Below are 288,358 nucleotides of genomic sequence, written 5' to 3' on the forward strand. Positions count from 1 at the left end.
TGGCAAGCACAGCATGTTGGAGGCGAGGTGTCAGAAATATAACGTGATGACCACCACCGATAGCAGTAGGTATGAAGCAGAGCTCGCCTGAGTCTTGAAACCCCTATGAAATCTGGGTGGTAGAGCCTGAGTTCTTTGGAGCCCAGAAGATCCTGAGTTAGTTCAAAAAGTCGGATGCTGAATTATTTACACTGTTAGAATTTGGATTTCATTTGATTTCTCACTGTGCCCTGGTTCTTCCTTGTTTTTTTTTTTTTTTATGTTTTAGGAACCCACAGTTTATTGGGATTTTTATAGAGACATTGTGTTATTATTATTATGGAAGCTATACTCATGGGAACTGATGTTAGTGAACAGCCTTGCAATATATCTCTCAAAACTGTTTATCTTTAATGTACGTAATACCAACTCATTATTTACTTGGACATCCTTGATGTAAATTATGGCATGGTCTTTAAAAATGATCCTGGAACTGTGGCTATAACTGAGTTGGTACAGTGATAGCCTGGCACGCAAAGGGCCTGATATCAACTGCCAGTGCCACATAAACCAGGCATGATGGCACACATATGTACTCCAGCACCAGGAAGTAGGGAAAAACCACAAGGTCAAGGTCATCTTGGACTACAAAGAATTCTAGGCAGGTCAGGGCTATACAAAACCGTTGAACAAAATTTCTTGGTTGTTAAATGTACAAGTCAACAGACATAACTAAAATGTAATATGCCCAGTAATACTCCAATTATTCCATTTATTTTCTCTGTGATTTAAATGAATTGGGTGTTTAACAAATATAAAATCTCATTTAGAAGATGAAAAACAGAGAATTAGACTTTTAAAAAGTTTTAAAGGCTGTGGGGCTTCTAAAAACTAGAATGTGTTCTTTATTAATATTAATGTAAAATCTTAGGAACAAACAGAAAGGAAAGTCTATGACCGAAGAGAGATGAGTTTGGGTGTCGGGTTGACAAGGGGTCAACTGTACTGTTTTCTGTATTGTCAGTTTGACACAATAGAAGAGGGAACCTCAGCTGAGAAAATGCCTCTGCCAGATTGCCCTGGAGGCAAGTCTATGTGGCATTTTCTTGATTGATGATTGGTGGGGAGAACCCAGCACTCTGTTGGTGGTCACGCATCTGGGTAGGTGAGTCATGGGAAGCATAAGAAGACAGCTAGCTGAACATGAGCCTGAAGGTAGGTCAGAAAGCATCGTTCCTCCCTGGCTGCTGATGTATCTCCTGCCTCCAGGTTCCTGCCCTAACTTTTCTTCCTGACGGACAGACTGCAAACTGTAAGATGAAATAAACCCTGTTCTCCCCAAGTTGCTTTTGATCATGTTTGTCAAAGCAACAGAAAGCAAGCCAGGACACCTGCTTAATCTATATGAAAATATATATTAAAACATCTTCAGCAAAATCTCCAACTCTTGCTCTGTAGGCCAGCTAGTCCTAAAAGTCCTTCCAGTATTGAAACCAGGAGTCCTCTTTAGGCTTGGCCTGGGGTCCTTAAAAGTCTGGGAGAACTCCTCACAGTGCTGAGGGTGGCAGTGTGGAGCTGTGTCTCTGTCTCTCACCAGCGACATGCTACTGTCCTGTGAGTGTCATTTTACATTTTTTTTTATCATTCTAGCCAAGACTAGAAATAAAATGCCTTTTTTTTCTGACACTAACTTAGCAGCCCATTTTCAGAGAAACTCTTGGTTGCGTCTTTGACGGTTTTAGCAAACATCGTGGCTTTGCATTTTAACTCACTCAAAGAATACCAACTGATTAAGATAAATGAGATTATTATTTCTGCAGGCCCCAATTCTTTTGTGGATAAGAGAGTTGTTTACATAAATAAAATTTCAGATTTTGGGGTGTTTGGACCACTGTCCCTTCTGGACAATGTTCAGCCCGTTACGGCAAACCTGGTGTGTGTCACTAGCTTTTGAAGGATTGCCTTTCCGTCAGGCACCTGATGCATGTTGCAGTCTGTGTCTGCTTTTATATTAGGATACTGTAGGACTTTTTCCCATGGAGGTTTTCTGAAGCATTTACTTGCGTTTTCAGGCTAATCCACAAGCCCTGTTCAGCCCTGATGTTAGCAGAAGCACACACAAACACACACAGGCTAGCATTTGCTAAGTGGATTCTGCATTTCAACTAACTACACCTAAAACTGTCTTCATTTCTTTGGTGGTGAGATATTCACAACCTGGAGAATCTTCAAGTCCGTTTGAAAGTAAAATTACCTTGCTCTGTTTCTTCTCCATCATCACAGTGGCTTGCTTTCCTCCCTCTCAGACAGCACAGGCATGCTGCACTGAGGCTATCTTTGTTTACAATGTTTATTTCCCTTACTTGCTTGTTCAGGTTTACCCGCTTACTTTCACAGTCCTGCAAGAAAGCAGAGGCTTCTTGAAGATTCTAAATCTCCCAGGACTCTGAGTATGTTATGCACCTTTATTAAGAAAGTTTCCACAAACCATGATTTAAAAATCAAAATTGTTCCCTCTCTTCTTTTGTATCATTTTTCATTTTTGCATTATTGACCTCCCTAAGCTCCTTTCGCTCCTCTGCTCATGTACCCCACCCCCGTTCTTTTCTTCCACCCCTGATTTCCTAACTAGGAAGGGGCAAGGCATGGCAGCAGCGTATCAGCACATCCATGTGGAACTGGATTTATCTATTTTTAAATCTGCACATTTTATCCTAATAAACAATGGGGCTCTTGATCGCATTGTGGTACGTGTATACTTATGTCCTGTTCACTCCTTCCCAGACCCTCTCTTGTCTCCCCAACCCCCACCTCCCAACCTCAAACCACCCCTGTGTTTTTGGGATTTGCGATGCCTTTTGCCTTGGGCTAAGGTTTCCGCAAGTCTCCACACGCTGTTTCCCAAAGTGAGGTCCAGCCCCAACTTCTCAATTATGACTCCTTGAGAAGTTCAGCCAGAAAGTGGGCTGCTTTTACTTCCGGTGGGAACAAACACAGGGAGGCAGTTTCTTATATAGTCGTTAGCCCTTTACCCACTGGATCCCGAGATTAGACGAAAGATCTGCTTTTAAGAGAGGAGCACCTCTCCACGGGTCATGTACCTGAACTGGCAGCCGCACCAAGTATTTCATAAATAAAGAACTAAGTGTTTTTTAAAGTTAGAATCCAGGATCTAAGATCCATTCTTGCATCTTTTCCTTTAAATACCATGACAGAAGTTCAAAAGGGCCAGTCCCCTCCCCCATCCCTTCCCAAAGCTGAGCATGGCCTCTGAATTTAAATATCGACCTTTCGGAGCTGGAACTGCGCTCTGGAAAGGGGGTGCAGGGAAAAGTGTGTTTGAAGAGTCTGTGATAATGTGTATGTGAGTGTAGGATGAGCCTGCCTGCACGTGTATCAGAGTGAATTCCTGCTTCTGTGTGTGTGTGTGTGTGTGTGTGTGTGTGTGTCCTGACAGAGGAGACTGTTTCAGCTCAGCCAGCGGTGATAGTGAGAAAGGAAGCTGGGAAGAGAAACGACCGACCTATTAACAAAAGCTCAGTTTTGTCCCTGCTGACCAGCTAGCAGGCAGAAGGGACGGGAGCCCAGGCTCCCCGCCAGGGGGGTCGGGCTCCCTGCGAACCGTCGCAGGCATCCTTGCCACGCCTTCCTTAACCCGCCCTTCTCTGGGGAGTGCAGAAACTTGGCGCTGGGGAAGTAAGTTCCCTGAGCCACGGCAGCGGCTTTGGAGGAGACCAGCAAACTGTGTGTCTGGGAATCTCCAAGTCTCTACATTTGTGTTGTGTGGCTTAATGGATTTTCAGTTCCAAGAAAACCTCTTCAGCTTACTTGAAAGACTGGAATTTCAGCTCTCTTCCTTGACTGGGAAGTTTTCTCTCCCTCTTCCTCTGAAAACTCTTTAAACTCGATTACCAGGTCAGGACCACCAGCCCTTCACTTCCCAGGGTGTCTAACTCTTGGCTTGGAAAGAAAACCACCACCTGTAAGTACCCGCTTCCGGTGCTTGTCTGCTCTTGACGGAAGGTTCTGTTAGCAGAGAGCCCCAGCGGTGGGCAACTGGGAGCAGCAGTGAGCAAAGGTTGAGGGGCAGCTTGCTAAACTTTAATTCTGCTAACTTAGAAGGCGGGCACTTGCGTGTTACCAAACCAAACGCCTCCGCATGCCTTACTCTTCTGATTCCACCCTCAGGGCACTCGTAAGGAAATAACCGTTTTACATTTTTGTGAGGTTTTCCCTGAAGTTAAGAGGTTTTTTTTTTTCTCAGATAAAGGAAATAACTAAAAGAAAAGATGCAAAATTAACAGGATAGGTAATATCCTCAGGGTCCAAGACTCTAGAGCATGGGTGGTCTCTGGAACTTTTGAATAGTTTAGTTACATTTGGATATGCTGTTTCAAAGTGTGAGTCTTGTTTTGTAGTGTTGAAAGGCAGTTCCAGGAGGCAAAAAAATCATTGTTCTAAAGTGTGACCGGGGTTTAGGCTTCCAGCAGCTCAAGAATAAGATCTGGTCCAGAGACTTCAGTGCTGGAGTAAGTAACTAATTTCTGGGAGTTTGCGTCCCCGTCACAGATATCACCTTTAAGGCATTTAACTTTAGTTTCAGGGTTTTGCTTTGTTCTGTTTACTGTGGCATTCAGTCTTGACTAGTGACGTGGCTTTGAAAGGACATTTCAAGGGCTAATTAGTGTTTATAGGTGGGATTGTTGCTGGGGAGATTAACCCCTTCCCGGCTGCTTTGCAGACCCAAGGAAGGACTCGGTGCTCCTCAGGTATCTGCTCTGCAAAATCATGGCCCTCCCTTGCTCTTCCGAAGCTGGAGAAGTTTCATGCTGGCATCCTGTTCCTGTCACCTTGGCAAAATGTCTTAGGTGTAACTTCTAGCTGAATCTGCTCTTTCCATTCTGAATTCTCAAAACTCAATATAGATAAGAATCTAAGCTGGTGGGTCATACATCTCTAATCCTTGCACGTAGGAGGCTACAGCAGGAGGATCACAAGTACAAGGCCAACTTGGGCAGCATAACAAGACTGGGGAGAGAGGAGAGAGAGAGAGAGAGAGAGAGAGAGAGAGAGAGAGAGAGAGAGAGAGAGAGAGAGAGAGAGAGAGAGAGAGAGAGAGAGCCCTTTGAGACTTGGTGAAAAATAGTTTATTTACCCAGTGTTGGGACAGGAATCTTCCCAGGTCGATCTGACGCAGGTGATACTGCTTTTGAGTAAACATTGCCGTACACTGTTCTTGGCAATTAAATTCTTTAAAGTCATGTATTTAGTTAATATCAAACTCCGTGTCTGAGTGATAAGCCTGAGCTTCAGTTGATGCTGACCAGGACTCATGTGCAACATAAATTTGCCTTCTTGACTGCCAAACCAGGGCTTTCTAGCCCTTGTCTTCCCCTGCTGTCCCTGCGATCTGCTTTTCTGTGGTCACAAGTGACAGTGATTTGTGTGCAGGTACATGGGATGGCATGTTGCCAGATGCCGGTCTGTACAGCCAGCTTGGCCCTCAGGGCTTAGCAAGGCTGGTCTTGGAAACTTGGTCTCTGGGGGTGTTATTCGCTGTCTGGGGACACTGCAACGCTGGGGCTGGGCTGGAGTGAGTTGGGCCGAATGAAGCTGGATTTCTTGGAAGAGCACAGGATCCTATTCCTAGAAACTAAGTATGTCTCAGGCCAACCCTTGGTGACTGAACAGGAAGTGGCTCTTCATGCTGCAGTCCTCATGTGACAACAGACGAGAGCTAGAAGATCCTGTAACCCAGCCTCGAGTTTTATGGCATTCAGTAGACAGCAACCAGGGTGTGCTTTTCAAGGCCCCTTTCCCGCTCTGTCCTCCTTCAGGCTCAGTGCTAGTCTCTAAGGATTCCAAAATGACCAATAGAGACGGCATGGGCAGGATCCTGGTCCCCACTGTGTTTCCAGTCTCAGCTGTTGGCAGCCAGTCTTGGGCTAGCACCTCCATGTTCTAACCGCCCCTTCCTCTGATAGTAAAGGAGGTAGATCCACTGAGTTTCCCCTTTTCTCTTCCACGCTAGGGTCAAAGGCCAACCTTGCTAACAAGCTGCACACCAGCCCCAAGTTTGGATATGATTCTAACATTGACTGGCTCTGTCTTCTAAATGCAGACATAAAGTGTGAAATCTCTTAAGCATTTCTTTGTGGGGTAGGCCCAAGGGTTTATTTTACCACTTTTCTTTTTAAAAAAAATCTTAATTGCATCTTCCAGATTTTATTCTCACAAGGACCCGGATCACTAGTGTCTTATCAGAGCGAACACCCACCCCTTACAAGGGGATCAAGTAGCTCCCTAGGAAGGCTGTCTCTCTGGGCCAGGTCACACAGGAAGTCTCACCCTCTTATCTTGTCTGAATCTGATGTAGCTCACTCTTTGGAGAGCTGGGTGGTCTAAACAGGCCTTGTGGCTTCCATGGCGCACAGCTTGCAACCTGACCTCTCCACTCAGGAGGCTCCACAGCTTTTGTGCAACTTGGTGAGAGTCTCCAACAGAAGGTGCTGGGAAAAACAAAAGGCAAACAAAGTCCCCTGCTCCCAGATGGAATCTTGGTTGTCTGTCTGCCATGTAGCTCCTTTTACCTCCGTGACAACAGCACTATTTCAAAGGACTAGAGAACTTGGCCATGAGATAGGAGGGTGCCGTGTGATTTCCACGTAGCCTCCAGCAGCCTGAGACACTCTGTGTATAGTAGGTTGACTGCAGGCTGCGGACTGGGATCTGGCAAAGTAAGCACACACTTAACAGTGTTCCTGCCCCTCAATGAAAAGTTTTCGCAGAAGGCAAACACAGTTAGCTGTTTTGTTTGGTTGGTTTTTTTTTTTCCTTTAGGTTTGTCTGTTTTCATAGGGTTGGTGATATTTGGGAATGTGTATTGAAAGATCCTCAGAAATGCTCCCTTCGGGCATCATTCGAAGGCTGCTCAGGTTGCAAGTCGCAAGTCACTTTGCACTCCCAACTTCATTTTCCTGTCTGGCCCCTAGAGACAGGGAGTAGATAAACATTCCAGGACTGACACCAGGCTTGCACCCTGGGACTCAGCTCTGCTTTCTATCAAACGCTATCAGCTGCCCAGTCATTACAGATGCTCTGCCATCTTTGCTTAAGGAAACACACACACACACACACACACACACATACACACACACACACACCCCTACCTTTGTGTCCTGAGGCCCCTACCCTGACATCTCATCCCAGGGTCTGCCTTCCTCCTTAGCACAATTCTTCCTTTGTTAACAAGAGATGGGTGACGCCTGCAAAGTGAAAAGGACTTCAGAAGGTATAGAAATCCCCAGGGGAAGTTTTCCCCAAATGTTTAAACGCTGTTGAACATTCCCTATCAGACCCTAGAAGCCTAGCTCGTCCTTCCTGTGAGTGCCCTGTGAGGACCCTCTTCCTGGACAATGTCACGCTTTAATTCTGTCTTATGTGGGTATCCTGCTCTATGATAACATGGTTGATGTTTCTGTTTCATTCTATAAACCAAGAGATAACACTGATGGCATAGCCATAGGACATGTTACAAATAAGTCCCAAGCCAGGCTGCAGTGTCCCTGGACCTGAAACTTCAATCAGGCCAGCCAGCGAGCTATCCGGAGAGTGAAACAGAGAGCATTGATACTTACCTTGCTGGACGTTTGCACATGGTCTTTGCAGTGATGAATCTTATTTGAGAGAGGGCTCATATAGGTGCGAAGACTGGAAAGGAGCAAAAATGTGGCGAATTGCATTACATACTAGAAATGAGAAGAGAAATAGGTGCAGCAGTTTTCTTCCAGAGCCCTCTGACTGGGTGGAGCAGTTGCTAGTCCGCCACTGCCCTCTGATTGGGTGGAGCAGACGCTAGCCCACCACTGCCCTCTGACTGGGTGGAGCAGTCGCTAGCCCACCACTGCCCTGGATTCTATCTCATAAGTTACTGGTATCAAAGACGAAAGGCATTGGGGCAGTCATTTCATCTTTCTGACTCTTCTGACTCCTGCGCTGGAGAAGTCGTTTCAGATAAGTGTGAAAGGAGATGGAGCATCTCCTTACTTTGCATTTGGCTTTATTGTAACAGCTGCTTCAGTTTCAGGGAGAAACGTTTGAGAATCTGAAACTCTTGGGTTGTGGCATCGTAAGTCTGAATTATCTGCAAATGGAAAGACAGAGCCATTGATGCACACAGAGCATGGCCCTCTCCTCCCCCACTGACACTTTTTTCTCCAGCCCTGATATTCCCCTGGGGTCAGTTAATCAACTGATATACATTGTAGAGTTTCTCTATACAGCACCCAGCCCAACCCTGGAGAAATCTGAGTGAGCAGAAGATCCTGACCTTTATCTTGAAGCTGCTTCCAGGCCAGGAGATAAGACAGAAACTTTTGTTTTAAAAACCTTCAACTAGTGATGAAATGCCTGCAGTGGCCCAGCACTGCTGGATTCCATGGGAGCAGAGAGTGAGATCGGGAAGGAATCAATAGGATTTGGCCAGGTGAGCCCGGCAATGGGAAGAGTGCTGCCCGGAGCAGGCAGGCTCTGAGCTGAGATGGTAATGTTTAAGGAAGGACAGAAGTCACACTTGACCAGCAGGCCAGTGGCCAGGAGACAGTGGTAATGGAAGAGCCCGGAGAGGAGGGCAGGGGGAGTCAATCTCACACCCAGAAGGGAATCCAGAAAGCACACAATCCCCACTCCTTCCCTCTGACAGGGGGCTGAGCCCTTCTCATCACTGGATGGAAATAAGTGGAACCATTCCCTGATTCTCTCTGGTTCTCTGTCCTACAGCCGTGGTAAGGTTGCCTTCCTCAAATAATTACTTCCAAAACAGGTCTGCTTTTTCTCATACATATGCAGTTAATTTTGAAGATATATAGAGTTACATATTTTTGCTTATTGAGTGCCCTGGCTTGGGTCCACCATTCCAACCTCAGTTATCAAGGCTGTGGATCTCAATTATGTCCTCAGAGACAGCAGTCAGCCTGCTAGGATTTGTGCTGTCTGTGATTCAGATAGGTTTGTCTTCTACAGCTTTGTTTGGGGACTTAAAACAGCACTGAGACAAGTCCCAGATGTATCTCAAAAGAAACAATCTCTCTCTCTCTCTCCTTCCCTCCCTCTCCTCTCTTCTCTGTCTTTAAGAAAGAAACTAGTCAGTGTCTTTGTAACCTGTAATCATGGCAGGATCTAAGTTGTATCATGTGTTTTCTTTTCTCCTTACTCCTCCTCCTTTTCTTCTTTTTCTTTTTGAGACAGGGTTTCTCTGTGTATCCCTGACTCCTGGAACTCCCTCTGTAGGCAATGCTGGCCTCAAACTCACAAAGATCTGCCTGCCTCTGCCTTCTGAGTTCTGTGATTAAGGGTGAGCACTACCACCACCCAGCAGGTTTTCTTGTTTTGAAAAAAAAAAAAAAAGACACAATAACTATTGAACTATTGACTTCATTTTTTAAAAAGATTTTTATTTATTATGTATACAGTGTTCTATCTGCTTGTATGCCTACTCGCCAGAAGAGGGCACCAGATCTCATTACAGATGGCTGTGGGCCACCATGTGGTTGCTGGGAATTGAATTCAGGACCTCAGGAAGAGCAATCAGTGCCCTTAACCTCTGAGCCATCTCTCCAGCCCCTTGACTTCATTTTTAAGTCCATTCATTGAAAGCCTACTGTAGTGAGGAGCAGCGGGCCACATTTCCGCGGCCCCACTCCCGGCCTCCTGGCTAGCTTATGCCCCGAAATAACAACACACAAACTATATTCATTTAAACACTGCCTGGCCCATTAGTTCCAGCCTCTTGCTCACATCTTGATTAACCCATATCTAATTATCTGAGTAGCACCACGAAGTGGTGCCTTACCTGGAAGATTCTAGCGTACGTCCATCTTGGGCCAGAGCTTCATTGTGTCTGTCTCCCTGAGGAGAGGCACGGCCTTCTGCCCCAGAGAGGGGAGGCATGGCAATTTATTAACTTTCCTTCCCAGCATTCTGTTCTGTCTACTCCGCCCACCTAAGGGCTGGCCAATCAAATGGGCCAAGGCAGTTTATTAACCAATGAAATCAACAGATAGATAGAAGACACACCTACATCAGCCTGCTATTTGCCACAGACAGCTTAGTCACTCTGCCTTCAAAACTCGTAGACAAATAGAAGCACAGAACAAACATCTTGGGATGGATTTAAATAAAAATATGGTTTACAGTGGCAGAGAGAAAAAATCTCTCTGAGGGGTACAGTTGGGATTTAGAGCATCTAGGCGGGGGAGGGGGGGCATTTCAATGGTGTTAACAAGTGTGAAGGGATGGCAGTGAGAGCAGAAGCAGTAATCAATTGCACAGGCTGTGTGAATCTGGCCCCTAACAGGAACTCAGCATCATTTAAGGCTATGTGTCTCGATGACCAGTCCCCCAGCAGTTAAAGCCTTAACAACCCGTTTCAAATTGCAGACCCAGTGATAGCTTTTCCCCTCGCTCTCTTTGCCTTTGTTCATGTGGCTTTCTCGTCTTTGAAAGTTTTCTTCGTCCCGTGGAACTGGACAACTGCTCACCACATGCCACAGAGCGTGCCTCGGATCTGCTGGCTGCCGCTTCTGCTGACTTATTGTCTGCTTTTAGACAATAGATCTGCATGAATCCACACAGTGTTTATTGGAATGGTTTTACTTAAATATGGAAGTAGCTAGTGCCCTAAGCCTTTCGTCTTCGTGGGATGAGGAAAATAGCTGCAGCTGGAGGTGCCGTTTGGCAATTAAAAATTGACTTGGGGGGGAGGGCACATCGGTAGAGAGGTAGGAGTTGCGTGGCCATTTGACTATTTTAAATAGCAAGCGAAGAGCCATGTAGCCACCACCTTTTGGTGTTAGCTGGTCCTTCAGATTGTTAAGACACTGGGGAGAAATAAACTAGACTGAAACCTGTAGCCACACACAAAGCTTCACTTACAAGATCAGCCCGTGGTGTGTGTTCTGCAGGCTAGGGCCGGAGGGAAGTTTCCTGAAGGAGGACTTCCGGCTAGCTTTTTACTTTTGTCTTATCTTTCAAAAGCCCCAGATGGAACACATTTTGTCTTTCTCACTTGGCCATAAAACCCACGTGGTGCTGATTTGATGGCCCCAAGTAGGAGGGAGCAGCGCGTGCTGCCGCAGTGTGTGGTGCCCTGTGCCCCATTTTGTGTTACAGCTGGTCTCTGGCCTCGCTCATTGATGGCTGATGGATTGCTTGACTAGGAACAGTGCTCTTCATTTACTCCCAGCGAAGAGACATTTCCTGGTCTGCGGCTGTGTACGTTCCTTTGGTGTTAGGTCCCATATGTGTGGAAATCAGGGCCCGTGGGAAGCATGGCTAGGAGAATTCTGGGCCCTAACTCTTGTTGACTTTAGTATTTGCCTTCAGTGAGCATAGCCAACGAAAACTACGTGAGCCCATGACATAGAGACACGGTTACGCTGAGTTTTACAGCAGATTGTCACTCACAGGCTGTGTACAGACATCATACATGGCTGAACTGAGAGAGCGCTGTGACCGAAAGGCTTTAGGACAATGTCATAGTGAGGTGTGCAGGTGCTGGAAGTGTGAACAGTTGAGAATTCTGTTAATTAAAACAACAATAACTTCTACAAAAGCTATTCATTGAGGCTGAGAAAGCTCAGCTAACACATTATTTTATATTGAAATTCTTTTTCCAGTCAAAAAGTTAGGGGCATGGCTAATGCCTAGTACTTAGTAATATGCTAGTATACAAGATCTATCTACAGAGAGAGACGAGCTAAAGAGTGTTTATCTTAATATAAGAAATCCACTTTATTAAAAATAGGAATTAACTTCTGTTTTCCCTTCGAAAGATTTGTTGTTGTTGTTGAATGAAACAGACCAGGTTACTTTCCCTAAGCAGAAGGCTGGGAATAACAAGGTGAGCAAGACTGAGACCTGGGAGCAAGCTAAAGCATGTTGTAAGGGAGTGTAGGAAAATTCCATTATTTCATTGGAGAATCAACAAGAGATAGTTAGTACCTAAGAATCACAGAGAACAATTATACTTTGTGTGGGTTTTTTAATGTATAGATTTAAAGGTGTTCAGTTCATCATGTGTAGCTGGTAACAAAGCAAACAACCTTTAATTTCCTAAACATTTCAGTAATTATTTTGTAAGAAATGATTATGAGAACTGTGCCAAACCCAATTATACCCATTACTATTTTGCCTTGAAATTACAGGTTGAGATTGTTTCCACAGACAAAAAGTAAGGGGCATGACTAATGCTCTACACTTAGTACATATTGGTACATGAAATCTGTCTGCAGAGAGAGACGAGCTAAAGAGTGTGGTATGCTATATATTATCATCATGGTTTATCATCTCATATTCATCCTTCTATATACTAGGGGGAGAATAAAACAAGGAAAAACATTAGCCTTGTGAGTAATTGAGCTTATTGTTTGTTCATATATGTGTGCCTGTGAACATGTGTGTCTGTGTACATATATGTCTGTATGCACATATAAGTTGCTGTGTGCTTGTGTGTGACTGTGTACATATGTGTGTATGTCTGTGTGCATATGTATCTGTGTGCATGTGTGTCTGTGGATGTGTGTCTCTCTGTGTGTGTACATATAGCTTTTGTCTTTCAAGATTTGCAGTGAATGACTAAGCCAAATAAATTGTGGTAACATAAAATTCTAGTTAAACTTTAGACTGATTTTTCATTTAGATTTCTTTCTGTCAATTTGATAATTCCAGAAGCTACCAACTTTGTACAAACTTTGCTTGTATGACTAGCTGTTATACTCAGTGAAAGGTAACGCTGATGTTGGCAGATTTGGGGCTTCTTGCCTTCTTTACCCTCTCGGTCTAAGCTCTTTTGTCCCTGTCTCCTTTGCAGCAGCCCTGCCCAGCCACCACACACTGGGTCTGTTGCTGGCACTGGTCCTCGAGGTAGCACCCTCAGCTCCAGTCCCATCCGCTTGCTTTACTCTGGCCCAGAGACTCCCTAATTCTGAGAATGTTCTCAGCCCCAAGAGTCCAACTTTGGATGCTACAGTTTCTTTGACCTCTTCCTAGACATACAGGAGAGGAAGATGCTGTTTTCAGTTATTTGTGGCCTTCCAGTCTCATTTCTTCGTTAGAGTCACCAACAGGTCTTTTGAGTTAAGATGACTGAGCTCCACCCAGAGAAATTAAATCAGAAACACCGACAAACGATGCTTGGGTCATTCGTAACATGAAGCTAGAGCTGGACCCACTAATAGGGGTAGGCATTTGAAGTGCTTTCTTATCTTGGTGTGCCCTGCTGTCGTTAATAATGCAGGCTCACATGGCTGTCCCAGAGCCGTCCACTTCCTTCAGGGCAGAGGAGTGGGGCTGAGGCTAGGGTAGTGGTGCTTATCCAAGGTTGAGGGTCTGCTTACCTGGAACCTCTGGCTCATGGCAACACAAATGGTGTCCTGGCATTGGCTGAGCTGCAAAGCAAACCCAGCAGAGGAACTTCAGCATCATCGGCCAACTCTTGCCAAGCCAGGCATGTCAGGGTGCTTTCCAGGGAAGAGCCTTTCAGCAAGGGCTCAGCGATGCCACAGTGGGAAGTGCGTTTGTGTACATTGTGCCTCTAGTGAATCTGCTCCACTTGCTAGACACACTGCGAGCCAGCATTCAGTTTATTTAATGATTTATTTTATTTTAACTTATGTGTATGGATGTGCATCTGTGTGGCAGAATGTGCATATGAATGCAGTTGTCTGTGGAGGCCAAAAGAAACCATCGGAGCCTCTGGAACTGGGGTTAGAGGTGATTGCAAGCAGCCCAGTGTCGGCTCTGGGAACTCAGCTTGGGTCATCTCCTCTGAAAGAGAAGCCCGTGCTCATAACCAGTGAGCCAGCTCTCCAGCTCCTGTTTTATTTTGTTCGTGTGTGTGTGTGTGTGTGTGTGTGTATGCGCGCACGCGAGTGTGTGCGCCAACTCGTGTACACCCGTAGGCACATATGTGCCGGTCAGAGAACACTGTTATGTGTTTGTTTTGATCTTTTACTGCATTGAAGACAGTGTCTTCTGACTCAGCCCAGATTTGCTGGTCCACATGATTCTGGGCATTCTTCTGTCTCTGCCTAATGTCTCATAAGAGTTGGGACTACAAGCATTACCATGTGGAGCTTTACATGGTGCTTGGGGATCAGAATTTGGATCCTCATGCTTGTGTAGCAGGTACCTTACTCACTGAGCCATCTTTTCAGTTCCAAACCAGCATTTTGAATATAGTCTGTTTGAAGATGCCCAAAATACGTTGAACCAAAGTTGCTCCATATTTACTCTTAAAATAATTCTGTCTGATTCGCAGTTATCCTACATCCCTCTTCTATGTGACTCCTTTCTCCTGCATATCTTTATTCAATCAGACATCAAATCAGACATTTGGATTATTTTAGGCTTGTGACATTTGGGAGATTGGCATTGGAGATTTTGTTTTTGAGCAAGAAATCGAACCGTTTTTAACTATGCTGCCCCACACACCACACCCTGTGCTCTCTACAGCTGAGCTCTGTGCAGGGAGGCGGATTAAGTTTCCCATTTCCTAATGCCATTGGACTCTGTGAGCCGCACTGCACACTGCAGCGGGGCCTGCTTTAATCGATACTGGCACAGCTGTGCATTCCAGTGGGGTCAACATGCTAGCACAAACTCAGGGCCAGTGAGACCTGGTGGTATTCATCAGGCATTTTGGTTTAGATCTCTGGGATGGACGGAGCTAGAAAACCTGCTAAAAGGCAAATGGCTAGAACGAGAAAAAAAAACATCCTGAGTGAGGTAACCCAGAACCAGAAAGACAAACATGGTATGCACTCATAAGTGGATATTAGACATAAAGCAAAGGATAACCAAGCTATAGTCCGCAACCCCAGAGAGACTAGGAAACAAGGACCCTAAGAGAGACATACATGGATCCCCCTGGGAAGGGGAAATAGATAAGATCTCCTGTGTAATTTGGGTGTATGGGGGTGTGGAAGAGGATGGGGTGAAGAGGGAAGGAGAACCTGAGGGATCAGGAGGGTTGAGTTGGGGAAGGACAGAGAGGGAGAGCAAGGAAAGAGATACCTTGATAGAGGGAGCCATTATGGGGTTAGCAAGAAACCTGGCACTAGAGAAATTCCCAGGGTACCACAAGGATGACCCCAGATAAGAATTTAAGCAATAGTAGAGAGGGTACCTGAACTGGCCTTGCCTGTAATCAGATTGATGACTACCTTAATTGTCATCATAGAACCTTTATCCAGCAACTGATGTAAGCAGATGCAGAGATTCACAACTAGTACCGGGCTGAGTTCCCAGAATTTAGTTGAAGAGAGGGAGGAGCAATAATAATATGAGCAAAGAGGTCAACACTATGATGGGGATACTCACAGAAACAGCTTACCTGAGCGTAGAAGCTCACTAACTCCAGACTGACAGCAGGGGAACCTGCATAGGATCAAACTAGGCCCTCTGAATGTGAGTGACAGTTGTGTGGCTTGGACAGTCTGTGGGGCCACTGGCAGTGGGACCAGGATTTATCCCTTGTGCTTGAACTGGCTTTTTGTAACCCATTCTGGGGAGGGATACCTTGCTCGGCCTAGATTGGAGAGTGGGGGTGGGGGAAAGGATCTTGGTCCTGCCTTAGTGTGATGTGACAGATTTTGTTGATTCCCTATGAGAGGCCTCACCCTTTCTGAGGAGTAGATGGGGATGGAGTGGGGGGAAGTTGGGGAAGCAGGAAGAGAAGAAGGAGAGGGAATTGGGATTCTTATGTAAAATAAAAAAGATAGTTTAAAAAAATGAATGTTGGAATAAAAACCTTAGTGGTGCTGAAAAAAAGAATAAAAGAAAAAGAAAACCTGCTAAAGTCAGAGCTGTCCCCCACACCCTTGGAGTGAGATGGGCCAACCTGTTGCATTTTTTTTTTTTTTTTGCTTTGTCTTTTGCTGTTGCTGAGGGTCCAAGATCATATCATGGACAGGGTTCTGGCCCCACTCGGTCTAACTTATGAGGCGTGTTAAAGGGCTCAGCAGATAAGTGTTAAAGCTAATGAACTCCAAAGGACTAGAATGTTTGCTGCTTTTGCAGAGGACCAAAGTTCGGTTCCCAGCACCCACACAGTAGCTCCCAACCATCCCTAACTGCATTTCCAGGGGACCTGCTCTCAATGTCAGCAGGCCATACCAGGGCTACATCCATACAAGCAGGGAAATCACTCATACACATAAAGAAAAATCCATTAAATTAATAAACTTTAGGTTTTGAAAAATGTAAGGTTAAAGAAAAGTGAATAGAAGATGGAAGATACGAAGTTCGCTTATATTGTCTTCTCCCACCTAGGTTTCCATATTTCTCACACCGTAGGTTAGTGTGAGCAGATGTTTGTCACAATGGACAAACCATTAGGACGAGCCCAGGCCCATGTTTATGTTTGGATTCATTCTTAACATACATTCCACGAATGTTGACAACATTCAGTGACATGTATCTATCACAACATGGTGCTGAAAAAGCTCTTTCTTGAGGCAGGGTTTTATGTATCTAGGCTGGCTGGCTGTTGATGACGACCTTGAACTTCTGATCCTCTTCTGTCAACCTCCCCAGTGTTGGAATTATAGGTGTATCATCACACCCAATTTATGGATTTCTAGAAATGGAACCCAAGACTTCCTTCATGTTAAGCAAGCACTCTGGCTAGCTGAGACACCTTTCGCCCTACAGTGCTAATTTTAAAACTAACTTTTAGAAAGATTTTCTTTAGGGGTTTTGGATAGAAAGAACAAGAAAGGGATTTCTTAATTGAGCTTTGACATATTTGTGAGTCTGTGTGTACGTGTGTTGTGCACGTGTGCGTACGTGTGTTGTGCACGTGTGCGTGCGTGCGTGTGGATGTTATAGGCTTTGACTGACATGTTTAGATAATTTCCCACTGAACTGTTTTATACCCATGAAAGGTATTGACTGTGTCTAATTTTATAATGTAGAACAAACTCCAAAGAAGAATAGGCTTTGATTAAAGGAACGATGGCCGTATCAAAGGCTCACGCGTCTTTGACTGGCGACTGTGTTCTCTTTCTCTTCAACTTGTTGCATCAAGGGGAAAATCCTCTCACTTCCAGATTTTGGTAATGTCAAATCAGAAATTTCTTTACAGTTTTCTTAATTATTAAAAAGAGCTAGTGGAGCGTGGAAGCCTACAAGTAGTCTCAGCTCTCAGGAGCCCATGGCATGGAGTCTGAGGCCAGTTTGGGCTACAAACTGACTGGGGAGGGTGGAGAAAGAAATAAAGAAAGTTATAGCTTAAGGTGTCTTCAAAACTTTGTTCAGAACTTCAACAGGGAAAACAACCCGTTAGAGCCCTGTTGCCTTTATCAGTTTAAGAACTGTGGTTCCTTTGCTCTCCCCCATCCCCTTGAGGGGGCGCTGGCTTCATTTCCACACCCCAGTGAGGGAGACAGCAGAATTGGTTCCTTCGCCCTGGCAGATGCCCGAGCCTCCTTCGGCCCCACTTCCTTGTGCAGACCTCTGTGTGCTAGAGCAACGCCCCTAGGTTTCAGGCTTCCAGGCTGTTGGCCTTTCTGCTGGGACTGGAATCCCAGCTACACTATAAGCATTTAGCTCAACAAATTGCTTCTCTGTTCCCTTAACTGCAAAATGGGAATAATCATAGCCTCCATCCATATGTTGTTATGAAGATAAAATGTGTTTAAACAGAGCCAGGTACAAGTGAATAGTACAAGCTTATTTAGCATGGTGATGATTATGTGTAAAATTTAAAGATGTTTCTTCTAGTTCTAGAATTGCATTATTTTAAATTCTTTGTTAGCATATGTTAATTACCCACCACAATAGACTTCCTTTTACATTTATATATGTATACATACACACATAATTATTTCAATCATGTTTATACCCCCTTTACCCTATCTTGTCTTCCTCCATGCCTGCTGACACCACCATCTATCCTGAACTCTCTAGCCCAGGGGCTGGGCTGCCCCTCCCCAGAGGGTCTTCCCTATATAATCCAGATATTTTGGTTACCCACTCCTTTTTTGGCTCTTTGGCCTCCAGGCTACTGCACCTGATTCCTCTCTCTCTCTCTCTCTCTCTCTCTCTCTCTCCCTTCTCCTTTCCCCTGCCCCCTCCCCACATGGCCTCACTCAGTCTGGTCCTGTCCACTCTGGACTCCCCCAGCCTCTACCTAAGTTCTCCCTCTATCTACAATAAACATTCTCCTCCACCAAACCCAGGAGTGCTTGCGTCCTTTCCTTTTTCATTCAGATTTTTGTTGCTCCAATGAGCTTCATGAGAATTGCTTCTAGGAATCTGGGAGAGCATGGGCACCTTGCCAGTGCTTATACTACTGAAGACAATGTCTCTCCTTACACCATCAATCATTGATACCCATAAATCCTCAAGGAAGAATGGACCCTGGAATTCCTCCCACTTCCATGTTGGGCCAGTAATCACAGCTGTCATGAGCTTGAGCCTGGAAGTCGATGTCTGAGGCCACGCCATCCTTCCTCAGCCTCTTCCACTCTTTCCACCCTGTTCCATTCTGTGAGGTTTGAGAGAAGTGATAGGAATGTCCCACTTATGTCTGAGCATTGAGCGGTTACTTATTCCACGTATGTGATCAGTTGCATTTCTACAGTTACCACTGACCGGCAAAAAGGAGCTGAGCAAAGCCCACAGCAGTGCTAGTCCATGGCCATACACAGTGCTTAGAAGGCAACTTGACAGGCATATCATATCCATTAGCAAAACTGCAGGGATTTTTCCTGTAGGGCCGATGACCAGCCTAGCCATAGGCTGTTGATTGCACTTACAGAAAGCTGTGAGTTCCTTGCTGTGACATACATCCCAGATCCAACCATTTTCATGTCGTGTTTATCATACTGTAACTAGGGACCAAACCACATCACAGTTTCTGCCATTCATGAACAAGTTTCCTCAATTACCAGAAGCCCACCTTTATACCAGGTCTCTTTGGAAGGTGTCTGTGGTGACATCTGTGGGTCTGAGTGTTATCACTGATGGCATGCAAGTAGGATGCTGCAGGTTGCACAGTGCAGCTGAAGAAGTGCTGGACAGTTGCCTGCATAGGTGAGCAATCTCCTTCCAGTGAAGTAGAAACTGCTTTAAATGTATTCTGGTGGGTTTGGGGGAATTGTTGGAGCAATTCGCTCTTACACCAGTATAGTATAACAGATTCCATTTTATAGTATCAAGGACCTGATAGTACATCTTCTCTCATGAAGCCTCCATCCCTCAGGAAGCCGGGTTAACTCTTGTTTCTTATTTGCCTCTCATCTACACTGTTTGTTTTGACATAGCATCTACTCATAGATTCTTATATTTATCTTCAAGCATAGCCTCCTGGCAGCGGGGTGGGGGGGAGGTTGAGGGGAGGAAGGCTCCATTGTCACCATTCAGAGTTGAGTGCTTCCCCGTTTCCCTGGGTTGAGCAGAGGGTGGGATTGGGCTATGAAGAAAGGAACATTTCTGGACTGGCACTTGTTATGTGGAAACTGCAGAGGGTGATGGGGAGAGCACTGGCTGGGAGTGTCAGAGTTCTCAGCCTGAGATTGGTAGCCGTGTGCTGGGGGAGCCTCCTAAGTGCCACTGCTGTTCTTCTGTAGGGTGAGGGGACCACCAGGAGAGAAAACACTGGTGACAGAGCACGAGAAAGGCAGATGGTACCTGCTACTCTGAGAAGGGCTGGGGAGGGTATCTGCTGGAGTAGACAGTGGCAGAAAAGGCATGGCATTGCCACCATGAAAAGGGCTGGGGACGCTGTCTGCTAGTTGTCTTTGCAGAAAGCATGGGCATAATTGTCTCAATAAGTTCACAGCTGTTGTCCATACAATTACACCCTTAGAATCCATTAAGAGGAAAAACCTTAGAGAAAGGGACTAATTTATAATTAAGGGATTTTCATTGTCTTTTTGTTAGAGTAACTAGCAATGTAGACAGAGTTTTAGGCTGAAGCCTGGCTCGGGTGGCCCCAATGAACCAGGCATAGCCACCCCTCCTATTACACCTATTACCTACCTATTACTGTCATATTACCATCCTATTACTGAAGGAATGATTATCAGTGGAAAGCAGGGAAGGGAGATTTAATCAATACCTTGGAAATTGGAACAAATAAAGGAGTTCTATGACCCTGAGTTTGTCTATGAGGTGCTAACATGAACTTAGGTTTAAACAGAAGAACAGCTGGGGCAAGGTCAAGAGGTATGAATAATCAGGCAGTCCTGGTCAAGATGAGGTCATCTTGACTATTGTCTCACATCTGGTTATGCAATATGGTGTGATACAGTCACTCCTACAAATGACTACTTCTACTCAGGGCACAGCCCGGCTATCATGGATGGGGGTGGTTAGCCTGACCTTCCAGGTTTTATTCTGACTGCAGTGTTAAGAGACTGACAGCTCTGTGTCTTCAGCCTTGAAGGCAGAAGAGACGGTTAGGTCCCACCAGCTTCTAGGCAGACACTCTTAGAGTGAGTACACACCCGAAGACTGATGTTTCTGTCCTGCCCAGTCCCACAGCCATTCAATCCCAAATAAACACACGGAAGCTTATAGTAACTATAAACTGTTTGACCTATTGCTCAGGCTTATTACTAACTAGCTCTTACAGCTTAAATTTACCCATAATTCTTGTCTATGTTTAGCCACATAGCTTGGTACCTTTTCTCAGTAAGGCATTCTCATCTTGCTTCCTCTGCAGTTGGCTGGTGACTGTCTCTCCACCTTTCCTTTTCCCAGAATTCTCCTAGTCTGGTCACCCTACCTATACTTCCTGCCTGGCTATTGGCAATCAGTGTTTTATTCAACCAATATGAGTGACAAACTTTTACAGAGTATAAGAGCATTATCCCACAGCACACAACAATGCAGATGGGGTTGTTTAGGTCCTACCAGGCAGACACTCCTAGAATCAGTACATACTTAATGTCAAGTCAAACAGGGTCTGACCAAAGTAAAAGAGAAATACAAAGGGAAGGCAGAAATGACTTGTTTTGTATCCTAGTTAGAGTTACCCTGTGGAGGCAAGCCAGGAGCCAGTGCTTTTTATCAGACTGAGTTTCTAGGTGTCTGTCCCAGGAACTGTGAATGGAGCCGTAGAGTGAACACAGGAGCGACATGGCCACCCAGGGCACAGGTGAAAAGTAAGACAGCAAGACATGCTCAACACTAAGGAAAATGCTTGTGATAGAACGCCATGCTGATGGAAAAGAATGATAGCATCTCTATAGAGCATGGCTCCAGTTAAGGATAAAACTGTATGCATACACACACACGCCTCTCCCCCACATGCACACGTGCGCACACGCATACACACACACACACACACACAAGTCACCAAAGAAACCTGAGTATTTTCTGTGGATGTTAAGGAGTGTATTTTTATCTTTTCCGCACGTCTCTTTACATCGCTAATGAATGAGCATATGTTTTATATTTAAAACAGAAACCTGTTTTCAGAGGAGGCAAATAAATTGATACATAAAATGAAATATATGGGCAAGCTGATTTCTAAGATCCTCAAATTATATATTCGGTGTTCTTAATTAATTTACTTAAACATTTTATAGAGGGAACAGTGCTATTGAATGAACCAACCTGTATTTTATTCATTTAAGCATCTGCAATTACAAAATGACTCTTTGGTTTCGAGGCCTTTAAAGTGGCTCAGCTATATTGCTTATATGTATCTTTTCATTTATTTTCCCTAACATGCCTATAAAATAGTCTCTATTATTATTCTGATTTTTATAAACTATGACTTTAAAAAGTGACCTTATAATCACAATAAGCCTAGCACGTACTAAGCAGTTAAACACACACACACACACACACACACACACACACACACACACACACACACACACACTTTAAAACTGGAGTTGAGCCGGGCGGTGGTGGCGCACGCCTTTAATCCCAGCACTCGGGAGGCAGAGGCAGGCGGATCTCTGTGAGTTCGAGGCCAGCCTGGTCTACAAGAGCTAGTTCCAGGACAGGCTCTAAAAAAGCTGCAGAGAAACCCTGTCTCAAAAAAAAAAAAAAAAAAAAAAAAAAAAACTGGAGTTGTGCAGAATGCTCTCCATGCATTGTTTTAGGAAGTAGGTAGTGAATTTTATGTATTTGAGAAACAGAGTAGGTAACTTATCCAATGCCATCATCATTCTGATCTTGTACTTGCTAGTAGAGCCCGGTTTTGCCCAATAAGGACTCTGGCACTTGGTTTCTTTGTTACACTGATTCACATTGTGCTAAACCTTTTTACTCCTCCGGGTTTGCTTCATAAGACCCAGGGTCTTTTATCTACAGCATTAAAACCTTTAATGATCTCTGCTAAGGTTCCAAACTGCAATGGGTGACTGTGCTCAGCCAGTTTCACTGGAGGCAGTGATGCCGAAGAACTGGCTGTCACTTTAAGAGCGCTAATTAACAAAGGGGCTTGCCTACCCCCATCCTAGTATACAATCTGACCCCTTACACTGTAAGCAAGGTTTAAAGGCCTTGAAGCCAACAAACCCTTTCATAATTGCAGACTCTTACATGAATAAAATACAGGCTGGTACATTCCTTAACATTGCTTTCTCCATAAAAAATTTTTAAAGTAAAAACATATCATTTAAGGATCTTAGAAATCAACATAAGAATATACTGTTAGCGAAAGCACACACATATGTACATTGGCATACAAAAACAATCTTTAAAGGGAAAAAAATCCCTTAGAATATTCAGGCTCTTTCTTTCCTCATTATTCTTGTCTCTCTGAGAAAATCACTTAGCAAATCCCTTGTTTGGTGAGACTGTAGGGCTTTTCTACCCCTGGGGCTTCTGCAGCAGATGAGGCTCCATAGGAGCTTTAGAGCCAACTTCCTGTTGTCTTTTTAGAATGCGGCTCAAGGCTGGGTGGGAAGGAGGGCAATGAGGTCCCCAGGATGAAGGAAGAAACATCCCTCAGTTGAACACTTCTTCCACAGAGCAGCTGCTACTCCCGCCGCTGCTGCTGCTGCTGCTGCTGCAGCTGCAGCTATGACCTTTAGACTTTCAGAGATTTTGGATGCTAGCTCCTGATGGCTTGTAACAAGGGGCAATTACACTTTCCTACCTCAGGGGAAAGGGGACAGAGGATCCAAAGTCCCTGGCAAAGGCCTGCTAAACCTTTATTTCCTCAGCTACACACAGAAAAGGACTTTGTCTACTGACCAGATGGCCTGTTCGTCCTCAGGACTCTTCCTAATTTACGTTTCAATGCCCTTGGTGGCCAATTCATGCCACATGTGATTTGAATTCAATTCATTTGTGACATGGACAATTATATTCAGCTGTAGGTTTATACAACTTTAAAATTTGATTTATATAGATTACTTTGAGAAATATATGGTCATTTAAAAAACACATCATAAAAACCCCAAGGCAGCTTTGAAGTTTACTCTAATTGGAACTTGAAAGGTTTTAATGTGGAAAAGAGTAAAAAAGTTGTGTTGACTTCCTTCCCGTTCTCGCCAAGGCTCTAACGGCCTCTGTATGTTTGGGTGGGTGGGATGAGTTGATCGTGAGCTGCCTATTTTTTACACAAAATTCTATTATTGGTTTATTTTCTTTCTTAGGGGTTCTTAGGGAGCTTGTAATAACTTAACTGTGAGTCAGAGACAGGCATGGTGGCAAATGGTGGCACATGGTCCTAATCGCAGTAATTGGGAAGGTGAGGCAGTGTTTGCTGTGTGTTTGAGGACAGGCTCTGCAGCGTCATGAGACTCTACACCAAACTAAGCAAATAGATAGAAAGATAACAGACAGATGTAGCTGATAGGGGTAGAGAGATGATAGGTAAGTTCCCCATAGACAGATAGAGCTGTAAGCCATGTGGCCTCATCCACACGGAGGATAAAAAGAACTAGCAGTCTTCTTCAGTCAAGGGGTAATAACTATTTGGCATGCTGCTGAGAATAGTGAACTAAAGACAAATTATGCAAAGCACAAGCCAAATTAACGAGGCCATGGGACAGGTGATTGGTGACTGTGCTGGCCCAGGCAGGGAAGGGCAATTGACTGCCATGTTTTATGTAGCTACCACTATAAAACCAGAGATGAGGGGCAGTGAGTGAGGTTCTCATACAGGAACATCACTGCTATCATCCCAGCATCACTGGGAATTTCCATTTCTATGAGGGGGACTTGGGAATCCACTGATCTCACTGTACCTAGAAAAGCTTACATCAATGCAGATATCACCTGCTCTCAGGGCTCAGCCCACAACCAGGGAAGAAATACAAGCATCCAGGTCTCTTTTATCAGTGAAATGATATTAAATTGCTTGCTTCTGTTCAGGACAGTTCAGGAGAAAGTTTCTATATGGAAACCTTTGTGGATTTTTGTAAGAGTCCAACACAGGGTGATTTTATGCTTTCAGAACATTTTCACACATTTGGATCAGCTTGTAAAGGAATATTTAGAATACATGATTTTCACACGAAGGACAAGCGATGGTGGGAAATGGTCAGGAAAAGCAGAACTGATTTGCAGGCGAGCCATGAGAGGTTTGAAATACTGCAGAACAGCTGACCGTTGAAAGCAAGCTGGTGGGTGTGAAAAATAGTTACTAACCATTCAGGCTGTACAAAAACACAAAACAACTAGCAAGTTTTCAGAGGTACCAACAGCCCTAACTTTAAAATGGTTAAGTAAGAAACCTATATGGGTTAAACAATGGCCTTTAAAAAGAGAGAAACTGCAGGCTTTAGAACAGCTGGTACAGGAGCAACTAGATGCTCAGCATATTGAAGAATCAATCAGCCTTTGGAATTCTCCTGTATTTGTTGTTAAAAGAAATCTGGAAAATGGAGAATGGTGACAGCTCTAAGAGCTGTTAATAAGGTGATTCATACAATGGGCCCTCTATAGTCTGGAATTCCTTTGACTTCCCTATTGCCTAAAGGATGGCTCTTATAGTTACTGATTTACAGAGAAAAACTTGCCTTCACAGTGCTACTTATAATAACAATTCTCAGCCTACTAAAAGAGATCAATGAAGGGTCCTCCCACAGGAAATGCTAAATAGTCCCACCCTGTGCCAATATTTTGTAAATCAGCCATTGGAAATAATATGTAAGCAATTTTGTGAATCTGTAGTTTACCATTATACTCCATTCTGAGCTATTGTGGAACTCTTTTGTATGCCAACAGTCAGGATTTGCTTTTTTTTTTTTTTTTTTTTTTTGCAAAAGCAAAGTTAAATCTGATGGGGCTCAGAGCCATGCTCTAAGCTCCCCCGAGTGGTTTAACCCACTAACCGTAGTAATTCTTGACCCATGGGAACCCATAACAGTGACCTAAAAAGGTGCTGACAGGTGGATTCTGAGGAGCTGACTTGGTCCTATGTTGAGACCAAGAAAATGAAATTCTCAAGATGTGTTAGGTTTCTAGTCCAGTGTTTGTCAGCAATATTGACTGCATTCAGACCCAGAGACAATCAGAGACAAGACAATCAACACCATCTTGTCTGATGAGATAATAGACCTTCATCATCCATGATATCTTACTGCTTGAGAGTCTTTGTTATTTTTCTGTTTTTCTTCTTGTCCTGTTTCTGTCTTTTTCCTTCTCCACTTTGCCATGTCTTGAAGTAGAAGAAAAACTAAAAACAGCAGAGTGTTTCCCTACAGAAGTTAATTAAAACAAATAAAACACAAAAGCATCTGTGCATATCTATGGTTCCTGATTCTGCAACCACTTCACAGATCCTGTTGATTGAAGGATACATTTTATTTGTTGTTGAATCTGTAAATTGTTACTCTTATACCCCTTTCAATTGTTTAGCCTCTGCTTGATTTTGAAATTTGTTATTCAGTTTCTTATTATGCATTCTGCTTTAAGATTGTAAGGGAAAAATGGAAATGTACTCTGGCTTTTATGGATAGTAAGTTATAAGAGAAATGAAAGCAGTATTTGCTATAATATCTTAAGCTATATCAAAGATGAGTTTATTTGGTTTTCTAAAGTTGTGGACATAAAATAAAACTTTGATTTATGTTGCCTGTCTTCTTAAGACATTGCTAACCAAAATATAAAGCTATCAAGTGTGAATCGATGAGCTGTGGCAACACCCCAGTGCTGAGGGAACTTCAAATGAGAAATTGCCTCCATAACATTGGCTTATATGCAAGTCTGTGGGTTCATTTTCTAGATTTCCAATTGATGTGGGAGGCTGAGCCCTGTGAAGTCAGTAACACCCTTCGACAAGTGGTCCTGAGTGGTATATGAAAGCAAACTGGGCAAGCCAGGGAGAGCAAGCCAGTGAGCAGCATTCCTCTGTGTCAGTTCCTGCCTTGGCTTCCTCTGATGATAGACTGATTGAGACATATAAGTCAAATACTCCCTGTCCCCCGATCACCAAGCTGATTTTGGTCGTGGTGTTTATTGCCACAATAGACAGCAAACTAATGCAGCTCCTTAGAAAGTTTTCTTTCTTATATACATATATGAACACACAGAGGTGCAGCTTTTATTGTTTCACCAAATGGAAACAAAACATTCTCCTCTGCTTTTGATCTAATTTACAGCGTTTTGTGGAAATGATTCCGAGCCAAGAAGTGCACCCCCAATTGCAGTTGCAGTATATGGCCACATCGCAGCCCCTGGTCTGAGCAGGTTGACTCTGTCCAGTCATTCCCTTGGCGATGAGCATTTGCTTTGTCTGGGGTCTTGCCACTCTATTGAAGGCTGCTTTGATCTCTGTGGGAGAGAGTCCCAATTTGTTTAGGGATCACAGGATGGAGAGATTTACAGTTCCTCGTGTTTACATAAGGTGATGACTGGGAAAGGCTGGTTGGCTGCTGAAGCTACTTCCCCAAAGGCCTCAGAAAATGGCCTTTTCCTGAGCTAGAAATCCCAGTGTCAAAGGTAAGTTGTTGACTCCCAAGTTTATCTGCCCTTTTCTGATAACTTTTAGCAGTTGGGCTGACTTGGTGTCTTAGTTAGTTAGGGTTTCTATCACAGATACAACATCCTAATCAGAAGCAACTTGGGGAGGAGAGGGTTTCTTTCATTTTACAGTCTGCAGTCTACCATCCAGGGTAGTCAGAGCAGGAAGTCAAGGCAGGATCCTGGAGGCAGGAACTAATGCGCAGGCCATAGAGGAGTGCGGCATACTGTCTTATTCCCTCTGCCGTGCTCAGTCTGCTTTCTTATACAACTCAGGACCACCTGCCCAGGGATTGCAGTGAGGAGGATCCCCCGTGAGGAGCTGGGCCCTCCCACATCCATCATTAATCCTGAAAATGCCAGAGAGACTTGCTTCAGAGGTCAATCTGATGGAGGCCTTTTCTCAATTGAGAATCCCCTTTCCCATATGACTCCAGCCTGGCAGGCTGGCATCTGGATTGATTGATTGACAGTGTTTTTCATGATGGTAGTTCTTTCCCTTTTATTTGAAACGATGTCTCACTTTGTAGACCAGGCTATCTTTGAAATCACAGAGCTCTACCTTTTCTGATGCCTGACTTGGTCCACTACAGTCAGCAAAAGTCTACAGCAACTTTACAAGTTAAGTTTCACAGTTTCTGGTAGCTGCTATGGTTTCAGCTCACTGGGCTCCAATAGAATGGAGAGAATGACTTAGGACGAATCCACTTTGACACTGATTCTGGTCGCCGGCAGAATTTACTTCCCTGTATCAAGAGAGCTCACACAGGCTTGCTGCTCCCAGGTCAGCATGGAGTCTGATGCTGCAGCTAAGACCTGTGTCCTAAAATGCAGTACCAGGTCATGTGATCAGTCACGGATCACTTTCACCTAATCCTGTCAGCTGAGAATGTCGCAGGTTCTTCTGTCCCTGGGGGGAAAGGTCTTTCAGATTTAAGAAAGCTAGAATTATCACACATGCCTCGGGACCTGCCTAGCATGAACAGCAAACAGGAACCAATAGGGTTTTGCAGGGATATTAAGAGACAAAAAAGGAAGCAGCCAAAAAGTTGGAGTTGCTGCTAACTTAGCCAGAAAGGAGGCAACCAGGAATTTCATCCGACACTTAGGGAAGGAAACACTTGATACACCTAAGGGGGGGCTGATGGCAAGTAGAAAAACATAAGACTCTGAAGGTAAGGGCTTGGGGGGGGGGGTCACTACATGCAAATGGTATCTAGTTCCAAGAAATAGCCCTGGGGATTGAGGAATGACACAAACCGGTCCAAGGAATGGACCCTAGTGCCCAAAGGCAAGCCTGAGAATTGAGTTTGACCCAGGGAAGTACATGGTGGAAGGGCAGAACCAAGTCCCATAGGGCGTCCTCTGACTACACACCTGTACACGTACCCACATATATACAAGTAAGTAAGTGTGGTTTAAAAAAAAAAGCGGAGTTGTGGAGCCAGGCAATGGAGGGGGCTGGGCAGGAGTGCGGGGAGAGGGAGCCCTTGCAGCCCTGGCGTGTTGATTCCGCTAGCCCAAATCTCAGAAAGCACTTTTCTCCTTTATCCCTCGCTCCTCTCCCCGAATGGCTTGCTTCTCTGTGTGGTCTTAGGTGACAAGTAGAAAGGGTAAAATGATTTGACTTTGTTGTGAAAAATTCCACAACCAAATTTGCATTTTTACACAAATAAGCCGATATAGCTTGAGTGTGGACAGCCTGGTCAGTGGGAGTCTGCGAACAGCTTTATTTTCGGGCTGACATCATTCAAAACAGGCCGATCTGTAAAGATTTATACGCCCTCAGGTGACACAGGACAGATGCCATCTATGAAAGGTTTCAGATAAAGACACGGGACAAATTTCCCTCTAATATATTAAAGGTGGACCCTACAAGGCATTTGTAAAATCAGGACAGACACATTTCTTTATCAATCAAAGACTTGATCTAATGAAACCAATGCCTTGAAACCATCTCATTTAAAATGTTTGTGGTAAGGTAATGAGAAACACCGTGCTTTAAAAAAGGAAAGAGGCCGGGCGGTGGTGGCGCACGCCTTTAATCCCAGCACTCGGGAGGCAGAGGCAGGCGGATCTCTGAGTTCGAGGCCAGCCTGGTCTACAAGAGCTAGTTCCAGGACAGGCTCTAGAAACTACAGGGAAACCCTGTCTCGAAAAACCAAAATAAATAAATAAATAAATAAATAAATAAATAAAAATAAAAAAGGAAAGAAAAAAGCTGCTGTTTGGAGAAACGTTCGTGCTCAGCGGGCGCTCACTGTCTCAGTGAGTCCTGTCCCACGATGATGGTGGGACTTGCATTCTGATTTTCCATAACCCCGGACACAGGAGGCATTATTGCCCATGCTTCCCCTCAGCCCCTGTGAATCTCCTACCCTTCTTTGCTGAGCACAAACATCCCCCTCCACTCCTCATGCGCAACTAGGCACCGTCTGCAAAGTTGTCGTCAGGCTGAGTTTCCTACCCTTGGCTGTGCTTTCTTCAGACTTCTCTCACAGAGTAGAGGAAAACGACTTTTCAGTGTTCTCAGTTTTTATGGTGAGGTTTTTGCTGTCAAGACCTAAACGTCTTGGCCATCCTTAGTTTTGCTTCCTTGAGGTGCTCATCATGGCCTTCTTGCTGCTAGCTGTGTGCTTCTTGAGCTACTGGGTAGGAGCCTTGCAGGGCGTGAGGGGGTGCGCAGAGTAGGTGGGGCAGGGAGCGATGTGCCTAAAAGGAGCGCCACCGGATTTTGGGGTACAATCCGCTGATACGCATTTCCCTTTTCACTTATTTATTCTACAGTTCCTCTGCAGGAAAAGATTGCAGTTATGAAGATGTGGGTTTCTAAGGCAAGCTCTCTACCACATGCTATATACCTGCTTGGTGTGAGACTTCTCCGTAGGACAGTCAACTAGCACTAGTCATCTGAATGTGTTCTGGAATTCAGGATATGTGGAAGTACATTTATTTTCAAGTCTTTTCAGTTCTTAAAGAACGGAAAAAAATAATCACGAGGTTGTGGAATGAAAAAACAACTCCATCTGAGCAGATCGAGTTTGTGGTGACAGAATTAGCCTTAGAGATGATGACGTAAATGCATGTCCATACAGTGCCATTAGCTGTGTACTCTGAGCTACGCCGCTGTTTCTCCAAGGTCCCATTAGTGTATAAGCAATAGCTTGAATGCTTGCTTAGAAAATAATCATTTTCACCGGTTTCCCCTGAAGAGTCTCTTAGGTGGCCTCACTGCCCACCTAAGTTCATTGGACCAATTGTTAGTCATGCTTCTTAGCTGGGTTCTATTGATTTTGAATTACCCATGTTCTCAAAGAATGTACAAAGAGTACTCTCGGATTTCCGGCACAAAGTCGAGTGGTCCTCGTCTAACAAATAGGGAACTGAAAGCCAAGAACGCACCGCATGTGCTGCTGTGCTCTAGCAATGAGGCAGAGGAATCCTGTTAGACCACACAATTGACATCCCACGAGGTCCACTGCATCCGGAAGCAGCAGCTACGAGCAGAGTAAATGAAATGGCTGCCTTGTCTTTCGGGTGGGCCTGAAGGTCAAGTTAGTTTATTTGCTTTTAATTTAGCTGAAATTATAGGCCTGCTGAAAGATCCCTTTGTTGGGAACAGCTCTTTAACTAGCTGCATGAACCTGCGGTCTCTCTCCTTTTCCTCCAACCTCTTCTCCTGTTTGCAGGATTAGAAAAGCACTTGGGAGGCACATTAATCTTGCCCGCGTTGTCAGGAGTGATCAGCGAGTTTTATTAAAAAGCCCAGATTGCCTGAAAGGCCTCCTTGTCTGAGTCTGAATGGAAGGGGCATGGTAAGATCTTGGGGCATGCTATCGGGAACCCTGGTCTCGCCCCCTGGACTGCTAGCTGACACTCTGGAAGGAAGTACAGGAGTCCTGCTTTGTTGAGCAGATTGCACCTGCAGACAGAACTGGCCCCAGCATCATGAACTCTTCAGGTTGTACTGGGCCCAAAGTCCTGCTGTTCTTACTGCTCTCGCTGCTTCTGCTGCACCTGGACCTGGCCAACTCCACCTTCGTCAGCATCAACCGGGGCCTGCGGGTGATGAAGGGCGGCTCTGCCTTCCTGTCTGGAGATCATCTGAAGTTTGCCATCCCCAAAGAGAAGGATGCCTGTAGAGTGGAGGTAGTGATGAATGAACCGATAACCCAGAGGGTTGGGAAACTCACGCCACAGGTAGGTCACATTCCACTTCTGTTCAGAATGTGTGTGTGTGTGTGTGTGTGTGAGAGAGAGAGAGAGAGAGAGAGAGAGAGAGAGAGAGAAAGAGAGAACAAAGTGTGGGAAGTCGGAGGCATAGTTAAAGGGTCTCTTAAGCCATCATTATGAGTATTGTATCATCTTTGAAACCAAGGAATTAAAAGGCATAGGCATGGGATCCTTTCTTTTTTCTCAAAGAGGTGGAACGTATTTTTGACTGCTTTGAAGGTTATATTTATTTGTGTGTGTAGACATGGGCATGCCACAACACACTTGTGGGGGGAGAAGAACAACTTTCAGGCGTCGGTTCTCTCCTTGAAATGGAGAATGAGCAGGCCATCGGGTTCAGTGGATATGCCTTTACCCTCTGAGTTATCACGCCTGCCCTGGTTTTGAATATTCTCGACTGGATTCATATAATGAGCCTGCCACTGATGTGTTCTAACCTGAATTATACTAGCATATTGCAGGAAACAAGGGTTTAACTCATGCAGATGTGTGCACACCTTTTCTTAACAATGCACAGTTACCAGTAAACCTTCCTAGTGTCCCCTCTCATCGCAGAGAATTTCCAGGTCTTACCAGGTGCTTGGCCCTAGAAAGTAGCTAGTAAACCTGCAGGGGAAAAAGAGAGCATAAGGAAATTATAGGTTTCTGGTCTCTTATTTTAGGGGAGAGGGGAGAAAGAGGGGGGAAAGAGGAAGATTGAGCTAGAGAGATTGAAAACAGAGAGATTAAAAGAGAAAGAGAGATATTGAGAGTCAGACAGTAGTGAGCAGTCACTTGGAGGGTGTGCTGTGACCACCCTTCCAGGGTTATTCTGGGCCCCCAATTCTGTCACTCATTGCAAGTGAAGCGTCTTTAGAGAAGATAGCGAGATTTCTAGACTGATTTCTTAGTTGGATCCTGTTAATTTTGAGACATTTTTAAGGTCATACTCAGACCCCATAATGACAAGGGAAATCGTGATGACCTTTTTATCATGTGACTCTGAGTTTCACAGAGTAAGACCTTCAGGTCATCTGTGTGTCAAACTGTCTCTGATTTTAAGACAAAAATCTAGTTATCAGGAGGATATGTACATCAGAGACAACAAAATATTCAACTAGATTAGGAGATTCTTGACTGTTCAAGAATACCTTCAAGTGCCCTTGTCATCCAGTGTCTGCTGATTATTTGAAAAAGGCCCCATCTGGTACTGGATGTGCATGCGTGTTTTTCTAGGAGTAAATACGACACAGCAAATGAATTTGCAGCATCTCAAGTGGACATGTGATGTGATCTCTACATTCTAAACTTTATTTCACGGTAGCCCATTAGAACGCCAAGCTTCGTTGCTTGGCATATCATATGTGTCATAGATATGTTTATAGAAACATTGTTTCTCTCCATTTTTTTAAAATCTAATTTTAAATTCTGATAATTTCAGGAAAGATAAGATTCCCAGGTAAAGTCTCGTTTGAGGAAAATTTATGCTTCTTTTAAATCCAGAGTGGTTCAACCCTGCCCCGGGGATTTACTTAGTATGAATTTTTGAATTAAGCGTGGCCTGAGTGCATAAGTGCATATGTACACACATGCGCTCGTATGCATGTGCGCACGCGCGCGCACACACACACACACACAGACACACACACTCACACACACACACAGAGCTAAACAAACATTACTTCTTAATAGAACTTACGAGGAAGCTGCGAGCTAGGCTTATGTGAATGCATCCCTAGCAAGACCGTTGTATTAACAACACCCTGCTGCGTAATGAAGAGTTTTGTGGGATTTGCACAGAAATGTTTTGTTCAACATCTGTTCAATTAATGTTTCATTTCATTACTGAAGTTTGTCTTAGAACCAACAGGTTCATTCCCCTTGCACGTTTGGAAAGCCACTTGCGTGGGTTCATGCTAGTGCCTTCTGTCTCCATTACCTCCTGGATAGCCAGTTAGACAGATCAATGGCTCTCAGATTCCAGGGCAAGGCTTCTCCACCCCCAGCTCTCCACACCTAGACCAGAGGAAAACGTTTTCTGGGTGGAAAATCATCACCTTGGTTTAGTGCTGAGCTTGCTGGATTTGAATCTGAAATACAGCATTAAGAAAACATCTCTAGTTTGAAGCACTTCACTGTCATTAAAGTGAGTAATGAGTCAGGAATGTGTGACAATTTAATTATAAATTGTAATTGAAAAGCAGTTGAAGTGGAAAAAACAAAGCTAGACAGTAATTAGAAAAGGATTTAGCTCTCCTTTGTTTTAGTTAGTAAATTTATGGTCAATCATGGTTGTCGCCTTTTATAAAAGGAAAACATATTAGGAAACACGGAACAGATGTTTCTTTTAACAAAGCAGATTGTCTCTTTATTACCATGGCTATTTGTCAATGATATGGGAAGGGCTTCTCTTTATCTTCTTCCTGGTTGTCAATTCAAAAGAGGACTAGGAACTCATTCCGACTAGTGAGAATGTCTTCCCAGGGTGGGTTATGTTGTCTGGAAATGTTTGAGGCTGTAAAAGGTGCCACGAATGTCGCACAGTGATGTGTGGATGCGCACAGGATGTTTCTCAGGACTTTGCCACCTTCGTCAGGGCAGGGCAAGACTGTGACTTGGGCAGAAGTCTTAAAATAAAACAAAAAAGCCAGGTCCTAATATAAAATAGTCATTTCTTAATGATCATGAATGAGGTGATGTGGTTTAATTACAACTTTCTTGAAGAAGAGTAAATTATTTTTGTTTCTCATCAGCCATTTGTTTTTTTCGGCCATTACTATCAAAGCTGTCATTTGCAGGAGTGTGAGAAGCAACTGTAGGTCCTGTTTGGCTCTCATCAACACAGCGGTGAACACAGCCAGTGTCTCCACCTTTGAACATAAAGACTTTAGCTGTAAAAGAAAGAACAAAAGCCACACAGAGCAGCGTGTCTGTGGGTGGGCAAATGTGTTGTCTAGACACACAGAAAGACCTCTTGAATTCAATTGCCCTAAGTTCCTGAAGGGGATAAATATTCTTTTTGATGAATAGCAGACATTTACAAAGCATTATAGTTCATAGACACAGAGTGGTTTAGAGAAGTGACTTCCACTAGTTTGTTTGTTTCACCTGTTTGCATTATCATAATTTAGACATCAACGAAACAAGACACAATTAGAAATACAACGGTGCATGGCTATAGGGGTAGGGAAGAAGGGGTTGCTGGTAAAAAGATGCCTGCACCCACACCACCAAAAGAACATAGGCACTCTCTCTCACCCTCTCCCTTTCCCTTCCCCCAACCCCTTCCCTTATATCTTTTTTTTTTTTTTTTTTTTTTTTTTTTTACTAGCCTTGTGTCCCAGGCTGGTGTGAACAGGACTTTTGGAAAGAAGTCGCGTCTGCAAAGACTGGTTGATAAGATTGATTGACTGATTAAAACTTCAGCGATGTTGAGAGGTTGGGATATTGCTGGTCCAGAGACTAAATAGCGATTCCTTGCCCAGCCTCATGTGAGAACTAATGTCCTGAGACTAACAGATAACAACCTTTCAAAATCTATTAACTGAGCAGACCACTGGCTTCTTCCGACCCCAAAGCTAAACTGTCATCAGATAAGATCAAATAACATCTGAGGCAAACAAAGCAAAACAAAATCCTTCTCGTCCTCCTATAACCACCTCTTTGTTATGTTATCTTTTTGTTCTGTAAAACTAGGAAAATGCTTCTCCATTAGAACACGGGATTTAAGATAACCCAAATCTGCATTCTCAGGCCATGGCTACTCAGAATGGCTCCAGAATAAGTTACCTCCTATTCTCTTCAAGGAGCTCTGTTTCCTTTGTTGGTTGGTTTCTCACTGACACTGGTCTTGGATTCACTGTGGAGCCCAAGCTGAGTTTGAGCTCATGATGCCCCTTCCCTTGTCAGCTTCCCAAGCTGGTTGCTAGTGTGTGTCCAAACAACGAGCCAGAACACAGCTCTTCAGGCCGTACTACAGGGCTGGAGAAATAAAGCTTCTCGTTGGTTTCCTCAGACGTTTTCTTCTTCATGTGGACTAGGTCTTTGATTGCCATTTCCTTCCCAACGAAGTGCAGTATGCTCACAATGGATGCCCAATTCTTGATGAAGATACTGTGAAGCTTAGACTGTATAGGTAAGTGGCACAGAAAGCCATCTTATTATTTATCTTATTTTATTTTTGCCTGTAAGTCATATCCTGTACTTCCTGGGCATTTTCTACAACTATATTTATCACAACGGAATTGTTAGAATCCAGTAAGAAAGCAATCAACAGAAACTGGAAAGCTGAGTGAGTGGGGAACAATTGCAGCCAATCTTCAATGCATTTGTCTCTTCTTCCTTGTGGCTTTCTACAGACTGCTTGTTTCCTTCCAGTCTTAAGCAGAAATTCCTATTTCTCCAGCCCATTACTTAACTTTGGTAGTTTAATCTATTGTTGTGGTGAAAACTACAAATACAAGTTCCTTATGAGAATCGGATAGACATTTATTATAAAATTGAATGAAGCCCTTCTGTTTGATTGCCAGTTGCTTAGTTATACAAAGTGCAGTATCTTCCATTTCTAAACATTAACTAATAACTGTTTAAAATCAATGATGAAATTAAATGTTCCTTAAAGGGAGTAAGAGGTAGTTTATTTTGGACCCATTTGACTGACCATGGCATGACCATATAATCCTGTAAAACACCTCCAACCTATGTACACAAGAGAAAACCCATGATTACAAAAGCTTATATGAAATGTTAATAGTAAAGCCTTATTCATAATAGCTAAAAGGTTGAAGGAATTGAACTGATAAATGGTATAACCTCACAATAGAATATTAGCCACAAAACTAGTTAAGTCCTGATTTGTACAACATGAATCAACCCTAAGAACATTATCCAGGTGAAAGCAGCCAGCCACAAATGAACAAGTATTATATGGTTCCATTTATATGAAATATTTTAATAGGTGGTCTATAGAGCCAGAAAGTAGATTAGTGGCTGCCGAAAGCTGGGGGAGGCGCAATCAGGGAGCCACTATAGAGTTGCAACCACCAAAAGAAAGTCACAAACAAAATGCTGTGCTCAAGACAGGAAATGACACCAAGGCTTCCCTAGGAAGCCACGACAGCAATACAAAGGGGTGTTCGGTCTTTCCGAACTTCAGAGTCAGACCAAACCAACTTCAAACAGCTTGCCAGGGAAGGTTTGGAAAGGGCTCGTGCCAGGAGGGTTGGAGGAGCTGCCATGCCTTGGTCTTGAGGATCTTTGAAGTAGAGCTCTCTCAGAAGGGCTGGAGGCAAGGGACCAGGGAGCAGCAGTTGATTCTGCTGGAGTCTCCTCTTCAGCCTCTTTGTCAAGCTTTTTGCCTTCTCTCTGCCTTTGTTTCCTCATTGGTGAAAGGGGATGGACAATGTGTACTGCAGGTACCTATCCAGTTGAGATGAAGGCCTTATTAAAACACTTGGGCCAAATTACAGACACGTTAGTTCAGAGCTGCACTGTCAGGGCGCATATCATTCCTGACCTTTCTCTCTTCTGCAGCGTGACAGTCCATCTCCAGTTGCCTCTGCAAATGTCCCAGAACAGAATCGCTGAGACCGAAACAATTACTCATTTAGTTTACACGGCAAGTGCTGAGCTGAACACCCAAATTGGACTTAAAGACCCATCCGTTCAGTGGCATTTCCAAAGAACAAAAGTTCTTGACATGCAACACTTCTTGACTCCTAAACTGAAGCTCCATCCATAAACTATATAGCCCTTAATCTCTTCTATTACGCACGTGCTAGGAGAGGGACCCTGAGGTCTCAGCGGCCATAGATACTAGGATGTTTGGTGAGTCTGAGAGCAGGGTGGAAACCAGTTAAGGAGGAAAGCGGCAAGAAAAAGCGTGGGCGCAAAGGTAGAGATGGAGCCTTGGAAACCGAGGCCCAAAGTCGGGGAAAACATGGAACCAAACTCCGCCTGTTTTGTGACGGACAATTTTTGTTCTTAATTTGGTTTCGCCTTGATTGTCTTTGAAATAGGTTCTCACTAAATTGTGTGGGCTAGCCTCAAATGCAGTCTTCATCCCAGGCTGTCCTCAAACTGCTAGTAAAACTGACCAGTGAGTTTTATTTAAAAAAAAGTCCAGATTTCCTGAAAGGCCTCATTGTCTGAGTCTGAATGGAAGGGGCACGGTGAGATACGATACGTGTACTGTCAGGACCCCTAGTGTTACCTTTTAGACTGTGGGTAGACACTCTGGGCGGAAGTACCTCATCTGGGATTGGTGGCGTACATCACCAGACCCTGCTCGTGGAGAGCCATCTTTAAGATGAGTGTGTAAGTCTCAGAAGAATCTAAGCACCGACGAATAAGCCCTTTACCCTGTTCTCTCTCCAGATTTACTGAAACAGACACCTTCATGGAAACCTTCCTCTTGCGAGTCCATCTTGTGGAACCAGACTGTAACATCATCCGCCTGAGCAGCAGTATGCTGGAGGTGACTGAATTCTACGGATTGTCCCAAGCCATTGATAAGAACCTGCTCCAGTTTGACTATGATAGGAAAGCCAACTTGGACTGCACCATCAGACTGGACCCAGTGGGGACTCATCTGCCAGCCCATGGCAAGCTGGTTACGCTGAATCATAAGCCGGAGGGACCTCGTGGAGATCAGCCGCACAGCTTTTTTTCGGAGACCCGTATGTACCTCTTCATAGTTAAGGTTACTAAAACTGACCAAAATGGCTGTAAATGCTCATCCTGTGCTATGATGAAGAGGTGTGCTTAACAAATATAGGTTTTTAACTTGTTGAAAATGTAAGTTAGGGCTAGTGAGACGGCTCAGTAGGTAAAGGTCCTTGTCACCACCTTGATCTGAGTTCAATGCCTGTAACCCACGTAGTGTTAGGAGAGAGTCTACACCTCCAAATCATCCTCTGATCTCCAAACACAAACTATGGCACCAATTCTTTTGGGAACACAGGCACACACACACACACACACACACACACACACACACCAGTGGGATGGTTTTGTAGAAGGGAGCCCTGGCCTCCAAGCCTGCTGCCCTGAATTTAATCATCAGGACTGTGTGGTGGAGGGAGAAAACTGATTTCTCCCAAATAAATAAAATTAAAATATAACTTAAAACACATTCAAACAACAAAAGAAAAATGTAGGTTAGTTAAGGCTGTGAATTTGGAGACAGAATCAGAAATACCTGGGCTTGCTGTCTGTATTTTCCTTTATTGATTTAGTTATCAATGGGTTTTAGCCTCCGTTAGATGGGAAAAGAGAACAGCTCTCTGTAGAGCTGTGTAAAGATGGAGTAAGGACATAGTTTGCTTAGCACGGGTCTGGTACCTTATAGTGCCCATGACTTTCCAGCTACGATTATAGCAACGGCAGCAGTGGCGAGAGTGGCTTGTTCTTTGCTCAGTGTTGCTGGGCTATGTTCTAGTGGAGACTGTAGGCAGCAGCCAGGATTGAAATCCAGGATGATGATTGAACTGAATTCCCTTGTGGAATTCATTTAGTTACTGTGTTTTTTCAGTGTTCCTTGTGTTAGTCATACAGTGAGAACACTTTCTATCTGCATAGAGTTTTCTAGAAACTGTGGGAAGACCCAGAGGCAGGCATAGTATTACCTGGGATTTTGGACAGAAGCTCACAGCTAAAGTTGAGCGTCAGTCATGTCATTGTGTTCCACAAGCACTGGGTAAGAAGTAGAGTATCTGTTTCCTATATTATGGAAAGAAGAGTCCCTGAGTACCATTCCCCAAGCAAGAGTGAAAATACAACGGGGAGAGACAGACTCTTAAAGACAGTTATGGGTTCAAAAACGGGATGGTTCAAGGAGCCAGAGAAGGGTTAAGGGGAGTTTGCTAAGACCAACCAGGGCCGGGGAGGAGGGATTTCTGTGGGCAGACAGACAGTCCACATGAGGTTGTATAATGTAGAAGGAAATACTGGCTGGGCTGTGAAATTCACAGTGAGCCATGGGCATATTTGTCAGAGATATTCAAATACCACAAAACCACTCTTTAATTTTTTTTTCCCTCAGCCTATTTCTTGGTGGGCAAAGTCAGATGAGACAACTGGTCAACATCCTTTTTCTCTTGTAAAAGAATTTATGACCTCTCAGAACAACGACAGTCTAGTCATGAAGAAACATGTGTGTTTAGTAGTCCTGGGGCAGTGAGTGAAGCTACATCTAAGGCAGGAGGATGGCTTTGGGGTTGGTATAGTCACTGTGTTCAGGTGATTGTCTCAATGCGGTGCTGTGCATTCCAGAGCTGAAGTGTCCAGGTGGAAGCTGTGCCCTGGGACTGCAGGAAGTGGGGAGTCTGAGAGCGAGTTGTGAGGAGTTCCTGATGATGGGGCTTCGCTACCAACACACACGCCCCCCTTCTCCCAACGTCGATTATATTGCCATCCAGCTGGATCTCACGGACAGGAGGAGTAAAACCACGTACAAGGTAGAGTTTGGAGTTACGCATTGGCGTCCTTAGCTGGCTCATGGGAAAGCAGTTCCAGGAGGTACTCATGCTAATGTCTATTCAGAGGAGTTACTGCACTATTGAGGCTTCAACCTCAGGCTTGTGGGGTATGCCTGGAAGTGCTTCAACCAGCAGCTTAGGCATGTAAAATTAGCATGTAGTTTCCATCTTTGTTTCTTCTGTAGCTCTACACCATGAGGAAGGGATTGGGGCTGTTTACATGCTGTCTTCCACTTACAGTCAATGTGTATATATGTATATATAGGGAATGTGTATGCGTGAGTGTAAGCATGCATATGCACTGAGTATTGAACCTGAAGCCTTGTGTATGGTAAGAGTGGACTCGGCCACATCCCTACACCTTAGCCCCTCCCTCTTCAGCATTGTTTATGGGTTGACCCTTTGTAAATTGCCTTTCTCCAATGTTCCTTTATTCCTCCTTGACATCAAGGCATCAGCTCTGTAAGCCCCCACGGCACTGAGAGGCAAGACAGCCTAGTCCCATTTCATATCTGCAGTAGGGTGTATCACCTGTGCTTTTGAGACCTTGGGACAGAGGTCTGGGTCCCCGAGGGGAGGGGTTCCCAAAGGCTCCTCCAGCTCTCTGTCTTCATTTTCCTTGCCCTCCTCCTTCTAACTTCTTCACGCTGAAATGAAGACCCAAAGTGGATGCCTTCTTATGAAATATTTAGTACACTACTCTAATGTTCCGTAGTCTACAGTTTGGGAAACTGGGGAAATAGTGTCCTGCGTGTGCAGCCCAGGTTTATGCCAATATGCGGCGATCCAGGGCGACTCTGGGTAAGACCTCCAGCATTACTGTACACTTTCCCACTAGCATTTCTCTGAATAAACCCAGTCTAGTGGAGCATCTTTACCCAAGAAATTGGTGATTCCATAAATGATCAGAAAATGATGAAACAGACTACAGAATCTTATGGTTGAGATACGGAAATAAAACTTAGATGGAGTGTTGCCTAATTGATCAGTCAAATCAGCCAGGGAACTTTGCAAAGGTCAGGTTTCCCTGTCTGTTGCTAGTAGTTATGAATGCTGGTGCCCAGATTGCCTGGGTTCAGATATATAGTTATTAGCCACCTGACTCTGGACTGTAGGTCTCATTTTCTTTAAGTTAAATGAGGGTGTTGGAACCTAACTCTTAGTAACTGAGGGGGTTAAATGAGACAACCCTTATAAAGTGTTTGCTACAAAGCTTGGCATGTGGTAACCATATGCATATCATTGCTAAACAGCCACCAACAGAAAGAACTTGTGGTCAGCCAGGTTGGGAATAATAGTGGAGCTCAGCCTCCTGTTCATAGTGGTGGCCTTGCTATTTCTGTATGGCTGTCTTATGGCTGACAGAGCAAAACTGGATTCCACTGTGCTAACACATATTTTCTTGTTTGCTTTGTTAAAAGACTCTTTCATTACCAGTGACTTTTTACCTTTATTAAAAATATTAGCTATTTTTTCTTTCTGATTGATTTTTTATAATTATTCCCTCAACCGTGTCAAAGGCTTTATTTGTGTTTTTAGGTCAGTTCCATCTTTAGAAGGTCATGTCCTTCTAAACGAACTTCTCAGGATTTTTTTTTTTATTTTGACAAATCACAAAACATGTTCATTTATAAATAAATGTGAGGGCAGTGTGCACACTGGGAAAAAAGCATTAAAAACATGGGAAATAAGAAGAAAATCAACCTGATTTTATTGATAGCCATTCTCTTACACACAGACACACATGAGAACCACAGGCCCCAGAGCTTGTTTGGTGGCGTCACCTTATCTGCGAAGCTGTGAAGCTTGCCCTCTGGCTGCTTTTGTGGCTGTGCGGATCATTCTTGCTGATGGACTAAATGCCCACTCGCTCATAATTTTCTCCTCTACCTTAATGAATCACTTATTATCAGTACTGGGGATTGCACGGAGGCGCTCACAAGTGCTAGGCAAGTGCTCTACCCCTGAGAGACGCCCACAGCCCAGTTTCTGCTACGCTTTTAAAGGTCGTTCTCCCTACATTTCTCTTTAACACCTAAGGTAAGTTTATCATCGCACATTTTTTTCTGCAGCCAAATCTGCAGAGCTATTTGCTAGAAGTGTGCACTAGCTCCCATGGATTGTAGAAAATCCTTCTGTGGTGTCAATGACCCACAGGCTAACTTTTTGTCCGTTTCGCGCTTCTTCGATGGTACCATGGCGCTCTAATTGAAAGCCTTGGTGCTGCTCGCCTTTAGACTTCCCTTGGTCATTCTTGCCTCGTTTTTCATTTCAGATCAATAATTAAGTAGGTTACATTTAAAGCCTTTAAGTTGTTTGTTTTAAACCAACATTAGATTAAAACTGAAAATTCTGTGAGGAGGAGTTGGCATGTGAGAACCTTGCCATGCCTCGTCTTCTCATACAGAGCATGTCTCTTCCTGCTGGACAAACGTCATTCTACGTGCCGATGGAAAGAGACTTCCCTCTGTGTGAGTCAAGAACACTTATTAAATCCAGTCCGAGGAGTTCTTGTGAAACTACCAGGAACAGAATCTTTTCCTCTCATGGTGTCTTTTCATTGGCGATTGGTGGTAAACAGGAACGCAACTTTTTGGTATAATTTTCTTTTATCTGGCTTCTTTCCTAAATTCAATTATTTTAAGAAATTTTCGATTCTCTGGGCTTCAAAAGACCATAATTATATCTTTACTAATGATGATAATTTGGGCCTTTCTTTTCCTGTAATTATTCCTTTTACTTCTGCTCTCTTCCCCACGAGTTTGACCAGAACAATACTAAATACAATGCTGCTTATAGGCATTTTTTTTTTGTCTCGGTAGTCTGTCTATTTCAGCTGTATACATTATCCTTTTTAATGCTTCTTGCCTTGATTCCATCTATTTGAAATGAATGTGGCCACCCTGGTCCCTTTGCACATCATAAATTTGGGTTACATTTTTACTTCCAATCTTTCTATGAACACTAAGTGTCTTTTATATGAGGTCTACATGGCTGGGCATTTTATTGTCATTTTAGATTTTTCTTTGATTATGGAAATATAAAATACATTACAGTAATAATGTATATATGTGGATTTTTTGTATCATCTTTTTAATATATTCTTGCCAGTAAAAAGGAAATGTCTCCTAGCATGTGCAAAGTCTTGGATTTGATTCTCAGTATAACACACACACACACACACACACACACACACACATCTTACAGAATATAGTATATTTCATTTGACCTAAATTTGCATATTTGAAAGTCCTTTCACTCCTTTTACTTCACATTTTGTTTAAATTTAAAAGTATTCTAAAGGCTGGAACTATTCACTTAGTGTTAGGGTGCTATTCTAGCATGCACAGGTGTGGGTTTGAACCCCAGCACAACACAAAAGCAAACAAATATTCTTTAACTTATATTGATCTTATTTTAAATCCATACTTGCAGAGGGCCCTTTTGACTGCTTCCTATGTGTGGTGGAAATTGTTCTTTTCTTCTGGTAGTTCCCGGGCTCTATTAGTGCCGTTGGCAATTTCATTTCTAATGTGAGGCTGTCAGGTTTTCTTATTTCTTACACAATCTGCCTTTTAAGTAAGTAAGTACTATGGAAATTCGTATCCTTTTTGTCTTTTTTGACATTTTAAAGAATGCATTTATTGCCGGACGGTGGTGGTACATGCCTTTAATCCCAGTACTAGTGAGGCAGAGACAGGCAGATCTCTGTGAATTTGAGGCCAGTCTTGTCTACAAAGTGAGTTGAAGGAAGAAAAACCCTGTCTCAAGGTTGTGAGGGGTGGGGGAGAGAAAAAAGGAAGAAGAATGCATTTATTTAGATTTTAGCTCTAAACTTAATTGGTCTCAATGTTGAGTCCTAGTCCTTTAAAACCAAGATTTATCTTTCCTGTTATTCTCCAGCGCCAGGCCATGGGCAGCTGAAGTCCCTGTGGTGTCCCTTCTCATCACTCTGCCATGGGAAAAGGAAGCCGACTCCTCTGCTTCTCGTTTGAGAGCCTCCTCTTCCCGATGTTGTTGGCAGTTTCTGAACCTTTGGCTGTTGCCTGGACTGGGGGATTGAGAGAGGGTACTGTGGAGGCAGATCTTACCTGCTCAGGAACTAATAGAAAATGATTTCATGCTCTTTGAGCTTGCCAGATGTTTCAAGTTGCTTTCTTGTCTTGGGGAAATTTCCCAATTTCTCTGGAAAACTCCATCACAGAACCTCTCCCTCTATCCCAGAAGGGAGGGTTCATTCCTCCCTAGCCTGAGCTATCCCCGGCAATGCTTTCTGCAGTCAGTAGAATATGATCTATTTCTCTAGGTTAATGGCACTTGATTTCTGACTTCTGAAGGACGGTCCCCATAGGTCAGGATCCAGGATAACCCCAGAGCCAGGCCTCTGCCCCATGTGGCATGGGCACACTCACATGTCACTTGTTGATAGACACAAGGACAGGTAGAATCTAAACAAGATCTCTAACTCTTAAGTCTCTCTATCTTCCCACTTATAGATGGAAATTCTGGACTCCCAAGTATTAAATGAGACTTAGCCACCATTATTCTGCTTCTGGCAATCTAACTTCCTAAGGGGTAGACCTTACACACCTGTACAGTGTAAGGCTCTACGAGGAACATTCTCTCCCGATGCCTGCGGCAAGGGGCATGGTTTTATCCCTTCCTCAACCTTCATGGGTTTGGGGGACTTGTCTGGGGAGTCAGCTCAGCATCCTTTTTCCCAGATAAGTCTTCTCTATCTTTCTTGATACTTTTGTTTTCCTATAGTGAATGGGAGTGTTCCAGAGTCTGGAGAAAACAGACTCACATACATTTTGAATATAGCATCTTTCTTACTTTTGAAATCTGATGTCTCTTATTTATTTGTTTGTTTGTTTGTTTATTATGAGCTCCAGTTGAGACTGATGCAGGATGCCATCTGTCAGTCTTTCTGCTAAGAGCAACTGAAGAAAAACTTGTCTGAACATTCTCTCCTTACTCCAGGACCGGTTTCTGGAGTTCTGGTGTGTGGGACACTTTGATGTCGATCACCGAGCCTGCTTCTCTCAACAGTGGGTCACATCAGTCCCATGATAGCAAAGCTCAGGCTCGTCCTTCCCATACCCCACATTGAGACCTCAATGTCATGGTGCCCTTTTCTGAGGGTAGAAGATCTCTCACGTGTGGCTCTCTCATCTGGGGAGGACACCTTTCTGGTTTCGGTGGTCACTCGCAGTTCCCTTGTCCTGTTAGGCAACTGGACAATCCCCTACGGCCACACAAGTACCCAGGGATCAAGACAGAGACCTTTCTTCTCCCCGTCTCCCTGCCGTCGTTGAAACCACATGACCTGAGGAGGTTACTGGTGTCTGTGCCAGACACTGCCTGCTGCTTTACTTTCATGGTTTCATCTCATATGTAGGAGTCTTGAGTTTCCATTTATAGGGGAGAGGAACATGGGATGTAGGAATTGTGGAACTGCTCTAACATACAAATAACAAGTACTGAAGGTTCAAGCCAGGGCTAGGCAGAGAGCTCGGCAGTGAAGAACACTTTCTGTCTTTGCGCCCTCATTGTGGCTCACAACTTGTGTCTCCAGTGCCAGGTGCCCTCTTCTGTCCTCTGTGGGCTCCTGAATGAACGTGATGCATGTGCGCATGCACACGCACACACGCATACACATGCGCGCGCCCACACACACACACACATAAACACACTCACTCAATCAATCACACACAGAGATTTTCCTGATACTAAAACAGGTGCTCGTTCCAAATCTTTTGCGCACACTAGAGTCACCAGGAAGCTCTCGTTGCTAGTTTTCTAGTTTCTTCCTTGGAAGAATTAAGTGAACATCCGGAGGTAGTCACTGGTGGGCATCAGGTGATTCTACATGTAGCTGGGGGTCACAGCTGGGCCGTCCTCTGGGCTGCAGCTTCACTGTGTCCCGTGACCTTAACCGTGCACTTTACAACTTCACTCATGCCATTCTCTCCTTTTTGTTTTTCTCTCCTTCAAAAGTCAGAGAGTGCGTGGTTGCCTGTCAACATTAGGGTGGGCATTCCTAACCAGGCCCCCAGGGCTGCTTTCATGGCCATGTTTGTTCTGGAGGTGGACCAATTCATTCTCACCCCCCTGACGACCTCCGTTCTGGACTGTGAGGAAGATGAGACCCCCAAACCCTTGCTGGTGTTCAACATCACTAAGGCCCCGCCCCAGGGCTATGTGACCCACCTGCTGGACCATACCAGACCCATCTCTTCGTTCACCTGGAAGGATCTAAGTGACATGCAGGTCGCCTACCAGCCACCAAACAGCAGTTACCCTGAGAGGAGACACTACAAGGTAAGACGGAAGGGAGGGGAGGCATCCAACCTGGTGGGTTTCAAATACGTATTTGAAAGCCTGTTTCCATTAACCCCTGCATCTGCTATTACACTCAGTGTCACAGAGGAGGCTTGATTTTGCAAGTCACAGGGCTGCCTGAAGAGACACTGGCCTGACAGATTGAAGAAAGGTGTTTTATCTTGGTGAGCAGCAGGCTTGGTTCCAGCCCATGGCTGCCATGTTGAAATCCAGGTGGTTTTCATGTGGCTGTAGCTCTCAGTTGTCCAGAGAAATCAGAAGTGTGCAATGGAGGTATAGTCTTGAGGGCCATGGAAATGGTGGAGACAGGAGATTGGCTGTTAGCCTAGTTCCAGGTTCAGTAAGACACCCTGTCCCAAGAGAATAAGGCAGAGTAGGACACAAAACACCCTCCTCTGGGCTCTGTGCACACACAGGTTTGTACCCCTGAAGTATACACATTCCACATATACTGTATTCTTACATACATATACACATAAAAATAATAAATAATAACACTAAAGTGTATGTTTCAGAATAGTAGAGAGGATTAGTATGTTCCCTACATTGGGAAATGATATGTACAAGAGCTGAATATAGATAAGCCAATTACCCTGATCTGATTAGGACACAATGTGTAGACATGCGTATCTGTGTGTATACTATACCTTACAAATATGTACAATTGTGATCAACTAAAGAATTAAAAACAAAAACCAAAGAGTATCTAGGCACGAAATGAATGGCCTAACAAAAATAAGTTACTTACTATAATAAAATAATACCCTTTTTTACAGGAATGGTTAGTGAAATGGGTCATAATAGCCCCACACTGGATTGTATTTAAGTGAAATTTCTAGAAAGAACCATAGTATAGAGACATAAAACAGATACTGGTGCTTGAGCAGGCTGAGTGGTAAGAAGGGGAACAGTAGCAGGCATGGGGACCTTTGGTGTAATGGAAAAGCGGTTCCTTCAGAGGTGATTGTGCAACTTGGTCTATTTGTGTCTATTTAAAAGGGTATTTCTATGATATGATTTTATCAATTGGTTATAAAGTTAATTTTAAAAATAGAATTAAATTTAAAACAATAGAGAACAGCAATACCAAATCTGGATCCATTTTTGCCTTGTGTGTGTGCGCACGCGCATGTTTGTGTGTAGCCCAGAACCAATGGGACTTTAAGCCCGAATTGTCTGTGCGCAGCTCATGTGCACTTGTTCCTTTCCAGCTGGAGGTGGAGGTGTACGACTTCTTCTTTGAGAGGAGCGCCCCCATCACGGTCCACATCTCCATCAGAACAGCAGACACAAATGCGCCCCGGGTGTCTTGGAATACAGGTGCGGGTGTGGTCCTGAGGGAAGCACAAGGAAGTGCACGGGTCAAGAAAAAATACTTTTATTCCACTTCATCCACGAGGCAATGGAAACCCAGAGAGACCAAGAAGAGCAGGCAGTTATCCCTGTTCTGCTTTTTCCCAGTAGCTGGTGAGAGAGAAATCCAGCATCCTTGAGTCCTCCGGCTACCTTCCTTCTTTGTGAGAGACACCATAAAAGTGTCCCCGTTTCAACAGAAAGGAGTAAGAGAGCTGCTGCTCGTGATATTGACTGAGAACAGAGCTGAGAGAGAAGAGGCCCCTGGCTCAGAGTTTGCAGAGGAGTGGAAGCCAGGAACCCATTCCCTGGTCCTATTTTTTGTTGGGTGGCATGGAAACCAAAATAAGTAAATAAGAGCTTAAGCAGCTTTAAAAAAAAGAAGAGGCCTTTACACTGCCACTCAAGTCCAAGTCGACTGGGAATGCAGTTTATATATTTAGATCAGATGCAAATGCGGAAATGCAGACGGCTTTTCCTTTCTCGCTGATACCATCAATGACGTTCACAGCGTACTTCCACGCAGTGCAGTAGGGTCATGTTAAGAGGGGTCTATCCATGTGTGATTTCAGTTCTGAGCTTAGGAGTATAATTCTGGCTGTTCAGGGATAATGAGAGAAATGAAGGAACTGGTCAACTGAAGTTGAGTAGCAATGCTACGTTTGGGTAGGTTACTGTGTTTTAGTGAGGAGATGACGCTCACATGCATCAAGGGAGCCCAGGTCTGGGTCTGGTTGCTGAAGACATTACAATCCTTTTGAAAATGAATTTTTACTTATTATGAACGTGGTATCTGCTATTATTGAAAAGTTAGAGAATATATTACATAGAAAGATAGCTTCATTTCCCCACTATATATAATATGGATATTATTACTGTTAGCGTTTTGATGTGTCGGGTGACTTTTGGTTGTCTTGGATGCTCCTCTGATGTATCCCATGATGCCGTGCATGTGCTGTGCTGTATGTGCGCATGTCACTTCAAAACCATATGTCCAAACAATGCTCATTTGTATACGCCTGTTTTTCTCTTTTCGCCATCCTCCCTCTCTTTCTGGATCTTTCCCCCCCCCCCCCCCCGTTTTAGGTTCCCTTTCTCTCTTCCTCCCTTTCCTTCCTCTTCACACTTCTTCCTTTCTGTTTTATTTTTTCTTTTCTTACAGTCATAGCTGCTTTAGTCCAATTTCCCCAGGAAACAGATTTGGAGGTACACCTTATCCTGAAAAGGAGGGAGGGCATTAGTCTCCTGTCTCTGTGATAAATATATAAGACAATAGCTTATAAAGAGGACAGGTGAGCACAGATCTAGAAATCCAGTCCACGATTAGTTGTCCCGTTGCTTTGGGGCCGGGATGAGCCAGCACATCTTGGCAGGAGCTTGTGGGGAAAGCAAAGCTGCTCAGCTCATGGCCAGAAAACAAAAAAAAAAAAAGCAGGGTGGAGAAGGGGCTGAATTCCCCAGTCACCTTCAGGGGTGTGCTCACAGTGACTTAAGATCTGCCCCCAGGTCCTGTCTCCTAAAAGCACTACCTCCTTTCTCATTACTGCCACCCTGGAGACCATGCCTGTAAGATGTGGGCCTTTTGGGGACATTTCACAGTCCAAGATACAGCAGGTGCTATGGCTGAGCCGGTCACAATTTTTTAGTAATATATAGATCACTCTGTTGTTCTGGTGTCTCCCTGAAGACACAGCCAATGTATCTGAGAAGAGTTTGAGGTGGATGAGCAAAGAGTGAGCTGTCTGTCAATTCCCAGTTCTACCGAGAGATAAGAATGTCTGATGGTGATGTAGGCCTTCATCCAGAGTCCGTGTTTTCCCTATTAACAGTGATCGAAACTCTACCAACTTCCTCTGGTGTACTGAGTCTGAGTGGAGGTTTTATTTCATCCCTTTAGTTGCATAAATCCATCTCTAATTAGAGTTTATACTAATGTATGTCCTATTTTGCATAGCACCAAGTGCTCTACAGCTAACATTCTTAAACGTTGCCAGGTACAGTAGCTCTATATAAGGATATTAAAGTACTGTGGATTCCCCACCCTATGGGATATATATGTTCTCGAAAGTCATATGTAAAACCCCTTCTAACTCTTGTCTTATTAAATCATATAGGTATAATCTCTAATAAGTTCCCTGTGGAGTCATTTAAATCAGGGACCTCTGTGAGCTTATCTTCTGCCTTTTCCTTCAGCTGTTAGTTTCTGGAATCATCGTGGTTCTTAAGGAATCAATTGTCAAACTGAAATTAGAGCTCAGTTTACTAAAAGCACAAGCTGTGTTCAAGTTTCATGAAAAGCATTTAAAGATACAACTTTGAGATAGATTTGAGTGAAAGCTTATTAGCCTTAAACAGATATGTTTGAGGACATGTTTCTGTCTTTTCTTGTAGGTCTGAATCTCCTCGAGGGGCAGTCTCGGGCCATCACTTGGGAACAGTTTCAGATCGTTGACAATGATGACATTGGTGCTGTGCAGTTGGTCACCATTGGTGGCCTGCAGCATGGACAGCTTACAGTAAGAGGTCAATGATTTATCTGTTCAACTCACTGTTGAATCCAGGCACTGTTTTCTTCCGAAGTAAATCACATCATGGGGCTAGGGAGATAACTCAGTTGTTAACATGCTTCCTGCACAAATGTGAACAACTGGGCTCAGTCCTCAGAGTTGATAAAAGCCCTGTGAGGTGGTGCAGGCTTTTAATCCCAGCCCTGGGGCTTCCTAGTCAACCAGCCTAGCCAGATCCAGGCGCTCCAGATCTCAGTGGCAGATCCTCATCAATCAATCAACCAACAAATCAATCAATCAATCAATGGAAGGAGCTAGAAAGATGACTCAGTGGGTAAGAGCACTGACTGCTCTTGCGAACCCAGGTTTAATTCCCAGTATTTACACAGTGGCTCACAGCTGCTTGGTTGCTCTGTTTCCAGGGGATCTGATGCTCTGGTTTGACCTTCACAGTGACAAGGCACACATGTGGTGAACAGACATCTATGCAGGCAAAAACACTCACATAATAAAAATAAATAAAAATATAAACATTTAAAAACAATAGCTACAAAAACAAGATGAAAGCAGTTAGACAGGTGGCTCTGTTTGTTACAGGCACTGGCTGTTCTTCCAGAAGGCCTAAGTATAATTATAAACATGCACCTGGCAGATCACAGCCATTGTTAAGCTCCAGGGGCTTCTGACTCCCTGTTTGGGCTTCCACAGGCACCAGGCATGGATGTGGTCGATAAACATATATGCAAGCAAAATACATGTATGCATAGCATTTTAAAAAATCTTAAAAATAAAAAAAAGCATAGGGTCCATGAAGAACGACAGCTGAGGATGACCTCTGGCATGTGAACCTCCTCTCACAGACATATATATATATATATATATATATATATATATATATATATATATATATATGTGGATGCTTATTCATATGAACACACACACATACACACACTCACCCATACACATACGAATGCACATCATATTTAACAGATGTGTATCTCTTCTTGGATGTCTTCCAAACAGAAATCATTACAGTCAGATGATGTGGAGATATTGAATCTCAACTCTGGGGGAGGCTCACATCCATTATGAACTATGTCTTATGCTTGGTCATTACTCAAGCTTCAGGTTTGCTCAGTTGCTCAATAGGTGTCCCAGTTGGAGGACAAAATATTTCTCTCTCATTTCTCTTTTACAGAGAAATATATTGTAAAACAGGGCAAAAAAAGCTTTTAAAAATGCTTCAATAATAATGATGCTATTATGTTGTTATTAGTTCCCACAGTGTCAAAGGCATGAGTCTGTAATGATGAGGATGGTAGGTAAGATGGTAAGAGCCCTTTTAAAAGTGGTGCTTCTATCACAGACTAAGTCTGTTTCTTATAATTCGCTAAGAGGATTTAATCCAATTATCCTCTTACTTTGCTTAATGATAAAGAAAAGAGAGAATTTTCATTTATCATTGTTTGTAATTGGGAAACTCAGAATTGAAAAGAAACAGATTACAGTTAGTTCTGCCTGATTCCAGGACAGTGGGAGACAGTTGAAAGCTGAGTGGCAGTCAGGACCAGGGGTCGGTCAAAAACCATGCTATTGCAGCATCTTCATAACCAGTGTTATTTTCTTCATGGCTTTGAGCCAGGAAAAGGTAGAAGGGACGAAGAAGAAGTCAGTCATTTAAGTTTGCAGTCCTATACAAGTTTTCCCAAAGCCCAGGGCAATGACTTGCATGTCTGTTGTAATAGTCTGTGTAGGAAATGAAACTCTGTTTATTAATACTGCATAAGTGGAAATTGAGATGGTAACCCATCATGCAGTGGGTTCTGGAATCAGAGAGGGGAAAAAGTTCTACTAACGTTTATTAACCCTTCTCTCTCTGTCAGATACTGGGCCAACCATTCTATATACTTTCATTCATTTTCCTCTCCTCACCTCTAGGAAGTAAGATGATATTATTATTATTATTATTATTATTATTATTATTATTATTATTATTATTATACAACCCATAATTTTGAAAACTAGGAAGTGAGTAACTACAGCCTTGAATCAGGCTATAGCTCTGGTTCTCAAACTTTGGCCTGTACCGACCCTTGGGACAGGACTTAGAAAAACATAGGCTGTTGAGTCCCATCTCCAGAATTTCTGATTAAGTAGGCTCAGGGCAGAGGTCAAGAAATTACATTTCTCGCACACCTTTAATCCCAGCACTCGGGAGGCAGAGGCAGGCAGATCTCTGTGAGTTCGAGACCAGCCTGGTCTACAAGAGCTAGTTCCAGGACAGGCTCCAAAGCCACAGAGAAACTCTGTCTCGAAAAAAAACAAAAAAAAAAAAGAAGTTGCATTTCTAATAATTTCCCATTTGGTGCTGATGCCACTGGTTGGAAAGATTGCTTCCCTAGGTGCTGCTGCCATGTCATGACAATGACCTGAGAGCTAACCAATATTTATTTACCAGAGGCTTACTGTTTGCATTCTCTCAAGTTGCATGGCATATCTGCATCCATATTTATTTGTATCTACTTATATCTGGCAGGATTTGCCAGAGGAATGAAACCAATAGGATGCACACAATTATATAAGGGGAGATTTATTATGGGGATTTGTGTGTGTGTGTGTGTGTGCGCGCGCGCGCGCGCGTCTGTAGACTGAGAAACCTCATGATGGAGAGAACTATCCTTTTTGTCCAGGAAAGTCAATAGAGTAATTCAGTTCTAGGCCAAGGCTTGAGAACTAGGGTAGTGTTGAAATAATTCTTAGTCCAGTCCAAGGTTAAAACCCTGGGAAACAAGGTGGGTGACTCTCAGAGAGATGTGCATGTAAGGGCCAAAGGCCCAAAGTCTGAGGGTAGGCAGAAGATCACGGGGGTGGGGGTAGATAGGTAGATGATAGACATATGGATGGATAGATAGATAGATAGATAGATAGATAGATAGATAGATAGATAGATAGATGATAGATAGATGGATGGATAGATGGATAGAGTGCTCATCCTTCCTCTGCATTTTTGTCTTAGGTCCATAACTGTCTATATCTTAGTTGACTCCTAAAATTACTAAATTAACTCTAATATTTTTTCCCAGTTACACGGAGTCTCAAATACTTGTCTCAAGTCCACACAGGTAGTAGGTAGGAGAAGCAATGCTCAACACCAGATGCGGCACTCCATCGCTCACTAAGCTGCACAGCCTACAGACTGTCCTTGAATTTTTTTGACTATTCTTGTTTTTACATTTTGAGGATGTCCTCGAGACTACTCTACATGTGTTTGACTTAGAACATTTCTAGTTTACGATGGTTTAAGGGCATACCTCCATGGTGGGTTTGGGGCATCTTTCTTGCCACTGCTTCCCGCAGCCCACTGTCCTGGAGTGATTCCTCCTCAGCTGTTGCCTCTGCTTCTTCCCTTGATCACTCAGTACCACATCTGCTCTCTTCCTCAGAGGGGAAAGGATTTCTCTTCACTGTGGCCGACCTTCAGGCTGGAGTCGTTCGCTATCATCATGATGACAGTGACTCTACCAAAGACTTTGTGGCTTTCAGGATATTTGATGGCCAACACAGCAGCCATCACAAGTTTCCTATCAACATCTTGCCTAAAGATGACAGTCCCCCATTTCTCATAACCAATGTTGTTATTGAACTAGAAGAGGGGCAGACTGTCTTGATCCAAGGGTCCATGCTGAGAGCTTCAGACGTGGACTCCAGTGACGACTACATCTTCTTTAATATCACAAGGTTCCCACAGGCTGGGGAGATCATGAAGAAGCCAGGGCCAGGACTGGTAGGTAAGTTCTAGAGAAGTAACACAGTTTGAATGCGATAGAATCTTTCTTAAAGAACTTTGCATTGTGGTCAAATTTGTGTAAGATTAGACAGCACATTTATGAAGCAGAATATTTTCCCATCTTATGCAGTAGAAATTTAACACTCACATTAAGTCAACCTACGACCTAAGGTTGTACATCTAGAAAGTTCTGGTGCTAAGCCGCAAGATAACCATCACACTAATAGAAGTTAAATCAGCCAAGAAAGGCAATAGAATAAATAAGTGGGATGGGAGAGATATGGTTTATTCTAGGTAGTCACTTGAATAGTTTCGTTAATATATTTGCCTCCATTTAAGTGCCAGGAATTTGACAATGTGAATCAAATAAGAAGGCTTTTTCAGTGTCTTTGAAATAAAAGCTATTCCTTGGAAATATTTTTCCATTGTTAATCCCACATTGAGATAGGGCAATTTTAATCCTTTGCTCTACATTTTGTTAAACATACTTAATGCAAGTCCTTGGCTATATACAACACACTAGCAGAGAGGATGTTTGGAGGTAAGTTCAGTTTCACTGGGCCCCAACACCTAAAACTGTGTGGTATTTTGTGGCTCCATTAGGGTATCCTGTCCCTGGCTTCCTTCAGAGAGACCTGTTCAGTGGAATCATTTACTATCGTCACTTTGGTGGAGAAATCTTTGGAGATTCTTTTGAATTTGTCCTGTGGGACAGCCACGAACCTCCGAATCTCTCAGGGCCACAGGTGAGAGACTGTTTCAGAGCATCTTCCCAAAGTTGTATGCTTCTAATGTGTATTAGCTCTAAAAGATCTTATTAAAAATATATGAAATCAGGTTTTGAGATTCAAAGTCTGAGAAGCAATGGATTGGGCAAAAATAAGTATGCCTCCCCCTCCCAGTATTATGCTCACACTTTTCTAAAGCACTTTGCAAGTTTCTGCATGGATACTGTTTCTAAGGTTACTTAGCTAGTACATGCATAGACAACATCACAAATCTGCTCACTTCTCAACACCCAAGAAGACAGTTTTTAAAGATAGTGTTTAAATTGCAGAGTTGAGGGGGAGACTTCTCTGAATTGCCTCCTGTTTTCAATACTAGCTAATCAACCTCCATTCCTCTTTGCTTCTCTTTCAAGCAAGTGATAGATACTTCCTAACAGATTTATTGAGGTAATTGTGACATATTACCTGGAAAACACTGAGCTCTCAGACACCTGGTAAATATTCAAAATATAGGTGGATTTTATTTGTTGTTTCTAAGATCTCAGATATGACTAGTGTTAAAGGAGATAATTTAAGTCCACAGTAAGCAGAAATAAGATGAAGCAAACATTATCACATAGAAATCACAGAAGATAGGATTGGTGTAGCATATGGACAACTGTAGAAGTCTGGGGAGTCAGGGTTAAACTTCAAAAGGAGCAATTGAAGTGAAGTGATTATGAATTTTGTATGCTATTATACCTGCTACCCTCAAAGGTAACATTAGCATGGATGCCAGCAAATTGCGAGTCTATTCAAGAAAGAATACAGAAAATGTGTGTCCTCTTGTAATGGATTCCTAGAATGCCAAAGCCACTGATAGTAGCCAGTGTGCAAAAGACCAGGTTGTACATGTTTGCTGACATGGGCACACTGAATGGGAGATGTGAAAGAATCATGCCACGGGGCTTGAAACCTGAAGAACTCAGCAATGTCTTCAGAATAGGATGGGCAAGGAAGTGTAGAAGGAACTCTGAATTCATCTGCTCTTTTACAATCACTTTGAAAGTGATTTATCCTCATTTCATCGATGTAGTTCACGCGTCATCCCAGGCTGAGCCTATGTCTTTTTGGACATTTCTTTTTTTCTTATTAAGCTTTTTAGAAATCATGTTCTTCATACACAAGAAGAAAAATACATATTATAATAAAACAGACCAAGTTAATTAAAACTCTTGAAACTATTATTTCTAAGACTGGGCAAGTAAGTCACTCTAAATTCTAAATATCTGGTTGTAAATTTATTCTGTATAATAGAGGGGTTCATTTATTATGATTTGTTTTTATTTATTTGTGTTTGATACAAAAAATTTGTGATACACACACAAATATGCGTACATATGTACTTGGGTACTTGTGGAGACCAGACAGAAGAAGGTATCAGTTCTCCTAGATCTGGAGATACATACAGTTGTGAGCTGTCCTGTAGATGCTGCTGGGAATGGAGCCTAGGTCCTCTACAAGAGCTCTAACCACTGAGCTATCTATCCAGCTCCAGGATGTTTTTGTTTGTTTGTTTTGAAGAAAGCCACAATAACACGTTTCCCTGCTTCTGTGTTCTTATATTTATGGACTAGGGAAGAGAGACAGAATAAGAAAGCTACAAAGTTGCCCTGTCTTTATGTAGCGTTTTGTTGGTTTGTATGGCTCTTAAGCACAGCTGCCCCCTCTGTCTCTCTGTAGGTTTCACATCCAATGATTCAACAATCTGGTGAAAGACAATATTTTTTAAGTTGCCTTTGTTCCTCACATACTATTTTACTTGTTTTCCCCTAAGCCATATGGTCTACTACTATTTACATATTTACATTATGTGAACTAACTATTGCAAGTAATGTGAATATAAGTATACAAAGGGATACATGTAGGCGCTATGCAAATACACCAGCCTTTTATTGAAGAGACTGGAATATCCACAGATCCACAGTGGGCAGTGGAACTCCTGCAGCCTGTATCCTGCAGATACCAAGGGATGACTTTCTCTAGCTCAGATTGTGGCTTCACCCAGCATCTTTCCCCAGCATGTCCACTTGTCTCTGCCATCAGCGTTTAGAAGCCATCTTGTTCAACAAACGGTTAGCGTATTTTCCTAAAAACTCACGCAAAACTGCTGTAGTTAATAGCGGCCAACTCTAACAATGGAAGTAACTCTTGGTACTGAGAAATCAAAGTGGAAAATAAGAGCAGGCTGGCATCAGAGCTCAGGTCACATGAAGGAGCAATAACCCAGGCCACAAGAAAGTTAGATGCTGCCAGGCAACGCGTAACTGCAGAGCCTGAATCCGAGGTCAGGGTCGACCCAGGCATCTTGCATTCCGACCTTCTACTTGTTATTCTGATTCCTTGTCAGTCTGTGTGTGCTTGCAGCCACGGGGACATCGGAGGACTTGAGGGAAGCTGGAGTCTGGAGCTGGTGACTGGTTTGAAAATGGGTTCCCGCTCTGCCTGGGAATGGCTCTTAATAATATCTTTGTTATGAACAGATTCCAGCACAATGAGAATGCTTTTATTTCTCTGTGGAGTTTGCTAAAATGGAATTTCTCTTGCCCACAGACACACACACTAATTGTTTGAGCATGCATAAATATGTAAAGACACATCAACTTAGGCAATCATAAAGCATGTTGAAAAATGCGCCCACCAAGAATTACTACAGGGGATAAAAAGCATGCTCTCCCATTCTTCTTTCATAAAGAACACATTGGAGAATAAATTAGCATGGAAAATGGTCTCTTTGAAGGCACAATAACTATTGTTTCCTTATTAAATCCAGTTTTTCAATTAAGGAGAGACTCGCTGATCCACACCATTGCTGTGAGAGCCCACAGAGAATTTCTGAACTTTGCAGATTAGAAAAATACTGTAAGTGGGAAAAAACCATGACACAGATTTAGGGGACTACAACTATGATTGTCTTTATATTCTTTTATTTTGATAACTGGTTTTAGTTTTTAATCATTCTAATAAAATAACAGAATAATTAATAGACTACAGAAACATTACTTACTCTTGGGAGACTGAAAATTCCAGGGTCAAGGTAGCATAAGGTTCTTTTTCTGGTGAGGGTCATTCTTTGTTCCTAAGGTGGCACCTTGTTGTCTTGTACTCGTAAGAGGACAGACTCTCGGCCCTCACAACGCATGATGGAAGGACAACCTTTTCCATTCATGTGGGTTTACAGGGGCCCAGTCCACTCATGGGGGCAGAACCCTCCTGCCCGAATCATCTCAGTACTGTTGCACTGTGAACTTCCAAGATGAGTCACCCAGCAGAACTGCAAGGAAGAAGCCAAGTTCAGAAACAGTTTCAACTGAGGAACTGGAAGGGGAATCTAGAAGATCCTGTAAGGGTGAAAGTAATCAGATTTCAGAGGCAGCAAGACAGAAGCATCAGAGCGAAGAAACAATATGATCCGAATCTGAGGGAGGGGAAGGAGCTTCACCGCGTGTCTCTAGTGTTGCATTTATGTTAAAAGGCAGTAAAAAATAAAGCTGAAAAGTGCAGTATGTGTGAACTCTGAAAGCTCTGGAATGTCATGCTAAGGAGCTTGAATAATACTTCCTGGGTGGTCGTTTTAAGGTGTGGGGGGAAGTGAACTAACTAATTTGACTCATGGTTTTTAAAGTTAGTGCAAGTTAACAAAAAGTCTAGAACAGCACGTAGTGTTAGGGCTGCTGCAACCACATTAGGAAGAAATTACAAGAGTGATACAGAAAATTTGTACGTAGACACTTGGCAATGGGTCGGATGGGGATGAGAAAGGAGAAGGCAAGAGTGACAGACAGTAAGGTGTCTAGGATTGATGACGGGTGAGGCAGCAAAGACACACGGGTTATTACCAGAGAGGAGGTAGAAAAATAAAATTGGGGCTGGACTTGGTGTTCTGTATGCCCATTTCCTACGACTCCCAGTGGATTAGCTAGGGTTGTGATGAATACACACACACACACACACACACACACACACACACAGAGCTATTTCTAGGTAATCCCGGGGCATTCTCTTTGGTGTTTCCTTGTCTTTCAATTTAATAGAGCAGTGCATTTTTATTCCAGGTGGTGACGATCCATATCTCTCCAGTAGCTGACCAGCTTCCAAAAGAAGCTCCTGGCATTTCCCGGCATTTGGTTGTCAAGGAAACGGAGGTGGCCTACATCACCAAAAAGCACCTACATTTCCTAGATACAGAATCACAGGATGGGGAGCTCGTCTACACAGTAACACGTCCTCCGTGTTTCTTCTTCAGCCACAGGTGCCTTTGTAAAGCCACTGTCTGTTGCACCGGTTCTAAGAGTGGCAGTGTGACTCAGTTCTCCATTGGGCAGACTTAAACTTACATACAATTCTCTTTTATCACAAATTTGTCCTGATCTTCACTGAGTGACAGCTAGTGACTGTCATGCAGCTTGTACTTTTTAGCACAGTGAGACTTAAACGAAACATTTGAAATCCCATTTCTCTAAGGTGAATTCTTATTTTTACTGATGTTTATTGAAGTCTGCAAAGTATTATTTTTAGATGTGGCAGACCACTTGGTATTTACATTTTATAATATCAATTCAAAACTGTAGCATAACTATCCCTTAGGCTAGTGTCATCTGTATGACAGTGAGAAAACCCTTGGGATGAGACAAATGATTTATTATCATCATGACACAGCAAAAAAACTTTGTTTAGTCATGCTGAGGGTGGCGCAGGAGATGCTGGACTTCAGGTTATAAGCCCCCAACATACATAAAAAGATAGAGCATCTGCTTTCGCCCCACAATGAGGTGTTTTTAAAAAGCTGGTTGTGGTGTAGTGGTCCCTGTAAGTGTCATGGAAGGCAGGAAAACGAACCATGAAGAGGTGAGAACAACTTAGTCTAGAGCAAACTTCTGGAGAGTCTGTGCTGAGTGGTTTACTGCCAGCATATTTAGGCACAGTACAATTTCGGGGAAGTTTCCTGGTGTAACACAATCCCTGGTACACAAAGATGCATAATTCCATCAGAACTCATGTTGTCTCTTCCAAGAAGATGAAGTCTGGAGACAGGCTACCTACATCAGCTAAAGGGTAGGGATGGTCCTGGCCATGTAGACAGCACAAAGATCATTTGGACTGTTAGCCATGTCTGGTCCTGGTTGTATGAACTTGTTATAGCCTGGCCCTTCAGATAACACAGATCACTAGGCTACAAGTTCCAGCCTTGTGGATGGAAAAACAGGTTATACGTCCTTTTCTTTGAGAGGACGATAGTACATGCTTAACACTCCTGGTTTCCCTGGTGGTCTGTGGGTGCAAGGACCTTTGGGCTCCCAACAAAGGATGATTTGATTTATTTTTTCTTAGCTGGAAAATAAGTTGACGTGGTCTGTATTTCTCTTAGACACTTGGACGCTGGGAAGTTATTCATGGTGGACAGCATACCAAAGCTAACCAAAAACCCTACAGCCCTGGGGCTGAGGTCATTTACCCAGGTATGAGAATTTGTAAAAATGTTGGCCAACAGAGTATGTAATGTATCTTCTGAGAAGGTGCAGCTTGCCCAGTGTTGGGTCTGAGATGCTAGCCAGTCTCTTCTGCCACAGTGCCTTGTGCTTGAACACTTCTGGTAAACATGTGACATCTGCCTGGAAGGCTTTCACTAAACTGAATGTAATGGCAAACCTTGTTATGAATCCACATGGCCTTTGGCATCATCATTTTGCCAGTGGCCGGGTGCTGGTATCAGCCCCATGCCTGTGTTTTCATTCTACCAGCTGTAGGTCACTCATTCTTCTGCTGTCTTGTTGCCGTAAGAAACTACCACACATTTTGTCATTCAAAACAAGAGCCTTGTTTTCCTGTACTTCTTGAAACTAGAAGTGTTGAGATCGTGGCATTGGCAGGCGTGGTCTTCTGAGCCCTGCAGGCCGCTCTTCCTCCTGGCTCATGAGCGTCTAGTGCTTTGTTAGCAGTCTTTGGTATTCCTTGTCTTGAAGATGTATCATCTTCAGCTTTGTTTTCTGTCAATCATGTGTGCCCCCATCTGTCTCTTCCTGTTACAAGGGGACCAGTTCTATTGGCTTGAGGACCTATGCTACTCAAGTATTTCTACTACAAACTTCTATAACGGCTCGATTTCTGGATGAATTTACATTCTAAGGTTTGAAGGAACTTCAGTATGCCATTTTACGGGGTTGCAGCTTATTCCATAATACTTTCCACTCTCCTAAATCCTTCCTACCTCTATATTCCCTCTGGTCAACTCTCCTCTAAAGACCTAGGGGGAGGGGGAGACCTGGTATCAGATGTCTGTGGTTTGGGGCTAATTATGTCTGATTTCTTAATAGTTAGAAGGTGTAAATGTGCCAAGTCTACTGTTTTGATAACTTTACTAACCTGTAGGCTTACACAGCTTGTGTTAGAACAATGACTGAATGGAGGGATGGACAGAGGAAAGTCTGTCTGCCTTTTGCAGAGTTGATTGGACTCCATCATTTGACACACTGCCTGACTTCATCAGTTTTCCTCTCTCTCATGTGTCAGCAATGTGGTTTACAAAGGAGAGTCTTGGGAATCTTTCCATTCATGCTGATACTTACTGTGCTCCTTATCAATTATCACACAGTGGTCTCAGACTTAGGTTACTAAAGGACTCCGATCTCCGCAAACCAATGCCTATGTCTGTCTCCATTTGCTTCTCAGCACGCTGTGAACCATATGAAAGTGGCCTACATGCCACCCATGCAAGATATAGGTCCCACCCCTCGACATGTACAATTCACAGTGTCTGTCAGGAACCAGCGTGGAGGCACCTTGCACGGAATCTGCTTCAACATCACGATTCTCCCAGTGGACAATCAGGTTCCTGAGGTATGCCGTGTTTGACATGGAGGGCCCAAAGGAGGGAGAGAAACAAGAGTAATGCTTTAATTTCCCTGCTGCAGTATAGAAAACGAGTAGGGGTGGGGGTGGGTGGGAGACTCTATTTCCCATGGGACTTCTTATCTGAAAGGTGAAGATTTTTCTATGTTGAGTTTGGCATTGTTTTCAAAGCCTTATCAGCATCTCTCATTCTGCGAGCGCCCCTTGTTGATCAGGGGAAGGAGATTAAATGATGGGTCTCTTAGCAACCAGAAGAACCTATTTGCTCTCACCACAGGCCAGCTACGCTGCTGTGTGATCCAAAGAAGCTTTTTAATTTTCCAAAATGAATTAGGATGGACCCTTTCGTTTTACCTCATGCCACTGCTCAATGTCTGTGGAAGTCTGAAGGGGCCCGAGTTTTTCTTTAAAACCAAACTACAAAGGCGTTGCTACCTGCTATGTCTGCTCTCTGAGGCTGGTTTGCTTTGAGAGTTTTTTCTGGGTCACCCTTCCCCCCAGATTACCATACTTGATTAGTGTGACTATTATTGGGATCATTTTTTTACCCTTAAAAATGGAAAGACAAAGGAATATTATCTCCCATTTGGCCAAAAGGCCCTAGACCTTCCCAGCTTGGTGACTTCCCCAGGCATCTAACTACCTGAATATGGCCAGTCCTGGTGTTTTCTTTTCTGGTGACTCATGACAACTGCACCTGCCTCAGGACAGCAAACAGATTTCTTACTGGAAGGTCCAAGGGAAGGCACTTACTCAACATGCAGAGATGGTTTTATGGCTCCAAGTATTTTTATTAATTATTAATTTTATAATATTATTTTAATCTTTTAAGTTGTGAAGTTGCAAATTTGAAGGGCCAGAAGATTTCGTAACAAGGCTGACTTGGGGTTTCTCTTGAAAATATAGAGCCCTACTAGCACTGAGCCCGCAGACAGCGTGGCTGCCAGGCAGGAGGAGCCGTCCATTTTCAGAGTCCCCACAACACACTGCGCTCACTTATGTCAGCGGCCCAGTCTCTCAAGCTGGCGAGCTTGCAATCTGTGGCTGAAGAAGTGTTGACAGCTCTGCAGCCAGAAGGCATCTGCACCAACTCCATCTGGGCCCCCTTCCCGGCTGAAGACCTGGCCTAGTGCTGGCGGTGAATCTAAGTCTGAACTGCTATCGAGTGAACCTGATTCGATTTGTTAGGCCACCCTTGTCCGTGTATGAAATTTAGATCCTCTACCAAAGCTTCCCCTACAAAACTTGTTGAAAAGTCTCCTTTTATGCAAAAAATAAAAACAAAATCCCCTCTAAGCTTGGAGAAGGATGATCTGTGTGCAGGTGATCGTGGAGCAGATGAAAGAGTTATCTTCATTTGAAAGAAGATGAAATAGTAAAGAGGACTTTGGGCTACAGCGGATATTGATTTCTCTCTTTCGTTTATGAGCTAAGGACAAATGAAGCGGGATTTCAAAGAACTGAGACTATTTGAAGTTGAATTGGTACTTTTATGATATGAGGTTGAGTTGAGTGATCTTCATGCAAACACCATGCAAACCTGGAGCCCCCTAAGTGTTACTCATGAACCCTCAGAATTTTAAGGGTTGAGCTTGCTTTAAAAGAAATATTTCAAAAATCACCTTATATAGTAAAGTGTATTTTATGCAATGTTCCCTATATGGGAGACTAACTTGGTTCAATGAGAAAATAGGACTCATGTGCATGGCCCTTGGTGCATGTTCCCTCTAGAAAGCGTCCCGTTCTCATAGTGAAGATGGAGGTGTTGAAAATCAGCAGGAAGCATTTAGGAAGAACTGTCAGGGTCGGCTGCAGAGAGGAACTCGATTATTCTTGTGTTTTTCTTTGCTGGTGGTAGTTTACTAAGGAGTGAAGGCAGCCACATTCTAGTTAGAGTCTTCTTTCCACAACCCAGGGTGCTGCCCTGGAGACATGCACGAATGTCTTTGATGGCTCTGGAATGATTGACTTCCCTCATACTGTGTCCCATTGATCAGCAGGGGAGGATGTGTGCAGGGTGGAGGCTGTGACCTCATCTCGCTGAGAAAGGTGATTCTTTGTGTAAGAGTTGTCCTTGTATGGAAGCGTGCTTACCATAGGCCTTCTGTGAGGAACCGTCAGAGCCCACAACTTGAAGTGCTAATTTTGGAAGCTATTGTGCTAAGTAAACTCTACAGGATTTTCTGCTATAGTCTTGGAACCTGGAGCACATGTACATACCTTGCGAATGTAGCGAATACATTGCAGATCAGTTTTCTACACTTGTTTAATCACAGAACACGTCTTGCCCACTCTCAGTGTGGTAATAAAATATACCAAGCTGCTCCACCAAACTTGCTTTCTGCCTATGATTTGTTAGTCAGGTGAACACTGGGATTTTTGCTTTGGTTTGTATTGAAATTGCCCCTGTGGTTTTTAATATTTAAGTCTAATGCTTGAAATCTATTTCCCCTGGAATTATAACCTTCTTGTCTTCAGTTTCCCTGCCCCCACTCTATCTGCAAAACACACAATGGCATTTCCATCAACCTCCCAAGTCTTAAAGAATTTTGGGGGCAGTGGTTCTCAACTCTCTAATGCTGTGACCCTTTAATACAGTTCCTCATGTTGTGGTGACCACCAAACATAAAATTGCTTTCACAATAACTATGATTTTGCTACTGTTATGAATCAGAATGTAAATATCTGATATGCAGACTATCTGACCCCTGTGAAAAGGTTATTTGACCCCCAAAGGGGCTGCAACCCACACGTTGAGAATCACTTTTTTAGGGCTTAAAAAAGAGGTGGATCCTTCCTTTCATGGGGATTTGGCAAAGGCTGTGGGACGATGGTGGCACCTTTTCTCTCAGTTCAGTACTGCAGCAGCCTCCTTTTTGCTGGCTCTGCTACCCAGGCTCTGGGACTCGTTGAAGTGTAGGTGCTTTCAAACTGGGGGTCTGTCTTTGTGTCTTTGTATGTGTCAAAACTTGGAATTGAAAATATGCAAATAAAATATTTTTTTCAGACAGATTATTTAGCTCTACCTTACCACCTTATAAGGAGTCTTGAAAGGTTAATTGACGTGCGAGGATGGTTCTGGAATTTAGGGATCTGAGGCCCTCGTGTTCAGCAGCATCTTATTGAACAAAGCCTTGTGTGTTCTTTCTTCTTTCTAGGTATTCACCAATACCCTGAGAGTGGCCGAGGGTGGTCAGTGCACCATCAGCACAGAGAACATCCTGGTTTCTGATGTGGACACCCCATTGGACAGCATCTGCCTCTCTCTTCGGAAGATGCCTCTCCACGGCAGGGTAGAGCTCAATGGGTTTCCCCTTAACCCAAGAGACACATTTTCATGGAAGGACCTCATTACCTTAAAAGTTAGGTTAGAAAATTTTGTGGTTTTTGTTTTTGTTTTCCTTTCTATGCAGTGACTCTCTATCCAGACCAACTGTGAAGCGCAGTGCTGAGAAAGAAACCTGCCCAACCCTTTCCAAACAATACTCCACTTCATATTGTTAATGCTCAATTGAAAATTAGAGAAGTAGAAAAGAATAATATTCTTCCAGACATTTTCTTTCTTTCTGGCTTACTATAGCAGAGGGAATGAGTTTATGAATATTTGTGCAACAAAAATTAATGACCATGAATTGTCATTTTGCCACAGCTGCACATATCACAAACCCAGTAGAGACTAAAATAATCTGTGCAGCTAATTGAAGTTGGCTCTTAGAAAAGGCAGTTTCATAGCCTTGGAAATGCAGGGGTATGGTAGCCTATGCCTCTAATCCCAACGCTCGGCTCGGGATGCTGAGCCAGGGGGATTGGGAGTTCAAGGCCAGCCTGGTAAGAACAGAGGGCAGGAGGAATGGGGTGGTGATGGCTAGCTTTGTCCACCCACGTTTTAAGGATAAGCTTTTATTTCATTCTACTGGGTACAGGTTTGCCGGTCCACAAGTAGGGACTGCTGGTGGGTAGGCTGTGGTTCTGGACTCAGGTCTCTGAGAGCAATGGGGATATTTTCCCTTTCTCTACTAATATAGTTGTAAGAAACCTTTTCACAAAATCTAGTGAAACATCTCTGGAGTACATTGCAAGCTACTTAAAAGTAATATCCAGGCAGACAGGCAGACTAATTTTCCACTTACCAAATCTGACAAATGGAGACCTCACCCTTTGTTAGTGAAGTGTGGTAGGAGGTGTTTGTCCTCAGATGTTTAGTTTTGAGCCACGAAGGTCACTAGGGATCGAAAACTGCATACGAGGTCTCTCAAACCTTTACAGCACAGTTAAATCAGACTTAGAATCTTTTCTGGCCTCTTTCCTAATTCCCATTAGAGTTTCCTATTTTGGCCAGGTGTGGTGGCACAGGCCTTTAATCCTAGCACTAGTGAGGCAAAGGCAGGTGGATGCCTGAGAGTTTGAGGCCAGCCTGATCTACAAAGTGAGTTCTCGAGCAACCAAGGCAGTTACATGGAGAAACCCTGTCTCAACCCCCCAACACACACACATACACACACACACACACACACACACACACACACACAAGATTTTTCTGTTAAGCTTCTAGCTTGGATCTTAAAATCTCAGTTCCTCTCTACGTGTTAAGACTTTTGTGTAGGCAGTGCTGGGATGAAGGGCAGACAGAAGAAAGTAGAACTGTTTTCTGGAATTCTATGCATTGTCACCTTTCTAGAGAACTGCAGTTAAGTGTTTTTTAGTTATTTAACCTGAGCCATCAAGACTGGCGAGGTACATCATTCTGTTCTCACGCAGAACTAAGCACCAAGATGCTGAGGCATTTGCGAGTGTTTTCAGGAGTTGGGTCTTAAGGGTCTGCTTGGCTCCACTGTCTGGCTTTACATATATGTATTCCCAGATACCCTTAGCTGTTTTAGGGATAGCAGCATTGTGAAATATCAGCACACTGCAACTCATAATTATTTTTGGTGGAAACAGTAAGAAGCATGGGAAGACAGAGCATAGAAGGTAGTGTGTTTGAGAAACAGGGGAGTAACAGAGTATAAGCCTCTCCTGCCATTGGGATTGAATCCATTATCACCCTAGTGGTGACCCATCTTGAATACAATATAGTCCTTTTTGGCCATGTAACAATATCATATAGGTTCAATATACTATACTGTTTTGTTGAAACTTTTATTTTTGATTCCTAGGGGTATAATTCCATTTGTTAGTATGAACAAATCATTGGTGTAATTTTTTTTTAAAAGACTCAGTTAAATTCAAGAACTACTTAGAATTAACTGACCATCACTGTCACATAGAAAGTATGTGAAAGGGAGCTGGAGAGATGGCTCAGCGGTTACACTGATTGTTCTTCGAGAGGTCCTGAGTTCAATTCCCAGCAACCACATGGTGGTTCACTACCATCTATAATGAGATCTGGTGCCCTCTTCTAGGGTGTAGGTATGCATGCAGGCAGAACACTGTACATAATAAATAAATAAATTTAACAACAACAACAAAAAGAAAGTATGTGAAAGGCCTAAAATGAAACAATTTCTTTTTTAAACAAGTGGCTGAGAAGGAAGAGGAAGCTAGGGCCAAGGTTAGAACAGCAACAACCAAAAAGGTCTTTTTAAACCTGGGGAGATGTGTAGATGGAACATGGAATATGGTGGAGGGGGCCATACCTAGCTCATAGATCAAGACTTTAGAGAGGAGTGGAAGAGTTCAGAGCACAGGAGGGGGTTGGAGGCACAAGGATCATGGCATCCTTGGGATGTTCTGCTTCGTCTCGGGGTCATGCTGGCTCCAGTCAGCCATGCTCCGCTGTTGCATGGATACCAGGCCAGGGACTTCCCACTGTTACAGGGGCCACTGGAGGACTACTTTATGAAATCTGTTCTCAAAATTATTTTTAATTATGTGTGTGTTTTCATGAATGTATGCACATACACATGCACATATGTGGATATATGTTCATGTGAATGAAGTACCTGTGGAGGCCAGAGACAACAGAGACCCTGAAGCTGGAGTTATAGGTGGCTGTGAGCTGCCTAAGAAGGGTGTTGGGAGCTGACCTGAGGTTTTATGTAAGAACAGACCAGGATTTTAACTTTAAGCTCTTTCTCCTGCTTCCAAAGGGTTGTTTTAGTTTGTTTGTTTTGTTTTTGTTTTGGGGAAAAATTACCAATGCACACACAATGTTTTCCCAGGAGGAGAAAGTGTACATTTAGAGATGTACATTTATAGTTATAGTATATAACTTCTCATTTATAATTATAGTGCTTCTTTTCTTATTTATTTACTTAAATAATTACGTATTTACTAAACTCATGGCCAAGGTGATGGAGGAGCATAGCACGATTATTAAAAACCCAGAGACAGATATTGGGGTTCAACCTGAAGGTCAGAAAAGAAAAACAGCCAGCCACTGGCTCTTACCTCTACCTCAGTCTGAGATGGCTTTCCTGCCTTCAGGAACCTCAGAATGAGACTGTATCTGAGAGCTGTCTCCTTCCATTTTATATTCCTCTCTAGGGCTGAGATTAATGGCGTGCACCAATACTGCCTGGTTTCTGTGGCAAACTAATGTGGCTACTGGGATTAAAGGGTGTGTCACCACTGCCTGGTGTGTAAGGCTGACTAGAGGTTGTTTTACTCTCTAATCTTCAGGCAAGCCTTATTTATTAAGATACAAGTGAAATATCACTACAGAGGAGTGCTTATGCTGTGCAGCTTAGTTTACACCCGTGTTGCTGTGTGGAGCAGCAGACTGTGTCCCACCACCTGGCTAGCTTTACACCCAAAATAATTACATGGAAACTGTATTCTTTTAAACACTGCCTGGCCCATTAGTTCTAGCCTCTTATTGGCTAACTCTCATCTTGATTAACCCATTTCTAATAATCTGTGTAGCACCACGAGGTGGTGTCTTACCGGGAAGGATCTTAACCTGCGTCCATCTTGGAGAGGAGAGCTATATTGTCTGCCTCACTGCCTTCTTCCTCCCAGCATTCTGTTCTGTCTACTCCGACTATCTAAGCTGCTGTCCTATCAAAGGCCAAGGCAGTTTCTTTATTAACCAATGAAATTAACACATAGATAGAAGACCCACCTCCATCACCGTGTGTTTTTAAAAGACTGACTTCCGTACCATCCCTGTAGGTATCACCATGATGGAGCTGAGGTTTTCCAGGATGAGATATTCTTGGAGGTCACAGATGGCACAAACTCAGCAGAATTTGTCCTACACATTGAGGTAGGTAGAAAGTTTCCTCCCTGAGTCATTTGAATGTAAAGTCTTAATTCTGGGAACTTCTCCGGGGTCCCAGAACAACTTAAAGTATACAGACTGCAAAGCAGAGGGTTGCCAGCTGTGTCTGTGAGATATCTAGTCAGGCAGTAGAGACAAAGGCTCTACCAAAACAGACTTTCTCATTCCATCTCCCTACCCCACCCCAGTTTATCTGAAGCTAGAATTATTCTAAGCTTGAATACAGATACCCAATTTAAAACGTAGTTTATTCTGTGATATAAACTATGTCTAATATTTTTGAACTATGACACACGAGCTTTATTATCAGCTGGGAACACTGTCCGGAACCACTCGGGTTCTCTATCCTTATGGACAAAGCCATGCATGTGGGACTCCATTAGGAATGTCTCTACCACAACCCTGAAGTCATTTCCCCCCTTCCTCTGACAAAGTCTTTTCACAAAGTTGGCACATGATGAAGGGACTTCTGAGAACTTGGGTGTTTCTCTGATGTGGGTGACCAGGGCCATGAGCATCAGCGGATGGTTTGCAAGTGTTTATAGTTGCTAAGAGAGAAGTTTATCACGTTCCCTGAAGGGCCCTGAGTGTTCTCGTCCTGCTCACTTCCATCTCTTCCTGTTTGAGTATGGGCTAGATTTCAGCGACATAAAATGCTACGGGTCTGGAAGATATTTTATAGCTGGTCATTAATAGAGTGTTATTATCTAGAGTTTGTTTTGAAAACAGACAGGGAAGGAATTATCTTTCTTTAACATGCTTGGGCTCCTGAAAAGTCTGCAGCTGGTTCCAAGCTATGAACTTGGGGGTGTAATGTGAGGCGTTCTTCCTCATTTTGTGGCCCTGCTCCTCCTGGTTGGTATTGATTGCCTGCTCTGCCAGGTTCTATACCATCTCTCCTTTTCCTCCTTACTCCTCACAAATACCTGTGATGGCTTCATGAAAAGCTGGAGACCATTTCAACTTCAAGAAATAATGTTTTCTTTATGGGAAACTTTTATATACAAAGTAAGATTCTCTGAGTTACTTTTCCATTTTTTCTTTTTTTGAGGAAAGACCCTACTCCTGTCTGTTATATATGACCATCTTATTATGCCTGGCAATAAACAGCACATCTTAGCAAAAGAAAAAAAACTTTTTTTCATTTTTTGTTACTTTTTAAATTAAAGGACATAATTTTATATGCCAGACACAACGATTTTTTGGACAATGTTTGTGATTTTTTCCCCTTCACAATGACTTTTCACAGTTATCATCCATGTGAACAAATTAATAAAATTTCTTAGGGTCAAGCAAGAAAGAGAAGTCTTTAATGGATTCACATAGAAGATATGAACAAAATAATTATTTTTCTTCATAGGCAAAGGGGAGAGCAGACAATAGCATTTTTACATTTTCATAACTAGTTAGAACATCTACCCATGCATCCCTGTACCCATTGTAGGAAGGTATCAGCTTCATTCTCTTGTATTTGTCTACAGCCCTTAGCCTTTGAATGCATAGGAACCAGATAAAGTTACATTAATTCATTTATTCATCCAACAAACGTTTAGTTACCACCTTCCATAATACATGTGGGAACTTAGATAGATGCTTGTTGAACAATTAAGAATAAGATAAACAAGGTTCCTGTTCTTGAAGTTACAGACCATAGAGGATGACAGCCACTAACTGGATAATCACAAAGATAATTGATTAATACACACACACACACACACACATACACACACATATGTTTTATGAACAGAAGAATAACTGAAGCTTCTCAATTATTCTGAGTGATCAGGAAACCTTCCTTGGAAAACACACATGGGGTCTGAGGCAGAAATCAGTTGTACAAAGAGATTGAGTCAGCATGTACTGGGCAGGCTCAAGGGGGAGACGGAGGCTGTGAGAGATGGCAAGGAGTGTGTGCTTGGGTGAAATAGAATGGGGTGGCAAAGCCCCCTGTGGCAGGTTACACCAGAGACTCCTAGGAGAATCATGGGGGGAGCAGAGGAGACACTGAAGGACCCTGCTGACCAGCAGTTGAAACTGGTGCTTACTAAGATCACTTTGGCTCAGTTTGTAGAAGGTTGTGTAGGGCTGAAAGGGTACACAGGCTCACAGACCAACCAACCAACCAGCCTAACAAACAGCCACAAAGTTAAATTAACCAACCAACCAACAAGCCAACCAACCAAACAACAAACAAAACCCTGTTACTCAAGCCATTTGACATGCTGTTATGTTTCCCGTGGACCCGTGGAAACTTTGTGGGTAGCTGGAAGTTGAAGGTGGCAGAAAGCTTTGAATCACCTGGTAATTTGAAATAAAAATAACATTCATGTCATGGATGTACATGCATCCAACCACTGGGCCCCGAATTCTTGCAGAATGTGTGTGTATTAATGAAAGAGGCTGTGTGTTAAAGGGAGGGATGCTCTATATTGCATGTCTGCTTTGTCTTCTGAGAAGAGTGAGTGCTCTGAGTTCCCAGCTATAGCCACAGACTCCCTTCCTGCCTAAATGATCTCTCATGCGGAGCATTCCTCCACCAATTGAGAAAGTCAAAGACTCTGGCTGCTTTGGTCAAATTTCACGGCTATTGTTCCATGTGTCCAGAAGATGAAAAATGCCTGTTACCGTGACTGTGAGCTGTGCTTTACCAGCTGGGACATTTGTCACTTCTTCTTTTCCTCAAAGCTGTGCTCTTTTTTTTTCCTGCTTAGGTATTCCCTGTGAATGATGAGCCACCTGTTCTGAAGGCTGACCTCATCCCCATGATGCATTGCTCAGAGGGTGGAGAGGTGACTATCACCCCTGAATACATTTTTGCTACTGATGCAGACAGCGACGACTTGAAACTATTGTTTCTGATTGCCCGAGAACCTCAGCATGGGGTGGTGAGAAAGGCTGGAATCCGCGTGGACAGGTTCTCTCAGGGAGATGTCATCTCAGGGGCTGTGACGTACAAACACACAGGTCAGTGACAACCTGGTGTGGGGAAGGCATTCGAAGGAGTCTGATCTCCATCTTTTGCCATGGGCTCCCATAGCATTGCAATCTTAATGCTTGTTTCCACTAAAGACAAAGCAGTCTGCAGCCTGAATCCCAATTTGAAAGCATGGTCGTCATGGACAGAGGTCCTCTGGCCTGAGTATGATGTGGAGAAGGAGCACCGTCACTTGCTCCACTGTTCAAATGCCTCCTCTCCAAATCCCCCTCACCCAAACCTGTCTTTTTTTTTTTTTTAGTCAACTTGAAGAATTTGATCATTTTACTTACAGATTTATAAATCATAATGAAATACCAAAGCAGGCCACCAATGACATCATCACTTTAAAAAGTCTCCTGACCACCAGCCAGCTTCCCAGAAGTAACTGGTGTCCGTTCTAAGATCCTAAGAAGCAAGTCGATGTCTTGTAATCTGTATGATTTGCTCATAGCGTGTGACAGAACAGAGTGCAGGTTTATAAGGACCAGGTTTCCACTGATGTTAACTCGATATACTGTTACTCAGTTGACATTTCTTCCCGCCATGTGACACGTTCAACGAGAGAAAGTAGTAACTCAGCATCTGACATTCACAAGGAGCAGCATTGAGGCCTTGGGTCACAGTGGAGTATGGTCCACGCTGCTGAAGCACTGTTATCTAAGTGTGCAGATAAAACCCTGTCATATGGAAGGATGACCGTGACACACTGGCACTTCATACTGTCCTTCTTTGCATAACTTCTTTCCTGCCAAGTTTTTTTTTTCAGTTTGATATAAGCTGGAGTTATTTGGGAAGAGGGATTCTCAATTGAGAAAATACCTCCATAAGAACAGACTAGGCAAGCCTGTAAGGCATTTTCTTACAGATAGATGTGGGCAGTGCCATTGCTGGGCTGGTGGTTCTGGGTTCTATAACTGAGTAAGCCATAGGGAGCAAGGCAGTAAACAGCACCCCTCCATGGCCTCTGCACTAGCTCATGGTTCCAGATTCCTGCCCTGTTTGAGTTCCTGTCCTCACAGCATTTAATGGTGGACTGTGTATGGGCGTGTGTTAGAAATAAATCCTTTCTTCCTCAAACTGCTTTTGGTCATAGTCTTTCATTGTAGCAAGAGAAATCCCAAGTCATCGACTTAAGTCTAAGTTAATAGCATTTGCTCAGAAGCAGCATCATGCATTTCCTCTTGCTTGAGTTAGTAACGCACTGTCACAGCTTCGTGTTAACACACCATAGGTTTCTTTAGACTGAAAACGCAGTGGAGGAATGGGGGTAAGAGGCTTTGGAAAGGCTAGCTGAGTGGGACACTGGAGTACTGATTTTTGTGTCACTATGAAAAAATACCTGACAGAGGAAATGGATGGGAAGGATGATCATTTTGTGCATTGATTTCTGAGAGTTTTCAACCACACACAGCCATGAAGGCGTGACGGAGAATCTCAGTTGAGGCAGAGGCCAGCGGCAGAGTCCCTTCACACGGTTACAGCCCAAGAAGCGAAGAACAAGACTGAAATTAGGGGCTGGGCTACCACCTTCAGAGGCCTGCCTTTGGCATCTATTTCTCCAGCTAGTTCTCATCTTGTCAGGCTCCATTGACTCCCAAATCCTGCCACACACTGGGAAACATGGCTCCGTGATCTAGGTGCATGCCTCCGTATTCGTAACTCGTGAATTATGTGGGACAATAAAACCAGCACCATATGGACAAAGCCAAGGGTTGCTGCCATCTTAAGAAGTTACCTGGTTGTCCTGGAACATGATGTATCACTGTTTGAGAGGCTAGCCTCCAGCAGCACAGGGTTCAAAGGGAATCCACAGCCGGCTTGTACTATGACTTCTTTATCTGAGCGGGTTGGGGAAAAATGACATTCCCACTCTCTCTTGGTGGTGTCCTTCTTTATTCTCTATTCTTCTGTATTCTTCCTACTATATACTTATTTTTCTAAAGCTTATATATCCAACAAAGTTTTTCAGATAATGTAGGAATCACAATGTGGTTACATTCTATTTTTCAAGTGAATTATTATAATGAATACAAGTAACACCATGTTTTTCACCTCCCTTACATGATTAAACATTTTACAGATTACAGGTGAAAAATAAATTGCCCCAAGAATCCACATACATTTGTTATAGATTAACCATGTAGGAAGCAAGATAGTCATCTCAGTCGGGTCTTTTACTGGCAGGCTGCATTTTGCAGTTACAAAGAAAGGGCCAATTACTTCACTCCTTATCTTAAAATGCAATAAGGAATCTTAAAGGAATCACAAACATAAACTTCTATATATGAAAAATAAGAAAAATCAGTCAGCTCTACTTTAAATCTTTAGGTACATATCCACCCATCAACAATTTTTTTATGTCAAGAGATTAAGGGCAGAAATGGGTATAAGGAACTAATCATCACCTTTGGTCATCAACCAATCCAAACAAGAAAAGTGTCAGTTAGTAATAACTGGGCTGCTTTGTTCTTGTTCCCTCCCCTTAAAGTGTGCTCACTCAACTATGTGTGTTCCTAAAACTTTATATTTATCCTTTTTGGGTTTTTCACCTCAAAGCTCTTTGATGAAAACATCTTAGTCTAACTTCAAGTTATTTTCAAAGCATTGGTTCAACTGTAATGCACCCCAAAACCTGTGAACACACCTCCCACCATTAAAGTTAAGAGAATTTAAGCAAGCTGGGCTACTGGGACTCAGTTGTTGTTGTTGTTTTAAATTATTAACCTAAGCCACAGTCTAAATGGGTTTTCAGTAGAAACTCGTATCCTAGCTGTGTTACACTGCCTTGTTTATATTTTTTATCATCAAAACTCGATGTAAACTAACATTATTATCAATTAGACAGCACAGCTCAGGAAGGAGTCATCTTCATAATAATCCACAGGCAAGAATGCCCAGTGTACAGAATTGTTTCCATGAGATAAACACACTACATTACAGGCAGTGGGGATCTCCTCACACCCATTCACACCGTGCCAGATACCAGGAAAAGATGGCAGCAGCAAGCATGTAAAGGCACAGCAGAAGCAAAAGACATTCCAGGGTCTGTGGTCTCCTCAGGGAGTCACCTATTGGTGGGCTGACACCTTGAACTTCAGTTGCCACCTGCTGCTCTTCTGACTCGGCCACTAGCAATGAGGAAAGCAGCCTGAGTGTCTGGGTGAAAGAGTCTTGGAAAACATCTTCCTAGACCATCTTGCTTAAGCATGGCGCTCCCATGGTTTGCTATTTCAAACGAGTTTGCAGCTTTATGCTCTGGAACAGCCCATTTCCTTCTTGTTTTCTTGTTTTCTTCCTGAAATGCAGCGTCCTCTAGCCCCTTCCTGTCTTCCTCATCCAAGTATGCTACTGCTCTTAAACAACTGCAGCCTCTTACCCACACTCCTTTGCTTCGCAGCTTACATACAGCATGTTCTTCTCCTTGACAAATGGCACATCTCACCTCTTCTCCCTCTTCATTTTCCTCTTAATTCTCTTGTAAACCTGAGTAAAATCAGCTGGTAGGAATCATGCCATAGCCTGAATGTTATATTGTCTTAAAAACTTCTTCCACTGTTGATATTAGTCCAATTCCTTCTGAATCCAGCCCCACTCAGATTTTAAGGACATGGCAAAGGTAGACAGATTTGTGCCCCAGGCTGCCCCCCCCCCACTTTGGCGATCACCAATAGTCTTACAGGGAAGGGACTCAAAGGCCAGTGGTTATTGTTTATTGAATAATTACAACATCTTTAGCAGGCTTATGAAGCACAGGTAAATTATACTAAGGTTAGTCATATTCTCTTACACAGCCTTCTGAATCCTAAAAGGCAGATTTACAAACATCTAAATCTCTTCTAGTGTGATGGCCGTGTAAGGAACTATTAATAATAAGACTTAGAAGGACACTGGGGGAAATGATTTCACATACATTTTTTTAGTTACATTATATTAGAAGGAATGATAGACTCAGAGGATGTTTTGAATGTTTTATTTCATGAGAATGTTCACTCCTTTACTCCACTGGTATCATTTAGCACTGCTTAAATTGATATCAAGAATCCTGGCATTAAAAACCAAATGTCCTTGTGACTTACCTGTTCCAATCCTTCCTTCAGGGTTTTGATTAGTTTTATCACCTGTACTGATTAGTTTTCAGTATCAACTTGACACAGCTGTGAATCAGGTGGGGAAAAAGTCTCTCTGAAAATGTCTATACTGGGCTGGCCTGCAGGCACATCTATGGGAATTGTTCACCCTTGGAGGTAGAAGTTAAGTTCTTATTGCTGAAGACACCATGTACTTCAGACACAGAGGTCCGTGGACTGGAACTCACCTGAATGCCTCCTCTCAGAGGTCTGCTTTCACTGTACCTGAAGGTGCTATACAAGCTTCTACAGGGGGGAGTAATCAATAGCCATGACCCCTGTAAACTAGAGCAGCGGCCAGCATGACATGATAACCCCTAGGGTGTAGTAGTGGCATGCATACCCTGGCAGTAACCAACGGCTCTCTATCTGGATTAAGACCCTGTCAACAGGAGGAAAATCACTTTGTAACAGATGGAGGCAATTGTAGAAAACTACAGCCAAACACAACGCAGAGCTGTAGACTCCAGCCCTAGCCAATACCTCTGCAACACAGCTCCCGTACCTGAGGTTCAGGGATCATTGTGGGAGGGTGGCTGAAAGATGGATAGCAGCCAGAAGAGCAGAGGGGGCTATGGGAAATGTTAGAGAAGCGACACCTGTGAAGTCCCAGCCACATGGCTGCTGAAACTCGACCTGAACGAGGATCATGACAGCCGACATGCTAACTTGGAAGGGAGAAAGCTAGACAAAGTATTACAGCAACTAAGGGATGCTGGGCGGGAGACATGGTCTTCCGCTGGGAAGAGCACAGCAATTAGTTATCCAATACCAAATGGTCAGCTCTGAAAACATATGCATACAAGTAATGCTATACAGACTGAGCAGATTGTACATATTTAGGAACACACACACACAGACACCAACAATTAATGAGAAAAGAATCTATGAATTTGAAATAGAGCAAGAAGTGGTACATGGGAGGGTTAGGATCATGGGAAGGGAAGGAGAAATTACGTAATTGTATTATAACCACGCAAGTACCATATCCCTTTTATCCTCTTCCACAGAGGATCCTTCTCTCAGCCTTCCCCCTACTCCTGCCCCAGCACACTTCTCTGGATTTGTTTTTCTTCCCCTTCTCTGGCTGCTGCCCACAGCTCCATATTGTACTTCAGTGAAACTGCTCTCCAGGCCTGGCTTGTTTCACTTTACACGATGCTCTTGAATTTTACCCAGGTGGCTGTGACTGATGTAGCACAAACTTATCACCTGTTCTCTGTCACCCAGGGAAGGGCACTGGAGCAGCCCCATATTCTCTCCCTCATGACTAATGCTGCAGTAACCAGGGGGGGGGGGGTATCACGTATCTTTTGGTATAGAAATTTCATCTCTTTTGGGAATCCAATAAAGAGTGGGATTGTTGGGTCATATGTCATTCTAATTTTTTTGAGGGATTTGCATAGCATTCCCCATAAAACTAATTACCCCACACTCCCTCTAACAGTGTTTGTGTTTCTCTGCATTCGTTAGTTGTTGTCTTTTGGTGATGGATGTTCAGCTGAGTAAGATAACTCACTGTGGTTTTTGACTAACATTTTCCTGATAACTAATAAAATTGCACTTTCTGATGGGATTGGGTTGAATCTCTCCATCACTTTGGGTAGTGTGAACACAGAATATATATCTCTGGTTTTTCATGTCCTTATCATTTCTTTCACTGGTGGTTGTGAAGTTCTGCTTTTTATTTTAGTTTGTAAGTATTTTGAGTGTGATCATTTTCTTAATTTTCTTCTCACTGTGTTCAATATTTGTCTATCATCACATAGTGAGCAGCACACAGTAGGTCCTTTGACATTCAGCATATTTAAAAAGTGCCTTTTAGGGGTGCACAGTGTCTGCTTTTGCTCTGCTAGAATGCCAAGGGAGCTGATTATCTCATTGTGGGGATGGAGTAGATGTTTATCAAATGAGTAACTGATGATAAATATTCTAAGTCAACTTACTTCTTGTCATCACTTTGAACAGTTGAGATCTCTTTTTTATTCCTGCCAAAGTTGAAGGATAGTGCTTCCTTTATTGAAAACTATTTAATTATTTTTCAAGATCTCATATAGTGCATTTTAAGCATATTTATCTCTCCTTCCCGTCTCCTCCCAGATCACTCCTACCTCTCTACCACCCATCACTATGTATCCATCTTTGCATACATGTGTATCTATGTATGCATCTATGTATCTATCTATCTATCTATCTATCTATCTATCTATCTATCTATCTATCTATCTATCTATCATCTATCATCTATCTATACCTACCCATCTACACCCATCAAATCAATTTGTGCTGTCCAACTACCCCTGGGTGTGGCACCTGCCCGGGACCCTCTTCAACCAGACATCACACTCTTAAAGAAAACTGACCCTTCCTCTCCCAGCAGCTATCAAACAAATAGTTTCTACTGAACTCTCTAAACTTCACCTTGGATTTTCTAGTTTTTGATCTTTTATTCATTTGCTTGCTCAATGGTATTACCTCTGAATTTCCCTTTTTGTTAATAAGAAAAATCACATCAAGCTCAAGCTCAGTGCTCTGTAGATTTGGCAGTGTGTCTGGTGAGAGGAAGTAACGTCACTGATCTTCTGTCTTTCCCTCCCCTCCCCTCTCCTCCCCTCCCCCTCCCCTCCCCTTTCCTCCCCTCCCCTCCCCTCCCCTTACCTCCCCTCCCCTCTCCTCGCCTCCCCTTTCCTTCCTTCCCCTTTCCTTTTCCTTGCCCTCCCCTTTCTCTTGCCCCTCTTCCCCTTCCCTCTCCCTCTTCTCTCCTCTTCCCCTCCCTCCCCTTGCCCTTCCCTTTTCTTCAGGGCTCCCAGCATTGTTTTCCTCTTGGCTCATTAAGAATTGCCAAGAGCCCACATTCAGGACTTTTCTGTTGCCTGGAGAGCATAGGCTGTCCTGTTTGTTGGTGTGTGATGGGTTAGTTCAGATCGTCCTGTTTGCTGATCAGTGATTGGCTAGTGTGTAGTAAAAGAAACACAGAAAGAAATGGCCAGGAAGTGGATGACCTTTCTTTATACTTATCCAGAGTCCTCTGTGTCTCATGACTGCTGTGTGGTTGGTGCTTGTTCATTTCCGGTGGTCAATGCACATGGAGACATAATTACCAAGGGAACAAGGTCACTTTCTGCCTCTCCCTGAGGTTGTTGCTAGCATCAAAGGGTTAGGAGGGAAGAATGAAGCATCTCTAGTCAGGCTTCGTGCCTGCCCCTTGTTCATTTGTGAGCTGTCAGACCCATGTTAGGCCTGCCTTGCTCCTCCATATGGTGGTCCGTGGCTGGCAGGGATTTCAAAAGAGTCAACAGATGGACAAATATTTTTACATTATTTTCCTGACTATATTTAATTTTATAGTGATAAAATTGAGTTTCCTATTTTATCCCCACAAATTCCTTCCCTTTCTACTCAATGTGAGCAGAAAAGGTATCAGTGGAGTCGGTCTTGGTGTTCTGTTTTCCAGGTGGTGAGATTGGCCTGGCACCTTGTTTTGACACCATTATGTTGGTGGTTTCGGATGGTGAGGCCGGCCCTTTGGTGAATGACTGTTGCTACAACGGACCTGATCCATCTGCTCCTCTTCATGAGTCCTTTCCCATGTACGAGCTCAACATCACAGTGCATCCCGTCGACAACCAGGCACCTTCAGTCATCATAGGTGACTGTGTTGTTCCTGTGTGTATGAATGTCTTAGTGTCACACCCAAGGCTTAGTGAAAGAATTCTCTTAGATTAAAACACCAAGAAATGCAGTTGTTGTCCAGGAATCATCTCAACAGAAATGTATAATAAATTAAAATCTGTAATAAAAGCAATCACAGGGCAAAAGAATTTATTTACTTGAAAATTTATGTTTTCATATGTAGAGAGAACTCAACAGCATGTGTGTGTCTGTGTGTGCCTGTTACAAGGATGTAGAGAGCCTCAGATATACTGCTTTATCTCACATGGGAAAACATCATTTGCCGGCTGGAGAGAGAATAATTTATTTCATCCATAATAATTTCGACTAGCACAGAATGTGTTTACCACAGAGACCATTTATATACATTTAACCTTACGTGTTTTTCAGAAAGTCATCTCTTCATAGGCATTATGTATATGTTCTGTCTCACAGAAAAATAAGCATATGTATGAACGTTCTTGTAATTTGCTAACTATCTCCCAAGCAATGTTCTGGAAAGGAAGCATTATCCCAGCAGAATAATTAAGCACCAAGGCATGAAAAAAATGTTCGTTATGAGCAATTCATAATCGCTCTCAGGCAATTAGCACTCTGACAAACACTGGTAGCGACTGATCTTGAGGAGTACATAAACTACATTTAGTGGCTTATCATTAAAACAGTTTGGCAATTCTTATTTCCATTTATCACTTCTATAGAGACACAAGGGAAATCAGAGTTCCCTGAGAATGACTGGAGGCTGTAGCAGAGCACTTAGCATGGCTGCCGCCTTTCCATTATCATCTGGCTGGCTTGTGGAAGAAGAAGTATACAATTCCATAAGTCAAATTAAATCCCACTCATTACCCCTGCATTTTTTTTTTTTTTTTTTTTTTTTTACTGCAAAGAGAATTTATGCCCAAGAAAACGAGCATCTCCCATGGAAGCGTATTTGCCGGTAGGAGGCCGCGCTGGTTGGGATTACAATCACACCCTTCAGTTCTCACTATTCCGATGAAGGAGTTCAGGCCCCCAGAAGTGTGTGTTTTTTTAATTTTATTACGTTTTTATTTGCTTGTTTTGTGAGTGTGTGTTCTGGGGATTAAACGCGGGTCATCGGGCCTGGCAGCGGGCGCCGTTACCCACTGAGCCATCTCACTGGCCCCTGACTGCTGTTCTCCGTGTGCAGGTAGGCGGCTCGTGGTGGACGAAGGCTTCTCAGGAACCCTCACGACTAGTCATTTGACGGCCGCTGACCCGGACACCGCGCCAGATGACTTAGAATTTGTTTTGGTGTCGCACCCTCAGTTCGGCTACCTTGAAAACACACTCCCTTCTGCAGGTTTTGAGAAAAGTAACATGGGCATAAGTATAGGTAAGTCCTGGTCTCCTGACCGGAAGTGTCTTGCTAGTGTTCGCGGATGTGACTAGCTGGACCCTGCTTAGGAAATTCACAAGAATTCAAAACATCCCAGTCACCATATATGCTTTCAAGAGATTATTTTGATGATTCTAGCTGCTATGTTGAGTCTTAATTGTTTCTCATTTTAACTTTTAACTTAGTTTTTCTAATTCATGGACATTAATAACTGAAATAATTAGAAATTTCATTTTTGAAAACTATACGAATCAACAGTGATGTACTCGCCGGTCTAAGGCCTTCCTGGCAACACAGCCCTGGCAGAAACTTAATCTGGTGGGAACCAGTGGGTCTCATTCTCACAGTCTTTTAGCATTTTTAAAAGGTAGTACTGGAAACTACTGAGAAATACGCCATGGCTGGTACTGAAAGAGCAAACCTGAAATGTTCAAGTAGGTTTTAGTAATCTTTTGTTGTTGTTGTTTGTTTGTTTTTGATTTTGGAGACAGGGTTTCTCTGTGTAGCCCTGGATGTCCTGGAACTCGCTTTGTTGACCACACTAGCCTCGAACATGGAGGTCCTCCTGTCTCTGCCTCCCAAGTGCTGGAATTAAAGGAGTGCACCACCACGACCCAGCTTAATTTTGAAAGCAAAATGTTTCTCAGCAACCAGAATAGCCCCTAACAAAACAAAACGTAAATAAAAAGCAAAATCCAAATCCTCCAAAGATAATACTTTTTTGGTAAATTATTTTTCCCTCTCCTTTAAAGACATTTGTATTTTTAAATTTGAGTGAGATTAAGACTTCAGATTAATCAAATTAAAGGTTACGCAACTTTTCTTGTGACTTAATTCACAATTTTCCCCTTCTGATTTAAGGTTAGCTGGAAATCAAGTCAACTAATTCCACCCAGTACAGTGAGTTTCTTGATGCCTGTTATATAGACAAATCGTGGATCTCCGCCCATTTTGCCTTTGTGTCAAAGAGGTGGCATCCTCCTTAACCAAGTATGACAAGAGCCGTGTGTCAGAAGGACAGTTTAGCCAAGGGCAATTCTCTGTGACTTTCAGTTCATGTGTCTGGAGAGTGACCTTGAAGTCCCCTGCATTGTGATGAGTGGTTATCTCAATTTCACTCTTCGGGCAGGTTTGCATCCTTCCTTCCCGTCTGTGGGACCTGCCTTTCTGTGGATGGCTGGTAGGCGTCGCCCTAACCCCCACTATGACCGTTTACCTGCTTCTCAGAGAAGCAGCTGGTAAAGACTGGAAGTTCCTGGGGAGGACTATTTATCATTTCCCTGTTCTGTCTTGGTGTGTGCTAGCTTCGTTCCGGTGGAGAGACATGAAGGCTTTGCACATTAACTATGTGCAGTCCAGGCACCTGAGGGTGGAACCAACTGCCGATCAGTTCATGGTGTATGCTACAGACGGGAAGGCACGCTCCTTAGAGACAACATTTCATGTTATCATCAACCCCACAAATGATGAAGCGCCTGACTTTGCGGTACAGAATATCACTGTAAGAAACATACCGAATGTTCCTTTTTATTTTCTTATCTTTTTCTGATTTTTATTTTTGCCTAGATAATCCCTTTATGTCGATCCAGGTGCACCTAATATATTAATTTGCTGACGAGTAAGGAAAAAAGAATCTTAGCCATATAATTTACACCTGTAAAATATTAACCTAGTAAGGATGGTATGTGTGTGTGTGTGTGTGTCTGTATGAGTGTGTCTGTATGTGAGTTTGTGTGTGTGAGTGTGTCTGTGTGAGTGTTATACAGTACCTACTAGATTTTAGGCTCCAAGTCTTTTCCGTGTACTTATAGTTAATCCCCACAATAGGCTTTTAGGGTGATGGTGTTTTTATTGCCATTTCATTACTGAAGAAATGGGGCATAAACAGGTTAACTAAGTAACCCAAGAGATTTATGGACATGCCAGAATTTTGTCTGTATACCCTAATTCTTCTGTATGTTTTTACTTACAAATAAAAGAACCATACCCTCTACTCTCTGCTTTACTTTCTAAAGCAAAACTTTATACATGTATAAAATCTTTTCTTATCAATATGCAGTTCCTCTTACATATTCTGCATGTCTATATATGATTATTTAATTCATATGCATGCACTAGCAAGTTGAATGAAGACAAACACAGTCTTTGGCCTCAGTGGAACTTGTGTGTTGCTTTGAATAATTTTGCATCTTGGGAAGGTTATTTCTCTTCAAGCTTCTGTTTCCCCATCTTCAAAAATATATATGTACTTTCCCCGCAGAGATTCTTAGGATGATTGAGTTGGGCAAACGCCCTTAATGAGCAAGGGTTTTCAGCATCATTTAGTGTGTCATCTTCTTTCTAATATTGACCAAAGCCATTATTTTCCCTCATTCTTTTTGCTAAAAATAATCACATTCTAAATGTGAAAGTCTTTATTTGATTTTAATTTTCTCCTGAATCTTAACAGCACACGAGCGTCACCTCAGCGTGAGATTTTAGAGCCAGCTCCTGCCTCCCCTCTTTCTTTTGGCTCATGGTTTACTCTGGAGAGCCCTTCAGTGATTATGTGAAGAAAAAAAAATCGATGACTGATCACTCCTGCACCTATTTCTACTATCTTTATCTGCCCGGGCAAGGGCTTCTGGAGTAATTAGGCCTCTGGGAAGTCGTCCCTGATCCCTTTGTGGAAGTAATCATGTCTTTCACCCTTGCTTCCTCACACGCACAAACCACACACACACACACACACACACACACACACACACACACACACCACAGACCCTTGGGCTTTGGCAGAGACAACTTTTAAGCTTCAAGAATTTTTTTTCTTCTTCACAGAACACATTTGGCTTTCCTGTTAGAAAATGTCCTTAATGTATAGATAGTTGGTGTTCCATCAAGATGTTTCAGTTTGTTATAATCATTTGCAAACCTATTTAGTAGTAAATATGTATATATATATATATATATATATATATATATATTCCTTCAAACTTTTTATTCTCATAATTTCAAAAAACAATTAATTTCCAAAAACAAATCCTGTAGTTTGTTTTTTTAAAGAAAATTCCTTGATAATCTTGTGGATGAATTTACCATTTTGTAAAAGAGATACATCACCACACAGTCAAGAAGAAAGCACTTCATAGTTAAGCTTAGGTGGAGACTTACAACATGTTTTTAAACTGCTTTACTAAAGTTCTCAAGGGTGGGGAAAGTGAGATACTGGCAAAAGTTATTCAATAGGTTTATCATTTTGAATTAATCTAAGGTTTTTTTGATCTTTAATTTGAGAAGGTCAGATAAGAATAACATTGTTTTTGTCAGAACGTCACAGTGCACTTGCAGGAATGGTCCCTTCAGAGCCAGTGGGAGGAGCTGGAAAAAAACCATAGGCTCTGACGAAGTGATCCCCTCAGCTATAAGGATAGAATGCTGGTTTTTGATTCTTGACATTCAGTAGCTCTTAATAGTCCTTGACTATGCCACTGGCAGGCAGGCCTTCCCAGCTCTTCCTGGTGGATTCTTGGGAACATCTACACATGCTACAGAATGCAGCAAGTGGCCTGGCAGATACCCAGGAAGCGTGTGTAGAATTTATGTACTTTTAGTACTTAGATCTTCCTGTATTTCAGAACAAAAACAAAAAATTCCATGTCCTATCCTCTCTCTGAGCAAGAAAACAAACAAACAAACAAAAAACCCAAGATAGCTAAGATGGCCAAGTCCTAAATGATTAATGCCCTCTTGAGGCAAGAAGCACTCCACTGTGGCAGTGGTGGTGGTGATAGTGGTGTGTGTGTCTGTTTGTGTGTGTGTGTGTCTGTCTGTTTGTATGCGCATGCACACGCAGGAGGAGGAGGGTGCTAGGTGTCTTGCTCTATCACACTATGCTTTGTTCCCTTGAGAGGAGCTCTCCCACTGAGCCTGGAGCTAGCCTAGCAGCCAGCCACCCCGGAGATCTTGCTTTCTCAGCCTCCCATTAGTGTCGAGGCTGAAGGTGCTCTCAGCCACACCCAGCTTTTTATTGGGTGCTAACTTTTTATTGGGAGTTGAATTCAGCTCCTTGAAAGTTTCACAAGTTGAACTTGTACCGGCTGAGCCACATCCCAGCACCTGAGTTAAAAAGTATCTACTATGATAATAAAAATTTTAAACACCAAATGTTAGATTCAGAAGGTTATTAATAACAATAAAAAAAGGACATGAAGTTGGGAAGGAGATTGGGCATTAGGAGGAGTAAGAAGGGATAGTGAAGGATGAATATGATCAAAATGAAATTTAAAAAATTAATAAATATTTGAAAAAAGAAACCCAAAATTTTCTCTGGTGTATGCAGTAGGTATTTACTACTACAAGCAGGTAGACAACTAGAATTGTAGAAACAAGGACTTCTGAGTTCAAGAACCGACTAGTGTCTGAGATAGACTCCAGGTTCTCTCTTACACCGAGCTTTCCTGGCTTCCACAGAGCAAGCATACTTTTGCTGGATTCCACCAGCACCAACCTTTGAATCATTTACAACAGAAATGGTCTAATGTTTTACAACAATTTTTGAATGCATGTGTTTGTGCAGAAATATACCTGTGGATGATTTGGGGGCGTGCATGCCCACAGCTCAAATGTTAAGCATGGAGGGCAACTTTGTGCACTTATTTCTTGCCACTTTTATGCAAGTTTCAGGACTTGAACCCCCACCGCCAAGGCTCGTGTGACAAGTTCTTTTACCTACCGAGCCGTCTCAGCAGCTCCACATAGATATTTTAATCATGCACCCTATGTCATGCGTGCAACGAAAGAGCATTTAGAATCTTTAGAAAAGATCTTAGGAAGATGAATAGATTCTTTTTACATTCCTGTTAACCAGAAATTTTGTTTTCTAGAAGCCAGTATCTGAAAATGCCATGGAAAATTTGAAGTAGGACATCTTCATATAAGTGGGGTGGATTTTTTGTTCTTAGCAGCTTTTCAGAAGAAATAGGGGAAAGGTTCTGTTTCACACTGCTCACCCTGCTGGTTTGCTCCTGCTCAGGTGTGTGAGGGTCAGATGACAGAGCTGGATTCTTCCTTTATCACTGCTGCTGACAGAGACGTTCCCAAGGACTCCTTACTCTTCAGCATCCCTCGCAAGCCCCAGCATGGCCTCCTCATCCACATGGCGATCAGCAAAGAGTCTCCTCAAATCAAACAGGAAATTCACAACTTCTCCATGGACCTTCTCAAGGCTGGTAGGCCATGACTTAGCCCACCCATGTGTAGACTCTAAAGTTGCAATAGGAGAAGCAGAAATTTGTTTGGTGGGTACCAGAGGCTGGGGGGAGAGAGAAGAAATGAGCTGTTGAACAAAAGGTACACAATTTCAGTGCAACAAGGCCAAGTTTCAGGCATCTGTTTGTGTACTGTGCTGACCACGGTTAGTGACATGTAGGGTAGCTGAGCATTGCTAATAGTTCACACATGCACACACGCACACACACTAACAAGGTGAGGTGATGCACATTAGTGTGATGTAAGCATGCCACAAGTTACGCATATCAAAATTACATGCCTACAGATTTTTGTTAATTAAAACATAAATTGGAAAACTGTTTTACTCCCCCAAAGATGCTAACAAATCATAGAAATAGGGGGAATAAAGAGTATGTTCTTCATTTGTTAAATTCTTCAGACTGAGCTGTGGGTTCTTGATTAACGAGGAGTGTACAACCTCAGCCAGACACTGGAGACAGTTGAAGACGCAGTGGAATATTTTCTTTGACTTTTAGAATACCGTGAACAATTACCATGAACAATTTTATTTGTGATTATTGGTACTTTAACACAGAATTTTAACATAATTTAAAATTTCTTTTTCAAACTATTGAGATCATGGGACTAAATTTCAAGAGGCTAGTCTGCCAAAATTTCAACAGTTGAAACAAATATAGATCCACATGTAATAACCACTCATTAGTCTCTGTGGACAGAGTGTGTTCTTTAGGGAAATGACACAATGGAGCAGGCTGAATTGTTTTTTAATTACTTTTTAAACAACCTTATCCCATTTTCCATGTATAAAAATACTTTGAAAAATTTGAGCAAGTATGCAGTTCTAGAATTAGTGCCTGATCTCAGAGTCCTTTCTTCTCTGTGTGTTTCATTTCCCCAACCTGGAAGGTCTTCCCTCACCTTGGGTTGCCAAGATGGCGCCTTCAGAACAGGGCGCTCTCCTCCCACAGGAAGCCAGCTATTCTCCAGACTTTGTCCTGGCACTTTTCTCTTTCCCCTACTGTCTTTCCAGTGTCTGTTTCTCTAATTAGAATGGAGTCTCTTTGTCCCAAAGGTTATTTTGTAATAGTTGCAGATGCCATCTCGTGTCTGAGCCTTAAAAACCAAGTCACAGTCTCAGTTTCTGTGAATTGTAGAGAAATAAATTCCGGGACTTCACGGCTGATAAACACCAAATCAGTTCCCATGTGCTGCAGACAGTAGTGTTACAAACATAAGGAAAGGGAATAACAGCTTAAAATCTACCCCCGGGAAGTATGGTTTTTGTTGACCATTCATTCATTCATTCATTCATTCATTCTTTTCTGTTTTCTGAGTCGGGTTACATAATGCAGGTCTGTAATTCCAGCATCTAAAGAGCCTGAGACAGGAGGATCAAGAGCTCAAGGCTTCCAAGGCCACCCTTAGCTACGTAGGGAGAGTTTATTTACAGGGGAAAAAAAGACAATTTAAAGAAGTCTATTTGCATTCATTTATTTATTTTGTGCATTTGGGGGACTCGTGGGATTCCTAGTGCTACAGCTGATGTGTGGAGGTCAAGGGTCAACCTGTGGGACTTGGTTTGCTCTTTCCCCCATGTGGATTCTGGAGCTCAAACTCAGGTGTAAAGACCAGAACCTTTACCTCCTGAGCCATTCAAAGACCCAAGAGAGTCTTTTTAAAAAAATGATAGTATTTGTTAATGTTATCAGATTAAATAAGTGTCATGTATGCATTGGACAAATATAAATAACATAGTCAATTCAAACAAAAAATAAATAGTTTATATGAATGCATATTTTGGTGACATTTTTAAAAGTTAGGTTTTTCCTTGCACTTTATTTTTGGTTCACTTATGGCTATATTAAACACAAAGCCAAACAATTTGAATATATTCTCACAAACATCCTTCCCCTAAACATATAGAATTTGCCAACCCCTGCCATTTTAGGTAACTCACAATCACTTCATTTATATTCTCAACAGAACCTGGGATGCTTTCGGCAACCATAGGGTTTTACCCTATGGAAGTACTCCACTACAATTTTTCATGGCTGTGTTCTATTTTAAATGTTTTTCATTTCTTGGCATTAGTGGTCATATGTCAGCAAACATTTTGCCTAAATCTCAGTATTTCTAGAGCTTCATTGTGCATTTTGAAAATAGCAACTAAAAGTTTTCAATTGATTATGCAAAGGATCAATGGGTAGGGTTGAAAGAAACGTGGCTAAGGGGTGTTTTTATAGTGAAGTTTTGAACTACTTAGGATTCATTTTGGTGCCTGGGTAATGAGAGATCATATTTTTAATTTTTCACATGTCATTCACTTTCTCAGATTTGTTAAATACTACATCTTTGTTATTACATGGTTTATGCGGTTTATATTTTAGAAAAGGAAATTTACTGTGCTATGAATGACTCCACAAAGCAAAGTTCAAGTCACTTTAATGCACTGGTTTGTGCACTGGACACTCCAAAGCCTGGTATTAAAACAGAGTATCTGTGAGACGTGGCTGGCTCGACCAAAGCAAGACTCTTCTTCTCCTCTTTCAGGAATGAAGCTGGCGTATGTCCATGACGACTCGGAGAGCCTCACTGATAGTTTTGTGATCCAGTTGTCTGATGGGAAGCATATAATTCTTAAAACCATTTCAGTTGCCATCACCCCAGTGAACGATGAGAAACCAACGCTAAGCAAGTAAGCTGCCTGAAAGGACTCACTTCCGAGTTCCACGAAGTTCTGTGGCTCTAGGTACACGGGGAGAAGCAAGACTTCCCTTGCGCCCATCTTCCACAACTGCCTCACCGCTCAGGCATCGGGAACTTCCGGTGTAAAATAATGCGAGGAAACGTGACCTAAACAATTAGTCCTGAAAGGATTTGACTTGTGCGTGCACGTATTCTCCCACATGGGTGTACACAAACACACAAAATGCAAACCATAACTCGACTGAAGGGTGACAATGTTAACTGCCGACAGTCCTCACAGTAGATTTCATCAAACGTTTTACTGAGAGTAATCAAGAGAAATACCCAGTCTCTCTTGTTGAGTCGTCTTGGTACTTCTCTATCAATTTGTACTACGTCCCGTATGGAACAACACCACACTATGTCATCTCACAGTGCTACTTCTTAGAATTCTAGTGCTATGAACTGTGAAACTGGTTGGCAGTTCCCTCACACAGGGCCAGCAATCTCTTCTGCGCTGTCCAATGTCACAGTTCACAGACTGCAGAGATCCTCAGAAGGCCCCGGAGGCCTTTAGGGATAGCTGCAGGCATGTGTCTGGCTCTTGAGGTCTCTGCTGAGACTTCCCCTTATTGAATGGTGTCGCCATTAAGCATTAAGTAGACCAATTGAGTTTTATCAAGCTAGGAACACCTTCCTGGGAAGCTTTCAACTCCCAAAATTTCCTGGACGTTGTAGGGAAAAGAAACCAGGCAAGTGCCCGTCTTACCCTGTTAGAACGGTTCCTTCAAAGTGCCAATCACTCCATAGAAAGTGTTATGGAAATGTCAATGGTGGTGTTTGGAAGGCTGCTTCTCAGACGCCAGCTAAGAATACATAGGAAATGTCTGTGTCCTTATCTCAATGTGGGGATGTCAGATTGGTGTGACATTCCTTTGTAAGTGTGGAAGATGTTGTAATGCTGGAACCCAGGAGGAAGCAGGATGATTTCCAGGCTCACCTGGGTGACACAGTGAGTGTGACATAGCATTGACTGTATAAGAAGACCTATGACAGCGGGCATGGGAGGATGCTCTCTTTGTTGCAAACCTCTTTGTTATCATCACTTGAAGGATGCAGCAAGATGAAAGCTGATGTTGGCTAAGTGCTTATTAGGTGGAAGATACTTTACTAAATCCTTCATCCACTCACTGACCGAGACCAGAGAAGCAAAGGAGTCTGTCCACTGTGAAGCCCCGGCCTCTCTACTAAACCCCAGCAACAGCTACAGCTACAAGAGCCCCAAGTCTCTTTCAACCCTGCTTCAGAATCCCTCCTTTAAAAAAATATCGTAATCATTGAACCTATTCTGTGGGCCACAGTGTGACATTTCAATACATCCATGAAGTGCAGTGATCAGATCTGGCTGACTGGCCTGTCTGTCCCATGGGACGTTTATCCCTCTCCCTTTCCTGTCTCTTCCTCTTTCTTTACCTCCCGAGGAAGGAGGCAAAGATTCCCCTTCCTCTTCCGTCTGTGTTGTATGGTAGAACACTTACTGCCTCCCAGAGCACCTTCATTCTCCTCCTACATCTCCACCTGCTCCCATTTCCTTTCCTCTGTGTCCCAGTGGTTAAGAAATCTTAAGTCAGGGTGACTCAGACAGTCGCTTAGCAGAGGTGTGACCTTAAACATGCCACTTCACGTCTCTCTGTCTCCCCTTCACCCTCTTCGTGGATGGCGAGGATGCTTGCTAGCATCTTTTCATAGTATGACATGTCAGAATGCTTGAAAGACTGTATACAGTGAGTGGTCACAACTCTTCTTTGTTTTCCATGTTACAAGCCGTTCTCCTCGTTCACACAAAGACAGTCTGATGCCCACCATGTTCATTTCGGCCAAGAGCAGCTTGGTCTTTGCCAGCACTTGACCCCATTTCCTTGATGGTTCCCTTAGATGCTGTGGTAGGTGCTTCGGTTCCTGAGTCCCACGACCTCGGTCCACCTGTCCTGTGCACAGGGACAGTGTTCCACTTCAGATGCCCACAGTCTATGGCTCCACTCTCCTCCTTGGGGAGCTGCAGCAACTGACGCAGATCCGTGGGATCAGACAGGCGATAACCACAAAGCAGACAGTTGACAACCGTGGGAGATATTAGATGAGACAAATGTCACAGCTTCCTGTCCTCCAGAAGCTAATCCAGGTCATGCTCTGTGTGGTTCCCATCCTAGCTGAGCGCTGTGGTGTGCATCTTCAGTCTCAGGATGGAAGGCCGAGGCAAGTGGATGTCTCGAACCTAAAGGTTGGAGACATCCTGAACAACTTAGTCGGGTCTCTTTTCTTCAAAAAACAAAACGAAACAAAACCAGAAGTTAAATTTAAAGGAGTCTATTAGGATTGAGTGCCAACTGCCTTCAGCAGTAAAAACATCCATTATTGCCTTTTCCTTTATCCCTAGCTCCCATCTTTCTATTTCTAGAGTCCTTTCTAGATGAATTATCTCTAACACAGTCCCTTCCCCAAGGTCTCTTTAAGGGTAGCCCAGACTGTGATGCTTGTCACCCAACATGTAATGCTAGCACTCTTTTCCTGCCACATTCATCTTGTTCATGGTCACTCATCTTGGAAAAGGCCCTGCTAATCTCCATAAGCTCACCAGCAGACTCGTCAACTCTAGACTCCTGCAGTTGGTTCATCCGCTCCATTGCAGAGGTGGATGAAGTCCTCCTGATCCGATCAGGGAAGTTGCCGGTTCTGGGCTAGTAGAGAGCCTTCTTTGAATGGGAGGGAGTGTAATAATGCCTTGGGCATTGCTTTCTCTGCAGAAGACCTGGTGGTCCCTGATGCCAGCTGGTGAGACTTGCTGTCCTTCGTCCCAAGGCCAAGGACTTCGAGCATTCCTTTGTTTCTCAGAAGTAAAGCTGTGGAGGCAGACAGTAGTTACGTGTGGCCTCACTATGATCACAGTGGAGAGCTGGAACACTGGGGAAAGAATCCCTTCCACACTTGGGCGAGGCCAGGGAAAGGCTGCAGAGCCCACACGGAAGCTGCAGCTGTCACTGTCCCGTCCGCTCATGCTTCCGGTTGGTGTCCGGATGCCAGGAGTCAGCCCAGCAGCTCTTCTTCAGGAAGATGAGCCTGGGAAGATCACATGCACCACGACCTTTTCAGGAGGAGGATGAGGACATTAGAGGACCACATATAACCAAAGAGTATTGCCTCAGGAGGGCATTCAGGAAGAGCGTTAAGGCACTATATGTTACTTTCCATAGGATTCTGTCTGTCGAGTTAGAACTATAGTACCTGACCTACTTTCTTCATGGAGACATAGGAAGCATTTAATGAAAGACTGCAAGCAAAATTATTACATAAACTACGTTTAACTTAGAAAATTGGAAAGTTCTACTCCTGTAAACAATGAGAGGCATCTCTCACGTAGCACCCTAGTCGTGACTGCTGGCTCTCACCCCCTTTTCAGACTTTGGTATATTACTCAGTTTCCAGTATTTTGGGTGCTAATTCTTACTTCTTAGTTCTTGAAGGTGGAATCTATGCTAACCGATATACGTGTTCCCTGCTGAATTGCGCCCTCCTTTTTCATATCAACATGGGCATTTTCCTTTCTACAGGAAGGCTGAAATCTCTATGGCCGCGGGCGATACGCGTGTTCTGTCTAGTGCTGTTCTTTCTGCCATCGATAAAGACTCTCCCAGGGAGACCATTCACTATTTATTCGAAAGGCTTCCCCAAAACGGGCAACTTCAGCTTAAGGTAAGTGGCCCATGAACACATTTATTTAATTTATAATAATTATTATTATTATTGTTGTTGTTGTTGTTATAGTGCTTTTGCATTTTTAAGATTTATTTATATATTATGTATACAGTATTCTGCCTGCATGTGTGCCTGCAGGCCAGAAGAGGGCACCAGATATTATAGATGTTGGCTCACATCGATTGAACTCAAAACCACTGGAAGAGCAGCCAGTGTTCTTAACCTCTGGGCTACCTCACCAGCCCCTAATTAATTATTTTTTAAATGTATGTGTGCCTGTGTGAATTTATATGTCCATGCAGGTCAGGTTCCCTGGAGCTGGATTTACAGATGGTTGTGAACGGCCTGCTATGGGTGCTGGAAACCAAATTCTGATCCTCTGCGAGATCAGTACGAGCTCTAACCATTTTGGCCCTAGAATGACCCTTTCACCTTTATTTCCAAAGCAGGTGTAAATTCTATCAGCACATACCTTCATACAATTGAAATTTACTTTCAAATGGGCATATTTTTCACTCAAAAATAAAATATTTACTTTTCCTTTGCCAGGAGGAGCTCATACCCTTCTGAATTTTCTTTATCAACTTGTAATAAATCCAACCAATATTAAGGCTCTCCATTGCTCTCTTCTCCTGAGAACTGTCCCTAGATTTGGAAGGAAGGGCCTGCCCATTTGGAACAAGCTGACTTCTAAGGAGAATCCAGCATATTTTGAGGTGTCTACATCCTCACCAGACTTTTTTCATGTTGATCCATGGAACTTAGATTATTTTTTTCTTTTTTCCCCCATCTGCATTTCTCTTTTCCATCAGAAGCCTTTTAAAATTGTTTCCACACCCCCTTCTTTTCCTCCGTCCAACCCTCCTTCCCTCTCTTCTACTCCTTCATCCTAACTCTGTGCCCCCCCTCCCATCCCTGTTCCGCTCTCTCTCTCTTTGCCTCTCTTGTTTTTCTCTGTCATGATCTAAGCTATTCTCAGGAACATGACAGTGTTTAAAAATACGTCTTTATTAGTATCTTTATTTTGAAGTCCTTCTTCCCAGCCTTATGCGATGTGGGAAAGAATAAACTCTCGAATCAAAAACTACACTAGAGAGTGGTACATGTGGTGGTCCTCCCACCCCACTCACTGATGGCCAGTATGTCTTAGTATCTGCTGCATTTGAATCCAGCAAACTGCATGGCAGGAAATCAGCATTCCTGGATTTGTATATATACTCAAACTTTAAATTGTACCGAGCGGTAGTGGCACACACCTTTAATCCCAGCACTCAGAAAGCAGAGGCAAGCGGATCTCTGTGAGTTCACAGCCAGCCTGGTCTACAGAGCAAGTTCCAGGACAGGCTCCATAGCTCCTAGGAGAAAGGTGAAAAGCATGGAAACATGAAGACACAGAGGCACATGAAGGGTTAAATTACCCGGGTCCCATGCTAGCTGTTCCAGCAGCTTGCTTACGCCCTGCCCTCTCCATTCCTTTTAGTTCAGTAATAGCAAATTTCCAGTCTATTCAGATTGCGGGCATGATGCTTAATGATTAGTCCCACGTGAATCATCGATCAGCCTCTAGAGAAGGTCATTCCACTCACAGGTCAGAATGTTTATGTGAACGGTAGCTAGAGACTAGCAACAACCTCTAGCCAGCCATGGTGTGACTGCCTGAACGCGTGAGTCTTAATCTAATGCAGGCCAGTTCAGAGCGGAAAAGCTGCAAGGCTTCACCCTGTGGGGAACAGCTTGATTGTCACAGAGTGTGGGTACCACAGAGAGTCAGAGAGAAGAGCAATCACTGATTTAAATTGAGGTACAGCTGTGTCCTTATTTCATTTCGAAGCGTAATGAAGCAGAAACACAGTGAGAGCGCACACGTTTGGGTGGCTTGGGGCCTGCGTTGCTTTGGATATGAGAAGATCCAGATGGGGCCAGGGTCCCAGCAGGCTGCACACCATTTTCTCACACCTCCCTCGGGTTCACTGAGGCTGGTTGACTGAGGCTAGGGACCGGGCCTCCAGGCCTCGTGGACTCTTAAGACTTCTTGTCTGCTTGTTAGCGCTGCTTCAGTTTTGTTTGCTTGTTTTTTTATATTTTGCATTTTTTCTCTCTCTCTCTTTACTTCTTTTTTTCTGGCATCAGATGATTCTGTTAAGTCAAACTCATATTTGGGAATGCAAATGAAGAATTAGAAACAAGAGAGCAAATGATATCTTCCCCGTATTTATTTTCTAGGACAATATTACCAAGAGGAGAAATTAAATAGGATCTTATGCTGCCTGGGTTAAGAGAATCTATTTGAAAGTCTCTACTTACAAATAGACCTCATCAAAGAAGGAAACTAGCTTAACTACTGCAATATAAGTAACTCTACCCAGGGGACCTGCAGTAAGACATACGTCTGCAAATGTCTTGTGGGCAAAAATACCAAAGAAGAAATCCCACCAAGAAGAGCAAGAGAAGGGATGACGTAGAGAGGAAAGCCCAAGACTTGCTGGGAATTGGGGGTGGGGTTGACCAACAAATGACCAGAGAGGTAAACCGCAGTATGGTTTATATTGTGGATCACCGAAAGTGACGTTTGCCTCCAGTTACATGGAATGAGTTTTGTGAGCCATTTTTTTTTTTTTTAAAAAAAAAAGCTATGCTTGGAACTTAGGAGTATTTAAACAGGACGATTAATACAATATAGGTTTAATAGTTTATTCCATAATACTTTCTCAGTTGTTATCCAGTTTGCCGCCATAAAAGCCTCTTCTAACAACAACAGCCACAATTTCTGCCCCCAAACTATGCAAAACACATACTTAACTAGGATTGACTTGAGTTGGGCTTCGAAGATCCCGATGTAAACTGTGGATGGCACTGAGAGTTAATAGTTTTCATTGACTGTGTGTGCATGTGAGAGCATGTGTCTGTGCATGTGTGCATGTGTGTATACATGTGTGTGAGACAGAGTGTGTGTATTTGTGTGTGTGAGAGAGTGTATGTGTCTGTGTGTGTAAGAGAGAGAAAGGGAGAGAGAATGTGTGTGTGTGTGAGAGAGAGAGGGGGGGGGAAGGAGAGAGAGCATATGTGTGTGAGAGAGAGAGAAAGAGAAAGAGAGGGAGAGAGAGGGAGAGGGGGGGGGTGTGAGATGGGAATCTGATGGCTTTCTTTAGGTTTCAGTAAGACTACACAGTGGGCTGGGGGAAAATGCCAGTTCATTCTGGTTTTGTTTTACTTGATGAGCTTGGAAGCAAATAAGCCACCTTGGGGAAAAAAAAAACAAAAAAAGATTTTATTAGTTGTGCAAAAATAAAAACTAAGATAAATAAAACTTCTAAACTTCTAAAAGAAAAACATTTAATTTCTAAGCAGCCCGTTTCAGCAGCTGATTGCCTTCCTGTTCTCGTTAATTGGGATATTTAATCAGCCATGATTACTGATGATAAATACCTTGGAAATACCAGTGGTGTTGAGTGATTTTGTCAAAAGTACACTGGTTGAAGCTGTTTTTCATTCGAGGTCTTAAAGTATTTTAATGTATTTCTTTGAAAAGAAAAATATAAGTTTCCAAGGCAGAAACTAATCTAGAGTTTCCCCCAAAGAGTTCCCACTAGAAGTTTTTTAGGGTACGGGGGAAATATCCACTAATAGCTAGGGAAGCCAGGGCCCCTGACTAACTGTGGCACTTTCCAGATAGGAAGGGACTGGGTCCCTCTCTCAGCTGGCATGCAGTGCACCCAGGAGGATGTGGACCTAAACTTGCTGAGATACACACACACTGGCAAGATGGATTCCCAGAATGGAGACAGTTTCGCCTTCTACCTCTGGGATGGGGACAACAGATCACCTGTGTTTGACTGTCACATCATCATTGAAGATTCGCGGAAAGGTGAGGATGTGTTTACCCATGCTTCCCAGGACAGAAATGGCCAGAGGAAGTGGACTGGGGTAAGTGCACACACGCATGTGCTGTGTGGGGGTCAAGAGCCTCTCCTGACTTCCACTGGCTTCAGGCACGAACCTGGGGCACAGACACACACTCAGGCATCACACCAACATGTGTGTTTATCACTGTTACCTCAAAGCATCTGCAAATTAGATTTTCATTTGAATTTACAATGGTCTTTTGAGTCTTGCATTTCAGTTGGAGATAAACAGCTCAGTATGCTCAAAATACCAGTTTGGTTATTTGAAATAGAATTCCATCATCTTGGCACTCCTGACATTTTGGAATGAATAATCTTTGTCACAGGGAATTTCCTTGTGAACTGTGGTATGTTTAATAGCAAGGCTGGCCTCTGCCAGTAGAAACCAGTATGATCTTTAGTTAATGATAACCAAAGATACCTCCAGAGTTTGGTCAGACAGATGGCTCAATGGTTAAGAGCATTTATTGCTTTGCAGAGGACCTATGTTTGGTTTCCAGTACCTACATGATGACTCCCAGCCATCAGAAAATCAAGTTCCAGAGGATCTGATGCCCTCTTTTGGCCTCTACAGGAACTAGTCACACACACACACACACACACACACACACACACACACACACACTGAATAAATAAATGTAAACATAAATATACTGCTTGGTGTTTTATTTCCCCTTGTTTTCTCAAGAGGTTTGTCTTAGTTACTTTCTATTTCTGAGATGAGATACCATGACCAAGGCAATAGTGGAGGTTCAGTTTCAGAGGGTCAGTCTTCCTAATCAGCACAGTGGGGAGCTGCAGGCAGGTAAGCATGGCTCATTCCCTAACCAGCACAGTTGGGAGCCGCAGGCAGGTAAGCATGGCTCTACAGCAGCAGCCAAAGGCTTCCATCTCATTCACAAGCAGGTGGCAGAGAGACAGCTAATTGGGGTTTGGGTTTTTGTTTGTTTGTTTGTTTTGGTTTTTTGAAGCAGTGTTTCACAGTGTAGCCCTGTCCATCCTGGAACTCACATTGTAGACCAGGCTGGCCCGAAACTCAAAGATCTGCCTGCCTCTCTGCTTTAAAATTAAAGGCGTGTGCCACCACACCTAGCGGCTTTTGCGTTTTTTAATCTATTCCACGTATTTTATCTTTCTTGTTGGATATTTGCCCATTTGATGCCAATTGTTGAGAAGAGAGTAGCATGGTGCAGTGGTTATGAGTTGTGCTTGTAGCTGGTGACTTGGAGCCCCTTCTGGCTGTACTTTTTATTAACACAGCATCTAACAGAAGTAGCACCTCCAGACTCTGATGCTCGTCTGTGGGTTGCCATAAAGCTCCTCCTCTCAGTATAGCTGAGCTCATGGAAGAGCCCACTACTGTGCCTGACACCAAGCAGCCCTGCTTGTTTCTATTATTTACTTATTTTATGGTGTTAATAATCGAGCCTTGGTTTTTGTGCATGCCAGGCAAGCGCTTTATAACCGAGCTACGTCTCCAGCTAATAGCCTTATTATTTTAGATGTGATCATTTTTAATAGCTGTCTAGTGAATGAAACTGGATTATAACCCCTGGTTTGTGAAACATCATCAGCATGCACTAATCACTTCTATTTCGCGCATTCAAATGCTCATCTACGGGCTTTCTTAAGCATTATAAACAGGTGTATTATAAAATGTGCCACCGGGCGGTGGTGGCGCATGCCTTTAATCCCAGCACTCAGGAGGGAGAGGCAGGTGGATTGCTGTGAGTTCGAGGCCAGTCTGAACTACAAGAGCTAGTTCCAGGAAAAAAAAAAATGTGCCCTTGCTTCTTCCCTGAAGGGTTTGCTCAGTCCTTTTGACTCATCCTTTTCTTTAGTTAGAAAGGATTCCCACAGCAGTTAGTTTTGACTTGATTGTAGTTTGGCCTTTGTTGTTTATATTTGCCTTGGGCGTTGTATTAGTTACAGTCCCCATTGCTGTGATCAAATACTGAGAAGCAATTTTGGGGAAGAAGGGCTTATCTTGGCTCACAGTGCTAAGGGGACAGTGCATTCAGTCAGGAAAAAGAGAAGTAAGGACTGGTGGTCAGCTTGCTTTTCTTTTTATTTATTCTCTTCTCATCCCATGGATGATACTGCCTACATTCGAGGTGAGTCCTTAGCAGTTAAAATGTCCAGAAATACTGTAATAGATGTACCCAGAGTTGTATTTCCATGATGATCCTAAATCCAAACAAGTTAAGAATGAAAATTAAGCTGGACCGTGGTGGCGCACGCCTTTAATCCCAGCACTTGGGAGGCAGAGACAGGCAGATCTCTGTGAGTTCGAGGCCAGCTTAGTCTATAAGAGCTAGTTCCAGGACAGGCTCCAAAACTACAGAGAAACCCTGTCTTGAAAAAAAAAATGAAGATTACGCATCACAGGAATCACATGTATTTAATTTAGGGAGTTTTGAGAATGAGTGCTCTGTTTGCAGCATTTCCTCCCTTCCTGCTCCTCTCCAGAGCCTTCCATTTCTTCCATGTACCTCCCACTCCCTCTCAAATTATTGGCTCTTCCTCTTCAATCTCTATTGCTACGTCCATACGCACGCAACCTGCTGAGTCAATTTAATGTCGCTCATGCATATGTGTGCTTAGGTCTGACCACTGGGGATTGAATAACCTAATCAGGGGCTCATTCCTGGACAAGACTGGTTCATCCACTTTCAACAGCTGTTAATTGCCTGTAGTTCTCCATCTAAGGGTTGCGCCTTGTGAGATTCCTGCCATGCACATTGATTGGCATGCTTACTGGTATTGTTGTTTTGCAGGTCTTGTTTAGATGACTGTAGTGTTAAGATTTCATGGGTGCAGCTACTCTCTCATATATAGAAAACACTATCTCTGCAAATATTCTGATCATCCAACTTCTGGTGTTTCCAGCCCCTCTTCCATTATGTTCCCTGAGCCTCAGACTATGGTGCAAATATGTTGGTGTTGGAGTTGGGTGCCCCAAAGGCAGTAGTTCTCAGCCTTTTGACCAGTTGTGGGTTTCTGTAATGGTTGTATCTCCTGCAAAAAGAAATGTCTTTGATGATGGGCGAGAGATTTTATAGCTGAGGAACACCATTGCTTGCTTTTCTCCCCTGGCAGCTTGCATGACCCCTTTTACCCTTGGGGAGCCAGTCCTGAGGGAGGAGCTGGAGGAGCTGGATCTAGACCAGATCCACCCCAGTTCCTCCAGGTCCTGAGTCTGAAGTGTGTGGTACCTTCGTCAACAGGGGCATCAAGCATTTTTAAATATGAATCTTAACCAAAATCTCCTTGCCACACAGGTGATATTGTGATTCATGCAAAACCACTCGTGGTAGCCAAAGGTGACAGAGGTTTCTTGTCGACTGCCACTCTCCTGGCTGTGGATGGAGCAGACAAGCCCGAGGAACTGCTCTACCTCCTCACGTCCCCGCCGCAGTATGGCCAGGTGGAGTACGTCCACTATCCCGGAGTCCCCATCACCAGCTTTAGCCAAATGGACATAGCAGGACAGACAGTCTGCTATATACACAAGAGCCGGGCGGCCGTCCCCAATGACAGCTTCAGGTGAGCCCATGACATTTTTCTGAACCCATCCTTAAATGAATGCCTAGGAAGAGAAAAGGAGTGAAGTTAGTATATTAGCAGTAGCCATTGTGCTGTGTTTCTCTAACATCTTACATAGCTTCAGGATGCATGAAACAATGCAATCCTTTAAAGGAGGGAACATTAGGTCCTTTCCGGCTCCCCTATAGCTGGGGTTTCTTGTTTCCTGACTGTAGCAAAGGTGAAAGCCTGCTATTAAAATGATAGAAGCAATGCAAATCACCAGGGCTGTGGTTAAAAGCTAAGTGTGATCTGCAGATCTGTGTTCAAGCTCTTCTCTGAAAGGAACACAAAGAACCGACAAGACCCCCCCTACACGCTCCAGAAAGACGCAGAAATGTAATTTCCCCTTTCCGAGTGCATTTTTCTATCTGAGGAAAAGGCGCATATTAGCATAATAAATTTGGCATGAGCAGACACTGCCTTTTGACACAACATGTTCCTGTAACTATATCATAAATCACGTTGTCACAAAGTGGATCATATTTCCCCATAGAAACCGGGTTATAATTGGGGACTTTGCACCTGCTCAAGGGTTCGGCATCAAATAAATCACTGGGATGAATAACGATTTGAGGTGAAAAGGCAAAGATACAACACTAATGCAAATCTGCCTTCATTTAAAATGTGGAAATTTGTTTCTAGCCTCGTAAAGCAGAGAAATTGGGAGGGCTGTGTCTAGCGATGGGAAAGATGGCTGGTTTGTGGTCCTTGATAAAATTGGAGATCCAGGCCAGGCATGAGGACTGGGCAATCTTGGATTAGGTAGTGGGTCTATGATCTGCCCCTGGCTTTCACCAGTTAGAGAGCATTAACTTATCTGCCATATATACAGGACTTCTGATCCCAGTAAGATGTTTACCATGTCCATTTAACCTCCCAGAGTGCACCATACGGTAGCACAGGCATACTAGACTCCTGTGTTATCCGGTGGGTTATAAACTCCAATAAACTGCCATAGGATAGAAAGGCACCCGCACTCAAATGGCTTCCTTCTCTGTCATATCTTACCCGTCTAAGTTCCTGCTGTGGTGAGCAGTCTAAGCATCGGAGAGGATGATGTTGCTTGTGATTGGAGCTTTCAACGTAACTTCTGAGGGTTAGTCTAGATTAAGTCCAGTGTTAAACAACAACAAAAGCACCAACAGCCAGAAGCCAATACTTCCTTTTATCTCTCTCTCTTTCCTCTCTCCTTCCCTCTCTTTCCTATGTGTGTTCCAGAGAACAAGTCTGGATGTTCTTCAAATGCCATCCATCTTGGTTTTGAGACAAGGTCTCTTATTAGTCTTGATCTTACCCAGCAGGTCAGGCTGGCTGGCCAGCGAGCCCAGGAAGCCTCCTGTCTCTGTCCCCAGCACTGGATACAGAGCAGGCCAGTACACCCAACGTTTTTTATGTGGGTTCTAGGGCTCAAATTTAAGTCCCCATGCTTTCAGATCAACCTTTACTAGCTGATGCACCTCTCCTGCCCCCTCTGTCTCTTTAGAGATGTCCTAAAACAGGAAGATAATTATTTAATGGAGCGATATCTTTACTGAATCTGTGCTTGAGCATAGCTGGGCATGAGTGAAACCGTCCGAAGAAGGAGCTTCCTCATCTAGCTGGCTCTTGTGTTTAAGTGCCATGTTGCCATGGTGAAAATAGAGGCTAAGAGTTGTGTGTTGCCTTTGTGACTGACAATTCCATGGGCTTCATCAAGTTACCCGACCACTTATATTGTTGCTCCTTTCATGGGCCTGAGTAGTGATCATTGTACTCGCCAAACAGGGTCATGGCGAGGCCCGAAGGAACTGGGCATGTGATGTGCGTACAACATCTGGCACATAAGGACACCTGGGCGAGCACTACCTGCTGTTGTTGCTGTGCTGGTGTTGCTGTTGTTGTTTAGTGTATTCCTTCCATGGCCACTGTCTCACCTTCCGTCTTTGCAGCAGCAAGCATGATCGTGGAGGAATATGGAAGGTTCAGGCAGGACCCGTGCTTGCTCCTTCCTCTCTTTGCCAAGGGAAGTGGGTGCTTCTTGGTCTAATGCATGCCTATCAGAACCAGGGCTTTTGACTTTAGACGGATTTCTGGACCTTCTTGCTTTTCTCCGTTCCTGTGTCTCTAGCCAGTGCCCACAGGACTGTCAGCTCCAGACATTAATGGCTGGCAGAGGTATCAGTGAGCTGCCTGGGGAACCAGTGAGTGATCACACACAGATGTAGGGAAGTGAGGGCCAGGTTATAAGATGGCAAGACCTAAACCCAAGTCCGTTACTTAAGGACAAGTGATCCGATGAAATGCTTAACTCCCATCAGCAAAAGTAACCTTAGCTGGTCTACTTCTCCTAGGAGAATCTGCTTTCTTTAGCTCAGCAGGGAGTTACTTGGGAGCAAAATCCAAGTTCTTGGGCCTTGTGCTAGTTTGGATAATTTCAATACCCACTGTAATCTGTCTTTGAAAGCCCTTCAAGAATCTGATGCCTCAGGATCAGCATCCCTGAGCTGGCCTAATTCATTGTTCTGAGTGTGTTCTAAACGTCTGTAAGGATTTCCAGAAGCCATCCCAGGCCCTGCTGGAGATAAAGAGAAGAGGGGCTGGTTCCAGAGGGCCCTGGGGTCCTCACCTCAATGTGCTAATTGGACTTCACTTTGTTTTGCTTCTTGACATCCTGTTTCCTACATGGGTTTTGCACACTGGGTTTCTTGGAAGGTTTTCTTCAGCAGAAATCAGGAGCCTGGTTTTCTAGAGCCAGGGACTGGGTCTTAGGTGGTGCAAAGGTGTTAAGCTGTGAGGGTTGCTGGAGAAAGAAGCCTCATGGAAACCAAGGACTGGAGAACGAAAGGCTGGCCCCACCTGCTCACTCACTCCTCAGAGTGGTTCCCTGGGAGGTCCGGGATTGGTGTGGCTGTGCCCTAAGAGCTCTGCATACTTAGTTTCCTCTCTTTAACAAAGAATACGAGCCCTGGTCTCTGTGCCCTTGAGGAACATCTACCCAGGATTTAAGAAATTGTTTCCTTGTGTATATTTTTGTAGCACTTATGGAATTGAGACTTTTAATATGCAGCTATTTCTAGATTTGAGTTAAAAAGTCTCTTTCTAAATACATTTACTGGAATAAAAAAACAGTTAAGCAAAAAACAAATGAACAAACAAATAGAACAAATAGAGCGAAACAGCAAATTCTGAGAGGAAAGGTAGTACAGGCTTGTGGGCTTCACCAAGACGGCCTTTGAGTGTCTCGGGATTAGAAAACAGGGCTGCAGGGAGTACACACGGGGCAGGAAGTGTTCATGTTTTCCAGAACCCTCGTTTACCTGAGGGGATGCTCCTCTTGTCTGAACACCCACATCGATCGCCTGGGGCTGGGCGCCAGACACTTGCAGTCTGTCTGTCTCCCAGGCCTCCAACCACCATCTTGAGAATAATGTGCTTCTTACCAGTTTGTGTGCAGAATCCTAACGTCCCAAGAGGCAAAGGAAGTCACCCAGTTGAGAATAACAATCGCACATCAGAACTTACTGGGGGAGCTGAGAGCTTACTTCGAATGAAGTATTCTTTGCGCTGTACCTTTCTTGTGTCAAAAATTTGTGGAGACTCTGTTTGTGCAAAGGAAGCCCCTCCATGTGTCGTTCTGATCTGGGGCCAGCAGTTTTACATATTTATAATGGAAGAGCCGCGCATCTGCCCAAGATCCACATTTTAATCTTGCCATTTCGCTCACCCAATCACAGGCTGCCGTGTTGTTTGTCAGGTGGCTCAGAACCAAAGCTGAGTGCCTGTTTTAATGAAAGTGTGATCATGGCGCTTTTTAAAAATTAAATATATGCAACCAATCTAATCACCTAAATTTATGTTGCTCGCTGTTAAATTTGGCAAGGAATTTGGCTGGGTAAAAGAGATGAATTCTATGGTAGTCGAATGTTTCCCCTTTCTCTTTTTAATGTAAGATGTGGCAGCATTAATTAAATAGGGCTTAATGGTTGGATTTTACCTTCTGCAAAAATATTTTGTGAATCATAAATTTTCCCCGCATTGTTTGGTGCTGCTGGCCTGGAAGAGAGATTTGGCAGCCCACGCTAGGACAGATGACATGGAGCGATTAGCAAGCTGACTTCAGCTGCTGGCGGCTGGGTCCTGAAAGAACATGTTAATGTCCTCCATTTTGACATGCCGGCTGGACTTTTTTTTTTTCCTGAGGAGCTGGCGCTATTTATGATTCCATTTTTATCTTTTAAATGCCATGACAGATGGCACATTCTTCAGCCAACTCCATTGCCAGGAAATGCAGGAAGCTCGACAGCATTGTGGTAATGGTAAAATCAGACCAGGCAGACACCCCCAGATGAATCCGAAGTCATTCCCCAAATTTCACAAGAATGCTGGTCATCCTGGCAGTGTCTTTTCCCCGGGAGGCGGATACCAAGGGAAATCAAACAAAATGGACCTGCAGAAGGAGCTAATACTGCCATACGGCCAGTTTCCTAACCTCAGGATGGACACTGTTGACTCACAGAATGTGTTTGCAGGGCTTTAAAGGGAGGCCTGGGCGAGTCTCTCCGCTAGCCTTTTGCAGGCGAAAACTGTGTTGACCTTGTTCGATTGCTGTGCTGGCTTCGCTCTGATGGGAATCCAAGCAGAACCACTCACTCTGTCTCTCACCTTGGTGATGCTTCCCCGCCAGTGAGGAGCGTCCATCATTATTCACAAAAGTGGAATGATGTATTTGACTCAGTCATGTCTGGAAATTGCATCTTTTTTCACCCCTGACTTATTAGCTTTAGGTCAATGCAGACAGCTGCTTCCGTGGCCCAGCTGGGAGCACTGGCCTCAGTAAATGTATTTCTTACTCCTCCGTGGTCCCTGGCCTGCTCACCCTCATTCCCATCTGTCTGATGGCGCATTGCCTATTCCCCAGGTGGTCAGATTCCCCAGCATCAGGAGGGGAGGTGTGAGAGAAGAACAGCATGGCTCAGGAGACAGTTCCAGTGTCCTCACAGAGGTCATGGTTGGCCTTGACAGTGAGCTTTGAAAACCTGTCTTCAGAGGACATTTTTCAGAACCAGGTCTTTAGTCAAATATTAAAAACGGCCACCTCAGAGGAGCCAGTGACTCACCGCAGCTCACACTGAATCTTGTCGCTCCCAGTTCACCTTTGCTTTTTGTTGCCTTCTTCCTTTCTCATTACTACTTAACAGCCCTTTAATGGGACACGAACTCCATAACTCTAAGAGCAATGGTAATATTAAGACTGCGTATCACGAAGCTGAGGATATGGCTCAGTGGTACAGAAGCTTAGCTGTGCAGGTGTGAGGAGCTGAGTAAAAGCCCAGGTATGACCGCACATGTCTGTAATCTGGGCGCTGAGGAGGTGGAGTCAGGCAGATACCTGGAGCTCACGCTCTGCCCACTGTTGCTATATTCATGAGCTCCAGATTCAGTAAAAGACCTTACCTTAAAAAAGAAAAAAAAAGTGCAGAGAGAAATTGAAGAAAACACCCAGTGTCACTCTGGGCCTCCACATGCATGTACATGCACATACACATGTACCCACATATAAGTACACACACCCACTGGGACACACACACACACATATGCATGGAATAAAAGTTTTAAAAAATTAGGAGTCTGGATGCCTTTTGGCCTAGATTATTGTTATTGTTTATTGTTATTGGTGCTAAGTCATTGATGACTAAGTTAAACAACTCAGAAAGCACACTTGACACTGAGATGTGGTAGGGGAATAGAGAGTCATTTCACCTCAGAAAGGGGGCAGGCAGAATGAAAGGACCTATTTCAGAGGAGTAAGCGGGGAAAGAGGACTTGGGTACACAGAGAGAGCATCTTGCTTCTTTCTCACATCACTTTGGGCCACTGGATGGAACTAGAAGAGAGGAACATTGCTGAAGTAACGGGATATCAATGTCCATAGGTACAACAGTGGCACAGTTGTTATGGGAGTAGCCAGTTGCTTTCTGATTAGATTTAAGTCCCAATCCACCAGAGTACAATTAATGAAGCCCCAGATGATGGCCCCAAATCATGCCTGGCTAGATCATTGGCCCTAGGGGAAAACCTACTATAATTATTGTGCTTCATGGGCAAAGTCATAAACCACCCACTGAGGTCTCACCTTATTATTGATAGCTGATTTAAACTCTCTCAGAAAGCACATTTTGTGTGTAATCTGTTAGGGAACAGAGAGCCATTTTGCTTGAGGAGTGGCAGAATGGACAGCTAGTGTATCTTTCAGTCCTCACCAGAGAGCTCCCCCACCATGCCCAATAGTGGGTGATTAATACAGACCCACAACCAGTCAATCGTGGGGAATAAAAGACCGTGGAGCACTCAGTTCCAAACAGGACATTGACGTCATCCCCCTCCCCCTATGGCTCAGGCCTCTTTGTCACAGACTGGTGCAGAACGATGGTGGCGGAAGACCACGGAGACACGGAATTTCCTGGGCACGTCAGGCCCATTGCACAGACGGACTCCCAGCAGCTGAGACTACATGCACTAGACCAAACCTGTCAGAATACCAGGATGGTTGGGGAGGGACTCAAGAAGTCCCACCCCTGGCTAAGGAGCCATTAGGAGTTGATGGCTGCTGAAGGAGAGATAGTCACATTTTATCAGGGATGTTGACTCTAAGAGACTACCCATTCTCTCGTCGATTGTCCTACATCCAGGTACCACTGAGTGAACTCAGTTTAAGAAGAGCACATGAAGTCGGGAGAGAAAAGTAGTGGAGGAATAGTGGGAAAATTAGAGGAGAGGGAGGGGTAGATTCGATCAAAACACATTCTAGGCCTTTTAGCATAATCTTCAAAGCAAAATCTGTGCTCAGCCAAACCTGTCTCCCTGGGCTTTTTGCTAAGTGTGCTCCCCCCCCCCCAGCCCCACCCAGTCCTTTGCCCCAGGAAAACTGGTTTTGCAGCCTGGTTTCAGGTTCCTTCATGGTCAAGAATAAAGGATGTACCCTCAGATCTTGAAGTACAAGAGTCAGTCCGTGGAGGATAAAGAATTTCCTAGTCAAATATACCAGGCTTGTAAAATAAATGCCATGCTTTCTCTAGTTGAAATGAAGAGATTTTTATGATTTAATGTTAGATTCCAGAGGTATACATTATTAGAAATGTCTGCACCAGTATGTTAACAGTCCACATTTTTACCTCAGTGGAGTATGCATCCTGCATGTATATTCCAGCGGCTGCTAAGGGGAGACTCTGAGTAACTCTCAGTACGTTAATCCCTTTGGTCTGTGGTAAATTTGTCAATCTCATTTTGCAGTAGTGAATTTCTGACTTTTTGTAGTTTTGATATTGTGTCTTATTTACATACGTTCATAGTCTCCTTCCTCTTCAAACACCATGACCAGATGCAGTTTAGAGGAAGAAAGGACTTATTTGGCTTGTACTCATAACTGAGAGAAGTCAGGACAGAAACTCAATCAGGAGCATGAAGCAGAAACCAAGTGTGGTTGCTACTCCTTTACTGGCTCGCTCTCAGAGACTCAAGCTTAGCTGTCTTTATTATACAGCCCAGGATCACATGCATAGGGAATAATGCTGCCCACAGTGGGCTACACCCTCCTACATCAATTTATAATCAAGTTGCCCCCCCCCCCCAAACATGCTCACAGGCCAACCCGGTCTGGACAGTCCCTCAACGGAGACTCCCTTCTTGGGTGATTTTACGCTATGTCAGGTAGATAGTGAAAGCTAACTAGTATAGTTCTTGCTATTCTTAAATTTCTTTAAAGTAGAAAAGTGTGTTGAAATGTTATCAGAATCTGGTGTTGCTGTGTGCCTGGCTGCTGGGGGTAGACTAGCCTTTGTGACTGCTGGAAGGCAAACATACACTCCGGCTTGTGAGAGCAGTCATTGTAAGAGAACGTGTGTCATTTTAACTTGCTTTTCAAAGTTGGCCACTGTACTTAGGGACTACAACTCTTTCTTTTGTGTGTGTGTGGGGGGGTGGTTTGGGAGGGGTTGGTTTTTTTGAGGCAGGGTTTCTCTGTGTAGCTTTAGCTGTCCTGAAACTCTGCAGATCAGGCTGGCCTTGAACTCACAGAGATCTGCCTGCCTCTGCCTCCTGAGTGCTGGGATTACAGGTGTGTGCCACCACCACCACCCGGCGGTACTGCAACTCTTGATTTGTTGTGTGTGGGCTGTTGAGCTATTGACGTAAAGCTGTGAGAACAGTGTGTGTGGAGTCAACATCCTGGGCCAGCGCTGCCTCCAGCTTCCTGTCTTCGCCCTCCACCGGGTGTCTACACTTCTCTTTTCCAAGTAAACTACATAGTGAGTTCAAGGCCAGTCTGGGCAAGTTAGTGAGGCCACGGCTCAAAACAGTTAAAAACAAAACAAAACAAGTTTGGCTCAGTCAGTAAGAAAAGTGCTTACAGTACAAGCTGGAGGCTCCGAGTCAAGAAATCCAGAACCTATGTAGTGCCGGATACAGAAATGTACATCTGTAATCCCAGTGGGATGATGGGAGATAGAGACAGAAGTCTTCCTGGAAGCTTGGGGGTGGGGCTGCTGGCCTGGCATACAGAGCTGCAAAAAACAGACTGTGTTTCAAATAGAGTGGAAGGCATGACCTGACGCTGATATGGAGATTGTCTGCTGGCTCTACGTGTGTGCTGTGGTATGCATGCATACACACACACACACACACATACACACACACACACACACATACACACACACATACACACACACATACATACACACACACATACACACACACACATACACATACATACACACACACATACATACACACACATACATACACACACACACACACATACACACACACACACACATACATACACACACACACATAGGGTAGGAGAGGGAGAAGGAGAGAGGCAGGCAGATAGAGATAGAGAAATTTCTTTTTTACAGAAGTAAAAAAGGATGTTTGGGAATGTAGCACAGGGGTAGAGTGCCAATCTAATACATGTAAATCTCTGGGTTAAATACCCAGTACCAGAAAAAAAAAAAAAACCAAGAAAATATATACATTAGAAAGGATTATTCTATTCAGTATCTCATTATACGGGGGGGGGGGCAATGATCAGTCTTTTAAAGTTAAGTTTTCTCCATTCCATGAAAAAATATTGCAAAATGAAAAGTAATGAATATATCCTAGCTACTCAGACAATCACACAAAGGCAGGGAATCCCTTTGGAGACAAAAGATTGCACCGAGCTTGCCTGCTTCATATAGGAGGGATGTCAATGGTGAGGAAACACTCCTGACTCTAGAATGGTCGGCTTGCATATTACCCAGCAACTGGTTCGATAACAGGCAGGTATTGATCTGAAAGCCTGCTCTTGTCTTTTCCTTCGGGTCCCAATGCAGCGTGTCCCTTAGTAAAGGTGTGTATGTTATCGTTTCCTTCCAGTCGTTGGTGCCACAAGAGCCCATGCTGAAGGCTGCCTTGCCTCTCTTTGCCAGATTTACCATCAGCAACGGACTGCAGACCCGGCAGGGGGTGTTTGAGATCACACTGGAGACTGCGGACCGGGCCTTGCCTGTGGTGACCAGGAACAAGGGGCTGAGGCTGGCTGAAGGGACCGTGGGCCTCCTGTCCACTGAGCACCTCCAGCTGACCGACCCTGACACCCCTCCAGACAACCTAACCTTCCTTCTGGTCCAGCTCCCCCGCCACGGGAACCTCCACCTGAGGGGGAAAGTCCTTCTCCATAACTTTACCCAGCAAGACGTGGACAGCAGGGATGTGGCCTATCAGCACTCCGGAGGCGGCTCCCAGGCGGACGGCTTCACTTTCCTGGCCACAGACAGGATGAACCAAGGCTTTGTTGTGGACGGGAAGGTGCGGAAACAGCCTGTTCTCTTCACCATCCAGGCAAGTATGGCAGGCATGTAGTTTGTGCCAGAGATAAGGAGAGAGACATTTCGGGGAGTGGTATTTCCTTGCTCCCATACCCCTGGCAGTGAGAAGCAGGCTGCAGCATGCTGGGCCATCAGTATGACTGCTAAGGACTGACCTCAAGAACTGGTGGAAGTACAGGAAGGAAGGAAAACATGGGCCTTAGAGTCGGGCAGACATAGGTTTGAGTTGCTGTTTTGCCATTTATTATCTGGAAAACCTACAATGAACTCTTCAGTGCCTCCTGTCTTAGTTATTGGTCCATTGCTGAGATGCGGTACTGGGATCAAGGCAGCTTACGGAAGAAAGCATTTGACTGGGGGCTTGCTTACAGTTTCAGAGGCTTAGCCAATGGCCTTCCTGGCAGGGAGCATGGCCCCAGGCAGGCATGGCTCTAGAGCAGCAGCTGAGAACGTACCTCCTGACCCACAAGCCCAAGACAGAGAGAGTGAGACTAGACCTGGCATGGACTTTTGAAACCCGAAAGTCCACCCCTTCAACAAAGCCCCGCCTCCTAGTCCTTCCTAACTAATAGTCTATCAGCTAGGGAGCAAGCATTCAAATACAGGAGCCTATGGAACCATCCTTATTCAAACTACCACACCTCCGAATCTTTGAAAAGTCTGCCTGCAGAATTGTGGGGACAATTAAACAAAGATTCGGTATCTAAGGCACTCACACAGTGCCTGAAACATATTTAAGGTACATATTAGACATTCGTAACTCTAACTACATCATTAAGGAGTCTGCCTAGTCAGGCATCTTCTCCACTGGCATTTTAAGGATCGTCAAATATAAACATGTAAATGTGGAAGCTTACACGGCTGCATGAGAATCACCCAGGAGCTGATGATGGTCATAACCGTAGCAGCAGATACAAACATTTTTTCCCACTTTTAATTCCTAGACAGTTTCATGCACCTATATAATGCATCTTAATTTTTTCCTTCCTCAGTCCCTCTTTTTATCACCCTCCCCTGCCCACTGAAACCGTTCCCCAACAACACCACTTTCTTATCTTCTTTCTGTATGTGACCCACTAAGTTTAAATTGGAGCACGGGGAACTTACTAACAGTTACACTGCAGAAAACAAGGTCCTCTCTCTCTCCCCCAGCAGCCATTAGTTGTTAATGGACCCTTGGGGAGTGGTGGTACCTTGTGCTCCCTCCCCCACCCAGGATGAAATGTACTTGGGCCCGTCTTGTGCAGATAACTAGCTGATCTGTGTTTGTGGGTGCTGAGGCCCTGTCGTGTCTAGATGTCTTTTTTTTATAGTACAGCTCCCCTCCTCTAGCGCTTACAATGTTTTACAGCCAAGACAAGAACTTTTTAAAAATTGTTATCTAAAGATCAGGCCTACTTTGCATAAATCTCATTTGAGTCTCATAAACATTTTATGTGGTAAGCTTTATTGTCTACATTTTATACGTGAAGAAACTGAATATCAGAAGTTAAATAATTTGATCAAAGACATCAAGTCTGTTGGATTCCAAGTTCTGTGTCCTTCCTCTGGCTCCACACTGCCACGTTTGTTGACTCTCGATTATTCTTGGAGGGAAGAGTGTTTTTCGTCTTTTAGTCAAAACACATCAAGTGTGCTCTGGCTCTCGGAACTCTTAAATCTACTCTTCTTGGATGGAGTTCACCCTGTTCCACACACTTCAGCCAGCAGCGACAAAGACGCGGTTTTGTCTCTACTTCAAGATGTTCTCTGACTAGTGAGACGATCATATTTTCTCCTTCCTCTTTGGCCTTTGTTAGGATTCCCCAGAGAAGAGTGTGTGTGTGTGTGTGTGTGTGTGTGTGTGTGTGTGTGTGTGTATGTGTGTGTGTGTTGTGTATAGAATCCATTTATCTGTGTAGATAGACAATACAGATTGATAGAGTGTGATAGAAAGTGTGTGTGTATGTGTGTGCATTGTGTACAGCATCCATATATTTGTGTAGATAGACCACACAGATAGATAGGATGTGATAGAAAGTGTGTGTGTTAAGTACAGCATCCATATATCTGTGTAGATAGACCATACAGATTAATAGAGTGTGACAGAAAGCGTGTGTGTGTGTGTGTGTGTGTGTGTGTGTGTGTGAAAGACAGAGAGGTGCACAAGCAGAAAATGATTTAGGAATTGCCTCATGCTATTACAGGCCCTGGCGTGCTCAGGATACGTTGTGCAAGCAAGCCAGTAGACTCGCAGCTAAGGTGATGCGGTAGGCTTGAATCTAAAAGGAGTGGAGCAACAAAGCTCTCATTTCCTTAGGGGAACCCCAACATTTTCTCTCCAGCCTGGCGATGGACTGGGTAAGGCTCAGCCAGTGGGCATTACCAAGTCTTTGGAGCTGAACAGTGACCAGCACACTCTTCACTAGACCTTCTAGGCCTACAGCCTAGAACGCTTGGCTCAGGATTAACCATCAGGGTCTCTGGGTGTGGCTGAGTCTTTGGCGCTGAGAATGCTGAGGAAATGGAATGAGTCAGGGACACCGGGGAGAGGGTGTCGATGTCACTGGCACACAGACACTGCAGTGTCACTGGGAAAGACTGTGGGTTCATTTTCTGAAAGTTCCCAAGAGCTATCAATTCGACACGCAGACCCAGCTGCTTCCTGTACTTCAGAGATTGAAATGAGGGTGGAGTAGAGAGAATGTGCTAGAACTGGAGCAGATCTCTCCAAGACAGTGCTCCTCGAGGTGAAAGGACCTCGAAGAACAAAGCTGTCCTAAGAGTCTGTTCCCTCTCTGAAGTTGTGGAAGCTGTCTGCTGGGTGTGGTAAAGCGTGGTTTTCATCACAAAGGCAAGCTGTCCATTGCGATAGCAAACAAACATTGTGCTAAACGCTTAAGAGAAAGTCTAAGAGTTTTGTTCCCAGATTTCCTTGACCCCCAGTCCCTTAGAGCAGAGGGGTCAAGCAGCTGTTTATGAAGCTACTGGCCCTGCCAGCAATGTCAGTGTCCTACTTCCAGGAACTATTTTGCCAGTATTTATTGACTGCCATGTGTGTGTGTGTGTGTGTGTGTGTGTGTACATATACATATATGGCAGTCAATAAATATATATATGTATATATGTATATACACACATATGCACTGACACATATACATGACCCAAACATGGGTCAATGGGTTCTGTGTGGGTATATGAGTAACTGAAGGGAAATCTCCTGGATGTAAAAAGTAAAAATAAGTGAATGATTGAAGGGTGTACTTGGCTGATACCAACAGGCACACATGACCTTCATTCTATGAGAAATCATACGCGCCCAAGACTGTCGAAATCTACATCCTCCTGGGAAGGGGACAAGGCTGTGTGGAGGTGAAAGGACCTGTCGTTGCTTTCTATGGAGAATTTTCACTACATCCAACTCCAGTTATCATAAGACAGAGCAGAGCCTTCCTTAAAGATAAAACGTCTTCTTCCCCTGCAACATTTTAAAACTTTCTGGTATACCACGTCAAACACCTGCTTTTGTAGAAGCAGAATGTTTAATATACCTGAGCACACAGGTATGGCTAGAGGCATAACAGGGAACCAAAGTGGCTCGACAATGATACATTTTCAAAAGCATTGCTCACAACATTTATTACTTTTATAATACTTGGGCTTACAAGAGAAATATAACATCAAAAATAAAAACAACAACCCTACATTCAGATGCCTCATTTTCTGGAGGATCCTAATATGGCGTAGTATCTTTTCATTTTTCCTCTTCCACACTGCCGTGGTTGGAGAGCTTCTCTCCCTAGGTGACCATCAAGACACTTACCCCTCACATCCTGCCACGCCCCAAAGTGCTGAAAGTCCCAGCACACAATTTGCAGATCCATATCCATTAAGGTATTTTTATAATCAATTAGAACAAATCCAAAAAACATAAATACACCTTTTTTTCAGGCATATGTGTGTGGTGTGTGCATACATGTTTATAAATGCAGAAGCATGTTTGTGTGCGCCTGTGCGCACACATGTCCATCCTGTGTCTAGAGGCTGACTTCGGCTGTCTTCCTTGATCACCGGTTTACAAAGGCAGGGTCTCTCTTGTTAAACATGGAGCTTGCCGATTCACCCAGTCTTGCTAGGCAGCTTGCCCTTGGGGTTCCATCTCAGCCACAGCCTTACTTGTCCATCTGCCACCCTCAAAAATCTAGTACACCTGTTGAGTCATGTGGTCTTCAGCTTCAGTAAAACAACCCATAGTCTAAAGATAATCACTTTCGTGGTTTTTGTCGTAAATGATCTCCATTTCTCTCTTCATTTGTTGCCATTTGGGCAAAGCCATGCGCAAAACAAAAGTGAGAGAGAGAGAGAGAGAGAGAGAGAGAGAGAGAGAGAGGTGAGTTGCAGGGCAGATACAGTATGCTCCATCATAAAGCTAATCGTAAAAAGAGTCAGACACCAGACAAATCGCAAAGCTGTGTGAAGGTCTGTGGTGGAAATCAAGCCTCTGCTCTAGTCTTTGTATTTATTAGGATGGTGAACAAGGCAAGCTCAACAGATGACCATAATCTGTGAGTTGAGGACTTCGCCATTGTTGAAGCCTCTGTAGCATGGGGAAGGAAGTCCTTGAGCAATGTCGCCCTATGATTCAGGTGGACCAGCTGGACAAAGCAGCACCCCGGATCATACGCCTGCACTCCCCTTCTCAAGTGGGGCTCTTGAAAAATGGCTGTTACGGCATTTACATCACTTCCCATGCGCTGAAGGCGTCAGACCCTGACACAGAGGATGACCAGATCATTTTTAAGATTTTAAGGGGCCCACTGCACGGACGTCTGGAGAACACGACTACAGGTACACTCCATCTTAGTCCTTGTAATCCCTGTTTTTAAACTGCCAGTTGCTTCCAGGGCTAGAGAGTAACTCAATTAAGTGCAAGTCCATTTGGTGAGTGTTTCCCAAGACTTGCTGATAGACTCAGTTTCTAAAGCAATATAGTTGCTAATGGGGATTTGAAGCTGCGCCTTCTACATTCATCTCCATAAGAAAAACCAAGTCCCAGCCCACAGAAGCTCAGATGTTCACCATTTTGTTGCTGCTTATTTTTGCTTGTTTTTCAGTTTGTTTTATATTCAGAACACAGTGCCAGGATCAGATTGATATTGGAGGCTAATTTCTTTCTTCTACTATGAATCCTAAATGATAAAAGCTCCTCTTAAAAATCTGTTTTTTTCCTAATGGTTTTGTTAGATTGCCTATTATTTCTGCTTGAGGAAGGCAGTGAGCACAATACTTCACTAATTGGGAGAGCACAGAGGTGATAGGCTTTATTCATTTCTTATTTCCTTTCTCTCTAGTTTAGTACTGTAAGGCAAATACCTCTGAAGCAAAGAGAACTTAAAGATGAATTTGAGTCCATTGCATTTGAATTTGAATACAGTTGCAGTAATGTTGATTTTCTTTCAAAATAGACTTTTGCCATTTTGTTTTGAAACAAGGTCTCACGTAGCCCAGGCTGACCTCGATCTTGGTATGTAGCTGAGGATGACCTTGAACTTCTGATCATTCTCCCTCTCAGTGTGTCATCTGTGGGATTTTAGGTGTTCCCCTTCTTGTTAGGCAAGCACTCTACCAACTCAGCTACATCTCCAGTCCTGCACTATTCCTTAAAGCTGTCTTTCAGAAAAACACAAAACAAAACAAACAAAATAAAACAAAAACAAAGACAATAAACCACCACCACCAACAACAACAAAAAACCACAGCTGGGTGGTTTTATCAATTCTTAAGTGATGTCTGATTCAATTATCCGTGAGATTCATTTATTTCTTGTTTGTAGGTGATTTTATCCATGAGCAATTTAGCCAGAAGGACTTAAGCAGCAAGACCATTCTTTACATCATAAACCCATCTCTGCAAGTGAATTCAGATATTCTGGAATTTCAGATCATGGACCCTGCAGGGAATACCGCCACCCCTCAAAGGTAACTTCAATTATTCATTGGTTCTACATGTCATGTTTAGAATGTACCCCACTAAGAAAGTAAAATAAGCTTTTCCAAACCAGACACAACAGGGTGAATTGACGGACTATTTCATATGCTCGTGCAATTTATTTTGGAGAAAGGATCTCTGTTGTCTTATTGCTAGGTGATGGAAAAGCCGGTAGCTTTCCAGATCTGAAAGACTGCAAAAGGTTCAGTGACCAGTGCCTTTTATTCCTTGCCTGTCAGTGAACCCCCTTTCACACGCTGGGAAATTGCTCTTGGAGGGCTTTCAGGCCTGAGCTCGAAGCCCGTGTGTACATACGGCAGCCAGAGGTCACTCTAGGACCATGTTAGTCACCACTGGCTCCTGAGCTATGGGGTGGGTGTGGGTGGGATGAAATAGAAAGGAGCGGCCAAATATATTCTCTTACGGAAAGGAAAGGAAACACAGCTGTGTCCCTGCACGGGAACAAGCCCTTTAGGCGAGAAGATAGTGGGAACAAAAGGAGTCTTGAGCCCGTCCTGAGCGGTGCTCAGAAACAGAAATAGATGTGGTGTAGAAAGCTCAGCATCACAGGAACAAATCGGCATATTAACGAGATTAACAGAGCAGAGTGACTGCAGTGTCTGCGCCTCCTTTCCAGATGCTGCTCGGGCATAGACCTTTAATAATTTACTGGCTGGCAGATGGTCGTAGCGAAGGCCCAGCCGTCCATTTCTTGCTCTGCGATAGCTTTCTTTATTTACTGCCTTTCCCAGACAGCCCAAAGAGAAGTTGCTCATTCCTTTTAACCTTTGTGTTCGCCGTATCCACGGCATATAAAATAGGATAAATAAGCACATCCATACTCCGCTCCCTCTATGACGAAAGAAACCTGGTGAGGAAATATCTCAGTACCAGTTTCTCTTTCCCCAACCTGCAGTGTAGTTTCACCATACGCCAGCAGAGGGCGCTATAGTCGTTAGCAAAAACTGGCATCCTGTAGTTGAAACCTGACCTTGCCTCTACTCAAGTACCCTCCTTTACCTGGGTCTGTAAACTAATCCAATAGACTTTGGTCCCGTGGCTGCCACACGCCAGGCTCACAACACCTGAGTTAGGAAGCAGGTGAAAGCAAGGAAGAGCAGGCACCTTAAAACCCCTAGATTATTAACTAAAACAAATGTTCCCCACTGGTTAAACTGCCCCTACTTAAGGGGACCGATTCCTGGGGGGAGGGGGGGTCACAGTCTAAAGAGTGGATAGCAATGACACTTGCTTTTTCAAACAAATATCTTTAATTTCAAGAAAAAAAAAATTAAACTTACATCCTAAAAATGTTAACAAATTGACTTCACTCGGCTTTATAGTCTTTTTAAAAATTGTTCTATTGAAATACATAGTATGGGTCAGACTCGCCCCTGACCTAGCGTAAACCTTTGGCCCTCCACATGCCAGCATGGTATGGGTGACAGCATGCCCCCCGGCAATGACACTAGGTTTCCTCGCACACACACCCTCCCCACGCCTTTTTGTTGGCAAGGACATCACTTCGTGAAAATGCTTTATGTTTTTAGGTAACCATGAAAGTTACTAAGAAAGTCACAGCAGAGCGTTCTCGCTTATGCTGCGGCTGTTTTAGATTGGCATGCCTGCTTCCATGATCACTTCTCACAGGCTCATGCTGGAGATGTTCCTATCGCCTTGAAACAGCTAGAGCCCGTGAAGAAAAAGCTGCCTGCAGACAGCTAATACAAAAATAACTCAGAGTTGGTTCCAACATGCTTTATGTTGTTTTCTTTCGAGTGGGCGGGGAAGTAGAAATTGCTCGTTTATCTCAGCAGTGGAGTGGGATAGCTACACCCGAGTAGATCCCCCACCCCGAAACTAAGCACACAGCTTTCTGGTAACAAAGGAAGGTGGCCCAACTTAGAGGTTGTTGTTTAGGCCTGATCCCCCCTGAGTTTATTCCTGGGATCCAACTCTCAAGAGTTACCTTCTGATCTCTACAAAAGGGCAGTGGCATTTTGGGGCCTGTATACACACACACACACACACACACACACACACAGAGAGAGAGAGAGAGAGAGAGAGAGAGAGAGAGAGAGAGAGAGAGAGAGAGAGAGAGAGAGAGAGAGAGAGAGAGACTTTTTAAAAAAGAAAAAGCATTCTAAATAGTGATTTGCCTTCATAAAGCAACCAGAAAGGGCCTTCTTACGATAGGAATCATAGGCATTTGGAATGTCATTATTTTTAGCTCTATTTGATGATACCCATTTAATCCCCCAAACCATGCATAGCTGGGTCCCATCATAATCTAGAATTTGCAGGCACAGAAGCAGGCACAAAGCTGGAAGAGAATTCCAGGCTTCTGCAGCAGCTTAGTGGGAGCTGGGGTTCAGACCTCATTAGCCCAGGTGGCCTGCCACCCTGCTCTGTCCCCTTCGCCCTTCTTAAAGCTGGCTAAGTTCTTCTTTCCCTGTAGGCATTGCCCATCTAAGCTGCAAGGAAGAAGGGATATTTACCCATCAAGGACCTTAAGGTTTACCTGGGTTTTTGTGAAAATGTGAATAACAGTCAACCTTGGCGTGCCTCGGGGATTATAGCATAGAGAGTTGTGCTTTGCACAGGTCTGCACTTTGGTCCCACCACTTAGTGAATGTTCACAACAGTTTTCTGATCTGCACAATGGGGAAAACTACAATTGCTTTAGTTAAACCAATGAGGTCCGACATATGGAAGAGTCTTGTATTTAAGTTCTTAGCAAATGCATCTTGCAGTCCTTACTGCCAGTGTTAATTCCCCTGAGTATTTATGTTAGTTCCACTGACTGTTGAAGAAGTATCCAAAATGTTTGGTGGATTAAAGCCTATCTCTCATCGGATATTGATTTTAGAGTGACTCACAAAGCCAACAGTCCATATGGTCATTCACAAAGAGCTAAATGCTGTGTTTTGCTATTGCATTTTCAGTCCTGAAGGATTGATAGATGTTTTATATCATCAAACAAAGAAAAAATTGAGATTTATCAATTTACTAGCAGGTAGCTGTTGGTGAGTGTGTTTAATAATGTCACACCAAAATTCATCAAGCCGATCATGGTATTGGGAGTCTGTGAGAGATGGCTCAGTGTGCAGTGTATCTCACCTTAACAGGCTGCAGAGCCGCCTCTCCTCCCTTCTCTCCTGCATCCGGGTTAGTGCAGGGGATAATGTGTCATGGAATGCATTTGGAAGACCCTATCATACATAAAAGTGATTTTATAGCATGGAGCATCCACGGATGTTTGTCTCGAGATTTAGATTTGCCTAGATGCCTAAATTCTAGGTGACATGTTAGGTGTTTCAAACACAATCCTCCAAAGATTATAAGGAAATTAGACTCAGAGCATTGAATTCATTATCTCCAAGCTGGTGGAAGAATGGATGCTGAATGTGAACCCTGACCTCCAGGTCTCAGGAAGCTCATCTCTTATTGGCTCTGGGCTTGGTATGAGTCAGCCACAAGCTTGCTCTGTTCTCTGTTCTAGTTGACTGTCCAAATGAACTACAGAACCTGAGCAAGGTACACAGTGCCCGGAGCACTCATTGGAAACATCTTTGTAGAGCAGAAAATGAAGCCAACTTACACCAATGTAATTTTCTTAATACGTGTTCCATGTGGACTTCTTTATTATGCACCCCACAAAAAAAATAAAAGAAAAAGAATTCACTTCAAAAGAATAGTTGGTCCCCATGGGCTTTCTCATTCGGTGGCTCCTCCAAGCGCAGGTTCTTGTCCTCTTTGGCAACTGCACCCAGCTCTTCTGTTTAAGTCTTGGCCTCAGAAGAGAACAGTCAAAAGAAATGTAAAAGGAAAGGAATTTCTACCGGGCAAACTTTAAACAATTTAAACAGCGTTTATGAAACACCTTGTAGGGGGAGAGGTTGGAGCCATTCGCTCACTAATGCCTGCACGTCATCGTCCACAGCCCAGTGTTAACATGTTTATCCCCAGTCCAGAGCGGAGGAAAGCACAAAGGGGAAGAAAATGGCACTTATTAAGCACCCACTGTGTGCAGGTGCTTCGCACACATTAACTAGTTTTTGTTTTAGTGATTTGTCTTGAGTGCAGCTCTTCTCATTTTACGATAATGAAAACTGAAGCCTAGGGAGACGGAGGAGCTGACCGCATTCCCACACTAATGAACGGTTGCAAGGTGTGGCTCCCATGTGCTGGTTTTCTCCACTCTCTCTGCTGCCTCTTGGCTAACTGTGCCCCACTAATAGGAGAGAATGAAAACCGGGAAACACAGGTGTTCAGAGTATGAGGTTATCGGGCGCAATAGCATCATCTCTGCGTTGGTAAACCTTAGGTAGAATGCTTAGAAAAAATACTTTTTAGCATAATTTTCTGAAGTCATACGCTACCTGGTTATAAGCGAAGAGCTAGTTATAGGAATAATGACTTAATCATCATCTCTACTTCTACGAAACCCTTTGACGGAGAAGCTCGCCATGCTTAATGAGCACTCATGGTTCCTCACTGAACTCTTTGAAGTACGACTCGTCTTTAGTGTGCTTTCAGAAGTGAGGAAACTGAGGCAGGGAGAGGCCAAAGCCTCTTATTAACCTACATCGATGTCCTAGATCCCAAACGAACGTCCTAGCCCTGAGTGTCTCTTTCAGTTCTTTGTCCTTTCGTATACATGAATCAAATAGATACAAAATAAAATACAAAAAGCACAGATTTGTTTTAAAATTTGTAAAATAGTCTCTCTCAGCATTGACACTGTCGGTGTGTAGGGAAACATAATTCTCTTTATAGGCCAGTGTCCTATGCACAGCTGCTCAGCAGCATCCCTAGGCTCCACCCACCAAATGCCCGGACCACTGTCTCCAGTGGTGCCCAGTGTTGAGAGCTACAATATACCTTAGAGAATACAGACGTGCCTGGGTCAGAAACCATGCTTTGTCGCTGAACAAGTCTGTTGGTGCCATCTTTCTCTCTAACGAGGTCAGAAGAATTGCCAAGGAGCACAGAGTAAGTTGGGATTATAAGAACATGTGAGAATTTTTCTGGCGCAGAGCAGAATTCTTTTCAAGGTGAATGAAAGACGCTGATGATGTTGGGAAAGGACTTTTCTGGCAGTCTCTGAGCTCAGGAAACAGTACAGTGAGCAGTGGGTCGTTGTTGAGTACTCTGTGACACTGTGTCTTCCACACTGCAAGGGAGTATCGTACCTAAGGAAGCAAAGGCTGCCCCCATGGAGCATGCTTAGTGTCAAATACACTAACACTGTTATACATTAAAACACAAGTCAGGATAAAGCAATTGAAGAAAATTAGACTTTGGCAAAGAATCTGCCATGCTAAATGAGGTGTCCAAAGACCTTTTCTTGTGTCTGACTGCTTCAGGTCTCTTGGTGGTAGAGGGACCAGAAGCTTCAAGGCATGTGATTCAGTTTCAGGGGCTTCTGTTTCCAAAAGCGGTTGTTAGAGACCAAAATTTAGCTTCCATTTGGAATCAGCTACTCTGCTGTGCTGAGTGTCTGCAGAGTGGGAGCTCTCAGCTGAAGGCGTCTTTCCTCCCAGGGCATACTTGCAAAGCCTTGAGATAGTTTGGATGGCTGTGACCATGGGAAAAGCGTGGTAAAGTAGTCAACGATATCCACTGTGTTAAGATTGAAGGGGCTGCAAGACCTTTCAGAGTCTAGGCTGCCACCCCCAGCTTAAAAGACCTGAACAGTGGGCAGTGGTGGCGCACACCTTTGATCCTAGCACTCTGGAGGTAGAGGCAGGAAGATCTCTGTGAGTTCAAGGCCAGCCTGGTCTACAGAAAAAGTTCCAGGGCAGTGAGGGCTGTACAGAGAAACCCTGTCTTGAAAAACAAAACCAACCCAAAAACAAAATACAACAAAACAAAACAAAACAAACAAAACCACCTGACTCTAAGGTCCACAGTGTTTGGTGGAGAAGCACTGACCAGGGCTCTTGCCAATTGGCTTGAGAGTTCATCAGACATGTTTCACACACGGTACATTGCTAACCTTCATTTCTGTCCATAGAACACACTCCACTCAGTGGTCATAACAGGGTCCATTAGATGTGAAGACATCAATCCAACCTATCTGCACAATACCTACATACACAGAACTTCCAGATTGTTCTTATGGGCTCCTGCATGCTAGTGTCCACCTAAGCTACCCTCATATGGATTCTTGCAGGGAGAGTGGCCAAGTGGTTGGTTATATCTTTTCTCTCTTTTACAGGTGTTTGCGTAGAGTTTAATACTAGGAGCTTTGCAAATACATTACTGTAAAAACAAACAAGCAAACAAATATTCACATTCAGAACATATTGCATATACCCTGAGGGTATAGAAGGCTCTCCTTTAAAAAAATTTTTTTTCTGGAAAATCTGTAGCCTGGGTTAAGTTTTGTGGCTTTTCAAAAGATTATTTATTATTTATAGTGAATAGCTTTACGAAAAATAGTCATAGAACATTGTTTGGTGATAGCCTTAACCTAAAGGCATCAAGCTAATTCAGATAGTGTGTCCAGAAAACACACAATACACACATCTGACCACAGAGACCCTCTGTGCTCTGGAATAAACAGTCCTCTAAATTGTCCCCTTTTTGATCTAGATCAGCTATCAAATTGCGTTTAGTGTTGGGCCTTGAGGTCATGTGGGTCTGCCCATAGGCAATGATTCCTCCTCACAATCATCAGCATCAGCAATGGGTGGATCTGCAGAACTCAGCTTTGGAACTCACTGTAGCTCAAATCCATCTGCAAATACTGGCTTCCCAGCTATCCTTCTCCTTCTCCCTGAATCACTTTTTTGCTTTCTTGTTTACCTGGGTCCTTTAGGAATTCTTTGTAACATGTCATTGGCTATTATTTTATTACTTTTAAGCATAGCTATCTTTTATTTCTTGATCTATTTCATGCTAGACTTAAATCCTTTTGCATCAAACACCAGCAAATGAACCAACATTTTAAATATAATGATGCCTTTTTCAAGTCATTTTTATGAAGTATAGGATGCAGGAGCGATGCTTTCTAGCTATCAAATAAACACACTGTGTGTACAGCACACATGTCTTATCTTGAGCCCCTGTGCTAAGTCTATGCTGCGATGTCATGCAATCCCTCGCTTGTCATCCCTAAGGAAGAACCAGCACCGCTGCGTTTATTTTGTTGGTGAACATTGTATGACTTCACGGTGACCTGTGACCTCTGCAAGGGGGATAAACTAGTTGTTGAAACTTCCTGGCCTTAGACTTTCTTTCTTTTTAAGTTCTTCAGATGACAACCATTAGATATGACATTTTCCATCAAGGGTCAGATTTACTCATGTATATCAGGAATGTTTATGAATCACATTCAGCTGTGTATAGTTTGTCCCCTGTGTCCTAGGGGTTTTGCAGATATAACCAGTCATAATTCAAAATAATTTATTAATTATGTCATTCTGAACGCGCAGAGACCCTTTATCTTGTCATCAGTCTCTGAACAATAGAGTGGCTCAGCTATTTCCCCTGGCGTTACGCTGTAGTGTGAGTCATCTAGAGATGAATGAGGTAGACAGAGGGATGTGTGCCTGCTCTGGGACTGTCAGCAAAGCCAAGGGTTCTCCACCCACTCTTTGGTGGACACTGGGGGATGACCAGGCTTGCACCCACGGTGCACACTAGTGTATCTCTTCCTCATGCACAGAACCAGGAATAGATATCAGGTACAACGCATGTAGACACATTAAGTCCTAAGCACATCCTGAGGATGACTTTTCGTTAAAGTAGACCCAACTTCAGAGATCGTCCTAATATAAATGGACTCTTGAGCTTCATGCCTGCTGGTCACTTTGCTTTCACACGCTCACATTTGAGCCTCTTCCTAGTCACTAACAACCATGGGACTTTTGGAAATCTTCTAATCTTACATACTTCATTGAAAAAATAGAGTTCCTAACACTTTCTCTATTCCCCCACAAGGTCATTATAAGGTCATCAAATAAGATAACGCAAATGTTAGTCATGAAGCAACACTCCAGATAAGTGTGAGCGATTTCTGTCATTGACATGGGTTACCAAACGCCTTTGCTACCTTGATGGCACTCAGTGTTTATTCTCCCATCTAGCTGATACTGAGGGATGTTCTTATAGGTAGCTTCTGATCACCGTTTTTCTTTTCTTCATGCACAGCTTGGAGCTGAAGTGGTCTTTTATTGAATGGTTCCAGACTGAATACGAGGTCTGTGAAAATGTGGGCTTGTTGCCCTTGGAAGTTACCAGAAGGGGCTATTCCATGGATTCTGCCTTTGTGGGCATAGAGGTAACAAGTCTAAAATGCAAATTGTCGAGATGGAGCTTAATGTTGTTGGGTAGTGCCTTTGATGATTTCTCAGAAAAACTCCAAATGGTCAAGGAAACCAAACTGCAGGGGCAGCCCTATGTGCCGGGGAGTCCAAGCACACAACGTCTTTGTCCCCCAGCCTTCAGTGAATTCCTAGACAGTTTTTCAGATCTGCTTTTGGTTTTGAAATCTGTCTCTTTCTACACACCCTTTAGCTTTCCAAGTTTGATTTCACAGAGAGTCGGGTATTCTGCTTAGTGGGTCTGTATTACACTCCACTTTGAAAGGTGTCTACAGCTTCTATGTGGTGACTAAGACAAGTACCAGACACCAGTTGTCCTCTGTGAATGGAATAGGATCACTGTCCCTGCCTCAATGGACAAGGTAAAACAGAAGACATAAGCCTGCCCTGAGATATATCCACACCGTGAAGAAGCAGAACGGCACTTTGGGACAGTCTGCCAAAGTGTAAGAGCCTTCCCTTTGTCACTTCTGGCCAGATTTGCTGTCCTTCCTATACAGTGGAGCACAAGTTTGGCTTGCAGAGTTGAAGGAGCTTGAGAAGGTCCTTTCAGAGAGGCCCGAAGAGCTAGTTCATTCGCTTCAGTGGAGAACAAGAGAGACTCCGACCCAGTCTGACGAGATGAGCCCCCGGGCAAGAGGGCATTTCTGACAGTCCTAGTTATAAAGAGTTAAGAGGCTTCCAAACCCTGACCACACCCAGACCCACTGAGTTTCTTTCTAGTAGATATACGTCTCTGTCTCCTGGACCTGCTGGTATTTTATCATCAGAGGAGAAAAGTTGGCATTTCCCATAATTCCAGGGAAGGGCTATGGGGGAAAAAGAGAATTAGCCCACTGTAACTTTTTAACAATCTCCAAGGCCTTCCCAGAAAGTGTCACATACTTGAGTGATGCATTTAGGTCTATGTTACCATTCATCTCAACATGTAAAAAGAACCTACATGGGACCTTAGTCTATGTAAGTGTGCAGACCTTCACTAAGTACAGTCCCTGAGGCTTTGGGGACATCTCCATATCGAGTATAACCTGCCATTTTTCATAAGCTCTTATGAGTACTTGACTGAGAAGAGAGAGGAGATATTCTTTGCCCTGTGCTGTTTGCCTTCTTTGGATTGTCCCCCTTCACCCGACCTATCTTTCCAAACACCTTGCCTCAGACGTGCTTTCCCGACCTAGGATTCTGTAAGCGCAGTGGTGGTAAATACTGGGTAATTGCATGTGCGAGACCCATGCAGACTAATGTAACCTCCAGCATATGGTGAATGCAGGTGTACAATGGGCTGCGTTTTCCCAGCAAAAGCTGGTGCAGGGGGAGCCTTGGCATTGCAGACAAAGAGCAAATGGAAGAAGCCTAGGAGGTAATCCCTTCTTCAGCAAGATGTTTCTAGACAGAACAATTAACCTATTAGCATCTTGGTTGGAAAGAGAGACATTGTCTGAGACCCCAGGAATGGGCATGTTAGAGCTTCAAGTTGTGTGCTTCATTCCTTACGCTGTCTTGACCATCTTCAACATCTTAAAAATAAGCCAAATTAGAAGCTGCTGGCGATGGTCACCCAAGAGCTCATTCAGTGGCCTTTTCCAAGATCACCACAGACTTCTTTTTTTTTTGAAAAAACAGACATGTAGGCTCCCGTTGAGGACCTAAGACCATGGCTTCAGAACCCTAAATATGCCTCTTTAGATTTTAGTCCTGGATCAGGGACCAGTGGAGCCATCAGTAGTCGCTTTAGACCAGGGTATTATTCCATTTTCCCAGCTTTCATGAGAAGGCCTCTAAGGCTGTGGTCCCAGATGTGGAGTTCCTTCGCAGAGCTGCTTACCAGGTCTGTCAGCCCCACAAGGCTCTCGTTCATGTTGGAGTAGAGTGATGGTTTCATTCCAGCGGGAAGACAATGCTCAATGCTGAGGACTTGTCTGGTTAATCTGGCCTAAGGGCTCTCAGTGCCATGGAACCTTCAGACGTCCTCAGAGCTGGCTAACAGTGCACAGACTCTCAGGGCTGCGTGCCCCCACCCCTTCTCCATTTTAAAACCAAGAGAGGTAATGGAATAAAACGGCACTCATAACAAAGAGAACAATAGGGTTTTAAACTTTATTCTTCTTTTTCCAATAACTGATACCTTTAAAGAAGAAATAACCAGTTAACTCTTTTTTTTTAAAGCATACCACAAAGTCTGGACCCAAAATGGTTTATTATAATTTTTAAAATCTTACCTAACATTAAAAACACACTTGAGACCGTGAATTTAGTCTAGTATGGCGGGAAAGTAAATGTTTCTCCAGTGCAGAATATTTGCTTTTATTTTTTAAATGAGATTTTCTTCCCCCACTAAGGTCAACCAAGTGTCAGCTGTAGTTGGAAAAGATTTTACTGTCACGCCTTCCAAACTGATCCAGTTTGACCCAGGTACGTTTTGTGTTTCCAGTTTGTTTCATGTTCTATAAGCTGTCTGGAGACTGCTGGGAAGACAGGATATTGTACAGTTTCAGCCAAGCAGAGGATCATCAGGGAGCCACAGCACCCTATTCTCAACAGACGAGTTTGCCCTTGTATGTTTTTTATTACAAGTGAATATTTATTTAACAGAAAAAAGATCGTAGCAAATAATAAACATAAAAAAATCAAAGGAAATATCTAGAACAATCTAGAAAAATAAGATAATTTAAATATTATTATAATTTAATGGTAATTTAATAACCACATATTTTTAGTAGAAAATTTTTAAGTGTTAGGATTATATAGATTCCTAATGACCTAAATGATTCTTGTGAAATAAGTTGATAAATGCCCGTTTGTCTAGAAGAGTTTACATGCGTCTTGATAGCTACTAATGACTTCGGGGGTGGAGCTCCAATAGTCTTAGGATTTTAGGGATTGTTTATACATTGAAAAATAATATAAGCATATTTTATACAGTTTTTAAAAGCTGCATGCTTGGATGCTCATGATTTTGGAATTTATTAAGCCAGAAATAATTTAATATCATGAAGTCTTACTTTAGAGAATTAAAGAATTCCCCACATCTGCAGGTCCTGTAAATGTTTATACACTTTTATATTGTAAATCCTTGCCTCTTTTAGATGTCCCCAGCTCCATCCTTTCCCTTTTGCTGGGAGCAATCTATTTGTTTCTCTGGAAATATCAGTTTTCCCGATACTAGAGAAAGAACGGGCCATCCCGCTCATGGTTTTCTGTGTTGGAGAACTCTGTCTTGGGTGGGGCGAAGGCTTGAACTGTGTAGGGCTTTACCTAACTTTGCAAAGAGGAGTCCTGGGAATGCGTTCAGCTGTGGAGACTAACCTGAAGTGTTTAAGTGCCTGTGAGACTACTCTAAAGAAAATGAGCACTCTCCTTTAAAGTATTTGCCCCTGGAAGATTTGATGCATTCTTAATCAAATCTTCATCATATTCTGAAAAGTCAACATGTTTTCCAAAGGAATAGCTCTCCAGTGTGGCATTTAGTAAAAAATATTGAGAGAATGTCTCTCAACAGAGAAATCTGCTTTGTAGGAAGATATCCAGGAATTCACTTACTCCATAAAGGGGAGTGTGTTTGTATGAAAGGCCACCTCTTCTCTACCCCAGGACCTTTGGTTTTCTGGATACGGGGAAGGGAGTGGTTCCAGCCTTTTGAAGACCCAGGTGTATCTCAGGGAGTGAAGGAACACTCTGCACCTACAAGGTGGAGGAAGCAGCGAACCAAACAGCAGCCATGAAATTTCTGCTCCCAATCTCCTTACTCTGAGAGGGTGACCCCCATACTTGGGAGGCTTGAAACAAAGTTGAAATGTACGCCAACAAATCAGAAGCCCACAAAAAAGAGTTGTGTTCCATAAGACTCAGCAAAAACTTTTAAGGCCCTTTGGGTTTTTTGTTGTTGGTGTTGTTGTTGGTGGTGTTGTTGTTGGGTTTTGGTTGGTTGCTTGCTTTGGAAATGGTGCTATCATTTTTCTAAAATACATTTTCAAACAGAAGGACAGCTGCTTGAGACGTGGAAATAGGTTTCTATTGGATTTTCGTTTAAATTGTACCTAACATTATGAGGCTTGGCAGTCAGAACAGTTCTCCGAATATTAACACTCTTACTACTCACAGATTGTTTTCATCGTCCACCCCTTTCCACGCTCTTTGCATTTCACAGCTGCCTCTAACGCCCCTGATTCTCCAGGTTCCCAGCCTTCATGCAGACACTCTCAAATTCAGTTTGCTAAAGCGTTCTCTTTCACAATGTCCGTGAAGTCCTCCCTCGTGAACCATTGTCTGAAGCCAAAATCTGGCCACCTGTGTATTCTCTGTAGCGTGACTACAGAATCTACCCATGGGTCTGTGGCCTCCTTTCCCCAGACATGACTTCTCCATTCAACTGATCTACCTTCTACTCCTGACCCAAACCTCAACTTTGCTAAGACTGCTTCTTTCTTTAATGTATGTGTGTATAGGCATCTACTACAATACTATGTATCTATAATAATACAGATAATCATACATAACCTTTAACAGTTATTTGACTTTCTGGTATATCTGTAGAAGGGCTAGAGAAGGGCTTCTACATCTACCTGTCCAACCAAACACAAATAAAAAAAATAATCAGAAAAATCATTCTGTCTGTACTGATGGCAAAATCTTTGATTTTCTTGTCTTTATACCTGGGACAATACAGTAGTAACGTAACATTCATTATATTAGTATTAAAGACAACCTAGAGACAGCCTAAAGTTTACAGGAGAATTGCATGGGCTATAGACAAGGGGACTCAGACATTGCTGCAGATGTTTCCACCCAATGGGAGTCCTGGGACCGACTCTCCTGGATACTCTAAGACAACTGTATTTGTCTTGTCTTCTCCACGAAGTTTCAGACTCCTTTAGGTCAGAGCTCGGATTTTGCTGCACTACTGGTGTTCCCTATAGCTTCTAATGCAAAGGGAAGAACTTCTGGATAAAACAAACATTTTGGTGGACAGACTCATCCATCTATGAGATGGAAATTAACTAGTATTTTATATTAGACAGTTCAGCTTCTGAGCTGAACTTAGTCTTTGCAAAGACTGTAAAGAGAATTAACCTGAGAACACAGTTGACGCTGCAGGCTTCATATCTCGGCCAACAGTTTATTCTGTTTAGCAAAATTATTGCAGAGGCTCCTATTTTTCCCCTCTATAAGCAGCCAGATACAGGGGAAGTGAACAGTTTCAATTTTCATTGAATACTACAGGGATTAATGAGGCACTGATTCAATAGTAAAATGTATATGAGACCTACCTTCAAGATTGTGGATGGCAGAGTTAGAGACATGTCAGTCTGCCAGGAGAAAGGTCAATTTTCAGAAGAGAAGCCTGGGAAAGTCTTTAACCACCTAATAGAGCTTTCCTTCTCGGCACCCATAGGCAGCCGAGGTAGGACAGACTTTTCAAACTTTGCCGTAGAGGCTAAACTGTCCTCTTACTGCCCTGTGTCCCCCGTAGCTTGCTCATCTCTACTCTGACCTTCTCTTCTAAATAAATCCAGGAAGGTGCCCTACAGTTCCCATCATAGAAACGGCTGAGTGTCTTCCAGACGAAATGCTCTCATGTTTGGTTTGCCTTCCATCCGGATGGGACACATTGACTGGGATAGCTTAGTGAACGAAAACTTACAGTAAATTCAGAAGTGTATATGGAATAAACTTGTTTATACTCCATGATAGAGGCACAGAGGAGAAAGGGAGGTTAGAGCAGTCTGTGTCTATAACCCTCAGCCCGTACGTTCTCACTAGGAGAGTATCCAACTGCTGAGCATTGCATCGTCAGGAAAAGCAGCCGTGGGTTAGAGGATCTGGGGAGGGAGAGCAGCCGATGCAAGCAGCTGTTGGTGAAAATGAATCACTTCAAGGATTCTGTGAGGTGCCTGAAGTCCCATCCAATAATCACTTCTGCCTGCTGCAGCATCTTAAGAGTTCTGCAACTATAAGATTTTCAGATTGTAGTAACTATTTTATCCTTAAGAACGGAGGGGATGGTCCAGGAGGAAAATTAATGTCTGGGATTTTGTCTACTAACCCTTTTCTCTCCCCCTGTGTAATGCAGCTTACTTTTTGTTACAGTGTTTGCATTGAGGCCGGCCATCATTGTCCAGGAACAAATGCCGTCTTTTTATATTATTTGGGAGAACAGCAGGGCCTCAGCGAGTTGGTGGCAGTACAATAGCTCACTCGGGCTACTGCAGTCTAGCTGTAGACATGTTAATTAATATATTTCTCTGACACCTAGGTGATTGAAATAGCAATTAAAGAGTAATTAAAATGTTTACTTCTTGTAGGAATGTCAACTAAGATGTGGAATATAGCAATTACCTATGACGGATTAGAGGAAGATGATGAGGTCTTTGAAGTAATTCTGAACTCCCCTGTGAATGCCGTTCTTGGCACAAAGACAAAAGCTGCAGTGAAAATTTTGGACTCAAAAGGAGGTATTCTTTTGATCCTCGTCTTGAAATCAGGAGCGGTCCTGGCGCCATGGCTGCTGGCTTACAGCAGCCAGCGTGCTTGATAACACCTTCAAATCAAAATGCGTAATTTCTTGTCAAGAAAGCCGCCTCCATCATGACTCTGGTTTCTTTATTCTGGTTTGTGCTTCATGTGGTTTTCCTCCTGCTAGGAGCAATGGCTGCAGAAAAGCAACAAGTCAGTGGCCCGGTTGCTTTTTTTCTAAGCGTTTGTTGTTCTCACCAAGGGGGAAACAATGTTGGTGAGAATCTATCGACAATTATTTTCCCCCAGAGTTTGCAGGGCTGTAATTATCTTCCTCTGTTAAAGAGCGCTCTCAGTGCCTAACACTGGAGCCCCCACTGTAGTGTGACCAGGGAAATTCTAAGAAAGGAAGGAATTGGAGAAAAATAGACGTGAAGATGCAGCTGGCTGGGGATTTGGGGGCAGCTGGAGAATACTAATGAATCATTTGGTGATGCCGAGCCAGACTGTCCTGGGAAGGGTACACGGAAAGCAACCTGCAAATAAAGCCGAAAGCAAAGCCCTTGGCACTCCTGAGGTTCTGTTCTGCCAAAGGCCCTCTGCTTCTGGTTCCTTAGCTACGTGGCATTTGATGTGTCCGGTGTGGCATCCCGGTTTAAGCCTTTATTCTTATGCTTGTCATGCCTACGATCTGCATTTTTCTCACCTGTGAGCCATTATCCCCTCCCCCCAACCAAAATGGGTGTTGTCTCCCTGGCTCCGTAGACCCACATTTCCACGGCATCGCTCATCCCTCCTTTCTCCTCACCGTGTGTGCCTCTTCTCCAGCAGAAATGTCTGCTCACATTAAGTGTGTAAAATATAAAATTACAAAGATGTCCCAGGGCTGGGAACATAGCCCAGTGGCAGAGCACTGGCTTAGCTTGTGAAAAAGGCTCTGTGCTGGAAATCAGGGTAGCTAAAACTACAATAAATATCCAGACAGGATCTGTCTGTAGGTCATTTTTTTGTTTTCTTTTTGGTTGAGGTTTGTTATTGTACTTTAATTTTTAATCACTTTTTACTTATGGTGTTTTACGGGGGAATCTGTTCTCTCCTATTATGTGGGCTCCCAGGATCCAGCTCTGGTAGTCAGGCTTGGTGGCAAGCATCTTCACCTGCTGAGTCATTTCACTAGCCTGGTTTGTTTTTCTTTTTCATCTGTTGGTTTGGTTTTTGTTTTGTTTTGTCTTTCATACCTTCCCAGAAACACTGAATAGTCGAGGTTTCCAGTAGAAGTCTCTTCTGAGACTCGCTACCGTTTTGTTCCCTTATAGTTGGTTGCAAATGTTTATAGCTGCTGCTAGATCACATGACATCTTTAAACAATCCGGTTTCCACCTCTAAAAGACTGGAGGAAAACTGAATACTTTCAAAGCGCGTGTGGGGTGGTACTTGATCAGCGACTAAGCCTTCCATGTTGATGAGGATCACAGAAGGAGGGGAGCGAGCCGGTTTCCTAAGTGTCTGGAATGATTATAAAGTCACGGCGATGATTTTCATCTATGATTTGTGGGATGGATTTCACGACTTTATAATCACCCCATCCATGTGCAGAAGGATACTGCTTTCCCAGGTGGAAACTGATGGAGAGAGAAGGAATTTCTGGCAAATGGGGAAAAGGCAACATCTGGTGGGAAATTCATCCGTCTAGGTTTAATGACAAGCTGTTTCAGGAACTGTGCCGGTGCTATCACTTATGTGTTTGTGTGGTATACTGATCGCCTGCCATCTTGCATGCCTCCAGGACGGTGCCATCCTTCAGATTCCTTCAACCAAAGCAAGCACAGCACGTGGGGGAAGGGCAGCGGGCAGCCGCTGCGCCCAGGGTCATCCTCGCTCACCCCCGCTGGCTCTCCTCATCTGGAAAGAGGGCCTTCTCCATCTCTCACCAAAGGAGATGCCCTTCAGGGCTTTGATCCCACAGACCTCTCTCAGAGGAAGATGAGGACCCATGGGAATGGCAAATCAGTAAGGATGGGGGCATACTGGGAGTGGATGCGTGGGTACATAGTGGTGTCTGAGAGATGCTGCAGAAACTGGATTCTCATAGTGAGTTCTTTGCAGAGTCATGCAGTGCCTTTTTGTGTGCAGATATCGTGCTGACCCACTCCACCGACTGTGATAAATAAAGTGGTAGCTACGTTCATTCAGCCCTATGAATCATGCTTTGGTTCCTTTTAGACCAAGGCAGACAGGGAGTCATCAGCGACCCTACAATGAAAGCACATTTAAGTGACCCCCTTGGGTGTGGAAGCAATGACTCTAACAAGGCACACTCTCCTATGTGTGTGTGCATGTGTGTGTTCTCCTGAATCTTTCTGTGCAATGGATGTACTGGAAAACTAAAGCCACTTCCTCTGCCCAGTAGAGTGGGTGCAGAAATCAACACGACAGTGAGCTGCGGTTAGACATGATGCTTTAGAAAATTCTATTGAACTTGGCATGAAAAAAAAACTCAGGAAATAGTCTTTTAAAATTTCAGTTGTTACAGGACCTTGACAGAGTAGCCTGCTAATTGTTTTTTAAGTCAGCTTTGTGTACAGTCTGCCCTTTGTCGATTTCAGGTTCATCCTTCCTCCGTTTGTAGAAATGGAACAGACACCATCTACAATGTAAGCATTAGAGCATTGCTAAACGTCATCTTCATGGATGGAAACATTTGTGAGATCATTACATCTTTTCTCTTAGTCTACTTATCTGAATTTTTTTCTGAAATTTGCTTTAGAAGATTGGGTGATCGAGAAAAATCCTTTTGTCTCTTTGAGTTGATACGATTCTTTAAATCCTCATTATTAGAACAAAATTTTTGTTTGCTGTCTTGATGTTTGTTTTCCTCATTATTTTTGTTTGTTGGTTTCCTCAAGTATCATGGCATAGTTTCCTTGAAACTAGACAGTGACGGTTTCTCTGCTCACAAACGGAAGGCCAAGCTTTCCATCATTAGGCCGCCGCAGAAGACAATCCAGGTGGCAGAACTGCCTCTAGCTGATAAGGTGGAATCCACAGCTGGCTCACACTTCCCCAGACAGGTATGGAATTTTCCCTTCTTGTTTGCCTTCTAGCTGACAGTTTCCTGGGCCATAACCACTCTTAACTCACAAAGTGGACCGCGTTTGGGGATGGCTTGCTCAACACAGATGCTGCCCTGCAGACGGTGTAAGATGTGTGTTATTAACTTACGCTGAATCAGTTCTAAACCACCGCTTGTCCCTACAGGGTCAGCTGCCCTCGTTTCCAAAGGACTGCTCTGTGGCATTAAAGGGACTGTTTCATTTTGAAGAAAGCACCCACAGACTGTATCTATGTGATGGGACCACCTGGAAAGCCTGGAGCCCCCAAACCAAGGTGGGGGCACTGGCGGGGTAGCCAAGTATCTTTAGTGGCGATATGCCCTGTGATGAGCTTGCAGAGCGGTTCGCCATGTGATTCTTAACCCAGGCTTTGTCTGTTGTTAAGACAGCTGGAAAGCCATGAGAAAATAAAGTGCTACAAAGTGGCTTATTAAGATCCAAAATATAGTAGTAAATCAGTCAATTTTGTTTAATTATCGAAATGTCAGTGCTAAAAGCTGAACCATTTCTGACTGCGGTGGTGATTTCCATAGGAAGCCTTTTGTCTCCTCAGATGGGAAATTGCAGTGAGGTCTGCCTCTGCCCCGTTCAAGGGAGAAGACCGACTGCAGATTATCAAGTCCATTCAGATGTGAACACTGACAATTGTTTTGCAGGGGCTGGAGGACAAATCCTGCCCAGCTGGATGGCATCTTCACTCAGGCTATTGCCACACCTTGGTCACACAGAGGAAAGGCACCTGGACCACAGCTACCCGAGTTTGCAGAGAACAGTAAGGACCCCTTTGTCACATGGCCCGATGCTTTCTTCATTTTCACATGGAATCATAGGCCTGCATCAGTCACTGAATAAGTATTACCTAAAGTCTGTCCGAGGAGACTAAGGGGAGTTGGTGGTTCAGAATGGATTTGTAGCTGGCGTGGGTGCTTCGTCTGCTGAGGTCTGTTACGGCCAGACTAGTCGGCCAGACTAGTGCCACGTTCTTTTCTTTTCTCCTTTTATTTCCATCTTTTTATTGAAAAAGTCAAAGAATTTTCCTGAGTCAGCAGCACTGTAGGTTCTGATATTTTCTCCTCTCCCTCCTACCCTTCAGATAATAGACATCCATGCCCATTGATTTTAAAATACCTGGTAACGAAAGGCCTTGGCATCCTGCCTCTGGCAATGTTGGAGGCCTTGATGCCCATAAAGCCAGGCAAGTAGGACAAAGGCTCATTGGGTAACATTCATTAAAAGATGACTTGTGGTCAGAGAATGACAACAAAATTCATCGGATCCAGAAGGATTTTAAAAATGCACATGTAGCAATCCTTGACCAACCTTTTTATTTGATAACCTGGATTTTATCCAAACGATGTAATTGCACTAATATGCATTCTTGTTGAAAACTGAGACTACAGTAATTTCTAGTTAATATTGATCATATCTTATACTTTATTAAGTTTGAAAGGGCATGCTCATCTAAACACACCATTAGGAAAATGAAAGCGTAAACCACATTCAGGAAGGGCTGTTCTTAAACCTCCTATCTGATAAAGGTCTTGAGTAGGGGATAAAGCTCCTATAAATGGAGAACGAAAACACAACTGAAATAATCGCAATAGCCGAGAGGGTGACAAGACGTGACTCGCGTGAAGGGGGAAAGAGAGAACCAGCTCCACAACGTTGTCCTCTGCCGTTCACATGCCTGTAGGAGCATGTGTGCACCAACGCACACGGATCAGATGCACGACTAAAACACACTTTTATAAATGGAGACCTCACAAGAAAAGCATAAACAGCAGGTTTTTCAGTCGTGAAAAAGATCGTCAGCATCGTTAAAGACAAGGTAGTAGGAGATAAAAACACTTTACAGTCACTAAAAAATTAAAAAACAATCACAAAATGACAAGGCCGGTGTTGATAAGGGCTAAAACACTCCTGGGTTGTTGCATGTGGAACCACACAAGGTCGCATCCACTTTGTGGCATTGTCTGACAGCTTTTTAAATAAGGCTATGCTCCCTGCGACTTAGTAATTCTGTACCCAGCTACTTCAAGAGATTAAAATGTATGCTAGAAAATACAAAAGAATTTTATGTTTATTCATAGTGATAATAATTTGTTATTGATTTATGAAAGTACTAGCTATTTTCTCCATCACGGAGATAATACATTCATATACATTATGACGGGATCTCTGAAACCTCCAACAGTGTAGGTACATTATGGATAAATAACCAACAGAAAGTTTATACAGCCTTACACAGTAGGATACTGTGATCCCACGTACACGTGTAGGAGAATCTGATCTAGGCGGCTTCAATAACAAAGGGTTTTCACAGACAGAGAGAAGACAAGGAACAACACCAAGAGCTTTTCCAGTGGGAGGAACGCAAGGTCTTCATCTTTGTCTGCATAGCTGTTACGTGGATGCAATACCTGTGTCAAAGTCCATCAAATTAAATAAAGATCTCAGCTTATCTGTGTGCACTTAACTGTTCAGGTTTTTTGTTTTGTTTTTGAGACAAAATCTCACTGTGTTTCCCAGGCTGGCCTCTAAATCATGGTCTCAACTCTCCTGCCTCAGCTTCCTGAGTACCAGACATTAAGGGGCTGTGCCACCACACCCATCCTTCCTTCTACATTTTTTAAAAGTATTTATTTATTTATTATGTATACAACTTTCTGTCTGTGTGTATGCCTGCAGGCCAGAAGAGGGCACCAGACCCCATTATAGATGGTTGTGAGCCACCATATGGTGGCTGGGAATTGAACTCAGGACCTTTGGAAGAGCAGGCAGTGCTCTTAACCTCTGAGCCATCTCTCCAGCCCTCTAGATTTTTTAAAGCTAGTAAAGTATTTAAAACCTGAGGGAGTCAACCATATTTTTTTGTTACTGGTGTATTTTCTATTTTAACTGTGATAGAGTCTTGATAGAGGTTAATCAGTGCCTGGGGATGTGTTGGTAAGTTGGTAATAGAATATAAAGCCAGACATTTAACTCTTAAAAATTGGTTAATTCTATATGTTGCTACATGCTGTATGCTGAAGAATAAGTTAGACATCTTTTTATGTAAAAAAAACAGGTATCCTACACCTATTTGAAGTTTATCTAGGGAATGGTGTCTTGCTCTGTTACTCCTTGAGAGAGCTGGGGTGTCTCCCTGCTAACCAGGAGAAAGATGCTACCAAAGGGAGAGAGGCCTGGATCTTACTGGCAGAAGCAAGGGTGGTGGATGTACCCTGCTGTCTGGGTTGTCAAGGTCATGGTAGGGGTCTCTTGGTAAAATGGAGACAAACAGAATGGGACTTTCCCCAGCTCAAACCTGGAAGCTGCTTTATTGGTTCATCTCCACGGAACTGTGGCTAGCTCTCAACCACAGAGCCTGACCTGTGACTTGAGCAGTTTCCTTCCAGTGCTTCCCAAAGTCCCCAGTAAGACAGTTCTCAGTAAGCTTTTGGAGTTACTTTTAAAAATTAATTTTTTTTTTTGCTGTGGTATGGTGAGGGCGTGCTTGTTTGTGTATGCCTCTGGAGGTTAGAAGTCAAAGTTAGGTTTCTTCCTCAGTCACTATCTTCCTTTTTTTTTTTTGGATACGATCTGTCACTGAACCCAGCGCTCTCTGACTCGCTCAGAGTTGCTGGCGATGCCAAGGACCCACCTGTCTCTTGGTCTTCCCAGCACCGGGACTGGAGGCACACACCACCATGCCCAGCTTGTATTCGGACCCTGGGAATCTGAATCACATTTGTGCAGAAGTGATTTCAGTGACTGTGTTGCCTTCCGCACACCCACGGTTATGTGTGTGTGTGTGTGTGTGTGTGTGTGTGTGTGTGTGTGTGTGTGTGTTGGAGGGGAAACCCAGGGGCTTGATAAATTTGGGTCACATGTTCTACTGCTGAGCTATATCCCATGGATATATATATCATGGATTGTTCATACGTTGAGGAAAAGGGTAACATGCACTGGGAACTGTCTTTGCATCCGTATAAAGATGCTGGTGTGAAGTAGGCAGGTGTTTTTCTTGTTTGAATACCTATTCTTGATTCTGAAATCATGATCTTCTAATTTCTTAGTGTTACAAATCCTTTTTTATAAGATACTGCCCATTTGAATTAGTACTGTTGATGCCTTCCCGTTGGTCACCCTGAGTCAGTCTCCCAATACCTTTTAAAAATTTGTATTTTTATTGCAGCCAGCTTCTAATGATTAATAGCCTACTAGTTACGGAGTTGCCTCATAGCTCTGTTAATACTGTCTGGTTTTCTCATGTTTACCATAAACACAAGGCTGAAATTAACTTAAGAGTTCTGTCTACTTCCCCAGGCACTTAACCTAAGGCTTCACCTGCAATTCAGTGTTCAGCATCGTCCCCCTGCCCTAGGCTAGCCTGACCCAGTTCTGTGTGCTGCCTGGTCAATGCCACCTTACTGTCGTATTGTATGTGGTCATTTACGGAATTCTGTCACATACGTAACTTCTGCAAGGAGAACCAGTATCAATACCCACAATTTGCAGATTTGAAGGCAGGTTTAAAGAAGCAAAATCAACTGCTCTTTGTCATCTAGGCAAGGAAAGAGAAGGACTTTTCCATTACACTCCCTGAGAGAACGCCAAAGTGCAGGGGCTTTCTCACCACATATGCATTGACAAGTGTGTCTATTTTAGCTCTGTGTTAGGCAAATCTAACATAAGCCTTCCCAATCATGTATTTTAAAGTCTTGTATCTCTCATAGCAAAGAAATAAAACTTTAAAACGGAACCCAACTAACCCTGTGGGGGAAAAACCAAAGTGTAATCAAGTTTTGAATTTATAGATTCATGTTTTAACTTTTTGTAGTGGAATAAAGTGAGTCTAGACTAGAACACACTGTTCAAAACTGTTCGTTAGCCTGGTCATGCAGACCAACACCTAAATAATTCCTTATTCCTTAGGGACTAGGCAGCATAGCTCAGTACAACTGTCCTTACACAACAAATGCATTTTACATTAGTAATGTTGTACAGACTTCAGATCATTCCTTTCCCAAATCTCTTTCTCATAAAGCTCTATTAAGAATGTAGCTATTTCAGAATTTAAGTGCCTGTATTTAGCACTTACTGAGTTCATATTTTACTATAAGTCAATTAAAGAATTCCTCGGGCCATAAATCTGAGTTTCCAGTACTATCTGTTGATTACATATAGCAGAACATGATTGACATTCAGGATTGAAAGATTTTTGTCCTGAAAAGTGTCTGTCTTCCCTGGTGGCTCAGGGGAGTCAGAGTGATCGCACTATAAGCTCAAACATGATTTCATAAGTAGCTTCAGAACCACCGTTGTCCAAATTATTTCCAAGTTATTTAGTACACTATGGTCTTAGGGAATAATTTTAGGAATGTATTTTAAGAAAGTAACTAACTAGCAATGAAATGAAGTCAAGTTGCACGTTATCTTATTGACTGGGAAACTAAACAGCTCATCAAATACCTAGTCTTTGATGGTATTCGAGGACAGGTAAGGTAATGTGACATTTCAGGTAACACTAAAAGCTTCTACACTTCCAATTGTAGTTCAAATGCTACACATCTTATTTGTGTGGTACTTTAACAAGCATTGGGTTTCAGAAAGACAGGGAAAATGATTAGAGATGTACATTGGTTTCATTCACTTTTAAAAAGGCCACTGGGGATTTGAACAAGTTATATGATTACAGGAGGAACATTGGGGTAGTAAGGCCATTCTTCAGCCAAGCTGTCTCTGAACCCGTCTGCCCTTCAGCTCTAGTCTCTGCCTGGGCCTTCTGCCTCCTTCACCCCATACTTTCTGAATCATTCTGCTCTTGTTCACCAGCCTTGCTGGCTTGAAACTGGGTATTTCTCTAGGGACCGTCAGTCACTTTTGTTAAGTTAAAGTCACACATTTACATTTTGTCACCTGAAGCTTTACTTTATCATTGGATAGTTTAGAAAATGGCTTTAGATTCTACTGTTAGGCTTAGTACACAAACAGAATGTTTTGATTGGGCTTGAGGGACCGTCATTTTATACTGTGTTGTTTCCTTGGTCTGTGTCTGACTTTTTTTTTAATTTCCAGAGGGGCATTTACAATGTCTGTGTTTCAATGAGAACAGTAAATTGTATGTTATCCCTTGTCCCTAATCAGATTACTCACTCAGCACAAAATCTTTATCTCCCGTCTCTTTGTCTCTCCAGCAGTGTTTTAGTATTTTTCTAACCCAAAGGAGCCAGACTGCTAGATTAGGCATTTCTTGAATTTACATATTGTAATCTCATCTGCTCATTTCCTAAGGCAGTCATTGTACATTTGGTAATTCTATTATTATAGATCATTATCTATGATGCCATTTCCCTGTCCCACAGGAGCGTCTGGAACCCCTGCTGGCCTCTCCTTAAAGAGGTGCCCTGAAATTTCCGTACTTATGCAAAATCTTTTGAAGAAGTAGATGTTTGTTTTTATAGCCAGAAAAAGTAAAGCCTCTCTTTCTACTCCTGGACTTTGAATCCTTTCCATTTTAGAGTTTCTGAAGTGTTTTTACTTATATGTGTTACCTATATATTTCAATTTTATATCTATAAACACACATGTCTACACAGACAGTATTTACCATATTTTCTAAGTATTTGAGTGAAATGAACAGAAAAATTTATTTATTTATTTATTTATTTATTTATTTATTTATTTATTATTTTACTTAAAGCCACCATGCACATGCCAAAACATTTATTTTGTGAATCGTGGCTTTAATATTTTCCATAGGTGAGACATAGCTATTTTTTCTGCCTGTCCTTTGTTTTTGTTGGGGAACTTCTCATTTTTTTTGGAGAGTTAAACAGAAAACTAGAACTGTATTTAAGCAACTGAAATGCATTTTGCAAAGTCTGCTTTAAAGATAGCTTCAAATTTTTTCAAGCAGGGGAGATGCTAGGCATCCAGAAACAAACCTACATCCATCCCAGTGATGGCTGTGAGGTTGGTGGCAATCGGTAAGAAAATTACCAGGTAGGAGGCAGAGGTGCCAAGCGGGAAGTGGATCCTGCCTCTCCCATTCTTACTTAGTCCAGCACTCCACAATGATGGGACAGCCCAAGTCTATCTAGCACAAGCTGAATACTGTGTGTCCTGAGCCCAGAGCACAAAGAATGACCAAAGTGGTTATGAGGAGATGTCTCATTGCAGTGGCTGTGACTGTCAGGCATGAGCCGGCAGTAAAGAATGGGTTCAAAACCAAGTCATAAAGCCCCAGTCCAGCAGCCTGAAGTTCTCCTGCAGTCTTACAGATCTCGGGAGGCCTGTAAGACACCGTTAAATTACAGAACAGCAAATCCTGTGTTAGTGGAAGGAAAAATCATTAAGAAGCAAATTATAGTTACCAAATTTTGGAAAGACAGGGAAAATGAACGAAGTTTAGTCACGCAGTTACTTAACTCCGTAGGTGTTCTTATTTTATTTTCCGCATGTCTTCGTGTCAACAAATGTGTAAAGGGCAAGAAAAATTATTGCGATTTATTTTCTTGTCGTTTGACTTAATTTTTTTAAAATGACATTTTGCTCTCCTTCATCTATGGGCATGTGGTGCCTGAGTGTTCTGATGCACGTGTGAAAGTCAGAGCACAGCTAGGAAGACAGTCAGGTCCCTCCCTCCATGATGCAGACCCCAAGCCTCAAGTCATCAGGCATGGCATTACCCTCTGGGCAGTCTCACCAGTCCTTAACACTTTAAATTCCTCCTTAAGTATTGTGAGTTGGAATAGCTGCATTTCTACAGGACACAACGTGCTGCCATGATAGGTCATGTGCGTATGTTAGTTATGAACCGCTTCTTCTTTGAACCCGTTTCTTCTCTTTTCAAGAAGGAAATAACCTACCAGCTTTGATTGGAGTGTTTTTTTTAACGAGCTTTAAGAAAGCTCTATGGGGAATTCAGGTAATAGACTGCTGCTTACGGGATTCCCTCAGCCAGCTTCAGGGGACTTCATGGAGAAGTCTGTTCTGAGGGCGAATGGTGTGTACTGGTGGGAAGAGCTTCTCTCATCTCTGTAAAGTGGATGAGGGTTGATAATGGAGCTGGTATCATTTCACTGAGCTATCAGAAGTGTCATGTTTATTGGGTTATTTGGGTAAACACACCAAGTTCAAAATTTAGACTTCCAGTCATTTTATCAGAGAAGAAAATCAGGGTACATTGTTGGTCAAATTAAGTGGTGACTATCAAATTTATACCAGCTAGAAAAGAATTCTGTAAGAAGACCAGGAATTTAAGCTTAGTTGTCTTTGGCTATGTGTGGAGCTTGGGGCTAGCCTGGGTTACATGAGACCTTGTCTCCAAGGAGGAGGAGGGGGGTAATAATCTTTATAATATTTTCATATTAAGTGATTAATCTAATTAGTCTGTACAAGCAGTTATTAATTTCCAAAAAGATATTCTAATTACCTTGAACTGTGATGTAAATAGAGCTATATAATATGATGACACTTCCCTTGGTGTTGCCCATCCCCTACCCCACAGACTAATCAAAGCTAAGCTGAGTTATAAAATATTGAAAGCATTTTCTGCGTATTTACTAATTTCCTTCCTATTTCTATCATGCACATCGTATGAGCAGCAATATAGACTCCCTGGTACTGAGATCCTTATTTTCATCTGTGTTTGTGCAGGTATCAGGGCAACCTTGTGACCGTCTTCTCCAGGAGGCATATGCAGTGGTTATGGGATATCAGTGGAAGAAAGCCCTTCTGGATAGGTAAGTATCTGCGTTCTGCTGAGCAGGGAGCAAGCACTCAAACAGCAAAGGAACTGACACCTGCCCCGCCCTTCCACTGATGGCATGCAGTAGTTAGCTGGTCAGTCAGCTAGAACCGTCTCATGACTAGGAGTATGGTCCAGTGACAGAGCGTATTTTGAGCACACGCAAGACCCTGGGTTCAATACCTAGCAGCAAGAAAAAAAAAAACTTTTAGACTTTTTGGCTTTTTGGAGGACTACTTTCATACTTGTACATCTATTTCTAAGATATAACTAGGGATGTAGTTAGACTGATAAATATAAAAATTCAATACTATAGTGTTTCTAAAATTTAAAAATTTAGTAATATCTATAAATGGAGTAAATTAGATTATAACATGCCTATGTGAAGGCACAGTTAGTATTTATTGACCTTACATTAGCTAGTAAAGCTGTAACAAAACTTATGTATATATTAATTGACTCAACAATTGTATACTATATTGTTTTAGATGACAGATATTACATTGTATTTGTGACCAGGTTCTAAGTGAAAAAGCAGGTGCATAGCTTTTTGAAACATGAAATAGTTTAGAATAAAAAAGAAACATGTGCAAGTAGAATTTGTATGTATAAGTAGAGTTGCATGCTAACTTTGGAAATAATTTACCACTAATCAACAATTATATGTACTTTGAATCTTAATCCTCAAATTTTCAGATTTTTAATACTTTTTCTGATTTTGATAGTTACAACAAATTTTTACAGGTTACTTCAGAGGCAGAATTCTCAAGGCATATCAGAGTCAATGTTCCCTCTGCTCCTCTGAGAGGCATTGTATTGGGGGTAACAGTCATAAAGCTACTCTTTGGTTCTCATTTTTTTCCCTTAAGCTTCACTGGGTGTTCAGATTCAGACATGGCCTAAGAGTGGTCTGTGCATTCATAATGATCCTAAGGCTTTGTGTTCACAGAGGCACGTGTTATCTGATAGGTGATCATCCCAGGAGGTGATCCAGGGCAGGAGAGGGTGCTCCTGGCTCTGGTTTCAGTGGAGGAAGGCAGCATGCTGGCAGCCAGAACTTCTGTCATGGTCCAAGTCTGAGTGGCAAGATTTCAGGCTGTGCTGCGATTACATAGAGTTCCTTTCTTATACTTTTTCCTTTTAACATTTCTATTAGGAGAATTAGTAGATATGCTTCCTTAAGTGTTACAGATATTAGAGTATTAGAATCTAATTTTCATATTAGAATATGAGAATGCTTATTAGAATATTAGAATCTAATTTTCAGAAATTTCCAGTGGGAGTAGAGTGGAGGAAAACAGATTTTTATTGGAACTGTAGCAGAATGAAACATCTTCTGAATGAAAATGAAGGTTATTTTAGAATTTCTATTGCTGTGAAGAGACACCGCGACCACAGCAATTCTTATAAAGAAAATCATTTAACTGGTACTGGCTTACAGTTTCAGAGCATTAGTCCTTTTTCATCATGGCAGGACATGGCAGTGTGCAGGCAGACATGGTGCTGGAGAAGGATCTGATAGTCCTCCATCTAGATCTGCAGGCAGCAGGAAGAGAGAATGCCACACTGGGCATGGCTTGAACTGAGGCCTCAAAGCCCACCCCCAGTGACACACTTCCTCCAACAATGCCACACCTACTTCAAGAAGGCCACACCTCCCAATAGTGCTGGTCCCCATGAGCCTGGGAGGGGGGGAGGCATTTTATTCAAATGACAACAAAGGCTTTTAAAGAACAGAAAGAAGGAATAATGGGCAGCAAAATCTCTGTTTCCTTGGGACAGGAATTTTGTGGGTAGGTGGCAGGGGCGATCATAGCTTCTGGGGCTGGAGAGATGGCTCAGCAGCTTAGAACACTGACGGCCCTTGCAGAGGAGCTGGGATTGGTTCCTAGCACCCACATGGCAGCTCACAACTCTCTGTAATTCCATTTCCAGAGGACTTTATGCCTTCTTCTGGTACTGTACTTGCATGGTTCTCAGACCTACATGTAGGTAAAATACTTATACACATAAAATAAAAGTAAATATAAATTCAAAAACAGTAACAGTTGTCATTAAGTAGACATCATGATATGTTAAAAGGTTTTTTTTAAAAAAAATATATATCTTAAATTAAAATGTAATTACATCATCTCCCCTTCCCTTTCTCCCCTCTAACACAGTAGTTCTCAACTTGTGGGTTGTGACCCTTTAGGAGTTGAATGACCCTTTCACAGGGGTTGTCTAAGACTATCAGAAAACAGATGTTTACAATATAATTTATAGCAATAGCAAAATTACAGTCATGACATAGCAATGAAATAATTTTGTTGTTGGGGTCACCACGACATGAGGAATTGTGTTAAAGGGGCACAGCATTAGGAAGGTTGAGAACCACTGCATAATTATTTCCCTAGCCCCCACTCGCTCTTTCTCAAATTCATGGCCTCTATTTCTTTAATTATATATTATTATAATTATATAATTGCATAATTATATAAATTTGAATATACAAATACAACCTGCTCAGTCTGTATAACATTAACTTGTGTGTATGAACTCAGGTTTGACTAATTGGTGTTAGATAACCAGCCGAGGGCATCTTCCCTGGAAAGGCTGTCTCTCCCATTCCCAGCATTCTTTAGTTGCCTGAAGTTCTTTGTTTAGGGTAAGAGTTTTACATGGGCTATCATCTTTCATCTTCAACAAAGCTGTATAGATTTTGTTTATGCTCATTCTTTAGACGAGAAAACAAAAAGGCAGAAAGTGTGAGTAACCTACCCAGAGGACAGAATCTGCTTGGCTCCAAAGCCCAATACTCCTGAGTGTGTCATGCTGTATCCCCAAATCCCACTCTTGAATCTAGAACTGGGACTCACATTTTTATAACTACGCTTAGTACTTAGACTAAGGCAGTTTGGTGGTACGCACCTCTAATTACAGCTATTTTTGGAGGTCTGAGGTGGGAAGACCATGCGTTCCAGACTAGCTGGGGAACTTAATGAGACCACACTCCAAGAGTGAAAAATAGCAGAGAGGGTAGGAGACCAAGCCCACTGGTAGAGCACTTGCCTTGCATGTGTAAAGACATAAATTCAATACCAGTACTGAAAGGGGAGTAGAAGACAAGAAATACGATAGCCACAGTACCTAAGTTTGAATATAAAAATACTTGGCATGTTTTCTTGCTTCACATTAGGTTTGAAGAACCAAGCACGCACTGGACACTGGGAGTGGATTGGAGGTGAACCTTTTGCTTTCACCAACTGGAAGAGAGGGCCCCCTCAGCACCCAAAGCCTGGGAAGAACTGTGTTTTGGTTCACAAAAGAGGACAATGGCAATCAAAGAACTGTAGTAAAGGCAAGGCCCACAATTTTGTGTGCTCAAGGAAACTCCAAATGTAACCTGAGATTCCTCACCTATGAATTACAGGATCTACGTATACTTCTCAGTAGAAATGCATTTTTTTGTGGCTGGCTGGGTGTGTCTTTGTGAGTCTAGCAAGTAAACATGGAAGCTAGATCAACAGTCCCAGGAAGGTAGATGGATGAGTGTGTGTTTCAAGATGAGATACAATTTATGTATCTCGGTATTTGTCTAAATAAACAACTGCGGTATTATCGGCTGTAATATTTGTTTCTTCTAAAAGATTCATAATCTTTCCTATTCTAACTCTCAGGCAGTACAGATTTACATGGACCTTAGATACTTTTGTTTCTAGACCTCACATGAGTCCATCAAGCAGTATTGCGGGTGCTCCTACACAGAGTTCGCACAGAGTTCGAGTGAAGCTAGCCCTGCATCTCCAGTCAGCCAGGGTTGAATGCCAAGATTTGGTACGCATCCTGAAGCTCTTTTAATGTGAAACTTAAAATTAGAGGCTGTGGGTAGAAGAGTCTTTCAGAAGGATGCTCAGCTGCACAGGTCTAGTGAGGTGGAGGCAGGGGCCTGCCTCCACTGGAGAGATTGAACTATTCAACTCACAAAACATGCTCTGTCCCAGTGAAGTCATGGCATTGCGCCATTCCTTTGTTAAATATTGGGTTTCCCTGCCTTCCAAGGCCATGTGAATTTTGAAATAGCAGTATCTCCCTCTCCATTTACTATGCTGATTAATATTTTTAAAGGACCCTTGAATGAGGAGTAAATATGCATACTGGTTGACACACAGAAGAAAAATACCCCTCCCTCAGAAGCATCCCCATGAACTATGCTCGTGAACAAAGAAAACCAATACTGGAGCCAGAACCTTTGGAAGCCCACAGTGTTGGAAAGGATTTTGATGTGCCTTTGAGCTTTTAAATCTGTAATATTTGCAAAGATGCTCTGCTAACTAGGTTCTCTAATAGAAGGGACCTTATTAATTTATAAACTCAGCTGAGAGAGATGTTTTTGTAGCAATGAGCCATGCTGTGACTCTCTCAACAATCCCTTCTGGAGCCCGGGATTAATTATAGGAAGTCAGAATGTCCTTTTTGAAATGTGTATTAAAACGTTTCTTTTTTATGATCACTAAAAAATATGGTTGTGCCAAATATAGCTTGTCATACGAGCACCAGTGTAACTTTAGAATTAAATGAGGTGTTCGTGTAGACTAGAGCTTTAGGGCAGACTTTTTAAATAGAATAATAATATCGCTAGTGTTATCGACACTAAAAATGGTTTAAGAAAGTCTTTCCAGTTTCTGGATATAAAACATGACAGGCTTGCTTCGTTTCTGTTCATTTATCAAAGTTTCAATTCATAGAAAATTTTACCTAAAGAGGTTAGGATCAGACTCAGACATTCTGTCTCTTACTGAAACCCAGATGTAATTGCAGAGTTGGGCGCTGTTACCTCAGAGGTCTAGAGTCCTCTGTAGATAGTAAATGCAAAGATATGTGGAATATAAGGATCCTTTAGTGTTTGACCAAAACAGGCCAAACCCTTCCTCCTCTCTGGCTCCAGCCAAGCTCCTTGTGATCCTTTGGCTTCTGTATTATGCAGAGGTGGGATTTGGGCAAAGGGAAGAGGTTGGACTCCACAGTTCAGAGAGTGAGGGATTCGTTCTAAAGGTGCATATGCTATTTAAAGCTGGGAATAGAAAACTGTGCCAACCATGCTCAATCTGGTTGGCATGGCCAGTTTACTATACTCTCCTGCCATGAAAATGGTATGGCTATAATTGTAAATGGTTAGCATAGAGAATTGTTTGATTTTTTTAAAAAACCAATTAGGAATAGACCATTTTGAGATTTTCCTGATCTTATTAAAAGCTTTTCCAAATTGAGAAATCAGGTCTGAACATACAAATTCAGGCAGGCTTGGATACTGGGCATGGCGTGACTGTTGGGGTTGAGTAGGAATGGCTGGAGATGGAGTAACCAGGAAGGACGTAAGGAGGTGTGACCTGACTGTCCCCAGCCCTTTTCCTCTAACTTGAATGCCCACTCAGGAATTTCCTATATGCAAGGACATACGTGCAGCTCGGTGGTATATAACTTTTCAAAACTTTCTGAAACTTGATCTTTAAAGAATACAGAGCGTATTTTTACTAAGATTTTACTTTAAGATTTTAACAAATGTTAAATTCTGGAGTTAATCATCTCCTGTCCTTCCCTGCAGAGGTCAAAACAAACGGAGTAACATTTATTTGTATTTCTAGTTTTAAAACGATCCAAATATGTGTGCATTTTAACAACCACTATGATTCTGTGTAATGTAAACCATCAACTGGTGCTGACGAATCTCTGTAATGGACTAGCATATTGAATGTACTGTATCTAGTGCTGTGTGAAAATTAACGAAATAAACATGTCTAATTCTCAGATATGGTACCTTTAGTTCTTCCCATTTTCCATTTTTCCATGGGGCCTCACAGGTATGGTTTTACTTCTGCCACTTTATTTGTTTTTTTTCAAGACAGTCTCTCTCTATATAGCCCAGGCTGGCCTTGACCTTATGACCCTCCTGCTTCAGTCTCCTGAGTGCTGGGATGCCAGGTGTTTGTCGCTATCAATTTATATCTTAATGAGCCTACCCCTTTTAGAGAAGGGATGGGTGTGAAACCTCCACACGTCTGTACCTTTTTGTTGGTTAGACTAGCTGTTAGTTATTGACTGCTGTGCATTCATATAGCATTTATTGAGTGATAGTGAATATGCAGCATCTGCTCTATACCTGGCATGGTCTTAAGCATCAAGAGATATGGTAGTGAGTGGACTAAGAAAAACACAGTGCGTATATGCAAATTTCTGGAAGTTTTAAAGCCTAGGTTTCTCTGTGTATCCCTGGCTGTGCTGGAACTTGCTTAATAGACCAGACTGACCTTGAACTCACAGAGATGTGCCTGTCTCTGCCTCCCAAGTGCTGGGATTAAAGGGGTGCACCACCACCGCCCAGTTTACCCGGGGAGCTTTTGACCAGGGAGAAAGTTGCAGTGGAGCTGGGTGTTTATATCATCTCTCTTCAGACCAGGAGGGAAACACATTCAAGGGCAAACTATTCAGGATCATTTCTGTTATGTTTCTCCAGATTAAGAAAAGGGTACTCATTTCCTAAGCTTATAATCAAGGCCAAGTATCATTAATACCAGTAAGATTAAATTCATGTCTCCACTAAGGAGAGAGAATCAAAGATTTTTAAATATAGTTAATTCATTTTCTGACCTTCCCCCTAAACAATAGACAGTTTGTGTCTCTAAGATAGATTCTTGAAGGAACAGAAATTAAAGCGAGATCTTCGATATTATCTTATCTGCTACTCACATTTTACAGAGAATGCTGAGATCCTCTGAAGTCATAATGTGAAATCAGCACCAGGACTGGCGTCTTAGGAATGACAGGCAGCAGGATGGAGACATAAATGAGTAACACGCTTGCTATATGGGCAGAAGGACCTGTGTTCTTAACCAGCACCCTTGTAACAAGCCAGAGTGTGTGTGTGTGGGGGGGGTGTGCTTGTAATCCCGGTACTGGGGAGGCAGAGACTGGAATGTCTCTAGGACTCTCTGGCCAGGCTAGTCCAAAGAATAAGACCAGGTCCCAGTAAGAGGCACTGGTGGACGGATCCTGAGCAACAATATTGGAGAGCAACTCTGGCCTCTAGCCTCTATATGTGTAAACACACACACACACACACACACACACACACACACACACATTGCTTGCATACTCTCCCCCCCCAAACACATACATACTGGCTTCTATAAGCATTTTCTCTCTCTCTCTCTCTCTCTCTCTCTCTCTCTCTCTCTCTCTCTCTCTCTCTTTCTCTCTCTCTCTTCTCTGTCTTACACACACAAATGGTAGACAGACTCTCTTCCAATAGTAATATTAAGTTGGCTTTATTGTATTCTAGTACAATGTCTTTGAGAGTGTTATAAAATTTGTGAAAGACACACCCTAAATCGTATATGGTATGATCCTATTTATATGAAATTCCCCCAAATAGGCAAATCTATAAACCCAAAGTGGGCCAGAGGGCGGAGGACTTGAGGGGTTGAGACTGACTGGCAAAAGGTACAGAATTTCCTCTGAGGGGATGGAAATACTCTGGGATTAGGTAGTGGTACTGATTGTACAACGTGGGAATCCACTAAACACTATCGAGGTGAGGATTTATAATTTGTTGAGGTGCTGGAAATTAAAACCAGCACGCATTAGGTAAACACTCCGTCATTGACTTACATCCCCAACCCCGAAGAGAATACCCTAAACTGATGAATTCCAAGCTGAAGGGCTATGAGAGTCTCCACATAAAATTCATTTTCAAGAGCTGTAAATGGGATGTTGGATTTGCTGTGTGTTTACCCAGATACACTTTCCATTTGATTGCCTGATGCTCACTCAGACACTGTCGGCTTGTTTGTATCATTGGGGCACGGGCTAGGAATACGAAATCTGACGTCGTTTTAAACTGGCAAGGTTGCCTTACTGCTCTTCTCTTCCCTCCCCATCAATCGTGGCAAAGAACCAACAGCAGAGTGTGTCTGGCTGTCTGTAATGTCCAGAACACCATGATTTTCATGAAATTAATTTTACAAGCCTTTAGAGTAGGATCACACAGGAAATGAATATACTATCCTCATAACTTAGGCGTAACTGTTCATTTTGAACAGTTTTTATAGGCCCTAAACTCTGCTAAGTAATAAAATTCAGTTTATCTTAAGACAGAAAGGAACAAAGATCAACCAACACTTCCATTAGCGGCCTCATGGTTCCTGCAACACTTTCCGAGAAGCGCTGCCCCATGCGCTTTCCCTTCCGCTTCCCCTGCATTGTGGCCTTCAGAAGGGCGGCCTGGCTCAACTTGCTGAATAGAAAAACTATGTTCAGACCCTACCTCATACTCCCTTTAAGCAACATACTTTTAATATACTCAAATCCATGAAAAGTAAAAGAGTTGAAAAAGATATGCCATCCTAAGCCCAGTCAACGTTGGAGTGGCTATACTAATGTCAGATAGCATAAATTTTAGAGCAAGGAATATTGCCAAGGATAAGGAAGATTAGTTCATAATGCCAAGAGATCCATCAGTAAGGGAGCCTTGTGATCTGAAACATACACGCACTTGGTAAGAAAGTTTAAAAATATGTAAAGCAAAAGCTGATAGGTGGGAAATGGGTAAATCTATAGTCACAGACATGTCAATGCTCCTTTCTTTAAAATTAATGGAATACATAGTGGGGGAATTAATAAGGATGTAGAAACGTGGATATGGTTAACTGCATTAACATAACTGAGATTTCTGGAACCATCCAGAAGTATCAGAATCGGTCTTTAAGTGCATGTGAACATTTACCAAAGCAGACAAGGTTTTAGGGCATAAAAATGAAGTGTTGGCATATTTTCAAGACTAGTATAGTATATTCCCTGAGTATAATGGAATTGAATTAGGAATCAGTAACAAAAAGTGTTTCTGGAAGATTCTCTGCATGGTTACTCACCACTTCTTTAGTGTGTATGTTATGGATAAAATAAAAAAATTAAAAGTATTTTGATCTGGAAAAAGAATGAAAATATATCAACATTTGTGGGGTGCCATTAAGGTAGTGCTCAGGGGAAATTTTATAATAGCAAGACCTTATATTAAAAAGTAGCTAGATCTTCACTTAATAACCCCCCTTTCTACCTTCAAAAGAAGAAACAGGCCAGGTGTGGTGGCGCATACCTTTCATCTCAGGACTCGGAAGGCATAGACAGTCAGATCTTTGTGAATTCAAGGCCAACCTAATCTACATAGCAAGATCTGGGTCAGCAAGGATTACATAGTGAGACCCTGTCTCAAAAGAAGAGAAGTGGACAAGGAGGAGGCCAAGGGAAGAATTAACAAGTGTTATACTAAAACACTGAGGAATGTCAGGGGTATACAGGCAGAGTCAGGAGGATTCCAAGTTCAAGACTAGTTCTGTGCTATATAGTAAAACCATGTTTCAAAACCCCAAAGGCTCCATTGTTGAGGGCTACTCTAGCCTGTGAAAGGTCTTGGGTTCCATCCCAGCACTCCAAGTAAAAGAATGAAGAATAGTAGTTGATATCAGTGAAGTCAGAATGATGCTTTGAAAAATGAAGTGTATGTAAAGTTCCAGCTAAGACTAATTAGGAGGGAAAGACGCTGATTGCCAATACCAGGAACGAGGCGTGCAGCACTAAGTTCTGCAGCCGTTCTTGCAATAACGGGAAATATCATGCATAGTTTAGTAGAGTAAAGGCAGCAATTGAAATAAAATAGACAAGGTCTCTGAAACACAAATTATTAAAGCTCAATAAAAAACATAAGCAAGCAAAAGAAATCGTGTTACAACTGAAACATCTCAATGGGTAGTTTGAAATTTTCTGATCTTGTTATGGCAAAAGCTCTTTTGCTTTGTTCTTTTGTAGAGATACCCACATAGCTTGTTCACTTGTGCACACAATGGTGAATATGTAGGCTGCTTAGAGTTGGGGCTGTGGCAAACAAAACTGCTACGCACTCACGTGTTAGTCTCTGAAGGCACAGGTGCTCTCTTCTCCCAAGGGTGGATCATGCAGTGTATGCTCCCTTTCCATTCCCACCAGAACGCAAAGGTTTCATCCCCGCGACATGCTCACCAGCACTTACTGTGCCAATCTCTTTCTCCCACACCATGGGCTGAACTGGCGTATTCCTGGTAACTAGTGGTCATGGTCATATTTTCATGTGTGTATTTGCCATCTATATATCTTCTTTCGTGAAATACCTGTTCAATTAGCTGCCTTATTAAAAATTCTTGTGCTTGAGTTTTACTCTGAATAATAAAATGTTTTCTTTCAATCCCTGGCTTGTCCTTTCACTGTCTCAGCAGTGTCTTGGTTGAGATGTATTATCCACTTGCATATGCTCTTGGCTTTGAACGGTAAGAGGTTTTTTTTCAGACTCTTTTGCCTATATTTATGAGGGACTCTCTCTCTCTTTCTCTCTCTCTCTCTCTCTCTCTCTCTCTCTCTCTCTCTCTCTCTCTCTCTCTCTCTCTCTCTCTCTCTCTCTCTGTGTGTGTGTGTGTGTGTGTGTGTGTGTAAGAAAAGGTCTTATGTGGCCCAAACTTGTCTTGAATTCATTGTGTACCCAAGGGTGACCTTGAACTCTCCATCCTCCTGCTCGGCCTCTCCAGTGCTCTGATTACAGGTATGTGTCACCACTACCTACAGCTGTTTTTCCTTTAAGAAACTTTGTTGACACTGTATATAATTGGCAGATAAAAAGCTTACACTTAACATGTATCATTTGGCATAATATGTTTATGTCATTTCTTATAATTGAGATAGTGAATGCATTCACGTCTCTCAAAACTTTCCTCATGTTCCCTTTCAGTCTCTTGCTCTGTCCAGTTGGCTTTCTCCATCGCAAAGCAACACCTGATGGACTCTATCACTGCAGATCGACTGTAACTTCTAGAGTTTTCTATAAAGGGACTACATTTGCACTCTCCTATTTTTCCCCTTCTCTTTCACTTAGCATAATTCTTCTCGGAATCACACCAGTGACTAACTGAAGCCAGGAGGAGGAAGTGGGGGGGTGAGAACTAGGGTTTTAAGGTTCTGTATTACAAGTGCTAACTTTCCCATGTGTTAAGGCATTTGTGTTCAGTGTGGAACTGTTTTTAGGAGACGTCCAGATGACTAAGAAAGTCCTGTTGGAGAGTCCCAGGATGCTTTGCTTTCGGATAAGAACTGTGGTGCACAAATCCCATTCTAATAAGAACTAAATGGAGGGAAGATGTCTCACCTGACAGGAGTGTTTGCTGTGCTAATGGGCTGAACGTGGGTGTTAGCTATTTCCTGAGCGTGGCTTCTGGAGCCACAATTTGAAATTTCCTTTGGCATTTGGCATTTAAGCATACATTTGTTGCATGTATGGGAAAGGATTATTTATAGATCCTGCATCAAATCAATAATCATCTAAATGGGGCGAGACATGGGAAGAACAGTGGCTGGGCCTGTGTGGGAGTGAGGAAGGATTCAGGGGAGAAGCTAATTAACAGGAAGGGCAGCAGGAGAGTCTCCCAGTAAATACCTTTGCCCATTGCTTTCCTACCCAGCAGAATCCAGGTCATTTGAGTGACCAAATACAATAAGCCTTCTTAGCGTTTTGCATTAAGTTAAGCTGAACTTTGTGTAAATGTGTCTTAGCCTTCCTGAGTTTATGGTCAACCTGGGCCCAGGCTCAGGCAAACAGCATAAAGCAAACCCTGGCCAGGAGGTTGCTCTAGTCTTCCATCTTATTATCACTGTTTTTTTTTAAACAATTTGTCTCCTACCATCTTGTTACTTAATTCCCACACCTAGAGGTAATATTATGTGTAATTTTTTAATATTTATGTTACAGATACTTAGGATTATGTTTCTGCATAGGTATTGCCAAGATAGTAAAGCCAACTTTTATTTATAGAGGGTAGAAAATATAAATCTGTCCAAAACCTTTCATGAAATAAAGGTTTTAATATTTTCAAAGAGTTGATTCTGATGCCTGCTCTTGGGGAGCCTCGGAGAAGGGCTGTCAATACAAGGCGTCATTGTTTTAGGTTTCTGATCCATGATTTGCACCCCCCCACCACACACACACACATACACAACTTTCTTTTGGCAACTCCTCCTGCATTCTGTCCTACACTTGGCCCTGAGTCAGCTGAAAGCTTTGCAAGTTGATTTTCCGTCCCATCTGAATTGCAGCTTTGCTGCGGAACTGTTTTCCATGTGTTTTTAATCATTTGTCCATGTGTTATGAGCTTATAGGGACAATATGGCTCCCCCAAGCTGCCTGCATTGTATAAGCAGAAACTGGAGAGGCAGCCAGGAGGGAAACCGTTTTCAGACAGATGCCCCTTGCGCTGTCTGTTGGTGATACACCACCTCCATCTTCCAACTGGGGCACAACAACCGACAAGCTGCCTAGCGGTACCTGGCAGGCACCTCATCCTCTTGCCTGAGTTCCCTTTCTTAGGAGCGTCAAAACCCTTCCCCTGAGAGTTATCTATGAACCATAGCGGTATGACAAAGTTCAGATACCCATTCTGAGATGCAGCCAGCTTGGGAAATAAAGAATGGTTTATTCTGAATCCTTCCAGATTTAGTGGAAATTTGATTTGAAAACAGAGTCTAAGCATGGAGAGTTAAGGATAAGTCCTCCAGGACAGAGAGCACAGCACAGCACAGCCAGACTCTTGTCAGGAGTTTCCATCTACACTGCTGCTTCGTTTGGGAGGTTGAAACAAACATCACGAAACTAACTGCAGAGCTTGGGCCAGGAAAAGAAATGAAACAGAAAACGTGCTCAATAAAACGCCCGTGTCTGGAGCTTTGGATCCTGCAGACCCCAGGAATGATAGGCTTTACCCTGAACAGTCATCTCGGTGGTGAAGAAGACGCACGTTAGTAAGCCCAGCTCTGTCTGTCACTGAACGACTGAATAAAGAAGGAGCTATCCCCAAGTCGGGGCACACGCCTCCAGTCTCAGCTCTCAGAGCTGGAGGGCTACCTCGACTATATAGAAAACACCTTTCTCAAGACTGCCAGCAGGTTGCTCTTGTAATTGAAAGCTTTGAGATACTCATGGGTTTTCACCCTCTTTTTGATGCTCCCTTCTGACCTTGGTCTACTGAGGACCAACTTCATGAAAAATGACTTAGATGTTGCTTAAAAGTTAAGGAAGGCAGAGATGGACCTCGAGGGAGGGAGAGGGTTTTAAAGAAATAGAGGCCAGACTTCAGTGTATGGTATGCAAGCAGATAAGAACACGGAGGTTGGATCTGAACAAACAATCCCATTGCTGAGTTGTGAATGCAGATGAGAACACCGGAGACAGTTTGAAAGGGTCTGAGGCTGTCCCACATTATGAAAACGCTGAGGGAGGAGACCTTGCTATGGAGCTATTCAGTGACGTGTAGAGAGGATGTGATTGTAGGGGACGGGGAAGGACACAATGAGCTGGCAGGGTTTGAGGTCACAGGTAAGAAACTCTTATCTGGTGACTTTTGTCTTTCTCCATATAAGAAAGGGTAAGGTCGAGCTGGGCGGTGGTGGCGCACGCCTTTAATCCCAGCACTCGGGAGGCAGAGACAGGCGGATCTCTGAGTTTGAGGCCAGCCTGGTCTACAAGAGCTAGTTCCAGGACAGGCTCCAAAGCCACAGAGAAACTTTGTCTCAAAAAACCAAAAAAAAAAAAAAAAAAAAAGAAGGGGTAAGGTCAGTTGCTGAAAATGAGGGCAGGATAGAGCACTCGGGGGTTAGATAATTGGAGTTTAGGTTTATATGGAAAATTAAGCGATGACTACAGTAATAAAAGAGCACTGAGCAGAGTTGAGAGAAAGACATTTTGTACAGAACCAATTTGTCCCATCTTCCCATTGTCTCTGGCAGCAGTATGGTTGTACTGTAGCCGTGGGCCCAGGATAGGTGAATAGCTTCATCTCTACAGAGCAAAGGGCAAGGAATAGAGAACAGTACAGAAATCCAAATTGATGAATCATGGAATTCAAGCTGGATATAAGAGGGAGTGAGGACCTGAAGATTCGGAGATACAAGTTAATTGGCGACCTCATTCATTCATTAAAGCAGTACTTCTGAGCATTTACACTGTGAAAGGAACTGACATATATCCTGAGATGGTGGCAAGAACCCATCTATTTGATCTTTTTCAGACTAAAATCTGGAGTAGGGACAGATGCTCCAAGAATGCTCATATAAACCTTATTTGGTTAGAGTTGTGTGCTATGGTGATCCAGTAGGACTAGACGATGTCGGAACAGCTGTGTAAGAACAGGGTGGGGCGGCCATCCATGTGATGCCAATGCCATGTTATCAGTATAACACGGTCACAATCCATTCCCGTGGACACAGAGGCCTCTCAGAACGACAAGTCAAGAGGCAGTATTGTCCTTGGTGAAGTCTAGAGACATACAGTGCCCAAACTATTCATTCATAAGCTCAGGTAGCAGCTGATCATGGCAAGGACACATTGTCTATGAGGGAGAAGGAACAGAGGGAAGGCTCACAATTTCTCGTGGAACTTTTTTTATATTATTGAATCTGGTTACTTCTGACCTACTCTAAAAGAAAGAAAAGACGTACAATGTCTACTATATATATTTCTTTGTGCTAAGTGAATACTTGTTGAATAAAATTAAGAGAAACAGTATGCAGTCTGATGTGGTCTGGCATTTGGGAATAGTTAATTCCCAAATTAACTATTAGTCTAAGAATGGTGTCTACCTAAAGTTTTCTTTTTTTAAAATTTATTTATTTATTTATTATGCATACAATATTCTGTCTGTGTGTATGTCTGCAGGCCAGAAGAGGGCACCAGACCTCATTAAAGATGGTTGTGAGCCACCATGTGGTTGCCGGGAATTGAACTCAGGACCTTTGGAAGAGCAGGCAATGCTCTTAACCACTGAGCCATCTCTCCAGCCCCCTAAAGTTTTCTTATATTTTGACTAAATAACACTTCTGTTAATTAAACAACTCTACAAATTACAGCATATACTAGCCATGGACAAGGACATCCTTGTCATTAGTCCCTATGGTTCTCCAGTGTTGGGACTCACATATACATTGTATGAATGAATGAATGAGTCCAGGGCACGGGACTAAATTGGGGAAGAAGGTGCTTCTGAATATGTGCTTTCCGTAAGATGGGCCAGGGAATGATGTTAGGAATAGTTTTATATTTTAAATAACTTACTAAATTAAATTGCTGAGAAAATGGTTTTAAGGGAAACCACTTACTCTATCTTTGTCCTTGATGTTTGAAAAATAAGAAAAAAGGGCTGGCAAGATGGCCCAGTGGTTGAAGGCACTTGCAGATAAGCTTCATGACTTGGGTTTCATCCTAGGACCAACATGGTAGAAAAAAAATGGACTTCCATAGACTGTCCTCACCTCCACATGTTGAAGACATGTTCACATACACACACACACACAAACACATACATACACACACTCTCACACACATAGAACAAAAGCTAAACTAAATGTTAAAAATATTCTGCCTTATTTTGCATTAAAAATCTTATATTCCTATGATACTACTTCTATCCTATGTTTTGAGGAAAATAGAAAGGATGAGAATCTACAGCACTGATAAAGACGAGCCTCCCTGTTCTGAGTTGTAAGAGATGCTGGGGACGGCCTTTCATTCCGTGCTTCTTCCACAGGAGGCTTCTGGTCAGTTCGGGTACTTGCAGGCTTGAGCAGCAGGAAGGTATGCAAGAGCCAAAGGAAATTCTCCGGGAGTTATCTGTAATCCGCAACTATAAGTTTCAAAATTTGGGCCCAGAAGAGGGGAAGGTAAGACCAAAGGAAAATTAAAAGTGAGTGACTGGTATCCCGGAGGTAAAAAAGTTAGAGAGCCCTTGCCCTGCAGGGTTAACCTGTGTAAGGTGGAGCCAGTCTTTAGCATCTTAGTCACTTTCTAGTATCGATCTTGACTTTTCATTCACAAAGTCTTCTACAAATGTCTGTTCAACAGAAATAGTTCCAACTGTGTCCAATAGCCAGTAATTCCAGAGCCAGGTAAGATGAGACCCCAGGTAGAATCCCTGGATTAGCGCTGCGTTTGGGTCAGGCAAGACCCTATGTGACTGACTGATGGTAGTGGTATTTAAGCCTCTGAACAGTGAAGTTAAACAGGAGCCGCGAGATACATCTTAGCTGGTTTTCATACCACATGTAATACCAGCGGACCTAATGGCTGCTCTGGAGAGCTGATTGCATTGGGCGACTGAGAAGAGCTGAGGAATTCAAGTATCAGGCAAGTTTTTTTTAAAAGGGCTATTTAAAACAAATGGTGAACACCCATGTTCTTGTGGTACGGAGCAGCGTCCCTTCAGTCCATTGGCGTCTGGAACAAGTCAAGTACAAGTCTTTTAGAATTCTAGTAAAATGATAATCCATTTACGCGTAGTTTGCGAACGGCTTTCAGGAGGCCTTGCCTCGGAGAACTCAGTGAAGACTATCAAGAACAAACACAACGCCTGGAAAGACGTCCCAGTGGGGAACGTGTAGAAGAAAGCTGTGTGCTAAACAAAGGGAGAGTACGTTCAGGATCACCTCCTGTGACTAAATCGAAGGGGCAAGAGAGATAAGCGAAGGTGTGGCTTCCCAGTAGGGACACTATTTTGGGAAGGAAGGCCGAATTGCAAGGTATTGACCTGTTTCTTGTACCCAGGGCTAATTTCAAATTATCATTGGCCACTTAACCCCTTAGTCCCTAAAGAACTGTGTTTGTCTCAATCTTTATTGAGTCTGATCAGCAGTTACTTAGATTTGCAGCAGATGTGGATTCAGCCAGGTAAGGACCTCCCACTCCAGCTTCATCTCCCTCCCCCAGTTGATCAAGCCTGGCTTGTCCTCCACATTCTCTAGCCTAGCTCGGTCAAAGAAGGGAAAATAATAACGGTGATGAAGGGGCTTGAGGGACACATTATGGTCCTTGATTGATGAGCTGTCAGATTCCGTCACTAGGGATCCTGTGGAGAACAACTGGAAGAGTTTGCTGATCTCTGGCCAGTTGGGAAATCTGGCACTCATTGTTTGTTCCTTAATGTGAAAGGATTAACTCTAGAATTCTGAGTCTCCATGTGTGGATAAGGAAGATGTATTCCCTTAACTCGGCTGTGACCAAAGGCTTCCATCCACATGTGAATACAGAGAAGGCAAAGAAGGCGCTGTGCCACCAAGCTGGCCTCTCTCTCTCTCTCTCTCTCTCTCTCTCTCTCTCTCTCTCTCTCTCTCTCTCTCTCTCTCTCTCGTGAAGGCCTGGCCTTTTACTTAACATGGCCTTTTTGTTTTGTTTTGCCCGCAATGCTTCTCCAGCAAACACATGCCGTGTCTGTTCTACCCCAGCTCAATGCAGATGCGAAGCAAATGCTAGCTGGCTCTGTTTTTCCTTCTAATGACAATAATGAGGAATTCAGACAAAGAGCAAGTTGTTTTTGCCAGGACAGCCACTCATAAGTCTCAGACAACAGCTAAGCCACCAGTTAATTAACCCCAGGGTCTCAGGCTTTCCCTGGGGGCTTCAAAAATACAGAACCGAGTGAAGGCAGGACACCATTAGCACTGCATAATGTAAGCAAACACTTAATGTGTTTGCGTTGCCTTTGCTTTGCCTGCCTGCTGACCACCTGCCTCCCCACCCTACCAGGCAGGTAGCATATATGGGATGTCCTGGCTGCAGTCCTACACAGAGAGCCTCTCCTTTGGGCCTGGCCATCTGTAAACCTAATCTTAGTCTCTGGGCCCTGGTAGCATGTATCTCCTCTTACTTCAGCTGCTTGTGCTCTTGCCTCTGGGGAAGGCAGGCCGATGTGTGGATGGCTGCCAGAGCTCTTTCTCCTTTGTGCTCCTGGAAAGGGGTCGCAGAGATCTCCACATGGCCAACCGTGAGGAGGGAGAAGACAAGCCAGATCTGTTTGTGGCAGTGCCACACCTCCTAGGCGCCAGTCTGGCTGGGGAAGGCCAGCGGCAGCGAGAGAAGATGCTGTCCAGGCTTGGAAGACTCTGGAAGAAACCTGAGACGGAACTTCACTCCACAAAGGAGGTGGAAAATGATCATGTCTCATTGGGGATCCAGGCCCTCCCTCAGCCAGCAGATGAGAGGAAAGTGGAGAGTTCCCCACTTCAGGAGGAAGCCAAGAAATTCTGGCATCGCTTCATGTTCAGGAAGGGCCCGGCCTCGCAGGGGGTCATCTTGCCCATCAAAAGCCACGAAGTACATCGGGAGACCTGCAGGACAGTGCCCTTCAACCAGGTATGCACTGTAGGGGGAAAACAGCCAGAGTCTGTAAGACTTGGGGACAGATAGGACAAATGAAGATGGAAAGAGGCTGATAAGAGACTGTGCCTTGCCTCTTCCACATTTGGTCCTTGGGTATTCGTTGTGGGATTTGGCAAAATGTGATTTATTTCCCTCATTTCTTTCTCACGTCTCCTTTGTGTCCTGGATGCTGGAGGTGCTTCAAGTGGCACAGTCAGTCTTGGTGGTCACCATTTTGAAGGCGCAGAGTTTGTTGAGTGTGTATATTTTTACTGATTATCATCCATATAGAAAAGTAAGGTTGTGCTCTCAGGCCCCTGAGAATTCAGAGCAGTTGCCAGACCTACCTTACCGCTTCTCTCCATATTCACCAAGAGGTAGGAAAGCAAGTACATCAAACTGGAGGTGAAGTGGGCTACCCTGGCTATCTCCCTGGCTGCCCCTACTTCATTTCTGACGCCCACACCTTACTACTTCGCAGGTCCATGACAGCTTTCTTTAATAGTTGCTGAAATTATTTGACATTGAAAATGCCCCTGCAGAAACTCTCGGTTGTGATTCTCACTATCATTTCTTGGCATCGTGATAGCAAAACATAATTTGGAGTGTAATTTATGTTTCTCATAGGTTTTCAGAAATAACCGTAATGTGAAATGACATGCCTTTCTTTATCTGACTTCCTAACTTGTGCTGGCTAACTTACAGTGACCAAGACCAGGTCTATACTCCTAAGACAAAGGAACATTCTAGTATTCTGCTTTCTCCAGTTCTGGCAACGCCTACATTCCAAATGCTAAGTTAAAGTAGAGAAAATGCATCAAAAAAGACACTGAACCAGAAGCAGTGCAGGAGAGACTAAAATTTTACAGTCTAGTAACATCGCTCAATTAACTAGGCAGTATTCTAAGGCGATTGCCTGTGCAGCAACGACAAGTCAATCATCAAGTAATAATATCTGCTTTGCCGGTCCGTGTACAATTAGAAAATTGCTCCTAAGACTCGGGCAATCAAGTTTCCTTTGAAATTCTTACTTTTTAATTCTATTGCGAATTAAATTAAAATGAAGGCGTTTGACTCATATTTCAGAAGACACATAAAACTGGGTATCTGGAGTTCTGAGAGAAGCAGCAAAGGTGATAATGTAACATAGGTATATACATCATGACTCTGCTGCTTTGTAGACCTGGATGCTTTACAGCTCAAATAAAACAAGCCAGAACTGAACTCATGGTCTCTGGCCTATTCCATGGTTAACTGACCAGTATTTACTGAAAAACCGCTGTACACAACACACTATAGAGAACAGCACGGTGGGATATGGTGTCGTTAAGAAAGAAGGCTGCCATTACAGCTTTTTGTTTCCAATTGGTTATATCCAACTAGATGGAAATCTTTATGGTGTTTATAGTGGAAATTATTTTCACATTAACTTTAGGCTTTTTAGAGGCTAACTGATGAGTTACATGATAAAGAAAGCTTTGGTGAGGTGGCTTTGTCCCTAACGGACTCCCTGTCTTGGATATCACAAAGTGCATTCAGAATTTAGGTCATTCTAAATCATCCTTCGATGTCATGAGATGCCTTGAGATGACCTAACCTGTTTGCCTTTCAGACCATTGTCCACGAAGACTGTGAGAAAGTTGTTGTGCTGAACAACCTTTGCTTTGGGAAATGCGGGTCCATTCATTTTCCTGGAACGGAGACATTCCCCTCCAACTTCTGCTCCCACTGCTCGCCTGCCAAGTTCACCACCGTGCACCTGACGCTGAACTGCACCAGCCCAATCCCCGTGGTCAAGACGGTGATGCAGGTGGAAGAATGCCACTGCCTGGCTCAGGCAGAGCATGGAGAGGGACACGCCCTGCCAGCCGGTCCCCAGGAATCCTTCATCCCTTGACCTTCAGCTTCCAAAGCTGTCCCATGATTACCTCTGAAAGCAAAACCCCAACAGAAAAAACGGGATGCTCAGTATGGAAATGTTCAGTGGTTACATAAAGGGGAAATGACACCCACGCTTTTTTTCCACTTATGTTTAGACTGGGAATTACGTAGTCTTGGCTAGCCTCAGACTTGCTGTATGCCTAGGGATGACTTTACACTCTGGATCTACTTCCTGGGTGTTGGGTTTTCAGGCACACACTGTAACACCTAGTTCTCAGTTAGAGGGATTTCTAGAAGGATTTTGCATATCTCGAAACTGCCTTTGAGATTTAGGAAACATTTTGATTCTATTGAATGGTTCTTGCCACAGATGTGGGAAGCAACTTGCTGGATGGCCCATATCTTTTCTTTGCTTTCTGTACTCCGGAAAAAAAGGAAGCTTTTACTGCGGGTTCCTGACTTTAAAGAGGGAACCCTGATGCTTCTCTTAGCAGTTTATACACGGAGGGGACTCAGGCACTAGGAACCAAATCATTTCCCAGAGTTTGAGGAAAATGCATGCACAGTATTAAGAGTCCAAGGCCACCCAGGGATGTTACTGAGAAACCCAGTAAGTCTCAAATATATTGCAAGTCATTTTGAAGGGAAACAGTTTATAATGACATCTTCTGCTCACATCCCCTTGAATCTTGTGGCAAGACGGGCTTCTAACTATTGTGGAAGAGCGTGTGTGGCAAACAGAACTCCACAGACCCTTCAGTTTCTGAGTGTGATCAGAATGGTGTATTAAAATTTAGTGAAAAATTCTTGAAAATACTGTGTCACAAAAATGTCTGGAATTGGTTTTTCGGGACTATTTTTGAAATGACTTCATGGGCTTCTGACATTGGCCATGGGCTTCTGATGTCACAAGCAACCCCTGTTTAAGTCATTCAGTCACCATCTCTTAGCAGCTGCCTCTTCCCTGCCTCCATTTATTTGTGTCCAGCATTGACTCTTCCCAGCCAGATTACTTTTTAATCGTGGTTTTTTTGAATATTTATTCAGAAATTACTTGATTTAGATCCCTTTGCTTTTAGTACCCACACACTCACACCCCTCCCACATTTCCCTGAGTAATGACTAATTACTGTTTATAAAGAAATTAATTTTACATTTTAATTCGATTCCTCTTAAATCACCATCTAACATGACGCTCTGAAGAAGCAAACGCATTTATGGTTAGTGTGCATTATGCAACATATCAATGTAACAGAATATGAGCTACAGAGATACACATGTGGCATTTACAGCAGAATGTATTATACCCTTTGGTGGTCAAAGACAACCTAATTGGCCAAGATGTGGTCATAAGCATAAAACTATTAAGCATTAATGATATCCCAGCTGGTCAATATTTTTTCGGTGCCAAAAGCTATTGAGCATCTGTCTCATGTGCAACTGCCTAACCCTGATTATGTAAACCCATCTCTGTCAATCGGGGTCCCCGTCTCCTCCTTACACCCTCACAAATCCCGCTCATCTATACTTGCAAATAGACTCTCAAGCCCAAGCTCCGAACAATTATTACTTTTATTCAAACTTCTGGTCTGCTCTCCCCTCGCGTGTAAACTCCAGATGTGCTGATAGACGGCTAAGAGCTTGCATTCATAAAGTGATTTGTGGGAACCTCATAAAAGTGCCCATTCACAAGCATTTTAACTTGCAAGAAAAAGCCGTGTCCAGTGGCTCAGTGTATAAAACACGGGAGCATAGGACACTGTTGAGAGGAAATACACAAATAGTGTATCCATCAGACAGTAGATTAAATCCATCTCAAGAAACTCATGAAGCAGGCAGTCACCTATTTTGCCAGTAAAGAGAGCCAGTCTTGTAAGGTTCAACTGACTTTGTCTAAAAGTGCACGGGCATCATTTTCCTTTCTTTTAATAGACTCGAGAATCTAGATTTCGTTATAGCTGTATTTCAGTATGTGTCTAGATCACACATGGTGAAAGCTGACAAGACAGCACTCCTTCTGTGACACTCTGGTCCAGATATATTTGCTTTCCTCACATAGCTAGGGGACTACATTAGACATGGAAGCTTTCTATTTGTAGTACTGACTGATGCTTTACACAGGGCGCCCATGAGAAGCTATAATCAAGGACCTCACTTGGGTCTTCTAATCCAACTACTTGACATTCCCAGTAGAATGTCTATTTGTATTAAATACTATTCATACCTTCTCTATCATTTTAGCTTTATGTCTCACAGGTCTTTTATTGCAGATGTCTCACCAAGCTGTTCTATCTGAGTATGTCCCTGGACCAGGTTCTTTGTTAAACATTGCGATCACTTTATTGGTCCTCACTACGAATGTCATCTTAAATCTTGGTTTTATTTTTCTCTCATAAAGAAAGAAATAAAGGAAGAAAAGAATGAATGAAGGAAGGGAGGGAGGAGAGAGAGAAAGAGAGAGAGAGAGAGAGAGAGAGAGAGAGAGAGAGAGAGAGAGAGGGAGGGGAGGGTTGGAGCTGGGAAAATGGCTCAGTCAGTAAAGTGCTTATCATACAAGCTTGGAACTTGAGTTCATGTCCCTAGTAGCCATATGAAAGCTAAGTGGTGGCACACATCTGTAAACCCAGCCCTGGTGTATGTGCATGTGTGTGTGCACATGCGTGTGTGCATGTGTGTGTGTGTGTGTGTGTGTGTGTGTACGTGCATGCATTCATGGAGCTGATGAACCAGTCAACCTAAAGAAATCCATAAGCTCCAGGCTCAGCAAGAGATCCCGTCAGAGAGATAATGAGGAAGACACCCAACAATGACCTTTGACCTACCCTCCATGATACTCATTCACACGAATCTGTGCTTTTAACGTTGGATCTCCTCTGGTATTTTGGCAGTCTTGTATACACATTGCTCAGTAGTGCACACTATTGTCTTTGCGTGTATGCTTTACTCATCAAAGGCTCCCCAGTTACATATACACTGTGTGCTAGCTTGAGCGCAAGTTAAACGGATGCTCTGCTTCCACTCCTGCGGGTGGGATGGCCAAAGAACTATAAAGGGAAAATGAAGTGTCTATATGCTGTATGCAGGGCAGCATCCTAGAGGCAGGTTGATTTCTATTGTGTGATAGTGGGGACATTAAAGCGGTGCCCTTTTAATGATTGACATAGTCTCCTTTAATGGTCTATGGCAGTCTCTTCTCTGCACAGTATCCTATCTTTTATCTCCAATTCCTTTCGATAGGTTTTTCCTAAATGTTTCTAAGCTGACACCAGTATTCTCTGCAGAGAGCTGCTGAGTGAGATTTAGGGCTTTGTTTTCCCAGTGTGTGCACATGCTTTTGACATTTGTTGACAAGGGTCTATTTTGTTTTCCACACAAAATGCATTTGCCACTGGTTGTTTGCTTCCTATTCCAGGGACTATGCATTTGACAGGAGCAGAAACTTCTTGAGACAAAGAAAGGAAAAGATCGTGCACTTATTCTTGAAGATTGTTCTGGAAGTAACTCAAATGACCCTTATCCCATGGTTAGACCAAATGAGTCACATGACCATCCTAATTCCAATGGTGTTTGAAGGTACTAACTTTATTGATATCGTTATTTTAAATAAAGGATTTCATGTATCCCAGCCTGGTCTAGAATTCACTGTGTAGCTGGGGATGACTTAGGACTTCTGATTCTCCTATCCCCACCTCCCAAGCATCACGGTTACAGGTGTTTGCCATCACTGCCAGTTTCTGTGTTTGGAATTGTAACCCTCCACCAAGGGGAGGTACAGGATTTTCTTTGACATGTTGATCATTAAATCCATAATTAAAATGCCGTTCAATTTCTGAATTTTTAGGAGATTTATTCTAAGCAAGACCCTACACGAAGAACTTTGGTGTGCAGCAAAGATGATGTATGAAACAGATATGACAGCAACTACTGTAGGCACAGGAAGGGCTTCTCATCATTGAGACATTATTATGTTTGCATGATTTAAATCCTTTCAGTGGACATTTCCCAGTTATGTGAGTGCGTGCTGTAGTGATGAGATGAACAGGCCTGCTTTTCATCCCGCCCGGCTCCCGCATGGCTAGCTTAGCCCTGTAAATAATAACACACAAATTGTATTCTTTTAAACACTGCTTGGCCCATTAGTTTCAGCCTCTTATTGGCTAATTCTCACATCTTGTTTTAACCCATATTTAGTAATCTGTGTAGCACCACAAGGTGGTCGCTTACCAGGAGAGATCTTAACCTGTGTCTGTCTGGGAGAGGAGAGGCATGGCGACTGCCTTGAAGCGTCTGCCTTCTTTCTCCCACAATTCTGTTCTGTCTACTCTTCCTACCTAATTTTCTGTCCTATTAAAGGGCCAAGGCGGTTTCTTTATTAACCAATGAAAGTAACACATAGACAGATGACCATCCTCCATCAGCATGCTGTGTGAGTGTTGTTGAGAATGGAATCTACAGCCTCATGCATGGCAGGACAGCTTTCTGCCCAAGCCTTATGATGTGGGAGGTTCCTCTGTATGCTTTGAATATGTGTTGCTTTTATTGGTTGATGAATAAAGCTGCTTTGGCCTATGGCAGGGTAGAATAGAACTAGGCAGGAGAGCCAAACTGAATACAGGGAGAAAGAAGGTGGAGTCAGAGAGATGCCAGCAGCTGCTGAAGGAATAAGATGTCAGAGCATTACCGGTAAGCCGGGGGCATGTGACAATACATAGATTATTAGAAACAGGCTAATTTATATGTAGAGCTAGCCAGTAGGAAGCCCAAGCCATCGACCAGTTTTTAATTAGTATTAAACCTCAGAGTGGTTGTTCAGGAACTGGCGGGTAGGGGAGAAACCTCTGGTTACACTCATATAATTTTTTTCCTGGAATTAAAGACTTCATTCATTCATTGGTGCTGAAGAAGTTGCTCAGAGGTTAAGAGCACTAGGTGGATGCTCTTCCAGAAGACCAGAGTTCTATTCCAAGCGCTTGCGTGGTGACTCACAACCATTTGCAACTCTACTTTCAGAAGAGCCAATGTCCTCCTCTGGCTTCCAAGGGCCCTGCAGACAAATCATATACAGATATACATGCAGACAAAATGTCCATACACATAAAATAAAAATAAAGGAAAAATTTTAGAAGAATTTAATTCATCCAGTCTCCTATATTTATGTATGTCGTGATGAACACACCGTGAAGAATATGAATAAACATGCATATGATTAACTGGACATAATCCCAGATCTTTGAAGTGTATAGTACAGGAGCAAGAAAATACATGCTTTTGTTTCCCATTCAGTCTTTTATAAAGTGTATTGTGCTGCTCCCTCCAAAATCTCACCCCCAAACTCGGAGACTGTTTTCCGAGGGAAGCCTTCCATAACCCTAGTCAAACTTGAGTTCACTGCTTCCACGCCTCCATGGTACTACATTTCTTTATGTCATACTTCATCTCAGGCCATAATTATACTTCTGTTTGTATCGTTAACTGAATTCTAAGCTCCATGAGAACAAGGTATCTTTTCCCCATTGTAGTCAGTGCCTAGAGGAGTCTAGTATGGAGCATGTAGGAGCTTGATAATGGGTTTGTAGGTACAAAAGGTACAGTATTAATGTATGTCCCATGCTGAACACATATAATGTGTCAAGAGCAGTGCCAAGTTCTCTCTCTCTCTCTCTCTCTCTCTCTCTCTCTCTCTCTCTCTCCCCCTCTCTTTCTCTCCCTCTCTGTCTCTCTCACACACATGTATGGAGAGAATTTTTTATATATAATTTCATTGAATCTGCATGAAAATGCACAGAATAGAGATTTCAGTACCACTTTATAGTTGCTGATGCTCAGGCTCCACAATAGTCACTTTGCTTAGGAGTCGCTGCTAGGGAGTGACAGAAGGTGAATGACTCCCAGACTCTAGTTCCTTTCTACACTGCTTCAAGATAGAAAAAAATTATGTATATGTCAGTAAATATAAAAATTCTATGCTATATGCAACCATATGCACGTAAAAGCATGCATGTACCTATAGCACACAATAAGCCTGTGGTTCATCCAGTGGTCCCAAGCCTTTTCTAAAGTAGCAATAGTAATGTGTTTTCGATTTTGGTGCAAGAAAACAGCCCAGAGGTATTAAACTATACAGGACTTATTTCACTGAAAATGGAGCCTGGCCAGGTCAGAATCTCTACACTCCCTTAGAGACATGGACTCCTTCCTTTTTGCTTGTCACTGCCAATCCCCACAAGCTCTTCTCAGTGACACGGTGGTTGTTATTCCATCATCCACAGGCCAGTATCTAGAGCAGAGAAGAAAAAGGATGTCCAGCGATGTCTTAACCTGCAAGTGTGTTGGAACTTGAGCCCCAGCTCTGGGGACAATTCTTTTCCACTTTCCCCCCTTGTAGAGAGTTGAGTACAATCAGGAATGCCCAAGATAATTGAATTATGAAATGAAGAAAGAGGAAAATATGGCTGTTGGGCAGCCCAAACCAGCATCACCACAGTCGTACTGCTTGTTTTCTGGCTGTCTTTGCTCTCTAGTTCATAAGCCCTTTAACAGAAGTCCTGTGCGTTATATACATCTTTGCTGTACTTCTGTCTCTAATATATTGTTTTATATTATATGTATACAAAATTCATAATGCGTAATTTTAGTGTTTTTAAAAAATAAAATGGGTGTAAATGACTATGTTTCATGAACTACTCTTGGAAGGGTAGCTACAGTGCACACACGTAAGCGTCATTGGAGTTTTTGATTACAAAACTGTAAAAGGGGTAACTGAACCACTGAGATGTGCACAAATGTTGGGAGTGTTCAGGGCAGAAAGCTTTGCATTTTCCAGAGCATCTCAGAGCTTTCCCAGGGGCAGAGATTGTACCGCAAGATAACAAACAGGGAGGAAGAGCAGAGGTCAGAGATGCCTGGAGAAACCTTCAAACATTCCTGCACATGCCTTTTCCTGCACAGGCTGGAAAGTCAGGTTTCTGTGCTGGGGACAGAAGTCATGGTTTTGAGTGCAGCCCATGATTTCTGTTTGTCTTGTCTGAGCTGGATCGGCACTGAGGAGTTTGGGGAAGTGACAGGGTGAGTAACCTCACCGAGCGAGGGGCGAGGGATACTTCCTGTAACACTAGTTTCCTAAACCAGGTCTCCTGGACCTACCCAGACATTCAGCTTAGATTGCCACACAATTGCTTCCATCCTTCCCCTTCCCCGTTGTCCTCTTCCTTTTCTGGTAAAAACAAAACAAAACAAAACAAACAAACAAGCAGCAATGACCCACCTGGGCAGGGGTTGGGCTAATATTTTCCAAGGAAATTGTTACAATTTCCTTTTGTCTACCAACTAAAAGAAACATCTCTTTCATGACCAATGCCAGAAAACAAGAATTTCCAGTGGGCATGTTTTGCATAACGCAATCACGTCAATGCAAGGATCCGGGATTCCTGTTCTACCAAGGGAGTGAACACTTCCTCAGGCAAAGCATGCCGTCTTCTAGATGCATCTTCCTAGCTTAGTGGTATCGTAGCACACTGGTGAACAGTCCTCCCAGGAACGTGGTTGGGACCATGAGCTGTAGTGTAGGTTGTTACAGGGTTCTCTAACAGGCAAAAACAGACTCCATGCCCGTTTCCCTGTTTGTCCTTAAGGGTGATAAGATCATGGCAACATTGTAACGAAAATGACAATAATCTACGTTTTTCCTCTGGTCTCACTTTAGTGCCTTTCTCCTTGCTCACCTCATTTCCAAATATTCAGTTATCTGCAGTTCCCGGAGGCTCCTATTTAAAGTCTGCTAATGTATCTAGCTCACAGCTGTATTAATTCAAGATATATACATTTTGAATCTAGCAAGCCTCGGGAGTGGGTTGGCTCATTGGGGTACCTTTAATGGCCATTTCTGGCTCCCTTGCTCAAGAAGACAGACGGTGCCTTTTTGAGGAGTTTGGGTTTTATTTCATAGGCAACTGTTTTGAACCCTGTGTCTCTACTATAATTCTAGTATACTTGAGCTTTTGAAATACGGAAACTGTTTTAAGACCTGGAGGTGAGAACCAGGGCCAGCACACTGGTCTATGTGTTTTAAGCGCCACAGGTGATTTTGCCAGACGACAGGAGACACAGAGTGACTGAAAATCTCTGACCATACCCAGCAAAGTCCTAGGCTCAAATCCAGCACTGGAAAACAAAACAACAACAACAAAAAAAACAACAACAGGCAAAATAACAAAACAAAGCATAAATGGCACCACATGAATTCTGAATGCTTGTTCAGGCTGTGAGAGTTAGCTGCTGGGCTGATCCGTCACCTCACTCGGGTGCCTGCGTTCTTCAACCTGGATGATCTACTGAGTTTTTCTCTACTGCTAAGGAGCTACACTGCTCCCTTCTGATTTACTCAGCTCCTTTGGTTGTTGCTGTTGCTGCGGCTGCTGCCAAGGGATTATTAACTCCGGACCTCACACATGTGAAGCAAGAGTGTTACTCAGTGCATTTTGGTTTGGTTTTGTCTGTCTTGTCCAAAGAAACTTGGGTCTTTAACTAAGTTGGTTTACTTCCTAGAAATATCACCTTTTAAAACAATCACTTTTGAAATTGCATTTACTCTTTTATTAGAGTTCAACTTTATGGTTCAATAGCCTCCAACTATTATGGGCTAAAACTTGCTTCAGATACTCAGTAGCAATGTCTACTTTTCAGAGTCTGATTCAGTGGATTTGAGGGATTCTCAGGAATCTGAATTTTTCCATAAATTACTTTAATATGCAAAATAGCTGAAAAAAATGAAAAGTGACAGGAATAGTTCCATGTTCTCCAAGCTTTGACATTCTGCCATATTTCCCTTGTCTCTCAACTTGTATGGATGTGTGTTTATATTTGATACATATTTGTATTTTGTTGGACAACGTGAAAAGCAAGTGTCAGGGTCTAGAGAGATGGCTCAGCAGGGCAGATCCCTTAGAGCTCTTCTAGATAACCACCCACACGCTGTCCTGCTTATCCTAACTACACATAACTCCAGTACCAGGGGATTGAATATCATCTTCTGGCTTTGGTGTGTGCACAGACATAAACATATGCATGCACGCACACACACACATGCACACACACACATGCACACACAGAGATACTTATGTGAGAATAAAAATAACTTTTTAAAATGTGAATTTTTCACTTTTACCATAGTGTACTTTCCAAGAATAATGGATATTGTCATATGCAATTAAGAAAGTGTCGCCATTCCTAAGAAAATGACTGTTTTGCAAGATATCATCCAGTTTTGCATCACAACAAGCACCTTCTGCATGTAGGGCTTCCTATCTAGCACGCTACCCTGGTGGAGCAGAAGAGACCTTTGTGGAGTAAACAAGACTTCCCAAGGCTGTCAAGTCTCATCTGTTCTGGGTAGACTTCAGGAGCAGACCAGACAAATGTCTCCCACTGTCAGAATGTGCATCCCACGGCACACACGACCTATGCCAAGCCTGGCTGCTCATCCAGCTCTCAGATGCGCCTCCGCTCACCTGCCTGAGCAGTAATAGGGGGAAAGGCTCTTCCTTGTGCTAGAAACACCAAAGAGGATCCGCCTGCCCTCATCTTTAAACCTGAGTGTACAGCCAGGCGTCTGTATCATTAACTCTACTTCCTGCTTTTAGGGAAGAGGCTTGCATAAGCGTAGCTACTGATCAACTGACCTCTGATGTGAGTAAAGAGTTAAAATTGCAGCCTGTGGAGCGCTTTGGTGCAGCTGTGAGGAGGAGGGGTCATGGGAGTCATAGTGTGGTATGTTTTCATGCTGAAACTGTCTTCACAGCTGCTGCTGCATATGCTATAATTTTAATACACTCTTAATAGTTACAGAGCACCTATACAAGCCTTCATAATGACAGCCTGGCTGTTCCTGAAGCAATTAATAAATGACTACAGATCCAGGAAAGAGTCTGAGGATTTGGACTTTTACAAGAAGGTTCCTGGACACAGGACTTTCTAAGCCCAAGGTCACACTCCACCATTTGCCTACGTGTCTCCTTACAGACACATGCCCCAGGCTTTTCCTAAGCAACATAAGTCAGAGAGATGAAGGAGAGAACAGGATGTTGCTTGTTAGAAATACACTAACTAGGAGTGAGTTTTTGTAGCTCTGTTATAGTGAACATTTCCACTTGCTGGAGAGGGCAGAGAAGAAGACTGTCAGAAACGCCGTGTATGCTGTATATTGTATGAATCTGTGAGCTTTGTGGATATCACTATCCAGAGCAGCACAGACAACTAATAAACCCAAGCTGCGTCTTCAGGGCAGCCAGCCGGTCTTTCGCTGTTGAGTCTACTTAATTTCTAGATGCCTGTTTACTGCAGGCTTTTCTCCCTCATAACTTTATCCTTCATGTCCTAGCAAATTTTCTCAGTCATATTTGCTGTTCCACACATGTCAATTAGTGTGCACATGCATGTGTGTGTGTGTGTGTGTGTGTGTGTGTGTGTGCATGTTCACTTGTGAGCTTATGTGTGTTTAACCAGCTAAGTCTGAGCCTTCCTTCTCTGGCACTTTGTAGAATGTCAAATAGGGAAATGTCAGTTACCTAAATTTTCCAGGTATTAGATGTGGATGCCATGAAGTCCAAAATGGTCTGTTGAATTCATATATTTGGAATATCTGTTAAAAAGTTATTTCTCCAGTGATTACAGCCTTAAGACACAACAGAAATTACTGTTTTTTTTTTTTATTATTTCTCTGGCACCTCAGTTTTCCTTAAAGGACTCAATGATTTATCCTGTAGTTGACAGACTCACACTGAGAAGTCTGAACTGTCTCCCCGACTGCCTACATGTGTGAACTGTCTCCTTAGCCACCTGCAGGTGTGAACTGTCGTCTCCTTAGCTGCCTACAGGTGTGAACTGTCTCCTTAGCCACCTGCAGGTGTGAACTGTCTCCTAGCTGCCTACAGGTGTGAACTGTCTCCTTAGCTGTCCAGTCTCTTCCCGGTGCTGGTCCTTTTTTCTGCCCCCTTTGAGAACACTGCACTTTTGTTCTGGTACCCTAACGGAGAAGTTAGAAACCATTAAAATCTAAGTACTCCGCTGTTTTTCTCTCTGCTTAAACATCTCCCACCCCATCGTCCCCCTGCCTCTTGTTTATTTGTCTTTTGATTCTGCAGACTGAGTGACTGATCCTTCTTCTGACTAAGCTAACCTTTCTGCTGGGTCTATTGATTCCATTGGTGTCTTTGCTCCCAATTCTAATTTTTCTTTTCCCACCCCAGGATTTTGTCCTAGAGATAAATCCAGGCTTCTTTCTTCTAAAACACAAATACGAAATACCTTTTTGGATTATCAGCTTTTTGCGGCAATAATCAATGCCTCCATTTCCAAATAGTCTACCTCCTCTTGAGTTATCTAGATTCTTGGTTCTCCAGGAAAATTCGCATCACCAAATCCAGTGGTCTTTCCTCAGCACCATGGTCAGCTTTTTTTTTTTTTTTTTTATGCTTTTCCCCTCTTCTGACCCCATTTCTTCTCTTGCTTCCGGAACGTCTAAAACCCTTCAGACTCAGACCCTTTTCAATTGTCACCATTCTGATTCTTTTTTTTTTTTTTTTTTTTTTTTTTTTTTTTTTTTTTTTTTTTTTTTTGGTTTTTCGAGACAGGGTTTCTCTGCGGCTTTGGAGCCTGTCCTGGAACTAGCTCTTGTAGACCAGGCTGGTCTCGAACTCACAGAGATCCGCCTGCCTCTGCCTCCCGAGTGCTGGGATTAAAGGCGTGTGCCACCACCGCCCAGCTCTGATTCTTTTTTTGAATGCCCCCATTTCCCCACAAGGCAAGGGTTCATAGACACTGATGTAACAGGCCAGATAAAGCCTGAACCCATGGTTTAAATTATAATTTTATTGATACAAAGCCTTCTTGCTCATTTACATTGTGTAAGTCACTTTTCAATGCAATGTTAGAGTTGAATGGTTGCAACAAAAGGCTCGAGATCCAAACCTAGCTCTATCTCTCTATAGAATGCTTTTCAGACCCCATCCTGTGGGCTCTAGTCACTTGACATTTTCCCGTTGGTGTGTGTGGTGGTGGGCAAGGACAGATATACAGCCGTTGGCCTTTTAGCTAAACCTTTTTGCAATAACACATTGGCAACTTATCTTCTTCTCTTCTCCCTGCTCCTCTTCTCCTAAGTCATTTACTCTTTATATTCCATCTACAGAAAAGGCAAAGGGTAAAATGTTCATAGCTACTTTTACCTTACTTCCCAGAAGCAAGACGTGACAAGTTTCTTTGCCTAACTTATCAATGGGGACACACATATTTAAAAAGGAAAAGAGGGTTAAAACAAACAGGACATTCATAAATTCAAGAGGTTATTGAGATTTTTGTTTTGTTTTGTGCATTAACTTAAGCTGTTATCAAATCAAATGGGTTTGCATCTTGGTGAGGATAAAACCCAAGTTAGAATTACCAAGAGATGAAACCTGGTGAGTTCATACATAATCATGTGGGAAAGGACTCTGAGTATGGGCACTTTCCTAAGCATGCTTAGTTTAAAGTCATAGTCAAGAAGGAAAGCTGGAAGACTATTTCTGGGCATGCTCAGCTCAGAAATATCAGGCACATGTTCAGAGGTCAAGATGGTGGGCAAGATTGTATGTAGACATGCTTAGTTGGCATCATAAAGATGGCAGACAGGAGGATGTTATCAGGTGCCTCTGGGCATGCTCCATTAAAAGGTTTAGAAGAAACAGGAAATGGATACTTTAAAGGTACTGGTAGCAAGTACCATTAAATTCTAGTCCTTTCTATCAAACACTAAAACTTTGTGTATAATGAGAAATTAAAAAATCCCCCCCCTCACCTTTTAAGGCGTTCCTACAAATCTTTTTCTCTGCCCCACCTTGTAAAACCTTTAAGCAAATGTTTCAACCCCTCCTTTCCAGCTGCACTTTCATTCACACCAAGGCCCTGCTGCATTCTGGGGCTTACCCTTTCGGCTTTATTTGATTTCCTTTGCAGAGAATCAAGAATTTGAGGCCAGCCTGGGCTACATGGCCAAAACATCTCCAGAAAGTCAAGGGCTGCAGATGTAGTTCCACAACAATGCTCTTGCTTAGCGTGCACAAAACCCTGAGTTCAGCCACCAGCACCCAGACAAGATGGTCTCCTCCTTGCTGTCTACTTTGGTCCCCATTTCTTCAGAGGATGAGGGAATAAGGTGACCGTCTCACAGTGTCAGCTCCTCCCACCTTGGAAGAAGAATCCCCGTGTAAACTGCTGAGTCTCATTACTGGGTCTGGCGGCTACTTCACTGGGCCATTGACACAGAAAGGAGACTATGTCCTGAGGAGTGTTGGCTTTGAGCTGTGACAAAGGAGAGCTTTCATCGTTAAATGGTCTGTTAGGACCTACTCAGCTGAAAGAGACTCATGGCTGCACACTGTCAGAGTTACTGCCCCCGCCCCCTGGGGAGGGGAGGCACTCCTGGGCCAGAGGGATGAGGGACTACAGGCTTGTAAGGTGGACTTTCATTGGGAAATCCATAGCTGAATCTGAAGGAGCACAGGTCACTTTGGGAGTGATTGGCACTTGGAGATGGGGTTAGAAGGAAGAAATTAATCAGGTATTGAGTGGTGACAGGAAGTAAAGATGACTGTGCAGTTGCATATCAGAATAACAGCTGCAGCCCAAGGCTTCCATGGTAACAAGTCAGTTCTCTCGGAGGGCTTCATTATCATATAGTTTAACTGCCCTCAGCAGCAATGGTGCTACAGTCTACTCTTCGCAGCTTGTTCTGTCTGTCTGTCTGTCTGTCTGTCTGTCCGTCCGTCTGTTCTTCCAGCCTAGAGACCGTCAGGATTCTTTTCTCTTTTCAGTTGATTTTCATTCTTTCCATCTCAAATAGATTTTAATTTGCTTGGTGTCCAGGGAATCTAAATTCATATGAACATCTACCAGAATATATTTCCCTTTGACATTTATTAAAATGTAACAATCTCAAGCTAATATTTATTTAATATAGTCAAAACACCCAGAGCAAGCAGCCACCAAAAACCAGGTTCAATTTAGAATATTGAAATCTTTCCAAACATACTGCCTCTCTGCATCTTAACGATGATGCCTTCAATAACAATCTTTTCCAGCTTAGAGCAGGTAATCGGCCTTGTCTAATGGCTCTTCTTTAGACATAACTTTGGTTTTGTGGCCCATCATTATTTGACTCTCCTCTCCTCTCCTCTCCTCTCCTCTCCTCTCCTCTCCTCTCCTCTCCTCTCCTCTCCTCTCCTCTCCTTTCTTTTCCTCTCCTCTCCTCTCCTCTCCTCTCCTCTCCTCTCCTCTCCTCTCCTCTCCTCTCCCCTCCCCTCCCCTGCCCTCCCCTCCCCTCTCCTCCCCTCCCCTCTCTTCCTCTCTCCTCCCCTCCTCTCCCTTCTTCCCTTCCTCTCCCATCCCCCCTCCCCTTCCCTCCTCTGTCTTTTTACCTACTATACTCTTGATCCATACCACAGGGTATGGATATGTTTTCCTGTCTTCATGTGTTCACCAAGCACACTTCCCTCCTCTGGAAATTGGAACCCTGCTTCAAATCCTTCATGTCCTGCTCTGTTTTGCGTCTCTGTGAGGCCACCCCTTAGGCACCCTGTTGAGATTACTAGCTTCTCAGCCACAGCAGCTCTTAGCGTGTGTCTGTCCAGTACTACTTTCACCTTGTCCTCTAATAACTCAGTGGCTTTTCAGAGTTCCCCTAGCTGTTTGAAATTTAAAAGTGGACTTTGCTTACTTTTAACATCCCAGGACACGGTTTTTAACCTGATGATCATAACTGACATAAATGTGGGAAGGTGGGGAACTGTGTAGGACTTTATACACAAATATATGAAATAAGTGTACACATTCATATGTATATGTGTGCGTGTGTACTTTTCTGAGGAGGGGATTTGCAACTTACATCATATGTTCAAAGAAAGGTACTACTCCAAAAAATGGTTAAGAGCAACTTTTAGATTACTAGTCTATTCTGGCATGGGCACTCTGCCACTCACACAGATGGGGGTGATAACTGGAGCAACCAAAAATCATGAATGTGCATCAAATGTGGGTGCTTAGGGCACGGTACCCAGCTGGGCAGGTGGAGAACGCCATCCACCCAAAGCTGCCAAGGGCTATTAGCCAGGGCTGATGAAACTCTGGACTGCACTGACTTTTGGAAATTGCAGTCAAATCCAGTCTTCCCTGGTATTGGCTCAGCAGCACAGCCGTTGGCAGAGCTTACCTACCCAAGTGCTCTGCCCGTGCCTTTGTCAGACACTACCTTGGCAGGGGCAGCACTGTTACTTGTCCCTGTCTGTGTTTTCTTTATTCCCAGATACAATTAGTTTGATTAGTAATCATGCTTCAACATCACAGATCCATGAAGTAGAGCAGAATTCTGGAGGGAAATATGGCGCATGACTCATTTCCATGCTTAAGTTGGGTAGAAAGGCTCTTGGGCTGGGGATGTGGGTCATTGGTCAAGTTCTCGTCTAGCAGTTTTGAGGTCCCAGCTTTGATCCCCACCATGACAGAAACAAAACATTGAGAAAACTAACAGCAGTAACAACCACAAACCTTTTCAGACAAGGACCTGGTAGTGATGCTATATTTCTTCTGTGCACCCACAGTGGTGATGCGAGTCTATCAATACTGTCAATGGTTAGCATGAATCATGGGACCAGATGATGCAACCTCACGAGGGAGGTGGTTCTTTGTTTATATCTTTTAATGTCCCGCGCTAAAGCAGTTCATGTAGGGGGAATATTTTTCTGGATACTGATATCCTTCCATGCTTTTCCTAGAGAACTTTCTGTGAAATTGGCTCGACTGAAAACAGGTATAAAAGAGCATGTGTACTCCCAATTTTCATGTGCACTTATATGTCTCAGCTAATTATTCTGGGCACTTGTTGAGATCATTTAACATAGATTCTTCCTCTTCACAGAGACAGCTGAAGAGACATCAAAACAACATACAATTCAGGTCACTGGGTTTGCGGAATTCATTCTAAGTGTATTCCTTCAAAGTTACTCCTTACCTTTATTAGTTTTGCCTATTCAAAGAAATCGTTACAAAAATCTCACTATCTCAAATGCATAGCCACAACCGAAGTTACTTATTCCAAAGGCAATTGCGACAAGCTTTCCAACACCACAGCTATGTGTAAAAGGGGAACTTGTTAACTTGAAACAGAATAAAACTTGCATCTAGTGAAATCAGTGCTTACAATTGGATTGCTTTAGGTTGCAATGGTCTAGCTGAACAATTCTAAGACTTTAGAGTGTGTTTTGAATCATCTGACTGGTTGTTAGAACACAGGTTTGTAGGTTTCTCCTCCAAAATTTGTAGTACTGTAGATTGGGGGTGTGACTGAAAAATATGATTTTCACAGGTTCCCAGCTGACACGGATGCTGCATATCTGGGGATCACATCATGACAAAACTAATCTGTGACTTAGAGGTTGTGAGTGTTTGCAATCAGAAAGAACACATTTTCAACTCCCTTGCAGCCCGCGATACTATGAGGGTGCAAACAAGATCCATACGTGCTTTATAAGTGCAATGAGACACAGAACACCGGGGTGGCAGGGTTCCATGCCACTCCCGCCCCTCCCCAATTTGGTTAGCATTAAGAGCAATCTGTCTGAAAGACAGAGACAGAGCCACTCTATTGTGAGAATGGCCTTGAGGTCTAGATAAAACACAACTTTGTCATTGGAGGATCTCCACAAAGGATCCTGAAACTACATTCAGAAAAAAACTTAAGGACTAATTAGAGCAAAGTGAATGTATTCAGTATCAATAAGGGACAATATGCACTTTAGATGTAAGTGCAAGTAGGCGTAGGATTAGGAGAGGAGAGGAGAGGAGAGGGGAGGGGAGGGGAGGGAAGGGAAGGAGAGGGGAGGAGAGGGGAGGGGAGGGGAGGAGAGGAGAGGAGAGGAGAGAAACACAAGCACAAGAGAGGGAGCCAGTTCGTCTTAAGGAAAGGACGATACTGCATGACTGTGTGTGTGTGTGTGTGTGTGGGAGGCAGTTATGCAAGGATTTTTTATGATATGTAGATATGTTTATATATGTATGTGTGTATACGTATACACACATATAATCCTGCAGGTTTCTAAGTTTACTTGTTCATAATGTGTAATTTATAAGGCTTAAAGATTAATCAAAGTTTGAAAGTTAAGAACAGTTTAAAAATAAAAGAAAGGGCACAATTTACTTATTTCTCTTTTTTTATTTTTATTTTTTTGGTTTTTCGAGACAGAGTTTCTCTGTGGCTTTGGATACTTATTTCTCTTATCTTAAAGAATGCTCTTGAGGCAGAGGCAGGTGGATATCTAAGTTAAAAGTCAGCCTGGTCTATAGAGTGAGTTCCAGGAAAGCCAGGGCCGCACAGAGAAACACTGTCTTTAAAAATAAAACCAACCAACCAACCAAACAAACAAAAAGAATGCCTTTTTCTGTAGATAAGATTGTAAGGTGATTTTCTGAGGCTTGTTGTTTAATGATTTAGAGCTGGTTGAGAGTGTGTGCTGATAGAGTTAAACTCAAGGCCACAGCCATTCTGGCCACAGAGACTTTTACGTTGTTTGAGATTTATTCAGGAAAATGAGCATTATCTCTGAAGGCAACCTTGGCTTTAGGTTGTGCTGAAGTTCCTTGACACTCAGTCAAGAGGAAGCCAAAACTAGACCTTAGAGTGAGATTCATTTTTTCCTTTTTCATGTCCCCTTGTTTTCTCTGTCTTCCTATCCTGCCTCAATCTAAGAGGAGAGAGAAGATGTTTTAGGGGAATGAGATGAAAGGGATTCTACGGGAAATGATGCAAGCTCGTTGAAGGCAAATTTAGAGTTAGTACAGTGGTCATCCCAGGACCTGAGGAATTGGTACCACCAGAAATAATTCGATATGGAAGGCTTCCAATACCATTTAAAAAGAAGTACAGTGCGGGGGTGGGAGTGGTGGTGGGGGTGGTGGTGGTGGTGGTGGTGGTGGCTTGTACTCGGAGGCAGAGGCAGGCAGATATCTGTGAGTTTGAGGCCAGCCTAATCTACAAGACCTAGTTCCAAGACAGCTAGAGCTGTTACATACAAAACCCTGTCTCGAAAAACCAAAAAAAAAAAAAAAAAAAAAAAAGAGGAAGTACAGACTTCCTACAACAGGCCTTTTCTCTCCCATCCACACTTCATCTCCTTCCGGGTCATGCTGGCATAACCACCTAGCTCCATACACTGTGGACAGTGTAAGCTTCCCACGGCAATGTTGTAGGAACTGGAGTGGGGGGCAAAAAGTTCTAGTCTCTGTATCCCAGGCATTTGTGAGGATAACAGCTCAGATTGGGAGATGGGTTATTTGAACTGTTGAGTCCAATATTCTTTCCTAAGTTTCACTAATTGGAAAGCTGGCATCTTAGAGAGGTCTCCTGAAATACATATGAAGATTATTTGAATGTAGATTTAGGTTGACAACAAGAATAGGAAGAAGCTTGGATGGCTGGGGTAACCCAACAGAGGGTCTAAAGGCCGTGAAGACTGAAAACGGGTGCTTTTCAATCTTTGGGGTGCACCGATAGGAATCACCTGCAGATCCTACTAAAATTCAGGTATAGAATGAGCAGGCCCATGAGCAGGCTCGAGACTACGCGTTGTAGATGTCAAAGGTTGCAAGCTGAATTTTGAAGCAAAGTCCCATGGAAAATCCCTAACTTGTCACTAGGGAGAGAGGTCTGTCCCCTGACAGAAGGAGGATGACAGCACTATTTAAAGCTAAGGGTGGGCCTATGCAGGGAGGGTGTGGGGACACGGGCGAGCTGCTCTGAGTAGGGTCGGGAAGCAGGGTAGGGAGGCACTGGTAGGCTTAGGTGAACGCTAACCAGGCGCAGCTCCGGGCTGCGGAGCGCTTTAAGGTCTTTCGGCCCTCGGCGGCTCCCATCGCAGCTCCGGGGCGCGAAGCGGAGACGGCGACGGCGGCCGTGCCTCCGCGCGAGCGCGCGGGCATGCCGACACCCACTCGGCCGGTCCCGGCGCCCCGGCTCCCGGAAGCGGAAGGGGAGCGCGGCCCGGCCTGGGCGGCGGAGGCACGGGGGCGAGTGGAGAGCTGCGGAGCGGGCGGCGGTGAGTGTGGGCCGGCGGGCGGTCCTACACTTGCGGCGGAGCATCCCTCCCGGAGGCCGCGGCCCCTCGTGGGCCGGGTGAATTGACCCGGGCGGGAGAGAAATCCGCCGAGTTCTCCCCGGGACTCCGGCTTCCTTGCACCTCCGGGGCCCGGGCTGTCGGTGTGACCGCGCGGTTCATTCATTTCGAGGTCGCTGGTGCGGAGCTGCAGAGGATCCCCTGGAGAAACCGTGCACCTCCACTGACCTTCTCTCTCCTCTCGCTCGGCCACACCGGTGGCTTTGAGAAAATGGCTTTCCGCATGGCAGCACTCTGCACTTGTTACCGTTCTCTGTAATCGCTACCTGGACTTAAACTGCAGTGAGCCTTTAAAATTTATGGTCTTTTTCGAGCTGTATTTGGGTCACATTTTAAGATCCCTTATGAGTCGGTGGAAGATGTTTGTATCTTCAGGGCGAAGATGACCTGCTCTATTACTTGAAAATACAGCAGTCTAGCAGTTCATAAAAGTATAGGAAGGGGGAAAAAAACAAGGTCATTGTGGGTGGGTCATAAATCATAGTATAAAATTACAACCCAAAGTAAGGGCAAATAAGAGTAATTAAGTGTAAGGTAAAAAGACTTGTCAAATGGGTCCTCCACCCACTGCTAATATGTGCTCCCCCCCCCCCCAAAAAATTCACTACCTACTTTGTGGTAAAAGATAATAATAGCCTTTTACCATTTGATGACTGCTTAGTGTGTGCCCTTCCTAGATGAAAGGGTTTGGTGCAGTATCTCATTAAGTTCTGCCAGTGCTCGAGATTCACAGATAAAGTTCAGAGGGGTCCTCTGTTTTACCCCAGCCGGGCCCTCTCTCAACAGGAAAGCTTTTGAAGAGGTGTGAAATCAGTTGGAAATAAAACAAATTTGGAGTTGAGGAAAGAAAAACCAGATTCTCTTTTGTTTCCTGTTCTATCCAGCTGTGGGGTCATGGGTAGGTCAGGGATCCAGTTTATTTTCACATCCATATATTTAGGTAGCCAGGGTAAACTTTTTCAAGAACCGTGTTTTTTTTTTTTTTTTTTTTTTTAAAGCTTTTCCATGTTTATTTGGCAAATGCCATGTTTTTAATTTGACACTTTTTGACATGGTGAGGGGACATTTAAAGCATTTATCTCATGGGAAAAAAATTAAATATGTTTGTAGTACCAGAGTTCCAGAATTCAGTTTGGATGTAAATCAGTAGAATTATACTAGTTATCTTCCAACTGTGGAGATTTCGGCTACTGCTTTAGGAGCTATAGCTGGGAGAAGCAAAATAGAACATGTTCAAGAGGAACTGATGTCTAAGCATGCTTTGTTTTATTAAGAAAATTTAAACCTAAGTACTTGCACATCAGTATAGCAGTTAAGATCCAGATCGTAACATTTTTACTTATTTGGCCAGTGCCTGTTTTCTCTAATTCATAGTGGGTGATAAAGAATCATAATAGGAAAGCACAAATCGTAGTAAAGAAACTAAGAACTCTGGGAATGTCCACATGGAGCCTATGGAAGCGTCTTCAGCATAGGATTTTACATTGCGCAGTACAACTTTATCAGACATGACTGGGAAAGCAAGGGACATAGACTTTCTTACGTTATTTAACAAAATATTAGGGCTTAGACTCAGCTTTTCAAATGGTGTAGAAATAAAAGATCATTCATTTACCGTCTAGTGGAACAGCCAGTGCACAAATGGCTCTTATTGAATTTGAAAATGTTTGATCTCTCTCCATATAGATGAGCGCATATATATGTATGAACCTGTATGTGTGTGTGTACATATATGTGCCTATGTCAGTCAGTGGCAGACTTCTTGCCTAGGATGAACAAGGCCCTGGGTTTGATCACTGGCACTGGGGGAAGAAAGAGGATGGAAAACAAAGTAGAAGGAAACATACCTCCTGTCTTGTCAGGATTGTGATTTGTTGGTTAAGAGTCCTCAGTAAGCTGTATCTTTTGTTTTGGTTTTGTTTTTTTGAAGCAGGGTTTCTCTGTGTAGCCCTGGCTGTTCTAGAACTTACTTTGTAGACCAGGCTGGTCTTGAACTCACAGACATCTATCTCCGTCTGTCTTTACTTGGATTAAAGGTGTGCACCACCACCACCTGGCTAAGACTTATCACTTTAATAGGTATATTTTTCATAGGCAGTTAGCCAAACTAAAATACCTTACTATAATGGTAGTTTATTTACTTGTTTCCTGGTTTACGTCTCCCTGGAGTAAGTTGTGACATTTTCTGGTTATGTCTTTTGCATAAGAAGCCTCCTTTTCTTTTGTAGTCATCTCAGGGTAGGTTAAGCTTCTTCTAGGATTTAAGAGACTGAATGTAGATATCTGTACATTGTGCATGTGTGTGCGCGAGACACACGCACACTCGAGAACGTGCACACACACCCTCACTCCAAAATTGATCAGATTAGGTACAAATTAGTAGTGCTTGATTGTGATCTCCAGTTTCTGGCTTTAGGCGTTTTATCTGTGGCTATAGAGTTACTAAGTTGTACAAAACTTGCAGGCTTTCATAGTTAGAAGCATTTAGTGTTAGTGTGTTTAACTTTGGTAAACTCTGCTGAGTGTGGGCAACCTAATCTAGCTCCCCCTTTTTTTTCTTCCAGAATATCTTGGCCCAGTGGCTACTTGTAGGGCAATAGTTGCTTGGTCAACACCCAGGAAGAACCTTACTTGGCCTCTTCCTTTCTGGCTTTTACTTTATCTGAACGTTTTTCCTGGTGCTATTTTTTGGAGGAAGGTTACTATTGAGCCTGTCCCTACCTTACATTAATGGTGCATTTGTGTTCTCGTACTCCCATGTTCCTCAGTGAAAGTTCCCACAGAACTTTTGTGTGGGCTGAAATAGTGTTTGATAGTCTTTAGTGGATACCATGCTATGTCTTCCAAGTTATTTGGTCAGGAGAGTCTAATGAAGCCCGTGACGCTAGCGCAGCACTGAAGTGTGTGACGCTAGCGTGGTGCTGAGGTCCAGTGTGATTGTTCCACTCCTGAGGCCAGGATACAGAACACCAAGTGCATGTGAAGAGCAACAGCTCATGTACAGTTTTGTTCCCATCCAGTGCGTTCTTAAACCACTGGAGGAGCAGCGCAATACGCTTGGGCACTCGAGTTCTTGGAGAACTGTGTCTCCAAATGCCTTGACTGCACTTGTCCACCAGCTTCTGAAGTCAAGTGCCGATTTTCATCCATGCCTCACTCCCTAGTTTGACATCTTTCTTTGTGCTTGAGATTTGGAGTAGGGGCTTTGTTTCAGATCAAACCCCTAGTTTTATTTTTCTGCTTGAAAATATATCAGATAGCACGTGGCACACCTCTTTCCTGCATACTTAGAATGCCGTCCAATGCCAGCGGCAAGACTACAGTAACCGAAGGGGTTTTCCTGACAGTTTATTTATGTTGGGTGAATGTGTATGTGATGCATGTATGTGGGCGCATGCTTGCCATGGCGCGTCTGCATAGCTAGAGGATGGTGTGCAGGAGCTGGGTCTCTCCTTCCACCGTGTGGGTCCCAGGGATTGAACTCAGGTCTTCAGGCTTGATGGTAGGTGCCTTTACCCACTGTGGGACCTTGCTGGCCCTGAAGGGTTTGCTATGACAAACAATTTTGGTATTAAATAAAGTAGAAAGTAGATGGGTGGCTAAATTTTAATACCACTTTTGATCATGGGCTACAGGGATACTTTTACCTAGCAATTGCTAAAGTTAGAAGTAATACCTATCTTTAATTCACTTTCCTTTAAAGTTACCTTTGGGCAGTGCTGCTTCCTTGCCAGGCAGCCTCTCACTGAAGTGTGACAGCAGCCCTCTAAGTTGGCGGTATTGTCCCTGTTTGCCATGTTACAGTGAAGCTTGGAAAGCGAAAGTAGACTGTGCCACAATTTTACCTCAGCTCCTTATTTTTAATGTCCATACAAGAAAGAGTTAGGTTTACTCTGTTGATAATACACTATCTGTGATATTTTAAAAATTGTATTAGCTCATTGGCTGATTCCTAGAGTAAGCTAGAGACTGGTATTTTGAATTAACTGCTATGATTAACTATTTTTTAGAGTAGAATAAAATCAAAATAGCTTTAGGGTGGCTTTAAAGATACACACCTGCAACTTTGGTTTTTATTGTGGTGTGTTAGAAAAATTATTTAATGACTTATATTGTTGTGGATGTAGAGTGTCAGTATATGAACAGTGTTAATGTTTTATGACATTTTATAGTTCTGAGGCAGTGGGTATTGTCATCTCTAACTTTTGGACTTAGGGGCTAGATACTACTTGTATTCCACAGAGAGTGATGTCTTTCTTGATTTTAAGTCAGTAAGTGCGTGGGGTTTGATTTGTGGATGATTATCCTGTGCTCTTTCCTAATCACGTGACTAACAACACCGTGAGGAAGCACTGTAGAGCTCCGGCCTTGCAGCACTATTGCCTTGGCCATCTTTCATAATGCACTGCATGTAATTCTCAGTGTCTTTTTTCCTGGAAAAATAATTCACTTAGCTACCATTGAGGGGTAGCAGCTCCCCAAGTTTATCATAAATACTTGGCTCCTGAGACCAAGGCAAAGAGAAGGAGACCATTTTGAACTTGCTTAAAGTTAGTGGGGGCTGTAAGATGGCCCAGTGCCTACAAGTACCTGCTGCTCTTCCAGAGGACCTGAGTTTCTTTAACACCATTGCTCTAGAAGATAGGCTATAATTAATAACTTGGTTGAATAAAGAAGTGAGTTGGTACATCCTATGTGGAGTTCATTATAATGTTATTGTTAGCTTTTGAACTGTAGAAATTCACTTTTGTGGGTGACTCCTGGTGGTCATACATTTGAGTGAAGCGTATATTCACGTTTATTCACTATTCACTCATTTCTTCTCTGATGAGTCATGCTTAGGCACTTTGGAGCTTCCCATTTTGGTCATCATTGCCCCGACTCTCACCCAGTGAGCTCAGACTGCATTGTGACTCTGCTTTGGGGCTCAGAAAGGTCAGTGTCCAAATGCAGGACACAGGAGTATTTGGCTTTGTGGAAACTGAGTGATCTCAAAAGAGAGCTTCCCGGAATGACGGCCATGGGTGCTCCTGGGGTGTGGAGTATGAAAGCACAGGTCAGGTGGCATCGTCTGATTTCTGATTTGAACACTAGTTATTGGCATTCTCTCAGAATGTCTACCTGCTTACTGTTTTTGTCTCTGAGAAATTATTGTTACACTGTTCATAGGTACTCACAGGGAACTGTTCTGGATGGGAGGCCCGTATGATGGGATAAGCACTATAAAGAAATAAATAAAAGGATGAATCAAGAAGACACTACTTCTAAATGCAAGTGCCAGAAAAATCACAGCTCCTCTTCGTGAACTTGCAAGTGGTAAGTGGCATTTGAGTTTATACGGGAATGTGCTTACGTCTGTGACGTAGTGTGGCCTTGGAATCTGGTGGTTAGCAGATCGTTCATTTGCTAATGAAGAATTAAAGGCAGTTTAGACTTATTTGACTTTTATTTTAAATTTTGATGGAATGTATCTTCTTAAATAGAACTTTTCTATTAAAAACCTTAGAAACATCTTTTAAAATTATGAGTCTTACATGGCTTTATGCAGATCTTCTGTGTCACAGTAAAAAAAAAAAAAAAAAAAAAAAAAAACTAATTTGAAGTGAGAAATCCCAAACATTTTTTGTTAGGTCATTAGTGTCTGTGCTTTAGGCTGTTTCTATTTTCCAGTTGGTTGAAAAGAATTTAGTAACATGCCCTCACTACTAAACTTAGAAGAAAGTTAAGTATGTACAGAAAACATAAAAGCCATCTTCCTCACTGCTCTGTCAGCCATGTGTTGTGTGTGATCTAAAGAGCGATCCGTGAATGGCCATGTGTGCAGTCGCGAGTGAGTGAGTGGGGCGAGCAGAAGGGTGTCAGGCAGCAAGCAGAGAGAAGCAGGGACGTGACAGCAGAGTCTCATGACATTCGGATTTCACTGTGTCCAATAATGACACCGAAGTAGCTGGAGAGAGTAAACATCGCTAATGCCAAGCCACAGGCTTGCCACATCAAGCAGAAACCCACTGGGGAAGTTGAGGCAGTCAGCCGTACTTCCCACGTGAGCTTTCTCTGCATAGATGGTCTGCCCACAGCTGAACGTTCCTTCTGAGGTAGGTATGTTTCCTGTGGTGGATCCTGGTCACCTTTGTCTGAGATGGCTCACTTTCCCCTGTTCTCAAGGACACAGTGTTTCACTTAGGCTGTTGTTCAGTCTTTCTTACTTGTCACAGACTTAGGCGGGCCAGCCCCTCCTTGATTTTGGAGGACATATGACAGCAACATGCTGGGGTCTGCAATGTAGCTCAGCTTCTGGAGCCAGCTTCCCAGGGACCTCAGTCAGCTTGTAAGAGTTGACCCTTAGTACACTGTGTCATGAGATGACCATAGCAGTTTGGTTACTGTTTCCTTAGACTCCCTCCATGTACTCTATGTAGAAATCACTTCTATTTTTTCTAAAAGCTATTGTACAAGTCACCCTATAACTTGGGTCCCCCAATTTTCACCCTGGAAAATTCAAACAGAAATGTGGAAATAAATTTTGAGGTGTAACAGCTGAATGCCATCCTTTGGGTTCTGTAACTGATGGTCTGAACTGGTCTCTCTGCCCACCCATTACTCAACTTTTTTGTTACTCTATTTCAGAGTAAGTTGCAGACCTCAGAAACCCCACCCTCATACTTCAGTATAGGTTATTTTTCATTGATTGAGTTCAGGCTTGGCTCTTAGCTTTGGCTTTGTAAAGTGGCATGCACATAACACAGAATGCCTTCATCTTAAATTTACTTTTCCCAAGTTTGATGAATGTTTGATAAAGCTGCAATAAGGTTTTAGATGGTACTATATATTTTTTTTATTACAGAAAGTGTTGTATCTCTGTATATCCTTGTCCTGTCTGCTTTCTACACTGTGAGTGTGCTCTGATAAGTATTATAAATAAAACTGCTGGGCTAAAGGCTTTCACATTTTGATGGGTGTGCCAAATTGCCCTCTCAAGAGGACTGTATTCACTTACATGCAGGTCAGCAATGTACGGGAATGCTTTTCCCTGAGCCCTCTCAACATGAGAAAGTACCTAGTCACTCCACATTTCCTCGTCAGTGATGACTCCGTCTGGTTTTGTCTGTTTGAGTTGCTTCCTCCTATGTCTGCTTTGTCTGCCTCTTAGCATTTGTACATTAAAATAGTCTTTCCAGGAGTGCCTTGTCTTTAATTTTGTCTTTTGTGTATTTTGAGCTCAGAAATTTAAATGTTTATGTTGTCTGTCTTTTTTTTTGGGGGGGGGGTCTTGGTTGTGAAGGCCATCCTTCCTCCAAGCATTTAAAATTCCTTGCTTTTTTTCTTCCAGAGTTGTGTTTTATTGATCTTTATAAGGAAACAGAGATCATTGTGAACTAAAGTGCCAGGGAAATACTTTTTGGTCCTGAGTTAAATTTAAACAGTAAACAGAGTTCTGGGGATACTTGAGACATGAACAGCAAATGATTACTGTTTCAATTACTTATGGAATAGTAATAAAACCAGTTTTAGCTGAAGTGCAGAGTCATAAACCAAGTTTGCAAATATATGTTTGACTTCATTTCTTGTTAGTTATTTTGGCTAATCCTTACTGTCCTCTAAAATTTTTATACTGAGATTACAATTTTCTGTCATATAGTCAATTCTTTTGTTATTTTTTTCCCTCAGTGACTCAAATCTTTTTTTCTGAGGTGGTGAACTGAAATGGCAAGAAAGGAAAGATTGTATCCCTTCAGTAGAACATTGTAAATATTTCCTCAGGGCAGTTTATTACAGTTGAATTATAATTTCTTTAAAAGTAGTTTGTGCTGTAGTAATTACGTCAGTATAAAGCCAGTCACTACACTAAAGTACAGTCACCAGATAGCAATCTCCAGTGTCGAGGAACCAGTTCGTCAGCTAGTCACTTCAAAGTTTGACTATGAGCTCACATTTAATATACAAATTAGCATGTGGGGCTCTCCAGCTAATGAAAGTATTTGGCAAATGCCGCCCATAAGCCTGAGCAGCGCTGTTGAGTTTGACTGTTGCTCTGCGTGTAATAGTTTCTGCTCAGCCGTCAGCCACACCTGGTAGCCGTCCACGCTGGCGTGATCCTGCCTCTCTGCCAGTCACAGGCTTGTGGCTCTCGGAAGCCCACTGTTCTCCCAGCCTACTGTAAGGACCATGTGTCGCTGAGTTTTACTGATCAGGTATTTGTTTCTAATGTTCAACGTGTGTTCCTTGTTTAATTTCTCTGATCTCGCTCTTCTTGGGGATGCTGTTGTAGAGTGTTTCCTTTTCATATATTTTCATTTGGGGAAACAGACCTATCTTCAATGACGTTGTCACTGTAGTAGTTTCTGTTGTGAGGAATTGATATTTTAATAATAACAACTTGTTACTTCAAAACTAAAGGAATTAAAAACAAAGTTCAAAAGAAGAATAGCTGATAGTTTTCTCTCTTGCTTAGTAGGTTTGTACGTGTTTCTGTTCTAATGCTAACAGGATTAGAAGTGATCACACGAGTGCTCTAGTAAGTGAAATTTGTTTTTAGTCCGGAGTAGAACCAAAGCATTGAGAGCCAAAAAGGCAAATGAAGTCCATACTATTGAGTATGTTGAGAGGCAGAGCCTTTTTTCTGTAGCTCTTGATAGTTAGCAAGGGTGTAAAAATACTAGTAGTAAATTTTGGGCCAACCTGGGCTACATAGCAAAACCCTTTTCCAACTTCCCATCCTCCCAAATTATTCTTTGGAATGTATCTTTTTAGCTATGTGGGTATTTGCATTTGTGTGCCTTTGGTTTTTAGTGTAATGATTCCTAGCAAATTACACAGTATGGTTTATTTTCTCTGGTTTTCTTTAATGACACCGAACTGCCTTGTAAATTTCAGACTAAATGGTAATGAAGTTCAGCTTTTACTTTGTAAATGACCTAGGTGCTATCCCTGTTTTATCTTTCTTATAAAATACTGATTTAGACTTTATCTGATATGAATTGTTGGGAATATTACATTTGAGTTCTTGCCATCCCTTTTAAATTAAAATATTTTTAAATTTATTTTTTTGGTTGTGCTGGGGATTTATGCTAGGCAAGGAGTCTACTGTTAATTAGCTTTTTCTTCTGTTGCTTCAGGAGTTGGAGTTTCTAAGGATGAGAGGAGATGTATTTTTAACTATGCCCTTTGATCTTTGTTTTGGTGGCCTTTGGCCATGCTGAGCACCCCAAGACCCGTCAGTGGGAGACCAGTTATTCTTAGAATCACATAGTTGGTGTATCATCAGCTGCAGCTCTGGGGTCATCCTTGTCTGTTCTTTAACTCCTAGTAGTGAACCAACTAGTAAGGCTTACTGATTTGATTTTGTTTCAGTTGCTCTTTTCTCTAAAATTAATTTTGGCTTTTGTATTCTTTTAGTTTAATTGATCTGTCTTTAACTTTATTCTCCATACGAGAGTTTAAAGTACAAATCTTACCCCCATTTTAATAACTTTCTTGTGCATAAGAATAAAGTTCGAGCATTCTAAATGACATCTGTTTCTCCCCCATGGTGAGAGTGCCCCCCACCTTCACCCCCTGCTCTCGCCCTCCCATCCCCCTCATCACTGTCCCTGGGAGGCATTATGACTTTTGGTGGCCGACTATGACACCTCCTCCTGTGACGCTCAGGCTGTAGTCACCCTGTTCTTGCCTCCCTTTACAGAACTCCTGCCGTGCTTTTTCCTAAGATAACGTTTACATCTTTTAAGACTGAGCTCAGTTTGTATCTGTTTCAGGAAGTCCTACTTGGATATGGATGTAACCCAGTCCTATCTTCTGTGCATTTACTGACAACTTGTTCATAGATCTAGAACTTACCCTAATAAATTCAACCCTTTTAAAATGACACTTTCCAACTGGACTTGTTTATTTAAGACAGTGGTTCTCAACCTTCCTAATGCTCCAAGCCTTTAATTCAGTTCCCCACATAGTGGTGACCCCCCAACCATAAAATTATTTTCATTGCTGTTTCATAACTGTAATTTTCTACTGTTACAAATTGTAATGTAAATAGTTTTGGAGATAAAGGTTTGCCAAAGGGGTCATGACCATAGGTTGAGAACCACTGAATTAAGCAAAGATCATGCCTTATTAATAGTTGTGTCTACACTGTAGAAAACGATTGGTACAAGAATAAGTACTGAACTAGCAGTCATCATGATGATGCAAGTGGGTTTGGAGCCTTGCGGGGTCTGGGAATATGTCTATTTTCTTTTCTTTTTTTAAAAACTCCCTATTGATTCTAGTTTGTTTCAAGTTTGAAGATGACTGACCTAATTTATTATTATACTATTATAATTTCTGTCAGAGATGCCCCTACTATGCACAGTAAATAGTTGTTGTTTAACCTTTGTAAGTCGTGCCTACTACAGAATGGATGTGTTTTAGGTCACTTGATGGACATCACTTCTGGCTGAAACTTCAGCTCACTTGGAGACTCATATGGGGATCTGTTGCTGATGGTTAACTCTCAGCTGAATGAAAGTTCCATTTAAACAGGAGTCCTCTTGAGCTGATAGGAATGAAATTGGTTGGGCTTCACCCCACAAATGTTAATCATTTTAACTATTTGTGTTTTTCACTTCATTTTTGCTTTTAAAATATTTTATAAATTTTTTCATTGTGGTTTTAAGTCCATACGGGGTCTTTATGTTTACATTCGCATATATCCACAAAGTCCTACCCAGGTCAAGCTGCAGAATGTTTTTGGCCCTTTAGAGGTTCAGATCCCTTTCCAGCTACAAGGCACTTTTTCCACTATAAGATAACCAGAATTAGAGGCTTCTTGGTGAAAGTGCTAGACTTTTGTACATGTCTTTTGGTGGACATAGGCATTCTTTTCTCTTGTGTTTACACATGAATTTGTAGTTAAGTATAAAAAGTTTCATTGAGCATATCATGACAATTTATACTTTTAATAGTGATGATTTATAATGAACAATTAAAATTAGATTATTTGAAGATTTTAGTGAATTTTCTGTTTGTTCCCCTAAATTCTTACTTAGAAAAAAACCTAAATATACAAAGGAAATTCAGTAAATGTTGCTATATAGTTTCCAGAGCTGCAGCTTTTTGTTGAGGAACTTGAACTTTCCCATGTTTGTAACTCTCCCTTTTCTCTCTCTTAGGATTGTCTTCCTGTGGGTTGGCAGGCAGTTCTAGGACTGCAGAATGGGGCTTCGGATTCACTTTGTTGTTGACCCACATGGTTGGTGCTGCATGGGTTTGATTGTCTTTGTCTGGTTATACAATATTGTTTTAATTCCCAAAATTGTCCTCTTTCCTCACTATGAAGAAGGACATATTCCAGGCATTTTGATAATAAGTAAGTTTCTAAGTCTTATTATCTTATATAAACATTTTTTTCTTACTGTGAACGTTCTGAAGTACAGTGTCTTCATAACCTTGAATATGCTATTTCAGTAGGACTGCTAACCTTTGCATTACATCACAGTTGTACGAGACAGTAGCTTTTCTGGACTTGCAGAGTTGAGATACTACCTCCATATTCATTTCTCTCTGAAAAGGCTGAAGACCATTTTGTTCAAGAGAAAAGCTGACAACAGTTCTGTTTTGTATTTGACTGCAGACATGGGCGGTCATTGATTGATTGGTTGCTGTTTTGAGACAGGGCTTCCCTCTGTGACCTAGGAGTTGCCATTCTGCTGCTGCCTTCTTCAAGCTGTGGCCCCAGGCATGCACCACTGTGCCTAACTTGAAAATGGAGGCATTATAGGGAAAAGGATGGAATATTTTACTAGTAAATGATATCCTAATGAGTCATGATCCTAAAAATGACTCATACGGTCATCCATAGGGTTTAAAACTTTCATGTCCTTCCCCTCATTCTGATCTCATAACAGCGATAAGAAATATAATCCTTATTTATATAAGTGATAAGGCTGATCCATATTGCTATGTATGATCATGTGTCTAGTGGTCTTAGCAATCAGAAGGCTGAAGCAAGAAAATGGTGACTTCTAGGCCAGCCTGAGCTGTTTAGTAAGACATACATCAAACAGACAAGCCAACAGACAAACACGTTGACTTTGTGGTCAGACACACATTCGGTGAGCACTGTTTGCTTTTTATGTGTTCAGTGTGTTGGCTTTGTATTCCCCCACAAAAGGCCCATGTTTTAACTTAAAATGTGTAATTATGGTGACTGAATCTCAGTTGTTCCTTAATATTATTTTTATGGTTACTTTAACTTTCAAAAGTTTCTAATTCTTCATTTCTTAATTTTTAAGAGTGCATCTCTTAAGATTCATCAACAGAGGCAATTAAATATCACTAATTTAGAATAATTTTGAAGGTGGAGTTGATGAAAGGTTAAATGTAGAATACTTTTTAAATGCTGTTTGATCCTTTTAAATGAGTCCATTCATTTATTTGTCATTATCAGAGGCCACTCTGTGAAAGAATCTCACTTATTTTAAGTTTATCAGTTATTTTAGAAAATCATATTTAAATTGGTATGTTTAGTATGGCCATCATCTTGGCAAGACTATTTGATGAGTAAAATAAGTCGTCTTTGTTTTAATATCTAGTTTATTGATAAGGTTATTCTGATGGGGTTGATTAAAATGCACTTTTAAACTTTATGCTTGTTGTAAAACATTTTAAAGGGCGAATGACTAATTTCTTTATTTAATTTCATGTTACAGTATTCTATGGCATTTCCATATTTTGTTTGGTTGCCTTAGTGAGGGCCTCCTTAACTGATCCTGGAAGACTCCCTGAAAACCCCAAGATCCCACATGCAGGTAGGGTTCTCTTTAGGTTTATTCATTTTGCTGATGCTAGAATTATTAAATTTATTAACACATCTTATAAATTCCAATATATGGTTTATGTAAGTCATTGACACCACTTTGAAGTCTTTGCTAACACGTCTGTTTTCAATTGCAAGACCCCTCCCACCCCCTCATTTTGTGGCTGTTCTTTTCTCCTCACTCCTTAGATCCATATATATTCTGACCATGGAGGTTCTTTTTCCTTCTGTGTGTATATGTGTTGGTGTGAACTGTATCTCTAGTCTCCAGAAGACTCTGCCTCTTACAACAAATAAATACTTGTTAAATGAAACAAATTACCTGAGAAATTCTGGTTTATTTAAGAACAGGATTTTCACTTTGTGGTATTGATAAGTTGCTTAGAGAAAACACTTTTAGTGTTATGGACACTATTTCCTGTCCTCTGCAGATTCAAATAACTTGATGAAAAATGGAAAACTTTTGATCCTGATATCAATTAAAGATAATTTTTTTATTATTATGTTGTCAGATAGCCATTTAAACCATGAAAAGAAATGAATTGGGTTATTTATTTTGTTATATACCAGATATAATAGAAGCTCACTTTTATCTCTTTTGAGCTCCTTTGTTCATTTCTATGTTAACTTTTAGAATTCTGTACTTTTCTCTATGCTTTTGTAGTCCATTTAGGAATCAGAGCATTTTTCTATAGTAATTTAGTGGTTTCCTAACTTGTACTTTCAAATATCTGGGAAGCTTTAAAAAAAAAAAAAAACTCAGTGTCCAGATCACAACTGTATTAGTTAAATCAGAATACTTGGGCATTGACCCAGGTGTGAGGTTATTGAAAGCTTCCCTATAGTTTCAGGGTGTAACAGAGTCTGGGAACTAAACTGCTAATTCTATATGAAATGAGATTGACAAATCGCCACACAGAGCTCCCCAGTCGTCCTGATTCTTGGTTTTTGAGACCTGACATTCATTGACATTGGTGCACAGATTTAGAGATCAGGTGGGAGTATCACACTGATATTTGTGTAGCTATAGCACTGTGTTGAATGTGTAGTTTTTATTTACTTAGAGCAGTAGGGGCTCAGTCTCTCAGCAGTTGATGTGCATTTGTTTGGGGGTGAGAACAGAGAGAGTGGTACTCTGTAATCTTCCTCCTCCCAGATAGTATAGCGGGAAGATGTCTGTATCATATTCACATGCTGCCACCTCAACCCTGAAGTCCAGTAGCCCAGAACAAAGAAACAGGCCTTTTATAGCTCTGGACAATACTTCTGTTTGCAGTGGTCAAACACTCAAATATCTGTAGGCTTCTGACACAGCTAGTCCATAAAAGACAATATGAAGGGAGTAGCCATGATTCAGCTATTGTGAAGTTGTCACAATTTAAATTGCTAGATCTTAAAATTTTAGAGGAGAAAAACGGGCACATTGATAAGTTCTTGACATTATAATGAAATACTTAATGTAGGCAAGTATAAAGAAAAGATTTATTTAACACACACTGACATAGTAAAGCTTCCTTATCTCACTCAAGCATATCCTCTTCCGGAGCCTCCTCCAGAATTGCCCATAAGGCCCTGATTATAGTATTCTGGGCTTTTCTAGTGTGTTCTCTCAATCTCTTCCGGAAGCCTAGTACCAAAACCAGCTGCACATTCTCGGTAGAGTTATTGTATTAGTTCTGCCTTAGTGTCCAGTTCTCCGTGTAGCTTTGTGTCGCTGTAATGGCATGACCAAGGCAGGCAGGCAGCTGATGGAGAAAGGATTCGTTTAGCTCATGGTCTGGAGGTGCGGGGCATGGTATCTACACGGGCTCAGCCCTAGGCGAGCGCGCACCCTTTGTGTCACATCTTGATGGGGCGAGCAGTAGCAGAGACGCTTGCAGAGCAGGGAGCTAGAGGTTCATGAGTCCATATAAAACCACTGTGCTTTGTTATCTTTATAGATGAGGTGATCGGGGAATCAGGGAATCTTGCTGACTTAGGGGGTTCACATTTTGTCTTGTCCTACTTGATGGTGGCAATTTTTTTCTTAAGAAGCTAAGGAACTTCTCCATTATCCAATTAAAAAAACCAAATGAACAAACTGTCTTTATTACATTTTAATTTTTTCAAAGTCTACAAGTCTCATATCACATGATTCTTCGGATAATTGAGTTAGATAAGCTACATTAGGAGTGTCTAACCTAGGCTGGTCCTGGATTACCTAGTTGGATAGTTACATTGCTTTCACAAATCTAGAGCTTTCACTGTCATCTTTTAACCATGTGTGTATATATATTAAATTTTTTTCTTTTGTCTTTCACTTTTGCTATAATTTTTGGGGGGATATTGGAGTTGTCATGCACTTTTTGGCACTGGTTATCTGATGTATTTTTTGGGGAGTGTTCTGTTTTGTCCTTGTTTTTTTCCAAGATAGGGCTTCTCTGTGTAGCTTTGGAGCCTGTCCTGGAACTCACTCTGTAGGCCAGGCTGGTCTCGAACTCACAGAGATCTGCCTGCGTCTGCCTCCCTAGTGCTGGGATTAAGGCAGGTACCACCACTGCCCGGTGTAAGTACGTTTTTTAATTTAGTAAAAGTTGCCACTCTAACAAAGAAGAATAATACAGCATGAAAGATGTTGAAAATATAGAATCATGTTTTTTTTTTTTTTGTAAAATCTTAAAGGTTGAGAAGTTTAATATAGTTGGGTTCTTCAGAAAAAGAAACTTAAAGCCATAATAATTAAATGTTATTAAACATTTTTATTGAATCACACAGAACTATTTTCTATATAGTTTCTTCTTTCCTTTTCTTCTCTCTCTCTGTGTGTGTGAGTGTGTGAGTGTGTGAGTGTGTGTGTGCGTGCGCGTGAGAGACAGATTGAGTGAGCACTGAATGGGTGTGCATCACAGTCACTTATGTGCCACAGTGTGTTTGTAGTGGTCAGAGGACAATTTTGGGGAGCAGTTTCTTGTTGAATAAGATATTGAATGATTATAACCCTCTACTGTATTGAAGCACTGAAGCAGGATGTCCTGTTTCAGCAGCTGCATGGAGTATTCTAGGCTAGCTAGCCTGCCATCTTCTAGCTGATTCTGCTACCTCTGCCTCTCATCTAGATGTTGGTCTTTTTTTAAAAAATACCTTTATCATATATAAATATGAGACAAAGTTAAACACCAGGGAATATCCTTTTTCTCTTGAGAAGGTGCTCAGAATTTGATTTTAAAACCTTTGAGCATATAGATGTAGTCAAATGAGATTGTTATACTTCTATATATTATTAAATTATTCACATGTGTATTTGAAATAACAAGTATAAGACGGTAATATTTCTAACTTACAACTATCACTATCATTTTCAAATTTTATGGAAAAATCTATTTGAGCTCTTAAAAATTTGCTTTGTTGAGGTTAATCCACCTGCCATATAGTTCATGTATTCAAAGTGTCCAGTTTACTATGAGGGTAATCTACCTGTCATAGAGTTCATGTATTCAAAGTGTCCTTTTTACTATGTGGCCATCCCCACCACTGATAGAACATGCTACATTTTTTTAAAAAACAGAAGATTTTGTTTTGTAATGCCGTGTCACAGTATTCTTGGGTTTTAGAGAAAAGGAGGGGACTTGAGTGTCCTGCTGGAGTCTGCTAGCCTGGGCCCAGCTTCTGTAACTATGTGATCTACAGTGAAAAACTTCTGAGCTGAATGATGAACCTGGGGCACCTCTGGTGACACTCGCTGACACTGAGTGGTCACAGAGTTCTGAGAGCACAGCCGCCTGAACGCCTGGGCTCAGAATCACAGCTAGCATATTAGTATGTGTATGAATTGTGGTTTTTGAACTGTACATACAAAGTTTTCTTCTCTTATAGAAGCAATAGTCTAAAGAAAGCAAGGACTTCATATTTTCCTACCATCATTCCTCTGTGTGCATGTATCAAATGAGCGAGCCTGTCCTTAGATTTATCATACTGGGATGTTGGATCTTAAATATTACTGTTTGAAGAGCTGGGTGAGGTGGTACCTGCCTGTATTCTTACCACTCAGGAGACAGAAGCCGAGGAATTACCTACAAATATTCAAGGCCAGCCTGAATATGTAGTGAACTTCAGGCAAGCCAGGGTTAAATAGCAAATGTGTCTCAAAAAAGAAATATATTTTTTTCTTAAATTTCCTGTGAGTTTTGTCTAAAACAATTAAATGGGGACTGGAGTGATGGCTCAGTGGTTAAAAGCACTGGCCACTCTTCCAGGGGACTCAGGTTTGATTCTCAGTACCCACATGGTGGCTCACAACAGTTTGTAACCCTAGTAATAGGAAACCCTCACACCCTTTCCTGCCCTCGGAGGGCACCACGAATGCACATGCACAGATGTATGTGCAGGCAAAACACTCATACACATAAGATAATCCTAAAATGAAATCTTTTAAAAAATCATTAAATGATTTTTGGCTTAGGATTATGACAGACTTTTCAGTACTTTCTGAAATGGCTTTAGACGTTCTTATGCGATTTTGTGCTGTGTATTTTTGCACAGTGTTCTCAGCACTGAAGATTATAAAATCAAAAGATCAATCAACTCTGCAAAACATTTGAAAACTTTCTGTCTTGCAGTATCAAATATCCATCAAGCTTTCCTTACATGAAAGCAAACAAGCACAAGTATTATTGGTATGAAATTCTTTAAATGTTAAAATCTTGTGTAAGCCAAATAATTTCTTTAAAGTAGTTTGTGATTCATCCATAAAGTTTGATTTGTAAACTCATTTACTTATATAACTAGAATCATAAGAATACCTCTGATGAGAAGGGATTACAAGTATGGTAAGTTAAGAGCCCTGGTTTGTGCAGCAGAGTTACATAGAGAAGGGTCTCTATGGCCAGGAGTTCTCTGCCCTCAGGAGACAGGAAGTTAGGCATGGAATAAAGCATCCATTCTCTATAGACGGTTACATACTAATTCATCAGAAAATGATAGAATGAAGGCATATTTGTGTTTTAAAGGGTTAATTTGGAAAGTCTTTATGTGAAAACTGGCCCACCGTGGAGAATCTCTTTGTGTCTGCTTGTGTGAATTTTCAGTGCTAGCGTTGGCTGTGGGTGTTGAGTGTAGCAGGACCTACATGTAGCTGGGACCACCATGAGGAGTTTCCACCCTGTGTGTTGTAGCAAGGCCGGCTCGAGGTCTTTAAACCACTGCAGTACTGTGTCTCTCATGATTTGTTCCATTAAAAGAGGATCTGTAAGAGATAACTTTTTAACATAGTTAATATGATACAGATTTTACTACTTTTTTTGTTGTTTTCTGAGACAGGGTTTTTCCATGTAACAGTCCTGGCTATCCTGGAACTCACTCTGTAGATCAGGCTGGCCTTGAACTCACAGAGATCTGCCTGCCTCTGCCTCCTGAGTGCTGTGTAAAGGCGTGTGCCACCACTGTCCAGCCAGATTTTGCTTCTACTTACCTGTTTCCTTCAAAAGATCTACAGCAGAGTGTTTTTCTCACACTTTTCTATCAAGATTGGAGTATGCAATTAAATCAAAGTAATAGAATTTAAAAGGAATCTTTTAGAAAATTGAGCACTATTGTCATCTTTTAAAAGCATTTAGAATTGTTTTAAAAACTTTAACTTTCATATTTGAGCAGGCATTTAGTGATTACCACTGTTACGTGAGGGCCCCACTCTACATGATAATATTCACTCTGGGAACTACTATGTCTGTCCATTTACTGTAAGATTATGGAGGTAGTAGAAACATTAAGAAATTTTAAGAGTTTTATAATGATAAAACTTTATTTTAGTAACTGTAAAGAATATACATCTCATATAAGGAAGCAATTATTTAATTTTGGAAGATAAATTAATAGTTTTTATAGATGTGATTAGAATAATTTATAATGAAAACAAAATACCTTGTCTCTTTACTTCTGCAAATCTATAATTGTAGACTGCTTTCTACTAGTCCAGAGGGAATTACTAACTGGGCACATGGCAAAAGCTGATGCCAGTACTGAGGAGGCTGTGGTAGGAGAACTGGCAGTTCAGAGCCTACCTGGGTTGCATGTAGCAAGACCCTGTCTCATAAAAAAAAAACTCTCATCTTTTTATTTGCACTAAATACTAATGATTTTTCTAATCTTCACTTTTTTTTTTTTTTTCGAGACAGGACTTCCCTGTAGTTTCTAGAGCCTGTCCTGGAACTAGCTCTTGTAGACCAGGCTGGCCTCGAACTCAGAGATCCGCCTGCCTCTGCCTCCTGAGTGCTGGGATTAAAGGCGTGCACCACCACTGCCCGGCTAATCTTCACTTCTTTATTGGATGCCTTCTAAACCCAATCTGACCTCCAGCCTGCTCCTAATATACACATCCAAATTAACTAAAAAATAAAATCCTTTAGAGAAATAGTTATAAGATTGATTTCAACTTATTTATGTACTGAAACTAAGACTCAGTATTATTTCTTTGTTAGTGCTCTTATATTAAAAAATTATAAATTAATTGATTTATATAAAATTCTAGTGTTTTGATAGAGTTTAGGGTTTTATAAAATTACTTACATTCTCATGATTTTTTTCCAGAACCATCCTTTCTGTTATTTACTTAGAAATAATGGTATTGTATTTTTTTAATGTTAAAATAGAAGTGTATAAAAACAACATATAGCAGCATTTATGGCAAAGGTGCTTGATTACTTTGGAGACCCAGAAAAAAAGAGGAATGTCTTAGAGAAATAAGTTGAAGCCTACCTGTGGAATTTAGTAGTGGTTACTGAGTCTCAGCACCACCAGCATGCCTAATTCCTAAATAATCTGCTCTCCTTCTCAGAGCGGGAGCTGTGGGAGCTGTGCAACAAGTGTAATTTGATGAGGCCAAAGCGATCCCATCACTGCAGCCGCTGTGGCCACTGTGTAAGAAGGATGGACCACCACTGTCCTTGGTAAGTATAGATGGTCATCAGTGCTTATAGACAGCCACAGGATTGCTGCTGAAAGTACCCTGCAACATATGAGTGTGTTGGTGCACATCTGTAATTCCAGCACTTCGGAGCTGAGACAGGAGGATTAGTTAATGATAATAAAAAAGAACAGTCTGAGAACCTTCCAGCTTTAAACAGAAATAACATTTAAGTCATTTCATTAAATTTTTTAAAATAAAAAAATGGTTTTTGCAACTCCCAGAGTAAATATCTGTAGAGATTTATCTCTGCTAACAAGAAGACATTTGTGCAGAAAACTTCAGAATTACCACATACCCAAATATGCAAAGGACTAGGGTGCGCATATCAAATGAGACAGTGCCTGCAGAGCATTTGGTGCATGGCCAGATGTATGGGAGCACTCACCTAACAGCTGTTTCTCCTACTGGGGCTTCTAAGACACAATGGCCACTGCTTCAGTTCCTCTTTCCTTACTTGTTAGAGGACACTTTGCAGATTTGCTAATAGATCCCTTCCACTCCTTATGCCTTTTATAGTATTTTCTGTTGGACATTATTTACATTTTGTGCATGTTGGATATATATAAGAGCTAATTAGCTGTTTCTGTGGAACTGCCAATATATTTGGTCAATAGGGGGCTCTGTTGTAATATTTAAAGACACTATTAAAAAGTAGATTAAAAAAAACAAATGCTCTGAGCATCTATTGTATTTCATTTCAAAGCCGTCACAAAAATTTTTGAGCAAGATATATTCTACTTTCTAACATTGGATCTTGTTTAATATTTAAATTGGTATAGCACATATAAATTGATATAGCAGTTTATGAATATATATGCACATATATTTGTACATACATGCATGCACATATATATGAAGTTAACTATATAATAACTCTTTAACAAAAAACAGTTCATTTACCTACAGTTGATTGAGGAAGACACTTCACCTTTGTCTAATGATGCTAATCAATTTCACCTCCTTTATTATTATCATAAAATAATCTCTTATTTATGACTATGATAATTTTATAGCATTGCTAATTAGCAAAATTTTAGTTTACATTGTTTTTTTTAACTATGAACTGTTTTTTAAAATAGATTTCCAGAGACTAGAAAAACAGAAGAATATTTTAAATAAAAGTACTTCGAGTTTTTTTTAATTGTCTAAGTCTACTATAAGATATTATATACTAGAATATGCAGTGTTAAAAAATGTGCCTCACATTTTAAATAGATCAGTTTTCAATTTTCTATAACTCAGTGATACTTATAACCACAGTAATAAAACATGAAAAACCCTATGTGAAATCTGCGTTGAGATAAGTGGTAATCACTTTGAAAATTCATAGCACTTTTTTATATTAGTTTTCCTTATCAATTAGAAAGATAATAAATATTCATGGTAAAGTTAATGCTTCCTTACAAGAGAATGCTATAATTTAAAGTTTAAAAGAATCATCTGGGCAATGCGCCTGTTCATACCAGTGGCCTGTTTTAAGAGGTAAAGACTAAATTGTTGGTGGGGAAATGAAGCACCTTTAACTTGAACTGTGATGCCGAGAGATTTCTGTCCCTAGGTTTCTTGCTCCCAGTGTCTGTTTCAGGGTATTGGTGGGAGGAGAGGGGTGTAGAAAGATGTAGGAGATTAGCAAGGAAGGTTGACAGATCTAGACTCGGGAATTTCTTCCATTGAATTTCCTACAGAGCACTTGCTGTTGTCCAAGTGAGGGTGTCCACGGTATTAATTGGAGACAGAGGTTCTTAATGTTCTCAGAACTGCAGCATTCCAACTGTCAGGGCTTCAGAGTCGGTGGCCAGCTCTCAGACGCCTCAAAGTCTTTGTTTTCGTCTCTGACCATTCTTTCTAAAGAGTTTAAGCAGAGGCACACAAGAGGGCCCTGTGCCTGTCAGAGCTCCTAAGACAATGTCTCAGAGCCTTGTTCCGGAGCCTGTGGAGGAGAGGAGGGGTGGGGCAGCAACAGCTGAGAGCCCTTTCAGTCCTGAATGAGCGCACTTCTCTTGATGATAATAAAGCTTTTAATTGTCCTGTTTACCAGTAGTGCTCTGTAGCCTCAGATTAAACCCACAAGCATCTCAGCTCTGTTCTGTTTGATATTTAAAAATAATGCAAAACTACGAATCTTAAAAGAAACAATTTAAGATACAAATTAATCTTAACACACACATATATGTGTGTGTGTATATGTCTATACATACATATGTACACATGTATACACATATGTTTTTCCCTTCTTGGTGATAGTATAGTTCTATTTTAAAAGGAAAATATTCATACAATTTTGGTAAAAATAGTTTCATATTGGAATTTTAAGTTAGATTTTTCTATGGAATCTTAAAATACACTTATTTTGTAGCAATAGAATTTACTCATTTTAAACCAGCCTTGGCATGTTATGATTATAGCATCATCATCTTTCTAGTTGGACTTTGCTGTTGTTTTGGCAGAGAGGACATGAAAATGATTTGGAATATGTTTTTATTTTTAGCTGCCAAGGATACATTTTTCTTATAAAGTAAAAATAAAATTGTGTGCCTCACAGGTCTATCCAAGTAGCGAGTTTGAGCTGTTTTTCCCTGAAGTATTCGAATGCTCTCTTCTGCTAGAGCGCTGTATGGCAGGGCAGGGTGCAGAGCGAGGTCTCCTTCTGGCCCTCTGGGCTGCAGTCTCTTGTAACTGAAGACCCTCTGCCCATCTGCTCTCCTGTCTCACCTGGCTGCTGTGACTTACAGAAGGCACTTTATAAACGTCTATCTTAAAGAGCTGGCTTTTAGGTTGAGGGGGAGGCTTACCTTCATGATCCTCATATGGGCATCTTACTAAAGGCTCTGTGTTTCTCATTTTTTCAGGATAAACAACTGTGTAGGTGAAGACAACCACTGGCTCTTTCTGCAGCTGTGTTTCTACACTGAGCTTCTGACTTGCTACGCACTGATGTTTTCTTTCTGCCACTATTATTATTTTCTTCCACTAAAAAAGCGTAATTTGGTAAGACATGTTTATATTCACTGACGTTAGAGCAGCCGTGTACACCTGTAAACACCATGGATCCTTAAAGTGCCAGAGTGGCAGGCAGAGATAACAAAGCCAGCCTTAGATCAATGAACTTCACACTGCACTGGGATTGAGAAAGTGTCTGTTTTTCTTGTTAGACAAGTCTCTTTATAGCTATTTGTGTTAAGTAGATATCTTCAGAAAATAAAATATTAGTTCTTTTGGTATAGGAGTTTAAAAGTAACCTAAAGTAGTGAAAACGAAGAAAAAGTATCAAATTCTTGTTTTTAAAATAAAAACAAACATAGATTAGTCTATTTATTTATTTTACTATTTTAAAAGTTTCTTTCTTCTCTCCTCCCAGATCCTTCCCACCTTATGCCTACACAAATTCAGGTTCTTGTTCTTGCTTGTCTCTCTCTCCCTCTCCCTCTCCCTCTCTCTCTCTCTGTTTCTCTCTGTCTCTTCAAAAACAGAAGAAAAGACCAAAAAGACAGAACCACCAAACCATAACCAAAAGAAGAGGAAATAAAAAGCCTGTTTTGTGTTGGTCAGCTATTCCTGAGCATTAGGTCTGCCCTGGAGTGTGGATAATTAATTAAATTTTTACAGGTTCTCAAAAATAATTAACTTTTTGAGAAGAGGACTCCTTTCTCTCGTTTTAGTTTTTGTTTTTTAAGACTAGATTGTGGAATGTAGCCCAAGGTGACTGTGAACTCTTGGCCTTCCTGCTCAGTCTCCTAAAGTGCTAAGATGACAGGCATGTGCCACTTTCCCTGGTCTTCTGCCCCCAGCCCTCCTTGGTAGTAAGATGAGTTTCTAGCATGTTCTAGAGCAGTGGTTCTCAACCTTCCTAATTCTATGACCCTTAAATACAGTTTCTTATGTTGTGGTGACCCCAACCATAAAATTAATTTTGTTGCTTCTTCATAACTGTAATTTTGCTACTGTTATGAATTGTAATCTAAATATCTGGATGGTCTTAGGCAACCCTTGTGAAAAGGTCCTTCAGCCCCCAAAAGGGTCACGACCCAAAAGTTAAGACCCACTGTTCCACTGTTGCAGAGTTGCCTTTAGGTACACATCATTTGAGCATTGCCCAGACTTGCCTACATGGTGAGGATGCAGCTCCAGAGCCTTGGTTCAACTGTCTCAACACTGTGCTGTGGGCTTCTCATGTTAGTTTTTCTAGTATTTACAAGAGAAAATTGAGGATAATGGAGTAAATAAGGTACTGGACACAGAAAGGGAAAGATTACCCAACTGATTTTAGTTACAGAGCTGGGATTGAGCACAATCCTGTGTTACTTTTCATTTTATTTGGACTTTGGATGTAGTTTTAAAAAATGCCAAGTGTGCGTGCGTGCGTGTGTGGGGGGGGAGGGGAGGAGGGAGAGAGAAAGAGAGAGAGAGAGAGAGAGAGAGAGAGAGAGAGAGAGAGAGATGAGAGAGAGAGAGAGAGAGAGAGAGGTGGGGGAGAGAGAGAGAGAGAGAGAGAGAGGCAGAGATAGAGACAGAGGTGGGGAAAGCAGGAAAAGAGAGCGCGCGTGCATGTCCAGAGACATAAGATAGAAAGAGAAGGAACAGATGGAGGGGTACTTTTTCTTTACTGTTTACACTGTTTATGGTTTTGCATATGACATGCCATATATAGGTGTGTGGTTAAATTGTGCAATGCAAGTGATGGGAGTCTCAATTTTGTGTGTAGTTGCTTTTGGTGCACAGGCTTGTTCTGAGACTTGACTGTTGTGTGTGACTGCTGACCTCAGTGGGGCTCTGTCTTGAATGTGATTGGATTGTGATTATTAAATATGGTGTACATTATTAAAGTTGGGTCCAATAGCTGGATCAAATTCAAAGGACAGTTTTGCTTCTTGTTGGTACTTATCTTTACCCCTAGCACCTCATGCAAGCTGGACAAGTGCTTTGCCACTGAGCTGTAGCCCGAGCCCAGGTCTTTGTTTTGAGACAGGGCTCACTACTTGGCCAGGTCCATTTTGACCTAAGTCTCGCTCTAGAGTCCAGACAAACTTGGAACTTGTAGTCTCCCCTCTTACCCGTCAGAAAAGATGGCTGTGAAGTGAATGTGAATCTTTGGCATTTTCACACTGCAAATACAGTTCCTGTTTCTATTGGGGTTTTAGAAATGTTTCGTCTTGCTTAAGGTTAATTTGTGGCATGATTGGTGTTAGAACATGTGAGTTCTCCAAGGAAACTGTTTGTGTTATATTTGGGCCTCAGAAGTATCTTAAAATTGTTCAGTGGGCTGAAGATCATAGTTTTTCAAAAAGCGAGAGAAAAGATGCAAGAACAGTCAGTGGAGAGGAAAAGATCCTGAAGAGAGCCCAACTTGCAGGGCAGGGTGGGGCCGCAGCCTCTGCCGCTGGAGGTTAATTGGATCTCCATAGCTAGCTGATTTTGTCAGTAGGTTTTACTGGGGATAAGACAGCTGTTCTCGTTTTTCCATGCGTAGTCTATGACTTCTTTTGTGTTAAAACAAAGTTGAGTGGTGATGACAGACTGCCTGGCTAGCAAAACTCAAAAATATTAAAGATTTGTTCTCAGTATTAAGTTTGCTGACCATGGTAGTGGAAAACTCACTTTGAAAACAGATGGGCTAGGTGCAAATGCTTAGCTTCTCTTCTTATGTATATAACTTTTTAACAGATTCCTTAACTCCTCTGATTTGTAATTTCATGTTCTGAAAAATGTGAATGATAATGAAACTGAATAAGTTAATAACTATATACAGCCAGGCATGTTTGTTTTTGTCTCTATCCTAGAACCCTGGAGGCTAATTGCAGGAGCATTGCAGTTCAGAGTCAGCCTAGCAAGTTTGAGGCTAGATAGGCTAGATAAGACCTTATCTGAAAAAGTTAAAGCAACTAAGAAAAAAATATAATATATGCAAAAAATGGCAAATAGTAGATGTTTACCTTATGTTACATTGGTTTTACTAAAACTCTCAGAAGCAGAGAATATTTTCTTTAGCCTCTTCATTTTCATGGAAAAATTATAAACCATTGAACAATATTATTGGGGGTTTGGTGACAGATAAAAGAAATTCCAGTAACAACTAAAAAATGGCACAATAGTACTTATATGGAAGATTTAGAAATTTGAAATTGCAAGAACTTTTTTCCTTGAATACTCGGGCAGTGAGAACACGGCTTAGTGAATAGGGCCCTCGTGGCCAGTGTGGCTGCAAACACTGTCATCCCAGCGCTGGCGCTGGAGACAGGAGGAGCCCTGGAGCTTATGTCCAGTGGTCTAGCCTAATGGGTAGACTTCAGATCAGTGGGGGGCCCTGCCTAAAGTTGTCCTTGTGTCACCCAACATTTACATGGACCTGCACACACGTGAACATGCACACTGTGTGAACACACACAAAACATAAAAGATAGGAATGCTGGGTAAATTAATGCCAATTAGAGGAAGAATTATTATGTTTTAAAGTAGAGAAACTGATTATAGGTGGTATTTGAATGTATTTTCATACATGTACTGTGCTTTTGTACATACTGAGTGTTAGAAGAAGGATTAACAGTATAAAATTATATTGAGATTAAAAATACTGGGGAGAAAATATACAAAGCCATGGTTTGGAAACTCAGACAAGAGTAATGATTTTTTTAGAGTAATAATATCTTAGTATTAATAAATGACAATCAAGTTATCAAAAATGTTGAGTATATTAAAGCTATTTTGGCATCAGTAACTCTAGGAATGTTACCATTGTTTATGCTTAGGAATGTTAAGCAGGCACTGTTCTCTTAGCCTAAGCTTTCAAGTTTGTTGGCATTAAGTGGATTGCTTAATAGCTTGTTTTTTTTCCTGTGTTCACCTTCGTGTTAGAAGTGATGGAATGGCAACTAAAAATGTCTTCCAAGATCATGTCACATGCCATTGAGAAATCTCTTGCATGTTCTTATTTAGAGCACAGTTTTTGAGTTAGGGGTGGCAGTTCATTTGTTTGATGCCAACTTGGGAGTCTGAGTCAGGAGAAGTAGCGTGAGTACCAGGTGAACTGCTTTACTTCACCACTCCTAGAACAGACGGTCCCAGCTATAACCCTGAAGGATCTTCATTGCTTCAGTTTTTGGAGGCTTTATTGGTTAGCACAGGATTACAGATGAATAATTGTTTTCAGTTAAAAAAATGTTTCTCATTGTCTTTTTGTTTCTCTAGTTTTGTTGTAAAATCAGTTGTTGGAATTATTATTCTTCAGCAGAGTATGTCCTTTAATTACCACTTTTATGAATTTTAAAATTCTCCTTCTTAGCTCTTATTCTATAATTCTATAATGTGCTTCAGTGTTTTTCTTTGCAGTTTTCTGTTGAAATCTTTTTGTAACTTCTTGAACCTGTGTGGTGAAATTCTAAGTTATAAATTTATAATATATTATATAATATATAATATTCATAAAATGTATAATATATAGTTATACATTTCTTTTTTGTTTCACTGTGAGTATTCTGTATGGTTTAGATTCTGTCACACATGTAGTGGTTTCTACACTTCTGTCTTTGCATTCTTTCCTGCATCTCTTACCCTATGGTTCAGCCTAGTTTTTCCTGCTGACTTCTGATTTATTGATGGTAGCTTTTCTATTCTACTCTCTTGAGTTTTTAATTCTGTTACTTAGTACCTTGCACTTTTAGAATTTCCACTTGTTACTATTTCTCATAGATCAGTTTTCTACAGAAATTTCTGCATTTTGCCATTTTCTTGAACATTTTTAACATTATTTCTTAATATTTTGAAGATTAATTTATTTTTCAGATTAATTTACTTATTATGTATACAATGTTCTGCCTGCATATATTCCTGCAGGGCAGAGGAGGGCACCAGAGCTCATTGCAAATGTTTATGAGCCCCCATGTGGGTGCTGGGGATTGAACTCAGGACCTCTGGAAGAGCAGCCAGTGCTCACAACCTCTGACTCTTCTCCCTGGCCCTTTTTAATTTTATTTCATGTGAATGAATGTAGTGCACCACATACTTGTCTGGTGCCATGGAAGTAATTTGGGAAGGATGCCCTGGACTTGGAGTTAGTGTTGGTTGAATGCCACTGTGTGGGGTGCTGGGAATCCAACCTACATTGTCTTGTGTTAACCATTGAGCCATTTTCCCAGTCCCTTCTTGAACATTTTATTTAAGGTTATTTTTATGTCCATACCAGATATTAGTCCTATATCCTGATATGTCTATTAAAATTTTATTGAGTACTGGGCAAATGGTATGGCCTGGTGTGAAGATGTTGATGTGCTCTAACTCCAGATTTAATTTACTCTTCTTACTTTCTTCTGTATAAGATAAAGGAGAATGTTTATCTTGACCCCATCAGATGACATGTTTTTTTCTCATCGTGAATTGGGCTTAGTGAGGTGACTTTTTAGGAGAACATAATGCATTTTTATTTTATAGGCTGTTTGGTTGCTAAGTTTTAGGAAGGACTAGTTTCAAATTTCTGTTACTCCTTTTTGTATCTTCCTGGGGCTTCAGCTGGCGGGCTGAGGTGTCTGTTGTGGATTGTGTTCTCCAGTGCCCTCCCCATGCGAGAGAGCATGTAGTAAAGAAGGTCCCCTTGCCTTGAGGCGTCTCTGCTCTGGGATCTCAGCCTACGTTCTGGCTGGGTTGCCTGTTGTCACTGTGTTGCATAGCTGTTCATGGACTGATCCCACACTTGTACACTGTTGAAAATGTGTTGCTGTGATTGGTGTAATAAAAAGCCAAATGGCCAATAGCTAGGCAGGAGGTATAGGCGGGACTTCTGGGCAGAGAGAGGAAGTAGGAGATGAATCTAGGCACTCAACAGACACCAGGATAAGGAGGAAGTCAGACAGACAGAATGAAAGAAAGGTAAGCCACTAGGCAAACGTAGATTAAAATAAATAAGTTAATTTAAGTTATAAGAGCTAGTAGGACGAGCCTAAGCTAAAACTGAGCTTTCATAATTAATAATTAATAAGTCTCTGTGTCATTATTTGGGAGCTGGAGGCCAACAACAAAGCTTGTGTTACATTGGGAAACTTAGTCTCAGACAGAGATTCTCTTGCAGATGTCAGTGGCAGCAAAGCTTTTGTTACTTTTTTTGGGCAGGTGATTCTAATCATTGCTGCCTAATTGTGCAACACCAAGAGGCAACACTGATGCACTAGCCTATGTAACTAGGGTTCTTTGAAGTTTAAAACTTATGTGGCCCTAAGGTTTGAATTCTTTTGGGCTCTGGACATACTTCATAATGAGTTAGAGATTAGCAAAACAAGAAAAACAGTGCGAACCAAGGAAACTACAGGAGGCTCGGTGGAGTGGCCAGGTTTGAGGGTAAAGCTGACTATAGCAAGTATTGTTGGGCTAGTAATATTACACTGCTCTTTTTATAGAAGTCCTTTTGAAGATGACATTGTAAAAAGTTACCACTAATTTCAGTGGGGAAGTCACCAGTATTGACTTTTACAGAAATTCTTGTCCATATGTATTTTTTGTAGGACTTTCTTCATAACCTTTTCATATTTCCTATGGTCAATAAAAACCTGTGTCCTACTTTTGAGTATGTGTGGACTATAGGCCGGATTGAGTCATCCCTCTCTCAACCACCTCCTACCCTCTAATTACTTGAGATGTGCAGTAAAGACCCCAGAGATCCTGGGCTCATTTGGAGTTAATGGTTCCTGGGCATCTTTTGTGCAGCAGGTGTGTGCTTGACCCTGATCCCATACTTCTCTCCTGAAAGAAGTGAGGTTTCTCCCTGCTTTTTCTGGATGCTCTTTCATGTAGACAGGTGGCAGTACAGCCTCTTTCCTTCTGTCTACATCCCAAAGCTGAGTGCTTGTCTTCTATGTTGGGAAAGAATGTGTTATCAACTCTTGGGTACAGGATAGTTTTTATGATGAAAGTGTTTATTCACTTAAAAGAATATAATTGCCTATGAATAGCACTTGACCAGTGTTCGTGAGAATCTGGTAGGTTATGAATACCTCTTGAAAAAGAAAATTGAGAGAAAGCAGGCTGTTTGCAAATTCTGGGTAATGAACCATTTGGGAATCTGATTTTCCATTTCTTATTTTCTGTTTTTAGGAGATCTCTTTCTGAGTTGGAGTACTTTAGTTTCTTTACAATTATCCCCAGGTTTTCCTTCTTCTTATAGTAACTTCATGCTTAAAAAAAATCGTATTTCCCCTTGTAGTGTTGGGGAATGAGCCTAAGTTCTGTTCATGCTTGGCAAACACTCCACCACTGGATTGCACACCTGCCTCATGCTTCTTCTTAATCTTTACCTTGAAAAGACCACCTTGCCTGGCTGTTTGTGAAGTTTTGGGGAAATACTTGAACATATTCATTGTTGAGGGAAAGAAGCTGTAGAAAGTGTAATGGGTAAGGCATAGTTCAGTGTGAATTGATGCCCCAAATAGGATTTGTTTGGTTGGTTTTGGTTTTTTGAGACAGGTTTTGTGTAGCTTTGGAGCCTGTCCTGGAACTCGCTTTGTAGTCCAGTCTGGCCTTGAACTCATAGAGATCCACTTGCCTCTGCCTCCCTAGTGCTGGGATTAAAGGTGTGCACCACCACCACCTGGCAGGATTTTTTTCTTAAACTAATTTATATTGCAGGTCTTCTGCTAAGGAAAGCCCATGAAGTTTCTATGTTTTATCCTCATTGAAAACAGTAATTTAAAAACTCCAGGAACTGGATAGATGGCTTTGTGTTTGCGAGCTCTTGCTGCTCTTGCAGAGGATTCTGGTTCGGTTCCCATCACTCATCGAGTGGCTCCTAATTATGTATAGCTGCTGTTGATCTGACCCCTCCCCTGGCATCCACACACACCAGGCACACGTGTCGTATACATGTAGGATGCAAAAGACTTATATCATGATATAAAATAACAATTCCCAAGATCTCATTTAGTGTGAGAAAATAATAAATAGGTATCTAGAAATTTCCAGAAATTTGAGTAGTAGCCTCAGTTGTTTTTAGCAAATAGAATAAAATAATCAGTTTTGGAAAATGTGTAAAGCGTAAGCTTTGAGTCTAGAAAAGTCTTTAAAATGTTAGGCACTGAATTTGTTTGCCTTCTTCATGACAGTGTAATGTTGGGTTTTTCTTAAAACTCTTGGAATTGATGTCATATTTTAATTATTGGAATAAAAATTATTATAGGATTTAGCAAACCCATTGTTTGTGAGATAACTTACTATTCTAATTAAGTACATTAAATGGAGATTGAAGAAAATTAACTTTCATCTTTGGCCAAGGTCTATATTTGACTCTTACAATACACTTATTTTTAAGGGTTTCATCAGCAAATGTTTAGTCACTTAGTGTATTACTGAAATAAAAGAAAACTGCAGATTCTTAATTAAATATGAAGGCAGGTATCATTGTATTTAGAGTAAACTCTCAAGTTATATCTAGGGCATAAATCTTTTAGCAGTCATGTATTTTCCAACTTTTATCTTAGGTTAGATAATTCTTGCTTGCATATTATTGGAATAGCGGAGTGTCCCTGAGACTGAGATGGTGGGGGCTCAGATCTGTGCTTATCTGCAGAGAAGCCATTTGACAAGATGACTGGGGCCAGTGCCTCCTGAGGGAGCAGTGTCTCCTGGAGCCTAACCTGGCTCCAGCTTGCTGTGCATCTCCCTGCCTCCACCCCCAAGTGCAAGCATGGTAGGTGTGGGCACCATGCCTGCTGTGCCTAAAAGAGTTTTAGACAGTTTTATACTAGCATTTAAAAAATTTTAAATATAGATTTGAAATATACTATCACACTACAAAATTTGCTCTTCAAAGAATAGCAAGTTAATAGAGTCATACTTGGATGTTTTCTTACTTTTTTTGAGGCAGCCTACATTTATATTTTTATCTAACATAAAGATTGTCCATTCTATCATACAAAGATGTCATAGTAGTTTAATTTTTTCTTTAAAAAAATGTATACCCACTGGCAACTAGTTATTGTAGACAGTAATTACTATCTATGAGAGGGTAAAAAGTATTTTTGAGTAAGTAATCTGTAGTGTTAGTAGAGGTTACACAGCTAATCATTTGTGGAATGCCACTTCAGTTCTAAAATTAAGCTTTTAAAATTATTTTTAGATGAAGTATATTCAAATTAACTTCTGATTGATTCTTTTATAGTTATTTTTATGTGAAGGGCAAAATCACACCAACTGCATTTAATGGCATGAGAGCAGTGGTGTCAGGAGGGGAGAGGAGGGAATTTGAACAACTGACTTGCTGATATTTGTAGAGGAAAATGAATAGTGCTCAGTGGCCAGACTCTGCTGCTCCAAGATCCATTACTGCTGTCCTGACTGGTGCGTGTCTGATAGTGTTGCTGTTTGTGTTAGAGAATTATGCCACACAATTCTTTGCCTAGGCTTTTGTCTAATAAAAACAAAGATAACCAGAAGAATTGATTGCAAGTACCTTCAGATATTTCTAAGTCTTAATATAATTTAAAAAGTATTTGTTTATAATCACCCTTAAAGGTAATCTGACTTCTTCTGCTGTTTATTACTATTTCAATACTTTAGGCCTTAATGGTCTTCATTTACTTAGCGTATGCAAGGTCAGTTGTTTGTTATGGCCCTGAAAATGGAGAATATTGATGAAATACATATTTAGCTTTATGAAATTTTGATGAGTAAAACAAAGAAGAGTGTGGGGTTAAGATCAGTATGGAAAAATAAACTATTAATATTAGTGTGAAGGAAATGTAGCTTCTTTGTTCATGTGTGCTGACTCACTGCTAGGGATGCTCTCTGTGTAACGTCCACAGATATTGGTGGTCAAAAGCAGTCAATTCTTTCCGTCAGTGTATTCTTTTTCTGTCTTTGACAGATGGAGCATAGAAACTTTGTAGTAAGCCTTTGTAATAACAGATTGGCTGGGTATGTCTCCATGAGACAGTTCTGTGGCATCTAGTTGTAAACAGAGCAGCATTTATCATAGAAGACACAGCAGCTCTTGCATCTGAGACCGCCAGTCTCTGAGTTTAAATGGTTAAACCCGGGAGCAGTGTTGTCTCTGTCTTCATTCTGCCACTGTAGGGCTGCACCTAGTTGTGAATTTTACAGGAAAATATATTACTCAGTTTCTTATGAATTGCTCCAACTTTTTAAAGAAATTCTACTTATAAAATAAGGTATGACAACAAGACAGTTTTTCTTTAGTATTCACCGCCTGCCTGGAAATCACTAGTGACGAAGTTGCATGTACATATATACAAAATGTAATGTTTGAGTCTGGGTATTCAGATGTAATGAAACTGAGAGAGTTTCTGTTTCTTCAGAGAAGGTGAGAGGACAGAGAATTACAGAATAAACACTCCACCTATATTTTGGAATTGATAAAAGGCCCAGATATGCAGATTAATAATACGACTGTAAGGATTTTAACACTAAAATAAAATGTATTCTTATTATAAAATAATTTTTATATTAACATTAGTCTCTGCATATGAAATTGATTATTTAGTCATTATGAAAACTCAAATTTGTTTGTTAGATATGTCAGACATGATGCAATTTATTTCTTGGAAAACCAAACAACCCAAATCCCTCAGTGTTAGGCTGGTTTGCATGGGGCTAGGGCAGTCATTTTTAAAGAATTCTGTTTCTATTTTAAACTCTAAAATATGTAGTCTCTATATATTATATCATTTAAATTTTTATGATTACAACTTCCCTTTTTACTGTTGTATCCTTTATATTTTCATGAACAGTTCTATATGTGGAAGTGAGCACAAACATTAAAGTATACAGGCCAGTGAGCATGCCACAGTGCTGTGTGGGCAGTATTGGAAAGATGTTCAATTTGTTAAGTATAGTTAATATCCACTGTTGTGGCTATTGCTTTAATATTCATAATATCCCATTCAAAATAATGCGTTTCTGTTGGTGGGCAGGCACGCTGTTCTCAGTCTTACTCATACCAAGCAGTCCGCACATCTTTTCTGTCCAGTGCCTGTGGTTCTCTTAGTATCTCAATCTATGGACAAAAGATGAAATTTAGAACTTCCGTACTAGCAGACTAGAAGTAGAGAACTTCTTTTATCAGAAGAAAGTTTTCCAAAACCCAGGGAAACAAAGTCCTCACAATCCAGCATTGTGAACTGAAGAAATGCTGACTTCTTGCTCTGTGGTGGACGTAGACCTGGGGACTGTGGTGGACATAGACCTGGGGACTGTGGTGGACGTAGACCTGGGGACTGTGGTGGACGTAGACCTGGGGACTGTGGTGGACGTAGACCTGGGGACTGTGGTGGACGTAGACCTGGGGACTCTGTGATGACAGAATCATTTTTATTTCTATTCAATTACATTAGCACTAACATGCCTCTAAGGAAAGATTATAAACCCCAAGAAGTCCTTGAGAAAAAGTCTAACTCTTGAATACTTAGCTGGGGAAAATGCCATGTGCTAATATTTGCTAGTTGTACCTTAGTTATATTTATTTAACAAATTAATTATGAATGGTGTTACCATTAGTATAGTAAGGCTAGTATAACAAAATACCACAGACTGTGTAGCTTAGAAAAAATTTGTCCTTCCTAATTATGATGACTGTAAGTCCAAGGTTATGGTGCCGGCAGATGTGACTGTTCCTTGTTTCTTTGGCTTATAGACACCTACCATCCTACTGTGTCCTCAGTGGACTTCCCTCTGTGTAGAAGCGTCCTGGACCTTCTTTCTGTGCCCACATGTCCTCCCTTTTGAGGGCATCAGTCATATTGGAGGAGTGCCCACTTCAGTGTCTTATTTTAATTTAGTCACAGCTTCAAAAGCTCCATCTCCAAATATAGTCAGGTTCTGGGATACTCACGTGCTGAGGTGTTGGGGGTTAGGACCTCGACACATGAATGTTGGTGCCATGTTCACCCAGTAACACTGTTAGCAAAGATTCTGAGTACAAATGCTTCTTGATGCTGATACATTAGATAAGGCAGTTTGGAACTTTAAAATTGCTCTGTGTAAAAAAAAGAAACAAAAGACAGAGTTTAGTATTGATATAAGTAACACATGTGTGAACTTGGAGTCCAGTTTTCTTTTTTTTTTTTTTTCTTTTTTTTTTTTTGGTTTTTCGAGACAGGGTTTCTCTGTAGCTTTGGAGCCTGTCCTGGAACTAGCTCTTGTAGACCAGGCTGGCCTCGAACTCACAGAGATCCGCCTGCCTCTGCCTCCCGAGTGCTGGGATTAAAGGTGTGCGCCACCGCCGCCCGGCCCAGTTTTCTAACATTATAAAAGTGATAAGCAATTTCTATGTTAATTTTTATTCTATAGGTAATTTAAATATATCACCAAATGCACATATAATTTTAAAAATAGATGATTTTAGTATTATCACATTAATGACGTTTGTAAATTATAGTTGGTTTAAAAGATCTTTTCTATCTTTTCATAGGAAGCATTCAGGCCAGATTTTATTTGATTTAAAGTAGTCAGTTCAGAATAGTAATTTCTGCATACCCATGTCTCAAATCACTCTACCACATAAACCATGTGCTAAAGACCCGGAGACTTAAGGGAAATTAAGGCACAGCACCCCAAACCATTGTCAGTAACTCTCAAAAGGATAAAACCTAATGAAAACGCAGTGTAGTTCCAGACCTGCCAGATGGTCAGGAAGCACATGTACCTGGTTAACCGAGAAGCTTGTCTTAGGGTGTAGACTCGGGCTTCGCTGTGTGCGTGAGTACAGGAAGGATGTCAGGCACTGTGAAGTTGGAAGGAGAGCTGTACCAACTCGTGCATGGGCATGTGATAAGCTCCCGGAGATGTTTGGGGAGTGTTCCTCATGGCTTGAATTAGTAGGGTGGATTTTCGTTGTTCATCTGGGGTTTTTCGCGCATGAGATGCAGAAGAAACACACAGTTCTTGTAATGCTCAAGTTGTTGCTTCATGTGTGAAGCACATCACTTCTCATTTTTATTTTTTGTAAGTATTCAGAATTTGACAGGCTAGTATTTGAGTGCTACATAACAGTCCAAGTGGCTTGGGAAGTTGTAAATTTTCTAGGCTAATGAATAAGTGTTGAAGGTATAGAACAAGATGTTTAATGCTTAATCCACAGAAAGACATCAGTCCTTTATTTTAAGCAAACACTGTTTCTTCAGCGGCTACCTAATGTATTATTTTCTGTTACTTATTCATTTATTCTTCAGAAATTGGGCTCCATGCTATCCAGCTTGACCTTGGCTTCCTTGTCCTCCTGCCTTTATCTCCCAAAGCTCTGGGATGCTTGTACCCACCATACCTGGCCCTGTTTTGGGATTGCTACAACACCATTAATTCCTACCCTAAATCAGGAAAAGACCATCACCCAGCAGTTGGTTGTATTGGGTACCCTTCCACACTCTGCCTATTGCATCGAACTGGCTGTTTTACTCCCAAGTTTAATAGCTTGTTATGTTCAGTAACCATGATGCCAAATGAAGTGTTTTTCTTTTTGTCATTAGAACCCAGTTCACTTTAAGAATCCTCAGTTCCACTCCCTGGAAGTGACCAAATGACCTTTGTCTTAACACAGTTCCCATTCCCACCATGTTCCTTCTCCATCTCTGCAGTAACCTATAGTTCCTGGGTGTGTTGAGCACATGATTATTGTTTATTGTGTGTGTCACAGGGCTGACTCCATGGAAGAGTGAATGGAGTACGCCTAGGGAGGCTGTACCTGTATCCTGGTATACAGGTTTTCCCCTCATTGCAGCTAAATTAGATAATTATTACGTATTTGGGTCACTTGATTTTAATATTATAAATCATGCCAGTACATTACAAAATTTTTACAGTGTGATAAATGTTACTTTGTGGATCAAACATCCCATATCTTCTTTGATTTTTGTTTTATGGCCACAAGCAGTGTTTAAAAATAAAAGTAACTAGCAGCTCTGGTATCAAGAGAGATTGTTATTTCAAGGTACAATACAGTAGTGAAATCCTGTAGGTTTCAACTTTGTTGTAAGTTCTAAAGTTATTTTTGAAAATGTCTAATATTTGTGTTGCTGACATGGAACAAACGGAGGAGGTGGTTTCTTTAAGGCAGTAAGGGAATACTTATGCATGACATATTGGTTATGGTCTCAACAGTAAACAGTTCTTAAGACTTCCTTTTTCTTTGTAGGACCTCTTTGTTGTTCGGCATGAGCTGGCTATCATGAGACTAGCTGCCTTTATGGGCATTACCATGTTAGTTGGAATAACTGGACTCTTCTACACACAACTGATTGGCATCATCACAGTAAGTATATCTTCAGTGTAAACTGACATGTACAAACAGATATTGTAACTGTGGATCTAATTCTAAAAAGTTATGTGACGTTTACAAGTTAAAGGAGAATATTGCCTACAGCTGTAATTGTGTGTAAAGTATACATAAAATTTTGCATCCCTCTTAAAAATGAGCAGGGTATTTTTATATGACAGCAGACCTTGTGCTTACAGTCTTACTGATGACATATACCTCCTCTAGTGTTAGTATCTAGCATGAAGTCAGTTTTCTAATCTTACTTCCTTTTATAACACACCAATCATTTTGTTTTCCTATGTTACAGATAACACTACTTTTTCCTTTAAATTCTTTAAGATCTATTCCCAAAGATAGAATTGCTAAGACAAACATTTTATTAGTAATTAAACCATTTCTTTGATGTCCTAATTGATTTATTGATGTTCAGACTAACTTACTAAGTCGTCACTATTTAGTCTGTCTGAAAGACTGTCAGCTCCTCCTTTTATATTTGTTATGGAACAATGTCTTGAGGGGATGTCAAGTCTCTTTTGACATTTCTCTACGTTGGATGCAGTCATTTTTCATACCACTTAATTGGAACAATTACATCAAACACTTGACAGTGTCAGGTACTGTTCTTTTCATGGATGCACTCATTGCCTGTGTGTCTAGGCCGGCTTGAGGGTGTGGTAGAGAGGCAATGAGAGATGAGACTCACTGCAGTGTCAGTCATTTTTAGAGTAATCACACTCAGATCCTTTTATCATAACAAAAGAGATTTTAAAAACTGAGAAAAGTCGTAAGAATTGAAAAAAGAATACTCCATTGGAGAAAATGTAGGTCAACTAGGCTTTCTTAAATATTATGAGAAGGAATATAATTTGACTTAAACTGTTGGAAGGTGAATTGTCAATGCCTATCATAATTTAAAATGTACATTCCTTTTGACCAACCTTGTCAAAATAACCTTGTAGACGTTATGTATTTGAGTGCATGTACGTATGCTCAAAGGGGCTGCAGCATTGTATTCTGTTTACCATCGACATTACATATGGTCATTTAAGTGCCTACCAACATATAATGAATAAACAAGAAAACTTCAACACCTACCACTAAACTTATTCAAGAATTGTGGCACTGAACTGGGGATGGGTGGATGGATGGAGGGATGGATATATATGTATGTATGTATGTATGTATGTATGTATTATGTATGTATGTATAATTGAGAACTATACAGTCCCTTGCTGTCTATAGAGAATTGGTTTCAGGATGCCCTATGGATACTAAACTTCACAGTAACTGTTAAAATCCTTGTTGGAATAGCATAGTATTTACACATACATCTTTTATATATTTTAAGTCATTTCTAATACATATATCATTTATATATTTTAAATCATACCTAATGCAATATCAGTGCTATGTAAATTCTTACCATACAGTACAAGTTGTTTAGGGAGTTAAAAATGTAGACTGTGCCTAGGATTCATCTCTGGATACTTTGGGACACTTTTTCATCATATCTGGATGCACAGATCTCTACACTGTGAGCTAGTGTGAATTTGGAGATAGCATTAGAGCAATGGAGATGTTACAGGGGATTGATTCATCTCCCTACCCTTGTGCCCTCCCCCCAGTCCAAAAGGATATAATTTCCTTAGGGAGAGTTAGGAGTTTCATAGCTTGAATGTGGGTCTATTTAATAATAAATGGGCAAAACAAATGCTGGCTCCTATACTTTTAGCTAAGATTTCATAGAAGCAGGGTTCCAATTTTAATAATTATTTCCCCATTGTTTTCTTTGACCTGGGATGAATACTCCCCCCCCCCCCGTAATTTCATTTCCAAAATTAAAGGGCTGTAACACAGTCAGGCATTTTAGTAAACTGACGAATCTGAAGCAGAATTTTAAGGGTTTACTTTATTTTCACATTTGATTTAAATTAGGCTTTAAATGTATGTGTTGTGCACTGTAACTGAATTGAAAGTCATGTCTACAAAAGCAATTGGCTCTGAAGCAGTTTCCTTTATATAGGAAACAAGTTAGCTTAGCAGCCCTCACTAAGACTTAGTTCCTTCGCTCTTGTATCTGAATGAAGTAGACAATGATACTATTATTAATGTAATTGACATCAGAATTAAGGTGCTGTAGTCCCAGGCAGCAAGAGGGAAGTCCATGCTGGTGAGCCCCAGTGTTGACAGTGTGGGTTAGTCAGACTGGTCCTGTTACCATTGACAGGAGATGTAATCAAGAAGCCTTACAGCTGGCCAGTATCCCTGGGGAGGTTCTGACAGGGACCTGCTCCTGCTGTGACCCTCCTCTGACAGTTTGTCTAAATTCTGTGTGCAAGCATTTCCGTCTCCTGGGCACAGGAGCTTGTGCGCTTGTGTGAGCTTCTGGTGTCCTCTTTGGAGCGCAGTGCATTTGTTGCTCAGTGCGGTGAAGCTGGGGTGTGGTGAGCCACAGCTTTAATAAAGCTAAGTGATTGTTGCCTTGGTCTCACAGATGCTCTTGGATTCTAGTTGAATACAAAAGATAATTTTAAAATCTTTACAGAGAAAATATTTCTCCTTATGTCTCTAACCCTTGTTTGATTTGCAGTCAATATTTGCCTAAATATAGAAAGAATCATTAGTACACGGTGACTATGATGGTTTGAAGTAGAATGGTTCCTATAGGACTCATATATTTGAATAGTCAGTCATCGGGGAGTGGAACTCTTTGACAGGATTAGGAGGAGTAGGAGGTGTGGCCTTGTTAGAGGAAGTGTGTCACTGTGGGTGGACTTTGAGCTTTCAGAAGCCTATGTCAGGCTCAGTCTGTGTGTTTTTGTCTCTGTCTCTCTGTGGATCAGGATATAGAACTCTCAGATACCTCTCCAGCACCATGAAGGTTTGTGTGCTGACTTGCTCCCCACCATGTTCTTCTGCAAATATAAGCAAGCTCCAATTAAATGATTCATTTTTTAAGAGTTGCCATGGTCCAGTTACAGCAATAGACCTGTAATTAAGATGGTGACTTAATTTTCACTGGAGTTAATTGTATGCAATGAAAATTATCTCATGTTCAAAATGTTAAATCAGATTAAAGGAGGTTAGCTATTAAGTAACATTTTATTAATCAGTTAATAGATTTTCTTCCTTTTTAATATGTATTCAGAAATATTGACTTGGAATTGTTGATCTTTATAATTGAGTTTTGCCAAATATCAGTGAATCGGTGAATTGAGTTCATGTAGTCTGTGTGCAAATCATGCTTAGCATACTTAGCTGCAGCCAGCACTGAACATCTTTCTTTAAAGTGAGATCTCTGGCATTTTTGCTTTCCTTTCTAAGGTGTTTGTGTGTGTGTGTGTATTTCTAATACAGTCTTTCCGATTGTAAAATTATGTGACACATCTCCTTAATGCCATCTTAAAACCCTAAAAATATTGCCCAAATTTATTATGTTTCTTAGATGCTTTTCATGCTCTCTGTTAACACTGGATATATTTCTTTGTATGTGGATAGAATAATTTTATAGAGACTAGTTTCTTTTTTGTATTAATCACAATTATGTGTGGAGTTGAATAACTTGTGTAAATGTGTTTCTGAGCAGAAGTGTTTCTATACATCACTTCTTTACTCAGTGTGATTTGTTCAGGGACTGCATCAGAGAGTCAAGTGAATGTAAAAGCTGAAAACAATTTGTGTTCTGATAGTGCTTATAGAAGATACTTAGTGCATAGACTTCTTTTTTTAAATATTTATTTATTATGTATACAATGTTCTGTCTGTGTGTATGCCTGCAGGCCAGAAGAGGGCACCAGACCTCATTACAGATGGTTGTGAGCCACCATGTGGTTGCTGGGAATTGAACTCAGGACCTCTTGGAAGAGCAGGCAATGCTCTTAACCGCTGAGCCCTCTCTCCAGCCCGTGCATAGACTTCTTAGAGGGCCATCACTCAATGTAGAGACACTTTATGTGCTGTGTTGCTAAACATACTGTGTTATTGTTAGTAAGCATTTTTCTGAGAAGTTGATTTCATCAGCTCATGATCTAAATTCACATGCATAGTGAGGTTAGAAAACACGTAGATTTTCTGTGTATTGACTTTTGATCTTTGCCAAAGGAAGCCAAGTGTCTCTCTCACACATTCTGTTGGTTCACTGGTGATCTCCCAAACCCTAATCCCAAGGCACATCCAGTTCCCTAACTCTTCGTCTACTATTTATAACCAGAAACCTCATCGGAAGTCTAATTTTGATGTTAAAATATGAAAGCAGTTAGGCTCGGGTCTCACTTGGAAGCATAGATTTTCAGTTCTTTCAGCTGTTTTGGTGACTGTGAGGTCACCAATAAAACACCTTTTGCACAGTCACCCTCCGTGGTCTATGTGTGTCTGTGTGGTCACAGTCACCCTCCGTGGTCTATGTGTTCCTGTGTGGTCACAGTCACCCTCCGTGGTCTATGTGTTCCTGTGTGGTCACAGTCACCCTCCGTGGTCTATGTGTGTCTGTGTGGTCACAGTCACCCTCCGTGGTCTATGTGTTCCTGTGTGGTCACAGTCACCCTCTGTGGTCTATGTGTGCCTGTGTGGTCACAGTCACCCTCTGTGGTCTGTGTGTTCCTGTGTGGTCACAGTCACCCTCCGTGGTCTATGTGTGTCTGTGTGGTCACAGTCACCCTCTGTGGTCTGTGTGTTCCTGTGTGGTCACAGTCACCCTCCGTGTTCTGTGTGTGTCTGTGTGGTCACAGTCACCCTTTGTGGTCTATGTGTGTCTGTGAGGTCACAGTCACCTTCTGTGGCCTATGTGTGTCTGTGTGGTCACAGTCACCCTCTGGGACCTGCATGTGTGCCTATGTGGTTTCTTTGTGTGTGTGTGGACATTTTGCTGATTTATTAAAGACCTTGCCATGTAGCTGGTTACTCTATATAAATAGATGAGTAAATGAACAATGGTTTATATGCTTTCAAGTTTTTGCTTTATGAATGGATTTTAAACCCCTTTTAGTTGTAGGATTACATATATATCCTCAGTCATTTTATCTTTCAATTTAAACTTCTATACAAATAATTTGGATAACTGATATATTGAGATACTCTTTTTAAGCATGAAGAAGTGCTTAATAAAAAAATTAAAATGAGGATTCTTCAGTCATTGAAGATTTACTAGGAGTTTTAATACATATTGATCCATTTAAACCTCACGAAAACTTAGGAGGTAAGCATTCCTACTTGGTAGTTGAGATATGGAGCTTTAATTTCTTACCAATTTTATGTAGCCAGATGATGGTTTGATGGAGAAAAGCAGAGAAGTCATTTTGGAACGAGGTTTCCAGTAGCTATAAATGTAAAACCCTCTGCCCCTCTGCCCCTGCACTGTTGTCCTGTTCTTGATGAAATATTTACGTCAACTTCACATTCCAAATAAAAGACATGGCTGGTCCTCTCTTAGCAATGGATGCTGAGGAACTGCCCATTTCCAGAGTAAACCGGTGAGTCCTGGGGGCAGGGACAGTTAGGAGGGCTTCCCTGCTTTCACCTTGAAAAAAATTAAAACTGAAGAATTACGCTATTTCTGATTTGCAAGTTAGTTCAGTCCTGCAGACGTATATCAAAAGCTTTGTCTTACTAGGTGCTTTTGATTCTAAAGTTAAATGGAAGTCAGAGGGTGTACTGCTCTTGCAGTGATCCCAAATTTGGTCTGAGTACCTCCAAGGGATGGCTTGTAACAACCTGTAACTCTAGCCCTGGGATCTGACACTCTTCTGGCCTCCATGAGCACCTCCATTCGCGTGCGTACCTCCCCCGTTCCCACCGTACACATAAAACATATAACTAAAAATAAAATAAAAAATTGAATGTGTTGCTGTTTCTGTACTAGTTAGCAATCAAATGAAGCTCATAATGTTAGAACTCAGAGACAGAGCAGGTATATGATTATGAACTACAAAAACTTCCCTGAAAAGTGTTTCCAAGGCTCTATTAAGTCAGCATCAAGTCATAAATTAGGTAACTATGTGCAGCACAGAGGCCTAGGAAACCTACGAGAAGAGAGTTGAGGTGACTGTGGGAGCTAGATGGAGCTGTCTTCGGGGTGAGTCTCTGATGGTGCCTTTACTCTCACCAGGTCTAACATCTGGGATGGTAAGAAAGTCCTTTTGGAAACTGTTCCGAGTAAATAGGCCCAAAGAGAAGGACTCTTCTACCTCTGAAGACAGTTAATGGAACCAGATGGACTATTTGTCCTCTCTGTGTAGTGCAGTGTGTCTGAGGCCTCTCTCCCGTACGTTCTTTTCCCCACAGCACAGCATATGTGTCCAAGTGGTGGGACTTGGTGCGAGTGGACTCACAAGAGAGCGGTTATCAGCCTTCTGTGCTCAGGGCCTGGCTTCTCAGCCCTGCTAGCCTGTTAACCAAGAAAGCTATGGTGATAAATTCTTGCTTTTCATACTACACTCCATTTCAGTTTTCTAGTAAATCTATCACTCCCTTCTGCTAAGATATCTTTTTCTCTCTATTCCAGACCAGTCCAGTCTTGCAGTCAAACATAATTTTACACAGAATCTGAAAGATCCCTTCTTACACCAAAATTAGCCATAAAGAGAAGACAACAGATATACATGCAGGCAGAACAGTGCATACAAAGTAAATAAATAGCTCTTTTTTTTAAAAAAAAAAAAAAAGGAGAAAACAAAGTTTTGGCAGAGAGAGAGTAGGGAAGATAAAGTCTGTGTCTGAAAATCTTGCTGGGTTTACTTGACTATTTTTTTTTTAAATGAAGAACTCCAGTTTTTAAAACAGTGAGGCATCTTCTTGTATTGCTCAGTTGTACAAGCTGATTGGAGGATTAGGTATTTTGATCACTAGATCATTCCGGGTATAAACATATCTCAGAACTAATTGTAGCAATGCCGAGTAAATATGTGATTTTCACGTTCTTGAAAGAATGGTTTATTTGGTAGCTATCTGAGGCTGTATGTTGTATTATATTCCTTCTGTAGCATTTGTCTTGTTAGTCTTCTCCCCTAGTGCCCCTGGAAGGGTTGAATATTTTCAGTATGCTTAAAAAAAATTCTCACATCATTTGTCTATATTGTAAAAAAAAAAAAAAAAAGTAGGCCGAATTTAGCAGTTGTGGGTAGCAGTTGTGGGTAGCAGACGGGGTCTGTCCTGAGCAGTTGGGCCTGCTTGTGAATGGTAATGTCTGACTCTGACCCCTGCTTGCTGCTTCCAGAGTGAGAGCTTACCATGCTCTGCTGCGCAGGTACAGACTGTGCTGTGTCTGTGTTGACAGTATTCTGGATGCAGAGGTAGAGAGGGGAGCATTTGTCGTTCTAGAGAAAACAGTGGCTTAATTCGGGCAGCCTCCCAAAGCCTATTATAGCTCAGTAAACAATTCATCCCGTGAAAGACATTTAAGGAGGAGTGCTGTCTGTCTCCTGAAGTTGTCCGAATACTTCAAAGGTTTCTCTATATGAAAACTAAATTTGGAGTGAGTCTTTAAAGTTGATTTTTTTTCAGAACCACAAGTAAATTTACTCAGTGTAGATTCTATACAGTAAAACCTGTCCGCAGGATTAGTGGTGACAGTAGATGGACCCGCCTTGCATGTCCTCACGTAGCTTTCAGGTGTAAAGGTGTTGTCAGTGGCTGCATTTCAGGCATGTGTTTAGATCAGTGGTTCTCAACCTATGGGTTGTGAGCCCCTGCACAGGAGTCATCTATCCAATATCCTGCATATCAGATATTTACATTACTATTCTGACAGTAGCAAAATTACAGTTACGAAGTAGCAACAAAAATTATTTTGTGTTTGGGGTCAGCACATGAGGAATTGTATTCTGGGTTGAGAACCACTGCTCTGGAGATAGTGTGCGATGACTTTGTCCTCCTTCCCTCAGCACTTTGGTGTGGGTTCCTTTGCTGTCCACCCTGAGACATTACTAAAATGACCATATCCACTCCAGTATAGATGTGAGCCTGAAGCCCAGCTTTACTCTAAATTCTTAAGAAATGTTCTCATATATTTGTAGGCTATGTTTTCATTTAGAATATGTAAAATTTTTTTGAGAGGAAGTTATGGAGTACAATAAAAAGGAGCTTATTTCCAACAGAATTGTCAAATGCCATCAACTTCAAGGCATAATAAAAAAAAAAAACTATGTATATAGAAGGTGTAGCAAGTCTGCCATTTTTTTTTTTTACAAATCTTTAGAAAACTCCTGTAAATAAAACTGTTTGTTCCTAGTCTTCTAAAACCAGATTTACTTCCCCTTTTAGAGGCTAGCTGCTTGTTCAGCATATCTGATAGTCATCACGAGTGTTCATCTAGCATGGCTAACTGTAAAGGGCTGTGGATTAGCACCACTAAAGGAACTTCTGTATTTCCAGGAATAGCTCTGATTAACATTGTTATTTTCCAGCGTCTGTCATGTGTGAGTTAGTAAGGTCAAGTCAAGGGAGAAGGCAAAAATTTAATATTTTTGCAGTATTGCTTTAAAATGTGCTCACACTCTAAATTTTTACCTAAATGTAAGATTGTGCACTCTGTATATTGGGTATTTGGATCTCATAACTTTTCGGCAGTATAGCTGATAGGTCCTCTGTTATTACAGTTTGCATTGGCATTCTCAGACACTGTCTTCTGCTGAAGTGCTTTCCTTCTGTGCCTGCATTACACCCTTGTTAAAACACCCAGAAGAGGTTGTATTGTTGTAAAGATTTGGTTTGTTTGTTGGGGAAAAAAGAAATGTTTTATTTTCTAACTTATATATTTTTTTCTTTTTTTGTTTTTTTTATATTTAAAAATTTCCATCTCCTCCCCTCTTCCTCTCCCTTCCCTCCCCTCCCCTCCACCCATACCAACCCCTCCCTCCCTCTTCAGGCCAAGGAACCATCGGGGTTCCCTACTCTATGTTAAGACCAACTTATATTTTTATATTAAAAGATGTTATAACGATCAATTTATAGATTGCCTTATTGAATTTTGTTATTTATAGAAATCTATAAAATCCAGAGTCACTACTATTCTCTGCATCTTGGTAGTTCTGTATTCATTGATGGTTTTTATGTGTTATTTGATATTCACTTATTTTTAATACATATTTGTAGACAGTTGATTTGAATGGAAATAACTAGGCTTTTACAGAATTGCCAAGCAATCAGGTGTCCTCAGAGGTTATAACTGAATGAAATGGTTCTCATAGAGGGTTTTTACACTTTCATAGTTCAGTAGTTTTTTTCCACATGATGTAATGTTGATTTTATTTCCCTAAGGGGACTCCAGGTTGTAAAGATGTACAGACTTGTTAAATCTTTAGAATATTTTCTGAATAGACATAAAATATTCTGTAAGACAGAAGTATTGTTACATATGAATATAATTTTTCTATTTTTAATAGGATACAACATCTATTGAAAAGATGTCAAACTGTTGTGAAGAAATGTAAGTATAAAGTCTATAATGATTTTATTTAAAAATAAAAACAACTGATCACCTTTGAGAATTGTGTGCATATGTTAATAGTAATGATGGCTTTCTTTTCTTTTTTTGGGGGGTGCCCCATCTGAGACTCAAGCTAGACAGGCATATCCCAGTCTTACAGTAGGGGTCTTTCAACCATCAGAGTTTTTAAACAAAATAAGTACTGATAACTCCATTTTTCTGACTCACAGAAGTAAGTTAAATTATTTGTTGTAAAAGTACATCAAAAGAGATTTGCTACTGTGTTGTTGACACACATTCTGTTACCCTGAGCTCCTCCTCTGCTTCCAAAGTTACCCTGGGTTGATTGACGATGCAGATACAATATCTGCTATCCGGAGCTGCAGCTCAGCTGCATGCCACATGGAAAGAAAAGCTGTATTTGTGATGCTGGGACACAATGCATCAGAGTCCAGTAATGGCTCCCCAGCCAACCTGTATTGTTTTAGCTGACTGAAGTGCACCATGGGAGCTCTGTCTTTCACTAATAATGCTGTCTTCTGTAGATCGCGGCCCCGAAAGCCATGGCAGCAGACCTTCTCAGAAGTTTTTGGCACTCGTTGGAAGATCCTGTGGTTCATTCCTTTCAGGCAGAGGCAACCACTGCGAGTACCCTACCACTTTGCCAATCACGTCTAAACAGATGGATGGTGGGCACAGATGGGTCCTCCATGCTGGAAATGCGTTACAGGTTTTATGAGAATAGAACTATGACAGTCTTCAAGTCAATTAAAATCCACCCACCAATCTTAGGCATCATAATGTGCCCCAGGCTTTATTTTAATAGTGATCTTGATCCTGTTGTGGGACTAATACAAGATCTATATTTAAGTTTTAAAAGCATGTTTACTTTCAAATTAGCCTTTCACAGGGATTTCTTTAAATGCTTTTGTTACTAAACTCAAAAGGCAGTGATTGGGATGAAATAATTGTACATAAATTTCCTTCACTACTCACAGTATTTTAAATTTTAATTTATAAGAAATTTGAGGTGTTTAATGTTTACCTTTAAATAGTACTAACCAAATTTGAATTTAATTCTTCAGGTTTACAAAACTTGATATACTTTCTTAGATGTAAATTTTCTTTTTTGAATATAAGTTAAAATGCTTTTCACTTCTTCCTTTTCTATGTGCTGCAGGGTTTTTAATATGCAGTGTAGGGTGAGCAACAAAGGGCAGTTATTGTCTGGGAGCAGCTCCCTGATGCTTCCTTCTTTCCTGCTCATCAAAAGCGAGATACGACACACAGTGTAATGCACCAACTACTACCTTATTATAAAGGAGAAATTAATTTTCCCTTCTGCTGCAGTTATTGATTGCTGTTAGAATGTTTGCTCCCAGGAGAAATTTGTGACCAGTCAGGCATATATTCCTGTTTTACCCTAAGATTCTAATGACTGAAAAGGATAGGAAGTTTGCAATAATTCCAGTTACTTCTTCAAGTGCAGTTATATCAGAATGCAGATGTTTTAAAATGCTAGTATAACTGGATGGTGTGTAATACACAGTATATAAAGGAATACTGTGTTTTAAAGTATGTATATTTTTACTTATCTGCCAGTAGATCTTACTGTACACATTGAAAGTTTATATATTATATGATTAATACTGGTCAACTCATATCAAAGTTTAAAAGTAGATCATTAACTTTATATACCAGTAGTCACCCAGGTTGAAATTGAATTTTCATTGCCCCAGTTATAATTTGCATCACTCTAGAGACATTTTATTAATAGCTGATGTCAGGAAATTATCTTCAAATAGAATGATCTATGCTAGTGATGGTCCTTGACAAACATGGAACCTTTTTGTATGCGAAGAAGTTTTGTATGGTTTCAGTTTTTTTTTTTATTTAGAATACCACATATCCACATGTTTGAAAAGTGTGTGCGCTAGTGACCTTTCCCCTGAAAATGATATTGAACAAATCTACCATTCTTGAACCATATACATACTTTTCTTGCAGGTAGTTGTAAAGTAAGGAATCATAGCTGGGAAATACTGAAACAGAGATTATTATTGTTAGCCAGTCAGCTATACTGTGACTAGTTCTTTCAGATACTGTAAATGTCTTATAAAATTTCTGAAGTAATAGAATAATCTCTTTTCGGAAATATTAATACCATATTTTCATGTTCTAATTATGTTTATTATTTAAAAACTTAGAAGTGACAGATGAAAATATTTATTGGTGCTAAGACATTTAGTAAGTTTAATATAAGATATTTATAAAGGTTAGGAAACATAAAATTAGTTTGTTTATTTTGGGCAAAGGGGTTGGATTTTGTGCAAGCTGACTGACTAAATTGGCTGATGATAGATTCTAAAAGGAAGTGGTGTATATATAACGTAGGGAGATACAAGTTGATGCCTTCAGCTATATGTATTCTGTTCACATAAGACCTGGAGCATTCATAGCAGAGCCAATGAAGGCCCAGTATGGAGCTTTGTAGACTTGCTTATACTTTTGGAGTAGCAGTAGCTCTGACATGAGATAATGGGGGTGTTCTCTTTCCCGTGCTGGGAATGTGTGGGTCTGGTTTTCTTAGGTTTAGGCACAATCTCTTCCCTTTGTCTGTACTTCCCCAGGTCCTGATACCCTCTGCAGTTTCTTTCAGTTATTGGACTACAAACCAATGCACTAGTTTGAACTATAGAAATGCTATTATTAATGTATTTACATAATCTATATTGCAATATATCTATATATACTTATGCAGTATTGTCAAATGTATATGTCTACCCCTACGAGGGGTTTGTACTAGATTCCTAGAGAAAAACCTGTTGGCCACTTCCTAGGGATTAAGCTCCTATGTTCTTTCTGCGCCCTCTTTTGGCTAATTGATGTAATTATTCTGGCTCTAGAGGCTTTTACTATCCTATTAGTGGGTTGTATCTTCAATCTGTGAACATACGAGAGGTACACACTTATGGGAATATCTGTATAAAAGTGTAAAGTGTTATGAAAATTGAAAATGATTGTGTTACTGTTGGTGATGTTTCTTCTAGGTGAATTGCTTGGCTTCATGTATGAATATTGTACACTTTACTGTCAATCATAAATTTAGATTAGGACAAACTGTTTCATACTTTACTTTAAGCCTTATTTTGGTAACTTGTTATCATTATGAAAACTTACTTTAAAATTACTATTTTATTACAGAACAAAACATTTATTACAATTACTGTGGCAACCATATCATCCAGTGTGTTTTACTGGATATCTAAAGAATACATTTAATTTTTTCAATTCAATTTTGGAATAGTCCCACACATATACAGACTCAATTGCCTTAAATAATCAATAATTGATTAACAATACTATTTTTTCTTTGCTTTTTAAAAAGCCTTCTCAGTCAGAGTTAAGTCTTTAGATACTTGTGTCACTCTGAATATCTGTAGGAATAACTCCATATGTGGAGTGGTAGAAAGCAGCTGAGCAGGAGATTTCCTGTTAGTCTGCATATTATGTTGAAGGCTTTATTTGTAAGGTTTAGCCATATGTGTGTTCAGTGATATTTCTACATTAGCAGAATCATTTCTTGGGCTTCTAGAGTTAGAGTGTTATTACTGGCTGCAGGTACACTCGGTAAACAATTAGGGTTGGGTCTGCAAGGTGGCACAGTACATAAAGGTATTTGTTGTACTAGACTGGTGACCAAATTGGTTCCAGAACCCATTTTAAGGTGAAAGTAAGAAAAAAACAAAAACTAAACCAAATCTGATTCTCAGAGTTGTTCTCTGACCTCCACAAATATGCCTGGCACTCAGGCCCCTCCCCATCATCTCTCTCTGTCTCTCTCTCTCGCACATACAAGTTTTAAAAATCTAACTGAGTAAACTTAATGTAGGCAATAATGGACTGAGTTCAGAGTCTTCTAAACATTAAGCAATCTATTAAAGAGTCTTAGTGCTTTGTAACCAGACTTAGGTTTCAGATTACTAAGCTAGGTGATGTTACATGAAAATAAAAACACTGTTTTGTTTAAAAAGTGTATTAAAATATTTTAGTTAACGTAAGAGAGCCATTTGCAGTTGTAGTAACACAGTATCTCTTTTTCAGAAGACAGTTTACTTAATAGTAATAAAGTATGGCCGGGGTGCCTCAGTGACAGAGCGCACGCACAAGACACCTTGGACTCACGGCCGGGGTCAGAGCGGAAGAGATGCAACCTCACTAGTGTGTACAGGTGGCTCCATCAAGGGTGGCAGCTCATTCTGACCATTCTTAATCAGACTTCAGGTTACTTCCGTACAAGTAATTAACTGTTTTCCCAAAAGGTGTGTTAATTCTAAACATTAATCATAAAGACTCAAATTAAGAACACACTTCCAAAACAGGAGGTACAAATGAATTTAGATAAAAGCCAGATAGTTTTCTGTATTAGATCATGGGTAGTTGAATATTCTTTCATGTATTGCTAAAAATCACAACTTGTCTTGCAGTGGCTTAATATGGCACTAATATTCATTAGCATATGCTAATTTTTGTCTAGACTGTTCTCTGACTAATTCTCTTGTATGTCATGTATAAGTAGATAACCTAGGTACAGTTCACTAAACTATAGTACTTCATTATGTAAATTTTGAAATGGACTCTACTATACATAGATATATTGGGAATTTATTACAAACATTATGTAATTTACTAATAGTTAGAACATTAGACTTTCATCCACCTCTACTAATGCTTTGAAAATGACAAGAATTGGCAAATGTAGTTAGTAAGTCCTATAAACTTAGTGTGTTCTACTTGCTCGTATTATTAACCATGTAATTAACTAATGAGTGAGTATATGATTTCGTATCCACATCTGTTGCCTTCTGTTGCAGATACCATGCTCGGAATTCATCTACAAATAAAAATTTTAGTATAATTTATGTTTAGCTGTTCTTAGATTCTATAATATTCTATAGTAGAACATGGGGGAAGATTAGAAGCTGTTTACTTGAAGTGTTTTATAGCAGTATTGTGTCTGACTCTATGAACCAATATTTAGTATTTACACTCCCTTTGTGATGGTTCAGCATCAAGAAGTGACTTTTCTCACTTCTTCCATTATCTTTCTGCAGTTTTAAAACCAAAATTATTTTTTAAAAGCCATTTTGTTAAAACCAATAACATTTTTATCAGTTCTTTAGATGTGGCAATATTACCTGCCAGTGATAATTTGGAACAAATTATTATTATTATTATTATTATTATTATTATTATTATTTGTACACAGGGTTTTACTGGCTTTGAACTAAGAATCCTTCTATCTTAGCCTCCCAAGTTCTGGGATTACAGGCATATGCTGCTGTGTTTTGCTCAATGCTTAAAGTTCTTAAGTCATTGGCATTAGGTATTACTGATCTCATTATTGTATCTTTTACTTTCCTTTTGTCTGCCCTAGAGTTCAGGTACTAATGAGTACCAAATAGCCAAAAACTTGGATAAAGAAAGTAGGGGACATTGGTAAGATAGAGAGAAGACTGCATGGACATAAATAATCAGCATCTCTGCAGAAGACTTGACTAAGACTGGGGCCGTGATAGCAGAGACTCCCCTTGCCCTCTCCTCATTCCTAGCTAGCACCGTGTTACTGTAAGAGCCCAGCCCTTCGTTCTGGGGAGCATTTGGTTTGAGTTATTTAACCTCCTCTTATATTGCTCTTTCTCTTTAGCTGGCCATATGCTCTTGAGAGATTATGTTTAATTTTAGATAATTGTGTAGGATATATTAACCTGTACCATTTTTAGAATACACATGTTAAAATAACATGGAAGTACAGATGTGTAATACAGAGGAGAAGTGATAGGATGCCCAAAGTTTGAGAAAACTGGAGCCTATTTAGGAGTCTCTTATGGCAAAGAAAAATGCTGAGAAAATTCACCAGTTTAGGTATGAATTTCAGAAGAGAAATCACCAGTTAGGTATGAAGGCTAGTTTACACTTTACAGATTGTGCTCTTTTGCTGATATTGGGACCCTGGAGGTCTTCCTTGCTGTTGGCATTTTTAATGCATTACCTCGTGTGTATACCGGTAGAGCTTGCCACACTTGCTCGACTGTTTAATTAATTACACATATATAACATTTTCATCTCAGTAGCTTTATATGTAAAGATATCGCCAGAGCAGCCAGACCCAGGCACAGCTCCTTTTGTAGCTTTGCCTGCCGCTTCCACCCAGTGTCTGGTGGCTTGTAGGCTGTCGGTCAGAGAAGACCTGTGCGCGTCCTGGGAGCGTTATCTCTGAGCCAGAGCAGAGCGGGTGGATGGTATTTAACCTGCTGGTGCCTGAAATGCGTGTTTCACAGCCTGAGCAACTGAAACACCCTGGTGCTGTTCGCTTCAGCTTTGAGTTGCATTCTTAATTCTTGAACCAAAGAGCTGGTTTTCTTTGTGCTTGGCTGGGGTTTGTTTCTCATCTGTGTCTGAAGAAGTGAACAGTCATTTGTCAGGGCTTACTTTCTGTGAATGCTGGCTGAGCACAGTCAGTTGAAAATGATTCTTTTTTAGACTTAGCTTTTATTCTTTCATGCAGAACGGTATGGATTTTAATTTTGTATTTTAATATAGTGTGGTTACTTTATAAGGTATATTAATAGGCTGAAGCTACTAAAGTTATTGAATCATTTTCTCCCTTGGCTTCACTTTGGCAGAGAATAAAAGCTTTTATTTCTATAAGCAAAGTATTCTATTAGACACTTTTGATGACTACTCAACTGTATGCTAAAATACAGGGCAAATAATGAGTCCATTATTAATTACAAGTCAAGAATTTAAGTTTTTTTCTGTGTGTAGGTATAATCCTTAATGGCTTTAAAGAATGATACAGGTATTTTCCTATTTTGAAAATAAGATGAAATTAAAGGACACTTTAAAAAACATAAATCACACACACACACACACACACACACACACACGGAAATACAGAAGTACCTTAAGTTAAGTGAGCGTCCTTTTAGAAGTTGAACTTTGCTACAAAAGCAGTCTGGATGCTGCTGCTTACTGTACATGAAAATTAGAGTAAGATTGTTTTACAAACTATTTTAGTGATTTATTTTTCATAGCTGGCAGAACCCAGTCCTGTGGATGGGCTTGTCCAAGTGTGACCTGCTGCTTGTGGTTGGCTCCCTCTCTTCCCCTGGAGCTCTGCAGACAGCCGTCAGTGTCTGCTGAAAACGAGCTGCAGTGCTGGTGCCTCAGGCACTGGGAGAGTAGACAGTCACACTGGAAATGCTGTGTTGTGTCCATCAGCTTTAGTCTGTGTCTCCTTTAATGTTGATATAATGTGTGGTTTTTGCAGTGAATTCTGAATGAAAAACAAAATCAAGTCTAAAACTTGAGAGGTGAGGAGCTCATGTGCATGAAGTGTGTCCAGATGAGCAGAGAGAGGAAGCAGGGACTGGGTGGGGGGCGGGGGCCGCACTGTGTCTCTTCTGAGTTGTGTTGCCACTGGATAGATTCTTAGTAATCCCACTGCATGTCCATAAGGCAGAGTGTAGTAATTTTTTCCAAGTTGTAGATAGGAACAAATTTATCACTGCTTTCTGTGTCTTTGTGTGATTATTAAAAAGCAAAGAAAAAAATTAATATAGATAGGAAAAAAAGCAGCTGAAGATACACAAGGAGGAACTTCCACCCCAGTCAGAGGTACTCAGATAAATGGGTTGCAAGCCCAAGGACAGAACAGGCTCTCGGGAGAACAGTACATGGACCACAGTAGATGAGCATGCGCTATGCCTGGGCTTAGTCTGGCAAGTGTAATCACCACACAGCACCAAAATTCGCTGTCAGCCCCAGTTCTCACAGACTCCTAAATGAAAGAGCCTTCTTGAATATTAGTAATGGTGTTGCTGCAGGGGCCCAGGAAGACCCTGTCTTCAGACTTGCCGGGTGTGCTTTTCATTCAGCTCTGGTATGTGTAGTCTGAGGGCCATTTGCCTGCCTCTTCTGCTGGTTTCTTTGTCTGTCGCCCTAAGTCTTCACTAACATTTCTGTTGCTGGTGGTAATAAGGAAAGAGTGCTTTGAGGGCGGGAGGAAGCCACAGGTGGGAGCTGAGATGTACTCATTTGTTAAGATGAGAAGTCCACCCTGCCTCTTTGAATGAAAATGAACTATGTATGTATCTACCTTAAGAACAACATTGCTTTTAATTTATTTTAGCGATTTTGTTTATTCATGTAATGTTCTATTTTCTTTGCAAAATGCTTTTAATTTAAATTGTGGAATTTTTACTTCTCTTGAAATGTACTATGTACTGTATTTTTAGAAATCTTATTTTTAAATAAATATTTTTGAAAAACATAGGAGTGTTGTAATCCCCATATCTCCTTATTTATTAAAATCCTCCCCAATTCTGGATTTTTAGAACTACCATGTTTTAAGAATCCTCCCTCCCCAAATGTTGTGCTATTGGGTGAGTATTTAAAATTAGTGGCCTTGGGCTGTTCTTCTACCACAGTCACAGAATTCATTACAGACTCAGGAAAAGCTAGGTATACATATTGGACTTAAAATTGTCAGTGTTCCTAAGTAGGCATATTATTTTAGAGATCAGATTGTTCCATTCAGTAGCTGCCTACTGTTATTTTACAGATGCTATTTTACAGATTTCGTACAGTGAAATGTGAAGTACAGTTTCATTCTGGGCACTGCTTTCCGTCCTGAGGTTTGGAGTTACTGAAAGCTTAGGACATTACTGTATGCAGACTTTAAGGACTTTTATGGGCAAGCCTCAAGTTACTGCTTGTTGTGAGCATAGAGAGTCTCTTAGTGAGAATGAGCTGAGCACAAATGTGTCAGGGCCACACAGGTGACCTGCTAGGTCACCCTGGGGATAGAAGAAGGAATAACTTTAACCCTTGAAATTCTTACCTTTTTTTCTTAACAGAAAAGCATTTTTGACAAATACTTTGTACTAACGACTTGTAAATGAGACTATAAATTTTGCTGTGTTTGGTGAATCAAACAAAGCACTCATTGCCTTCTGACAAGTTCAGAGACTATTAGTCTTACTGGTTCCTTTCACATCACTTTTTTTTCTTATTCTAAATGACATTAGCTCCGTGGGGATACATTACAACAGTTTTCATGGTTATCATTGGGCCTCCTTAATATTCATAAAAATTATTGCAGATTCTTCTTTCTTTCTTTTTCTTTCTTTCTTTCTTTCTTTCTTTCTTTCTTTCTTTCTTTCTTTCGTTTTTCTTTTTGGTTTTTCGAGGCAAGGTTTCTCTGTATAACTTTGGTGCCTGTCATGGAGCTAACTCTTGTAGACCAGGCTGGCCTCAAACTCACAGAGATCTGCCTGCCTCTGCCTCCCAAGTGCTGGGATCAAAGGTGTGCGCCACCACAGCCCGGCTCCAGATCCTGGTGTTTTTTACATGTTATCTTTATTGATGTTTACTCTACCCCAACTTTAAAGAGTGGCTAGGGAGATGGCTCCACAGTTAAGAGCACTTGTTCTTGAAAAGGAACTGAATTTGGTTCCCAGCATTCACATCGGGCAACAAATAACTGGGTAACTCTATCTCCTGGGGATGTGACAGCTGCACTCTGCAGGTGCCTGCATAGAACTGTGTGCATATACGCAAAGCAGACATACAAAGAATGACAAGTATAAGACAGAAAGTTAGATGAGTATGTATTTAAACCTAAACTCACAATGAATTAACAATTTTAATTAATATTTTTGTGAAACATAGCTGCCTTCATAGAAGAAAGTTGGTTTTACATTGCTTTATGATTTAATCAGTTACATTGTTACTTTGTAGTCTGAAGAGACTTAGTCTTGTGCAGAGAATGTAGGAAATGGAAGGGGTATTTTACGAGCCTCTTGAAGTAACTGAGTATTCTTTTGTATGATACAAAAATGCAAGTGTGTCCCAGGTATGGTGGCTGTCGTCAAGAATACAAATGGCAGCTAATGCGGATGCAGATGTGGGCAGGAAGAATCATTATACACTGTGGCTGAGACTGGAAACTGTTGCAGCAACTTCGGAAATCAGTCTGGAAGTTTCTTAAAAAACAAGAACTAAAGCTACCATGTGACCCAGCTACAGTATGTACACAAAGAACTGTCACACTCCAGAGATGCCTGCATGTCAATGATGCTTACTGCTGTAGCCAAATACACAGGCAAAGGAAACAACGTAGCTGTCTACCAACTTATGAATAACAGAAGTGTACATACACAATGTAGTTTCATTCACCTGTAAAGAAAAGTGGAATTTGCAGATAAATAGAAGAAACAGACCCCCCCCCCCAAAAAAAGTATACTGGTTGAGGCCCAGAAGGGCAAATGCAAACTCTCATCTGTGGGTGAGTTCTAACTCTAGTGCATGTGGAATCCAAGGAACTAGAAATGGACAATGGCTAGGAGGGCAGTAGTGAGACACAGGCAGAGGAAAGTAGAGAAGGAGAACATTAAGGGTTCAAAGGTTTAAGCAGAGAAGAAGGTAGAAGGATTGGGGAGATGAAGAGGCAGTGAAGGGGTTAACCAAAATGAACAGTATGTAGAAAGCCATGTGGGAACCTGTTGTCTTGTAATTCAGATAAATAGTTGAAGCAAGTTACTTTACATGGGTGATAAAAACTACTTCTAGAAACAGTGGATTACTAAACAAATAGCCAGACACCTTCACGGGAACTGGTCAGGGAAGTCTCGAGGATCCCAAGATAACGAAGCCCTTGTCAGTCCTTGATTTCTCAGCAGAACTGGAGGCTGAGACCCTTGCTGAAGTTGCGATGCACCTCAGTTAAAGACAGAAAACCAGTTGGAATTAGCTGGAAGCTTCCTTCCTGCTGGTGAGTTTTCATAGGGTCAGGTAATCCGTAAGCTGCTGGGGGTGCTGGTAGGGGGGGGGGCATCAATGGTCTGACCCAGTTGTGAACCACTAACCCAGGGTACTAGGCAAGATGTGCCTACCCATACAGCACTGGCACAGCTGTTGGGAGTGTAACCAACTGCCTTCTGTGTATGTAAGGCCCACTCCACAGAAGGGAGTCCATGTTTGGTACTGTAAACCCAGTTAACAGTCCATGCCCGGGGAAGTCACAAGTCTAAGGAAGAAATTTGCTACTGCTATCTAACTACGTTGACATAGCATCAAACTGCTGTCCAAGTATCTGTTTATACATATACACTGTCGTGAATGCAGAGACTGAAGGTGGCCCAAGATCCTGAAGAAAAGTGATAGTTTAGAGCTAAAATCACCCCATCTAAGACTCATTACAGAAAAGGGGGAGGGAAATATGTAAGAGCCAAAGCTAGTGTGGAATGCCAACCTCTCCATTCTTACAACCATTGTAACCACGAGCTCAAAACTGGCCCTGTGCACTGCACCACACAAGAGTGGCCTTGCCAGGAATCCATGGAAGTGAGAAGAGACATGCAGTTCTACTCTCTGATGCTGAGCTATTTGTTGAGAACCGATAGATTCGGGCAGAGGGGTCATTGTCTTCAGATGTCTGCCCCATGCTGAGTCTACCCAGCGCAGAAAGACAGCTCTGAACCTCCATTACGCAGGTGGCCACTGGTTAAATTGAATGTGAGGAAGAGGTTGTTAGGGAAGGATGAGGATAGACAGGGAGGAGGGAGGCAGGAGAGAGTAGGGGTTGGGAGTGAACAACATGCATTATGTATGCTTTTCATAAACCCACACATAATCCATACATAATAGTTTCTTATAATACTCTTTAAAATCCATTGGTTGTATTCTCTTGGGAATGTTCATCACAAAAAATAAAATTGACTGGTGTCACCACTGTTCTTGTCAGAAAATTGAGGAATGCTGGAAACTGCTGAGCTCTCTAGTGGATGTAGAAAGCTTGGGTTGCCCTGGTAGCCTTCTGTGACCATTGGTTTTTCTTGAAGGAACAGTTAACCTTCAGTTGTGTTTGAGAAAATGCCCACTACCCAGGTAGAAAAGGAGAGTTCTCCAGCCACTCAAGTGTTGAGGGGTTTGGCCAGCTTAGCCTGCGTTCACAATAGTGCTTAAGTGAGGTAACCCAGACCCAAAAAGATGAACATGGGATGTACTCACTCATAATCGGTTTCTAGCCATAACTAAAGGACATCGAGCCTATAATTCATGATCCTTGAGAAGATAACAAGAAGGTGAACCCAAAGAAAAACATATAGTTATCCTCCTGGATATTGGAAGCAGACAAGATTGCCGGGCAAAAATTGGGAACTTGGGGGTGGGGAGGGATGGGGGCAAAGGGAGATGGGGAGAGAAAAGCGTGAAGGGGAGGATAGGGAGAGCTTGGGGGAATGGGAGGATTGGGATATAGGAAGGGTGGATATGGGAGCAGGGAAGCATATATCTTAATTAAGGGAGCCATATTAGGGTTGTCAAGAGACTTGACTCTAGAGGGGTTTCCAGGTATCCATGGAGATGCCCCCAGCTAGGTCCTTGGGCAGCTGAGGAGAGGGAGCCAGAAAAGGCCAGATCCTATAACCATACTCATGAATATCTTGCATATCACCATAGAACCTTCACCTGGCGATGGATGGAGATAGAGACAGAGCCCCACATTGGAGAACCGGACTGAGCTCCCAAGGTCCTGATGAGGAGCAGAAAGAGGGAGAACATGAGAAAGAAAGTCAGTACCGTGAGGGGTGCGTTCACCCACTGAGACAGTGGGACAGAACTAATGGGAGATCACCAAGACCACTTGGAATGGGACTGATGGAACATGCAACCAAACCAGACTCTCTGAATGTGGCTGATGGTGTGGCTGACGGTGGAGGCTGACTGAGAAACCAAGGACAATGGCGATGGGCTTGGAATCTACAGCATGGACGGGCTCTGTGTGAGCCTTGTCAGTTTGGTTGAGCACCTTCCTGGACCTGGGGGGAGTTGGGAGGAACTTGGACTTAACATAGGGTAGGGAACCCTGTTGGCTCTTTGGCCTGGAGAGGGAGGGAGTGGGGGTATGGGTGGAAGGGAGGGGAGGGAAGGGGGAAGAGAAGGGGAAGAGATGGAAATTTTTTAAATATTAAATAAAAAAAATGAAAAAAAGAACAATAATGACAAATTTTAATAGACAAAAAAAAAGAACACAGGTTAAAAAAAAAAAAAAAGAGTGGGCAGCCAGCCATGCTCCCAGGCTCACCCAGAGGGCATGCCTTCTGTGCTCTCACCCACCTCGGCAGTGCCGAGAATGTGCTCTAGATGGAGGCTTGACGCGGTGTCATCAAGGGCATTAAATAAAACTTCCTCGCTGCTATTTTTTTAGCCTACTCTGTTCAAATCTAATTCTTTTGACTGTTTAGGGAGGAGCGTGGTGGAAAGCAAAGAGACAATATGTATTTGAGGCTTGATTTTATTTGCTCTCCATTTCAGTGTGACAGGAAACTTTGGCTGCTGGTGGGTATTCTAGCTTTGAGTACTTCAAAGTGCAGCATCCTTTCCAGACCCACACTATAGCCTTGTTAGAAAGGCAAGAGCTGAAAATTCATGACAGTTGTCTAAGACGGCAGAGTCATCAGGAAGTTGCCAGACAGTGCAGATGAACGAATGCGTTCGGATGCTGCTCTATGCTGACCAATTACCCATAGAGCAGCAATTACGTTAGCGTGCAAGGGCAATTGGAGGGAAAATTGGACCCTGTGGACATCCAGCTGAGCAAACAGCACTGAGGAAGGATAGAGGATATGCGCTTGAAAAAAAAATATGACATCCAGGCTTGCTTATAAAAACATTTGTCTCGGTCACAGCACATTCTTTGTGTGGCCTCTCATTTCTAGTGCTTTTCCAATTAGTCCTTGTCCGCAAGCGAACAGCGCCTTCTCTTCAACATCAAATACCCAAGTAGTAACTTTTTTCTTTTTTCTTTTCTTTTCTTTTTTCTTTTTTTTCTTTTTTTTTTTTTTTTGTAAAAATGCCGAAACATCCAGAGTAGGGAAGTTGGAATATCCATGTTCAGATAGCACTCTGGCCATGCATGTGACTCCCTAGTCAGCCAAACTGGGCACAGCCTGCATATCTATCCTCAGCACTGAAATTCATGATGCTTTTAAGCTAGATGGGTCCCCTAGACCTTGTGTGATGATTCTTGGCAGAACCTGAATATGACGGGATGCTTTCTAAGTCCACGTGGGAACTCTGGGTGTGTAATTGTTTGGTAAGCAGTGATCCCCAGGCCAGTGGTATATTCCCTAAATGGGTAAGCTGTGGAGTTGTAGGGCATATACTTCCTTCAGTCAAACAAGTTCATATTTTGTTGCAATCTGGAAGCTATCAACACATTATTTTGGAGGGGTCATCTGCTTGTTATACCTTTGTGTCTGACTTTGTTGATGAGTGTTAAACACTGTCTTAGATATTCTCAACATGGAAGGAGCTCCTTGGTGTGGAAAATGATAATCCATTCCGGACAGCACACTATGAAATGTGCTAGTTTTTGTCATTTAATTTCCTTGTAAATTTTCCCCATGAGGACGTTTCTGGTAATGTGATGGGCACTCTAAGGGGCGCTCACAAGTTTACTTTTTGCCTTCAGACTCTCATAGAAGGTCTTTTCTCTTCTGAGAAGTAAGTGCTGTCCTAAATTTGGAATGTAGTATTTCCACACATGCATACATACTTCTTTGCAAAGATGGAAAATATTCTGTTTGATTACTTTTAAAATTTGCATAAACCTTTCAAAGCAGTCTTCATGTCTCTTTTAATTTTGTTCTCAATAACACCCTATAGACCAAAATATGAAAAAAAATGGCCAAGATCCCCACTCTACCCCTGAGGCTTTAGACAAACTGCTTTTCTGGAATAATTTTCTCACAGAAAGTTGGTCTCCAAAGTGATCAGACTAGTTCTCACTTCAGCTAGCATGCTCCATCCACCTCTTCACCAACTCTGGACCTTGTGCAGATATCTTTCCAACTTGTTTCTTTTCACCTCTTCCCAAATCATTTGCCAATCCAGTCATTTGCTTGGGAATCTGATGTCATTCTCTATTAAAAAACTTCCATATATGCGATGTGTATGTATATATGTATACAGATACATATATATGCACACACATATATGCATACACACATATATACACATATACACATGTTTGTATATGTGTATATATACACACCATGTGTATGTGTGTGTGTGTATATATATATATATATATATATATATATATAGAGAGAGAGAGAGAGAGAGAGAGAGAGAGACTACAAGCATGCTTTAAGAATTGAATTAAATAATGCATGCTGGAGACTTTCTTTAAAGGATAAGAGAGTAGGAACAGAGGGCTGAAGTCAACATGTCAGAGAATGAATCTGAAGGCAGCCGTGTAGCCTGAGGACATGTTGAAGCTCGGGTCACCTGGGCTCTGCTTGTTCTTAGTAGCTGCAATTCCTTCTTCTGTTTCACTGTTGGGTTGAAATTTGTAAAATCCTCAGGAATTGATCAGTGTTGCTTGTGGATCTTGGCTTGCCTGTTTTGTTTTTCTGGGAATGAAGATCAGCTTGATATGGTGTATACTTCACTTGAGGGTAAATTAAAGAGCTCTGGGTCTTCCTTTATGAAAGGAATTGGATCCAAATGTTTTATGTTCAAGTTTGCTTGGTACTGGGGATTCATAGGGATAAAAAAAAAAACAGTAGAGAGAATATGCTATCAAAATTGTGTTGTGGGGCCTGAAAAGATGGCTCAATGGATGAGAGCACTTCATGTGAAACCGACAGGACCTGAGTTCAAATCCTGAACATGGCTATATGTGCTTGTGTGCCCAGCTTTGGTGGGGGAGAGGCAGGCAGATCCTGGGGGCTTTCTAGGCAGCCAGCCTAGATGAAAGGGTGAGTTTCAGGTTTGGTGAGAAATCCTGAATCAAAATGTCAGCAACTAAAAAAGATACTTAATGTTTTGCATTAATCTTCACATGTGAGCAGGCACACACATATTTCAGTGAAAGCATACAATGCATATACAGTTTTGTTTATATTCCATATCTGACCTGTGTTACCTGTGTCTTTGACATTCAAATAGCATGCATCTAATTTTTCTAGCCATTATTGTTAAAATATTTCTGGAGCATTTCATTGCTGAATGAGTTCTAATTGGTCTTAATAATAAAACCTGGAGCCAAGTATCAGGGTAAATGCTGAAAGATCAGAGAGACAATGGGACAAGCCACAGCCAACTCTTACCTTGCTAACTCCTCAGCCAAAAAAGGTCCGAGCTCCTGTCTCCTCCTGCCTTCTGTTCCTCTCTCCACCCAGCCACCTGTCTGTGTGTGAAGAGCTCCAGACCTCCATGGTTAAGTAGTGACTAGCTCCACCCTCTGATCTACAGGCAAGCTTTATTTGTTAGAGCACAAACAAAATATCACCACAGTTCCCTTTTCTTTTCTAAAATCAAAGAAGGTTATAACTAATATAAGAAAAACTACATATACCCCACATCAGACAGAGGACTGATCTCCAAAATATATGAAGAACTCAAGTAATTAGGCATCAAAATTCCAAATAACCCGATTTAAAAATGGGGTACAGAACTAAACAGAGAATTCTCAACAGAAGAATCTCAAATGGCCAAAAGACACTTAAGGAAATGTTCAACATCCTTAGCCACCAGGGAAATGCAAATCAAAACAACTCTGAGATTATCTTACACCAGTCAGACTGGCTAAAATAAAAAACACTAATGATAGCTTATGTTGGAGAAGATGTGAAGTACGGGGAACACTCCTCCATTGCTGGTGGGAATGTGAACTTGTACAACCACTTTGGAAATCAGTATGGTGGTTTTTCAGAAAATTGGGAATCAGCCTACCTAAGGATCCAGCAATACCACTCTTGGGCATATACTCAAAAGATGCTCAATCATACTACAAAGGCATTTGTTCAGCTATATTCATAGCAGCATTATTTGTAATAGCCAGAACCTGGAAACAACCCAGATGACCCTCAACCGAAGAATGGATAAAAAAAAAAATGTGGTATATTTACACAATGGAGTATACTACACAGCAGTAAAAAACAATGACACCTTGAAATTTGCATGCAAATGGATGGAACTAGAAAAAAAAACATCCTGAGTGGGGAAACCCAGACCCAGAAAGATAAACATGGTATGTACTCACTCATAAGTGGATATTATTATCATAAAGCAAAGGATATTGAACCTATAGTTCATGATGCTAGAGAAGCTATGTAATAAGGTGAACCCTAAGAAAAACATAATGGATCCACCTGGGAAGGGGAAACAGACAAGACAAAATTGGGAGCATGGGGTTGGGGGAGTAGGGAGGATGGAAGAGGGAGATGAGGAGAGAAGGGGAAGGGTGAGGAGAACTTGAGGGAACCGGATAGTTGAGATGGAGGAAGGACAGAGATGAGAGCAAGGAAAGAGATTTTGATTGAGGGGGCCATTATGGGGCTAGGAATAAACCTGACACTAGAGAAATTCCCATAAATTCACAAGTATGGCCCCAGCTAGGATCCTAAGCAATAGAGGAGAGGGTGCCCAAACTGGTCTTGCCCTGTAGTCAGACTGATGATTATCTTAAATTTCACCATAGAACCTTCATCCAGCAACTAACTGATGGAAAGAGAGGTGGAGACCTGCATTGGGGCACTGGACTGAACTCCTAAAGTCCAGTTGAAGAGTGGGAAGAGTGAGAATATGAGCAAAGAGGTTAAGACCATGGTGGGTTCACCCACTGAAACAGTCTACCTGAGCTAATGGAAGTTTACCAACTCCAGCCGGACAGGGAAGGAAACAACATAGGTCCAAACTAGACCCTCTGAATGTGAGTGACAGTTGTATGATTGGGGAAGACTGAGGGGTCACTGGTAGTGGCACCAGGACTTATCCCTACTGCTTGTACTGGCTTTTTTGGAACCTATTCTCTTTGGACGGATACCTTACTTAGCCTAGATATAGTAGGGAGGGTCTTGAACCGTCCTCAAAGCAATGTGCCTTACCCTCTCTGAAGAGTGGGTGGGGGAGTTAGGTGGAGGGAAGGGGAGGAGGGGAGGGAGTAGGAATTGGGATTGGTATGTGAAAATGAAAAATAATTGTTTTCTTTTTAAAATTTAAAAATAAAAACTATATACAATAAGTAATATAACTATATATAATATATACAAGCAATAAATACATTAACAATATCTACTCCATTAGCAATTGACAAATTCAGAGAGAATACTCCATATTCTATTTTTATATCCCCCATTTTTGTTTTCAGAATAGATTCAATAATCTACCCTTATATCCTATCATATATATATATATATATATATATCCATCCATCTTTTTTCTTTTCAAAACAAGAATTCTGAATTTAATCTCCTTTATTCAACTTTTTTCCTGACCATTACCAGTAACAGCTTGTAACCAGCCACCCTAAATAATGACAAATATCCAAAACCCATTGAATGACCAAAAATCACTACACCTACCCCACCTCTTGAGAATGTGGGTGTCATGTTTTAAAATTTACTTTCTGCTGTCTGAGGATGACAGCATCTTCAGGGTTCCTGAAAAGAAAAATTTGGGTTGTTAAATCCTGGGAAAGATAACTATGTCATTTGTTGTTCAGTCTCTGTGTAATGGGAAAGTGCAGGATTTGTCTCGAGTCCTGGCTAGAGTAGTCAGTGAGAATGGATCATCTCAGCTAGCCACCTCAAAATTGTCTTGAGCAGTTTGTAATCCAAAATTGATCTTTAGGTGGTTTTTTCAACTTAGTGGAGATATCATAGCCTTGGTGGAATTGTCATTGTGGGGCCCCATCATCCTTTTGGAGACTTCAAAAGTCACTGTTAGACGTGGTCATGGTCACTGAAGTAAAGTTAAACATTTTAAATGTCATATGCAGCAGATCTGAAAGAGGTTAAAGGATCAGTATTTGTTATGTACATCCAGAGTACAAAGACTGAATTCCTAGTTACCTGATAGAGTCTCAAACCTGAGATCTTTAGAGGAAGCTAGATGACGTCTTTTTCTAGAATTAATTAGTACTCTACATGACCATTAATATCATAGCAAAAAGTTTAAATATATAAATCTTATAAATTTTGAGATAATATTTATAGCTTAAGAAAAGCTGTCAAAGAGTCGTACTAAAACCAAAGGATTGTGAAATTAGTGACAATACAATAGTCCCTTTGGTTTTCTTCTGTCCCGTATCAGGGGACTCTTCTAACATGACACAAAGATCTGGATTTTCCTTTAACAAGCATGCTTTGGTGTAGAGAAGGAGAGAGCCACACTCCAACTGCAAAGCAAGCTTTAGATTTTAATTGAACTGGGCCTACAAAAGGACCATTGCATTATATGTCTATAGAAAACAGCTGAAAAAAGTATTTGGGAAGTTTTATGAAATTTTATCCTGTTGGAGATGTGGTAAACTATTTTACTCTTTTACTTGGGATATTTTTCCTGCATGATTTGTCATTTTTCTTCACATATCTTATGTGTCCAGTGGTCTTTGGATTCCTTCCTAGCTGGATGCCTTTATTCTCCTGAAATGACAAAAACAAATTACTTTCCCAACCCTAATTTTGGGGGAGGTTCCATTTTGGCAAGTTATATCTGATCAAATGAATCAAATCAAAGCATTTGTCAGTTTTATAGGTTAGTTTAGATTGAACAGCATTGCTGTTTGATGAACAACCATCTCTTCAAATTAAGAGGTCTCTCTTGTTCAAATCAAACCTTTTTCAATTTTAATGGTATCCATAGCTTTTCTTCTTCTGTAGAAACAAAAACAAAACTCCTTCTCCAATGTAACACATGTCCTGGTTTCCATTCTGAGGTCAACAAATCTTTAAAGTATACAGGCTGATTTAATTTTTGTAATTTTTTCTTTTATCCAATGTCTCTCTGCAACTGCCATTCCTTTCTCATTAGCATTTAGAAAATTCAAAATTAATAAAGTGTTATGTAATCTATTTCTGGGGTTTTATTACCCCTTTCTGTTTACTTATCGTATCTGTTAGATTCAGTTAGATCTTTCCATAACTGCTTGCCCTGTATACCTGTCATATGCTTTACACTGTAAGAAACAAAAAAGCCATTTCATTTTACTAGAGACATATTCTGGAGCACAATCAGTCTCAATTTGTACAGATGTGCGCGTGACGGCCATGACATCTACCAAATGTGTGATTACTGAATCAGCCTTTTCAGAACTCAGAGCAGTTAGTTGCCCATTGAAATCCTGAATAGCTATCAATGGTGTGGTATACATACTTTAATTTTCCAAATTCTACAAAATGAAACATATCCATCTGCCAGATTTCATTCCTTTGAGTACCCTTTGTATTACTTCATGCTGGTAGTGGAGTTTGGTTATATGAAGAACAAATAAGGCATTTCCTTATAATTTCCTTGGCTTGTTGCCAAGTGATGGAAACATCTTTTTTAAAAAACCTTTGCTATTGACATGATGCGTTTTATGAAATTCTGAGGCTTCTAGCCCATTTCCTGTCTATCAATCATTGATCAATTTCTTCATTACATTGTGCTAGAGTACCTGGCAGACCCATATGGGATCACATGTGTGTTATATATAATGAATGACTTTTATTCCTGATTATTTGTTGTAACTCAATAAATAATAATGTCAATTCTGATTCACCTGGAATAAATTTGGCAGTTTCAACGTGCAAAACAACTCTTTCTACATATTGTGAATCAGTAACTATGTTAAGAGATTCTGTAAAATCCATTAATACCATGAGAATAGTATATAATTCTGACTTTTTGGACAGGATCATAAAGGCTTTGATCCACTCTTTTTAAATTTTCTAATTTGTAATCTGCTTTACTGATTTATTTGCATCAGTATAAAACGTAGGGGCTCTAGATATTGGTGCTTCCCATATAATGTGGGGAAAGATCCAGTTAGTTCTTTTTATAAATTGAATTCTCTTGCTTTTGGGATATTTGTTGTTAATCTCTTCCGAAAAATTACTGCAAGCTCTTTGCCAAGGTTCATGTTCTGCTCATAATTTGTCAATTTCATAATTAATAAAAGGTACTACAATTTCTGCTGGACCTATTCCTGCTAATTGATAAAATCTCAACTTCCCTTTTAGAATCAACTCAGAGACCTTTCCACAGAAGTTTTTAATTTTTTTATTTCAGTTAGATAAGTATTCTTCAAATCTTTCAGAGACCTTCAGAATATGGCATTTAAATGTTTTAAGAAATTAGGACTTCTCATGACAGTGAGACACATTTGCTCCCGGCAATACCAAGCTACTTCAAGAGGAAGATGGGCATCAAAGAGGCTCCTTATGGAGTTGGTTAGCCATTTGGGCAAAAAACTGCTTTTTGCCTGAACTGCTTCACTGGGCATGCAGGATCCACAGAGAAACAACTGCTATACTTGCCTAAAGGTGAGACAATCCTTCAGGGTTCCTGCTTCATGAAAGAGTCTGCAAAACATTCTGAAAATTTCTGCTTCATGGAAAAGTCTGCTGGATACTATGGGCCTGTAGGCTGAAAATGGCACAGAAAAACTATGGGTGACTGTCCAGGCAGTGAGATGTCTCTGTCAATTCTAGAGTTTTGGAAGTTGCTTGCAATGCACTTCCTGTTTATATAAGCAATATTATATTCTTCTGGAATCTTTGATGGAGTTGAATAACTTGACTAGTTCTAGAGTTTTACAAAAATAAAAATTATATGGCATTCCCCCTTTATTTTTTCAGTAGCCTCTGGTCAGGAAAATGTTCTTGGAGTTCACCCATTTTCTATCAGCTTGCTCCTTGTTACTGCATTGTTTTCCATGACATAATAACTCAGTTTTTATCTACTTGTTTAAAATTTTTATTGATTTTTATTGAGCCCTACACTTTTTTCTGTCCCCCTCTCTTCCTCTCCTCTCCCCTTCAACCAACTCCCAAGGTCACCATGCTCCCAATTTACTCAGGAGATCTTGTCTTTTTCTACTTCCCATGTAGATTAGATCCATGTATGTCTCTCTTAGGGACCTCATTGTTGTCTAAGTTCTCTGGCATTGTGATTTGTGGGCTGGTTTTCTTTGCTTTATGTTTAAAATCCACTTGTGAATGAGTACATGTGATAATTGTCTTTCTGGTTTACACTTTTAAGGAACTGCCCAAAAATGATTGTAACACTATTTTTTACACCTACCAGGTCTTTTATGCCTAAAGACCTTCTGTACCCACACTAATGCCAATATTGTCTCTTTATTTCTGCCATTCTAATGACCATAGAAGTATTGCTATGATTTTAACTTCAGCTCTTACATTGCTAATTATCCAAAACTTTCTTTTCAGTGTTGATGCTCAAACCCTGGCATGCACTAGGCAAACCCCTCACTCACACCCCAGCCCTGCTGATCGTATTGTTAATAATTTGCGTAGCTTCTATCTAAAAGATTTATCCTACAGTTATTTATTAATGTGCTTGTTTATTTATTTGTCTGGTGTCTGTGTGCAGGTGAATGTGTGTCACAACATGCCGGCAGAGGGCAGAGGACAGCTTGCAGGAGTTGGGTCTCTCCTCCACCACATGAATCCCGGGGTGGAACTTGAGCTGTCAGGCTGGGAGACAGGCACTTTCGCCTGCTGTGCGTCGCTCTAGCCCCATTTCCTTATCATCCCTGAAAATTTTTTATTCACATCTTTGGTCTATTTAGCAAATTGGGTTTTTTGTTTTCTATTAGTGTAAGCATTCTTTATAAATCTCAGCATAAGATTTATGTCAGATATATGAGTCACAACTATCTTAATCTGTGACATCTTCATTTTCTGAATGTTATCTTTGAAAAACACAAAATTTTAAATTTCAGTTCATTGTCTTTTTTGTGATCATGGTTTTGGTGGTCTACCTGTCTGAGGGTGTGATTGGTTTTCATCCAAACGTTGTATGGTTTCGGGTTTCACATTCAGGTTCATGACCCATTTGGGGTCATTTTTCCCCATTTGTGAAGAGTGAACCCAGATCCTTAGGTGTGGGGTCATGTTAGACACGGTACCACTGAGCCACATCCCAGCCCATGAGCTAAGCTTTATGTGTAGAGTGAGGGCCCAAGTTTGTTCTATTTTGTGCAGTGCAGACTTTGTTCACACCAGGAAAATATTCTATTATTGAGCTTCCCATCCTCTTAACCCTCTACACCGCCTTTAAGAGATAAAATCCAGGTGCTAAGACGTAGATGAGTTGAATGTACAGTAATTAAAATAATACTCAGGCAGTAATTAATAGCTGGAGTAGTGTCTTCATAAAAATAGATTTTATACTAAGAAACATAGAAACAGAGACAGGACAGACTATGAGAGGTGACCTGGGAGACAGTGACGTCTATAATTTTTAGTCTTTATAAAGGGTTTTCCTGAGTGAAATCTGCTTCCTGCCACTTCGGTTTTCATGAGGATGAACGGGAGGACCATGACTCATGGCACAGTCTGCTGGTTTGCGTCTGGGTCTGTGGACAGTGCTTTTGGAACTCTGGCTTGGGACATTCACGTTTAATGCAGTTGTTGGCATGGCTGTGTTGTCGTCCTCATTGCTTGCCATTCCTCACATACCTTACACTGGTTTGGCTGCCATAACAAAGCGGTTTAGGCCAGACGACTTATAAAGATTAAACTATGGGGACAAAATGGGGTGGTCGTTTTGGTGCCTGATGAGGGCTTTCTGGCTGTGTTCTCACATGACTGAAGACAGGTGAGCCCGGATTCCCTCTTCCAAACCCTTTTATAGATGTCCCTGGCCTGATCACTTCCTCAAGGCCCCGCCTCTTCATACTGTTGTGTTAAAGACAGTGTGAATATGGATTTGGGTCACAAACATCCAGACTATGGCATCCTATCTATTATTCATTCCCTTCCTTGCCTTTGGTGGGGCTGTTGGTGCATTTGTGACCCCATTTCATCCCTGCTCTTGATTTTTGGGCTGATTTCTAGTTTCTCATGGATTTTCTTGGGACTACAGTCTGCCCTCCCATGCTCTGTGGTCCCCAGTGTGGGGTACAGCTGTCTGGCTTCCCTGTCCCTCCTATTTGTGTGCTGGTGTCACGTACTTCCTGATGCTCCTGTTGTAAACCTCAAGACACTTGCTTATTGGCTTTCACCGTCAACTATCGTTAAACAAGGAAAGGAGTCTTTTAGGTTTTCCCATACTTAGTTTCTGGGGAGCTTCCTTCTTTTCCTGTATCTGTTTCCATGTGGTGTCTTTTTCCTTCTGTCAGAACTTCCTTTTACAGTTTTCCGGGTCTTGTGGCTGCTGCTGATAATTCGCGTAGCGTCTGTTTGTATGAAAGTTTTTTTCCCCATCTTTGTTTCTGGGGGGATATTCTGTTGAACATAGAATTCCAGACTGCTGCATTGTTTCCTCCCTGTACCCAGCCCTTCCATTCTATTGTTTTCTACTGTGTATGCTTTCTGGTACAAAGTCTCTTCCTCCTCTTCCTCTTCTTTTTTTCTCTGTGTTTCTTTTCACTGTTTTTTTTTTTTTTAAACAACACATTTCTCTCTAGGTTTCAACAGTTTCATTATGTCGGGACTACCTATGGCTTTCTCTGGTTTTACCCTGATTAGGACTAAGTCTGTGGGGCTATTCTCTAGATCGGGTGACCTTTGGTCATTATGTCTCCAAGTATTTTATTTACAACCTCACTTCAAAAAATGTCATATCATTTTGTGTTTGTGAATGTGGTATGTCAGAAACATAGAAATTCATGTTGGCATTTGTCGTTCCATAACATCAAAATATACTGAATAAAAAATCCACAAGGTAAAGTATAGTTTGCAATTGGCCAGATGGTTCCACTGTCCTTGAAAACCCCGGCTAGGGTCTGCACAAGTTCTTTGATTCCAGTCTTGATCACAACTTCTCTTATTCACCATCACAATCATACAAAAATACGTTTATGTCTATGGCATAGGAGGTCTTTCTTTCTATGCATTGCTTGTATTGGTTAATGAATAAAGAAACTGCCTTTGCCTGTTAGGGGCAGAACTCAGGTAGGTGGGGAAGATGGAACTGAATTCTGGGAAGAAGAAAGCAAAGTCAGAGTCAGATGCCATGGATCCTCTACCTGAGACACATGCCGGTTAGAATCTTTGCCCGTAAGCTTCTGCTACGTGATGATATATAAACTAATAGAAATGGGTTAAACTGAGATGTAAGAGTTAGCCAATAATAAGTCAGAGCTAATAGGCCAAGCAGTGCTTTAATTAATACAGTTTCTGTGTGATTATTTTGGGGCTAAGCTAGCCGGGTGGCCGGGACAAACAAGTGGGCCCTCCCCTTGCAACATGTCTATGTCTATAGAGGCTGCACACTGACTACAAGGGTTAAAGAGCAAGGAGTTTTGAGAAGTCTCCGAAGCAGACAGATGGAGATGGGAATAGGGTCCGTGTTGATACAGTGACAAACTCAAACCAAAGCTGAAGTCAAGGAGCTTCAGGAGCAAAGCTAAATCCAGCCGCAGAGGTGAAAGTAAAGATGGTCCAGATGAAGGAGCAGGTGGGCCCGGGCAGTGGCTCCAGGTCCACGTGGGCGAAGAAGATGGCAGGCAGGCAGCAGTTGGTTAGATTGCATCAGCAGTGCAGAACAGGCTGGGGAGGCCCTGGGGTAGTCAGGCGTGTTCTGCCTGGCAGTCTTTGGCACACCCTGGCTGGTGAGAGCACAGGTCATGGGGCCATCACAAGGTAGGTGTCTCCATTGTCATGGGTCTAGGTGAGGGAGTTGAACCCTTCCTCCCTCTGGCCTTTTCCCTGGATGGTGTACCCATGTTTTCTTAATGCAACCATGTGCCCCTACAGCCCCAGTTCACCCCCAGTGAGTTTATAGTGTGGCACCCTGTCTGCTGCAGCAATGCCATCCAGGGCTGTGCTGCATGGGTAGCTGTGGATAGAGAGTGTCACTCGTGTGTCCTCTCAGGTGCACTCTTCAACCCTCGAAAATGAGTCAGACCTTGATTGTAAAATGGAGTCTCTCAGGCCAAGACACAATCAAAACCAAAATACAAAACAATCAAGCCTTCCCCCCCCCAACACAAAAAACCCAACCCGCTATTTTACACCATATGGAGGAATTTCAAGCCAGACATAGCCTGACGCTACAGTCTGAGCTTACTGAAGCTCGCTGATGCTACAGTCTGAGCTTACTGAAGCTCTCTGTTCATTTTCCTGTTTTCTTTCCCCCCTCTCCGTCTGAGGAGGTTCTGTGTTTCAAGTGTGGATCAGTTCTGCAGCAATGCACACAGTACATTTTGAATTGTGGGTACTATAGTGTTCATCTCTAGAACCTGTATTCTGCTCTCCTTTCTCTGCTCATTGTTTGCTTACGTGCTTTCCTCTAAATACCTAAACATCCCCTACAGCAGTGGCTCTCCACCCTCCTAGTGCTGTGACCCTTTAACACACTTTCTTATGTTGTAGTGACCCCAACCATAAAATTATATCTGCTGCTACTTCATAGCTGTGATTTTGCTATTGTTATGAATTGTAATATAAATATCTGATATGCAGAAGGCCTTAGGTGACCCCTGTGAAAGGGTTGTTCTACCCCCAAAATGGGTCATGACCCACAGGTTGAGAACCACTGACCTAAAGTAAAGGTCTCTGTGTTAAAGACATGGTCTCCAAGAGGGTGCTGTTGCAAAATGAGTTTAGTGGAAAACTTCCAGTTATAGGAAGGTGAATTTTGAAGGGGCCGGGGGCTCCAGGCCCTTCTTCATCTTCTGCTTTCCAACTATAGAGTAGGCAGTTTGCCCTCTCCCCAACTTCTCCCCTGAAGTGCTGCCTCCCAAAAGCAACAGGGCCAGCCAGCCATAAAATAGCACCTTGAAAAGGAAGCAGAAATGGACCTTCTCTTTGTAAGTTCACTGGCAAAAACCTAAGCATTTGCTATAAAGAAAGGAAGCTGCCACAACATCTGGTCTCCACGAAACCATGGAAAATTCTTCTGCCTTCTCATGGAAACTACAGAAATGTAAGTGGCCTATCAGCCCTCCTCACCCTCAAACCCAGCTCCTCTTGCCATTGGCTTCTAAGCTCAAGGACCGCACTAGCTATTCGTCTGCCCTTGTGCTGGCCAGCCTTGAAAGGAAGTGGCCATTGATTTCTTGGCTAATTACTGGGGTTACCCTGCAAAGTCCCAAAAGTAGCTAGAATTCTGGTTAGGACTTCCTCTTTCGGCTCCAGACCAAAAAAAAAAATTAAAAATCAAAAAAATAAATAATAAAAAAGCCTCATTTGTGGAATGTCACCTGGAGGAAGAAGTGACACTTTCTTCCCAGCTCTTTGGATGGCAAGGGCCAGAGGCCAGAACAGTGACCTTCAGTCAACCTGCATCCTATGGCATCATTTTCTGTGGTTGCCACAGTAACGGGGCCATGAGCAAAGTCCAGTTTTCACAGCAGGAATCATAAAACCATGCTGCTAGGAGTTAACAGGAACCCAGTACCCAGTTAACGCCTGCTGTGTCCAGTATTGTTATTAAAGACATCAGCTCTTCTGCCCCTGAGAACAAGCTTTATCAGCCCTGTTACCTACCACAGTTTTGGGGAATGAAGATCTCTCATGGCTTAAACGCTGACTCGGAGTTTAGAGTCTGCACTTTTACTGTCAGTAGCATGTCTTTCCAGAGCACGTGTTGGGGAAGCTGATGCGACTGAGGATTTCCAACTCTGGGGAGAGACTGTGGGACCTCCCTAGAGCTTCTGGACAGAGCGTTCACAGCCAGAGATCTCACTGTCCCCTATGGAGTCTGTCACTTGGGGATTCTGCCGTCCGGCCAAGAATCATGGTGAATATGGTTTAGTCAAGGTTAATGAAACCTGCAGGAATTGCTGCTGCTGCCGGCTTTACTCCGGGTCCTCACTGGTGTGTGTTCGTAGGAACTAGCTGCTGCTTTGGGAATTAAATTCTCCGCATGGATTTGAATTAATTCCCCCAGGCCACAGAGCCGTAATCGGGAGAGTTCAGTCAGCGGTGGCACACCCTGCTCTTCTCACTCTGCGCTGCCAAAGACACTGTGAGGCTTTGTTTGAACACAGGCAGCAGGGCTGGGTGGCAGATGTTTCCAAATACCATTTGTTTAATTACTCGGGCACTTTCTAATGTACACTTGTCCTAAGCGATGGGAAACACATCCTTCATTGGCCTTACAATGGAGTGTAACTTTGGAGGGCCATTCGGGTCCTCTTTTTTTTTCTTGCGCATTGGGCAGGCAGATGGAGTGAACAAAGAGACGAGAAAGGAGAAGACATTGGCAGTGAGCTTGAACTTGGCTTCTTTGTAGTCACTTAGCAGTGACACTATAGAAATGGGTATTCCAGTGTTTCCCCTCAATCCCTAACAGAAAGAAAAACCCAAGCGACAAACAAACCCTCAGAGCCATCAAGCTGGGCAGCCAGTCCGGGACAGTCAGGAGCTGGCACTGTGCCCCACAGGCTCACTGCAGCATCTGTAGTCAGTCAAATGGAGGGCTCCTACAGGGACCTGGCATCGCCTTCCTGCCCAGCACAAGCGCTACTGCGAGGCAGACACAGTCACCGTAAGGTGCCCAGCACGGCCTTTTACCAGACACATGCCAGTCTCCTATGTGGGCTATGGAGGGGCTGCGAGTATGTGCTGGGTTGACCCAGGTTTCAGAGTCGTGACCTTGTAGGCAAAGCCACCAGTAGGAGTGAGACTCGCTAGACACTGCAAAACCATTCGGGTCTCAGCTGCCAACCTCTGTGTATTCGGTAAGTTGTGGTGGCTCTTGGGTATTGGCACCCTTTAATCAACCCGGCAGCGATTTAGATGTACGGTCCCGTTTTCTCACACATGACATGAGATGTATCCTTTGTAGGACTGTTAGAAGAATGGTCTAAGACCAAGATTCTCATCTGACCGGCTGCTTACTAAGTGTCTGACCTTGCACAGAGCCTTATTATCTTCCCACTTTATGGGGTGGTTTGGGCGATGGATGAGTTCTCACGTGGAAGATTCTTAGGTTGCAGTCATTATCAATAAGTGGTTGTAGTTTCTAAGCGCGCATTATGTCTAAGAGAGGTGATGGTGGCTTGTTTCCCTCGAGGTTTGTCTTCTTGGACTTCCACAGGAAAGGTGGCTTGCTTACCATCTATCCCGTCACCATACAGCAAGAGCCTTGGAGCCAGCCTGAGACAGCGGATTGCCCTTTGATGCCTGGCTCTATTTTCAGTAGCTTATGCTCAGAAGGAAGCATCCCTGTAGAGCCTGGGTTTTCAAAAAATAAAAAATCTCTGCAGGGATGACACTGGATTCTGCAGGAATCAGTCTGACAGCCCTATGAGCCATTGATCCACCTGCAACAAATTCCAGACATAAACTTATAGCATTGCTGAAGTTCTGAGCGCTTTACCAAAAGCTCGCTAGGTGTATATTACATATGTGGCACTTTGGAGAATCCAAACCCTGAGCTCCCACTTTATGATAAATACCGTACTAATGACTTCACACTCGTGTCACGTGATGCCTGCGGGTAGCACCGTAAAGACGGCACACTCGAGTCACGTGACGCTTGCTTGGGCAGGCTAGCCGTATAGTGCAGACAAGGAGTCTGACACTCCTAGAGCTCACATCCCGATCTGTCTGAAATCCAAGACTTTCCTCTTTCTCCTATGTCCTGGTGCCTCAGAAGATCCAGAGATAGAGGTGGAAACATCTGGTTCAGCATGTGATTTACCTCATTCTGTTGGGACTGGGGCAGAGTCCAGGGCTCTGGCTCTCTGCTGGGTTCTGTGTTACGTTTCATGGCTGATCACCGTGTGTTTGTGAAGCTTTGAAGCTGGGGAGTGATTTGACTTTGCACGCGTTTGTCACAGCAATCTTATGAAGGAACAAATAATAAACTAGAGATGAAGATTTCTTAATATGAATTATTGTATCAGGCATTGTGCTGAGACTTTTCCATCCTATTCATATCCATATTTACAGATAAAACCACCAGCTGGATGTGGTGGCACACACCTTTAATCCCAGTGCTTTGAGGCAGAGGCAGGCAGATCTCTGTGAGTTCTGGGACAACCAAGTGTACACTGTCTTGAAGAAAACAAACAAACATCCCCACAAAAAAAACACCAAAACACTGAAGTTAACCCCAATTTTAGTGCCGAAGCTCATATTTGGGTCTGCTTCTAAATTCCAAAATTACCATCACACTTGTCCAGCCTGTGAGGTCACCAGGCTGAAAGAATTGTGGACTTGCCGTAGGTGCCATGGCTAGACCAAGAACCGCCTGACCCTCTAATGATGCACATCTGGTGATCTGGCAGAAAGTTTCTGTAGCATGCAAACAACACTGGATGTCAGAGAGGAAAGGCAATGGGACAAACGGCAGGTGTGTGGTCTGCCGGGATAGGGACAGGGATATGCAGGAATTGAGATGAGAAGATAGGATGGATGAGAGCCCTGGAAGCTGAAGTCCCCTGGGAGGATAGGTGAATGGAAGAGAAGGAGGAAGAACAGACTCCTGAGTTTAACAAACAAACCTGCTGAGTCCAGCACAGCGTGAGGCGCAGAGTGTGTGAAGGACCAGGCCCAGCGAGCTTGCCTGCCTGCCAGTCTGAGTTGTGTGCTCCTAAGTCGCTGAACAATGGGGCACCTGAAGGCTTTTGACTGAGAACCTTGTGCCATTCAAAGTTAACCTTTAAGGAAGATCTTTGTGGTGGGTAATGCTAGGCCATGGGACTGAAGGCTAGGTTATTAGAGTTAGAGGCAATTCAGAACTTACTGTGGTCGAAGAACCTCCCAATGCCTTGAAGTTGGAGGCCAAAGAGAACAGATACTGTTCTGTGTGTGCCTAGGCCCACACATAACAGAATTATATTGCCCTGGATGAAAATAGGGAGTTTGGGGTTTGCTAAGTGGTAAAATCCTAGATATGCAAGCATTAGAAATTGAGTTTGAATTCCCAGAACTCACGTAAAGCCAGGTGTGAAACCATGTGTCTGGAATGCTAATGATCCTATGGTAAGAGGTGGGAGGGAGACATAAGATGATTGCCCGGAATGTGTGGGCCAGCTAGCCTGGTGTATACAGGAAGGCACACAGCTAGCCTGGTGTATACAGGAAGGCACACAGCTAGCCTGGTGTATACAGGAAGGCACACAGCTAGCCTGGTGTATACAGGAAGGCACACAGCTAGCCTGGTGTATACAGGAAGGCACACAGCTAGCCTGGTGTATACAGGAAGGCACACAGCTAGCCTGGTGTATACAGGAAGGCACACAGCTAGCCTGGTGTATACAGGAAGGCACACAGCTAGCCTGGTGTATACAGGAAGGCACACAGCTAGCCTGGTGTATACAGGAAGGCATACAGGCAATGATATCAATTGAAACAGCTCATTAAGCTGAAGTACGTGAAGCTGAGTGGAATCAGTGATCAACCAGAGAGACAGTCGGAACGAGGCAGGTTCTGGTACCCAGGTCACTGAGGAGGCAGGCACAGAGGGAAGAGAGGAATGAAGCACTGTGGGTAGTTAGGGAGCAGGCAGGTGACGAAGAGCCCAGGTGGGAGGTAGCACACTGAATGACAGGGAACCAACCAAAAAAAGACATGGCCAAAAAAATTTAAAAAGGAACTTTCTAGGAGGCGGAAAAAGGCAAGATGAACGGTAGAAAATGTGCAGACAAGAGAGAGGAAATCTGATAAGCGATGTAGAGGAGTCGGAGTAGTGAGTCCAGAAAGCAAGGGGTTAAAGAAATGAGTGGGCAAAGGGCAGCGGACTCAAAAGAATCTGTTAATAAAAAGTCTCTAAGACGCATGATCAATTCAATCCTATTTTACACAGTCAAGTAGCGCACTACATTCCAGTCCGAGGGAGTAAATTCCTTTAACACATCAATCTGTATTTGCAGGAGATTTAGAGAAAACAGAGTTGTTTGCACTAGGAATCGCCATAAGGCAGTTTTCCAAAGGGGATGGGTGGAAAATACAGCGCCTCAGATGGAAATGACCTTGCTGCCTAAGCAGAGACTGTACCCCGCCCGGCTCGGATAGCACATTCCATTAGTAATTAGAGGAGAAAACCTACACCCTCTGGGGAGAAGCACTAGAGTCCTCGCCAAGCTAGACGCTGGAGTTTCTGGAAGTAACTGGCTGTGCACCTGGCTGCACATGGTCCTCATCCTGTGGATAAATGGCAGCTCCCTCTCAGGCACAGGGCGTCCGGAGTTCCTACACTAGATGCTCCATTTCACAACAGCTACCTCTCCAGACCAGCACAAAACGAGGAACTGCTTCCTCTGCCGCTACAGTCACCCCTATTCTTTCCTGCTCTCTTCCACAGCCTGCTCTTGGAAAACATAAGAGCGTAAAATAGTGAAGTTAAATCTAACTTCAGTGGAAAGCCACTGACCAGAGGGAGGAAAGTTTGCCTTCCAAATTGGTTGGCACGCGATTTTCACTCCCCTTCAGTTCCCTCCCACGTGGTGAACGTGGGCACCAGCACCAAATTCAGATTTCAGGACTGCACTCCACTTAGTAGGAAAGGTGGGAACGAAAACAAACGGCAGAAGAGCTGAGGGTGAGGGCCGTGGAGGGAATGCCTTCCCACCAGTGTGTGGGCTGCAGAACATTCCAGTAAACTTCCCATGAACAGAGTCCTGTGCAAACACACCCAGGAGAGCTGTGGGCTTGCCTGGGAGACAGGAACCTTAGCGCTGAAGAGCGGATGTTTAAACAGGCCTCGTTACCTAGGGAGTCCCTCTTGCAAAACGATGCTTGAACATGGGTTAACGTGTCTAACAGTTTTATAAGTCTGAATAAAGCCCTGCCTGTTCCTCAGAGGCAGGATTTCCCGCCCTGCGCAGAATAGTTCCCCTCGCCGTGTATGTTTTCACAACATGTCCCAGTGCTATCTTTGACATTTTCTCATCTCGGGTGCTGTGTGCTGGCTTACTTCCCTGGGAGTTGTGGATTTTGCTTCATTCTGCCATGTCCATCACCCGTCTCCTGCCTCTCTTGTTGGATGCTGGTTTTGTTGTCTCAGTAGAAGCAAGGTCACTTGGTGTCGTATCCCTCATCTGGGCGACAACATCAGCGGGGGTCCTGACTGGCTTATTTTGCCATACCTGGAGGGAAGTGTGAGGAATAAGAAATTAAGAAATTAAGGCTAGACAATTGGCAGAGTCGGGAGGGCATCTAGTAAATACTGAGATTCCCTCCACTCCGTGTTTGTGTCTCATAGGCTTTATATACCCCAATCCAAAGACAGGATGGATGCAAAGAGGCTTCTTACCAAGATACAAAGAACAAACACAGTACTTACCTTCTCGATACTCAAAGCATCGAGAAACCGCATCTTAGGTCAAAACATCCTGTTAGTAGCCACACCTTGGGTCAAACCTCCTGTCATATGACCTTGAAAGAGCAAGAATAGGTCTGAATTCTCTGACCTTTTGTCAAGGTGGAACAGATCCATTCTGTGGGCTCCTATAACTTGCCCCTCCCTTTTAAGGTTTAAAGGCTGACCAGTACTTTTAAGGTTGTCTGGAAGGTCTGTGGAGAAGGCCTGGGTGTTTGGTGTGGAGGCTTCTCTGCCAGGGTGTCAGTCAGATCTCCTGGAATCTTACTGACTAGTTTAAAGGGCCATTGTATTTTTTGATACTTAATCTTATTATTTTTAATTATGTGTACCTGTATATGTCTGTGTATGGTTCTGTGCACATGAGTGCTGATGCCTGCACAGTTCAGAAGAATGTGCTGGATCCCTGGGACTGGAGTTTTAGGGGTTGCAAGCTGCCAGAAGTGGGTGTTAGAAACCAAACTCAGGTCTTCTCTAAGAACAGTAAGCACCCTTAACTGCTAATTTGCCTCTCCAGCACTCAGAAGGCCAATAGTTTTGAGCCTTCTCCCTGTGCTAGTCAGTTTCCCCAGAGAGGAATCCCACAGCCTCAACTGTGCACAGGTTATGATCTCAGCTTCTACAGAGCCCAGGCCACCATACCTATGGGAGTTCTCCACTGATGTGAGGAGTTTCCTCCCCCAGTCCAGCTGTCTTCAGGGTGTCCTCCAACATCCAGCACCAACCGCACCTGCTCTAAGTTCGGAGTCCCGGGTGCCATCCAGGCTTGGGTTGTTGAACAATCTTCAGAAGTTCATGACAGCGGGAGAGGATCCAGGCTTAAGCTGCCTCTTAAGCAAATCCTCCACTGTCAGCCCCCCTTCCTGTCTCCCACGGCACCTGGAACCCCAGTTCCCAAGTCCTCTCGTCCCGTGAGGAGAGGTGTTGTGTGTCTTGGCTACCCCCTCTGGCAAGTGCTAGTTTTTCTAGTCTGGGTTGGGTACCATACATTTGCTCTCCTCACCCCACAGCTCTTAAAGGACTCGACTGCCCCTGTAGTGGCCTCCAACCACCTCTGCCTCTCCAGTGCTGAGATCACAGGTTTGTGCCACACCCCTCAGCAACAGGGAGTTTCGATTCAAAGAAATAGTTGGTCCCCCACCCCAAAAATAAACATGGCCCTGTACTTAGGAAATAGGGATTGCAGTTTGGCTACAATATGAAATAAAATGATGGGAATCTAAATGAGGTAGACAAGCTCCTGCGGTAGACTGGTTTAGAAAAAATGGTATTAATTATTTCCCTCCCTCCTTGCAGGTTCTTTGTGATGTCTGTAGCTACAGACATTCTCTATTCTGCTTTCTCTCCACCCACCAGGTCTTGCTCACCAGTTCCTGCAGCCACTTATGCAAGAATTCTGAGGCTTAATATTAATTACATCCTCTTTGGCCTATTAGCTCAGGCTTCTTACTAACTAACTCTTCCGTCTTAAATTAATCCAATTCTATTATTTTATATTTTACCATGAGGCTTGTGGTTTGTTACCTCTTGCTTCTTGGGTGGCTACCTCGGCTACATGGCGTCTCCCTGACTCCACCTTCTTTCTCCCTGCATTCAGTTTAGTTTTCCCACCTAGCTATATTCTGCCCTGCCATAGGCCGAAGAAGCTTCTTTATTAAAGAATGGTAATAAAATATATTTAAAGCATACAGAGGGGAATCCCACATCAGTTGTCCTCACAGAAAGCATCCCTGGCCAGCCTCTGGAGTCTGCCTTGCAATACTCTAGGATGATGGAACACGGCTGAGGGATGATGGACAGGCCCGGCTAGAACAAGAGGTCTTGCATCTTCCACTTGGTAATTTGGGCCCTGCCCAGCTTCCACTAGCATAAGCTTCGCTGGACCACTGCTGATGCATGAGGGACAGATGGTCCCGTTGTGCCCTGTGACCCCAGTGAGACCATTCAGTCCCCATTCACTTGACTGACTTTAAGCTGACTTTGCAACTTGGAGTTTAGCGGTTGAGACAACAAAATCAAACATTTCAGTTGAGCATTGAGCCGTGATCCACAGAATGATGGGCAAAATATGTGATATCCGAATGCATTGTGTTTTATTTAGATAATCCACCACCCAGCCATAACTAACTAGTATGATCCCCAGATAGAAATCTGAAGAACTTTGGAACCAACAACAGCTCCTTAGTGGCATGAGATCAAATCCTACCTCAGTCCTTGCTGCTCGTCGTGAGTCCTTACGGATGGCCAGTCACTTGATCTTGGTTTCATTATTTGTGAATCAAAAGATAGAATAGATGAGTGGTTTAGATGCAGTAAAATCATTGTTCTACAGGCATAGTGACACATAGTGGCACATCACATTGATGCCAGAGTTTGGGTGGCAGAGGCAGAAGGAGTCTCACAAGTTTGGGCCATCCTGGCCTGCATAGTTTGTCCAGCTCAGCCAGGACAACACAGCCTAGCCTTGTCTCAAACTACCCAAATCAAAACTAAGGCCCAGTTCTGCTCCCAGTCCATTGAAATGGAAACATCTCTAGTTTGCTTTAGTTCCCGAGTGAATCTGATGTAGTCACGCCAACAGGATTTTCAGACACCATGGCTGAGAGCCATGGTACCATGAGATTTTCACGGTCCCTTCAGGGTTAAAAATTCCATGAATCAAAGTCTTAGATATTTATTTCTAACTCTAGCACATACGGTGTTTCTGCCCGAAAACCTGATCTTCCCTGCCTGCCTCCCACTCCTGGACTCTGTCACTTGTCACCTCTCCATGCTTCTTGATCTAGCACAGCCCAGGCAGCTGTTGAAAGCCCAGTCTGAGCCCAGTGTGACTTTATCATTAGCTCCGGGACTCACCAACAGCTTGTTTTTTAAACACTGCCAAATCTACCACCCAGTTCCCCAAGACCTCCTCTGGTTGTTAAAGGAAAGGGCATTAGATCTGAGCCAGTTTTATCCCTCCATCCCGAAGGAAAAGCACCCCGCTTCCCTCTTCCTTGGAATCTGGGTGTTGCTTGCAGTTTGATAGCAAGTGGCAGGTGGCAGGTGTTCTTAGATGATCCCATGAAATGTTATCCCCGTTCAATCTGCTGAGCCAACATTGCTAGAATGTACAGTCTGGAATGTTCTTCCCTTAGGCCCAGACTAGAGTTTCTGCTAGGTGACAGGTGACAGTGTCACTATGAATATTAGCATCCCCATCTCTCACATCATAAAGCAAGTGTTCATCAAAGCTTTACTCTCTTTTGTTCCCAAACTATGTTGGTGTGTGTGTGTGTGTGTGTGTGTGTGTGTGTGTGATGGACGAGACAAGAAGATGGAGAGTTTCCATCAGCTGCCCTTGTGCTACATACATTTCTTTCCTCACCCTCGGGTGGGAGGAGTCCTCTCAGGACACCAGACAAAAGCTGTAGGTGGCTGGTCAAACCTAAGGTGTCCCTAGCCTGGAGACCGTGGGTGGGAACTGAAGGAGGCAGACCCCTTGGAACCTGGTCCAGCTCAGAAAATGAAAGAGATACTTTGTATTGCTGCTTCTGACCCTGTGTGGCTCTAAAAGAACCAGTCTCTGGATTCCTCTCTGTGCCAGCTGCCTCCTCTTATTAACACCAGCGACAGAAATCTGGATAATTTACAGATAGGTGTTAAGTCCTTTTAATATGCAGAAAGTATCAGGGGTGGATAAATCTAATTTAACCTTTTTTATTAGGAAGCAAGAACAATGTTATATGATGCCCATCTTCTACGGTGGTCAGCCAGCACGGAGAAAGCAAATAACTTACCACTTTCCTCCCTGTAAACATAATACCATCCCAGTCAAAGTAGCCATACCGTACTTAGAACAGAACAAACAGCATTATTTGGCCATGGGTTAAAGCTACTTCTCCACAGCTGACCAGATACTTGCTGGCAGTTTGCGGCGGAGCTGGCTTGAAGGTAGAATGAATTATTTTCCATCCCAGAGACTAATGACCATCCTGGGATGACTTTAGGATGCTGTCTCTTTTCCTGACCACAAGCCCCACAGAGGCAAGTGGTCTGTGACCTAAGCAGATGTGTGTCTCCGTGGGGCGAATGTGACTCCACATTAGGAAAGACCGAGTCACATTTGCCCCATGAGCTCACCAGTGTTGGGCTCCACTGGACAAGATACCACTCAGTTCACACTTCGGCCTCTTGAGTCTCTTACTTGTGTGGCAGAGATGATCCCCATAGTGCACTGGGCGTCAGTGCGGGTGCTGTGGAAGTTCTGTCTCTCCTCCTTGGTTCTGGAAGCCCTAGTGTGTGAGCGCTGAGCAGTCATTCACAGGGGGCTTGGCAGACAGAGCTGGAGGGGTTCTCCTGCCCTTAGTCACCCCTCAGTCAGTTTCACTTCAGAGGGAAGCATAAGAACTTTTTTTGGTTTTGTTTGAAATAAGATATGGCTGTGTAGCCTAGGCTAGCCAAACTCAGTCTACTCTTGCCTCAGCCTCCCAAGCGCTGAGATCAGACACACACTACCACGCTTGCTGTTGAGACATTATGTTTTTTTAATTTACAAGGCTTTCCGTCAGGCAGTGGTGGTGCAGGCCTTTAATCCCAGCACTAGGGAGGCAGAGGCAGGTGGATCTCTGAGTTCAAGGCCAACTTGGACAACAGAGTGAGTCCAGGACAGAAACCCTGCCTAGAAAAACAAAACACAAAACAAAATAAAAGCCTTTAAACACGGATTTGTTCACATTCCAAATGTACATTGGAATGTGCTCCCTTGTCTGATCCTCACACTTGCAATGGGACCAGAACTTTTTGCTGGACGGAACAGGCAATGGGCCTCACAGCCCCTAAGCTCTACACCCAGCCCCGTCTGCCTGGTGTTGGTGAAGCTGCAGTAGAACTCAAGGACTCTGGACCCCAGAGCAGCGCCGTCTGCACTGTTCAGCGTCACTGCATAGAGGAGGCCAGTCCTGGGAAGGGCGGGACCTTCTTTCGTCTTCTGCACATACATTTCAGGAACTCCATGGGTGGTGATTATAGGCAATTGTAAGGGCTTCTTCATGTTCACGTGTTCATTTCATGTTCTAAAATGGCTAGTCACTCCCCCACCCTAGCTCTATCTTCCGGGGACGGGTACAAGGTCCCTCTGTGCCGGGATCAAGTGGGTCAGACTCAGGGGCTTGGAGACTCGGGAGGAAGCAGTGGAGACCCGGCAGGCTGACATTAGGCAGGAGCTACCGGAGTGAGCGCCAGTCACATACGAGGCTGTGAGGGTTTCACACTCAGGCTCGCTCTCACTTAGAAGCAAGAGGACAGTTAGTTGACAGCGCCAGAGCACAGGTCAAAGAGCGTAATGTGAACTCAGACGTAGTTTAAAGTTTCCAGCAGTCATAGTAAAAAAGAAGTTAAAAAGCAGGGATTAAAACAATGATCTGGTTTGCAATTCAAGACCCAAAAAGTAAACATTTTACTATGTAAACAATAAAAAATACTATTTTTGCTATTATCATGAATTGGATGCTAGAGACTGAACCCAGCCTCCCCATGCATGCCAAGTATATTTTAACCTTCCAGACTCCTCACTGGAGAGCAGCCACGTTTCATGTCCTCTTTTGGCTCTTTTGCCTGGCGCTGCCATAATGGGACAGCTACCTGTAGTTCCTGGCAGATTGCTGTGGCCCCACAAATCTGGGCCGAAGACCTCTGCTGGTTTTTCCTTGCAGGGAGGCGCTGTGGGGGAGTGGCCAGCAGCTCGCTGGGCCTCCACGGTTTCCTTGGTTTACGGTGAAATATGACCACTGGCAGAGGCAGGCCTGTGGGCACACCTCAGGACAGGCCCCTGCCTGCAGCCCGTGAATTGCCCTTTCTCCTCTGCACACAGAAAGCCTTGCCCTGACCAGCCCTCACAGCAGGACAGAGACCTGGAGGGAAGGCACACAAAGCTGCCTCTGTTACTTGGCTTGGAGTTGAACAATGCACCTGCTTGAGATGAAAGTCTTGCCCTGCAAAGCCTCGGCTTGGTCCCATTCTTCCTTTTCCATTTCCACAGAGCCAACAATGCAGCCTTTACTTTCACCATTTAACCTGATCGAATGTGAGTTAGGTTTCGACTTAGAAGGTGGATTTTAAAATCCCCCCAGCTCCGCACCTGAGGTTTAGCTTTCCAAGAGGAAGACTTAGAACTGGGCTTGGGTTCAGAAGGCTCCAGAAATCCCCTATTCTCCTCTGTTTTTCACTAAAACCATACCCCGACTTTGAGGGCAGGTGGCCCTTTTTAAAGAATTTTAAAGGGTGTGGTGAATCCTCTAAACAGTTAACACGTCCTCAGAAGGATCCAGGCAAGCATGAGTGTACATCACCTCTCTCTGTGTCGACAAGAGCAGCCAGCGTTTAGATGCTAGAGAACCCAGAACCTCCCTGACTTCACGCACTGGCCTCAGCTAACTAGTTCTGAAGAGAAACAGGTCTGTTCCCTATTTTAAACCACAAGGTGCTTGTATTCCGAGCCGTGGAGAGCCTGCGGTTGGAACTGAGCTTTTCCGTGGTGGTCACCCCTTTTCTCTTTCACATGCCTTGGACTCACCCTGCTCCTTCTACGGGGCCAACTTGAGCACTCAGCACACGGACGGGCCATCACAGCAAGGCGATACCCTCATGCTGAAACTGGGCTTTTCCATCTTTATATGAAGTATCAACTCCGTAGACCAGGAGTTGGGAAGCTATAGCTTGAGAGATTTGGCCAAGTGACCTTATTTTAGGGGAAGGTTAAAATACAAATACAAAACTGATCACTGTCATCACACTTTGGGGGGCAGAGGAGAGGCTGTGTAGCCCTGGCTGCCCTGGAACTTGCTCTGTAGACTGGGCTGGCCTTGAACTCAGATCTATCAGTTTCTGCCTTCTGAGCACTGGGATTAAAGGCGTACGCCACTATTGCCTGACTTCATTGTCATTTTAAAGTTTGTAGTCATCAGTGTGGAGTATATTCACAAGGCTGTGTACTCAAATACCTAAACTTGTTTCATTTGCAAAAATAAAGCTGCACCATTAAACAACTCGCCATCTCTACTGCCCACACCTGAGCATCTGCCATCCTACTTCCTGTTTTAAGGCCTTCTCACCCCCTGGATAGTGGGAGTAGAATCATGTATCACTCACTGACTTTTTGTGTCTAGATTGTTTCCCTGAATAGAGTGATCTCAAAGATTCTTCCATGTTGCAACATTTCCTTCCCTCTCCATGTAGAATAATATTCCTTTGCATATATAGTCTTTATTTTGTCAGTCCGCTCATTTGTTGATGGATAGTTGACTTCCTCCATTTTGGGTCTATTGTAAGTAATTCTGTTCCCAACATGAATGTCCAAGGGTCTTTTCATGACATCCCTTTTGATTTGTGACTGTGTACTCACAAGGGGGATTCTGAATTAAATGGTAATCATTTCTTAAGTTTTTCTAAGGAATAGTGTCTTCCCATTCCACAGAGGTTTCACCCCTTCCTGCTCCCCCATTCTCCTTGCACACTGAACCCCAATTCTAAACATCCTTGTTGATTAAGCTTTGACCCTCTGTGCGTTTTTTGTTAGCAACTCTGGTGGGTGTGAGACAGCTTTCTCACCATGGTTTCAGGCTGCGCTTCCCCAAGTTATTGTAATGCTAGGCTTTTGGCCATCTGTACTTTATTTATTTATTTTATTTTGAGAAAGGTTTATCTAAGCCTTTGACAGATTTTTTCACCCTGGGCAGTGATAATGGCTTGTTGTTTTTGGATATTTTTTTCCTGGAACACCTCGTCATCTGTTTGTTTGCATATGTATTGTATGTGGTTGCATTTGATGCTACAATGACAGAGACCATCAGTTCAGGTCCCTACAGTATCCCCTACATAGTTCATTCCAGAAAAAGCAATCAACTCTTGATTCAGATAATAATAAAAATTAGTTAGATAAATGTCCTTCATGCTTTTTAATTTTTTTATTATTTGAGAGTTTTGTTTCATCCAATAAGTTTTTGATCTTAATCATTCTTACTCTCCCAAACCTTCCCAGATTCACACCCCTCCAATCAACCTTATGTACTTTAAAAACAAAAACAACAAGGCAAATTTGTGTTCTCAATTATTCTTAGATGTGTGATCTTCCACTGTAGTATGGTCGAATTCTCAGGAATTACCTTCTTAGAGAAACACCCCCTCTCCTCCAGCCGCTAACAATTGCCAATGTGTCCATGGCTAGAGGTGAAATTTTGTGCCCACCTTTCACCTCCATGCTGGGATTTTGTCTGATTTGGGCTTGTAGATGTTTTGTGCATGCTTTTGCAACCATTGTGAGTTCATTTATATAGCTGTCCTGTTGTGTGTTATGGAATATTAATTTAAGATGTGTTACATCTGTTTATACTACAGTGGAATATTTGTTTAATGATGTAGAGATGTGTTGCATTCTTTTATGTTGCCAATTGTTTAACTGTGAAGCTGTGTTTATTTTGCTTGCCTAAAACACCTGATTGGTTCTAATAAAAAACTGAATGGCCAATAGCTAAGCAGGAGAGAGATAGGCAGGGCTCCCAGTCAGAGAGAATAAATAGAAGAAAAAAAAAGAAAGAAAGAGGAGGATTGAGGGAAGGAGGAGAGGAGGCCAACAGGAGCTAACTACCCAGCCACACAGTCAGTCATGGTAAGACAGTAGAAAGGTATATAGAATAGAGAAAGGTAAAATTCAGAATCAAAGGTAGATGGGATAATTTAAGAAAACTGGCTCTAGAAGTAAGCTAAGCTAAGGCCGGGCACTCATAAGTAAGACTAAGTCTCTGTGCATTTATTTGGGAGCTGGGTGTGGACCCCCAAAAGAGCTAAGAGTAAAAACAAACAAGCAAACAAAATCAAACCAACAAACAGGCAAATAAAAAGCTATGTCTAAGAGACATTGTTTCTTTGTAGGCATCTGCCATATCTGCTCTTACACTTTTTCTGGGCCCCTCTTCTACAGAGATCCTTGAGCCTTGGGAGAAAGGATTTGCAGTATACATGTTCCATGTAGGTCCAAGAATTCTGTAGCCTCTCATTCTCTGCACTGCTCTTTGGCCAACTGTGGGCCTCTGTGTTAATTAGTATCTGATGAAAATAGAAGCTTCTCAAGTGAGGGTTGATATATGGATATAATGATAAGTCATTAGGGGTCAGTTTAATATCACATACATTTAACAAAATAATAGTAGTGAGTTCTCGCCTAGGGCCTATAAACTGTCTAGCCATAGGTTGTGATGATGGCCCCAGTTATGAGATTCATCTTATGGAGTGATCCTTAACTCCATTCAGAGACTGGTTGCTCCCATCATGTCATGTCCACCATTGCAGCAGTGAGCACGTCTTCCAGGTATGCACAGGGTTCACTTCTAGGTAAGACTGATGATTCTCCTTTTCCCCTAGAAGAGTGAATATCACCTTACAGCACAATGAAAGATACCCAGTAGGGATGAAGCTTCCAGGTCATCACGAGTTTGATTTCTCCAGGTTCTATGACTGAAGTATGTGATAACTTGAACAATAAACTCTTATGGTCAAGTGCTGGAGGCAAACCATGAATACTGACAAAAGCCTGTACTGTTTGGAGGTCTCTGGGACCTCACTGACTGAGAACTCCAAAAGAAGTAGCCCATTCCTGGAACTGAGCTTTTTACTTCTTAGTCTACGGTGTCTGGTAATGACATTATCACCTTGTTATGAGGGTAACTTAGATTTATAAGTTATACTGCAGAGCTATAGTTAATAAAAAAAGCATGGTGCTGACATAAAACAGACTCATTGATCAATGAAATAGAATTGAGGTTCCATACATAAACCCACACTCCTACAGTCACCTGAGTTCTGACAAAGAAACCAACAATACACATTAGAAAAAAATCTTCAATAAGTGGTACTGGTCAAAAGGAATAGCTGCATGTTAGAAGAATGAAACTAGATAATTTTTTTTTTAAACTGCTGATCGACTCTATTGTGTAAATGTACCTCAGTTTATTCATTCTTCAGTTTGGGGGCATCTAGGTTGTTTCCAGGTTCTCGGTGTTAATGCTGTTATGAACAGACATTTGAACAAATGTCCTTGTGGTGTGATTGTGCTTCTTTTGAGTATATGTCCAAGACTGGTATTGCTGGGTCTTGAGGTAGATTGATCCCTTAATTTTCTGAGGAAACCTGCCAAACTGATTTCCACAGCAGCTGTACAAGTTTGCACTCCCACCAACAATGGAGGGAGTGTTCCCTTACTCTACATCCTCTCCAGCATAGGCTGTCATCAGTGTTTTTGATCTTAGTGTTCTGACTGGTATAAGATTATATCTCAGAGTTGTTTTGATTTGCATTTCCCCGATAACTAGAATGTTGAACATTTCCTTAAGTTGTCTTTGGCCATTTGAGATTCTTCTGTGAGAATTTTCTGTTATATCTGTACCTATTTTTTTAATTGTATTATTTCATAGCTTGATGTCTAGTTTTTTGAGTTCTTTGTATATTTTGGATATCAGCCCTTGTCAGATGTGGAGTTTGATGAAGGATCTTTTCCCATTGCATGGAATAGAAAAAAAACCATTCTGAGTGAGGTAATCTAGACTCAGAAAGACAATATAGTATGTTCTCACTCATAAAGGGATAACAACATAAAGAAAAGGCTAATCAGTCCATAGCTCCAGAATATCTAGAACCTTCCTCCAGACACCAGATGGAAGCAGATACAGAAACGTCAGTTAACCACTGGGCTGAACTCCAGAAGAAGAGAGGGACGAGCAATAACATGAACAAATGGCGTCAAGACATGATTCTGAGGGAAAGCCCTCAGAATCAGCTGACATAAGGCCAAAAATTAATAAATGTGACCTCATGAAACTAAAATGCTTCTGTACAGCAAAGGGCACTGTCACTAATGAAGAGGCAGTCTGTAGAATGGGAAAAAAAACTTTGCCAACTATACTTTTAAACATTTTTATTTAGATTTATTTTCATTTTATGTTTATTAATGTTTTGCTTGCTTTTATTTATCTGTTTATTTGTTTTGTTTTTTTTGAGGCACAGATTTCTCTGTGTAACAGCTTTAGCTGTCCTTAAACTTACCTTGTAGACCAGGCTATCTTTGAACTCACAGTGATCCTCCTGCCTCTGCCTCCTGGATGCTGAGATTAAGGGTATGTGCCACCACTGCCAACTATACTTCTGACAGAGGGTCAGTGTCTAGAATACACAAAGAGAAAAAAACAAAAATAAAACTAAACTAAACATCGAGCAAACAAATAAATAAATCACACAAAAAGGTATGGAACCAAAGAGAGTTCTCAAAATACAGAATTCTCAAAAACAAAATTCAGATGGATGCTGGGTTCTGGGCATGTGGATTTATTGCATTGCCGTTGTATCTGACATGAGATTCTAACTTGTCTATATGGAGTGAAAGCTTGGTTCTGTCTTTGTTTGTTGTCTGGACTTGTGATGGGTTTCAAGCGCCAAATAGGAGAGGTGATTCAAATTCCACTGGTAACCTGTGTGGACACAGTGATCTCAGAAATTGGTGACATTATTGGTGACACTCGCGAAGAGGAAGAAGCCCCCTGTGTAGCCTACCCAGCTGTGCCCAGGGGTTAAAAGGCAGCACAGGGCGGGAGACTAGACCAACTCCTCTGTAAAATCTGGAGGGTCAGCCACAGGACAAGGACATGGGTTGGAGCCGGCGGGGGCAGGGCAGCAGGATTTTAAAAATCCATGCTAGGCTGGGCCAAGAGAGCTCACGGATGTAGCTCCCACCTGCATCTGGAAGGGTAGGTGTACAAGGGGCAGCACTAGATTCAAAAAGGGTGAAAATGGATGTTTCTCCCTGCTAGGCCGGACATGGATGTGGGCAGCATGATGGCATCTTTAAGAGAGATGATGCAGAGATATGTGGGAATGGAGAAAATGCAGGCCCATTTCTCAACCATTGTCTGGCAGTCAGAGAATTTGAGAGACTAACGGGCACAATTTTCACCTTCTAACATAAAGGTGGTCACTTGGCTCTTTTGAAGCTAAGAAAACTTGGCACCGTCCTGACAGGGGGTCAGGATATGCCAAAAACCTCTGCTCCTCCCATTGTAGCTATGAGGCCACCTAGGGAGAGGGTGTTTTTCAGTCTGTTGTGACCAAGTGCACTGACTTGAGTCATCCTGCTGTCTAGACAACAGAATGCGGATAATGTGAAGTCTCCTGCCCGCCATGTTAAGGAAGCCTTTGTTACCTTCTCCGTACAAAAGCTGTTGAATAATCCCTGAAACTCCCTCCTGATACTGTCTTGTGGTTTGTGTCTTTATTTTCCCACACCTCTACCCTAGTAAGAAGTGTTTTTTGTTGAGGCCGGTCTTCAACAGAGCTAATTTTGTCTTGCAAAGGGAGAGAAAGCACAGAGAATCTGGCAGAACTGGCTCCTTTTTAAATGTACTCTGGAGCACGTGCTTCTCATGGAATGAACGGAACAGCTCATCTGCTTTGGAGAGCAACTTTCCTTCTTCAGCACTTACCAGCTTTCTAGTCCCTGTGTGGAACATTGTAACTCATAGTGTTTTACTTGGCACATAGCCCTCCCATTTTACACAGTGTAAACCCGGGTCTTCGTTGTCCAAAGCGTCGTTGTTAGTACTGATGGGATTTAGAAGCCGAATTCAGGAAGGCTCTCCCTAGAGTCCCATGCCTCTCTACTGTGACTTCTCCTGATCCTAGACGCGAGGTGTGGGTAAGTTGGTCCCACCTGAGAGAAACGTGAAAAACTGATGAGGAAGAAATACCAAAGGCATGCTGAAGGGGAGATGCCATCAGACTGTTGGGATCTTCTCATGCTCACTTCAGGCGTTTAGCATGACAGTTTATCTGCTTCTTTTATGGGAGCATAGCCCAAATTCGCTCTCTCTCCTCTCTCTCTCTCTCTCTCTCTCTCTCTCTCTCTCTCTCTCTCACACACACACACCAACACACACACACACCAACACCACCACCACCATCATCACCACCACCACCATCCACCACATGTTTCTAACAGAGGAAGGATATACCTATTTGGCAGTGAGCACACTTCCAAAGTTCAACAAGCCCTCTTCCATGTCCACCTCAGACCCCCTCTAGTTCTTGTTCGAAGACAGCCAGCATGCCTTTCACTCTCTCATGTGCAGGCTTTTCTTTGCTGTTCCATGGCTTAGAAATCCCTCCCTCCCCTTCTCCTGGCCACATCTACCCTAGGACCGTAGACGTCACCTGATGAGGGAGGTATGCCTAGGTTTGCGGAGGATGTCCTTGTCTGTGTTACACAGGAAGGGTTTTCTTGACTTGGCTGCAGCAAAACCTCAGTGCTTGCTGAAGAGGCCCAAGCTCTGCACTCACCTCGGGGGGATTAGTAAAAGTTTCTTTAAGTGAAGGACAACTGAGTGGGTGGATGGCTCTATGGAGAACTGTTCTTGTGCCAGCCTCCCCGAAGAAGCAAGAGCCGTTCGTTTCTCAGAACATGTCCTTCAGGAAGGAAATCCGCACTAAGTCTACCTTCCATGACTTACTGTTTTATCTTTTACTGTTGTTGATTATTTTAATATACTGCATAGTGGCTGACCCTTAATTTCTGCTTCTGCTTTTTTATTACAACCCAACTGAGTACACGTTTTCGAACCCACCGCTGTTATTCTTTTCCGTACTCAGCACACATATCACTCATAAAAAGGTGACTTACTGCCATGTTTCCAGCGTTGCACAGCAGAGCTTCATAAAAACCCAGTAAAGAAAATGAACCGAGGTTTAGACAGAGAGATCTCTCTCTGCGTCGTGCCGCCAACTCCTATCATGTAATTCTACTTAGCACTTCTGGACCGTTTCCTTCGGAGCCCTTTCCAGGCATTACCTAAGTGATGCTTAGGTAGGGCTGGGGGGGGGGGGTGAGCCAGAGGCTCCAGCCATAAACATAGAACGGTGAAATGCCGGCCCGAGGAAATGAGATTTTAGAGCTGGAAAAGCAATGAAGCCCGACACTAACAACCTGTCTCACTTGAGATAACCTCTCCTACCAGATCTCCTTGAGGACAAGGGGGCATTATACTAAGAGCAAAGAGGGAGAACTGGTTTTCCAGAGGTTATGAAAAACTATATCTGTTAGTGGGCCGCCAGGGAAAGGGCGGGGTTTTGTTTTGTTTTGTTTTTTTTTCCAGTTTGATGGGAAAGTAACTATCCTCCCTTCCTGATCAGGATGCCCCGTGCTACGATCGGAGAAGCCAGCCACAGTTCGCCAGATGCCACGTGCCTGCTGTGGGCCAGGCGTTTCACGTGTAGTATCTCTCATCATAACGCCTCATGTAAGGCCACGGAGGTCAGACGCGAGGTGAAGTGTCATATGTGAGTTGTTTTGTCAACCCAGTCCCGGGGACCCTAACAGCTGCAATGCAGGAGCCACTCACACAAGAGCACGTTTTAGGAGTCAATGCATGCATGATAGCAAACAAGGCTGGAGGTTGAGTGAGAACTGCTTATGGAGCATCCTCCCCAGAATCCTGGAAGGCTGAGTCAGCCCTGCAAGCAACAGAGGGTGGACCAAGGCTTTCCAGCATCAGCTTAGAGACTTTGGAACCGTGCGTTTTTCCAGAACAATCACAACGCAGCTGTTCTAAGAGCTTTACAACACCAGAAGGAAGAAAGGATTCTTGATAAGTCAGCTGCCATTTTCACACAGCGCTCGCTCTGTTCCTCCTTCCTAGTCTACTATGCCTACAAGGCTGGGAAACCGTTCTGTCTGTCCTTCCTGGGGCAGGGTGCCCAGCCAAGTTCACGGCTGTATCTGCCCCCTCTGGCTACTGCTTGGTGCCTGGAAGCCACTCACTCTGCTTTCTCCATTCCTTATATACCAGGTCTTTCAACTTTCTCCCTATCTTTTTTCCTTCCCTTCCCCCTGAACCTCCGTTACTCTCTCCTACGCTTCTCTCTCCCTCTCCATCCCTCTCTCTCTTTCTCACTTTTTTTTCTTATTTCTTTCTAGTGATGCCATGCAACTCAGCCTCACCTCAAACTTGCAATCCTCCAGCCTCAGACTCTGAGTGCCTGATGTTATAAGTATATGCTTCTAGCTTCCCATTCCTTATTATTCCTTGAATGGATTTTATTAATGTTTTTTTATCCGAAAGAATTATAAGTTTTCTGTTTAATCTCAATGATGACATGAAAGTCAGATAGTTATCTCGGGACTGACCTGGGTGTGTTTGCATGGCTGTTTAGGAGTATGAGACAGACAGTAAGAAGTAATTGGGTGACTCGTGTGAATGATGTGAGTGCTGAGATCACAGACACTGGCCAGACATGGAAGGCTGTCACACACGGCCACTGTAGCCTTCCAAATAGAGCCTTGTAGAGTCCAAAGTGCCTGTACCTTGGATGTCAGGGCTGCTGAGGGAAACCACTGAATTCATTTCAGCCCAACCCTGACATCTTCACACAGTTTACTACTTGGCTTTTATGAGCTTTTCATTTTGTTTTCTTTTTTATATGTATTTCTTTTTAAATTGTTTTATTGTGCTATACATTTTCCTCTGCTTTCTTCCCCTCCTCTCCTCATACCCTTCGACTCTCTCTCCCATGAGCCCCATGTTCCCAATTTACTCATGAGGTTTTTGTCTTTTTCTCCTTCCTATGATAGATCCATGTATGTCTCTCTTAGGGGTCCTCTTTGTTGTCTGGATTCTCTGGGGTTGTGGATGGTAGGCTGGCTTTTCTTGCTTTATGTCCTAAACGGTCACTTATGAGCAAGTACATATGATATTTGTCTTTCTGGGGTCTGGGTTACCATCACTCAATATGTTTTTTTCTAGATCCATCCATTTGCAAATTTCAAGATGTCTTTTTTTTTTAATCACTGAGTAAATATACCATATTTTCTTTATCCATTCTTTGGTTGAAGGGCATCTAGGTTATTTCCAGGTTCTGGCTATTAAAAATAATGCTTTCAAACACACACACACACACACACACACACACACACACACACACACACACACACTATTTCTTTATTTTAATTATGATTTTCTATTTTCGAGATTGCGACATGAGTACATCATTTAGCCCTTCCCTTTGCTTCCTCTAATCCTTCCCATGGACTCCCATCTTGCTCTCTTCTAAATTTATGGCTTCTTTGCTTTAACTGTTGTTACGTGTGTGTTCATGTAACACCATGCACAAGCTCTTCAGTCCCTGGTGACTCGGCCTTGAGCCCAGTTAGATAGCTGTTAGTTACTGTCACGACTGCCTCCTTAGGGCTGTCATCCTTGCTGGTGTCACTGTGGTTCAGAGACAGTATAGTTTAGGAGGATTATTGGTTGCTTCCCTTTTATGGAAGCTTACATGACACCTTCTGGTACCATGAAAATTAGTTCTTAGAGAGGATTCTTGTTATCTCCAGGTCAGGTCCTCTGGCCATGTGTCTAAAGTATACAGTGCTCTCAGCAATGAGGATTTACCTTTCACTTCTGAGGGGCAACCCAGGGCAACAGCAATAGCCTGTAAAGCTTTGGGAGTCTCTTGGACAACCCTAACCAACAACTCAAAAGAGAGCTCTTCGTGCATAGCATTGGGATTTTGTTAGGTACTGTACGGCTCATGGGGGGGAGCACTGTTAATTTTCACTTACACTACATACATGTGTTATAGGTATTTTAGATAGATAGTTAATAGTATGTGATTCTCTATGAATTTTTCAGACATTCTCACTGTTACTTACCTCCCCCTTCTGTATTTATGCTCCTCCCACTCTCTATTTACAGTTCCCTGTTTTCCCCACTTCTCCCATCAGCTAGCTGTGTTCCCTCTCTCCATTGCTCCCTATCCATGCACCCCACCAACGGTCCCCTTTTAGTGCCCTGCTTCCTGGAGTTATTACAGAACATGTGCTCCATCTGAAGATTCGAGCTAGAAGCCTCCGGTGAGAAAGAACATGTAACATTTGTCTGTCTAGATTACTTCATCAAGATGATCTTTTCTAGTTTCACCATTTACCTGCGATTTTATGATTTCCTGTTTCTTTACCGCTGAGTAGTATTTCACAGCGAATACAAGCACAGTTTCATTATCTAGTCGTCAGTTGAAAGGTATTAAGGCTGTTTCCCTTTTCTTGCTGATGTGAATAGAGCAGCAGCCTGGTTGAGCAAGCAAGTATTTGTGGAGTTCTTGAGACCTTTGGGCATATACCCAGGAATGGTATATCTGGGCAATGTGGTAGATTTGTTTTTAAAACTTTGAGGGTTCTTCACCCTGATTTCCAGAGTGGCTGTACTTGTTTACAATCTCACCACCACTGAGTGAGGGTCCCCTCTTCCTGCACCACTCCCAGGCACTGAGTGAGGGTCCCCTTGCCTGCACCCCCAGCACTGAGTGAGGTGCCCTTCCCTGAACCCCCACACTGAGTGAGGGGTCCCCTTCCCTGCACCTACAGCATGTTGTCCGGTTCTCTGGTTGTACTTATTTTACCACTCAGCTGGGATGAGATGAAATCGCAAAGCTGTTTTGATTTGCATTTCTCTAGGTTGAAGAACAGTTGTTGAGATTGTTTGTTTTAGGCCATTTTTTTTTCCTTTGAGAACTCTCTGTTCAGATCCCAAGCCCATTTTTTTGAATGGGTCTTGGTTTTTTTGGTTGGGTGTGTTTTTTTGAGGTCTTTATATAGTCTGGATATTGATCCCCTGTCAGATCAAAGCTGGCAAGCTTCTCCGTCCCACTCTGTGAGCTTCTTCTTCTTCAGCTTGGGTGGCTGTTTCTTTAGCTGTTCAGAAGCTTTTAGTTTTTTTTATTATTACATCACTGCTTGGCCTCATTAGCTTTAGCATCTTATTGGCTAACTCTTACATCTTAATTTAACCCATTTCTATTCATTAAAGTTTCAGCACGCTATCTCTGGCAGTGGCAGCTCCATGGCGTCTCTCTGACTCCGCCTTTCTTTCTCCCAGCATCAGTTCTGTCTTCCCTACCTAAGTTCTGCCCTATCAAACAGGCCAAGGCAGTTTTCTTTATTTATTAAGTGGTATCACAGCACACGAGGGGACTCCCACATCACATCTCCTTTTCTGTTTAATAAAAAAAGACTTTAACTTTAACACAGTAAAAATTACATATAACAGAACAGTTGTTACAATATTTATATCTACTTATCTTTTATCATAACTAAGGAAAACGATAATACAAATTCTTCAACTCCATCAAAGACTACAGAAGTATATAATATTACCTAATAAACAGGAAATACATTGTAACAACTTCCAAAACTTTTAGAATTGACCTACTTGCCAATTGTTGGCTTTTATCCTCAGGCTACCTAAGTGCTATTCAGGAAGTGGCTCCCTACAACCCTGCATCTTGTAGGACACTGTCTTCGTCTTCTTTCGGCAGCTTCAGTGCTTTTCAGGTTCCATGTTTTGGTCCTTTGATCCATTTGAATGTGGTGTATGTGCGCGTGTGTGTGGTGTGTGTGCGTGTGTGTGTGGGGGTGTGTGTGTGTGTGTGTGCAAGGTGATAGATATTGGTCTATTTCATTCTCCTATGTGTGACCAACTAGGTTTTCCCAGCACCATTTGTTGAATTATTTCCCCCACCCCACCCTGGCCCGCAGCATTGTAGTGTTTGGCATCTAAGCTTGTGTGTACTCATATTTAAGTGAATGATTAAATAAAATAATTTAAGTTAAATGACAATCAGTCAAAATGTTTTTTGAAGGACAGAATCTAAAAATTCTGTTTGAAGTTGTTACCAAAGATATTGCAGCAAACAACAAAGACTATTTTATACTATTAATTACTATTAATGCAATACTATTAATGAACTATTAATGCAAAATTTGGAAACATTTAGTGACTGCTTAGGAGTTTGTGGGACTTTTTAGGAGGTGGGGTCACCATGGAGGAAATAGGTCACTGAGGAAGCTCTGGAGGTTTTATGCCTACGTGAGCATCCTGTCCATTCTCCCCTTCCTAATTCATTAAGGGGAGATGTCTGTGTTGCACACTCCTCCCTCCATGAACTGTCTGTCACTATGCTTGGTGCTTCTTGATGGACTATGAGCCAAGATGAACCCCCTTCTCCTTCCTTCTAGGTGCTTCAGATATTTGGTCAGAGAAATGAGGAAACTAATACAGCCTGAACTGACACACACGATTAGTTTGAATTCTGTGCACCGCTTCTACTAATCCAATAGACCTGCCTTTGGGTCAGATAGAATCACAAGCTACCTTGCTTATGTAGAAAAGTGAATAAGTTTTCAATACCAGGCCAAAGAAATAGAAACTAAACTCGTATGTAACTTCATATTACAGTTACGAAACTCTACAATGAATTCTAAAACTTGAAATGAAAATTATGTATTGCATATATTTATTTAGGCAGTTCAATGTTTCTTATGTTTTTAATTCAACTTGAAAAAATGATGTTTAATGAAGTGGAGAAACTCCACAAACCACACAACATTTTGCAGTGTGCATAAGATGACCCACAGGTTCCCACAACTCTTTGCAGGGCCCAGAAGGAGTGATGTTGGCTGACTCTGGGCTTCTACATGATCTTTACGCCTTCCCCTCTGTAAAGTTAGAAATCAAAGGTACACACCTCCCTCATGGTCTAGAACACCTTCCAATGTCATGATTCTTCAAAGAGGCAAAATACGCTGGCAGTAATTTCAGCTTCACATTCTCTGTTCCTCTCTGAGCCCTGGGAATGCTGTTCTTTGGGGCTACCTATCCCATTGGAGTTTGGGTTTCTGATTGTCCTATCCTTTCTGTGGGTCAGCAGTTATATTGGTAAAGCAAAGGAAGACTAGAAAAGGACCTTAAAAATATAATTGGCCTCATTAAGAATGACTACATATTACATGCAGGTGAAAAGGTACATCCATAGTAAGAAGATATACAGAATTGCATCTGGGATGATAAACACGTGCCATTTAACAAGGGATAATATTAGACAGTAGGTTGTTATTTTTGGGGTCGCCTTGGATTTTCTTTTCCTCAGGGGGTTTTTGGCTTCTCAAGGTACAGAAGCGCAAGCATGATCCAGACACCCATGAATATGACAGAAAGAACTTCCAGGAGTCGGCTTTAGAGAGACAGCTCATTTTCCTTGTTTCAGGGTCAAGGTATATAAGGGTTCTTAGGTGGGAAGGGCTGATTGGTCAGAACACAGCACCTAATTAGGCATATGAGCCTGGAGGAAGTGAGACTGAAGAGCTGATGTCATGCAGCATTTGCAAGGAGTTCTGGGCAGAGTCATCCTCCAATAAGGGTCAGGCATCTGAACTTTGGGGTACTCGCCAATTAAGGTTAAACAGAGAAGAGGAAGCACCCCCAACAGAAGAAGGGGACCCTCCATTTGTGCCAAGCTCAGAGAGCTATCTGGACATGGTAGACTGTGACCTCAATAGCAGCCTTCTCCAACAGGCTATAAAATCAAAACCATTGCCTTTTAAGGCAACATACATATTTTAAATTGAGACATAGTGTGAATATTAATAATTTTATTGATTTTTTTATTTTACTGTTATCAGTAGTTTCATGTATGTGCACACATGTACGTGTGTGCCACAGCACACACGTGAAGGTGAGAAGACAATTTTGTATAATCTCTTTTATCCTTCTAGCTTTACTTGTGTTATAGGCACCCAACTTGGGTCTCCAGGCTTGTATAAGCATTTACGTGCTGAGCTGCCCCGCTGGTCTTAGAATATTTTATTTATGCACAATACTCCTGTATTCATTCACAATCCTCTCCTAAAGAGCATTTATTGGCAGCCACAGAACAAGACTCTTTTTATATGAGGTGCCTACTGTGGTCAAATTCACAGGCATAGAAGATGGTAGTTGCGTTTGGGTAGGAGAATACAGAATTATCATTTAAGAAGTAGAGAATTTTAGTTTTTGTAAGACAATAGAAGTTCTTGCACAGATGTTTTATGTGATGCTTCATCTTCAGCGTCAACTTGGTTGGATTTTGAATCACCTAGGAGATGAGTCACACCCCTGTGTGTCTGTTGCCAAAGATTGAAAGAGTAGAAGCCCTATCGTGGCTGTAAGTGCCATCATCCCAAGGACCAGGAGCACAAGCTGAATAAAAAAAGAAAGAGAGGAAAGTCAGCTGAGGTCAGGTGCTACTGTTTCAGATTTCTGACCCTCAAGGAGGTGAACTGTCCGGCTCTTCTTCTGCCATCATGGCTGAGGCCCAACAGATCCAGGGGAGCTTGGAATGAGACCTAAAGAAATGATAAGCCAAAATTTCCCTTCCTTTCATTTGTCACAGAGGACAATCTGACTAACACAGCTACTGATGAACAAAATTGCAGTTGCCATTATGGAAGACATAATGCAAAAACTATCAAAAATGTAAATGAACTATATTATCAAGGAGTTCTCATTCTAGGGATGTATGCCAAAGATTCCCTTTATGACAGCAAGTTTTTATGTGTAGAAAAACTCACTTCTACACTAGGCTTTTTCTTTGGGGCCACCAACCAGCTACCACATCAAGAAACATAGACTTCGTATTAGTTATGAATGGACGGCTTTGCCTTAGCTCTTATTTCTTGTTAACTCTTACAACTTAACCTGTTTCTCGTTATCTACATTTTGCCCCGGGGTTTTTACTTTCCTTTTGTATATTTTTCTTTTACTGCATCTTGTGTCTGGTTGGCTGGCAGCTGCCGAGCTTCTTGCCCCAGGCGTGTCTTTCTCTTTCTCCCTCATTCTCTTCTCCCTTCTCCATCTTGTTCTTTTCTCAGGCCTAGATTTCTCCTCCTATTTATTCTCGCTACTTGCCAGCCCCACCATCCCTCTCCTGCCTAGCTACTGTCCACTCAGCCTTTTGTTAGACCAGACAAGTGCTTTAGGTGGGCAAGGAGAAACAGATGCAATACATAATTACACACACATCCTTATATAATTAAACAAATGCAGCATGAAAAGGAACACATCTTTACACAATTAAAGCAATAGTCCACAGCATAAGCAAATATAACACATAGATACATAGTTAAGGTAATATTCCACAACACATTTCAGGTTTGCCTTTGTGTTAAAGGACTAGAGACAATATGTTGTTCACATGCCATTAAATAGAACCATTGTTAAAAACTTTAAAAATATGCATTAAACAGAGGCAATCTTTTCATGTCCATGAAAAACATCTCAAGAACAACAGCGTCAATTTTGATCAGTGTGCTGGCTTGTTGTATGTCAACTTGACACTAAGTAGAGTCATTTTGGCAAAAGGGAACCTCAGTTGAGAAAATCCCGCTACCAGAATGGGCTGTGGGCAATCCTGTGGAGCATTTTCTTGTCTGATGATAGATGTGGGGGGTAGACCACTGGAGGCAGTGCTATTCCTGGGCTGGTGGTCCTGGGTGCTATAAAAAAGCAAGCCGAGCAAGCCTTGAGGGGCAAGCCAGTAAGCAGCACCCCTCCACACATCTGCATCAATTCCTGCCTCTAGGTCCCTGCCCTGACTTCTCTTGGTGATGAGCTGTGATTGGGAAATGTAAGGTGAAATAAACTCTCTCCTTCCTAAGTTTCTGGCCATGGTGTTTGATCCCAGCAGCAGGAAGTCTAAGACACGAAGGTTATTGATTCACTAATCTTTTTGTTGATTGGTTACTTGGCTTTATTTACTCATTCAGTTGTTGGGCGAATCCTCTTTGTATCACAAGTTCTTGCTGCTGAATGTCTAGCTGAAGAGAATGTAAGTTTGAATTGTAGCAGTATGAGTCAGCAAAGACTGAGCAAAAATAATCAGAAGATGCTGACCGTACAGTGTCTATAGAGGATAGGAAAAACGTCCACACCTTCTCTGTCCTTGTTTGTACGTGCAGCTTCTCCTCCCAATGCATGCAGCCTATTTCTCTACCCCTTGAATGTGGGTTGAGTTGGTTACTTGAGCTGGCTAAGAAGACAGCAGTAAATATATCAGAGTGTCGTGTGTATGCTATGTCAGAAAGAAACAGAAGTGGATAATTTGTGTTAGAATTTATTGACTAGTAAATAGATTCACAAGCTTCATATATATGTGTGTGCACATGTGTGTGTGTACATGAGTGCATGCGTGTGTATGTGTTTGTGGGTCCGCATGGGCGTTTGCATGTGTGTTTGTCTTACAGAATGGCTATGTATGACTAAAGAGGGCCTCACTGCTGGCCGAGACAGAGGGCTGATAGAGATGTGGGGACCCTCTGAAAGTGGTGGGATCGGATATTAAGGAAATCAGCTGGAGTTCTCCGGAAGTGCTGAATAAGGCTGGTGATAACTCAGAACCATGAAGGCAGGGCACGACCAGGTCTGGACAGATGGACGGATGGATGGCAATTTAAATGGGCCACACCAAAGAGCAAGGACCCTGCTGAGCTGAAGCCCTGGGACACTGGGAGGCTTTGTCTGTGGGCCCTGAGCACACTCTCTGGATGACCAGGTGACAATTCAGTGGTGCCATCATTTCTAAGTCTCACCCCTTCGGAGGCTCCAGATGAAGGTGTGGAATCTTTCATTCAGCTGGTATGCTTGGTAATGGTAAACTCACAGCCCTGGTTTTTTCTGATAGAGTGTTAATATGGAAATATGTGGTGGTTTCAATAAGAATGCCCCCCAATATAAGAATGCTCATATACTTAAATGCTTAGTCACCAGGGAATGGCACTATTTGAAAGGATTAGAGGATTAGGAGGTGGGGCCTTGTTAAAGTAGGTGTGGCCTTGTTGGAGGAAGTGTCTCTCTCCTTGCCAAGGGCAGCTCAGGATGTCATACTCTCAGCTCCTCTGCCAGCCTCATTTAGGGCTGTGTACGGCCATGCTCCTTGTCTTAAACCTCTGAAACTGTAAGCAAGTCCCAGTTAAATGCTTTCTTTTATAAGTGTTCTGGATAGTTTCATGTCAACTTGACACAAACTAAACTCATTTGAGAGGTGGGAACCTCAATTAGGAAAAGGCTTCCATAAGATTGGACTGTGGGCAGGTTTGTAGGGCATTTTCTTGATTTGTGATTGATGGGGGAGAGTCCAGCCCATCATGAATGGTGCTGTTGGTCCTGGGTTCTATAAGAAAGCCGGCTGAGCAAGCCATGATGTGCAAGCTAATAAGCAGTCCCCTCTATGGCCTCTGCATCAGCTCCTGCTTCCAGGTTCCTATCCTGTTTGAGTTTCTGTCCTGACTTCCTTCTATGATGAACAGCAATATGAAAGTGTAAGCCAAACAAGCCTTTCCTCCCCAACTTGCTTTTGATCATGGTGTCTTGTCGCAGCAATAGAAAGCCCAATTAAGACAACAAGTGTTGTCTTGATCACAATGTGTAGAACAGTAACTGAGACACCCTCTGTTCCCAGTCAACTTCACTAGTTTGTAGTTGGTACTTTCTGTCACTCACCCGAGTAAGTTGTTTGTCAGTGTGTAACCTAAGGTTGGTGTGAACAGATGATTGTGTGTGCACACACAAACGGGACAGCATCGTCCTGTTTCGTCCCTTCCATCCATGATGGGACAGACTCCCTTCTGTAAACTGGAGTCCCCCAGGGAAACGCACAGCGTGGAGTGACGGAATCAAGGCACAGCCCAGTCTCCACGTGGAGATTCAGGAAGCTTTTTGTTGGAGATGGTGTCAGGGACTCTGAGACCACAGTGCCAAATTTAGCCCTAGAGAAGAGGCCGCTGGCTTTCCCAACTTCTTCATGGGATTATCATCACACAAAGTCTTCTTTCCTTCATCAGTTTTATGTTGTTACTCAAGAAGGTCTCATTATGTAGCTCCTGCTGGCCTCTGGCTAAGTCTTCCTGCCTCAGCCTCCTGAAAGCTGGGGTTATGACTCTGTGCTACCATGCTTAGCGAGGCCATCAAATTCTGGTGTGATTTTCCTACTTAGAGCAGGCTTATAGATAAGGCACTGTATGTTCCATGGAAGGACAAGCAAGGAGAGACCACTTATCCACACGGCGAAGTGTGAGAATATTTCTGGGAATGTTTACTTGGGAACTTATGCAGTGGAAAGAGGTGATTTTAAAACAGAACACAGGCTATGACTGAAGAAACTGGCCAGAGAAGAAAGCTATGAATGTGTCTGCTCACTTACACACGAACGTTAATGGTTATTTCTGATATTTTCAAGAATTTAAATGTATTCTGTGGATCTCTTGTTTCAGTTAGGTACCTGGATCAAACTCTTTTAAGAGATTGTTTCATGAAGCAGAGATGCTGAGTCTGCTCTGGTTTCCATGGGTGATGCTTTTATTAATGTCATTTCGGGAAATCCCAGCTCTCTCGTCAACTTGGCTTTGTGCCAACATCCCTCACATCCCTGCCCTCTGCTTCCCCCCTCAGACCTTCTACTTCCCCTGCACCCCTGCCCTCAGGCCCCCTACCTCTCCTGCACCCCTGCCCTCAGGCTCCCTACCTCTCCTGCACCCCTGCCCTCAGGCCCCCTACCTCTCCTGCACCCCTGCCCTCAGGCTCCCTACCTCTCCTGCACCCCTGCCCTCAGGCCCCCTACTTCCCCTGCACCCCTGCCCTCAGGCCCACGACCTCTCCTGCACCCCTGCCCTCAGGCCCCCTACTTCCCCTGCACCCCTGCCCTCAGGCCCCCTACTTCCCCTGCACCCCTGCCCTCAGGCCCACGCCCATCCCTCCCTTTCAGCCCTATATCGTTGCTTGGTGGTCTCCATGAAACATTCTTTACAATCTCATTCTTTTCTTTCCTTTCCGTGTCGACTCAGGTTCCCACAGAGGGTCTGTGTTTGTGAATGAGACCTGAGAGGACTTGGCCGCGGACCGACTTTTGTCTTCTCTGTGAGCCACGTAATGCGAGAGGGCATGGGATGAGATGAGGTTACTAGGCCCCAGGAGTGGCACCCGTGAATGAGTGTGCCTAACTTCACACTGATCTTGAGGTAAGCAGGCAGCAGCCTGCACGGGAGGGGAAGAAATACCCAGGGCCAAGGAAACCTCATATGCTTGAAGCGTCAACAAATAGCAACTTGGAAAGAACAGTATTGCAGCAAGAATAAAGCAAATGCCATTTTCTACTGAAATTGGTAATGTTGAGAAACAGACGGGTAATGATCAGCAGACGAAGATCGAGAAAAGAATAGCGAACAACAGTAAATTAGTGGCTGACTTTCCTACCGCTTTTCCTCTCACACAGGGGGACGGGAGCGCATCTATTTGGAGTGAGGGCACTGGGAAAGTGACCATGTTTCTGGGGCATTTGGGGGAGAATTGGGGAGGTTTGATATCGGGTTTTCCAAACGCCCAATCAAAATGCTAAGTGGTACGGAGTAATTCTGCGGTTTCGTGAGTTTCAGGACAGGGTTTTTGGTGTTTTAATGGGTTCAGTCCCATGTGTTCCCTAATGGCTACAAATGATTAGAGGCTCAGAGCTATGAAATCTGCTTAGTGGAAGGTAATCCTGCCCTGGTAGTCACTCACTGTGCCTCGGGAAACAACAAAAGCGGCGTTTAACGTATTATCAGCATAGATGGCTGCCCCGGCACTCACTGCCGTCACTGTTGGCTGTGGGTGTGTGCTAAGCCATAATTACAGCAGCAGCACGGCACAGAGAACCTGAGACTTATCTGGTTTGGGCTCTTTAACATCACGAGCAAGGCTGGAAAATGAATTCCTCAGGGCTATGTACAATCGCACGAAAGCACATTTGTCTTAAGGGAAGGAGCAGGCGGGTATGACAGCCATGCTAAAACAAGGAAGTTTGAGCAAAACGCCCAGCCAAAAAGAAGCTGTCTTGCCTGTGAACTGTACTCATGGGCCGCTCCTCCAAATAGACTGTGTAGGAGGTGCTGAGGGGCAGGTGGGTGCTGGGGTGCTTGCACTCTGAGAGGGTGGGCCAGGAACTAAAACCAATTAGCGTGTTCTAATTTGGTAAGCAGAAATTGTCGGTCATTCATCAAATCCTGATCACATGCAATTGTATGAGGTGCTTAGGCTCCATGTCCGAGTCACTGGTCTTCAGTGCTGTCCCCGGAGTCCAGCTGGAGATAAAAGTGGCAGCCACGTGTGCTCTCACTTGTGGAAAGTAGAAACCTCAAGGTGAGACTGCAATTGCTGTCAGCTCGAAGAGGGCACAAAGCCATTCTTAGAGAAGACGCGGCTCTCATGGGGGTTGACAGTGTAGGCCCTGGGCAGAACCAGACCCCAATCTCACTTCCTTTGAGCAGCCATT

At 42.4% G+C, this 288,358-nt stretch overlaps 3 protein-coding genes across 3 annotated transcripts; all 3 read left to right on the forward strand.

The window, feature by feature from the left end:
• Positions 1 to 30,864: 30,864 nt before the first annotated feature.
• On the forward strand, positions 30,865 to 146,016 carry Frem1 (FRAS1 related extracellular matrix 1). The gene is made up of 38 exons (XM_042055309.1): positions 30,865 to 31,116; positions 35,169 to 35,263; positions 37,504 to 37,828; positions 38,780 to 38,795; positions 39,400 to 39,584; positions 45,606 to 45,929; positions 47,162 to 47,270; positions 49,695 to 49,826; positions 53,254 to 53,598; positions 54,201 to 54,343; positions 58,420 to 58,616; positions 59,733 to 59,823; positions 61,034 to 61,201; positions 64,372 to 64,580; positions 68,327 to 68,420; positions 71,147 to 71,399; positions 78,994 to 79,188; positions 80,383 to 80,568; positions 81,876 to 82,072; positions 85,586 to 85,781; positions 88,354 to 88,498; positions 92,097 to 92,238; positions 95,911 to 96,106; positions 99,425 to 99,689; positions 109,178 to 109,589; positions 114,202 to 114,403; positions 115,389 to 115,533; positions 123,704 to 123,833; positions 126,216 to 126,288; positions 130,179 to 130,328; positions 132,116 to 132,339; positions 132,936 to 132,983; positions 133,236 to 133,400; positions 133,588 to 133,716; positions 134,099 to 134,214; positions 142,086 to 142,171; positions 145,355 to 145,556; positions 145,878 to 146,016. The coding sequence occupies exons 1-38, from the start codon at positions 30,865 to 30,867 to the stop codon at positions 146,014 to 146,016; spliced, it is 6,681 nt and encodes a 2,226-aa protein (XP_041911243.1).
• Positions 146,017 to 159,901: 13,885 nt separating this feature from the next.
• Cer1 (cerberus 1, DAN family BMP antagonist) lies at positions 159,902 to 162,305 on the forward strand. Its single transcript, XM_038332334.1, has 2 exons — positions 159,902 to 160,402; positions 162,021 to 162,305. Exons 1-2 carry the CDS (start codon positions 159,902 to 159,904, stop codon positions 162,303 to 162,305), a joined length of 786 nt encoding a protein of 261 aa, XP_038188262.1.
• An 18,964-nt stretch (positions 162,306 to 181,269) lies between these two features.
• On the forward strand, positions 181,270 to 230,687 carry Zdhhc21 (zinc finger DHHC-type palmitoyltransferase 21). The gene is made up of 9 exons (XM_038334621.1): positions 181,270 to 181,404; positions 186,652 to 186,798; positions 192,630 to 192,826; positions 194,169 to 194,267; positions 201,084 to 201,195; positions 204,065 to 204,203; positions 218,335 to 218,451; positions 227,835 to 227,878; positions 228,424 to 230,687. Exons 3-9 carry the CDS (start codon positions 192,673 to 192,675, stop codon positions 228,554 to 228,556), a joined length of 798 nt encoding a protein of 265 aa, XP_038190549.1. The 5' UTR covers positions 181,270 to 181,404; positions 186,652 to 186,798; positions 192,630 to 192,672; the 3' UTR covers positions 228,557 to 230,687.
• Positions 230,688 to 288,358: the final 57,671 nt, after the last annotated feature.

Source organism: Arvicola amphibius, chromosome 6, assembly GCF_903992535.2.
Source record: "Arvicola amphibius chromosome 6, mArvAmp1.2, whole genome shotgun sequence".
NCBI lineage: Eukaryota > Metazoa > Chordata > Mammalia > Rodentia > Cricetidae > Arvicola > Arvicola amphibius.

What these genes read in the sequence shown, in the direction of transcription:
- Frem1 (XM_042055309.1), top strand. Translation starts at nt 30,865, where the DNA reads ATGAACTCTTCAGGTTGTACTGGGCCCAAAGTCCTGCTGTTCTTACTG. An exon ending in GGCTGAGGTCATTTACCCAG is followed by an intron (nt 59,824 to 61,033) that starts GTATGAGAATTT and finishes TTTGCTTCTCAG; the next exon opens with CACGCTGTGAACCATATGAA. An exon ending in TCTGGAGAACACGACTACAG is followed by an intron (nt 114,404 to 115,388) that starts GTACACTCCATC and finishes TCTTGTTTGTAG; the next exon opens with GTGATTTTATCCATGAGCAA.
- Cer1 (XM_038332334.1), top strand. Translation starts at nt 159,902, where the DNA reads ATGTATCTCCTCTTACTTCAGCTGCTTGTGCTCTTGCCTCTGGGGAAG. An exon ending in GGACAGTGCCCTTCAACCAG is followed by an intron (nt 160,403 to 162,020) that starts GTATGCACTGTA and finishes TTTGCCTTTCAG; the next exon opens with ACCATTGTCCACGAAGACTG.
- Zdhhc21 (XM_038334621.1), top strand. Translation starts at nt 192,673, where the DNA reads ATGGGGCTTCGGATTCACTTTGTTGTTGACCCACATGGTTGGTGCTGC. An exon ending in CCCCAAGATCCCACATGCAG is followed by an intron (nt 194,268 to 201,083) that starts GTAGGGTTCTCT and finishes TCTCCTTCTCAG; the next exon opens with AGCGGGAGCTGTGGGAGCTG. An exon ending in AACTGATTGGCATCATCACA is followed by an intron (nt 218,452 to 227,834) that starts GTAAGTATATCT and finishes TATTTTTAATAG; the next exon opens with GATACAACATCTATTGAAAA.